The following is a 288,358-nucleotide window of genomic DNA, read 5'->3' as shown; positions in this document are numbered from 1 at the left end:
TTTGAAAGACAAATAAGCAGCCTATGATCGAATGGCAGCTTTGTGGCTTTTTCTTCTTCCCTGCATGAATTTCTGACTTACGTGATCCAAGTGCTTGACTGAAGCTTGGAATATTCAAGCGGATTATAAACACAAGTGACAAATGGGAGATCTTCAAGTAGACAACTACTTTGCTTTCAAATGTTGTTCTTTTGAAAATATTAAGTACTCTGAAAAGCCTGCATAGTGTTAATCAGTTTCTTGGGGAGTAAGAAACCATTTCTTGAGAGAGTTGAGGTTGTTGTTTTTTGTAAAAATGCGCATAAATATATTGATTTCCATCTGCTGCTGGCACAACTGCCATCTTATGTTGATTCAGTAAACAGAAATGCACCCTAAACGCAACGTCTGGTAGTAATGGTAGAATCTGTTTAGTAGTTATAGGAGCTTTTCAGCTCTGCTGTCAGAGAGTTGGTCTTGTAATCTCTGTTTATTTAGAAAGATGACTTTTTAAAGATGGCTCTCTGACTTCTTTCCTTTCACTTCTTCAATGATAACACACATATCTGTTTTGCACACAACTGTATCACACTTTATATTAAGAAATACCCTTCTTTTAAATCTCTAGTCTAATGATAACTAAGAATAGCCATTGAACTAAACAGGTGGGGGGGAGCACATATATTGGCCTTCTGTACGAAAATGTTACTACATCACATCTGCGCCATCTTTTGAAACCACTCTTATACAATTTTAACAATCATGGCTCCCCCCCAAAACACACCACACCTGGGAACTGTAGTTGGTTTAGAGTGCTGAGAGTTGTCAAGAGACCCCTCCCAGAGCCACAGTTCCCAGCACCCCTAACCGACTACAATTCCCAGAAAAGTCATGTGGATCTCCTCTCAGTCATCATGTGAGTGTGGGGGCAAATTTTATTCAAGACCACACCACACTGGCAATAAAGGAATGAAGCCCACCTCATCTAAGCCAAGTTCCCAATCTATATCCCACCCCTACCTGCCATGGCTGCTATTTACTTTTTAGAGAAATCACAGAAGGACCAATCACATGGCATACATCCTGTCCAGTTGGCTCACTTTCTTCCACTAGCCAGTTCTGCTTCCTGGTTCTCTCAGGGCCCTTCCCTATCGGTTTTGCCTGGAATTTTACTACATTTCTCTTGCTAGTGAAGGCCACCAAAGCAAAGTTGCCCAGGCTCCCGGAAAAAAAATGGCACCGTGCCTGAATAATGTTTACAGTTTCCTTGAAAAGACTTTAACCTTCAGGTTTTATTTGCCACTTAATGAAACTTTTCACATATGGAAGTAGTGGGAATCTGTCCAGGCATTTCTATTGTGAGCGGAATAATACAAACACTTAAGGCTATTGCTCAAAAAGAAAAAGGAAAACCTAGCAGTGGCGCATGTTCAAGGTTAATATCTAATGGCAGGGTTTGCTTCTGACAGCACAATTGTGAGTGCTTGTGGAAGAGTGACTCATATGCAAAGCAGAACCACAGACCTTGATTACAATAGGCAACACAGAGCTTTGTACTTGATAAGCATACATGCTGAGATTTGTTCTTCATCTGCAGAATAAATCATGAAAATAAGAGCAACCCTCTGAATCCTACCAACCAACCAGGCATCTATGGAAAGCCCACAAGCTCAGTAGGACTCTCCCACTCATGTTCCTCATCAGCTGGTCTTTAGAGGCATACTAGATATGATAGCCATTGTGACTAGTAGACATTTCTAGTCCTGATGAGGGCTCAGGACACTTTCTCAGTGGAGAGCTGCCAGTACTTTGTCTGAGGCCCTCCCAGCAAGAGAGGACAGTCTTCATACCATCTTCAGACAGAGGATGAGTCCCTTGCACTAGCACTGTCATCCCAGCCTCAGAAAATTGAAAGACTGTAAAATTAGGCAAGAATCTTTTATTAGAAAGATAGCGCCTACCACACAACCCTACTTGTCAGCCTACATAAGCTTTCTGCTTTGTTCTTTGCTATGACAACATCTTCCACCAGCAACATTTGTAGAACAGAGCTTGAGCCAGCAAGATCCATTGGAGTTCTCCATGGACCAGTTTTTGCCTGTTCTCTGGGAAAAAGAGCTTTCACACAGCTTTTCTCTGTTTGAACTAGCCTCCCCTATCTTGACTGGAGTTAACCTGCTGATAGAAGAGAAATATATAGAAATATATTATCAAGTTTGACATATTCACTGCATTCTTGGCATTTGCTTTCTGCATCAAAAGGATGTATGTTCAGGTCACTTCCACCACACTTGAAATGCTTGTCTGTCTTCACCTTTACGGATTATAACAATTCCATTTGAAGATTTCTGATGTATTTATGTGCAGTAATAAAAAATGTATCCAGTGCTTCTAAGTTCCTCTTTATAAGAAGGATGTGCATGGCTTAGGAGTATGTCTCAGTACCCTCATCCAACTGTCAACACCAGCCATCCCTGGGCTCTTCTTTTGGCAAAGGAAAAGTCAATCATCATTTGCTTTTAAGGATGTAACTTGTCTGTTCTACATTGTAGTTCAGGGGTCAGTAACCTTTTCCAGCTGTGGGCCGGTCCACCGTCCCTCAGACCATGTGGTGGGCCCGAATATATTTTGGGGAAAAATATGAACGAATTCCTATGCCCCACAAATAACCCAGAGATGCATTTTAAATAAAAGCACACATTCTATTCATGTAAAAACACCAGGCAGGCCCCACAAATAACCCAGAGATGCATTTTAAATACTCATGTAAAAACACGCTGATTCCCGGACCGTCCACAGGCCGAATTGAGAAGGCGATTGGGCTGCATCCGGCCCCTGGGCCTTAGGTTGCCTAGCCTTGTTGTAGTTGCTTATCCTTACCATTAATTATGTGGTTTAGCTTAGTCAAAATTCTACTGGTGCTTATTTCCTACACTTTATAACACTGCAATTTACTACCTAAATGGGTGCCTGAGGTGCCCGGCACTCCTATGATGAATCAGTTTCAGAAAATAATTAAAGGTCACCATGACCTTACAAAGTAGCCCAGTTTAATTGGGAATGATATCACTCATTGAGTATCCTGGGGGGAGGGGAGAACAGCATCACATTGAGAAACCTCACAAAAGGAACCATTCACAGCACAATATGAGGGTTCTGTTGTGCTTTTGTACAATTAAAGTTCCATTCCCATTTCAAAAGCACACGGCGAAAACCTAAAATTGGTGTTATGAAACTGCTGAGGTTGTTTCCATTATTGTAATTGAAGGAAGTCTAAAAACGTGACTTCATGGAAGAGACGAGAAGATTTATCTTACCTTCCTTTCTATTTGTATTTTCCCCTCTAATAGGAACGGATGGCACCTAATGAACAGTAAGGAATGCAATGCAAACACCTTGTAACCAAACACATGCAGAATTAACAGGAATGCTTTAGTTCTTGCGTTCTTTGTCTAAAGATGAGAAACACAAAGGATAGCTTTGATCTTCTCTTCTCTGCAGAAAAGTGATAAAGACAATCATCTGTATAAAAGCATGAGTTCACTTGCAGGGGTGAGGGAAGAAGTATATTTGATTTTTAATCACCTTGCAAAGAGACGCTAATAATTTTTCAAGGCATATTTGCATATACTAATGGATGGCTTTAAAAAAACCCATCCCATTATATATCTAGAGAATTAATCCTCATTCACCAATCACTTTGTCATGCATTGGTATATACAAGATCATTTTCTTTGGATGATGTGAAAGCATAGAAGCATAGAAAGATAAATTGTGATTTGGTCACTTGTTTTCTTTCCACCTGACTGGGATCTTGTGCAAAAAGAAAAGGCATAGATGTTCAAGTTATTGTATAAGCAGGGCAGCGTCAGATTTAGTGTGGTACAGGCAGTTGCTCCCAGCGGCGTAGCTAGCCGCTTGGGTGCCCTGTGCGGGGCGTGCATCCTACAGCTGTGGGCGGGGTGAGTCGCCCATGGGGGCCGGGCGTGCTGCATGGAGCCTCTCTGCCACCTCCCCCTCAGCTGTAGGGTGTCAGAGGGAGAGGCAGTGGGCAGATGCAAGTCCCACGTTGCCTGCAGGTGCCCAAGCCACCATGTCACTTCCAGGAGAGACGCGTGGCTCAGGCACATTGCAGGCCCCACGGTAAGTGCCAGCCCCCGTGGTGTGGCGCCCAGCCCCAGCTGCATTTCATTGTGTTTGTTGACTGAACTAAAAAGTTTTGTGAGCCCAATTTTTTATTTTCTATTTACTGTAGATTCCAGCGTATTAGGTGACTGGGCATATAAGACGACCCCAACTTTTGCTGTTCAATTTTAGAGTTTTAGAGTTATAGAGTCTGAGCGCCACCAGGGGCAGAGCACGCACCCCTTCGCTGCCTCTGCTATCGCAGCAGCCTGAGCCAAGGCGTTTGGCGGGTGGGCAGGTTAGCGCCACACTCGGAAGGACTTTCCGTGTCCCCTTCTGTGGGGAGGAGAGATGGCAAAAGGGGTGCACCACCTCACCGCGGCAGGTTCTTCCTGGTGCCCGCAAGCCGCGTGGCCACGGCAGAGGCTGGCTCCGGCTCCCAGTGCAGCACCAGGCAGGCGGGCGGGTGAGCACCGCACTCAGAAGACTTTCCGCGTCCCCTCCTGTGGGGAGGGAGGAGGAGCAACGGCAGAAGGGGCGCCTCTGCTCACCAGCTCCCTCTCCTCCTTCCCAAGGTGTATACCCAGCGTATAAGATGACCACCGACTTTTGGGGTGATTTTCCAGAGATAAAAAGTTGTCTTGTACTCTGGAACATACGGTATTTATTTTTAAAACTCATATTTTTGTCATTTTGTCACACACACCCTCGGTGATGACATCCGGAGCGGCCCGCACCCACCACACCCCCTTCCTCCGCCACTGGTTGCTCCACACAGAGGGAGTGCAAGATTGTTAGGATATTTCCGTTCCACCTTAAAAGGGAGCAGGCTTTGTGAGTCACAGAGTCTGCGTATTTCCTGTTCACAGGAAGTTTATGTTTTGTTATTGCTTTCGTTTCTCTCTGTGTGTCTGAACATCGGAGCAGGCAGTCATGTTTTTTCTTTGTTCTGACCAACGCTGAATAAAGTTGTAAATATGCTCTCCTTAGTGCATCTTTCGCTGAACGAACTCTGCTGATAGAGCGTACACAAGGCTTGGAATGTGGAAAGCTATTTCTGAGGCTTTGTGTCGCTAATTTATTGATCCTGCGTTTCTACGGGAGGTCGATGGACGTCCGGAGTCAGCGTGGGGGCATGATGGCTTATGTCTCCCTGGCAGTATCACAACAACAACAACAACAACAACAACAACAACAACAACAAAAAATATTTATATGGGTACCTACTGAGAAGATCCATAAAAAGGCAACTGTACCAAAAGGTATTATTGTGAAAATAAGAAATATTTGGGGGTTGCCAAATTTTGTCCTCGCTCAGGGTGCCATATTATCAAACTCCATCCCTGGGCAGGGGAAGTAATATTGGGAAAGAAAAGTTACTGAACATTTCAGAAATAAAAGGAAAAGTGCTATATCTTACTTGAACATCCTTGATTGCTCCTTCCATATCTTCTAAACATGCATCACATGGCATAGTGTGTCCATGGAAAGAATTGATGTGATGATGTCTCATCCTCCTAATGAACTTTGTATCAGGAAAACAAAGATATAGCCAGGCATCTTTTATCATCATATGGGGGGTGGGAGGCAGCCACCATGGGTACATGAGGGCAGACAAGACCAGAGTACTCAGATGTTAATAGTGATCATGTCACAGAAAATCCAGGCCACAGTCCAATGGAGAATTAAGGACAACTAATCTCAGACGCGGGTGACGCTGTGGGTTAAACCACAGAGCCTAGGACTTTCTGATCAGAAGGTCGGTAGTTCAAATCTCCGCGGTGGGGTGAGCTCCTGTTGTTCGGTCCCTGCTCCTGCCATCCTAGCAGTTTGAAAGCACGAAGTGCAAGTATATACAGTAGTACCTCAGGTTAAGAACTTAAATTGTTCCAGAGGTCCGTTCTTAACCTGAAACTGTTCTTAACCTGAGGCACCACTTTAGCTAATGGGGCCTCCCACTGTCGCTATGCTGCCGCTGGACATTTTTTGTTCTCATCCTGAAGCAAAGTTCTTAACCCGAGGTACTATTTCTGGGTTAGCAGAGTCTGTAACCTGAAGCATCTGTAACCTGAAGCGTTTGTAACCCGAGGTACCACTGTAAATAGGTACCGCTCTGGCGGGAAGGTAAACGGTGTTTCTGTGCGCCGCTCTGGTTCACCAGAAGCGGCTTAGTCATGCTGGCCACATGACCCAGAAGCTGTACGCCAGGTCCCTCAGCCAATAAAGCGAGATGAGTGCAGCAACCCCAGAGTCATCCACAACTGGACCTAATGGTCTCCCTTTACCTTTACCTTTTAATCTCAGATATTTTAATGGTATTAAGCATACCTAACTCTCTGACAGATTGTGGACTGTGAGTTTGCATAAGTGCAATTGTTTCCAAACAAAGCATTAAGACTTCAGAAGCTTAGAAGTGAACTCCTGCTTCACAAAGGTCTGGCAACACAGCTCCAAGTTAATGCCTAAGCTTCAGCCTTGACTTTGATTTTTTTTTCCCCTCTGGCGAATATAAATGGGTTCTTTTCATATGTTCGATGTTGTCTCTCTTAAACAGTTTTTGAATGATCTCAACTCAGTTTGGATGCAGTCAAAACTTCTACCCACTTGCTTTAATCAATAGTTCTTACTGTTGGAGCACAAAAAAATCTTTTTTTATTAAGCTTAAAAAATGAAAAGGGGTGGGGTTTTATGTACAGTATTCAGTTCTCATGCAGCTTGAAATGAATGACTAAATGTAATCTTTTAGAAAATACAATTTCAACTTTGGTGGATTCACACAGAGGTAACAAGGAGTAGCACTGTAGTCAAACTATTGAGCAGTTATCTCCCATCAACTTTTGGGCTTCAAGCCAACCATCAACCTTTTAATTTCAAAGAATAAAAATAAAGCAAGGTTTATTTGCTTCTCAGATAATGGTGCAGTTGTAGAAGTAGTCTTGATAGATGAAAAGATGGAGAGGGATATTCATGATAATGTGCTGTAAGAGTTGTTGAATGGAGAGTGGCTTAACATCGAAATGCAAACTGAAGAAGTCCCTTGGGTTTCCTAAGAAGCAGCCGCTATGATTTCACCATCCGGGTTTTATTGTGCCTAATGTACTGACTTCTGAGTACTCACAGAAGATTAAAAATTAAAGATTTACATAGATTTGCACTAACTATCAAGGAATAACATTTACACTAAAAACCCAAGATGCAGAAAACCTTTCAGTGCAATTTGCATGTTGAATGTGTTTTTATTATATTTTACATTATGATCGACTTTATGATAATTATTTTTTGTTTCATTATCTCATTTTCTATGCATTATTTTTATGTACACCGCTGAGAAATGGGCTTAATTAAGTAGTATGCAAATGTCTTAAATTAATCCTTAAAAATGCATTAGTAATATTATAATTCAATTTTGCTTTCTGTCGTAGGTGCCATTTTTGCCACATAAAGGGTCAAGGCGTCATTTGCAAAAGGAGAGGCATGCAGTGACAAAGTTGGCATAAAAAGATTATAATCAACATGCTTAAGTCTAATTAATGCATGGAGGGATTAAGACCGTAGAGTAAGATGTCCCACCAGGCTTGGCTCAGCTTGGGAGGGACTAGGTAATCAAGCCTTTGTTCCACCTCAGCCTACCTGAGAAGCTCAACATGTGAGGGCTGAACTGGTTGCTCCAAGCTCAGACCATATGATTCTCACAAGCTATTCTTGATTTCCTACACCAATAATTGAGGAACTTTAACCACTTTGCAACTAAACCAAGTTTTACAACTTTTTCTGAATGCTGAATGGGAAAGCACATGAATCTGACTTTTGGAGGCTTCGTAACTTACCAAACATTTGGCCTTTTTCTATGCTAGGGGGGAAAGGAAGTTTTGGAACTCACAAGGGCATATTTTAAAGGTCTAACAGCCTCTATTTACTTTACTTTATGTTTTGTGATTTTAGATCTCTGCTGGGGTTCTCTCACCAAAGAGTACTTGCCCCAAACCTCGATCTTGGCATCCAGGAAATTCTCATTTATATGCCAATTTTTTCCTTGCACCAACAAAACCTTCCCTCATGCTTTGGTTTTAGGGTCCTTTGGGCATGCTAAATCCCTCTGCAGGAAGCCTGTCTTATCACTGTTCAATGTACTTGAAATCAAGCTGCAGATGGCTTGTGCCACAGGAACCTCCAGCAGTACCCGAAGTCTGAATTTAAAAGGACCTTTATCTTTTGCCTTTCTAAACTTTTCAGCAGTTCCTTTAGCCCTGCACCTCTACTGTATTTACATGTTCAGTTTCTACACACTTTTTAACCTGCCCAAGAGTACGCAGATTTTTTGAGGGAAACTATATACAGCGTTTAAGTTTTCAAATAACCAAATTACAACTCACACTGTTAGGCAGCAAACGTTGTTGCCTTCACATCCCTAAGAGTGTAACCTATGTAGGATGGTGGATATCAGTGGCAACGAGCCATGATTAACATTATGCTCTGCCTTTGCAGGTTGTGGAGGCAATGCTCTGCTTCCATGTTTGGACTGGAGAGTGATCTTGTGTTCAGGTCCTGTTTGCAGGGTTTCCACAGGGTCAGCCACAGGGAGAACAGGATGTTTCACTAGATGGGCCATTGGCCTGATCCAGCAGGCTCTTTTAAGTTCTTATGTAGTGATGCCGCCAAAGTTAGCATTAACTTACTCAGATTACAAAATCGCCCATCTTACCACATATAGCTGTACTGCCTTATAAACCATTCAGAGGTTTTATTACGATCTGGCAAATAAATAAATATTGTGAATATTTACTCAACCCCTCCTCCCAACTTTTCCTCCAGTTCAAAATGTAAAGCGAGATGTTAATAAGTTTCTCACTGGCCTGCATCTTTGTAGGCATATGTGAAAAAGCTCTTTAAAGTTAAACTCTCTATTTTCTTTGAAACTATAGAGTTCTTTAGTGTTTATCCCCACCATTGAACTGTGTTACTGGATCACAGGCCCAACAAAAGCATCCTTTTATTTGGTGTGTATCTTCTCTATTTAGGACCGTTTGTTACATTGTCTTTTGTAGTTATATTCTTTTTATGCTGTTCCTGTAGCCCATTCACATCTATCGCCTTTCATTCCCAGATATGTTTGTTTACAGGGGAGCAACAAGATATGCATGTGTGGCACTATCAATTTGTATGCACCAGCTATTGTCAGGAAAAAATATTGTTGCCTTTTTCCAGGCCTTGACTGAGGAGGGTTGTCATTGCTAAGCTGATTCTGAATAGAGCCAGTAAGAGTTTGCCCAGCACTAGATTTATGTGGTTACTCACTGAGGCAGTCCTTATGCTTTCTACAGACAGAGTTGGGAGAAACTCAATGTCTCAACAGGAAGGAGGATGGGGACAAAGCTAGAATTAGTTGGTTCTACCTCTGATTGACTCCAGTTTCACCTACTATTGGCTTCCCTGTTTTTTGCCCTACCAGTTCCAACTAGCAGCAGCCATCTTGGATGAATGAGTACCAAACAATCTGAAAGGACACCCAAAGAAGTGTGTCTGATCAAAACTCCAAATACCGTGATAATGGTCTGGGTCTACCACACTGGAATGTAACCATCATCTGCTCCTGAGTTTAGTGAATTCAAATGTTTTTGTGTGCTTTAAAAACAGACAGAGGCCTCTGTGGGAGCTTAATCTGCAGCAAGATTTGGGAACTACTGCACTCTCTCCATAGATGCCAAGAGGCTCAAATCACAACAGGACAGAAAGTAATTTTCAGGTGCTAGATTCTTGCTATCTGTTATTATTAATTGAATATATTTTTTAAAATGGCTTATCTGTCTTTCCCAGAAAGTATGCTATGTGATAGTTCAGTAACTTCAGATTCAATTTCAGAGCATCTCCATGGAGATCACGAAACATTTTTGCTGTAAGGAAGTTCAGGAATCTTTTGGATTTCTTGACTTACTTATGTGGTGAATTGGTCCCATTACTGCAAACTATTGCAAAGAGTACTCCAGACTTGCATTATCTAGCAGTGAGGACTTGAATTTCCCTTTTGGTGCCCAATATTGCTTTACTGACTCTCAAGAGATGTTCTGCTTTTGAAGAATAATATCTAGTGTGACAGTCTAGCAGATGGAGCACCACTTTTGGATCCGTCGTGATTTTATTGAAAGTCTCTATTGCCTTTATTATGACATAGAATTAAAATCAGGTCTGAAGCCTGCCATCAAACAAGGGAGGGGAAAAAACATAGCAAATATTTTCCAGGGGGATTTTCTGTCAAAGAAAGAAAAAGTAAGTGAAATGCCCACTGCAGTTGTAGCATATGTCTGTGCAAAGAAAAAAACCCCAGTGGTTTCCCCAAGATAGGATCCTTAAATACTTGTTTAACCTAGCAAAATGACATATTGCAACAATAACCTGCCTTCCAGGCAACATGCAGAGCTATGGACTGTCACTTTTGCAGGTCCTGCCAGACTCCTTCACGTAGTTTCATTAGGATATATATACCTCTAATTGTCAGCACTCCAGATGTAGCAATTTAGATGCCAAGGAAAAAATCTGTTTTATTCATTCTCAAGAGTATCATGACAAAGACAGTCTGGAAGCTATGAAACATTTTATAATTGCATGCTGTTTACAACCCATTAAAGAAACAAGTAGATCTCATAGCAAAAGGGGTTTGGGTTGGGATGGCAAACATAATCTTATCAGTGTAAAAAATTGAGGGCAGGCCAATCTGTTTGCACTTTGAAGTCTCTTGATCCAACCTGTAGTTGCCTGGTTCTAGGTACCTAGTATCACATTTTCCTGTTTGCTTTCTCTGCCTACAGAGACATGAGTACTTTGGTAAGTAAAGGATCCAGAGCAGGCACCAGGTCCACTGAAAGATAGGAGGAGTCTTGGAGAGGATGTAGTTAAATAAAGAATACAGTGGTGCCCCGCAAGACGAATGCCTCGCAAGACGAAAAACTCGCTAGACGAAAAGGTTTTTTGTTTTTTGAGCTGCTTCGCAAGATGATTTTCCCTATGGGCTTGCTTCGCAAGACGAAACATCTTGCGAGTTCTTGCGAGTTTGTTTCCTTTTTCTTAATGCCGCTAAGCCGTTAATAGCCGCTAAGCCGCTAAGCCGTTAATAGCCGCTAAGCCGCTAATAGCCGTGCTTCGCAAGATGAAAAAACTGCAAGACGAAGAGACTCACGGAACGGATTAATTTCGTCTTGCGAGGCACCACTGTAGTGAAGCTACACAGACTCACAACAGGAGGATCAAGGGCACATCAATCTAGAATCATAGACTTGGAGAATGGCTTTCCCAGAACTTGGGCAGCCTCTACAGATGGTTGTTCAGAATCTGCTTGAAGATATCCAGCAAAGGAGAACCTACTCCTCCTCTAGGTAATTGGTTCCATTGTCAATCTGCTTTTAGAATCAAGAAGTCTAAAGACAGGTGACAGGGGCACAGGAATAGGCCCCTTTCAGGCTGGACAGTGGTCTTGTACTGTCCCAGTGTCAAGGCTTCCATGTGTCTTCTGAATAGCTCAGTCGGTTAGAGCATGATGCTGAGAATGCCAAGGTTGCAGGTTCAATCCCATACGGTACAGCTGCATATTCCTGCATTTCAGGGGTTGGATTAGATCAGGCATGTCCAACAGGCAGACTGTGATCTGGACATCTGTGGTAGATCACTGGTAGATCACCGGCTCCCCCCAAAGAAGCTCAACAACTTTGACCTGAACCCCCCAAAAGCGGGTAGATCACTGCCAGTTTTTTGGGAGTTGGCCACCCCTGGATTAGATGATCCGCAGGGTCTCTTCCAACTCTACAATTCTATGATTTCTAAGGTTCTACAAAAATGTAGAAAACCTGCAACACCTCTTCAGGCTGGGACAAAGAGATGAGCTGGGAAATGGCACTAGTATCATACTATCTTCAATGCCTATACAAATTATCTCTGGCTTCTGCAGAAGGAATTCAGCCAAAGTCTGCACAAGGCAGCAATCAGTCACATTTCTTTTCATAATTTGTGCAGAGTCAAAGGATTCTGATGGATGTCCTCAGACTTTCCTGCTTTGCTCACATATTCCTCATAATTGGAACAAGCAATTTCAAGTCTTTGTGCTGAAAAGTCACCATATCTTTCCCTATGAAAAGCCTTAAAATTGTACCCTTTATTATTCAATTAACAAATGGGCCATGTAAAATTATTTCCATTCGTTCTTTTCTGTAGTGTGTGCTGACCATCCATCTACAGAATTGTTCAGGTTTTCCACCAAATTGCTTCAATCTGCAGCTTTTGAAATGAGACTTCAAGGTAAACTTAAACCAGGTATGGTTCACCAGCAACTTGTAGAGACACATATTTTTGACTGGACTTGCCTTGACCCATAAGATTGGAACTGTTATTACTGAATTTCTGGTTTTATTCTATTGCTATTATACCGTTTTGCTGCTTTATATGTTGGTATCTCTGCTTTTATATGTAACCCGAGGTACCACTGTAGTAAGTTATTGAGCAAAGCAAACTAGAAGAGAATTCATGTCTTGAAGAGTTTTATTGAAGACTGATGTTAATGCTGACCCCAATTTTACTTTCTTCGTATACAAAGTTAACTTGCTTTAGCTGTCAAAAGCTACTAATACATTTTACAACAAGAAAGTACACACTCTAACATTGTCATTTCTATAGACTAGGTGACAATTGCTCTGTAGTTCTATAGATGTGCTAAATGTAGAGATAGTCTTTGCCCCCACCCCCAGGAGAGCTCTTTTACAGGAAAACCTTTTAATACTTTGCCATCTTGTTCAATGACATCAAGCGCAGATACCCATCACCTTTTCCAAATGGTAGTTTGGTTTTCCATAGAAATATCTATTCAAGTACTGACCGAAGATGACCCAACATACCACATGAGACCTGAAAAGATCACAGAATGGAGATTTGCAATATGTCTGTGGGTCATGTATTATTGGTTGGAGTCTCGTTATTAAAATCAAAACCGTCTTTTCTCATGCTTTTTACTCTCTTTTATCAATACCACAGAATAGCAGAATTTCCTTTATATTCCACAAACTATGCACTTCTTTAGTTAAATAAAACTCAAGTTGCCATTTGAAATAGCACAGTTCTATATATTATTCCAGACATCATTTTTCAAGACTAGTTATCTGTAAATGTCCGTGTTTTTTTACCATGAAATATCAACTGCCATGGGAGTGATAACATTTTCACCTCCAAATGAAATATATATGCTAATCTATTACAGATTCAGAGATACTTGGGGCACCAGAAGTCTACATAGAGAGTATTGGCTTTTATGCCAAACGGATTTTCAGCTACCAAGAATGCTAGCTTTAAAATGACCAACTTTATATCTATATCAATCCTTGCAGACCACACCTCAAGCAAGGGCTCCATATACATGTATGGAGCTCCAGTAAAGAAGGACAGGTCCATGTTCTCCAAGGAATGTGATAGTGGAAGAATGCCAGGTGTGTACTACTAGAGCTCCATGCCCAGTGATCACTAGGATGGGGTGAATAGTATTAAGTATATATGCAAAATAGTATATATGCAAAATACTTTTGAATGCTGGAGCCGATCTTGCCATGGGAAATTAACCTGACATTAGGACAATTGGGGGAACAATTAAGAGGTATTTCAGCACTGATATTCACAGTCGTCATCAACAGAAAGGAGTAAAATGAGCAGAACACGACAAACAGGAAACTGTTAATTAACATTAAAAAGGAACTTTTCTGAATGGAAGTTACATTTGAGTAAATATCATGGAAAAAATATTTTTCCACTACAAAGGAAATTGCTGGATAATTTAATATGAACCATTGTGTGCATTTCCATTTTAATTTTGCTTCCATCTTATTCCCAGCACTGTTAAAGGAGATGAGTAATTATATAACATTTAGGAAACATCTGAAGGCAGCCCTGTATAGGGAAGCTTTTTAAGGTTTAAGGTTTTACTATGTTTTTATATATGCTGGAAGCTGCCCAGATTGGCTGGGGCAATGCAGTCAGATGGATGGGGTACAAATAAATTTATTATTATTATTATTATTATTATTATTATTATTATTATTTATGCAGAAGCAATCTATAGCTCTAAAAAGAAACTGGTGATACATACTATTTGTTGTAAAATCTAGCCTGATTATTATTCTCATATATATTGTTTTAAATGCCAACTACAATTCAAAGATATATTCTTGCAGGACAAAAATTATAATTTCACATTCAGTTGTCTCTGTTCTGTCCCTTAATAGGTACTTATGAAAATGCATTATATAATGCTAACAAATTGATATCTCCTGCATCACCCAAAAGCTACTAAAAATATGGAGCAGAGGGAAGAAAATATACAATGTGTTGGCATTACACAACACGTTTCCTTAAATTCATATTGCGGGGAAAAGGAGGGGGAATTCAGTACAGTGGTACCTTGGGTTGCAAACACTTCGGGTTACAAACTCCACTAACCCGGAAGTAGTACCTCGGGTTAAGAACTTTGCCCCAGGATGAGAACTAAAATAGTGCGGTGGCAGTGTGGCAGCAGTGCGGCGACAGAAAGCCCCATTAGCTAAAGTCGTACCTCAGGTTAAGAATGGTTTCAGGTTAAGAACGGACCTCTGGAACGAATTAAGTTTGTAACCCGAGGTACCACTGTATGTGATTGCCACATCATCATCACCCAGCCCTGCCTATACCCCTTCATCTGTTTAATGAAGTTCAGGCAAATCATCCATATTCTCTTGCTATCCTCAGCATATTATCAAGCATGTGTTTGGAAGGCAGTTATCAAGTGTGACTCACTGTATCTGTTTCCAACAGGATCTTTAAGCAGCAGTACTTTTTGTAAGTGTTTTGTTCCATTTCTGTGGGACATAATCACAAGAAGCAATACAAAGTATTACAGTCCTTCCTGCAGATGGAAATTCATTTGTTTCCATATGTGACTGTTTTGATCCTCAGTTCCTCTGTGAGAATAAGAAAATTAGAACTATATTTTTAAAGAAGTATGTATTTTCCATTGTGTATCAATGCCACTTTCAAAAGTTAGCTTTAAATAAGATCCAAAATTTTAAAAATCACATAATAAGCATATTTTCTGGGAAGTTTGAAGGAGAAATGGAGGAAGGGCACTTGAAAGCCTTGAACAAGGCATTTTCCTACCTGCCTTAGCTGACAGGGTAGGAACATGCCTTCAAACACCCCCTCCACTCTTCTCCTTCAAATCTCCATGTAAACTGTTCCCACTGCCTCTGCCATCAATGCCTTCCTTGAGTCATAGGAGGGAGGGCTAACTACTGCTTCCCTTCCTCCATGGGATATGTGGGTCCTCAGGTGGCTTTAGTCTCTTCTACAATTCAGGAGCAGGAATACTGGCTGGCCCAGGTTTGAAGTAGAAATGGGCATGTGCAGGGACTGAAAATGTGCTCCCATCTGCCCAGATGGCAGATGGAACCACACTTTGCTAAATAAGAGCAGGAACTGGGAGCTTGAAGTTCCCAATTGCTCCTTTGAAGTTCTGCTCTTACCTGCCCCACACCTGACATGAAGGTTTCCTGAAAATGGCCATGTGGGTCAAATGGGGAGGTGTGGAAGTTGAAGGTTGAAGGTTCCCCACCCTGATGTAAAAAATATGTGCACACTTCAAACATCAAAACACAATCTAAAATAGATAATTTTAACACTTCCGTTGGATAATTGAGTTTGCACTTAGCATTCTCACCTGGAAATCAATTGGACCTAGAAAGCCTTCTCTTTAGTTACTAGACCAGGCATTGGCAAACTCGGCCCTCCAGATGTTTTGGGAAATACAACTCCCGTCATCCCTAGCTAACAGGACCAGTGGTCAGGGATGATGGGAGTTGTAGTCCCAAAACATCTGGAGGACTGAGTTTGCCTATGCCTGTACTAGACCATAACCCTTCAAAATTATTGCAGACTTAGTGACTGTTCTAACAGCAGTGCTTTGCCTTCTCTGGATGTCTGCCACTGTAGATCTCCAAGTACACTGAATCACCACCCTCAGGGTTGCTTTTTAGGAGCATGAACAACAACAACAAAAACTACAAACAATCCAAATGTATGTCAAACAGCTCCTTAATGTGACAGCTTTACTAAATCCTGGATTTATTGGTGTTTAAGAATTGGTTCTAAAACATTAAACAGAAAGTTAATAAAACCCACCAAAGTGGCATTGTCATTTTGAAGAAGAGCAGAATTTAAACATGACTTGTTAGAGCTTAGAAAGCATGGGCCGGTAAGAGGATCATGTGTGTGCTAGCCCTGATGATGCATTATGTGGTGTATTAGGACAGGGATGGGGGACCTGTGGCCCTGCAGAATGAAGTTGGATTCCAACTGGCATCCCCATTGGCCATGCTGGCTGATACTGATGGGACTTGGAATTTCTATCCTTGAAGTAAGAGTTGTCTCGAGCATAATTGGCTGAATTCTCTCATTCTTGAGCAATCTGTATCCTGCTAAGGGGGAAGGAAGATCCTAATGCACATCAGAGGCAGAAGTGTGCCCAAAAGTTGCTAAGAATCAGTGGCACAGAACTTATTTTTATCTACCCTGTAATCTGATGCCATGAGGAAAGAGTTGGGGAAGAAGCTGGCAAGGGAAGGAACATTTCACTGGTTAAGGACAGCTTTGTCAATAAGCATCTCAGTTTGGGAGGAGAGGGGCAGAGAGAAGCAGCAGACCAGGAAGGCACATTAATATTTGAAAACAAAATTGCCTCTGGGGTTCTATTTAGCATCTCACTGCTTTTTGTAGCAAGCATCAAGGCATCCGTCTCAAGAAGTGTATTTAATTTATGATGTATCAAAAGGAAACGAATTGTGCTATTGATCTTGACTTTAGAAGGGAACTTAAGACAACTTAAAAATAATAATAATGAGAAGTGGGAAAGCCACAATGAGGAGGTGAATAGAATATGGTTAGTGTGTGTTTCAGAAAGCGTTCTGCTGTTACTCAGAATAGCTGCTCTTTCTCAGTTAGAGAAATAATTGTTGAAATAAGATAATGCTGTTTAACACAATCTATCCAACTTCCAAGGTACTGCACACAGTTTTAAACTTAGCCTTGTGTGGAAGAATGTGGCAGAAGGTGAGTCAAGCCCTAATTTACATTTTATTTCCCAAATGTAGCATTGAATAAATTTACTTGAACAATTGTTCAGAGAAGAAGAATGTTAGACAAACTTATCAACTGGTAATGATGTTCCTGTAGAAACTAGCATATTTTTCCATGTATAAGACGCCCCCATGTATATAAGACTACCCTTATTTTTTTCAGCCCAAAATTAAGAAAACAAAACCGTCAAATAGAAGTGAAAATCTGGATGATCTGTGGTGGCAGGTTTATCTTTTCGGGGGCAATTGCCTTCAAAGTTTCCAGCGTGAGGTGCACTGTGGTGCAGAAGCAAAGGCAGCAGTTGGGGCACCGCGTGCCCCCCCCCCTTGGTGGCAGCTGCTGCTGCAGGGAAGCCAGGGAAAAGAGGCTCCCAAGCAGGTTACCGAGGAAGATAGGGGGGAGGCAGCGCCCACTCTGCGTGAGCCATGCCGTCGAGCAAACTAAGCTGAGGAAGGTGGTGAGCAGGCTTGGGGAAGAGAGAAAAAAAGGAAAGAAGGGCAAGGAGAGGTGGCTGAGGCAGCTCTCGGCAGCGGCGGTGGCAGCTGCTCTTGCTCCCATGGTCGAGCCAGCGGGGGCTTCAGGAGGCAAGCCAGTGGCCAGCATGCAGCTCAGAGGGGGAGGAGAAAGGGGGGAGGCAGCAGGAGGGACAGCCTTAGCCCACCCCAAGCCAAAATCCCAGACATATGCTTAAATATTATTTTTAAAAATCCCTCCAGATGCCCATGTTTCATATACAAGATGACCACCAATTTTTTTACTTTTTTTTTAAAGCAAAAAACCTAGTCTTATATCCAGGAAAATATAGGAATATCATCAGGGAAGAAGGGAACAAAAGGGGTTTAGACTATCTGTCAAAATGATAGCTATCACTTTGGTCCCATCCTATGAGCTTTGGTGCAGTCATTATGTTTCAAATCCAGATATTCATGTTGTTTTATTCAGTTTTAGTGAACAAAAAAAAAAATGCTTTCTACATCATTTTTCAATATTTTCTAATCATCTGTAACCAATTCCTCAGAAATAGATTCTTATAAGAAATATTATGGCTATTTATTTCCACATTTAGGACTATTTATTTCCTACACTGAATTTCTTAGCTGTAGCTATGCCCTCTGGGATGACCTAGAAGTAGTGAAGCATAGATTTTCGATATATTCATACTATATTTGACATTAAAGGCCCATGAGTGACCTCTTAACTTGGATATCCTCAATATGACTCAAAAGCTAGCAGAAGCCTGTCAGAAAATGCTTATAGGATGCATAAACTGGCATTTTCATCAAGCAGACAATATCCCTTTGCCTGCATAAGCAAATTTGACTTTAGTCGATTCTGCCAGCCTCACTGTCTTTCCTACAAAAGAAAACAAGTTCACCAACTTTATCATACAGCAGCTTAGGCCCCAGAAAAACTTTAAAAAGTAGATTCCAGAAAATGGTAAGTCGTATTTCAACATCAGAAAACCAGTCTGATGTCATCAATGGTGGGGAACCATCTCACCCAATTGGCCATCCCATCTAGAGCTGATGGGAATACAAGCCCCAAAATATCTAGAAAGGCACAGGCAGTGCTTTTTTCTGGCAGAATGCTCTGATATGCAGTTCCATGACCTTTTTCTTTCCCAAAATCAGAGCCTCATGCCTCCTTTCCAAAGCCTGGGAAGTTTCTGCCTGGTTTAGGGAGGCAGACACAATGCTCTGGCAGTGTCCAAGAGCCCTGCCACCTTCTTCCCAAAGCCCACCTGGAGGCAAGAGAGCTGCAGGATCCTGTCAGAGGCCTCACTACAATTAATCCAGAATGTGGCAGCTAGACTGATGACTGGAAGTGTCCTCCAATACCATATATCACCAGTCCTGAAAGACCTACATTGGCCCCCAGTATGTTTCTGAGCACAATTCAAAGTGTTGGTGCTGACCTTTAAAGCCCTAAACATTCTCGGTCCTGTAGACCTGAAGGAGTGTCTCTACCTCCACTGTTCAGTCCGGACATTGAGGTCCAGCGCCGCAGTTCCCTCACTGCAGTAAGTGAGGTTACAGGGAACCAGGCAGAGGGCCTTCTCGGTAGTGGTGCCTGCCCTCTGGAATGCCCTCCCATCAAATGTCAAGGAAATAAACAACTACCTGACTTTTAGAAGACATCTGAAGGCAGCCCTGTTTAGGGAAGTTTTTAATGCTTGATGTTTTATTGTGTTTTTTTATATTCTGTTGAATGCCGCCCAGAGTGGTTGGGGAGGCCCAGCCAGATGGGTGGGGTATAAGTAATAAATTAGTAGTAGTAGTAGTAGTAGTAGTAGTAGTAGTAGTAGTAGTAGTACACCTCCTTCCCAAAGCCCAGGAAACAATGCAGAGGAATGGAAGGCAAATTCATGTGCAGAAAAGAGATACGGAGTGCGATTTGGATGCTGCCAGGTGAGGTGAGCCCTTTGCCCCCTTCTTCTGTCCCAGGTTCCGTTCATCATGAAAAGGCATGAGATGCTCCTCCCAGACTCAAGGGCAGCTTCAAAGGGCATGGGAGGACACTGTGGTGCCCATTTGGGGGAGATCAGGCTGGGATCAGCCTGCACAGGACATCCTCAGGAGCAGTGCTAAAATGCTTGAAAGAAAACATGCATATTTGATATTAAAAAATGACAGGAAATATTATTTTAAAAGTTATTCTTGTTAAAACATCTCACATCTATAATCCTGTCTTTGAGTTATTCCAGGTGTTTATAAGGATTCAATGGGACTAGTATTTAATGAAGGAGTATGACCTATCTGTACCCAGTTACATGTTCTTCTTATGCCCCATTAAAAAGTTCACAACTAGTCTTAGAGTTGCTGCCTAGGATTTAAATTATTCCTTGAAACAGAGAAAAATGTTTCAAAATCAGTTGGCTCAAAATCCCACAAGGCAATGGGAAGCAGGAACGGACATGTATCAGAAGAATAAAAGCATCTAAATAATTGGCTTTTAAGAATAAGATAGCTGGGGGAAAATTGACTTCCAACACATGTAAAAACCCATTTGCCACCTTTCAAAAACCCAGCTGAGATTATTTCAAAGAAGTGAACTTAGGAAAAACATCACACTCTACAAAGCAGCTACCTTTATTATCACCTTTGTTTAAAAATACAGTTATTAAGTATTGACTACTTCTGGATCAATCCATGCCCCCCCCCACCCCCGAATGATAGAGATATATTTCGACAGGGCAATTTTCTTGTTTCATAGAAGATCTTGAGTAAAACTCCATGAAAATTCTGAGGGCTGATATGCCCCCATTACATTCTCTTCATTTCATTTTCCTCTGTTATGCTCTCAGGATTTCTTTCTCTTTGTTCTAATATTTTTCCCTTTTATTTTTCATTCATGTCGTCTTTACAACTGCATTGTTTTCCTCATGTATCTCTCTTCTTGACAAGAGCTGTGCTATTTTTCCTTCTTCCATTTCCCTCTGAGCCAAAGGCTAGGGTAGAAAAAAAGATCACAAACTCCCGTTGTGTCTCCTTGGTCTTACAGTCTTGTTTTTTCCTTGTATGCCTTTCTTAAAAGTGTTCTGTATTTTGCCTTCTTTTTAACCTCTCACAGAGGACAGGGCGTTGAACTTGCCTTTTTCATGCCTCCTACTCTGTTTTATAATCGTCAATGTTCCTTCCTCCCCCCCACCAACTATGAACTCAAAATGAACATTGAGAACTTCAAGTGGGCAACAATTCAACTCCCTTGAAAATTGAGGTTAACTTCAGGCTGTTTGTTACAGCTCTTGTGACTATTTTTGAGGTTAGTTCTTTAGCTGTTCCCAAGTAAAGCCCTTTACTGTTTCCACAGGAAATTCTCTGAGGCTTCCACTGCAATTTGCACTTATCTTTTGTTCACCTTTCCACATAAAAATACTGCATCAGTTCCCATTTTTTCTCCTTGTGTTGTTCACAAGGAAAACCATGTTGTTGTTTAAGAAGGGAGCGGGTTTCTTAATGGATTCTTCTAGGGCAAAGGATTATTTTCTCATGCCCCCACACTTGAAACACATGTTGTTTTTCCATTCTGAACAGATCCTGTTATTTACCAGAGATAAATTATCTCCCATTTCTGTGGCAATCAACATGCTATTTCCATTAATAGTACACAATGTTCTAGTAATATTTGGAAAGGGACTATTCTCTGTAAGTATTAAATAAAAAAAGTTAATGGAATGATACTGAGGAATTTCAATCAGCTATGACAACTGTTGATCTCAAGATTACAGTAATTACATATTTGGGAGAAGAGGTGTCATGAGTCGAACCATGGATGGTAATGAACCTGGTTGAGATGTTCTGTGAACCTTTATATTTAGTTTCATCCCTTCAATTCCCTCCTATCTAATCACCCGCTATTTCTTTTAGTCATTCTATTCCCAAAGAGCCCAGCTCCCTCTTAACTTCTCTATTTTTTCTACGTGACTCCAAAACACATTTTATTTCCCTCATCCAGTCTCCAGTTAGCTCCCCCGGTATGTTCTAGACTAAGTTCCATACTATTTACTAAGGGGATCTTCAACCTACCCTAATTTATACGTATTTGAACTCTGTCCTTGGGATTCTTTGCTTTGCTGAAACAAGGAAGGAGCTAATTTGATGGACTGCCCCTTACCCCTGCAGCCCCTTGTGTCCGTTCCACCAAAAGAACTGCTCCAGAGGGTTTGGGAAGCTTCTAGAACAACATAGGAAACAGTCCAGGGGCTTTCCAGATATAACAGGAAATCACAATGTGGTGCAAAACAAGAAGAGGAATACTTTCCATTGTGGGGGTAAATGATTCACATATAAACCTTAGTTGTTTTTGTTTGTTTGTTTGTTTGTTTGTTTGTTTGTTTGTTTGTATGAATGTATATCCCTCCCTCCCTCCTCCCAAAAGAGCACAGGGCTATACAAATTACCTTTGTACAGCACGCCCACATGCACACCTTTCTCTTTCCTTCATCCAGGCAAGCAAGAAGCATCATCAGAGATCAAGGGCACATTCTAGCCTGTCAAAAACACATTGGGTGCAAGTCAGGGTCAGTAAAGGGTTTGGGGCATGGAAATCGGCTTACAGCTCCATGGTTCCCCACCCCTGGCATTGTGTGTGTGTGTGTGTGTGTGTTGTGATTCCATTGTTCCTCGTTTTCTTTTAAATATCCCACACCTGCAGGCTAGGGGTGAGAGGGGGAGGAAGAAGTTGGCTAAGAGATGTCACCATTCATTCTTGCATGCTTCTTTTCTACAACTTCTCTCAAAGATCATAAATACAAAGGATCACTAAGCAATCTGCAAAATATTACACTTACAATTTTTTTTAAAAAAAAAAAACCCTGTAAGACTGTAAAATATTATATTCACTAAACCTGTCAAATGACTGAGAGAACCAAAGATGATTTCTGTCTCCTGGAGGACACTGTCATTTCCAAATGTATCCTGAAAAACTATATGTCACTTGGGCTGTGATACTGTATAAGTTACCAGGGGGAAAGCCTCAATGGGCTTTGTATTCTTCTGAGCATCTGAACCTCCTTTTTCCCTTAAAAAAAACAGAAGCCAGCCCAGATCCCAAAGGGAACTTTGAAACAATGATATTTGAGAGAATTGAAATATTTTCTTTGGAACCAAGGAAGCTGCCTGATTCTTTGGTTGCCAGGCAGCTATCTGGATCCCAAAGAATGCATACATGCCAGCAATTTGAACATGACAGAGAAAAAAATGGAGGTTAAATGTTATGTTGACAAAAACATAAAAGGAAACAAAGATTCTTTTCCAATTTAACAAGCAGGTGGAAATTGTGGTTTTATTTCAAAAAGGCAGTTATCTTCTGTACCTGAAACTACTTACCGACAAAGCAGCTAATCAATAACTTACTCCCACCCTGCTTTCATTGTGTTGCTTTTTGACTGTTTCCCTTGCCATTATAAATACAAACTTTACCTTTTATTACTGGTGCAATTTAAAGTGTACAGCCCAGCTTTGTTTGGAGAAAAGGCAAATCTACTGATTTATAAAGACAATGTTATCGTAGTCCCTCTGTGTTTTATTTGAAAACCTTTTATCTGCAACTGATTCAGTTCTGCTTAAGAGTATTATTAAGCATGTGAATAAGAAGGGACTAGATCAATTCAGTTTTGTGTGGTCTGATAATATAAGAAGCACTAAAGTCTCCCAAGAAAGTGTAAAATCAATTATTCAATCAATTGCAGTCCTAAGCAAACTATTTTTAGTTTGTATAATAGGTGGAGCAATTTATATCAAGATTGTGCTTTGTCATGGATATTGTTATGAGTTTGTGGGTGCCAGAATCCCCTAAATTCCTGGGTCCAGTAGGTGTTAGAAATTAATCAAGGCTTGGGGAGTTAAACTAGGGAGTTAAACCTGGAAACAGCTTGCCATGTTTAGGAGATTGCCTGCGGGGTGGGCCATTAAGAAAACCAAGAAAAGGTAAAGAACCGGTAAGAAAACAAAGGCTCTGTGTCATTTTTACTTTTATCTGTAAGCTGCCTTGAGTCCTATTAGAGAAAAAGGCAGGATATAAATAAATCAATAAATAAGATAAATAAATAAAAAATCTACAGGTGTAATCTGTGTTGCCAGGAAGGTTAGGATTTGGCAGAAGTGTTCTCTACTGGGTTCCACTGGCAGAAAGAGGTTCACCACTGCAAAATCTCCCTCCACACCCATCAAAGGCACATGCAATGCTGGAACTTCTGCTGGGACAGAATTAGGAACATATTATCACTGTCCCTCAAAATATAATATGCAAATATAAACAATTTCCCTAATATAATTCATTTTGGTATATTATTAGCAATATATGCATAGTTTACAGCACTATGAGCATTTTTGCACACATTACTTTGCTAGAAATCTGCACAACTAAATTCAGATTAGTGCAAATTTCTAAGAATGTGTTTTGGTTCACGTCTTATTTCAGAAAGAGTGTAATACTGCCTTGAGAGTGTCTTCTTACAGTTAAGCAGGATATAAATTTAATAAAATAAACAAAGTAACTAAAGTAGGCAAGTTCACCCTTCGATGCAAACTGATGCAATCCCCCCCCCCTTACCCCTATGTGAATGAGCCTTGGGTTCATGTGTTCCCACCTCCGCACTTCTTTGACACATCTGTAAGGAGGAGAGCAAAGCTTTCATTTCTTCTTCTTGTTGTTGTTTAGTCATTTAGTCGTGTCCAACTCTTCGTGACCCCCTGGACCAGAACACGTCAGGCACTCCTGTCTTCCACTGCCTCCCGCAGTTTGGTCAAACTCATGCTGGTAGCTTCAAGAACACTATCCAACCATCTTGTCCTCTTCTCCTTGTGCCCTCTTCTTGTGCCCCTTCTCCTTGTGCCCTCCATCTTTCCCAACATCAGGGTCTTTTCCAGGGAGTCTTCTCTTCTCATGAGGTGGCCAAAATATTGGAGCCTCAGCTTCAGGATCTGTCCTTCCAGTGAGCCCTCAGGGCTGATTTCCTTCAGAATGGATAAGTTTGATCTTCTTGCAGTCCGTGGGACTCTCAAGAGTCTCCTCCAGCAACATAATTATATTTGTACATAGTTCTAAATCTAAATCTTTGGCCCATCCTGAGAGCAGAATAAAACTCCAAACCAAATTGATCATTATGGCACGGTTCTGTTACATTTCAATGTTACCTTTCCTAACCCTTGTCTTTTAATAACTCAGTATATGAGGCTACTTTATACTGGATAAAACCACTGATCCACCTGCCTGGGGTTTTCTGCTCTGAACCACAGTGGACCTCCAGGCTCTCAGGCACAGTACCAGCCCATTGCTTTCTACCTGATCTTGTAAATCAAGTGTGGGGAACCTTTGCCCCCACCCAAAATGTTGATAAACCACAACTCCCATCAACCCCAGCAAGCATGGCCAGAAATTATGGGACTTGTAGTCCAGCAACATCCAGAAGGCCAAAGGTTCGCTACACTTTCATTAAATGAAGATGCCACAGACTGAACTAGAGATTGTCCGCATGCAAAGCACTCCCCTCAATAGCAACTCCAAGAAAAACAAGTGTGTATTCTGGCTGGGATTTATAGCACAAAAATTCAGTGGTACCTCAGGTTAAGTACTTAATGCGTTCTGGAGGTCCGTACTTAACCTGAAACTGTTCTTAACCTGAAGCATCACTTTAGCTAATGGGGCCTCCTGCTGCTGCCACGCCGCCGGAGCCCGATTTCTGTTCTCACCCTGAAGCAAAGTTCTTAACCTGAAGCACTGTTTCTGGGTTAGCAGAGTCTGTAACCTGAAGCGTATGTAACCTGAAGTGTATGTAACCTGAGGTACTACTGTATTTTGTTCATGAGAACCAATTGTTTTGGACTACCCCTTTGTTGTTGTTGTTTAGTCGTTTAGTCGTGTCCGACTCTTCGTGACCCCATGGACCAGAGCACGCCAGGCACTCCTGTCTTCCACCGCCTCCCGCAGTTTAGTCAGGCTCATGTTTGTAGCTTCGAGAACACTATCCAACCATCTCATCCTCTGTCGTCCCCTTCTCCTTGTGCCCTCCATCTTTCCCAACATCAGGGTCTTTTCCAGGGAGTCTTCTCTTCTCATGAGGTGGCCAAAGTATTGGAGCCTCAACTTCACGATCTGTCCTTCCAGTGAGCACTCAGGTCTGATTTCCTTAAGAATGGATGCGTTTGATCTTCTTGCAGTCCATGGGACTCTCAAGAGTCTCCTCCAGCACCATAATTCAAAAGCATCAATTCTTCGGCGATCAGCCTTCTTTATGGTCCAGCTCTCACTTTCCTCTAAGGACTACCCCTTAGAGGAAAATAAATATACAGTGAAAACCGTAGAGAAGTTACACTAGGTGCTTAATGTACATAATGCAATATGATTGGAGAGGAGGATTGTTTCTCTGCAGCAAGGTTGAAATCTTGCTTTTAAATTAATGTGAAGTTTCTCAGGATATTAACAAATATCTTGGTTTGCTGCTTAATCCCCAGGCAAGCAGACAATTGTGTGTTTGCATATCTGATTTCCTGCATTCCATTCACCCCAAACTTGGGATTTTGCTTCTCTTCAACAGGCATAATATGTAGATAAGTAAACCGATTTCATATCCAGCCAAACAGGCTCAGAATGTTTATATATCGCAAAAGGTGTTTCTGCCATCAAGCATTTTACAAAAGCAACAGCACGAAAGAACTAATCCTGTGGGTGCCTGGTCCAATAATTCACACTCTGCTTTTCTCTGCACTAGGGTGATATTTTGCTCACATATTTACTGATAAATCTAGGTAATTTGAATTATTACACAAGGCAATTGCAGATGGGGCACAAATACTGCAAAAGCAAATGCATTTCCAAAAGAGAAAGAAAATTGTGATGGACAATAATCTGTATAATTTGTTTACAGCTTCCCCCCCTACCCCCACAAGATGTGTTGGTCAAAATCCTGAAAAACCAGGTAACACAAATGAACAAAAAGGAGATAACATATTCCTGGATTACAACTGTGTTTATCAATCTTTTCAGCAGCTGATATACCGTAAATACCTGTTGTAAACTCTAGAGGGAAATAAAAAAGAAGTCTATTTTCAGAGAAAGCAAGCAGGAAGATTTTGCATTACCTATGGGGAAAGAGTGAGAAAGATTTATGCTACAGAACACAAGATCTGTACTTTTAATTCTGAATGACTGTTAGATGTTAAATGGTGAGGAGTGAGATTTATTTCTAAATATTCTAAACATTTTATGGTGGTGAACCAGAAAGGTAACACACTCTTGGCACATAATTTGTAGTCATTCTCCTGCAAGGGTTTGTAGAAGTCTAATAATGCAATCATATCTATTTCTATTCCCTAGTAAGCCCAAATAAGTACTTGCTCCCAAGGGGCAGAGCAATCTCTCATTGGTATTGGATTGGGTGGAACTGTCCCTCCACCAGCCCTTTCAATCTCTTGCCAGCCATCACTCTACCGGTATGGAGCTCCCTGCTCTGCCTGCAGAAGTGCCCTATGGGCATCCTGGGGAAAAGGAGGAAGCAGATCATGTTAAGAACAATTGTTTAATTGACATTGAAATGGAAAATAACTCTGTATGTGTTTGAATGTGTATTGCTGAAGGTTTAACATGGAAAAATTCCATTGGGCTATACTAAAGCAAAGAAGAGCAATCTGAGGACCTAAACAGGTTGATAATTAACTGTTTCTGTTCTCTGCTCTCTCATGTGGTGTTTAACTTTAGATCATGTGAGAGGGGTTATTCAGTTGCAAATTGCCATCTTGGGGACTTGGACTTTGGATGTTTCTCTGGAAGTCACAGAGAACAAAGGATGCGATAATGAGGTCTCTCCTGAAGAGAAAACAGCACAAGGCTAATGGATGATGTGGGGAGAGACAGACCTTTGATTTAGATATGTTTTGAGTTATTTCAAATTAGAAAGAAGATGAACCTATGTGGGATATGGACATGATATTATACAACTATTTTGATGTATCATTAGTTGTTTTTGTATCTGTTATGAATAAAGTTCTGTTAGTAAAGCTTTTGAATCATATCTTGGGTCTGGACAATTTTTATTCAAAGAGGAGTCAGTTTTTATTCATCCTATTGCTTCAAACTGTGTAATATTAATATCTAATAGATCAGAGGTGCCCCTGGATCTGCTGCCTCTGACTTCACCATCCTCAGAATCTGGAATAATTGTAACCTAGTTGTATTTGTGGGAATCCTGTTGTATTCTGCTAGCATGCTGGGTTAGTTGAATCCAGGCCTATGCCTGCAGTTTCCTAGAGTTAAATGGGAGAAGGTCCCATTGAACAACATGCAGACCACTTCTGAGTATATGATTGTGCTACAGTGACTTACTGAGGCAACTGCAACTGTAAACATGCACACATCATTCTGAATTCAATGAGACTTAATGTCTGGGTAAACATGCATCAAATTGTGCTCTGAATTGCAATAGTTGCACACATAGATATTTGCTGCCAGGGCAGAAATTTCAGCCTGGATTTCCCGATACGTTTTAGAATGCTGTTGTAGTTAATCCACCTTAAAAATTCCTCACAGAGCTATAAGGCTTTCTGAAGCATTCATGCCTTCACTGACTTAAACAAATGACTCAATCACTTCTCATCTTATTCATGACAACTGTAAGACTAACAAGAAGCAAGGGCCCCATTTTCCTCAAAATTACTGTACCACTTGTCACACCTGGAGCTCCTGTTGAAATTCAAAGCAGGGCTTATGCTGTTATAAGGAACTAGAAACAAGAAAATAAAAGCCAATCCCTTTAAATTACTCCAAATAATATCCTTTCAGCAGATTCTGTTCAGAATTATATATTAAGCTTGAAATGTTGTGAAGAGATACCAAATGAAAACTGAATTGGAAAATGGTTACTGGGGAAAGCTCAACAGGCTGAGAGTGTGAATGTGAATCAGACACTTAGGCCGATTTAACTGAAGGAGGAAGGCCATGATCTGCCAAACTACAGGACAATAAGAAAGAAAAATCTCTTTTCTCACTGCTAAACTGTTCACTGTGTAGTCCACAAACATGGAAGATATTGGGATTTCTGTGCACAATCCTTGCAGTGTGCATGGATTTCTCCATTGTGGATGCAGGCAATACATTTAAAGCAAATTTAAAGCTCGCCCCTCTTTCTCAGAATTCTGGAAATTGAAGCTTACCACTAATAGAGTTACAGTAGCCAGCACCTCTAGCACACTATAGTTCCCAAGAATCTTTAAGGGGTGCTTTAACTGTATGATGTGTATAGAGTTGCAGCCTCCCTCATTAAACATGCTTTTCTGAACTCTGTACAATATGTCCCTGGGTAAGTAAGGCAAAGGGTGCCTCCAGACTATCACTATTTTGCAAAAACGATTCAAGTACATATCGTAAATTTAGGTTTGCATGATTGATGTGGATTAAAAGACTATGTTGCCCTAGCACATTAAATCCACTTAAAAAACAACAACACAGAATCAGTTTCAGTTGCATTTGTTGGATCTGGGGTGTTGCTATGCATCATTGCCTAGTAGTATATGCTGTTAAACAAGTACACATGTGTTGGGATGTTTAAACTAGAGTCATGGTGTGCCATGAGGAAAAAACTTATTTCGGGGGGGCGGGGTTCAGGGTTCCAAAACCTGCACAGACCAGTGGTGTGTGGTCATTGGATTAGGGCAGGCATCCCCAACCTGTGGCCCTCCAGGTGTTTTGGCCTACAACTCCCATGATCCCTAGCTAACAGGACCAGTGGTCAGGGATGATGGGAATTGTAGTCCAAAACATCTGGAGGGCCAAAGGTTGGGGATGCTGCAATTAGGGGGACTAGGCTAGTCCATAAATGTTCTCCTGGTGTCTCCTTCCCGAAGCCCAGGAAGCTTCTGCCCAGCTTAGAGAGGGAGGCGTGATACTCACACGTTCAACATTAGGACGTCACATGCACAATGTCACTCCTCCTAACAACAACTGCTCTCACAAACTGGTGCCTCTGGCCCTAACTGTTGCCCTATGAAAAATTTCACTGCGTGCCACTGGCACAGACCCTCTGGTGTTCCACATTTCATACTTCAGTTCATAAGTTTATTGTTCTAGCCAAAGGCCATGACAAACACATTTCATAAAGCCACCTTCCATAAGTTGGAAGATAATGAAAACAATGATGGATGGGGAGAGATCTGGCACACTTGTCCTCACTGCCCCTACTCATGTTTTTGCTCACCCACAATGTTAACTCTTGAAGAGTACTACGGGTTTTGTAGAAAAATAGACAAAGTACAATGGCAGTTAGTGTTAACTGCACTAATTTATCTGTCAACGGATGCCAGATTGACAAGGAAAATAAGAGTATATTAAATGTACTGTACACAAAATATCACAATATAACATTTACTAATACTCTGATTGGGATGAGCTTAAACAATATGTCTATCTATCTATCTATCTATCTATCTATCTATCATCTATCTATCTATCATCTATCTATCATCTATCATCTATCTATCTATCATCTATCTATCTATCTATCTATCTATCATCTATCTATCATCTATCATCTATCTATCTATCTATCTATCTATCTATCTATCTATGTATCATCTATCTATCTATCATCTATCTACACACACACACACAGAGAGAGAGAGAGAGAGAGAGAGAGAGAGAGAGAGTATCTAGTCAATCCTGAAGTGATTTATACAATCCTACAAATTGCTATTCAATGTCTCCATGTCCAAAAGTTGAACTATATTGTAATGAAGTTCAGGGTGTAGATTCTCTGTTAAATCTTGTAGTTGAAAAAGTGTGCACAAGGAAGACTCCAGCCATTCAAGTATTACACTGACATATACAGGCAACTTAATGCTCAACAATTAGGTCAGCTCCCGCCTTGCGAGGACGCCCAGCTTCTGGTGAAATGCTGACTCAGATACTAATTCTGTGCTGCATTATATAGCTGCCACCCCCACCCCCCAACCTGGTGTAGATTTAAAGGGACCATAGCGTATACAGTAAAAATCACAGGAACAATTAACAAGAAACTACTCAGATCCAAACTGAGAAGCAGACCTTTATGAATTCAGATGGAAAATCCATCTGGCTTCCAATTGCAACATAATCTTCCTTGCATCTGGTCTGTTGTATGGGTGTGGTCTATATACTTGTAGAACCACTGCATGTGTATATATATCCTCATCAGTGTGACTATGTTGTATGTAGTGTTGTACCATTGATGCTTCCAAATTTTGGTGTCTAATTCTGGACACATGCTCTAAAAACCTAATTCATATAGAACGGAGTGTCATACTCACATACATCTTGCTGACTAGGCATGTCCAACAGGTAGATCATGATCTACTGGTAGATCGTGAGGTGTTCCTGGTAGATCCTGGTTGATTGTCCATCCAACGACAATTGATAGATCACTGCCAGTTTTTTTATACTGTGAGTAGATCACTGTCTATTGGGAGTTGGACGTCCCTGCCACACACCACCCGTGATGTTTGAGAAGTCGAAAAATGGTTCAGTTGCCACTTATGTCCTGTTTAGGGATCTGTAAATTCTTTGGCATTGAGTGCCATAGGACAGATCCAACAATGTCCACATTTAAAATGAGCCCCTGATTGCATTAGGTGATGTCTCTAGTTGAAGAATGTCCGATCTGGTTACGGATTCTTTGATGGTTTTGCCTCTCCTAATCACCAATGCTAGCCATGCTCCGAGAAGATGCATTGAAATCAATAGACTCAAGTAACTGAAGTCCATTAATTTTAATGGATCTGCTCGGAGTATGATAGAGTAGGAATTCACCCAAGGTCTCCATATATCTTTCAAACTACAACAGCAGTCTGAACCAATTATTCTTGGGTATCAAATGACCAGGATTTAGGTGTCAATTTTGTTATCTTCTCCATTGAATATTACAGGAGTGCATTTTAGAAGAGTCTAAATAACTAAAATAAATCAAGGGTGGTCATATTATCAAAGTGCAACCAGCCACACAGAAGGCTGTATTTTGATGTTAGAGCTTAGAGGGGTAACTTTCCTAGTCCTCCTCCCTCTCATCAAATTGGCCTCTGGTGATAGATTAATGAAGTTGAACTGAATGAGAAGGAGTGAATATAATTTTAATTTCACTCCCAGTATTTTAAAACAAGGATTGGCATGGGACTGCCAATATAAAGGAGGGTTTTTATAAACCTATCATTTTGAAATATGCCTTCTTTCAGCAGGGCCTTGGAAGTCACTTTGCCAACTAATACACTTCATAAAGGCAGTGCAAAATCCAATGCTGAACTTTCTTTATGTGGAGTGAAAAAAGAGGAGAGCAGTGCTTGTTATCAGTGTGGTACAGTGTACTATTCCAACAGCTGAATTGCAATAAATATTTTCAAAAGAAAATAGCACCATTCCATTTGTTCATAATTTGGTCTGGGAGGATTATCAGCAGTTTTCTTTGAACACCGGGGTGGATAGAAATGGAACGTGGCTTTCCCTGCCCCTTAATCCTATGGAAAGCAAACACAATGGCTGTGTCTGGACGTCATGAGAAGCCATGGAATAAGCCAAAGCAAGCCTGGGGATCATGCTTTCCATACACATCCCAGGATGACTGCAAGGATGAGTTCAGAGCTTGTTTTTTCTGTTTTTCGTTAACTGCAACTTCTTGTGTTGTTCAAATCTGACAAATGGTGGTTAATCTGAACTATGGGCTGTTTGGGGGAAAAAATCAAATGTGGGAGAAAGCTTTGGGGGGAATAAAAAGAACATATCATGAATGATACAGTTGGCTTGTTTCAACAGTAAGGTTTGGATGGAACACTAAACTGTGGCTAATCCTACTCACAGCCATTTGAACCACCAACCTTCTGGTTAACAACCAGATGCATTGACCCACTAAACCATGGTTCATTGCAATGTGCAAACACAACCAGGGCCTTCCCATCTCACTACCCACAGTATGAATTCACTGTAAGTCTTAAGCTTTTACTCACCTGCCTTTATAACAACACCCCTCTCGTTCTTTCTGCCACAGTTGAAGTAGGGGGCAGGAGCAGGGGAGGATTTGATTTTAAGCCTGCTTTTATTTATATATATATATATATGCAAGTTTTGGTGTCCTCGGGTGTCTTCCCGTGTAAAAGTTGGGGTGTCTAGGCGACGTTTCGACGAGGTCTCACTCGTCATCTTCAGGCTGGTGCTTTCGGCTTCTTGTTACTGGAACAGAGCAGGATCTCAGTGTTTGAGTTCCTATAAATACTGTTGAGGAGGTGTGGCCTCTAGTGTTCTGGGCAGAGAGGAAGTTCCTAGGCTAGTGTGCCTTTTCTTCTTTTGTTCCTTAATTACTTGAGGGATATCTTGAGTGATTTCTTGAGTTGTATCCTGAGTACCACTTAGGTGGGTCATTAGGTGTGGATTAGTTGCTAAAGCCTTTGTGTCTTGACCTCTTGAACTTTGTGAAGAGTTTTTCTGAGAAGATGGTTGTACTGCATTTTGTTGTGCTCTGGCTTGGCTTCGTGTATAGGGGCGAGCTGTGGTTTTGTGGTCAGATTTTGTGGGGAGGGCTAATTTCCAGATGTCTGGCAAGCGGGATGTGTCGTCACGCTTGTTCATGTTGTGAGGGTGTTTCTCTATCTCGATGGCTTCCATGATTATTCTCTTGTGGTGATGTTCCATGTTAAAGAGCAATTTGGAATCTGCAAAATTAATTTCGTGTCCTGTTTCTTTCATGTGTTGGAAAAGAGAGGAAGTTTTTTCTTCTTTTTTGACGGCATTCTTGTGTTCTGCGATACGTGCATTTATTCGTCTGTTTGTTTAATTAGCCCTCCCCACAAAATCTGACACCAGATCCAGAGGCACACAGAACGCCATCACCAATCAACCACACCAGACCCAAACCCAGACCCTCTCCACAGATAAATTACAGACACCATCCAGTAGCCAAACCATGGTGGCACCTCCGGATGCTGCACCCCCCCGCAACCCCTACACAGATCTGGCTGGCACAGGCCACAAAACCACAGCTCGCCCCTATACACGAAGCCAAGCCAGAGCACAACAAAATGCAGTACAACCATCTTCTCAGAAAAACTCTTCACAAAGTTCAAGAGGTCAAGACACAAAGGCTTTAGCAACTAATCCACACCTAATGACCCACCTAAGTGGTACTCAGGATACAACTCAAGAAATCACTCAAGATATCCCTCAAGTAATTAAGGAACAAAAGAAGAAAAGGCACACTAGCCTAGGAACTTCCTCTCTGCCCAGAACACTAGAGGCCACACCTCCTCAACAGTATTTATAGGAACTCAAACACTGAGATCCTGCTCTGTTCCAGTAACAAGAAGCCGAAAGCACCAGCCTGAAGATGACGAGTGAGACCTCGTCGAAACGTCGCCTAGACACCCCAACTTTTACACGGGAAGACACCCGAGGACACCAAAACTTGCATTCTTGTACCCGTGAAAATCTACGAAAGCAAATATATATATATATATATATATATATATATATATATATATATGCAGGTTTTGGTGTCCTCGGGTGTCTTCCCGTGTAAAAGTTGGGGTGTCTAGGCGACGTTTCGACGAGGTCTCACTCGTCATCTTCAGGCTGGTGCTTTCGGCTTCTTGTTACTGGAACAGAGCAGGATCTCAGTGTTTGAGTTCCTATAAATACTGTTGAGGGGTGTGGTGTATAGCCTCCAATGTTCTGGGCCGAGAGGAAGTTCCCAGGCTAGTGTGCCTTTTCTTCTTTTGTTCCTTAGTTGCTTGAGGGATATCTTGAGTGATTTCTTGAGTGATATCCTGAGTACCACTTAGGTGGGTCATTAGGTGTGGATTAGTTGCTAAAGCCTTTGTGTCTTGACCTCTTGAACTTTGTGAAGAGTTTTTCTGAGAAGATGGCTGTAGTTGTGCTCTGGCTTGGCTTCGTGTATAGGGGCGAGCTGTGGTTTTGTGGCCTGTGCCAGCCAGATCTGTGTAGGGATTGCAGGGGGGTGCAGCATCCGGAGGTGCCATCATGGTTTGGCTACTGGATGGTGTCTGTAATTTATCTGTGGAGAGGGTCTGGGTTTGGGTCTGGTGTGGTTGATTGGTGATGGCGTTCTGTGTGCCTCTGGATCTGGTGTCAGTTTTTGTGGGGAGGGCTAATTTCCAGATGTCTGGCAAGCGGGATGTGTCGTCACGCTTGTTCATGTTGTGAGGGTGTTTCTCTATCTCGATGGCTTCCATGATTATTCTCTTGTGGTGATGTTCCATGTTAGAGAGCAATTTGGAATCTGCAAAATTAATTTCGTGTCCTGTTTCTTTCATGTGTTGGAAAAGAGAGGAAGTTTTTTCTTCTTTTTTGACGGCATTCTTGTGTTCTGCGATACGTGCATTTATTCGTCTGTTTGTTTGTCCAATGTACGTGGCTGGGCAGACTTTGCAGGGTATTTCATAGACCCCTTGGTTTTCCAACTGGATTTTATCCTTGGGGTTTCTGAGGATATTGGCTATCTTTTGGTTGGCGCAAAAGGCTGTTTTGATATTGTGTTTATGGAGGATTTTGCTAATTTTATCTGTAGTGCCCTTGATATAAGGAAGGAGGGCCATGCCGTTGTTTTCTTCTGTGTCTTGGTTTTTGGGGGGTGTTTCTTTTTGGATTAGCTTCGTAACCCTGTTTTGCTGGTATCCATTGGCAATTAACACATTTGAGAGATTCTGTAACTCAGTTGTCAAGTGGTCTTTATCAGCCAGGCGTTTGGTTCTGGAGATGAGAGTCTTGGCTACGGAGTTTATTTGTGCAGGGTGGTGGTGTGATTGTGCATGTAAGTAGCGGTTGGTGTGTGTTTTTTTCCGGTAGATAGTGTGTCCTAGGGAGCCATCAGGTTTTTTGTAGATTAGGACGTCAAGGAAGGGAAGTTGGTTGTTGGCTTCTATTTCCATAGTGAATTGTATTTTGGGGTGTAGGCTGTTGAGATGTGTGAGGAAGCTGTCCAGTTTTTCCTTCCCGTGTGGCCAAATTACAAAGGTGTCGTCAACATATCTGAGCCAAAGTTTGGGTTTGTGTTCTGACTTGTCTAAAGCATTGGTTTCAAAGTGTTCCATGTACAGGTTTGCGATGACCGGTGAGAGGGGTGATCCCATAGGTGCTCCTTCTATCTGTTTGTATCTTTGTCCATTGTGGATGAAGTACGTGTTGGTTAGGCAGTGGTTGGTCAGGTCCAAGATGTATTCGGGGGGATTGTATTTGTTTTGAATGGCTGTCAAGGCTTCATTAATGGGCACTTGTGTGAAGAGAGATACAACATCGAAGCTCACAAGTAGGTCATTGGGATGTAGGTTTTGCTTCTTTATTGTTTCTATGAACTGGAAGGAGTTTGGAACGTGTGAAGAGATGGATTCTGCATAGGGCTGAAGTTGCTTGGCGAGAAATTTAGCGAGATTTTGTAGAGGTGAGCCTATGGAGCTGACTATTGGTCTGAGTGGTGTTCCCTCTTTGTGTATTTTGGGGAGGCCGTAGAGTTTGGGGCATCTGGATGATTTTTCTCTGGGGATGATTCTTAGCTGGATTTCTTCACTGATAGGAGAGGCTTTTATTTTGGATTTGGTGGTTTTTTCCAGATAGGTGGTGGGATCTGTTTTTATAGGTTGGTAGGTAGGGTCTTGGAGTAGATTTGATAGTTTTGCTTGGTAGTCCGATGTGTTCATCACAACAGTGGCATTACCTTTGTCTGCTGGGAGAATGATTATGTTGTTGTCTTTCCTCAGGTTGGTGAGTGCTTTCTGTTCTTCTTTGTGTAAATTGCTTCTGGGTGGTTTGCTGGAGCAGAGGATGTTGGTGACTTCAAGTCTGATTTTATTGGCTTCATCTGGGTTGATTTTGGTTAGGCTAGCTTCGACTCCGCATATGATGTTTTCCGTGGGGATGCGTCTCGGGGCGACTGCAAAGTTGAAACCTTTGGAGAGTACTTTGGTTTCAGTTGAGGTGAGGATCCTGTCTGATATGTTATGTACTGTTTGTTTCATGGGTTGTTGTGGAGGGTGGCTGGGCTTCTGGCGTTTCTCTAGTTTGTGGAGTTTGTTGGTGTGTGTGTCTGTCTTATGTGAGGTCTCCGTTTCAGCTCTCCAGACGGCTAGTTGTTTGCATTTGTCCCAGAGTGCAGGGTGGATTTTGTTACAGAGTTTGAGGTGAAGAGTGAGCAGATCTTTGTTGGTTTGGTTTAGTAGGTATCTTTTCTTGTGTAGTTCGTTTCTGATTAGGGATAGTTCAGTTCGTTTCAGGATCCTTTCGGTGGCTGGGGTTTTAGAGTGGAATTTAAGTTGGAAGCATGTGGGAATTAAGTTGTTGTCTCGGCAGTTGCGTAGGAACAAGAGATCACATAAGATGGTGGCTCTTCGGATTTCTAGTTTCTCGTAGGTTCTTGTCAGCTGGAAGGTTTCCTCCCCGTAGAGGTGAGATATTTGCTTTCGTAGATTTTCACGGGTATAGGTATGCAGGTTTTGGTGTCCTCGGGTGTCTTCCCGTGTAAAAGTTGGGGTGTCTAGGCGACGTTTCGACGAGGTCTCACTCGTCATCTTCAGGCTGGTGCTTTCGGCTTCTTGTTACTGGAACAGAGCAGGATCTCAGTGTTTGAGTTCCTATAAATACTGTTGAGGGGTGTGGTGTATAGCCTCCAATGTTCTGGGCCGAGAGGAAGTTCCCAGGCTAGTGTGCCTTTTCTTCTTTTGTTCCTTAGTTGCTTGAGGGATATCTTGAGTGATTTCTTGAGTGATATCCTGAGTACCACTTAGGTGGGTCATTAGGTGTGGATTAGTTGCTAAAGCCTTTGTGTCTTGACCTCTTGAACTTTGTGAAGAGTTTTTCTGAGAAGATGGCTGTAGTTGTGCTCTGGCTTGGCTTCGTGTATAGGGGCGAGCTGTGGTTTTGTGGCCTGTGCCAGCCAGATCTGTGTAGGGATTGCAGGGGGGTGCAATATATATATATATATATATATATATATATATATATATATATATAAACTTCATTAGTTTTCTACTGCTAATTTTATTTAGCTACTTTTGGTTCAAGTTTATTCCTTTTGTGCAGCCTTCACATTCTTGGACTGCTTTGTGTGGCTTATCGTTTTGGGTACGGGATGACTGATTACAAGTGACCAGGGGATTCAGCTGGGTATCAGACAGTGGGGAAGCATCTGTCACTTCAGCTATTGAAGAATGTTAGGGGGACAGCTGCTGCCATTGCATCAAAGGATGAAGTGGGAGCAGCCTACCCCAGTTGTTCTTAATCTATCTTGGCAGAAACTGTAGGGGGGGAAATGCATGCAGTCTTGGATTGATCCGCATTGCTCAAGCCTATATTATTTCCCAGGGTTAGGATAGCTTGGATAGAAATGTTGCCTAAAAGGGCATAGTGGTATGAGCTCTGCCAATTTGGATACGACAAAGAGGAAAACAAATAAGAATATTTGGAGAGAGAAATATATTTATATTAGGCTGGAAAATCTACTAGTTAAACAGGTAGGCCTAATGTAGGGCGCTAGGTGTTATGTATTCAGTGGTCTGTGTTTGCCTGAGCTTGAGTCTGTACTAAGGATTCTGAGCCCCTGTGTTCTGATTTGATACATAATATCCAATCACAGAACATTTCAGGATTTGGGCCTCTGCCATTGGCCCTTAAACTCTGAGTCATGATTCGCAGCTTGGAAGTTTAGACAACCAATCATGTCGGGGGTGGGAGTGGCCCAGGCCTCCAGAAATGTATATAAGCAGTTGCTTTGCCCTTGTTGTCCAGTTCTGTTAGTTCAATAAAGGTTCTTGCTGTTATCACTGTGTCTTGTCGCGTGGGAACCCACCTACACTTCACTAGGCATGATGGACTTTTGGCCTGATGCAGCAGTTCACTTCTTATGTTCTTAGGGGAACCATCTACCACCTGCTGCTTCCTTCCCCATGGTAAGGCTTTAAAAAAAAGTTTTGGAAAGGAAAGCAGTAGCTAATTTGGTATTTTTCATGTTCATATCAAACACCTGAAAAGTTGCTCAAGGCTCTTTGAATGATTGATATGAATCATTCAATGAGCACTTGAACACTTGAAAAATGAATTTATTTTTAGGATGAGCATGGGGGACTAGCAGCATCTATAGCTATGGCAGCCCCCTCCATGATGCCTTTAAGAGCCAGCATATTGCCAGGTTCCTTGAATACAGGTCTGTTTAATCCCATCTGCCTCTTCATTTCCCTCCCACTGCAACAATATGTTTTAGCTATTATACCAGCCAGTTACTACACATGCATGTTCAAGCATTTCAATAATGGAAAACTAGATTTAAATCCCTGATAGACTTTTCTCTCAGCACTTCTGGATAGTGATTTGAATAACAGTTTAAATCAGTGATTCAAACCACCTTGGTTTGAAACCAATCCACCTTTCTGAATGCAGACAAGCACACTTCTGCCTTCATAATCCCTCACCAGCTCCTGAGATGGAGTGCCACTGCAGAGAAGACCCTTCCGTGCACCACTGCTCCCTCAACTTCACCTGGTGGTGGAATAATGAGTAGCATCACTGCCCCACCCCACTTGTAGATCTTAATGTGAGGGCAGGTTGGTATGGGAGGAAGTGTTCCTTCAGATAGCTGGATCCCAAGTTGTTTACACCTGCAGCTGTGGCAGTGAACGTGCTAGACTAGACTGATGCCTTGATTAGATTAGACCACAACAAGATGGTCTGAACATATCACTCCAATTCTGGCATGACTGCACAGTCTTCCAGTTAGTTTCTGGGCTCAATTCAAGGTACTGGTTTTGAATTACGAAGCTCAGGGCTCCAGTACTTCAGGGACCACCTCTCCCCATGTGAATTGACCTGGACCCTGTATTCATCATCCAAAGCCCTTCTATGTGTGCTCTCTCTGAGGGAGATGCAGAGGCTGTCAAGATGAGAAAGGGTCTTCTCAGTGCTGGCTTCCCATGTATGGAACACTTTCCAGGAACTCACGCATGACACCATCATAACCTAGCTTTAGGCACCAGGCAAAAATGTTTCTTTCCTGCCAGGCCTTTGACCTTTAACTATCTGTAGCTTGTTTCAATGGATAGAAGGTCTTAGAACTGCCTTTGCATACACATAAAGCGTGTTCTCCATAACAGAGAGCACGTGTTGCGGTTGGGGAAAACAGGCCACCATGCAGTGACTAGGCAAATTTGGTGAGGAACCCAAGCCTTTAAGTGGTTAAATTTGGGTTGCTGGGGAGTTTTGAATGTGGCCAATTTGGAGGAGGGGTCAGAGTCCTTAAATACAGGGGCCAGACGTTGGACGCTCTCTTGGCCATTTTGCATCGGATCACCCGCCCTCCCGCCCTTTTATAGGGTGGTTTTTTGTTTTGCTCGCTTGACCTTGCTATTGCCTGTCATGGGGTCGTCCGCCTTGGTGTGGGGGCCTAGTAGGAATTTTGCCATCTGGCTGATTGGCTGGTGCCATTTGGTTTTTGCCTACTACGTAGCAAATTGTCACAACTTGTAAGGTTGGCGGTTAGGCATTGGTTAAATTGGTGCTTGGAGGGGTAAGTGCCTACCCCTCCAAATGATGCGGAAAGGGAATTCCGTTAAAGGAATCCAGGGGCTTGCCATACAATTTGTCCTTGTCCCCGGAGTCGGACCTGCGGCCGTGCAAGCCCCACCGGAACATGAGGGTGAGAGGTGTGGGTCTGTGTCCCAGCCTCATTTCTCACCCAATACTTGTTTCCCACGCTGGCTTCCGGTGGTGTCCGGAAGTGCCAGCTCTGTCCTTGAGGGCAAGGACAGATAGTCATAACCAATGCCTAAGCAACCACTCACATTTTTGTATTTAAATAAAGTTGTGGCCAAAATTATGCCAAAAACCTTAAACAAAAAATCATGTGTGAAGTGTGAATTTTTTGGTGGGTGGCACTGTGGGACTCAACACGCAAATGCATTTTTAGCTTTTACTCTGTTTTAGTTTTACATTGGTTTCAGTGCATGTGCTGGTTTTTTGTAAGCTGCTTTTAGTCACACACACAAACACACTATACATACATACATATATACATACATGCAGCTAATAAATTCTAATGATAATAGGAATAATCCTGTCCTAATACAAAATACACATAGACCTGTTATATCCAGATGTATTGATTGTATATTAAGTATTGATTTTAAGGGAGCTCTGAACATGACTACCACTAGTCTGTCGCGTATTCCACGCGGCGCTTTCAGCGAGACACTAAGAGTTCCAGGTTTTTCCAGTGCAGTCTTTTTTTAATGTGAGCTATATACAGGCATTTACAAAAGAAACAGTCCATACAGAGTACTTACAAACGAATACTCTCCACCACAGCACCACCACACTACAGCACAACCACCACACCAACTGTTAAACAGGCTTTCCTTTTAAAACAGGTGATAGCCAATCACACTAATCACACTCCTGCTGAGTCACTCTGACCCAGCAGAGTATTGCATCATCCTGTTGAAGCCTGCAGACTTATCCAGTATCCCAACACTCCTCCTTAAGTCAAAGGCTTGAGACCTAATAATTCTCTTAAGTCTCGAAATTTAGGAGCATCCAAACATTTTGTATACAAATCTGCCACATTACATTTTGTGTTACAGTGCTGTACCTTTAACACATTTCTTTCCAAAGCATTTTTCACATTTCCGTATCTTATAGCAATATGTTTACTCTTGCTTTTAAAGTTCTGTTGGTTGGCAAGCTGTTGTGCAGCCATGTTGTCACTTAGCACAGTGATTGGCATTTCAGAAGGTATTCCAAGCTCTTTTGTTAGGCAAGCAAACCATTCTATTTGTGATACACATTCGCTTATGGCTGAGTACTCTGCTTCACAAGTACTTGTGGCAACAAATGTTTGTTTCTGGGATTTCCACTGAACCAGGGCATTTCCAATATATATGGCATAGCCAGTGGTAGACTTTCCATTTTCTCTGTCCCCCCAGCTGGCATCAGCGTATGCATACACTTGCTGATCATATCCTGTATCCAGCACCAGTTTGTAATCTTTTGTGCCTTTCAGATACCTTAGGATTCTTTTAAGTGCTACCCAATCTCTCTGAGCCGGGTCTGCACTTCTTTGGCTTAACATGTGCACTGCCAATGTTATGTCGGGTCTTGTCCAACAACTTAAATATAACAGAGAACCCAACAGAGAATGAAACACTGTTGCATTCTCACATTTTTGCCCTTCTGGTTCATTTTTGTACTGGGTAGTTATGGGAGTGTCAACCTCATTTGCCCTCTCCATTCCATGTCTTCAGCAATTTTTCGATTTTTTCCTTCTGACTCAGAGAGTAGACGCCCTCTTCATTTCTCTGAACCTCTACTCCTAAGTAATTCTGAATCTCTCCCAAATACTTTAGTTTGTATTTGTTACCTAGGCTGTTTATAAACCAAGACACTTGCTTTTGTGCAGTTGTTATTAGACAGATATCGTCAACATACAAAAGTAAATAACAAACACTTCCTTGCACCATTGCTGAATATAAACAGGAATCAGCCAGGCTTTGTTTGAATCCCATCTTTTTCAAAGTTGTGTCTATGCATTCATGCCATAGACGTGCACTTTGGTGTAGACCGTATAGTGCCCTTTGCAGTTTTAACACCATGCTGTCTTTTTCCAGCTCATAACCTGGTATTTGCTGTAAATACACCTCGGCGTCAATAGGAGCATTTAAATATGCTGAGGCAACATCAAAATGATTAACTCTTAACCCTCTCAGACTTGCCATTGCTAAAACTGATTTTACTGTTTCAGCCTTTGCTGTTGGGGCAAACACTTCATCATAATGTATCATTTTCCTTTGTGTAAAGCCCCTTGCAACCAACCTGGCTTTCCTCTGACAACTACCATCAGCCAGTTTTTTCACTTTTAAAAACCCACTTACAGCTTATGGGCTTTTTACCTTCAGGCAATTCTGTAGGTACAAAGACATTGTTGTTTAGCAGAGAGTTATACTCTGCCTGCATTGCCTTCAACCACGCCTCTTTCTCTAGAGTAGGTAACTCTTGCACTTCTTCAAAGTTTTCTGGCTCAGTTACACAAACCTGGTTTATGGTGGTTGGGAACCCATAACGGTCTGGAGGTTGACCTTTATTACTTCTTGCAGACCTCCTTGGTTCATTAATCTCACCCCCTGGGCTACCTTCAGGACTGCTTTTGGGGTGGATTGATTCTGGAGATTTACCTCCTCTGTCCCTGTTGCACTTTCTTCTCTCCCCTGCTTTATGCTAGCAGCTGGAGAAAAATGCTCAACCTTTACCTCCTCCCTTTCAGTTTCTCTGGGAGAGCTGCCAATTCTCAGCTTTGTTTCAACTGCCTTATCAGGTATGCTCGGCAGTAAAACTTTTTCTGGCAGCAGGTTTGCATGTATCTTGGGCCAATTTCTTTGCTCATTAAAGCTGGCTGATCGACTATAACTCAAAAGATTTTTATCATCTTCAAACCTGTAGGCTTTCGTACCACTTTCATACCCAAGAAATAGCAACTGCTGTGCCCTTTTCCCACCTTTTCTTCGGTTCTTTACAGGTATGTCAACCCATGCCTTTGTCCCAAAGATTCTCAAATGTTGCAAACTGGGACTTTTGTTATAGAGAATTTTATAGGGTATGTCATCTAGTACCCTTGACCACAAGCGATTCCCAATATAATTCGCGGTCTTAATACTCTCAGCCCAGTACTTAATTGGAAGATTTGCATCTGCTAACAATGCTTTCATTTGTGTCTGCAAGACACCTCCCCTACGCTCTGCTACTCCATTCTCCTGAGGCGTCGCCACATTGGTAAGCCTATGTTTAATCCCTTGGGAACGCAACCAGTTTCTTAGGGAGCTTGCCATAAACTCTCCTCCCCTGTCTGTCTGAATAGAGCACACCTTTTCGCCAAGTTGCCTTTCTACCCTTCTTACCCAAAACTTCAAAGTTTGGGCAACGTCAGACTTTTGCTTTAATGGATAGACCCAGCCAAATCTAGAATAGTCATCCACTAGAATCAAACAGTACTTGTTGTGGGAGACACTTGGTGGAAAAGGACCAGTTACATCAGCATGAATCAACTCCAGTGGTTTTTTGGTTTCTCTCTGGCTTGCTCTTGCTACTGGGCAAGCCCTGCTTTTAACCTCCTTGCAGATATTGCAGTCTAAGTAATTATCACAACTTTTAATGTTTTTCATCCCCCCACACAACTCCAATGTTTTGTTCAGCACCTTATAGCTTGCATGAGCCAGACGCCTGTGCAGGAGATGAATACACATATCATGGGTTGGGACATTTTGCACATTCGCAACCTTAGACTCACACTGCAGTACATACATATTAGTTCTAAGGTTAGCATTTGCCAACACTGCCCCATTTTGCTTTATCTGGCACTGATCTCCCACAAAGTTTACTTCAAAGCCTGCTTTTGCCAAGTCAGGAATGCTCAGGAGATTGTTTTGCAAACTAGGCACACACAACACATTCCTGAATGTGTGTCCCAGCTGTGGGAACACAACCTCCCCCTCACAAACCACATTAGCTTTCTGGCCCGTAGCAAGACTTACATGTTTTTTGTTTGAAGCCCTAGCATCAGTTAGCAGTCCTTTTCTTTTACAAAAGGTTTGAGAAGCTCCACTGTCCAGAACCCACAGCTCTTCATTTTCTTGACCATCTGCAGACACCCAAGCGGTGGTCTCTCTCTGCTGCCTCTTGTGCTTCTGCTGTTTTTGTTGTTTTGTTGGGCAGTCCCGAAGCAGATGTCCACTGGACTTGCAGCAAAAACACCTTTTTACTTTATTGACCACCGGCTGGTCTGCAGCAGCTCCTCCTGGCTGTTTCTCTGGCTCCCGACACCTCTGCTCTTCCCGGCTGTTGTTCCCTCTGGGATGCTCCAACAGCTGGGCTGAGGTCATCTTTTGCTCTGCACGCCTGTCCTCCTCTGCATACAACCGTCCGGTAATGTATTCCAGAGTCAGCTTATCAGTCTCTACCGACTCGAGGGAGTTGACCAGCATATCATAGCTGTCATCAAGGGAACTCAGGGCTATAAAGACTTTGTCCTCTTCCCCCACAGGCCTCCCTCTTAAGGCTAGCTCCTGGAAACAGCCTGTTAGGAATTTTAGGTGGTTTACCAGGGAGTCCCCCGGTTTCTTCCGACACCGGTACAGTCTCCTGGTCAATGTTATCAGTGAGCCAGCTGTCTCTCGCACATGGACAGCCTTGAGCGCATTCCACGCCTCACTTGCCGTCACCTTATCAGCTACGTAGACTAGCTGGCTGTCATCCACTCCAAGGATGATCGTAGCCAAAGCTTTCTCATCCTTTTCAAGCTGGGCCTCTGCTAGTGCCAGCTTTTCATTGTCATCCTCATCCTCCTCAGGGGGCTGCGGTGGAGTTTCCACCACCTTCCACAGGCCCTCACGCTTGAGGAAGTGTTGCATGCGGACCGACCAGATGCTGTAGTTTGTGGCTGTCAGCTTCTCCAGCAACATGCCAGTTCTGGACTGCTCCATCCCTGCAGCTCACCTCCAGCACACACGGCTAGATAACTGCCACCTGTACTCTTGCGCAGCGGAAGCGTACTGGGCCCATAACCCTGTCGCGTATTCCACGCGGCGCTTTCAGCGAGACACTAAGAGTTCCAGGTTTTTCCAGTGCAGTCTTTTTTTAATGTGAGCTATATACAGGCATTTACAAAAGAAACAGTCCATACAGAGTACTTACAAACGAATACTCTCCACCACAGCACCACCACACTACAGCACAACCACCACACCAACTGTTAAACAGGCTTTCCTTTTAAAACAGGTGATAGCCAATCACACTAATCACACTCCTGCTGAGTCACTCTGACCCAGCAGAGTATTGCATCATCCTGTTGAAGCCTGCAGACTTATCCAGTATCCCAACATAGTCTCCCATCTTGTCATCCACCACACCTTGTTTAGTTTGTCTTTAGCTCTACCTTTTCCTTTGCCAGGGAGGTGAGGAATGGTATTCATGTACAGTTGACATACAATTTCACAACCCCACCATTTTGAGGCATCTCCCTGCTGTAGGCATAGATATCACTGAAAATAGAAAAGTTTGGTACCACTCTAAAAACATATGGTACATATATTCTTAAGTACTGCTTAGGAAATAAATTACCTGGTTTTTATGTAAGAGTGTGTGCGGGGGGAATCACAGTTACTTAATTTTTTAGTAAGCTAATGAGGATAACAAACTAGATGCGTTTGTTAGACTGTAGCTAGAATCTGTTACCCTGAGTCTCTAAAGAACAAACTAACATAGTTGTCTGTAATGAAGCTATACTGATTTCATTCAATTGAAAGATTATTACTCTTTGGGGACGGGAGAGGGCCGGGGGCTAACCTGACAGAAACCCACATCACCCCTAGTGACATATTCAGCAAAAATTATGCTTTCAACACATTCTACTTTTTCACTTTGTTGGTTGAACAGATTGCTGATTTTTAAAAAATAAAACACACACATACACAAAACCCATTGCATTAGTCCCCTTATCTGAATTTGCAAGCTGTTTGCAAACAGCAAACTGGATGGTTTGAGATTTTCATAAATATTCACTGTCCTCTTTTTATTGGAAAAAAGTCTCCAATAAATTTGGTATCCAAATTTATAGTGACTATTCTCTCTGAAAACATCATTCTCTGCAGCAAAGATAAATGTAGGAGAAAGCTTTTGGGGGAATAAAATAGCCAACCTTCTGCCAAGTCATCAGCTTTGTTCACAAACCAGCAAACATTCCAATATGCTGATATATTCAAATTCTATCAACTTACTTGTTAAAAACAAAAACCTTTTCATTTTCCCTTTTGCAAGCTTAAGCAAATTAGCTACAAACAGAAATATATGATGGTATAATACAACTGAAATGGAAATAATAAACTATAAAAAATTGGTCTTTTGCCATGGAATTTCTCCAGGGGTTTCAAAAATCCATCCTCATTGGCTGAAAACACAGAGACATCAATGGCTGGCTGCTTCCCTTATGTGCTTGAGATTGAAATGCGTAATTCAAGAAGGCCAGCAATTTGCAAGAGAAATGGTTGAAGCACCACACCTCCCATATTTACTTTGAAACACTTTTGGCTGTTATCAATATGATCACTCAACAAATTCTGTTGAGATACCTGGACACATCCCAAGAGTTCTTGAAAACATGGAGAGAGAGAAATCAACATTAACATTTGACGGATTGTTGTTGTTTTTTAACATTTTAGTTAGGGGAAAATATATGGTATATGATAATATTAATATTAATAACAACAACAACTACAAGAGCATGTACAATTATAAAAATGACCTGTTATTTTGGAGGAGTTGCCCTCCACCTGAAGGAACAGATAAGTACTCCACGAGTACCCCTGTATTCCAATCTGTTACTGGGGTGGCTGGTTCACCAGTTATAATTATTCCTAGATCTGGGTAGGCTGGCCTCAGTTCTCCATACACTAGTAACATTGTGCTTAGACTGCTGTAGTGCACTGCACATGGGGTTAGTCTTGAAGACAGTTTTCTAGTAGGGATTATGGTTTTCTTTTCTTTTTCCACATGCTATAACTTTTCTTGCACTGGGGGGAAAAAAGGTTTAGAGAGCACATTTGAGTTGACAAACATCCAGAGATTAAAACTCCTCTCTCTCTCTCTCTCTCTCTCTCTCTCTCACACACACACACACACACACACACACACACACACACTTTCATTTCTGATTGGCTGGTTTTCATTTAAAAGCACAGAAAGAGAGACAAACTGTTGAAGGAGGGGGACATAAGTGGGTGTCACATTGAGTTTGGTCCCAGTTTACAGTTATCTTTAGGATTTCCCGTCCTTTTCTATTCTGTTACATCAGTAACCTCTGCTGCCCCTCATTCCCTCACTTGCGAAACAGATTTAGTGCATCTGAGCAAACTCTACTTTGCAGCAAGTAAGACAAGGCAACTGGAGGTGAAGTGGAACAAAGTGAAGGTGGCAGGGTGTGACCTAGCTGTATCAAGGATTCTGTGCCTGTGTAAAAGGGCTGTAATAGACCTCGGTGGAGGTCTGAGATGGAAACATCAATGACAGCACAAAAAGTTTAAATCCTAAGGAGAGAAAAGGTGCTGCTGAGGGTAATTAATGAGTGAAATGGACTAGATATAAACACCATCTTCTACTCAATCAGCTCCAGTTGCCAATTCAGTACAGGCACCCTAAATGTCATTAACGGGTTGAATTCAACATTGCATGAATGGGAAGCAGATCGAGTAACTGATTTTTACTTTCTCCATGCTCTCCCTTACAGCCCCTTAATTTCCTCAAAATTCCTTCAGGAGATGGAGTGGGCAAACTTAAAGAACATTATGGACTGTGTCTTACAGGGCTGCTATTTAAACTGAAATTGGATAGAGGAACCTTTCACCAGTGGAGTGCAAGATTTCTGCTCCTGATTTGGAGATGTCCTCTCCCACTGCCATACCCTCTTAGAGATCCAGAGAGGTCTATTCCAGCTTAGGAGAGCCCTAGCCATGATTTAAAAAAAAATATAAAAATCACAAAATGCATTAATGAGGAATTATTCCTCAGTCAACTAAACTTAACTATAAGAACTACAAGGTCTCATCCACACTGCTCATTTATAGCTCACTTCTACCACTTTAAACAGCACTGCTTTCCTCAAAGAGTCTCAGGAACTATAGTTTGATAAGAGCGTTGAGCTGTTAGGAGACCCCTCACAGTGCTACAATTTCCAGCTTCCTGGGAACCAACCACAGTCCTCCGGATCTTAATCAAGTCCTCTGAGCTGTCTAGTTCACTTATCAGAAGACACCTGCTCACTTCTCCCATTCCATCTCTGTTGACTGAAGCTTCACCAGGACCTGGAGGCCAATATTGCTCTGACAAAACAGGCTATTTATGGGTATTAAGAGATACAATATGGTCTGTCACAAGTCTTCACAGCAATTAAGTTGTATGGAGAGCCAGAATGTTAAATAGAATTCACTTGCAGTGATTTAGCAAATCATTTATGTTTGTGGCGGTAAACATGAGTATCAGTAAAAAGCCATCAGTATCAGGAAACAAACAAATATGGGAATGATATCTTTACTCTGGCAATCAAAGGTCACCCCTTCAATCCAATTATATCTGCCAAGTTTTTTTTTTTTTTTTTAATGTTATCTAATAAGCCGAGGAAGGGCAAGGAGATGTTCATAGGCATATCCAATGGCCTTGACTCACACCCTTTCCCACAAGGGACTCTCTCTTCCTTCCATGTTATTACAACAAATAGAACATCTCCAAATGTAAAGAAATTCAGCATGAAAAGCTACTTCATTACTGCACACAGCTAGGAATAGAAAATTTCCCCTGAGTTCTGAGCAGCCAAAAAATGTAGAATGGTGCTGTGCTTTGCTTTGTTTTCATCTCTGTATCAAGAGTGAAGCACGATTCTGGGGTGAAGGAAAGACGGGGGACTTGTTTAAAGAGAAAATATTTGCCCCGTCTACATGAAATTCTTTTATCATCAGGAGCAGAACAACAAAGATTTCACTGACGGTTCCATTTTAAAGATGGTACGGGAGCCCCAGGCAATTTCTTAATCAAAGAGAATACTTCCATGGGTTACCTTCAGATCTTATTGACTTTGACTGGGGCACAAATATTGTTCCGTGGCCAGGTTTTTTATTTGGTATTATTATTATTGGGCACAATCCCTGTGTGTGTTTATCTTGTGAAGGTCATGACGATCTCTTATTGGCAGCTGAAGAACTTGACTATAATTTACTGTTACACGCAGTGTTCAGTGGAACAGATATTCATAAAGGGCAGGAATAGATGGTTTTCACTAAAAGGAAACAAAAGTCAATACAGCTTTGTAGAACCAAAGTTATTTTTATCACTCTAGACTTCCTCTTCTGAACTAGCTACAGTGTCTTTCATGTGACAGTTAACAAACCCCTCAAAGAAGCAACTACTCAACTCCACAAAACCATTGAATGACACACAATGGGCTCAAAACAGCTCTTTTGGAAAGAAGATTTAGTGACCGGTTGAGGTGAGATAGGCAATGTATATCCACTTGTCCACATCTAGGTCACCAATGTGTCATCTTGCTCCCCTTGGCATAATTTTTCATCCTTCACATTTTCCTTAGTAGGTGGGCTACCTTTGGATTCATAAGACTTTTGGGGAACATTTCCATTTGTGAAGACTTCCTCAAAAGTATAATTAATGAACTTTTGATCCAACCCATTAAGACCCCACTAAACTACATTCTGCCCCAACTTGCATTTGAGATGTGAAAATCAGCTTATCATTCTCAAAAGATTGCCTATTGCTGGGTTACAACTGGGCAAATGTCAGCCCAGCAGGATCTGGCTGCAAATTATAGCATAGGCACTTTGAGAATTACCAATTGGTGGCCATCACAGTAAATTGTGTAAATGAATTTTACATAATTTACTATGCACTGTGCAAGGAAGTACTTTCTTTCATCTGTCCTGAATGTCCCACCACTGAGCTTCATTTGATGGTTCTGAGTTCCAGCATTATGAGAGACAGAGAAAAATATCATTTCCCCACACCATTCATAATTGTACAGTCATACCTTGGAAGTCAAATAGCCTACTTCTCAAACGTTTCAGCTCCCAAACGATTGAAACCCAGAAGTGACTGTTCTGGTTTTTTAATGTTCTTTTGGAAGCCGAACGTTCGACGGGGCTTCCACAGCTTCTGTTTGGCTTCAGGAGTTTCCTGCAGCCAATCAGAAGCCACGCTTTGGTTTTCGAATGTTTTGGAAGTCGAGCAGACTTCCAGAACGGATTCCGTTCAGCTTCTAAGGTACGGCTGTATATCCCTCAGTCATATCCTCACTTGCTTCTCTCTCTCTCCCTCTGTTTGTCTGACGTGCAAACTAAATAAACCCAAACTTTGTAACCTTTGACATTTGGTCCCTGGGCCTAAGACTCCCTTCTCCTGCCTCAGGGAACTTTGGTTGATTTTGCTTTCCCTTCATGCTATGCTCAAAACAAATAGCAAAAGATCGGCTTTGGGGCATATACAGCCTCGTTCCACAACTCAAATGACTCTCACTAGAAGCAAATGCTCACACAATTTGATGTGCTTATGAATATATATTCTCCTTATTCTCTTCAGTTACTGCTGCCTTTTATTCCATGTTTGATTTTTATAAGTCTGCATTAATAAATATTGCTATCTGGGTGGAGAGATTTCCAAGATATGATAGAGCTCAGATGTCCATTTCATATTGCAAATATTCACTCTGGTTAAGATATATTTCTAGATTAACTAAAGAGGAAGAATTTGCTGTGGCAAGGAGAATCTATTTCCCTACCATGCACCAGGGAAATCATTTCCAGGATGCCTATTATTCTGAGTTTTACCATTATTAATCCACCAGCTTGTCAATGGAACAGTAGCTTTCAGCACCTTTTTTATCAGTGTATCATTACTTCGTCTTAGAAAGGTCTGGGAAGCCAATAAATGAAAAAAACTAAATGGCTGAATCTCTCAACAGTTATAATTGAACTGTGCTGTAAAATGTAAGGTGAATATGTTCTAAAATAGGCTGGGCTGTTAAAAAGTTTAAGCAGGGTAATGCTCAGCAAGCGTTATTTCTTCCTCTTCCCATCACTACAAGACTTTAAACCGCTGAACTATCTAGAACCTACTGGAGGTTGCCATCCTTTGCTGCAGCTTTGTTTTGTATTTTTCCATTGTGAACCGCCCTGGAATCTCTGGATGGAGGGCAGTACAGTGGTACCTCAGGTTAAGTACTTAATTCGTTCCAGAGGTCCATTCTTAACCTGAAACTGTTCTTAACCTGAAGCACCACTTTAGCTAATGGGGCTTCCTGCTACCGCCGTGCCGCCACTGCGTGATTTCTGTTCTCAACCTGAAGCAAAGTTCTTAACCCAAGGTACTATTTCTGGGTTAGCGAAGTCTGTAACCTGAAGCATATGTAACCTGAAGTGTATGTAACCCGAGGTACCACTGTATACACATTCAATGAATTAATGATGGTGGTGATGCTCTTGCACATTTTAACTGATTTGTGAGTGGACTCCAATGCAATAGTAAAACTAGTGCTTTTTTTCTTTAAAAAAATGTTTATGGGTACTCTCATTTTGACTCAATAAAATCACCATTTTATGGTTCAAATCGGATAGAATAAATACAGTAAATGGACAAAAGTACAAAGATTCACAAAATGTTTAGAGGTATGTGTCCCTCTGTGTCCCCCCCCCCCAAAAAAACCCCTGAGTAAAACAGTCTCCCTCCTGCCATGTCAGCGTATGACATGAGCTTTGCTGGAGCCAGATGGAAAAGCTTCAGAAAACAAATCGTCTTCTTGCGAGTTGTCTTTGTCATGAAGAATCAGATCATTTCACAACACCGACCATATAATGATGTCTTAAAAATGTCAAACCTAGTCCCATAATTTCTAGGAACCCTGAACTTGGGCACAATGTGATTTCTCTACATGTGATTTTGGTACATGTGGTGATGATGAAGATGATGGTGATATTTTATTGATTGATTTATTGCCTGTCCTTCACCCTAAGATCCCAGGGTGGGTTACAGCATTAAAAACAATATTAAAAACAATGAAAGACAGCTGGATGTATGAATGAACTCCATTGGAAAAACCATTGTATTTGCAAAGATACCACAGTGCCTGTGGTAGCCACTGTACACAAGTAAGTCACTGCTTGCAGTTACACTAATCTACACAATGAGTGGGCAACCTTTCACCCTCCAGATCAGTGTTGGTCTCCAGTTCCCATCAGCTCCAGAAAGAGTGGCCATTGGTCAGAGCTTTGGGGATCTGGGGGTCTACCACCATCTGCAAGGCCATAGGTGACCCATACCTTATCTGGATCTATGAATAAACCAGTTTTGAGACTCCCCTCACTGGCTTGAATCAATATAATATGGTGTTTGCTGTCATGTCTCCCGTTTCCCTGATGTAGGAAGAGGACCAATTGAAGTATGTCTTCTGATTCTGCCTCCCCCTTGCCCTATTTTGTCTTTGTGTTGTAACAGAATGTTTTTGTTTGGACAGCAAAGGCTTCTAGAGCATCACTGGGTAAAAGGCAGGAATGGACAGTTCACATAATGTAAGTATCTCAAACATCCTACCTTCATGCTTGCCTTCTTGGTTGGTCCCATGATATAGGTGTGCATAGCTAATTGTTTCATGAGGCCGTGTATGTGATTATCCCTCCCCTCCCCACAGTTTATCATCATAACAGTCCTGTCAGGCAGATCGGGTTGAGAAATCTGGATGAAAGTTACCAAGTGAGCTTCATGGCTCTGTGGGGATTTGAACATGAGTCACGGCACTCTTAACAACTACACCACACTTGTTGGACCCTTCTGAGTTGATAGTTGAAAAGTGTAATACGGAAGGATCGCTGGCAGTGGCAGGTATTCAGTGTGTTCCAGGCTTGCGGGGGTCTCTGAAGAAGAGGCCTTCAACGGACCTCCTTCCTTCTTCCTGCTATTTCCCACTTGCTCTGCCACTGTAGCACATTTTGCCACTTCTCTTCACTCCCTTTGCTGGCTCACACTCTGCCTCTGGGACAGTTGGAGAGAACAAGCCAGTGGATGGATGGCAAGCATAGAAGCATCAGGGCAAGGGAAGGGAAGTCTGATGGACAACGCTGGGCTCCCAGCCTTGTGTGTGGACCTTGAAAGGTATCCAACAATGGTGCTGACATATGAACCCACCTTGTAGAAGCTTTCTCCTCAGGATGTGAATGACCAGATGTAATATGGCCACCAATATTCTCAACTAACATTGAGCGAGTCCAGAGAATGGCAATTGTAAGCTATCTCTGGCTGGCTGTCAAACTACTGAAACTCCACCGCACTGGAATGAATGCAGTATCACCCAAATAAGCAAAAGACATGTCAGAAAAGGCTGTCCTCTCCTTTCCCGTTAGAGTGACAGGACTCTAGCAATAACTTACTGAAATAGCAGAAAATTATTGTTGTTATTATTAGTAGTAGTAGTACCGCTCTATACCCATAGATCTCAGAGCAGTCCACAACACAGGGCAGTTCACAATATAAAGGTTGGAGAAAGTAAAAAAGGTATATCCTCTGTTGCTGCCCCAGAACATTTAGGATCTGGTACCTGAAAATATGAAAGTGTGTGTGTAGCATTGGGGAGGCTCTAACTCAACCACTAGTAAGTTATATTTTAACAGGCCTCATACTCGGATTACTGCTACTATTTATTATAGAGAGAGCAGTGCAGGTGCACAGAGCATTTTACAAGCATATAAAAAGGAATGTTAAAAAGGGAGAGGATCTGCATATTTTTATTTTATATGAATCATCCAGTTAGTGCAGTAAGAACGAAAGGCAGAGAAACTAAGAGGGTGCGACCATTCTGTGCTGGGGCTTTCAAAGTTTAACTTTTAATGTTAAAAACTTCATTTATTTATTTTATAAAAAATCATCTGCTGCTTTCCTTGGCATCATGGAATTCACTAAGTTCGTGCGGGGAGAGGTAGTCTTTGGAACTATGGGCTCCTGGGCTACATAGGACATTAGAAGTCAAAATAAGCAGCTTGAACTGAGCCTGATTAACTAATTGGAAGCCTCTGCAGTTGTGCCACAATTGGTGTCACAGGCTCAGGCTGCTTTGTGTTGGGCAACAGCCTGGCTGCCAAATTATGCACCAGCTGCAGTTTTGCAAATGTCTTCAAAGGCAGCTCCACATACAGTGCATTGCAGTTAACTAACCTAGAGGTTTCCAGAGTGTAGACAACAAGAGTTAAGCTATATCTGTCCAGATGGGACACTGTCGGACCACCAGCCAAAACCGGTGGAAGGTAGTCCACACCATTGAAGCCACTTGAGCCTCAAGCAGCAGCGATGGATCTAGAAGGATCAACAAGCAATGCACCTGCTCCTTTAGAGGGGGTGCAACCCCATCGAGAGCAGGACACATCCTGTCCATCCAGTCCAGGGAACCACCAACTAACAATCCACTGTCTTGTATGGGTTGAATTTCAATTTACTGGCTCTCATTCAGTCCATTATTGAGGCAATAGACTGGTGTGGAGCTGCTAATTTTTAGTAAATGTACCAGCAAGAATGCAGAAGTACTTCACCACCTCTTAATTATTTTAAGGTTAAAAAAGAAGAGGAAGAGAAATCCCCTCCCCGACTAACCATGGTTTGTGGTAACCACACTGCAATTCAAGCTTGTCGACACACAGCAGGCAAAAAATAGGCTAGTGCTGCCTGTTCACATTCATTTTGTATCTGCTTAGCATTCAGCTCCTCAAGTTCATAAACTTATTCCGATCACCATACTGTGGAAGTCTCTTGAGGCAGAACAACTGTCATAACTGTGGCTTATGTCAATAGCTTTTAAATTCAAATCTTCAGCTTAGAATAGATCCATACAAACTCCATTAGGAGAATCAGAGATTTCTGAATAGAAAACCCCTCCTAATGTAAAGATCACTGGCTTCATTCTTACCTATTTGCAAATGCTACCTCAGGTAAGAATGAGAATGTGCCTTTCCCTAAGTGCAGACCTTGTGGAAGAAAATATGAACATGGCAGCTGCTCATTGACTAACTGTCAAATATCTTGATGCTTTATTTTGAAATCTATCAATATTGCATGACATTTTGAAAAGAAGACGCTTTGACAGATTTCTATTAGCAAAGGGAAAGAGAGGAGGTAGGGCTTTTTGTTGACATGACATGACAAAGGCACCCTTTGGCTGCCTCAGTTTATCTCTCAGGAGGGATGTATGTATGCTGATGGCCATTTAATGGATTGCCTTTCTCCTCCAACCTTCACTTCTATAATGCTATGTGACATTTGCTAGCAGGGGATCTGTGTAATGCTTGTTCACAATCAGTAAGGCCTGTGCAAAACCTTTCCACTATGCTAATCCTAGCTAAATGAAACTTAGAAGGTCCCTCCAGGGAGACCTACTTTTCTCCATAGCCCAGGCTGACCTAGCCTTAATTATCTCTTAGCACATAGATGAACAATCAATGAATTACAGCTAGTAAGTTTGCTTGTAATGAAGCTATGCAATTTTTTTTAAAAAAAAATCATCATCTGTGTCTCTGTGTGTCTCTGTGTTTATGAATTTTCATCAATTAATATATCATAAATTGCATGCAAAAATTATGAAAAGGAGAGAGAATATTTCAAATACATTTTCATTGGGCAGGTACAGGGTTTTACTTTTAAAGTATCTAAGAGCTGTATCTTTCCTTTCATTTTACAAATAATCTTTCTAGTGGTCTGCATTCTGCAGCCTTCAATGCCCACATTTCCTCAAAACCTCATGGTGTCCTCGACTGTACTTTCCTATAAGCACAGGAAGACACAGAGACTGCCTACTGTGCTCATTGTTGTTTTTCTTTTCTTTTTGAAATAATCACCATGTGTGTGTATAGATGTAGATTGCTGGAGGATCAAGCAGGCCCATTCCCCATGTGACTCTCTCAATTGTCCATGTCTCAACTATGCTCAACATTCTCATATTAAAGAATTGTAGATCAGTGGTGGAGTATTTGCTTTAGACGCAAGATGTTCCAGGTATAATCTGAAGCATCTCCAGGTAGTGCCTTGGGAACATCTCCCCACTTCTGGAAACTCTGGGGAGAAACTGCCAGTCAGTATGGGTGAGGAATGGGAACGTTAGGCCTGGGGGCTGAATGTGGTCCATGAGCCTCTCTACTAGGCTCTTGTGACTCTTTCCAGCCACCAATTAATTTCTTCAGGTCACATCTTTACTAAGCCTTCACAGTTCCTTAAGTGGTTTTGCCTGACTGGAATATGCATTTGGACTATGAGAATGCCTCTTGCATGTATGAATAGAAAGGGGTGTGAGTGTTAAGATTTTGGCTTTTGTGTGGCTAGAATGTAGCCTACGTCACAAAATCCATTGCTCTGCCCATGTTTGCTTCTGGCCCCTTGCATCACTGCCATGTGGCCCCCGGAATATTCCACATAAGGTGGAGAACCTATTGATCACCACCAATGTTGACCCACTGAGGGGTCCAGTTTAGCCCTTCAGTGGCCTTTCCCCCCCAACCACACCCACCTGTCAATCAGGGCTTGGTGAAGCAGGCTCCTGCAGAAAGGAAGATTGAACTCTCCACTCATCAGCTACTGAGTGGAGAGTTAAAGCATCCTGGATGCTGCTTCACCAGCCCCTTACCTGCAGGTGACACACTAGTAAAGCACACCTCTTCTCGCAATCCAAGCATCAGCTTTGACAGGTGGGCAGAAGTCAAATGATGTGCAGATGAGTGGCCCCATCCTCTTGTCAAAGATGGTCCACAGTATGGGGAGGGCCATAAATATATTGCTTGTTGTGCAAAATAGGTTCCCCAGCCTTGTCCCAAGGGTATACACCTTTAGGCTGAAAAGGGGTTTCCCAACCTTGGTGCAGACATTACTGAGCTAGATTGACCCATCACCTGACAGTATCAGGGGGCTTCCTACATTTCATATGGCTGCTCAAAGGTCCTTGGTGGACTCTTCAGACATTTGCATGGTTTTTTAAAATGAATACAGTTTTGTATGTCCTGGAAGTTTCTCAAACATATAGAAATTGCTACCTTATTTTTGTTGGTCCCATTTTGTGAATAGGCATGGATCATGTGGTGTTCAGTATAATGAAATGGTTTTATGATAGTTTTTTATTGCTACCTGGAGGAAGCAAAGTGGGCTGTTTGTGTCCTTCAGCACCCTGATGCCTGCAGGTTAATCTCCATAAGCAGCTTTATACACATCACTGGAGGAAGTGAAGATGAGAAACCAATTTAATTCATGGCACTATTTAAACCCGTTAAAGTAGTTGTTTACTAAGTTGCTGTTAATGAAAACATTCAGATGTTTTTATTTAAGATCATCTATGGAGAAGGCCTGCAAAGATTATTGTTTTGTGAGCATAGACCACGTACTGAGCCTATCTGTCTGGAGAACTGTTCTATAACATTTAATAATAAGCAAATGAGTACTCAAAATTACTCAGACACAACTGCTGAAATTGTTGTGAGTACATATTGTTTAGCTCACACTATGCAAAATCCCCTGGTAATTATTTATGTAGATGCGCAACATCTGTGTGATTGCACCAATGTATGATAGAGGGATTATTAATGGATGTTGGGTAAAAAAGAAAAAGGGATAACTTTAAAAATTCAGGTGTCATTATTAACGGATTACTGATCACTTGGTCCTTTTTAAAAGAAAGGTTAATACAAAGCATTTCAAGGAAATCAATGGATACTATTATGTCGAAAATTTTAACATCTTACATCATTTGTGAATCTGTCCTTAGAATATCTTGGGTTACAGTTTCTTGGAATATCTTGACAATGACTCACACCCAGTTCATTTAATCCGGGATCTCCATACCCATCTCTGAAAGTCACAGAGGCACTTAGCATCTTTCCAGGAAGATAAAGGTAATGCAGTTGATTATCATGATGAGCCTATGATTTTAAGATACAGGGATGAGTCAAGATATTGATCTAAATGGATTCTTACATTTTTCTGATAACGGAAAAATCCATGAGTGGCAAGCCTCCAGTGCTCCCACCTTTGCTAAGAAAAAAACCACTTGATATCAGGGTTAGAGCTGGCAAGAAACCCTGAGCTGACCAAGAAATTGTGAAACTACATAACTGAAACAACCCATTAGGAAGCAAGTGAACTGGATTGAAAATGATCAGTTATTTTGAGTTGTTCCTAGTAAGGGTTTGCTTAGCTATTCTCCCCACCCCCATGGTATTGTAGCAGTAGTACTGTCCTTGCCTGCATTTGCCTTCCTCAGCCCTGTTTCCTCTGGGTGTTTGGGATCCCAGTTCCAGTCTGCCACAGCCAATGTAGCAGTGATGGCTGAGGCTACTAGGAGCAGGGCATCAGGGTGCCTCTGGATGGCCTATTTATTGAGCATCCATCCTGATTTGTTTGCACAGAGGTTATGCAATTTCCCATCCATCAAATGTCATCACACTTTCTAGTGGTGTTTGTTGTGCAAGAGCACTATAGCAATCTGACACACTTTAATGGCATAAACCTAAATTTGTCAATATGTGATTGAATCTCTTCTGCAAAATCATGATTGTCTGGAGAGGACCCAGGATGAGGAAGCTGACCGAATGTAACTCATGCTACAACTGAATAGAGGATAATTGCTAAAACACCGAAGGTCCTACAGCTCAGTTCAGGGAAAGTCAGACTGCTTACATTTCTCCTTGAGACCGGTGTAGTGGTATATGAAGTGAATAAGCAATAGCAATCCAGCTAGACTTCTCTACAAGTTTCTGGAGTAGGTGATGAGCTAGATGAGGACTAATGAATTGAATATCATTCCATATGAGACAAAGGAACTTGTAGCAGTGGCGAATAGCCTGTCCCTCCAAAGAAAACAGTGTCCAGTTTATTCCACAGTCCCTTAAGTATCAGGTTCACAGACTGTTTGTTTCAGTTTTGCTGCTAAATCCTCAAGAAGCATGAAGCAGCTTCCAGGGCTTCCTACCAGCTTCAGCTGACTCACGAGGTGCACCATTTCTTAGACTCATCCAGGCTGCTGTATGTGGGGCTGCACTTAGAAATGGTCCAGAAATCTCAGCTGGTTCAAAACACAATGGCCAGCCTACCTGGGACTGACTTCTGCAAACATACTAGGATCTTAAAAAAAATTCACTGGTTACCATTTTTAAAGATATTTGAAGAAGGCTCTTCTCCAGGTGCCAGAGTGTGAAGATGCCCAAACTATGAGATTTCCTCTGAGCAATATTTGCCAGGAACCTTCATTACTCACTTTTGACCACCTGACAAACACTCACTGGTCTTGTAAGTAATTCATCGCACTAAACAGCTTTTATTGTTTGGGTTCTTCTCCCCGAATTTACCAGTTTTCTTGGGGGCTTTTATTTTTGTCTTTTACTTTCAATAGGGTTTTTTTTAAGAGTTCTCACTGTTTTCTTTCAGATATACTGTTGTTAGCACATTGGGGATTTAGCAGTATCATAGGATATAAAGAAGATGCTGAAACTAGGAGCAAAGGAAAGAGGGCATCACAAGCATTCTGGGAGGCTGTTTGAAGCATACAGGACAACAAGGGACAAAGAGCAGTGTTTTGGGGGCAATGGGAGAACTTTGAATGACTATATTCTTTGCCAAATGCAAGGTGGTTCTTTTAAAATGAGATTCAGAAGCAATACAAAACACAAGGGAGTGAGAAGAAAGATTTTATTCTAAACAGCAAGCAATATATACATACCAAGCAAGCACTTTAATCTGTCACTTGGAAGCCCTCAAGAAGTGGCAAAGTGACTCCCCCAGGTAGCATCAGTTTGCATGGCCCCGCGGCCATAAGTCCATGCACAAGCTTCTCTCAGTTCTGCCCCAAACCATCCAATTTATAGATAGTTAGATAGCTAGCCTGTGTTGCTTGCTCAGCTGACTAAGTGCAGATCATTCATTACTGGCTACGTGCAGGCTATTCATTAGCCACCCCCTCCCAATGCCTTACTTTCTCAAAACAATGTCCAGCATGAGAGAAGGTACTCATGACTATCTCTCCCTCCTAACTGATTAAGACGTTATAGGCTGCTCACATGCCATCGAAGAACTTAAGAGACAAGGAGAGGGGGAAGGAACAGAGGCAAGAAGAGGGCAACCATGTCAGATCACTAACTCCTCAAAATACAATTTATCTTCTGGATAGATTGCCCATACACTATAGTTGAAAAAGAAAGGGATGCAGGTAACAAGGCCGTACAGGGCAAGAACATAAAACATATAGGCTAAGGCAGCCTTCTATATTCCTGAGTGATGACATTGGTCCAGTTAGTTCAGTCTTGTCTCTGGTCATTGCCTTACATGCTTGTGATGTGGGCTTAGACCACAGAGCAGGGCATATAACCTGCACGCATAATGCTGTCACAGTCTGAGCTAGTTCTTCTGACAATGTAACATTGTCAATGGGATTGTTGTTGCTTAATAAACATTTTGTCTTCCACATCCTAATAATTTTAAATGTCAATACTACATATTTTGAGAAATTATTTAAGCCATTTTTCGTAATGAATAAGGGAACTGGGGGCCATGAAAGTCAAGGCAATTTCCCTTTCCTGTCATTCATGAAAGAAATCCATTTAGTACGAGTCTCCCATTGTAGAGGTTTAATATATCATTTGACCTGGAAAATACTCCCGATCTCAAACAACAACATAAATGCTTGTAAAAATTCAATACCATATTAGCTGCGAAGTTAACACAAATCCACGCACAACAAACAAACATGCCAGATGGAGCAGGAGAGAAGAAAGGCAATTGCAGGAGATCAGTATTGCTTGATAAAGGTGGCACTTCTAAGTCAGAAAATTAATCTTTGTGTTTACAGCTAATACATTCAGTTTTGGAAGAAAAGAAAGAATTTGAAATATTATTCAGTGTGTGTGTGTGTGTGTGTGTGTGTGTGTGTGTGTATGGTGAAGTCATATTGTCAAAAGAAACAATAAGATCTTTGTAAAGAAAAGGATTTCAGACAAATAAAAAATGCTTTCACTACAAGTTGTTTTCTATGGTAATTTTCTCAGCTCAAATTAAACAAGCAGGCCTTATCAAGGTAACCCAAAGATTTATCATTGTTCCAAGAAAATGATACACAGATCCAGATGAGACAATAATTTTTAACTGGTCTGATACAAACTTGAGACAGCTCTGGCCTTTGTATATACAGTAGGGTTGGTGCATTGAAATTCTCCAAAATCTGCAATGCAGTTCTCCAGCCAAAGAGTGTGGGAAAATGCATATATTGTCAAAGCGTGTTCCCAAAAAAGCACAAGGAAAAGAACATACAATGACGCATAATGTGCACTAAATGCTGATTTTTCCCAATAACTTTTCTTAATGCAAATTGATGAAAAAATGTGGCAAACTAAATTTGAGTTTGGAAAGAGAAGAAACTGAATTGACACATTCTTCCACCCCTAAGAGCAAGTCAGCAGCGCAGGGAAGGGAGAGAAAAGTACAGTAACAGGGTGCCAACTTGAATAAAATATTGTGGGAGCCCAGGTAAGCCCCACCCCACATAATCAATCACATGATACAGTACGCACACCATTTGAATGGGAATGCCCACCATCTTTGTGGAGGCCCAGCCCCCTCAAATATTTTATTTTACGGCACCTAGGAATTGGCCCCAATGTACAGGAAGGACATTTTCCCCAAGGATCCCATTGAAACCTGGACCTAACACTGGGCTGCCCCTACCTGTAGACCTGAGTGCACACCCCATAACTTGTAGAGATGTTGGTGATTGCACTGGCTGTGAACTGACAGCTCCAGTAACTGAGAAAACATAAATTACAACTGCCTCTTTTTGCGAACTCTCAACCAGCAAACTATGTTCTTCGCATGAATGTGAAATTAGTGTTGAGTGGGACAACCTGAAAATGGGGGGAGGGGAGATGTTTGACTTAGCTTTGAATTGCCTTGTTATGTAAGGTGTCTTTAGCTTCTTAGCACCAAAGAGTACTGGAAACTTCTTTGCTGCAGTGCTGCCTAATAGCTGTCTGAGACAGCATAGAATTAGATATTGATTGAATTCTATATGGCTACTGAGTAGCACCCACTGTAGCAAAGTCTGTCAAATGCGCTGAATGTAAGAGAGGCCTCTATCTTGGTCATTTTGATCAGTGACAATGTGAATGTCATGAAAATCCACTTCCCCATTATAATGCTGTCACTTTCCAAGGCTATAGCTTTCTTTCCATTATCTTCAGCAAGAAACCTTTTCAGAGATGGTTAATAGTGCAATTCCTCTAGAGTTACCCTATCTCCGGTATCTTCATTTGCGAACAAGTGAGGGGGGGCACTGCATTGTGAATGTACCGTGCTTAAGCTTTAATCTCTGTTACTCTTTAATCTTCTGTTGTGCCATCGAAAAGGGACGCTTGTGTGGCTTGCAGCACCTGCATGCTGATTGCAAATTAATCTTGTGCATTTCAAACAAAAAGTCTGCATTAGCAAATATGATCCCTGTTCAGCTACAAAGTTCCTCTTTGGGTAAGTTGAGCTAGTCAGTCACTATCTCTCAGCCTTATCTGTCTCACAGGATTGTTATGATGTGATACAAACATATACAATAAATAAGAAATAATCAAATTGTTTTGGAGCATGAATAAAACCCTATTTCAAAGGAATAGACAGTTCCACACACAATAACTGTGTGGATAAATTATTTACTACAAAAATTTCATACTAGGTGTGGGTGGTGTCTGCTTCAGCCTACAGGAAGGAGATACAAAGCATCATCTCCATTCTGCAATTAGCTGTAGGAAAAAAGCTGGTACCAACAAAAACTTTCCACTAAAGAAAAATTGGCTAAGTGGCACAGCTGAGGAAGAAAAGGGTTAAACTTCCTCTCCCCACACACTGTAGTCCTAAGTAATGCCCTAAGAACAACACTGCTATCAAGAATTTCACTAATTTCAATAGGACTATAAACATATCTAACAATTTTTTGGGTTGGGACTCTGTTCTTTGGAGAAGAATGCTGCCATTTTGAAAATGGAAAGTACAACAATAGCATTCTCAGTGGGTTACTCTTCACCAAGAATCACCATTAAACTGCTATGATAATAACATGAAATCACCAACCCAGCAGTCCAGCTTTACTATTCATGAAGTGGTCCTCAAACTAAATAATCATTGTTGACTTTGCATTTCTATTTTAAATACATAGAACACCTGTAAACTTTTCTTATATAAAACAGCAGGTGCCTTTATTTTATGGAAAAACTCAGAACATGCACACCAAGCTTTCTGCTTGACTTTTTGAACAATCTGAGCATCTGAATGAAAGTCTGTACTTCTTTATAATGTCTGTTTTTGTTACAGCTGGCTAGAAACATGCAGAGATTATACTTTGATATGTAAATCTTGACTGTGAAAGTGCACTTATTTATTATTCCTCAACACTAAGGGACTTCTTGTGTTTCTCAATCCCCAAACCATCACTAAAGTTCAGGAAATATGAGGCTTAGTATATGCCACAATGTAGCGGCAGCTGGATGCATCTCACTTCACAGGGTGGAGCTGCTACATTAGCTTCCTGGCAGGTGGGTCGCTGTTAGCTACTGGAGGGTGCAGTGACAGGAAGGTCAGTGCAGTAAAAAACACATCTGCAGAGCCAATCCAACAGTCCTGTGGGTGCATTTCCACCATGCTGACCTCCCCACTGCTTCACTCTCCCCCCCCCCCCCGTATCAGGGAAGCGACTTTAGCAGCTCTGCTCCATCGGGGAGCTACTTCTGATTGTAGCTTCTGACCCTTGCATTTTTTAAATCTGTTAAGTGTAAGTTAAAAGCTGGTTATCTCAATGACTGCTGTGAGCATGATTTCTTGGGTGGAAAAGTGGCATACTGAACCTTCCTTGGGAGAGCATTCCACAAATGGAGAGCCACTACAGAAAAGGCCTCTTCTCGTGTTGCCACCCTCTGGACCTCACGTGAAGGAGGCATACAAAGAAAGGCCTCAGATGATGAACGCAGAGTTATATGGGGAGAGGTGGTTCTTGAAGCCTTGCTGTCTAGAAGACTGTTTGGATGAATCATTCAGAGGGTGGGCCTTTAGACTTGACTCCCTACTCAAGCTATAAAGTTCCATGCCAGTACTGAGAAAGCATGTGCCTGCTTCCACAGTTGCAGGAATGTTGTCCATGGTCCTGAAATCTGAGAAATTGCACCTTTGACTCACTAGGTCCCAAATTTGCTTTGGTATTAGGTCAGCTCTGGAACTCTGGACTTGCCTTTCTCCACTTTGCTTGGGTGGTCACATCCTTTTGGTGATGGAGATCACGATGGAACATGACAGATGGTTTACTCATATCTGCAGCCTTCACAGTCCAATTTTGGAGGTTATGCTTTCATCGCCAGATGTCCTGAACAAGAAGCTTACCTTAAGTCCATTCCAACTCTGTCATTCTAGTGATCTTGAAACAGCCAGTTTATAAAATAATATCACTTCCATTGCCAGTGAATGGAGCATCATAGAAATACGAAAGAGAGCCAAAATTTTGTCTTTTATATTTACAGGTTTTTGATGCCTAACAGAAGGAGAACAAAAGAAAAATTACCAACCAGGTACTCAGCACACTGCTGTGCTCTAGTAAAAATGTCTGCCTGAAGATTTATTAACAGGATATTTTCTCAGGGATACCTCAGGACATGCACAAGAACATATGCTGCAATCATTTATGGGAAGCACACTTGGCTTAAAAAATAAAACTGTTTAGTTGTGAATCAGTTTTCTTTCCTTAAGGAAATTATGGATTGTTTGCAATATATGTCAGCAGGGATTGAGATTTCCACATGCAGAGTAATTAAAATAGGTGACATTCAGTATCAAGAACAGAAGTGTGGAAACCTTGGGAAGCCATTTAAATTCAACGCATTCTGGAAACATCCGTGGAAATGTAGGCATTTTTGTGCTACTTGAGTGGTTGCTGGTATGGCTGATTTTGTTCCTCTCCAAGCAGGTATTTGTAAAGAGTGGAGTAAAAAGCGAGGTGTTTGATGCAAATGAAATATCTATACATGAAGGTAGCACATTGCATTGTACTAAAGATGGGTGAACTCTCCCGATACTTACTCAAATGTGAACTAGTTTATCTCCAAACAAAACAGAAGCAAAATGGCTCATTTCCCAAGCCATTCTGAAGGGCTCAAAGCACCCTTCCCAGCCTTCCCCTTACTTATTTGCAAGCAGTATAGCAACAGCAGGGAGAAGGAAGATTTTGTACCTTCTCCCTCCCTCTCCATTATCCGGAAATCCTTTGTACGGTATCAGGACAGGAAGAGCAGTCGTGCCTGGGACTTGAAGTGTTTTCAATGGTTTCTGCCAATGCCCTTTTGGTCCTGATGAGCTGAAGAGCATTTCATGACAACATAGGGGGAGGATGAATGAGGGAGGAAAGCTTCCATTCTCCCCAGTCTCTCGTACATAAGAAAGGAGCAGCTCTTTGCTTCTGCCACTATCTGCAATGTGAAGCTGCTTAATTAAAAAACATGATGAGGTTCAATGCTATCAGGTTCAATGCCACTCTGGGCAGCTCCCGACAGAATATTAAACAGAATAAGACTTCAAACATTAAAAATTTCCCTAAGCAGGGTTGCCTTCAGATGTCTTCTAAAAGTCAGGTAGTTGTTTATTTCCTTGACATTTGGTGGGAGGGCGTTCCACAGGGCAGGCACCACCACTGAGAAGGCCCTCTGCCTGGTTCCCTGTAACCTCATTTCTCACAGTGAGGGAACCACCATAAGGCCCTCGGCGCTGGACCTCAGTGTCCGGGCTGAGCGATGGGGGTGGAGATTCTCCTTCAGGTATACTGGGCTGAGGCCATTTAGGGCTTTAAAGGTCAGCACCAATACTTTTAATTGTGCTCGGAAACGTACTGGGAACCAATGTAGGTCTTTCAGGGCCAGTGTTATATGGTCTTGGTAGCCACTCCCAGTCACCAGTCTTGCTGCTGCATTCTGGATTAATTACAGTTTCCGGGTCACCTTCAAAGGTAGCCCCACCTAGAGCACATTGCAGTAGTCCAAGCGGGAGATAACCAGAGCATGCACCACTCTGGTGAGACAAGTAGGATCTCAGCCTGCATACCAGAGGGAGCTGGTAGACAGCTGCCCTGGACACAGAGGATAGATGCTAACTGGCTTCGCATTGTCAATGCCACGATGTCTGTGTTATCAGCATTTGTTTTGTGAATCACTGCTATTTTCTGCAATCCTCTGAAACTAATGCAGTTTCTGCCCTATTGCTTAGAGGGTGAGTAGCAACTACTGATGAATTCCTTGGCAAATGGAGAGGTGCATTCTAAGCCAGGAAGGTAAAGATGACTGCAGAGCGATGCAGAGAAGCCAGAATTGCTAACACAATTCTGTGTGGTACTAGCTGTGTGAGAGTTCAGAGGATTTCATATTATTTTAAACAAATAAAGGGAGACATATGTTACCATGGAAACCATTTCAGCCATTACCCTGACAAGTAGATACACAATGTAGGAATGGTTTTTCACAGTAATGGAAAATATACATGAGATTAATCCCATTTTCTGCAAACCATCTGGCACTAAAGTTCATAATTTCTTTGCAAGTGTGGAGCTACATTTGCAAAGGTTAATGTGGCAAAAGGGAGGGGTGAGGTGATTCATCATGTAATGAATGAATGGAGTAAGCAAAAATTTTGAGAACTAAAGGTTTCTTCTCCTCCATAGTACTAAATTATAATGTTTGAGGGGCTTGAGTCCTCAAAAAAAGATAGTTGCCTTATACTGAGTCCATCTAGTTTAGTACTGCCTACTCTGACTCTTCAGGGTTTGGGGCAGGATTCTCTCCCAGCTCTAGATGCCAGGAATTGACCCTTGGACCTTCTGTATGCAAATCAGATGCACTGCTACTGAGCTACAGCTCTTCCCTCTTAGAAATTAAGTTTCTGTTGTATTCATTGTGATGATCATACCAAAGGTATTCTCTCAACATTCACAGGAAACTTCATATTACATTTTGTCTGAATTCCTTGTACATAGATCCTGTGTGCTCAAAGAAAGGTTGTGTTTCCTTTCAGGACAAGAGGGCTGGCAGTGGACCCAGGTTTTAACAAAACCAAAACAGCTGCAATGCAGTGATTTTAGTGTGTCCTTGTAACTCCATAGATACAAAGGTTTACCAACTCTTTTTTCGAAACAAGATAATATCTTGGGGAATATATTGAGGAATATGATCATGAATCCATCATTTCCCACTTCATATAAAAGAACATGAAGCCCAATGTATACATTAGGATTAAGGATAAAGTTCTGAACCAGCTTCATTAACAATACTTTTGCCATAGTTGCAAATGGAATGGATCTAAAACTGTTTCAGCCACCAGTTACCTCCAGTCAGCCAAAATCAACTTGATCATGCTGAGACTTCTAGGTGACCTCCAGATAAGTGTGATGTGGATTTTGGCTGCTCCTCCTATCACCAACTGCCCATTCTCTAGATTCTCAAATTTGTACTGAAGCTCAGGAACAATTGTAATGGTCTCCCAAAAGTTGACTTCTTATCAGGAGGCCTCTAAAGCCTATTGGAGGACACAAACGACCACCAGAAATAAAGGTCAGTGTGAAGCTGCAAAGTTGTTATTATTGTTGTTTAAATGTACAAGCAAGAAAAAACACCACTCTTAATTATTTTAAGGTAAGAAAGAGTAAGAGTCAAACTTCTACCCCGTAAGAAATTATGGAGGCAAGGGAATCCCCTTTACTTCTTCCACAGAAAGCCACTGGACTTATTTGTCTGCAAGTTGGTAAGCTGAACCCACCCTAGATGGAGGGTGTCCTGTGCTTGTAAATTTCATTCAATTTAACCGAATGAGTGTAAGGTTATAGCCAGTTTTAGATTCTCTATTACATATAGTGAATGGGGAAGCACAGAGCTTCATTTTATACAGAGTAGCTCAGGAGCCAAATTACAGGTTGAATGGGAGGGTTCACAGAGCAATGCAGAAACTGATAAGAATTTTTTAAAATGCACAGATACAAAGTGACTCTAAGACCTGCGCACACCCCTAAAATTACATTAAAATGCTATATAGCAAGCATAACTTAACCCATAAAACCAATAAACATACTAAATCAAACAACCCAGCGGCAAAAACCAAATAATAAATTCAGCCATTTCTAAATGAAGGAAAATAATATTTATTTATTTCACATCAAAAAGCTGGCAACGTGGGAGACAACTGTATCTCCAATGTAAATCCCATTTTCACAATAGCATAACCTTTCCTCTGAGATATCTCAACAGAAGCATAGAAGACAAAGTATTTCATGTAATCCCTATTGAACTGAATGGAAGATATGCAGCAGACATGCTTGGTAGATTGCACAATTCCCCACTAGACTGCAATGATTAACCATTACATGGTTAAACAGAGGGAAATAAAAGGATTACTATTTTATATGCCGACCCTCTACCAACAGTCAGCTTGCAGAGAATTAGAAACACACACACCAAACAATGTTAGTATATAAATGGTGATGTAATCTAAAGATAATTATTTTTACGATTTTGTCTGACATCAATCACAGGACAATGCAGCAAAAGGGGAAGGAGCCGGAACTTCGATTAACATGGAAATCACTTATTGTTATTCAGAAGGAAAAGGGAATTGAAATTGCACCATCTATATGGAATACAACTTATCTAATTAAGGAGATACACCTAATGATGTTCTGCAGCGCTCAACAATTTATGGAGCACAAAAAATATAGAAATATGAGATAATGAGAAATTCTACATGGCATAACTTATTTATCACTTTTCTTGCCAATGATTTCCTAAACAGAATGAACAGAATCAGAGACAAAGAGAGAGGAGATTGTAACTACCAGAAAGAAACCAATATTACCATTTGAAAAGATACTATTAATTGCAGTATGCATATAAAGTAGTGACCTGGACTGGGGCAGGGTTGAGCATCTGCTGAGGCCCCAAACCTCACTGACAAGAGGCCTTTATATATTGACACTAAAAACTTGAACTTGGGCAGATAGCAAATCGGCAACCAGCACAGATCTCTGACCACTTGTGTTACCATGCTGACAAGGTCTCACTCCTATCAGCAGTACGCTGATGACACTCAACTCTATTTCTCCTTTACAGCTGCAGGTGAGGCAGTGGAAGTGCTGGACCAGTGTCTTGCCTCCCTAACGGACTGGATGAGAGCCAACAAACTGAAGCTCAATCCAGATAAGACTGAGGCAGTTAGTGGGTGGTTCTTCCGACCAGATGGCTGGGAGGTCGCCTGCTCTGGATGGAGTTACAGTGCCCCTGAAGGAGCAGGTTCATAGCTTGGGGGTACTCCTGGATCCTTTGCTGTTGCTTGAGGTTCAGGTTGCCTCAGTGGCCCAGAGTGCCTTCCATCAGCTTTGGCTGGTGACCCAGCTACGCCCCTATCTGGACAGGGATAGCCTAACTGCTGTTGTCTATGCCCTGGTAACCTCAAGGTTAGATTGCTGCAATGTGTTATATGTAGGGCTGCCTCCGAAGACAGTTCTGAAACTTCAGCTGGTGCAGAATTCAGCGCCCAGGTTGCTCACCAGAGCAAGATAGTTTGAGCAAATTACACCGATCCTGGTCTGACTGCACTGGCTACTGATTAGTTTCTGATCCCAATTCAAAGTGCTGGTTTTTACCTATAAAGCCTTAAACAGCTCAAGACCACAATACCTCAAGGATCAACTCTTTCCATATGAACCTACCCAGACCCTGAGATCATCTTCTGAGGCCCTTCTTCGTGAGCCTCCTCCTTGAAAGGTCAGGAGGGTGGTAACATGAGAGTGGGCCTTCTCTGCAATGGCTCCCTGTCTAGGGAATGCTCTCCCCAGGGAAGTTCACCTAGTGCCTTCATTATACACCTTTAGGCACCAGGCAAAGATGTTCCTTTTCAACCAGGCCTTTGGTTGTTCCAGTTTACATCCTATGCCCTTTTAGAATGTGTTTTTTAGGGGGCGGGGCTATTGGGTTGTTTTTATTTTTATTAGGTATTTTGTGGTTTTATATCCTGATTTTATTCTGTGAACTCCCCTGAGACCCCTGGGTATAAGGTGGTATATAAATTCAATAAATAATAATAATAATATCAGCAATTGTGCTGCAGCATTTTGCATTAACTGGAGCTTCTGGATCAAGTGCAAGGGAAGCCCCCATAGAGTGCATTGCTGTAATGTAGTTGTGAAGAACCAATGCATGAACTGTGGTGGTCAGGGTTAATAAGAGGAAGGTTGTTCCATCTTCTGATCAGTTGCTGATCACACTGAGGTCTCAAAAATTAAAGAACACTTTGTCTATCTCCATATTCAGATAGAAAGGTTAACTCACTTCTTAAATACATAAACGCTTCAGCCTTAAATACATAAATGTGCACCTTCTTTAAAAAAAATGGTTGCTGACTAACTTCCGAGTATCTTGTGATAAAATGCTTCCTTATTGAGCAAGCCAGCCTAGACTTGTCTGTCTTAACAGATGTGCTATCCAATTATTCTGAAATTCCAGAGGATGCTTCATGCCTACCTCATTTGAGAAGATTCCAGCTGGTTTTGATAAGTTCAGTTTTAAATCTCTAATAAGCACTGCAAAAAATATTTGCTGAAACGTGATAGCAGGCATCATAATGGAGAATATTTTTTTATGCCCAATAGTGCATTCCCAGCTACTATTGGCTAGATTGAATGCAGGGATAGCCAATGGGATGCCACATCCACTGTTCCTTACCATTGGCCATGCTGTCAAGGGCTGATGGGATTTGTGTTTTGACATCTGGTGGATACCAAGTTGGCTACACTAGCTATATAAACTTCATGTTCTCCTTTCCATTTTGTGTGTATGTATTCATTGCAGGAAGAAAGTCTTGTTCATAGAAGGCATTTCATTATATCACACCCCATATTTTAGTATCCTAACACAAGGCATGAAAACTTAAAACCTTTTGAAATAGAATGGCCAACTTGAAAAATAAATAAGAGAGATATCCAAGTGAAACAGTATCTATTTTTTTCTCGACCTCTTTGCCCCTCCCTCATTTTGAATAGCAGAAGTTGGACATCTTTATTTAATGAATTCATGGGCATTCATATGGTTAGTTTTCCTATTTATCTATGTTCTGGCTTTGTGGCTTACACTACAAGTTGCTCTTAGAATCATAAAACATTAATACTTTGTGATTACATACTCCCACCCAGAGGAGAAAGTGGTTGCTATTCAGGCTCCCTAATTGTCACAGATTTTATAAGCCAAATTGGCTTTAGTGACATAGCTGGGGATTTTGCCTCCTTTCTCACTAAAGATGCCTTTGAATGAACTCCAGGCCCAATCTCACTTTAGCCTGCAATACACCATAAATTTGTCTAATCTGTTTTTAAAGTCATCTTAGCTAAGGGCCACCACCTCACCCTGTGGCATGAAATTCTGTATGTTAATTCTGTGACTTGTGTAGAAGTAGTAGTAGTAGTAGTAGTAGTAATAATAATAATAATAATAATAATAATAATAATAATAATAATAATTTATTATTTGTACCCCGCCCATCTGGCTGGGTTTCCCCAGCCACTCTGGGCGGCTTCCAACAAAGATGAAAAATACACAAAAATGTCACATATTAAAAACTTCCCTGAACAGGGCTGCCTTCAGATGTCTTCTGAATGTCAGGTAGTTGTTTATCGCTTTGACTTCTGATGGGAGGGCGTTCCACAGGGCGGGCGCCATTACCGAGAAGGCCCTCTGCCTGGTTCCCTGTAACTTGGCCTCTCGCAGTGAGGGAACCGCCAGAAGGCCCTCGGAACTGGACCTCAGTGTCCGGGCAGAACGATGGGGGAGGAGACGCTCCTTTTGCTTCCTTTCGTCTGTCATGTTTGATGGTGAATTTATGTCACCCCTTTCCAAAGCCATCTAAGCTAGACAAGCCAATAGTTGCCCCTTCCCCATAAAATTCTGAGATTTGTTTTGTGAAACCTGCTCTCCGAAAAATACACATGTGCTAAGTTCTTTTATTCCAGAGGGGTCTGTGTTTCCTTGAGGAGCAATGGTGTTATATACACTAGCACATAAATAAAAAGACTAGCTGAAGCAGCAGCAAGTACTCCACACTGAGTTATGCAAATCTGCACTCACTTTCCCAGCATGCTCCCCTGTGTTCACAGCAGGAAAAGCAGGCATGCTGGGGATAGAGCAGAGATTACAAAGGCTCAGCCTTATTTACCCTGCAACCCAGACATTCACTCTCACAGCCAGAGCCATTTCCTTGGTAAAACACAGTAATTAAAGCAGCATTGTGGCACTCCACAAGCTGGGGATGTAGCACAAATACAGCCAGCAAAACATAATGCAGGTATATGTGCAGAACAGAATATGGGCATCACCAAACGGAAAGGCATATTAATTTATATAACGATTTTTACTAAATAAGTATAGATGCCCAATAATAAATATTTCCTGGGCAGCTTACAAGCAAGGCAATATATACAAAGTATATACAATATATACAAAAATATATTACAAAGCAAGACGAAACGTCGCCTAGACACCCCAACTTTTACACGGGAAGACACCCGAGGACACCAAAACCTGCATATATATATATATATATATATATATGCTTTCGTAGATTTTCACGGGTATAGGAATGCAGGTTTTGGTGTCCTCGGGTGTCTTCCCGTGTAAAAGTTGGGGTGTCTAGGCGACGTTTCGACGAGGTCTCACTCGTCATCTTCAGGCTGGTGCTTTCGGCTTCTTGTTACTGGAACAGAGCTCTGTTCCAGTAACAAGAAGCCGAAAGCACCAGCCTGAAGATGACGAGTGAGACCTCGTCGAAACGTCGCCTAGACACCCCAACTTTTACACGGGAAGACACCCGAGGACACCAAAACCTGCATATATATATATATATATATAGTAATTAAAATCAGCAAAAGAAAGTTTGACTGTACAGAACAAGTCCCCATGACAGTGATGCTCACAACTTCGGAAGCAGCAGTGTTAGTGAGGGGGGAAAATGCATTCTCTGTTACCTTTAAAAGCAAGTATTTCAATTTTACCTGCTCAAGCTGACTGTTTGCATACTTGATGCTTCAGGGACAGGGTAATGTGGGCTGCTGAGCCGTGTTAAAGAGCAGCCATGCGAAAAGGACTTGCAAACAAGCAGAGAATGTCAGGATATTGCCCTCAAGATGCAGAATTTTGAAAAGGTCAGATCAGCAATAAGTACGCTAAATGTATTTCGCCATGAAAGTACCATAGAAACAGCTGGCGTTTGTGGATCACAATTGTAACCAAAGGTCAGAATGCGACTCCCTTTCTCAAATTGCTGGTTTCACTACGACTACCTGCGCAGTTGTCACAGCTGACCCATCTGACAAAAAGAAAAAGAGAAGAGCGGCGATAGCCATGTTGCCTTCATATATCCACACTTGTTCACCACTCACAAGGGGGGCTTGCAGTCGCTCTGTAGCACGGGAAGCATTAACCTGTGGTGTGATACCATACCAGTGAGAAATCTGTATGGATATTGCAATCACAGGAGAAAGATCCACATGGTTGCAGGATTCACATAAGGAGTTCTGGAGTGACAGCTGCAGAAGTGGCTCCTCAATCATGTTTCTATGTACTGTACATGAAAGGACCTGTAGATGTGGTTATCAAAAATCACCCTTAATTTTGGTCCCCTCTCCCTGTATATTGGTCCTGGTTTACAACCTCCAAACAGTGGGATATATACTAGACTCGTGTGATTTCCTTCTGTTTCACTGTTTTCTGTGAAGTTTGATAGGCAAAGGTTAGCAATAACAGAAATTGTCTCCAAATCCAAAGACGTAAAATCATGGTTTGAAATAGGCTTATAAGGCAGTGTTTTGCTCAGAGGAAATCAAATTTCCATGGAATGAACTGCAGGCATAGGTCCAATATATATTTAGCCGTTATCATATCTTCTTGCCACTCTAAGAATGTTTTAGTTAAAAGATATTAGTTAACATTCAAAATATGGAAACTGGGGTGATTAAATCATATGTTTTGCCTGCATGGCAGGATTAATCACTCTTCTACTTACACTAAGGAATGCTACCTTCTGAGATTCCTGTTTTCAGAGCTGGGCTGAGACACTTGGCAACCGTGACATAAAATGAAAATAGCAGGGGCCTTGCAATCTTCTATGCGCATAAATAAAAGCTGCCTTTTAATGATGCCCAGAATTTGCCATGAGCTGTCAACCTTGTGCCTGCTGCGGTGCAATTATCTTTGGGTTTCCTATAGTGAAGATTGTCTTACCTTACACTGTCACCGGGTCCCTTTGACATTATTTACAGCTCAAGACAGATTAACTTCTTCCACATTCCAAGAGAAAGAAGCAGTGGACATCAGAGGGAGGGAGGGATGAAAGAAAGTAGACTAGAGAAATAAATGTGCGTGTGTCCCCTCTCTCCATGGCTCTGAGCAAAGAAGTAAAACAACAGGGTATGTACTGAAGTTGTGTAGAATTGCAGAACACCTAAGAAATTGCCTCCTATATTATGACCAGATGCTGATTCCTAAATTCATATCAATGTTCTGCAAAATCAGTAGCCTCTTCATGCATATGGAAATCTCTTCCATTGGGGACCCATCAGAGCTTTATTTATGTGTTAAGATATTTATATTTCAACTTTCTACTTCATTGCTAAAGCAACCAGAGCAGCCTACTTCCTCAAACTATAAAACACTCAGGGAGTGGGGTGGAATCCCTAGAAATACAGTGGTACCTTGGTTCTCAAACGCCTTGGTTCTCAAATACCTTGGTTCTAAAACGCCTTGGTTCTCAAACACTGAAAACCCAGAAACAAGTGTTCCAGTTTTCGAACATTTTTCAGAAGCTGAATGTCCAATGTGGTTGTCTCCAGGGCACCTGCACCAATCAGAAGCTGTGCTTTGGTTTTCAAACATTTCGGAAGTCAAACAGACTCCCAGAACGGATTAAGTTTGGTGCTTTTGTTTTTGCTATTTATTTTGCGTTTTTGTTTTTGAGGCTTTTTCAGTTAATTTGTTTTTGTGACTGTGTGGAACCCAGTTCAGCTACTGATTGATTGATTGATTGTGTGACTGCAGAAATGGATAAAAGCCCCCCATCCAAACAATGCAGTGCAGGTAAGAAAAGAAATTAATTTTAATTTTTATCATCTACAATACTGTCTTATTTATTTTATAGTACAGTACATTGATTATTGCTTTCATTTTATGGATCAAAGGTCTCGTTGATAGTAAAATTCATGTTAAATTGCTGTTTTAGGGGTTGTTTTTAAAAGTCTGGAACAGATTAATCCCTTTTGCATTACTTTCTATGGGAAAGCACTTCTTGGTTTTGGAACGCTTTGGTTTTGGAATGGGCTTCCGTAACGGATTAAGTTTGTGAACCAAGGTACCACTGTATATAGTAGATTTTGAAAAGCGAGCATTAGAATCCTTCTCAAGTTCCATATAATTTCTGTCTCCCCACCCACCCCAGCCTAACTCAGCAATGGAATGACATTTTTGAAGGATTGGAGTTTCATGATTGTTTTAGTTAGCATTTTAACCCATTGCTACCCAGGAGGAGTTGGGCTGGAGATTCAAGTTCATGAATAGCAAGAAATTATCCTCACTCCTCCATGCTTTAAATCCTTCAAAAATGAAGCCACAGCAGTTCAACAGACAGGATGTTCCTCTACGAAACCACAACATTCTTCTGCTGATGCTTAGATAGCAATCGCAGTACGCTGTCAAACTGATGCATTTTTTGACTGATGACTGCAGCATACAAAACAGGCCAAGCCTGGACTTCAAACCCCTCTTGACTTTAACTGACCAAGAAAACCCGCACAAAAACACAATCCCCTGAAAACAAAAATAGAAACAGAGATATCTGGAGTGGGGAGTTGGCTATTCCAACAGCAGGAAAATGTTAACAGTATTGTAAAAAGAAAAGAAAAAAGGCGGTTGCTATATTGGCACACAAAATGCAAGCAAACACACACAAAGAATTCAGACCAAAGTAGTCATAATCAATTTATTTACATACCATGTTTCCCATGGATTTGTGCTCAAAGCACTTTATAAAAAGTACCGTATTTTTCGCACTATAGGACGCACTTTTTCCCCTCCAAAAATGAAGGGGAAATGTGTGTGCGTCCTATGGTGCGAATGCAGGCTTTTGCTGAAGCCTGGAGAGCGAGAGGGGTCCGTGCGCACCGACCCCTCTCGCTCTCCAGGCTTCAGGAAGCTATCCCAAGTCTTGCAAGCCCGGCGGGATGTCCCGCGGGCTCGCAAGGCTTGCGGGCAGCAGCCTGCACCCAAAAGCTGGGGACAGCGGGGAGGCGCAGAGCCGCCACCCCGCTATTCCCCGACCTGATCTGGAGGCTGGCGGGGGGAGAAGCAAGCCTGCTTCTCCCCCCCCAGCCCCACAAGCTCGGGGGATAGGGGGATGGCGAAGCGCCGCCATCCCGCTATTCCCCGACCTGATCTGGAGGCTGGGGGTGGGAGGAGCAAGCCTGCTTCTCCCCCCCCCCCCAGCCCCACAACCTCCAGATCAGGTCGGGAAATAGCGGGATGGCGGCGCTCCGCCATCCCGCTATTCCCCGACCTGATCTGGAGGCTGGGGGTGGGAGGAGCAAGCCTGCTTCTCCCCCCCCCCAGCCCCACAACTTCCAGATCAGGTCGGGGAATAGCGGGATGGCGGCGCTCCGCCATCCCGCTATTCCCCGACCTGATCTGGAGGCTGGGGGTGGGAGAAGCAAGCCTGCTTCTCCCCCCCCCAGCCCCACAAGCTCGGGGGATAGGGGGATGGCGAAGCGCCGCCATCCCGCTATTCCCCGACCTGATCTGGAGGCTGGGGGTGGGAGAAGCAAGCCTGCTTCTCCCCCCCCCCCCAGCCCCACAACCTCCAGATCAGGTCGGGGGATAGGGGGATGGCGAAGCGCCGCCATCCCGCTATTCCCCGACCTGATCTGGAGGCTGGGGGTGGGAGAAGCAAGCCTGCTTCTCCCCCCCCAGCCCCACAACCTCCAGATCAGGTCGTGGAATAGCGGGATGGCGGCGCTCCGCCATCCCGCTATTCCCCGACCTGATCTGGAGGCTGGGGGTGGGAGGAGCAAGCCTGCTTCTCCCCCCCCCCCAGCCCCACAACTTCCAGATCAGGTCGGGGAATAGCGGGATGGCGGCGCTCCGCCATCCCGCTATTCCCCGACCTGATCTGGAGGCTGGGGGTGGGAGAAGCAAGCCTGCTTCTCCCCCCCCCCCAGCCCCACAACCTCCAGGCTTCAGGAGAGCCCCACCGCCAGCCCCACAAGCTCGGGGGACAGCGGGAGAGGCGCAGCGCACCCTTCCCGCTGTCCCCCGACTTGGCTAGAAGGCTGGCGGGGGGAGAAGCCTGCTCCTCCCCGTTGCCAGCCCCGCAAACTCGGGGGACAGCGGGAGAGGCGCAGCGCGCCTTTCCCGCTGTCCCCCGACTTGTCTAGAAGGCTGGCGGGGGGAGAAGCCTGCTTCTCCCCGTCGCCAGCCCCGCAAACTTGGGAGACAGCGGCAGGGGCGCAGCGCGCCCTTCCCGCTGTCCCCCGACTTGGTTAGAAGGCTGGCCCAGCCCCGCAAACTCGGGGGACAGCGGGAGAGGCGCAGCGCGCCATCCCGCTGTCTCCCGACATGGTTTGGAGGCTGGCAGAAGGCTTCCTCCTCCCCCAGCCCCGCAAGCTCCCAGAGCGATGCCAAAGCTGCGCGCAGCTTCGGCATGGCTCTGGGTCCCGTTCTGGGGGAGGGGGAAGCTCGGGCTTCCCCGCCCCAGCCCCGCGCCTGGCGGGGGGGGGGAATAAATTTTTTTGCCTTTATTTCCCCCCCCAAATCTAGGTGCGTCCTATGGACCGGTGCGTCCAATAGTCCGAAAAATACGGTAACCATATAATTACAATAATGGTAAAAGATACCTTGATGATAATACATAACTACAATAGAGATTCTGACTAAACATTAGGAAGAACTTTCTGACGGTAAGCTGTTTGACAGTGGAATTGTCTCCTTCAGAAGGTAGTGGACACAGCTTCATTGGGAGTTTTTAAACAGGAATTGAATGGATTCTTTAGCTGTGATTTCTTCAATGCATGGCTAGATGTCCTTTGTGGTCCCTTTCAACTCCACAGTGCTATGAAGCAACATGAAACAACTTACTGGGCAGGGCAGAGCTGCTATGCTAGCTTCTCCACAGGTGGGCCTCTGCTGCATACCCGGGAAGAGGGAAGGGAGAGGCAGCAGGGTGGTTGGCATGGTGCAAATGCACTGGCAGGAGGACCCAACTGGCTCCACGGCTGCATTTGTCCCATAAACAGACCCCTGTGTTGCAATATAGACAAGCTGAACAATGTAACACAACACAGTGGCCAATAACAATGGTACTAAATACCATCATGTGTCCCTGCTCCTGACTCCTGAATATATTCCATTGAGGAAACGGACTCCAGCTATAAAGAGGGATATTACAATATGGCCAGCTGAAGCATCCCAACAACTACAAGACTGTTTTCATGACACCGATTGGGAGGTATTCGCCCAACAGGATGTAGAGACTCATACTGAGCAAGTGTTGGACTATATTAGGTTCTGCACTGAAAATGTAACACGGAGGCGCCGGATAAAGATCTACCCAAACAGGAAGCCCTGGATGACACGGGAGGTCCAGGGGTTGCTAAAGGCAAGAAATACTGCTTTCAGAAGTGGAAATAAGTCGTTGTACAGCTTAGCTAGAGCGGATTTAAAGAGAGGTATCCGTGTAGCAAAGGAGGCGTATAGACAGCGGCTGGAGAATCATCTACAAAGTAACAACACCAGGCAGGTGTGGCAAGGTGTACAAGAATTAACAGGGTATAAATCCAAGGATTCCCTGGCAGACGAGGGAGGGGCATCCCTCGCAGAGGATTTGAATGCCTTTTTTGCCCGTTTTGAAGTAACATCTGCAGCAACACCTGCTGAGGCTTTACCACCACCACCACCACTCCCTGTGAAGGCCTTGCCACCATCACCATCATCAGTACAAAGGAATGTAGTAGTCTCTGTGGAAAAAGAAGAGATGAGGAAGGTGTTGAAGGGAATCAACCCAAGGAAGGCCACAGGGCCAGATGGGGTAGCTGGAAGGGTATTGAGAGACTGTGCAGATCAACTAGCAGGAGTTTTCACTGGGATCTTAAACCGATCCCTAGCCCAGGCTATTGTTCCATCCTGCCTAAAGTCCTCTACTATCGTTCCAATAGCAAAAAAATCTAACCCGGAAGATCTGAATGACTTTCGTCCAGTAGCACTCACACCTATAATCATGAAGTGCTTTGAAAAGCTGGTACGAAATTATGTCATTGCCTGCCTACCAGAGGGACTGGACACATTCCAATTTGCTTATAAAACGAAAAGATCGACAGAGGACGCTGTGGCGATTGCCCTCCATGCCGTTCTTGCACATTTGGAGCAGCGGGGGGGGTTATGCCAGACTGCTTTTTTTAGATTTCAGCTCGGCATTTAATACCATTCTACCACAACGTCTGATGTCTAAACTGGAAGATCTGGGGCTTCCGTTATCACTTTGTGGGTGGATATTGGACTTTTTGTCAGACCGCCCCCAGAGGGTTCGGTTGGGCCCTTATACCTCTAGTATGCTTAGGACTAACACAGGAACACCACAGGGATGCGTACTCAGCCCACTCCTTTATATTCTCTACACGTACGATTGTGTCGCTGCTCACCCTAGTAATAGGGTTGTCAAATTTGCAGATGACACAACCGTGATTGGGCTCATCTCTGAAAGGGAGGGTGAAATGGACTATAGAGATGAGGTGGAGCGGCTGACAGAGTGGTGCAGAGCTAACAACTTGCTCATAAATACAAGGAAGACAAAGGAGCTTGTGGTGGACTTCAGGAGACAGAAGAGCAATGTCCAGCCACTTTTGCTTGATGGGGTCTGTGTGGAGAGGGTAACAACGTTCAGATTTTTGGGCATTGAATTACAAGAGGATCTGTCCTGGAGTGTCAACACAAGGGGGCTTGTGAAGAAGGCGCAGCAGAGACTGTACTTTTTGAGAATTCTAAGGAAAAACCATCTTCCGCAGAAACTGCTGCTTGCCTTCTATCACTGTGCCATTGAGAGCGTGCTCACCTACGGCTTATGTGTGTGGTATGGAAGCTGTACTACCCGGGACAGGTTGGGGTTGTGCAGAGTTGTTAAGGCAGCAGAGAGCATTGTTGGCTGCCCACTCTCCACCTTAGAGCAGATTTATGCCACAAGGTGCCATAGGAAGGCACTGGACATAGTAAAAGATCCATCGCATCCTGGTCACTGTCTCTTCGAGCTCCTGCCGTCGGGACGGAGATACAGGACGATGAAGACAAGAACAAGCCGTCTTAAGAACAGCTTCTTCTCCAGAGCGATCTCGGCCCTGAATGGGAAGCCTGGACTTTGAAAGTCATCTAATCTTCCTTGCTGTTTTATACTGTATTGTTTTAATTAGTGTTTTTATAGTTGATTTGATTTTGTGTGGAGTGCCCTACCTGGGTGGATGGAGCAGCCAAGTAATTTCGTTGTCCCCGAGAGGGGGCAATGACAATAAAGATATTATTATTATTATTATTATTATTATTATTATTATTATTATTATTTATAGACTAATACAAATGATCAGAAATTACAACCAAAGTCTCGAAATCTTCTTCACCAGTCATGGTAGAATGATTCAAAAGTTCGATATATACCTAATCTGTCACCAAATATCGCCGGAACAGAGTTTCCAGATAACCAATCTGTTTAATTCAATGTTTCATCAGCCAATCTTGAACAATTCTTCATCAGCCAGACTTGTAAGAATTAATATGAGAAGGATGCAGTTCAATTTCTTAACAAGCCAATCTTACATGTAAGCAAATATAAATGCTGTAGAAAATATGCTCTGGATCAGTGCTCATATGATACTCTAGTGACTACAGTATCATACGAGCACTGATGAAGAATTGATCAAGATTGGCTGATGAAGCATTGAACGAAACAGATTGGTTATCTGGAAACTCTGTTCTGGCAATATTTGGTGACAGATTATGTATACAGTGGTACCTCGGGTTACAGACATTTCAGGTTACAGACTCCGCTAACCCAGAAATAGTACCTTGGGTTAAGAACTTTGCTTCAGGATGAGAACAGAAATCGTGTGGCGGCAGCGGGAGGCCCCATTAGCTAAAGTGGTACCTCAGGTTAAGAACAGTTTCAGGTTAAGAACGGACCTCCAGAACGAATTAAGTTTTTAACTCAAGGTACCACTGTATCTCGAACTTTTGAATCATTCTACCGTGACTTGTGAAGAAGATTTAGAGACTCTGGTTGTAATTTCTGATCATTTGAATTAGTCTATGAAGTGTTTAGTGCCATTGTTATTGGTCATCGCGTTATGTTATATTGTTCAGCTTGCATTTGTCCCATGGCACCTTCCCTTCCCACCTCTCCCTCCTGGTAAGCAACAGTGAGCCACCTGCTCGAAGGCAAGTGCCGTCCCTCCGCCACACCTGCTTCTGTTACTCAAAGCGTGTTTCAATTATGAGCACTAAGAATTTGACAATTAGTAAGTCACTTAAAACAGATAAAAGGAGATGAAGTGAGCATACAGGCAATTAATATCCCCAAGTAGCCATAAAGCGTCTGACAGTAGTAATGGCTTGTAGACTCCCCTGGTCAGCCCACTAAGGGTTTTGAGAATTACGTGAACAATATCTCTGTTTACGAGGGCTTTTAATTTGACTGTCGACGCTGTGGAAAGGTTTGCTGCGGATCTCTTAATGATGAGAGGCTTTTCTTGCTTTCTTTTTGCTGTTGCTTATAATGGGAATGTGCATGCTTAGGTTAAGATGGGTTATTATTAGAGGAGAATAAGAACACAGGAGGCTGCCTTATACTGTGTCAGTCTGCTGGTCCCTCTAGCTGAGTATTGACTACACCAGCCTTTCTTTGGTCCCCAGATGTTGATGGACTACAACTCCCATCATCCCTAGAAGCTTTCTATTTCCCTATGTTCCTAAATGGAAAAAATTAACACCCTAAGCAAAAAGCCACTTTCCCAGATCCCATACCCTACCATGCTGGCTAGGGCTGATGAGAGTTGTAGTCCAAAATATCCGCAGCCATTCACTCTGTGCTTGTAGGAAGCTTTCTCTGTCTTCACATTTCCTAAGCTGCAGAGCTCAAAGAAGTACCTGAAGTTTAAGGGAGAGATTATACTCATGGTGAACCAAGTCCCTCAAGATAAAAACCTTGTTATATAGCCCCATCTTGTGGAACAAGGAAGAAAAAGTAACTGATTTTATAATAACATAGGCAGGCTTCCCGGGAAATTAAATATTATGCCCACTTGAAAGGAGTGCAATCTGAATTATGTGATAACAGTTTGTCAGCTATGCTAAAGTGTTGCTAGAATTTCCAGAGAAGTGGTAGGATGTGATTTACACTGCTATAGAAAATGTTCCAACTTTGCTTTGCATTTCAGCAAATGCAAAGTTTCTTACATTGATGTAAAGCATTAAGAAGTGACATTTTTGATAATGCTCCTTGATGAAAACTGCTCACCTTCACTGCGAAGCAAGATTTTACAAAATTGGCTAATGCAATTACCCAGTTCCAAGATTACCGAAAAAGCCATTATCATGAACTGAAAAGCATTAACCTTATTTGACCTCAAAGTCAAAGTATACGTGGTATGCTATTACCAAAAACTAGCACCCTGAGTAATTGAGGAAAGTACATTCCACACAGATAAGCTTAAATGATTATCACTATTAATAACCAGAGAGAATAGTCTTTCCTAATTAAGGCAATCAGCTCAATACCCTCAACATGACTCATGATCCATACTGGGCCTGCTTATTTAGTGTCGTAATACAGAATGCAGCATATGGTTTTTGAATGGGGGAAAAAGAGCAGTGGGATAAAATAGGACCATTGTGTCCTGTATATAGGTTAGGCAGCAGCTTAGTGTTTGAGGTGTAATACTAACAATATTTTATGTAAATGATGGGACCACACCGGTCAACAATCACTGTGCTTCCCCCTTGATCCAGATCTCTCGTTTAATCAAGAAGCTTTCTTTCCTTCTGCTCAGATCCTGCCCTGACATCCCATCTTTCAGAGCTGACCCAGGCTCGATATTTTATTTTATTTTTAAGCTAAAGAAATAATGGCACCAATGGAATATCTGGAGGATATATGGATATGGGCACTTCCAGGCCATCACTATTTTCAGGTGGGGTTCAATCATATACAGTACCAGCAAATTCAGATTCCACAATTATATTTCATTGGAAGATCTTACACAAGAAACCTGCTTCCCCAGAGAGTATGGGACGGCACTTGTTTTGATACATCATCCAACTTCCCCACAAACAATTCAGATGAAGGCTTATTAAATAACCAACATCATCTAATTTCCCTGCAAACAAATCAGGGTGAATGTTCAAGTAACTGGTCATCTGAAAGCAGCCTATATCTGGAGAGTATCTAACAGTATCTAACATCCTTTCCTCCACATTTCCCAAAGACTTGACTATAAGGAAAATAATCTCCTATGAGGTCTGTAAGCAAAATGAAACCTGGTGGAAGAAGATGTAAGAGAGCAGGCGAATAAAACAATCACAGTGGATGGTGATGAATATCCCTCTTTCTTTTCCTGTTTCCTTTCTTTTCCTTTCCTTCCATGTATTTAAGTCAATGGATGCCACCAGAACTGTTGCCAGATCTGGAGGATCCCAAGTCATATGGCAGTTGTGGGTAGCATTATGTTCCATTAAAAGTTGCCTCAATGGAAGTCATGTGCAGAGGAACGCCTTGGTTTGGTGGTAGTGCCAGAGTGCAGGACAGTAGCTGGAAGCCACAAAATGCCTCTCTGCTTAGAATATGTGTGCCTCCGTTAAATGCTACGTATGGGAATTTGTGAACCAGGCTAGGGGGTTGGATTCTTGTAGGCTACTGATGCTGTTAGGCTTCATTTGCCACCAGTGTGTATGAGACAGTCATTCAAATTAACACAGTTGGAAGGTGATGCCAACAACTATACACTTTCCTTGAAACCTTAATGGAGCTCCCAGGTCTACAGGAAGCTCCATTCAGACATTTAATGAGCATGTGTAAGTCAGGGATGGAAGAACTAGCAATCATGATTCTGCCTCTCTGACCTAGCACATTAACTGGAACATGCTTTTTCAATGCTCCTATTGTCATAGCTTCCTAGCACGAGTGGGATGCAGGCATAAAGCACCATACTCTCAGCCCTTGCAGTTTGTAGCATGCCCAGAAAATGCAAATCTTAAAAAGCAGCAGACGCCACTTGTCAGATCTTCAAAGCCGGCTGGATGGGAAAGCAGAAAATATATGGAATGGCACCGTCCTATAACTAGTCGAGGATGTGAACTAAATGAACTAAAAGCTGTGCCATGCTCTCCCATCTTTATGGCCCCTGTAATATATTTCCCCCAGTGTTCTAGCCGTATATCTCAAGGAATAAATGGACACCAAATCATTTCATGCAGTGCTTTTTCACAGCTGTTGCTCGCTGTTGCACGGCACAGCTCTCTTGCAGTGGGAAAACCCACACTGATTCATGCTGCGGAGATTAAAATATTCCCAGAAGTCCTTTCACATTTATCTTTGTTTTACAAAAGATTATACTTCTGCTGTTCCTGTTCTGCATTGCTGTTGCATTTATCTGCTCAAAAACCCCTCTCTGAAGTTCCAGGATTGGGACAAAACTGAATAGTACCAAGAGTTTGCCCAATGTGGAAGGGAAATCCTAAACATAAACTCCACTCTAAGAGTTGCGGCCAACTAAGTCCTCAGCAGAGGAGACCCACTGAAATGAATTGGATATGACTAACTGAAGTCCACTGATTTCAGTGGGTCAACTTTGCCTATGAAGTATCTGAAACATTTTCTGGTTTGTGGGTGAGATCTTAATTTCTCCATGTTTGGCGGGCCAAATCTGACAGGTGGGCAGGGTCTCTCTCTAATCAGGTGATGCTATGCTTTACAGCATTGATTGTCAGGATTTTAAAGTGCAGTATGGACTGTATAACACCGGATATACAAGATTTTAAAGTGCAGCTAGTATAACACCGGATGAATGTGCTCCCACGGCGAGGACCCCGTAAGGAGTCTCACCTCGGCATTCTGCACCCACTGGAGTTTCTGGGTCAGTTTCAAGGGCAACCCCACATAGAGTGAGTTACAATAATCAAGCCTGGAGGTGACCATCGCATGGATCACCGTGGCGAGGTGAGGGCAAGAGATATAAAGACTGAGTGCATCTTATATATGTAACTATCCTGAAACACAAGGATTATTCCACGTCTCTTTTTATGTTTCATGCTATGAACACAACCTTGAATCTTTATTTATAGGATAGTTTTCCTCCTCCTGTCAGGTTTTCTCATTTATTAAGTTTCTGTGCTTTCATCTCCATTCATCAGTTCTGAACATGACCAGTTCCATCAATTAATCCAACTCCTGTTCCCTTCCTCCTCTGATCATCCATCAGTTACAGCAATCACGTTTGAAACTCTGTTCGCTATGTATTTCTACTGCTGTTAAAAAGTATTAGCAAAAAAGTCATCATCTGTCTAAACATCAGCTTAAGGTTGCTATGATCCTTGAGAGGGCAGGACAGGTCTAAGAGCCTAGGGGGAAAGAGGGAGAAAAGAAGATACAGAGAGTTATGGGAAAACTCAGCAGTGGCCAGAGGATTGGAGAAGATCAGTCTACATCCCAATCCCAAAGAAGGGAAGTGCCAAAGAATGCTCCAACTACCGCACAATTGCACTCATTTCACACGCTAGCAAGGTTATGCTTAAAATTCTACAAGGCAGGCTTAAGCAGTATGTGGACTGAGAACTCCAAGAAGTGCAAGCTGGATTTCGAAGGGGCAGAGGAACCAGAGACCAAATTGCAAACATGCGCTGGATTATGGAGAAAGCTAGAGAGTTCCAGAAAGACATCTACTTCTGCTTCATTGACTATGCAAAAGCCTTTGACTGTGTCGACCACAGCAAACTATGGCAAGTTCTTAAAGAAATGGGAGTGCCTGATCACCTCATCTGTCTCCTGAGAAATCTCTATATGGGACAAGAAGCTACAGTTAGAACTGGATATGGAACAACTGATTGGTTCAAAATTGGGAAAGGAGTACGACAAGGCTGTATATTGTCCCCCTCCTTATTTAACTTATATGCAGAATTCATCATGCGAAAGGCTGGGCTGGATGAATCCCAAGCCGGAATTAAGATCGCCGGAAGAAATATCAACAACCTCAGATATGCAGATGACACTACCTTGATGGCAGAAAGTGAGGAGGAATTAAAGAACCTTTTAATGAGGGTGAAAGAAGAGAGCGCAAAATATGGTCTGAAGCTCAACATCAAAAAAACGAAGATCATGGCCACTGGTCCCATCCCCTCCTGGCAAATGGAAGGGGAAGAAATGGAGGCAGTGAGAGATTTTATTTTCTTGGGCTCCATGATCACTGCAGATGGTGACAGCAGTCATGAAATTAAAAGACGCCTGCTCCTTGGGAGAAAGGCGATGGCAAATCTAGACAACATCTTTAGAAGTAGAGACATCACCTTACCAACAAAGGTCCGTATAGTTAAAGCCATGGTTTTCCCAGTAGTGAAGTATCGAAGTGAGAGCTGGACCATAAAGAAGGCTGATCGCCGAAGAATATATGCTTTCGAATTATGGTGCTGGAGGAGACTCTTGAGAGTCCCATGGACTGCAAGAAGATCAAACGCATCCATTCTTAAGGAAATCAGACCTGAGTGCTCACTGGAAGGACAGATCGTGAAGCTGAGGCTCCAATACTTTGGCCACCTCATGAGAAGAGAAGACTCCCTGGAAAAGACCCTGATGTTGGGAAAGATGGAGGGCACAAGGAGAAGGGGACGACAGAGGACGATATGGTTGGACAGTGTTCTCGAAGCTACAAACATGAGCCTGACCAAACTGCGGGAGGCGGTGGAAGACAGGAGTGCCTGGCGTGCTCTGGTCCATGGGGTCACGAAGAGTCGGACACGACTAAACGACTAAACAACAACAGGAAAGAGATGATGGAAAGTATGACCCAAAGGAACGAAGAGAAGAGGACAATCGCAAAGGGAGGAGTCTAAGAAGAAAAAGAACACCAAAGAAGCTTTCAGGCTGTCATGAATTCCCAGTGGGATCTGAACTCACATTGCACAATAAAAGTTGACTAATCAATTCCCGCCAAAGATTTGACTTTTTTTGATAAGGAAAGTGAAGGAGAAAATGTACTGTGAAGTGTTGGATAACACTTGCTTTGGGGTAACATCATATAACCTCCCCATAAAAAATAAAAAATCAGACTATGCATTAAATAGCCAAGGTTGTCTAGCCTCTCTTCAAACAAACCTGTCTGAATGAACAGGCCATCTGGAAGTAAGTCAAGAGGGAAAATAGATAGGAGGTCAAAGATAAAGGGAGCTGGATCACGTATACATAATGAACAGAAACAACCAGCCAAGTTGCAGCAGAAGCAGATTTAGGGTGAGTATGACTGGTTCACCCACAGTGAGCACCACAAAAATGACTTAGAATGGAAGGCAAGAGGCAGAGAGGTGCTGAATTTTGGCATTGCACAGGGCGCTGCTGAAATTTGAAAGCCCAAAGTCCACCACGGAGTTGTAGCCTGTAGTAACAAGTTAAAGTCTTAGTAGCCATATTGGTCTTGCTAAACAAAAATAGTTAAAATAACTGTTTTTGAAAATAATAATAACATTAAAAATCACAGAACAAATTAATGTATTTATTTGAACAAATCAGTGTTTAGGTTGCTTTCACAACATGTAGGCTTGGTAGAACTATCATACAAACACACTGCAAATGCATATTAGTTTTCAGAAAGAAGTGACAGGGTGTTCTGTGGTGTATTTATCCTGTTGGTCCATTATCCTAACATTCCAGCTGGATAATCTCTCCTGTAGATTATCAATGCCAGAATTAGAAATTGACTTGCTTTGAATGTAAACTCAAAGCTTATCGAACAGCCTTACAAAATGCCATTATACTACAGCATAATTAGGTAGGTACTGTATTATAATGACATTTTGTGAGGCTGTGTGTGAAGGACGTTACCACGTAAAAGACAATGGACAAAGATTATTGAGTTGCCACAGTGCCATATGGCCAGGGGTAAAAATACCTACCCATTTCACACATACCAATAGCAGAATCCTGATTTTCAAATAATCAAGAGTTTTGGTCCAATAGCCATTTTCTATACAGTGGTACCTCGGGTTAAGTACTTAATGCGTTCTGGAGATCCATACTTAACCTGAAACTGTTCTTAACCTGAAGCACCACTTTAGCTAATGGGGCCTCCTGTTGCCGCCACACCACCAGAGCACGATTTCTGTTCTCATCCTGAAGCAAAGTTCTTAACCTGAAGCAATATTTCTGGGTTAGCAGAGTCTGTAACCTGAAGCGTATGTAACCTGAAGTGTATGTTACCTGAGATCCCACTGTATATGGTTCTTCACAGCCGGTTCAGTTGTAACCTGTCCCCCCACCCCACCCTCTTTAGAAAACAATATATTTGAACTGAAGTGTTCAAAACAACTTACAATCACAAAAGCAAGGTGGCTCAAGTGTCAATAGCCAGGGTATTTAGACCACATTAAGAGCCAATGAACATCTCTAGCGTATAGTAACAGCTCAGTAGTCTGTAGGTGCAACTGCTCCTCTCATGCACACAAACCATCACTATCATAGAGCATGGAGTTGTTGTGCCTTTTGGAAAATAGACACTGTAAGGATGGGGCAGCAGGAATATCTCTTTCTTTTCATTGGAACTTGAGAGACTTGGGGGAAGAAAGATGACTTGAATTAGATAAATGTCACACACACCCCAACTCAAATCTATGAATGATGGCTAATCTACTTTAACAGCTATTATTTTACAAAAGAGGAAGTTCATACCAATGGATTTAGCAATCTACTGTTATGTGGAAGTAAAGCAATTAGCGCTTCTTGGTACCACCAAATCCCAAGCATCACTCAAGAGAAACTAGAAGATACTGTGTCAAATAGCTAATTACAGAGGAAACAATTTCTGTGTGGAATTCAGACTTGAATATTGGCTTCACCAGGATGAACTGGATTAATTTGAACACTGTACTTGCTTAACTAGTGCTCTTTCTCCCTATATATCTGGCTTCACTTCTGCTGTGCTCCCCCAAATCCTATATACCTGAAAAAGGCTTGACATTACAAGCAGAGCATGATCTATTAGAAACCACTTTGAACTGAAATTGAAATATTCTCCTCTTCACTCTGAAGTGAATACTAAAGACATATATCAATCTATAAACCTGTCTGCATTGATTGGCTATTATTTATATGGAGGTGTTCTCTCAATTCTAGTTTGTTCAAAGGCCACTCAAATTGCAATTTGAAAAACACATCAAGGGGAAAGCAATCTTTTTACACTCATCATCGAGATAATTGAATAAAGCATTAAGGTGCTCAGTCATTTTTCTGTCTAAGTAATGGTTATTATCTCAAAAGAACTGGGAGAAGCTTTACTGTTCATCAAGTCCAATTCCAGAAGGTTATAACCTTGTGGTATTATCTCAAGAGATTACACTAATCTCTTTTAGAGCATTTTTCATTGATGGGCCCCCAGTGACCAAACCTTGGCAGCTTCTCACTTTCCGGCAATTTTCCCATTGATGTTGTTGTTTTTATATGGGGGGGGGGGACTGATGGATTAGGAAAACCCTCAAGAACCCAAAGATTCTGAAAAAACTATTTCTGTGCAAAGAATACTGATTACTACACTGGCAAGTATTGTTCTAGAATTCTTTTGTCCGTTTTTGTTACCATCTTGTTGCTTAAAATGACAGAAATTGAGCCCAAAGGTCCAATTATCATCAATGGCAAAGGACAACCAGGTGCCAGTACATGATTGGAAGCCAATCCCCATAGCAAGGGAGAGGATAATTATTCATCATCATCATATCTGTAGTAGTAACAATTCACTTGATATCCTGCACAACAGAGGTTGAGGACATTAGGAACAGGGGCCAGATTCAGTCCTCCATCCCTCTCTAGTCAGTTCTTGTGACTCTTCATAGGCACCACCCCTCACCAGCTCTGTGCCTTCCTTGACTGCTTTTGGCTTGTCTACATCTTCAACTGAAGAAAAGCCTAGGTCTTTCCACTTTCACTTCTTTTATTTCTTCTGTCCCTCTGTTGCATTGTTACTCTTCCCCCCTTCCTTCTCTCTTTTACTCAAAATGTACATTATAATATTTCCAAGGAAGGGTACACAGTTCATCTCCATTGCTCAGGTTTCAGGAGACTGTTTGAAGGCACATGTACTGTAATATGGCAACTTTGCTGAAGTGAAGCAAGTCAGATCTGTGCCTAGCCAGGTGGCTGCCTGGAAAAAAAATTATCTCATGGAAAAAGAGATATGTAATGCACTGAAGTTTATTAATAAAGTTACTTGGCAAGACACAATCAACATTAAACTGGCATCATATATGGTTGTGGCAGAACCTTGCACACAAAATATTGAAGACACACACACACACACACAAAACCCAACCTATAACTGAAAGGTGTACCAATTTATGGGATTAGTTACAAGTGTGAACCCATGAGTGAAAGGTGTGGGGTGCGAAGTCATGAGTTTAAAAAGGAGGGAGACATGCCTTCATGGAATACCAGCAACTGATATTCAGAATAATCACTGTCTCCAATCATGTCTCCAATTATTTTACTTGTCTTGAATCTTCCAACATTCAGCTTCATTGGATGTCTATGAGCTCCAGTGTTAGGAAAGAAAGAGAAAAACTTTTCCTAGCCACTTTCTCCATGCCATGCATAATTTTATAAATGTCTAGTTGGCATCCATCTGTTTCAGGAGAAAATGAAATAATGCGCCTTTGCGAGTGACATCAAACCATCCAGTGCCTGCTATGGCTGTAGAGGCTGATATGGGAGATACATGTTTTGTTGCAGCTGGGGCAGGTGAAGGCTTCCGGTTGAGTTGATGTAGGTGTACCATGGCATTTATTCTTTCTGCGCTCCTCCCACCGATCATCTCTCCTCTGGTCACTGCTATGGATAGACAACCTGTCTATCTCTAGCCACTGTGATCATCTGCAAGAGATTCCCACACAGCGGGATTAATGTTGCCAGGCTTTGCGTCACATTTGCAGGCATCTTTGTAACACAGAGTTCATCTGCCATCAGGCCTGATGCTTGAAGCCAGCTCCCCGTGGAGTACGTCCTTGGGAACCCTGCCACCTTCCATTTTGTGGACATGACCAAGCCAGCGCAGACAGGAGTGCAAACATAACGTGGGCTTGCAAGAGCTCATCTTTGCATGAGACTCTGCCCTGCCACGCGATGCCCAAAATCTTCCAGACGCAGCATACATGACAGGTGTTGAGGTGTGGCTCCGGGAGGGTATTTAAGTTGTCCATCATTCACTTCCATAAAGCAGTGTGCTCTACACACAAGCCCGATAGGCCTTCATCTTGATATTAGTCAGTAGCATCACCTTTTAAATGCATTATTATTTACTGACTTTTTGGTTTTCTCTTGCCAAAAGCGACTCAAAGCCATTTAACAACAACAAACAAACAAACCACCCTGAAATAAACAAAACCCGCACATATCTATATTTTAAAAAAATACAGGGGGGGGGGCAATTTGATTTTTAAGGGGGGCAACTTGGAAGCTTGTTTAGACCCAGTTAATGGCCTTTTAGGCTTCCTCCACGCGAATAGGAGTTCACTTTTTGAATAATAAGAATTGTCACGGGGTGGGGAGGCATCAGGATTTTAGAGATGCTTAGGTGGGGCATGGCCAAAAAAAGGTTGGGAACCACTGCTCTAAACTAAAAATAAAGTCCACAACGCTGAAACTTTTCCTCGTAGGGGAGTCCCTCCTTCCCACCCCCGCTGGATCATCTCGGGGGTCCTTTTTTTCTAAACCTTTCCCCAGCCCTACAATATCTTTTCCGAGGCGAGGCGACCAGAACCCTACGCGCAGCTTCGCAGGTCCTCTGAACTGGCCGTTTCCCTTCCAGTTCCTTCCCTCCCGATCGCATGGAAAGAGACTCTCCTTCTCCTCCTTTTCCCGGTCCTTAAGACGCGCTTCTTTCTGTCCCTCCTGCTCCTTCCTTCTCCGGCGTTGCGGCCCGCCTTCCCCCCCGGCTCCGGAGCGGCAGGGGGCGCCGTCCTCCGCCGGCCCCTCCGCGGAAGGCAGCGGCGTCGCGGCGGAGAGGCGGCTGGGAGGCCAGAGGGCAGCGGGGCGGGCCCTGCTTCGCTGCTTCCCAGGCGTCGGCGCTGCCCGGCCGCGGCCGGCCGAGGGGTGCGGCGATGGGGATGTGCTTGCCCTGCATGGGGGGAGCCGCCGACGACGTGGTGGAGACGCCCGACCCGGTAAGCGGGGAGTCCATCTCCCTCCCCCTCCGAGCCCCCTTTCGCCATTAAGGGCCACCCCAGATGCAACTCGACCCCAAACACAGAGAAGTCTCGCCATTCAATAGTAGCGAAACATTCCCCCCCCCCTCCTTTCTTAGGATGAAGCGAAGCGCCTTCCTTCCACCTGCGCGTCGCTTCTTCTAGTGATCTCCTTTCCCCTCCCTTCCCGGGTTGGATAAAGCGCAAAGCGTGGCCAGCAAATCTCTTCCAAATCCTGGGAGCGCAAGCTTTAAGACCTACTTGGAAGGAAGCCCCGCCGAGGGCCAGGTGAACGGCTGTAGGATCGCAAGCCTTAGAAGTTAGCCAGGAGACACACCCTTAAGGACTAGCATCTTGGAAGAAAATCCTATCGCGCTCAATAGAGGCCATAGTGTCCTGTTACGTGCTTTTGCCTTCACGCGTTGGTAGAGTTGGAACAATCGTGCGCTCAAAAAGGTCACCAGGTTGCAGGCGCCCCCAGTGATCCCAGGTACATGCACGGAGGAATAGCGGCCAGTGAGTTTGGTGGTGGTGTTTTTTAAGCCTCAAAAGGAGAACAGAACTCTGGAGTGTACAAGCCCTGCTGGAAAAAGAGCACCTACTTTGCTGTTAGTGAGAATGAGAGAGAGAGAGAGAGATTACACGTTCTGTTGGATGCATAGTTCAAGGATATTTGAAATATTTATAAGTGTACGAAGTGCAGTTGTCTAATTGCTCTGTAAATGCTTCTGCTGGTATGAGAACACGGGTGGGGACGTAATCGTAATAGCTAACCCAAGACGGTGTAGTTGCTTAGAAGCAAACCCCACAATCTCCAGAGGGGCTTACTCCGATGTAAGCATGCATAGGATTGCAACTTGATTGTTTACTTATTTTCGCACAAAAAATAAATAGCATTTTTTAATTAAAAAAACCCCAGACAATACATTTTTTATAACAACGTACCTTATTTAATAGCACACAAGCTACAGGTAAACTTGGTAGTTTGTAGAACAGTAAAATCCAGAAAGTTTGTGTTCTGAAATCTATATTTATCACTGACAACTTGATTTCCTGGGATTGCATCTAGACCAATTGATTTCTTGATACTACAGCAATATCAGTATCTTCCCTCCATGGTATCAAATTGATGTTTTAATCCTACCTTTACATGATGTGCAATAATACATTTGTTTATTTCAAACATTTCTGTTCCACTCTAGATTTAAAATAACAATGATGATCTGAATTGAAACAACAAATAAGCACTATAAAATACCAAAATAAAACATTACAGGTGAATATCATACATAAAATACACATTTAAAGTAGTATAATTGACAGGTGAATAAAACTCACTCCCCTCAAAAAACCTCTTTGGTTTTTGTATTGGGCCAGGGAGGATTCTAAGAACATTTAGCTGAGCATAGTTAGAAATCTTCCCATCAGACCTGCCTGCTGAATGTGGTTGGAGGCAGAGCAGCTGGGATAGTTTGTTTGTTTGTTTTACAAGTGTATAAACTGCTTCACAGCCTGAAACCGTGTATGAGATTAAAAAAAGAGATGAAATACAGGCTCTGAAAATGCTAAAACCTTTTCAGCACCATGTACAATTAATAATCCATAAATGGCTGGGTTGTACTTCGGGGAAAGCCTTCCTAAATAAAAATTCATCCAGTAGCCACCTAAACATCAATATGATTGATGCCTATCTAAATTTCAGCTGGTAATTGATTCCACAGGGCTGAATGCTCAGGGTCTGGTTTCTAGTAAAGTGGTACCTCAGGTTACAAACACCTCGGGTTACAAACACTTTGAGTCACAGACTCCGCTAATCCGGAAGTAGTACCTCAGGTTGAGAACTTTACCTCAGGATGAGAACAGAAATCACGCGGAAGCGGGAGGTCCCATTAGCTAAAGTGGTACCTCAGGTTAAGAACAGTTTCAGGTTAAGAACAGACCTCTGGAACGAATAAAGTTTGTAACCTGGGGTACAACTGTATAAGCTAAGCACACCTCTGGGGCATTCAGTATTCTCGGCAGTGCCTCATCTGAGAAGCACAGTTACTAGGCAGTGGTGGTGAGTGGTCCCTTGGATAACTTCTTGGTCCCAAGTGGCTGAGGGCTTTAAATGTTAAAAGCAAAACCTTGAATGGTGTCCAGTAGCATAGAGGCAGCCAGTGCAGTTCTTTCAGCAGAGGCGTGTACACGATGTCGACGGGATACCCTCATCAGCAACCTAAGTGCTATGTTCTGCCTGTCTAAGGCCAAGGGAAATGGCCGCATGGAGCCTGGTCCACCACGTTCAGTATTTGTGATATGCTTTGCTATGTGGTTGACTTGGGGGGGAGTTATCAAATGTACTCTCCCTCCCAATGTTTTCCCAGGAATCCTGACCACGGTCTTGATCAGTGGGAATTGAATTGCTAGAAAGGGTTCAATTTTTATAATTTCCGAAGTGGAAACTGTTATAAAGTAGTGCTTAGGGTGTGACGAGGCTCGAGAAAACCTTTGTTCAAATCCCCTGTCAGCCACAAAGTTTCCTGGGTGACCTTGAGCCAGTCTCTTGTCTCAAGGTCACCCTTTTAGTGCTGCTGTGAGGGTGGGGAGATCATTGAAAACACACTTGAGCTACCTCACTGAAAAAGGGGGGTTGAAATGTATAGCACCTGGAAGGCCAAAAGCTCCCCTCCCTGTGTTGAAATCTTTCTCGTACTCACACACATGTTGTGTCTCCAAAATAATGTGCTGGAGAGAATTTACCTCCCCTTAGCTCACACCTCAGTGACAGACCCCAGGCTACTGCTCCAACCATTTCTAATTCAGCAGCGCACAGAGATTAAATCTGTCTTGTCTATCTCTCAGTGTGTGTGTGTGTGTGTGTGTGTGTGTGTATCTGTCTCCTGGCATTGGTTTACTTCGATTTCCCCTTCTCCTACCCTCAGGTCCTTCATGTTCCATCTTTTACTTTGCTGCTGGACCGGACTGCTCACTTGGTCACTCACTCACTGTTGTTGGGCTGGAGCACAAACATCCACACCCTCTCCTCCTCATACCCCTTTCCACTGCTGAACTGGATTGGCAGGCCCTCTCTTATCCAAACAAGTGTGCATGTAGATGGGCTAGGAGCAAAGGAACCCGGTGTACACTGAATCAGACCGTTGGTCCATCTAGCCCAGTACTGTCAATTTTGACTGGCACAGCTCTCCAGGGTTTTAGGCAGGAGACTTCCCCAGCTCAGCATGGAGATGAAGATTTCAGGGATTGAACCCGGGATCTTCTGCATACAATGTATGTGCTCTGCCCCTGAGCTGCGGGAAATGAACATCACCTCACTGTTTGTCTTCTTCTTTCTTCCCACTACTGCATAGTCAGATATTGGGGTGAGTAGAACCCCAGTATTCTTCCACCCTGAAATGTGCCCCCCCCCCCGTAGCCTCACTTGGTTGCACTTTTGCCTAATGATGAGGCACTTGGACATCTCATTGTCGACTAGGAAATTGAAAGGCTTATATGCAGTTGCAGGCAGAACTGGCAACTTTGGCTCGAGTTCCCAACAACTGGGAATAATTTACTGCATTGCAAAGAGTGATGGGAAGTCCAATTTCCTCCTCAGTAAAGTTGGTTTGAAATAACTTCTTAAACCACTCTTTTTTTATATCCTTTTTGCAGGAGCTGAAAAGAAGACAACTCGCAGAAGCTGCAGAAAAAAGGCAGATGGAGGTAACCTGGTGTTTGGCACAGAGATTGACTCAAGATACTTCCTTATTGAGTGAATGTGAACAATAGATAAATGGTTGTTTTCTAGAAATTGCAGCAGAGTCATTCCTGAGCTGCTCTGGAATATAGGCTTTACAACTAATATTTTTGGAATTAATATCCAGTAATAGTTTCTAGGTATCATATGCTTCTAGATATTTGGCTATCGTAAATAACTCTAGTCTCCCAAACTTTTCGAGCAGCAACAGGATTGCTTTTCTGAAGAGTTTCAAGAGGAAATGGCTGGCCAGCGCAAGGCACAGGCTTTCATCTTCCTTGCCTCGTTTTTTCCTTTCTGGGGAAGGATGCCTTTGGACCCATGAAGAGCTCAGAGGATTCTGAGTCAAGGAATGTCCAGGGATGCTATGTGGCCCATGGACGCCATGCTGGGTACCCCAGTTGTCTACATGGACAACTGCGTTTCCGTGCCCTCTGGCACTCGTCACAGTCCTCCGTGCGCCAGAAGCAGTTTAGTCATGCTGGCCACATGTTGTCTGTGGACAAACGCCAGCTCCCTCGGCCTGAAGCGCCGCACCCTATAGACACCTTTCACGGGGCTTAACCGTCCAGGGGCCCTTTACCTTACATGAATTTAATACCCACTGAATTTGAGATTTATGTAAAAGAGCAGCCTTGTGCATACCTGTAATTCATTTAGGAAAGAAAAAGCAGAATGGAAAAGGTATTTTATGTGATTGTTGTATTGATTTCTTTATATATTAAAAAAACCCTAGATTGTCATGTGATTCTTGTGTCCCATTGTTCCTTTCTAAAGTCTGCTTCTCGGGGTATAAAGAATCCATCTTCTGTGGAGGAAAGGAAAAGGAAACAGGAGGAAATGGAAAAACGCCTTGAATCAGGCCTCGGACCAGGCGGCGGCGGACTGAGAGTAATTATGCATAAGATTAAACGCTGTAATTTCTTCTTCCCCACCCCACTTTTTAAAGTAATTATTGAGAGTGAGTTGAGTGATTGCCTTCTTTTTGCAGACAACTGTGTCTTGTAAAGTGCTTTGTTGCTGTTGAGGCATTTGGCACAGGGAATCCAGTTCCCGTTGACGGTTTGCTTCACGCGTAGCAATTTCATTGAACAACTGAAAACTGTTTTTCAGAATAGGAGTGCGATGGAGTCTTATGACATTTAAAAGCGAAAACATTAAATTGAGTAAATAATTTTAAAAATATTTTAAATTTAAAGAATTTATAAAGCATCCACTCTTTGATAATGTCATGAGGTGTACAAAGAAAGAAAGTTAAAAATGAATATATTAAATACATCTGTAAAACCAGCAGGGATAATATCCAGCAGTGCTACAAAACTGGTTGAATTGTAAGTTTCTTAAGCAGGCACCAGAAAGAACAAATTGTTGTCACCATGTTCATTTCCAGTGGGAGTGTAGTCTAGAATCTGGGTGCCACCACACTTAAAGCTCTGCAGCAGGTATTTTTTACATGAAAATCCAAGGTGTGTGGCAGCCACAAGTGGCCTCACTTGATGACCTAGGGGTTTGAGTGGAATGCTATGGAACAGAATTGTATTTTCCTAGGAGTATACACAAGCATTTGTTGTGCATTCCTGGTGGTCCAAAATTATTGCTGGAGGTGTCCAATAAAAACCAAATACGAAAGAAATAATCAGTGCATAAGCTAAATGTGGCCTCTCATGAGCAGATGAACTGGATTCACAAAATGTAAGCCTATTCCTATGTATAATAAAACCCTTGATCTTGATAAAGATCCCTTGATAAAACAAGGCTGTGAATTTATATCCCCTTTTCACCTTCTTATGTTTTGTTTTTTTTCCATCCTAGTGGCAAGTTGGATAACTCCAAGGGCAGCTCCTGGAGGGAAGAAGACATCCTACTGCCAAGACCTTGCCAGTTCTTGCGACTGAATGGCACTTGTTCGGTGTCTGGTTTTTGCCATTGTTTGCCTCTGAAGATGCAGCAGTACTTTGCCACCATAGCAGGGCAGGGGAAAGATGTGCACTAAGGATATTGTCAAGTGAAAGCTTCACAATGCACAGCAGAGGTGGCCAAAATCAACAGTCCCCTACTAGTTCCGTTGCCATGTTCTAGAGTTTTGCATGTCTTAACATATTTGAGGGGCCTGAAGAGACACGTATGTAATAAATGAAATTTTCCTGCCTTGATTCTTATGGAAATCCATTCTGCTTTTTACAGTGTGCCCAGATACTTAACTGTGTCCTTTTCTCCCCTTGTGTCACACTTGTAAGATTTAACTCACAGTCCTTAAATCTTAACGTGAGTGAGTATTTTGAGGATAGAAGCTTTGGTGCCTTTTAAGGGTGAACTCATATATTTAAGAGAAATGTCACCATGAGGTAAGAAATTGTGTCTTATTCTTAAAAATGCTAACTCTGGGAGGGCAGTGGGCAATATTTATGGGATTTATTTTGCTATCTCTCATATTTCCTTCTACAGCATTGAGAGTATGTGATTGTGAATCACTTAAAATACAATTAAACCAAAAAGGTTTTGCCTGCCTGCAGTTGTCCCTAAGTTGGTACTGAATGATGCCTGTCATGTCAACTGGGTAGACAGTACAAAGCCTTGACATGTTCTGCTTTCTGGCTATTTCTTTATTTTTAAATTAGTATTCTGAAACAAATATAGGGAATATTCTTTGAGGAAAACCAAGGAATTAAATCAGCTTATGAGGGAGATGGTTTCGCCTTTACTTTTTGTGCTTAAAATTAAGTTGGTGGTTTCTTGCATGCTCCCAAAGCATATTTGGCTTTTTAAAAAAATCTCTCAGTAAAAAATGTACAAAACAAAATCTAAACTATATGCAACCCTTGTGTGTGTGTGTGTGTAAATAAAGTGCCCAAATGAACTTCCTCTAATTTAAACGGGTTATTTAACTTTTCCCATCCCACAGCATTGTTATAGGTAGTGCTGATTTTCAAAGAGCAGACGAATCCCTACAATAAAATACCCCATTAAAATGGAATGAAATTAAGTTGGAAGGAATGTGCAGTTTTAAAACCTCTCAACATTCTGCTGAGTTAGTATGTTTCTTGTTTTCTAGCCCACAGTAATACAATGTCTGCAGCCTTTCCCCTAAAGGTCAAACTCTGTCTTGAATTTCATAAGCTATGCTGTATTTATAACTAAAACTGTCCAAGTGCTTTAACAAGTTGACTGAGAATGGGATGTTTTCCCTTTCCTTGGCACAAAATAACACAGGTTTGGGTTGGGAGTGATGCATTTGGCCCGGTTTTGAGAGAAAAGTTGTGGGTTACGGCAATTTCCCTTTCACTCATTAGCTTTACAAGGTGTATCATGTAGTATCTGGCAGGAGAGAGTCCAGCATCTGTCTTCATATTTGTTCACGTAATGTGATTGTTTTAATAAATACAGTGCAGAAAGTCTGGCCACGTTGTAAAATACCGATACCTCAAACATAATTATGGGCATTTGTGTTGCACTCATACTGTACTTACTGCTTTTTCCTGCTGTAATACCAATGGAATAACACTTGCGACATCTAGATTTCCAGTAATGCAGAGCATCCTTTAAGAGGATGATGCTAAGAAAAGTTATTATTAAAGTGCCAATTTGGGAATTAAGTTGCCTGTGCTTCTTTTATTACTTCTGTTGAGCTCCCAAAAAGGGGGTCCATGTTGGACTGAGAGCTTTCCGTTGTCAGCACTTTCTACATTAATTGGTGCGAAACCACTGTGTTCTTTCAGTGCATACAGTAGGTGTGTGAGGTCTCAGCCCCTTACTGGCTGAACATTTTATACTTCTCTGGCTGATATTGTTGCCATACTTCAAAGGTCTGTGTACTTTTGAATTTCAGAGCTTTGAATAATGTGGATTTTGTGTTTGAGGAAAGGAGTGTGTTATTTTATGTGACAAGTCATGGTGTTGTAGAAAGGTACTGGAATTTTATTTGTGTTACAAGTTGTGCTGTTTGCTTATATTTTCCAGAAATACTACAGAAGGATTTAATACAGAATTATCTTTAAAACACATTTTCAGGAGCCAAGTGTTTTTAATTTCACTAAGAGCAAGACTGTGAATTACAGCTTTATATCCTGTTACATATTTGTTCTGACCACTCTCCTCTTCAAAGGCGACTTGAGACTTCTTAGGAATAGATACAATCCTGCTTACCCCATTTGCTATTGCAGGGGCAAGGTGTCTGCCTCTTCTTGTTTGTGTGCAACCCAACAAGCTGATTGAGGGGTCTCACACACCCAAAACAGGTTATTAGTACTTTGAGAGAGCAGATAGCCTCTATCCAGAAGCCTTTTGCAGGTGAGGATCTTGTTCCCACTGTCCTGAAAACTTGAGTGCGTAGTAGAAAGAAAGCAGTGCACAAGCTGTAGACAAACCATGTCCTTTCCATATTTTTTTGGAATGAGCAAGTTCCACCAAAATTGAAGGGATTTTGAAGTAATGTATAAAAAGATCTTAGGGATGCGGGTGGCGCTGTGGGTAAAACCTCAGTGCCTAGGACTTGCTGATTGTAAGGTCGGCGGTTCGAATCCCTGCGGTGAGGTGAGCTCCCGTCGTTCGGTCCCAGCTCCTGCCAACCTAGCAGTTCGAAAGCACGTCAAAGTGCAAGTAGATAAATAGGTACTGCTTTATAGCGGGAAGGTAAACGGCGTTCCGTGTGCGGCGCTGGTGCTGGCTCGCCAGATGCAGGTTCGTCACGCTGGCCACGTGACCCGGAAGTGTCTTCGGACAGCGCCGGCTCCCGGCCTCTTGAGCGAGATGAGCGCACAACCCTAGAGTCGGTCATGACTGGCCCGGACTGGCAGGGGTACCTTTATAAAAAGATCTTAGGTTCTTGTCAAATATGTAATTTGATAACAAAAGGATTTTGGTTGCAGGTAGAGTCCTTGATGCAATGCCCCTGGAGCGTTACCAGATATCTGATGACACTACATAGAAGCAGAGGTTACACACACGCTTGTTTCTGAGGTCTGATGCCTTCAACTAGGATTTTCCATTTTGTGTGCACAAAGCATTGAAAAGATCAAGGCAATGCCAGCCTACATGGAACATCCAAGTTGTGTAGGCTTCTTATTTGGATTGAGACAATGATGGTCAAAAGATCCAAGTGACTGTTCTTATAGCTACAGATTAAGGATTACTTATAGGTAAGCCTATACTGTAAACTGCCTCGTGAGCCCTGGTATATAAAATAAATAGGTAATGCTCATGGAAAGTGTTTAGCCCCCAAAACACTGCAAAATCTGAGTAGGTTTAGGTCAGTCTCTACTTGTTTGTGAGAGCAATATGTTGCAATGAACCACTGAGAGTTTGTTTTTTTTAAAGTATCTGTTTATTTCTAATGCACCATGTGATTTCAGCTCAAATTTATACAGTCATCATTCAAATAATCCTCGAACAATGATTTTTCTAGGAAAGGCACAAAAGTTGTCAAGTATAGACAAAAGAAAATTAGCAAAACCAATAAACCAAAACCCTAGCATTCCTATATATCACAGAGATGTGTAACATAACCACTCCCCAACATTTATCTACAGAGAATGCATGTAGTATTTCCATATTTTATTCAATATGCTCAAAAACATAACTAAATCCAGCGGCAGAGAATATCCCACCATCACACGGTGGGACAATGGTCTATAACTGCCTATACATTTCTATAACCACCTAAAGCTATACTGTTACCCTTCAAGCACAACAGCCAGGAAGAGCTAATCTAAAGGCAAATACCAAGCACCCAAACAGCAGATACATGGGAGTACTACTGGTGATTGCATTCGCATGTCAAGTTTGAAAGTTTCAGAACGGGGAGGGGGAAGCTGTGCACCTTCACATGTTGGGTTCTCGATTCCCACTAGGCCTGGCTAGTGGTCGAGGATGATGGGAGTTGTAGTCCAATGACACCAGGGGGGCTACAGGCTTCCTATCCTTGGGGAAGAATGACTGTCAGGAATCATTCCTCTGTCAAAAAGATATACAGATTTTCTTTAGCACTTACTATGAAAAACAAATCTGAGTGGACTTACTCTTTTAGCTGTAACTTAAAGCTGTGAAACACACTCGTGAGTCTTATCATTCCAAAATGTTGGCCAATCTGAAGCTCTTTAGCTCTTTATACTAAGGGCATGTGGTCCTCCAGATATTGTTGGACTCCAACTTTCATCAGTCCCAGCCAGCATGGCCAAGGGTCAAGGATGATGGGAGTTGTAGTCCCAATAACATTTGGAGGATACAGGTTCCCCATCCCTGTCATAATTCCAAGGCACTCTTCTCTATCTTTGTCAAGGCCAGCTTTAGCCTTTCTGTTGTCCAGATGTAAATATGGTTACTGTCTTTCGATCCACCTAATGCATACCTCTGATGCAGTCACTTGAGAGAGCTTGCTTTGCAACAGCATCACTGGTTTAGAGAGTACAGGGTGAGGGGAATGGGGAATCCCAGGTGGCATTTGACTTGTGGTCCAACAGCGCATTGCCATCTCGTCAATACCTGGTGTTATATGCAGCTTAGGAACCAAAAGCATACATGAACCATATTGAAACATCTTAAAACAGATTATAGCAGGGGAGGAGGACAAATACTCTTAAGGTAGCTTTCAATAGCACACATGCATGCATTCTATGGAGGCTGCTCTTCTGTTTTCAAACCTATACATGCTTGCTGCTTGTTTCTTTCGCCAGTTGGGAAAGGCCATATATTAAGACAATATACAGGCATTTCCCACCAGTTATCTGCCTTCTTATGCAGTAAACACACTGGCACAGCAGCTGCTGATAGGCCTAGAGCTATGTGATGCAAGTATGGCATTCTCTTGCCTGTAAGAGTATCCCATTCATTGCAGGGGGGTGGGGGTTAATGAAGTGCACAGAAGAATGCATTAAAAAAAATAATCAGGTCTCATCTATGAATGAGGCAGCCTGTAAACAGAGGAGTTCACAGTGTGTGTCAGAACAGGGAAAGCTGCCTTATATCTATCTGGCCCAGCAGTGTCTACTCCGACTGGCAATATATCTCCAAGGTCTCAGACAGAGGTCTTTCTCATCTGCTACCCAGCTTTTTTCTTTTTTTAAAACTGGAGGTGAACCTGGAGCTTTTGGGATGCCAATAATGAGGTTAACCACAGAGCTCTGAATTAGGGCAAATGATTGAGAATCATAGATGTTTTCCATACAAATATATCACATTTTGTTACTTTAATGTGACTCATAAGTCATTCTAAGAATACATTCATAGAGTAATAATTTGGCTAAAAATATATGTCTGTTTTTTAAAAAATCAGATTGTAGTAATTAACCTATCAAGGGTAACTTGCTATAAAAAGGAACAGCACTAGAAATAAATAGTTCTACAGTTCAACAACCCACAAAATGGGCTGCCATTTCCAGTCTGCATGTAATTTTCAGGAGTCCTTTTAAAGCACCAACTAATGTAACTACACTTGAGAAGATAGCATGGGCCTACATATACAGAGTCCCGAATGAACATTTCACTTAATCTCCTTTTTGGTTTTGTAATGGGCGGAAACAACCAAGTAGCTGTCTGGGTTCATATCCTTGATGGTCGGAGACTTGTTCTGGATCGGGGATGTTTTCCCATCCACTCGGGAGATCTGCAGCATTCGGCACGGGTCGTGTTTCAGCAAATACCCGGCAAACGTCTCCCAGCCGCCTCCTACGCGAACCATCACATGCTTGTTGTGCAGCATCTGAATTTGCAAAAGAAAAGAGGGAGAGGGGGAAAATAACTCCTGAAATTCATGTTTGCGAGCAACAAGTTTTTTCCTGAAAACACTCAAAGCCCAGTTCACTGTAATCCTGTTGAAATCACTGGGAGTAACGGCTCAGTCCTAAACACTTTCAGTGCTATTGCAGAAACTGCAGGGGAGTCAATCAAAGCTTTGCCACAGCATACATCTGCTCATGGGTGCAATGCAAGGTTGCATTTGGGCCCCGCTATTGTTTAATATCTCCCTAAATGATGTAGTTTAGAGCTTTCCTCTCTTCTTCCCTGCCTGCCAAAACTGGTAATGAACAAAAATTTATACTGCTACTTTATTTAGACAATATGGCTCTTATTTCATTATCCCAAGTAGGTACAAGATTACTTTCCAAATTCAGAGCATATTGGAAGCAGGATAGCTCGTATATTAATTACAGTAAGACCAAAGTGGTGGTGGTTGCCCAAAGGCATAAGTGCTATGAATGGGTCCTGGATAGTCGTTTCATTAAACATTGTCACTCATTCAACTACTCAGGGCATTGTGGGTTTTTTGGTGAAAAATACTCCCTGGCCCACTCATTTTAAGGCAATTTAAATTTCATCTGCCTCTTTATTGAGAGCTAGAAAGGCATATTACTGTAGTAAGGGCCATTGTTTCTTAAAACATATTTAATAAAAATTTTTTTGCTGAAACCGTATCTTGCTTCTTACATGGTGCAGCTATTCATGGTACTTATAGTAGGGGTGAACTGGATATAATCCAAAATAAATATCCATGTGTGCTGCTTAAAGAGTCGCACAGAGTACACATGATGCATTACTTGGAATTGACGTAGGTCTCCCTTCTCTAGAAGCATACATTCATAATTCTATACCCCCCCCCAAAAAAAAAACCCTCTTGCTAATACCACACCAACATTTAGCAAAACTGTGTTTTTAGACCTGCAAAATAGGGAATTCTGGGCATCATGCTGTAACAGTATGATATTGCATTGCCCCATTTCCGCTATAATACCATCTCCAGGGGTGTAGGTAGCTGCTCCGGCACCCAGAGTGGCTCCAAACAGTGTTGACTGCTAAGGGCATTTTTTTATCTAAATGGTCTGAGAAACCTTACCATTTTTAATTTTGATAATTTGTATTCACCAAAATGTACAGTGGTACCTTGGGTTACAGACACTTCAGGTTACAGACTACTAACCCAGAAATAGTACCTCGGGTTAAGAACTTCGCTTCAGGATGAGAACAGAAATTGCACAGCAGCGGCGCAGCAGCAGCGGGAGGCCCCATTAGCTAAAGTGGTGCTTCAGGTTAAGAACAGTTTCAGGTTAAGAATGGACCTCCAGAACGAATTAAGTTCTTAACCCGAGGTACCACTGTATATGAAACTACCGTAATTCTTAGAATGTCTCATTTTTTACATAAAAAATAATAATTCAACCCTGCCCTTCCTCATAAAGGAGCCCACAAATTATAATAGCCCTTGGCTACAAATAATAAATATCTGACTGACACTGAGCATATACTTTGCAGGAAACCCCTGCCAATCTTGGCACTTCTATATGCAGATTACTCTTCGCAGAGTTACAGTTCTCAGCAACCCTTAACGAACTACAATGCCCAGAATTCTTTGAGTGAAAAAATGTGCATTGGAGGAATAGTGTGTATGCAGCCTATGTTTTGGGTTGGGTATACAGTCATACCTTGGGTTACAGACGCTCCAGGTTTCATTTTTTCAGGTTACAGACACACCAAAACCCGGAAGTACTGGAACGGGTTACTTCCGGGTTTCAGTGGTCGCGCATGCGCAGAAGCACCAAATCGCAACCCGCTCATGCGCAGACACGCCGCTGCGAGCTGCGAATGCTGTGGGTTGTGAACGTGCATCCTGCACAGATCATGTTCGCAACCCAAGCGGCCACTGTAATGACGGCATCTCAAAAAGTGTATCATTTCCCACTGCAAATATACCAGGTTGAATGGAAGGTGAAAAGGAATCTCTCTGTCTCTCTCTGTGTGTGTCTCCTCTCTCCCTTTGTTGTTTTCTTCACCACAATTGAATTCCCTTTATAACTACTAGCTATCAGAGAATGCTCCAGCACAGGTGGATGTGACAGAAGAGTTCAGTATGGTCCCTTGACGGTGTTAGAACTGAACTCAAAGAGTGTTATCGTAACAAATAGGATATTTTAAAAATCCAGATTGGGAGTGAAGATAAATTACAAAGCTCTCCAACATTCCCTATGGTGAACTGCAGGCACCTCATGTGACAGAACTGATACCTGGCTTTGCCCAGAGACCAAAGGAAAAAAGAATGAGCAAAACATTAAGGTACATTAAGGGGCCCCAGGAAAGCAAAATCACATTCATAAACAGTCCAGAATTGGCAGAGTATGTGAAGGATAACACATATCAGGAGGGAGCAGATAGGAATCAACGCCTTCCCTGGAAACTAGTTCATATGAGCCTTCCTAGGAAGGCCTGGGAAATCATTGTCAACATAAGAAAAGTTTTCAGTTATAATTATTCCACCATTTTCTCTTGACAGACAACTCTCAACAATAGAATGGGCATCTCCTCTGGCTGTGGGTCAAATTATCATACCATACATTTTAGTCCCACTTTCAGGAAAGAAGTTATGAGGTTGGGCAATGAAAACTAAAAATCATGTTGGTAATATTACTCTTTTGTAAACCTATTTGCAACAGTGGAGTAATTGCTAGTTCTGTCGCTCTGCTAGATTTATGTCTAAAATGGGTCCAGAACTAGGCAATTTGATGAAACAATAATAAAAGAAACTGTATGCTGTACTTCTCTCATTTGAAAACAATCCCTCCACACTTTCCCCTGAAATATTTCCACAACAAGCCTGACTAATGTGCCTTTAGTAATACTATTGTTGATCGCTACACTGACTCTCCTAGAGGAAAAGGTAAAAAGTCAGAGGAGAGGGAAGAATCTAGCAAACCCACAGCGTAGCCATTGTGTTTCATTGTGGAATAAATTCCAGACATGCCCACGGCCAGTGCTGCTACCATAAGTGCACTAAAACCAAAGCAGGAAAATGTTTAATCGCAATGATTCCAGGAGACATTTATGAATCACATAAATCTTTACTATTGGGAGGCTGCCACAAGAGGGCTCTTCTCTCACAAGACCTGCCATTGAATTTGTATAGAGAAACCAGGAGTGTTATTAAAATGGAGGTGGCAATATGTGAGGAGGGGGATTGATAATGTGACACTGTTTTACGGTGCTTGCATCAGCTGGGGAGGCACTGTAACATCACAGTCAGGGCTGTAGGAACTGCTGAGTGGCCCTCATAGCTTGGAAAGGCAAAGGGATACTGGGTAGCTTTGCACATGACAGAAAAACGTGGAAAGGAAGAATAGATTTTTAGATTATTTTGTCTAACCTACTGCTCACTGCAGGAAGCTTGCAGCTACAGTCTGAGTCATCTACCCTCCAGGTAAATACCTCCAGTGACAGAAAGTCTCCTACCCCGAGACTTTCTTTCCTCCCTTAAATGGCAATAATGCAATAATGACATGAGCAATGTAAATCGATGACAGCATTGATAGGAGGACAGTTCATTGGGGAGCTCACTTTCAGCTGCTTTTACACAGATAATGGAAGCAACAGCACTTCTTAGAAATAAGTATCTCACTGCATCTAACCACAACAGAAGTACAGCCACTTTTAAGTGGAAATCAGCCTAAGCCAGATATCAGCACCCGAGAAAGTTGGTGATTGTGATAGCAAAAGTTTTTCTTAGATCACGCAAAATGTTGGGATGCCCCACGTGACAATGAAACCAATGCCATGATATGGATTCTGACAAAAATCTACATCACAGAACATCATAACTATGACATACATCACAACACAGGGCAAAAGGTTGAACATACTATCACGGTGAAAAGCTGTTTGTGGGGGCTTAGTAGGAGATTCACATCAGTATTCTGCATAAAACACATCAGTGGTACTCAGCCTGACATACCCTTTTCTTTTCCTTTTTATTTAAAATAAAATAAAATGCATTAATGTTTAATGAAAGAAACAAAGTTTAGGAGAGGTGAACATGAAGTCACATTTATAAAACTACAACAGTTGCAACTGCAGCCAAAGGGATTTACGCAAGCTAAGCAGGTGGAGGATTGCAGCCAGAGGGTTTTGCATTTTTAACACAAAAGATGGATAGCATTTGTTTTGCTGGCTTCTTCTCTGCCTTTAATCTTCAGTCAGGAGAATAATAGATTAATAAAAACAGAATAATAAAATAAATTGGAATAATAAAAGCAATAATTAAGTATGGCTGCAAACACGAGATGCAGAAGATGCCTTGACTTCAAAGAAGCCTCATAGCCTGAAGGAAATGCCATTTCTCTCCTGCCAAGTTAGCACTGAATGAAAGATTCATAAGCTCTGGGGTAGATCAATCAATGCAAACCTTTAGAGGTCACCCTTCTACCCAGGGAACAAATGCTTGGACTTTTGAAATGTGATACAGCTATGCGTTGAAGGCATTCCCGCCCCCTGCTTGGCCCAGTCATGTCACAAATTTCAGCTACACAAGCAGATCTGAATGATTTTGAGATTCTGACACTTATTTGTCAAGTGTGTCAGCTTAAGTTTGGATATTCAGGAATTCTTGGCCTGCGGCAAGCCATTTCAGACACGAAAGCTCCTTAGCAGATTTTCATTTGTAGGGGAAATGGAAATATTTATGTTCTTGAAAGCCCCTCCCCACCCTGCTATTCACACACTAGATTAGAAAGCTAACTTGAACAGTGCCAGTAGAACACCCATTGCATGACCTCAGTTTTATTCTTTAGAAGCATTTGCACTGGGGTCTCTAAAATGTGTCCCCCTCTCTTTCTTCCAGAGAGAAAGTCCTTTTGCTTTGCCAGGTGTGTCTTCTCCTCCCCCTGAGCACAGACCTGGAGGAACCACAGAGAGGACATGGGGAGAGAAGGAGAACGAAGTCCCATTGCACTAGAAGGAGTTCTTGTGCAGGGCTTCCACTAGCAGAATGGGGTAGTTGAATCCAGTCCCATATATCCAGATAGGCTTGCTGAAATAAATGCGCATTTAGCAGGCATCTAAAGCATCATCACCATTATAAAAATAATAACCCCATGGGTGGTAGTATGGATCCATCCCAATGCTAGAAAAAAAGAAGCCAAAGTATTCACATCACTTAATCAATACGTTTATATGGCACCCCCACCAGCAGCAGCTGGAGAGGAACAGTAGCCAGACCCACTGCAAAGCAGGCAAAACTTTTGCTATCACCTGTCTGCTCTGCTTTGCTACTGCTCCCCTGTGAAGAGGGAGCAGAGATGTCAGTTCATCCCTGGGGGGCACAGGACCTACCCACAGCTGATTAGAAACAGCTGGAAGAGGAAAAATAGTTGTTTATCTGCGGATTAGTGAGTGGGAGTATACTTTGTTTATTATTTGAGTATACTTAATGTTGTTGTTATTTATATGGTGGGCCGCTTGGGTTGTTTTTGTTTATTTTGTAAGTGTTATTTTAGACAATATATTAATATATTATATGATCCCCTTTATTTATGTCCTTCCTTTATAGTAGTGTGTGTGTGTGTGTGTGTGTGCACGTGCGTGTTTACTGTAAGTCACTTGGACACTTTTGGGAGACAAGCAACTAATAAGTTAAATAAATAAGTAATATCAGTATTATGTTCATTCTAAGATGTACTGTCCACAAGTATAAGATAGGCCACAAGAGTGAAATTACATTGCTAATTAATACTGTCGTATTAATTTGCTTATTATTCCGCTCCAGGTCCAGTTTTTGTCCCATTTTTTTCAAATAGTAAATTACTGTTTTCAGTAATGGAATCTTCATTTATGAATGAGTCAGATTCCAACACCAGGAGCTTAAAAGAAATTGGATCTAGAATTTGGAACACCTTTGACTCCTGGGAATACTATAATGTGTGTTTTCGAACACCTACTTATATTTTCCATTTGCAAGTTACCATTGCAGGCTATTCATCCATTAAGTGAGACATTCTTCCCCTTCTCCCCACAGCTTTTCAATGGTTACACAGAGACTGTTTGCCTTCTTTATGGGTCAGTACGCTTTCTTTCTGTGCTGTTTTATATGTAACAATATTCTGAGATGGCACTGTACCAACATAAGGCTGCTGACGACTAAGGAAATGTGCTTTTTGCTGAATGCTGAAGAATATAACAGGTGTTCAACAGATTAGCTGGAAGGCAGAATACTAGAAACAGTAGACAAATGCAATATAACGACGGCAGAACATTTGAAAAAGAACTTACACATTTTATCCTTTCAATGTTAGCTGCATTTCACACAATGCCTCTGTATCCTTACCTGTTGCGGAAAAAAGTCGGTGGTGTGCTTTTTAACAGTGGATGATCCATGGACAGAGCCCACTAAATGTTGCTAAATGCTACCACTGTGCTTCTCCATAAGGTACAATATCAGTTTTTATAACAAATAAATCATAGTGTAGCATACAGGCTGAGTTACACACAAAGCAGTTCCTGATTTAGATCACAAACTCACTTAGGCAAGTGTCAACCTGTCCATTGACAGTATGATGGTGGTAGGATGTGGGTGGTGCTGTGGTCTAAACCACCAAGACTCTTGGGCTTGCTGATCAGAAGGTCAGCCGTTCAAATCTGTGCAATGGGGTGAGCTCCCGTTGCTCTGTCCCTGCTCTTGCCAGCCTAGCAGTTTGATAGCACACTAGTGCAAGTAGACAAATAAGCATCGCTGTGGTGGGAAGGTAAACAGTGTTTCTGTGCGCTCTGGTTTCCGTCACGGTGTGCCGTTGCACCAGAAGTGGTTTAGTCATGCTGGCCACATGAAAGGAAAGCTGTCTGTGGACAAACGCTGGCTCCCTCGACCTGAAAGCAAGATGAGCACTGCAACCCCATAGTCACCTTTGACTGAACTTAACCATCCTTTATCTTTTTAAATGATGGTGGTACTGATGTTGCTGCTGTTCCTCACTGTCATCATCCTGATCTACCTTCCAGGGTTGCAGTAAGGCTTGGAAAAAGGACAGTATGGGAATAACCCTAAACATTCTCAGTTGCTGCATACAGAGATTCTCTGAGAGACCAGTTTCTTAAGCATTCATCCTGTTTTGCTTGCACAAAGCTTACACAGAGCTTTGTTTCTACCCAGTCTTTATTGGACACTTGTGCTTCTTTCTTTTTTTGCGAGATGGTTATTATATGACAACCAGAATTCATCTTGATTTGCTTACGGGGTATTTTACATTAGTTGTTCATTCATCCCACACTTTTCAGTGCATTTGCTCCTAACCACAAATAGTCCAGTGTGGTTGTTGTTGTTGTTTTTTAAGTGGATGTGCTGTGCTAGGGTACCAGAGTACTTTCACCCGTTTTAATTGTGCAAACCTGAAGTTCTGATATGTGTCAAATCCTGACAGTCTGGAGATGCCCTGTGTCATTTAGCTTTCAGGCTTTTCCAGAGCTTGAACAGACAAGCTCAGGGATTGTATGGCCCCATGTTCATTAGAGCTTCCCTGAGCTTCCCTGTTGTTAAATGGAGCCTTGTAATGAAGAATTATAGAAATGTAGTATTATAGAAAGCAGACATTTGCTTGCCAGATTTAAAGCTCTTACAGACTGTGGGTGTGGCATGCTGACAGGCAGCATTATAAAGCCATTCGACAATGGGACGATAAACTGTTCTGCTTTCTGTCAACATGTTGCCAAAGATTAGATAAATGATGACAAGCTACAATGCAAACCCACTTCCTTTTTAAACAAAATTTGCAGAATGGAGCTTTGCCAAGTCATTCGATCTTTCATATTCCTGGAAAGCAAAGCATATATTTCTAGAACTATTGTGTGGAGACCATTTTTAACTTAACCTGACGGAGGAATAGCTTGCAAAGATGATGGCTACCACTGGATGGCAGACATGCTCTGTGTACAAAGCACAGAGGCTGGATGCAATCTGACAATTTCATACCAGCAGGTAAGGTGAGAGACAGTATGTTAATTTCAGCCCAGTTTTGCCTACAAAGCATGTCCTTTCTGTGCTGAATACTATAGGAAGACAGCATTCTGTGGAGCTGGGAAAACAACCAGAGGTTCTAGTTGCACAAGCTTCAAAACATGATATTCCTCATTGTACTCAAAGGAGAAACCATAATAGTGCCAAAGTGCCTTTTTATCTTCCTGTGGCACATCTTTCAACAGTGTCAGATAGGTGGAAATGTTGCAAAAGAACCCCTTGAGAATATCCTCCTCCAGACCCCCAGGATCAGCTGCCAAGGGTAGCCTGTCTACATACCTTTCTAAGATGTATGCTTGGTGCTGGAGGATAAGGCCTTGCTCATGTTTAATGATGTCTAAGGAAGTCCCGGGGCTTAGTTCTGGGTAAATGAATAAAGCATTGCAGCCTAAGAGATCTCATGGACTGTTATTTTATTCTGTAAATATAGACTGCAGTTTTAACCTTTTTAGTCACTTACAGTCCAATTCTATGCATGTTTACTCAGTTGAAACATTGATTTCAGTGGGGCCTACTCCACTGAATATTATAGAACTGCAATATAGACGGGTCAAAAAAATAAGGCAATGTGTATTAAGTAAACATACAATACAGACCATCCCTCATTATGCATACATCTCTAGAGAAAGTGGGGTGAGGAGAAGCTTTTGAGTCTATTGAATCCTCCCCACAAAATGACTCTTGGCTGGTTATGCTATAACACACCTGACCGATGTGCCTGGCCAATCTGACCATGTAGCCCTTCTTTACTTTACGCATGTGTATTGAGATACCCATTCTCCTCCAGGATATGAAAAACCTGATTGCAATTTCTTCCAATTCAGTGGTAAACCATGGGGTTTTCTAGGGGAAAGTGGAGGTGTAGGTGAGCCATTCCATCATGTGTGGCTCTGCACATGTGGAAGCAGTTGGCTCATGTCTTAATTTTCATTTGCTTATGGGCACAAGCCAACCATCTCAACCACTCTGGCCTGAATAGTGCACAAGACCAGTTTGCTATGTGCCCACCTGGAATGACCAAATAGTATTCTTTAACAATACACAGAGAGAGAGAGAGAGAGACGACATTCCCATTCTCATTCTCCATCCTGTCTACATACAGTTAATCAGGTCTTTTTTTCAGTTGGAACTCAATGGAACTGAGTCCCGGCACCTATTTGTTGCGTTTGGGCACATCTGTAGTGTTGTGGTCTCAACAACTTTGGTCGTTTGATGCTCCTCCTAAAAAAAGTTCCACAAGCTCTGGCACCTCTTTTTCCAGAAAAAAAGCCCTGCTGTATACACTCCATACATTTCAGAACCATTTTGTCTGGTACAGAAATTTAATAAATAACAACAGGTCCGCACTATCTTTTAAAAAAAAAAAGATATTTATTAACGTTTCAGATCTTTTCTTCCTGAACCCTTTCTCCCTTCATTAATCTCCCCTTGCCTTGCCCTATCCCTTTCAGACTAGAATGGTACCTTGGGTTACAAACACCTCGGGTTACAAACACTTCGTTACAGACTCCGCTAACCCGGAAGTAGTACCTTGGGTTAAGAACTTTACCTCAGGATGAGAACAGAAATTGCACGCTGGCTGTGCGGTGGCAGCAGGAGGCCCCATTAGCTAAAGTGGTACCTCAGGTTAAGAATTGTTTCAGGTTCAGAACGGACCTCCGGAACAAATTAAGTTCATAACCCAAGGTACCACTGTATGCTCTTAAGCTTCCAACCAAGAAGCTAAGCAGGATATAAGATAAGGGGTAGGGAGGGGAGGGAGAGAAGGGGAGAAACTCCCAAAATTCCACTTAATAGAATGCTCAGGTTCCTGCAGCATGCCTTCATAAAGAACACCTTCATTTTCAGACCAGTCTACATGGAAATCAAGATATCCTTGCAATATTGACCTATTTCCCCCCCCCCACACACACACACACACTTTTAGAGATCTACATATATGCAATGCACTCCTGGGTTCACAAATGCAAACACAATGTTTTATTATTATGATTATGAATGGCAGCAAAAAAATACCAGAAAATGGTTTGGATCTTAAGCTGCTCTTCCATTCACACATGTGGATCATTTCCACCAATTCCTCTCTCCATTTGCACTGCGGAGGGAAGGGGGAGGAGGGAAAGCTCCATTATGTCAGTGTGAACTCTGCAATTCTCACAGAAGGAAAGTTAGGATTCAAGCCAATACCAATGTTTTCAATGAAATTCTTTGGAAAGGCTAACACATTAAGGGTAACAGTCCAGAGAATGATGGCTTGGATTGATCCAGACCAAGTTGGTTGAACCTAGTGGGGTCACTGAAACCTGAAGTCCTACTGATTTCAATAGGGACTAAGGGCAACTAACAGATCAAACTGTGCATAGCTAATTCCATGTACCTAAATGAGGTCTGGTTTTGGGGTTTTTTTGCAAAGCAAAGCATGCCACTCTTAAACATATGGAGTGGGAAGATGTTGCAAATCATTTGCACTGTTGCTGTTCCATAGTGTTCATTTCCCAGCTGTTGCTTCAGTGATAGCTCAGGCTCGGAGCTTCTGTAGGAGCTGGAGGTTCAACTCCTTGCTACGAGAGGTCATGATCCGAGCAGGTACTTCTGTGTGCTTCCCCTTTCTCCCAAGTAGTGCCATGAACAGCTAGACTTTGGCAATGACTGTGAAGTTCCTGCCGGACCCACCATCTTCTCTCCTGTGGTCTTGGAAAAGAAGATTTTAAGGGTGTTGTGTGAGGCACAGCAGACCATGAACCCAAACAGCTCCTGTAGGGCTTTCTAGTCCTGAGGCAGGGGTGTCCAGATTCTATGGCTTCTCAGGGTCACTGGCAGTGTTGAAATCTGCTGGAGGGTCCTGCTCCCTTTGTTCCTCATCCGAGGAGACATCAGATGTGAGGTTTGGGCAGAGCTGAACTGTGACACATGGCAGCATTAGTCCCACTGCATCACTGTGGACATGCAACACACTGGATATTCAAGTTAGAGTCTAGGGTGCTAGCTTGGAAAAGAGACTGTTATGATAAAGGCTTGCAGAACATTGATATAATAGCAGAAGGGACCTGATGCTTACAGACTTCTGTTTTGAAAAGGCTTTTAATAAAGTTCCTTTCCAAAAACTCCTGATTAAACTGGGGCATAGAGACAGGTACACCTATGGATCTGTAGTTGGTTAAAGGCCAGGAGGCAGAGGGTGATAATAAACAGAGATGCTACACAGGTAAGGAAGCATGGACCTTTTCAAGTATTGGGGTCCTCTAAGGATCAGCTGTTGGGGCTGATGCTTATTCATAAATTATATTTTGAAAATCCATCAAGAAGCCTTTGAAAATAAATGAACTGGACTTAGGGGTGAGCAGTAAGGTAGCTAGGTTCACAAACACCACCGAATGATTTGGGGCAGTAAAAACCAAAGCAAATGGGGAAGGATTCCAAAAGAACCTCTCCAGACTGAGTAAATGGACAACAAATGCAAATGCAATCCAGTGCAAATGTGAAGTTAAGTACTTTTGGGCAAGCGATCCCAGATTTACATATGCTGTAATGCAATCTGAACTGACTGCAATTCCCCAAAGCAAGTACTACTGGAGTTGGGGTAGATAGCTCAAGGAAAATGTCAACTCAGTTTGCAGTGGCAGTTAAAAGGCAGATTCCAGGTTTAAAAGGTCATTAGGAAAGTGCTTGAAAATAAAGTGGCCAGTGTTACAAAGCCATTATACAAAGCTATGGTATGCCCACATTTGAAACACTGAGCGTGGTTCCACTTCCCCAGTCTAATAAAGTATGTCTGCATATGAATCTGCTTTAGTGCAAGGAGTTAGCCTTCTGTTTAAGGAAAATGAATACCCTACAGATGTGTGTGTCAGCCCCATTCCCATTACAGAACTGGGATACTTTTCAAAGTAATTTCCTAAGCTATGCTAGTGAGAGGAACAAGCTTATGGAAAAACAACAATTCAGTTTCACCAAATACTTCCCATTCAAACTGGCCTGAACACAGTGCAGATGTGTTGTGTATTTCAATTACATATTGATTTTATAGTTGTACACCGCTTAGAAGCCATTTTTGGCACATAAGTGGCAAAGGAATAAATAAGTAATATTTTTGCTGTCACTCGGGGTTACACACATAGGGAGACGAAGGAGAAGGAGATGTAATTCAACAATGCAGATGCACCCTGGAACTCCCTCTCTGAAGCAGCAGCTTCGAAAACAGGAATGACAGATTGAGCTGGCTAGAAATTTTAATTAAACCTGTAAGTGAGAAGTCTGAAGCTAGCTGAGCCTCAGCTGTGAGCCGGTAAAGAAGATGTGCCAGGGAACAGAAAGTCATAATATCCTTGAACTCATTCATTCTGGTCCCCAATAATGACACTGCTTTTAAAGTGGAGGGGGCAGCTTTAAAAATGACAGAATATGCCACATAGAATACAAAGCAATATGTCCTTGGTTGCTTAGCAATGTCAGGATAATGAAAAAAGAGAGAGAGAGCCTATCGGGCCTTTGTGCTGCACACTCTTGCCGAGGGTTATGTTGTACTTGTCTTTAGTGTTTTTGCTAAATCGCTAAAGCTCCCCACATAAAAAAGTCCCTGAAAATGTAAAACGTTAATGAGAAAAACACAGCACCACTCTTTCCATTCTTCCAGGAAAAAGGTTGGGTTTTTTTTTGTTAGGATGCCTATAGCATTTTTAAAAGATTGGTTTGGGAAACTCTTCCAATTGCAAAAGAAAAGCATTAACCGTACAGAGATCCATAGGCTACTTAGGCAAATCCCAGTGGGGGAAGGGATCCAGGTTACCAACTGCTACTAAAAGGAGCTTCCTGAGAGTAGTTAAAGGTTAATTAGAAAGCTGTGTGAAGAGAGAGTTACACTGAGGCTCATGAAATTAACAAGGTGGATGAAAAGCTACAGTTCCAGTACCTGAGCAGTATATCCTCCCATTTTCTCATGGCCTTGAAATATCCTTTTGTGCCATGTACAATTTAATATCATGTCTATCACAAATTCACTTTTCGTAGGAAATAGGGTTCCCACCTTTGTCAAGGAAATATCAACCTGCCATAAAAATGCATGCATATTTAAAGTGTTACTTCAAATTGTGTCCTCATACTGTATTTGAAGAGAATCACCTCTAACCTAAAATGGGATCCAGTGGCCAGCATTTATGCCGCAACCAATGTTTTGTGTCTAGTTCTCCATTTAGAGGAAGGCACAGCCAATCTTCCATATATGCACTTCAGAGGTCACAAGAAACATTTTCCATCTTTTGTTCTGTATTTGAATGCAAAATCAGGGTGAACAGAGCATATATGCAATGCAGAACAATGGGGCAAGTTGAACGGAGTTTAGTAAGTCGGTGACCACAAAGATCATAATGGAAGCGAGTTGAACCTTTGTTTCAAATATGTCTGATTTCTGAACGATAGGATTAAATTGAAAAACTGAATACAAATCCATGCAGACCGAAGTATTGAATTGCTGCTTAAAAGCGAGCAGGCCTTATACCAGAGATGACAAAAGAGAACAACATTTCTTGCCAAAGATACGTCTGGTTTTCCTATATGCCAGATAAGACTTTGCAACTAACTTTTCCCCCATGGTCAGTATGAACTGGGTAAAAGGGGGAAGGATGTAATTATCCTATGTTATGTGGAATTTAGATCTCTGCCTCAGGATGGAGAGGAGCTGAGGGGAAGGAGGAGCCTTATTCTATTTCATCCTTGTGGCACTTGATGAGTAAGCAGCGAGGCACTTAATTCTGAAATCCATCCAACTAATTAGATTGCTACAGAGGGGTCAGTTTTCATGAACAACCTTTTTCTTTACATCAAACCCCTGGGTTCCAAGAGAGATAGAGCGTATTCCCTACACACCACATTTCCTAACTATGGAGGTACTTGATAGCCTTATAGCTCTGATATTATTATTATTTTTTCTTTGTGATTTGAAGATAAATGATCTGAGTTTAGCATTAGCCATCCAGAGTGCTGCTCCCTGCCAAATGCAACATGGAGACATTTAGGCAGAGCCCCGTTGAAATCCCCTAATGTAAGAAATTTGAGAATGTTGGATGTCTTGACATTCATCAGTTTTATATCTTTCCCTTTACACTAGAAGACTCTTTTTTTATATATATAAAAAAGAAAAGAAAAACCCTTTACAGACTATGGCTAAGGTCTTGGACTAGAAATATACTCTAAATGCCAAAAAAAGAAAAAAGAAACCCTACTGATTGCTGAAACAGAGTATCCGGGAGCTTTTATCCTCCTATTTCCTTTCAGCATGAACAACTGGATTCTGGTGTAGAATTTGGCCCTGTGACAAGAAGGTGTTTCCTCACAAATAAGTAGTGAGTAGCTTTCTGATGGGGCAGCCTCATAGTCTGTCTCTGTATTACAATGCCTTGTTTGGGCCCTGTAGAGGGGATCAGCATTCAGAGACATCAATTTAGATGCATGTAATATCCCAGAGGTCTTGAAGGAGATGCACTCTGGAGCTACGCATACAGAGAGCAAAACTTTCTGCTTTGGAAAAATAGAAGAGGCAAACTCTCCTTTGTTTGCCTCAAATTAACTTGCAAATTATATGGTTGTTTTTTTTAAAAAAAAAAACACCTTAGGGTTTAGATTTTTATTTATTTTTTGAGCCAATCCAACATTCAGAAAATTTAACACCCCATCCATCAAAAATGCCTCCATGTGCCAAAGCAAGAAGAAGAATCCCAACCAGGGAGTACAGAGCTTTGCCCCCACTCCCAATGAATACTCACCTAAATATTAAAATATTCAAAACTTAAGATTTCATATCCTGTGTAAACAGCTTCTTCCACTGCTGAACTGTTCATTTTGTAGATAGAAATACTTTTTAATATTAGCTGAAATGTACATTCAGTTTAAGATATTTTCTCTGTGTACTTAGTCACAGTTGTTTACTTTTTATCACCCAGCAAATATCTGAGAAACCGCCTTTCCCTTTCCAGATCCACATCTTTTTTCTATCCTTCCTTAAAATGCTGTTTCTTAAGCTATTCTTTTCACGGCCCATATTTTTCAGTCTTATATGTCTCCTTTCAATTCTTTCCATGGTATAGTCATCATAATGTGAGGAAGTTCTAAAATCCCATACAAATGGCACTATGAGATAGCTTACATATCCCCTGAACCACACCAAAACTAATATACAACATAGAAGGATGGTCCTGATCCATCTACTTTGTGCTGCAATTATCATAATAAGGCTATTCCATTGTGTCTTTTGTAGCACTCATGCAAAGCTGGGCCAGAGAGCCAAGTATGATTCGAGGACTAAATCCCACAAAACCATCTCAGTCTCTTTAAACGGGACATTTGTAAGGATCCATAGGACACCACAGATTGGTTCAATTTAGAAATTATACATATTTTTAGAACACCAACTGACTTAAAACCATAGTCATCGATTCTTGCTTCCACATTAGTTAACATGGAAGTGGGATTGTGCCATGTAGCACCACACTCTAGTTTTTTCAGGAACAGCACAACTGTCTACAAAAGCAAAGTCTTCAAGCATTCAGCTGTACACAGGAAGGCTTATGTGTGACTTGGCATCCTGATTGTGCAGGTTTTGTGAGTTCACCTGCATGCATGAAGGCTTCACAGCTACAGAAGTCATGCAAAGGCAAAGGGTTGGTGTTGCTCCACACATCTCCACTCCCAATTCACCAACAAGAAGATCCAAATACCGTTTTGGCCTGAATATAAGCCACACTTTTTTTTTTTTCAAATTCCGACCATGAAAAGTTAAAGTGCAGCTTAAATTCGCGAACCTTACAAAAATTGGCTTTTACAATATTGCTGCTGAAACAGACATACGGTAAAATGGAACGGGTGCGAGTGCCTGCGGAATTTTAAGGGAGCGGCTTATATTCAGGTATTGTCTCTCTCTCTCCCCCCCCCCCCCCTTAATCTAAAAGGTGCAGCTTATTTGCGGGTGCTGCTTATATTCGGGCCAATACGGTAAGCCTCTAGGTTATTCAAAGATATCTACATCAATCTCCAATAAGGTAAGGTACTGGAATAGTGCTTTACAATAACAATAGGTATACCCACCTACTTGTACACAGGTGAAAAACTTCCTAAAGAATCAGAAATGTATTCTATTTCCATCTGCCTTGAAGATGGGTGAATGGGCTCAGCTGAACATGCAAGTGGTATAGAGGGACTGAATACACGAGTGTGCTTGTCTGCTCCAGAACCAATAAAAAAGGGGTCATAGCATATGTGAACAGTCACCAGAGAGCTATATGGTCCTTAGAGCCTGCTTTCAGCAAGTCAGAAATTACATTTGTGCCCTGCTTACTGAAGAATGTCACTATTCAGATCTGCAAGTGGGCACTATTCATTAATTCTGAATTTACAAAACCACCACCACCAAAAAAAGAAATATGACAACGTGTGCTCTAGAGAGAAGCAGGGTGAAGGAACAATGTACACTTTCAGCATTAAATGGGCATGACATCACTTTCTTGGCTTGCTACAATCATATATACCTTGGGGAAGGAGGGAGGAGGGAGGGGAAAGGAAAGTTAAAAACAGGGCTCTTTGTACATGTCTCAAAATGTTATATGACTCTCTTCCTTTCCTCTTAGCAAACCACAGTGAGCAACATGACATAACAAGCAACTGTTTGGTAATACAAACCAAAACAATTAGCTCAAAATAGCCTTGTTTCTGAAAAAACAAGAGTAAAATTCAATAAAGGCAAGGCAAAGTTGTCTGGATTCAATCCAAGTTGCGCACAGAACAATAGCTTACAACCAGCATATAATGTTCATCTTCATATATAAATATACTGTATCTGGATTCATCTATATAAATTAATTTTTCATCCCTTCTTTAATTCACTGAGCCAAAGACTGGAAGCACATTTAACTGTATGGGGAGGGGGTAGAATCCACACTGATCAAGTCATACCACTCCAAAGAAATGAACCTATTTACAATTGGAAATTTTGACATACTGATATTGCGATTGTTAATGCTTCTGACACCCAAAGTCACCACTCTTCACAGTAGTAGTACTAACAACAGCAGTAGCAGCAGCATGAACAGGCAAATCCAGATTATATAATAAATGACAGATTAATCAATTAACATGGTGTTGACATGAAAATGCTTGCTACTGGCAGTACATGAAGAAGAGCCTCAAATGATGACTGCAAAGTCTGGGTCAATTTATATGGGGAGAGGCAGACCTTGAGGAACTGTAGTCCTCAGCCATTTAAGGCTTTATAGGTCAAAACCAGCACTTTGAATTGGGCCTGGAAACTAATTGGCAGCCAGCCAGTGGCGTAGCGTGGGTTGTCAGCACCCGGGGCAAGGCAAGTAATTTGCGCCCCCTAACCCGTGGATTTGCGCCCCCTAACCTGTGGATTTGCCCTAACCCCAGATGTTGCGCCCGGTGCGGCTGGCCCCCCCTGCACCCCCCACGCTACGCCACTGCAGCCAGCGGGGTCAGGCAGGATTGGTGTAATATGATCAAACCGTCTTGTTCCAGTGAGCAACCTAACTGCCAAATTCTGCACCAGCTGAAGTTTCCTAACTGTCTTCAGAGGCAGCCCTACATATAACGCATTGCAGCAATGTAACCCAGAGGTTACCAGAGCATAGACAACAGAAGTTAGGCTATACCTGTTCAGGTAGGGGCACAGCAGGGCCACCAGCCAAAGCTGAGGGAAGGCACTCTGTGCAACTGAGGCCACCTGAGCCTCAAGTGACAGCAAAGGATCCAGGAGTATGCCTAAGCTTTGTACCTGTTCCTTCAGAGGGCGTGTGTCAGGGGTTCAGGGACAGAGGCACAGGTGAGGGAGGAGACGGAGAGCGAGGGGGAAGAATCCCAGGACAGCGAGGAAGAGGATGACAATGACTTGAGGGATTCCATGAGTCTTTCAAGTGAATCGGAGGATTCCCAGAAGGGGGCGCCTGTGGTAAGGCCAGGGGGAGTCACAGGGGGGACTCGTCAGGAGCAGGGGACCAGCAGGGGAACTCAAAGTGGGAGCTGGGAGCTGGGAGTCGGGACCGGCTTCTCCGCCAGAGCGCAGTGAAGGGGGTGGAGATTCCAGTGTGACAGGGGAAGCAGATCCGAAAGCAGAGAGGGAGGGAAGATCGGAGCAAGACATCCTCCCGGAAAGGGAGGGGAGTAGTGCAGGGAGTAGTGTAACTGTCAAGAGGAAGGTTAGAGGTTGCGAACGTGCGCCAAGTTCAAATGTGGAGGCGCGCGGAAGAACAGGGAGCCCGGAGGAGGAGCCAGGTCCCAAAGCACGCAGGAGGGGGGAAGAGCTGTCTGGGGATTCCGCGTCAGGGGAATCCAGGAGGGGCGAAACCCCAGGGGGCAGGAAGACCCTGTGGAAAAGGAAAGAAAGGAAGAGGTGGAGCAGCACAGCCCTCTTAAACTGGTGCAGAGGAGGGACTGACTCAGAGGGGACTTCAGCGGTCTAAGCGTAACAGACGTGGGGCTGCGCGCCTCGGCTGTGGAGCGTACAATACACTGCAATAAACATCTTTGTATATAAACTGGACTTGGCGTTGGTCTCTTGTGAGCTGGGACCTGAGGCAGCCCTGACAGCGTGTAACCCACCAATCACGAGCACGCAACCTCCCACTCATGTGATCTAGGGAACCACCCACTAACAATGCCTAGGTCTTATCTGGATTGAGCTTCAGTCTGCTGACTCTCATCCGGTCCATTACTGAAGAAAGACAACAGTCTAGCACATCCATTGCCACACCTGAAGATATAAAGAAGAAGGAGAGCTGTGTGCCATCAGCACATTACTGACAATGTACTCCAAAACTATGGATGACCCCACTCAACGGTTTCATGTAGATGTTAAATAGCATAGGGGATAAAATTGAGCCCTGAGGAACTCCACATTGAAGACTGATAAGCATTCCCCAAGCATCATCCTCTGGGAGTGACCATCCTAGTAGGGCCAGACACAGTGCAAAGTGGTGCCACCTACCCCAAACTCAAACAGATGCTCCAGAAGGATACTATGGTATCAAAAACTGTTGAGACGTCAAGCAGCATTTACAAGGACATATTTCCCCTGTTATTTTCCCGACAGACGTAATCACAAAAGGCAACCAGAGCAGTTTCTGTGCCAAAACCAGGCCAAAATCCCAACTGAAATGGACCTGCAAGATTACTATTACTTCTCTGAGGTGCTTCCTGATTTCACTTCCTAATTTAGCACCACAATCACTATAGAAACCGACATCTGGAATAATGAACTAACCTTGTAAATTTGCCTATCAGGTAAGACATTGGCTGTTGTGGTCATTCACCCTAGCCCAGCCTTCCCTGGCTTCATGTCCTCTAGATGTTTTGAACTACTTTTTTTCAGAACTTTTCATGTCTCAGTGGACCTGGGAAATGCTTGAGTGATTTACAGTAGCATACGATTAAGTCAAAATAAATTAAAAAATTAAAAAATTGTCCAGTAGCACCTTGAAGACCAATTAAGTTTGTTCTGGGTATAAGCTTTCGTGTGCATGCACACTTCTTCAGATATCAGAAGCATCTCAGAGAAGTAATAGTAATCATGCAGATCCATTTCAGTTGGGGTTTTGGCCTGGTTTTGGCACAGATATCTGAAGAAGTGTGCGTGGTGGTTCTGATTTATCACTAAACAGTGGGTTTTCCCTTGGAAGGGAGTGGGGCAAGAGGAAAACTGCTTGTACCCACGTCTAGAAAATGTGGATCAAGCAGAAAAGCATTTGGACCTGTGCTTTCTAGGCACAGCACAAGTGGAAGTGTGGAATCAGCCCTTAGAGGGTAGTGAATATATGCAAGGTTCGGAGATGTTGGCTGCAGGTGTTCTCTGAGCACATACTGAGCTGATATTCTGAGGAGAGGAAGCAAACTCAAATACAGTGTAGCTCAGAACTTTCCAAACTTTTCAAGTTGATGACACACTTTTTAGACATGCATCATTTTGCAACACAGTAATTCAGTTTTACTAGCAAACCGAAGGTTAAAGTAACCCTTTCCAACCCTAGGAGGAGTGTGGGGAGCTTTTGTGCGACACACCTACACACTGCAGCCAAGGCACTAACATGTCGTGACACATAGTTTGGAGAGCTCTGGTGTAGCTGATATGGTGACAGAGTGATTGGGGAAATGGAGTAACTGAATTGCTGGTGTATACCAACCCTCCTTCCTTGCTGCCTTGGAACAGTCAGGAAAGACCACACATGATTCTGAGATGGCATTCCTGTAGAAATACTTTCAGAGGGTGGTCATGTAATTACGTCCTTTCTAAGTTTCTCTATGCAGCGCCTTCTCGTTTATATGTTCAAATGTTTCTGCTAGAAGCAATCCTATAAATCAAAGATCCCTTAAAGCAATATATTTTGAAAAGGCAATTCCATCTCCTTATGAATGCTCCAGTGTTTTAAACTTCTGATGTATATAATTATAAGTTAGGACATCTCTGCTGAAAAAGAAACCCTAATAAGAAAGAAAGCCAAAGTGCCATAGGCTTTATGATGTCAACATGGCTCAAGAATGCGTTCCACTTTTCTGCAAATGCTCTGCAGCAAAGGTTTTAAAGGGAGATTTTTCTGGTGGTTTAAGAACATTGTGCAAAGCTCTTTTCAAATCCATACATGAAAACATTCACCACCCAAAGTTTAATTATATGTTTCATGTTTGTAGCACATAATTCTACAACCGTTGCAATAAGGCTTACACAAATCAAATATTGATCTGCTTAGAAAGCCAAAAGGCATTTCCCAAACAACAAGGAACATTATAGCCAAATCAGTTTTTACTCCAATGATTTTTTTGTCAGAGTGAGCAAATCAGGCTTCAATATTTCATCCAATAAGGATTGGGGGGGGGGGGCAGACACTGACTATGTCAGCCTTGCTCAACCTGTGGGTCCCCAGGTGTTGTTGAACTACAATTCCCATCACATCTAGCTAGCAAGGCCAGAGCTCGGGGATGATGGGAGTTGTAGTCCAACAACATCTGGGGACCTACAGGTTGAGAACCACTGGACTATGTAGCTAAATCCTACAATTGCATTCCTAAAGATGCCCATTTATGAAGGCAGCAGATTTAAACCCCTTTGATCAGGAACTGTGTAAATGGCAGATTTTGGTCCACACTGCTGGACAGTTTCTAGTGGAGTACCTAATATGTGTTAGCTATTGTTTATGTTTTTTACAAATACAGTCATATCTTGAAAGTTGAACAGAATCCGTTTCGGAAGTCCGTTAGACTTCCAAACATTTGAAAACCAAGGCACGGCTTCTGAATGGCTCCTGGAAGCTCCTGCAGCCACAGAAGTCACGTCGGACGTTCGGGTTCCAAAGAACGTTTGCAAACAGAAACACTCACATCCAGGTTTGCAGGAAGGAAAAGTTCAACTTGCAAGGCATTTGGGATACAAGGTATGACTGTAATGCTTGGTCTGACCTAGCAAGCTCAGAATCACCTAACACATATTCATGTCTTAATTGCTAAGACAGCCTGAATATGCAATCTTGCTTTGCAAATTTAAAACATACAGGTGGCCAATCCACATTCTAGAAAAATATGCAGACTGATTGAGATTGAAATCAGCCCACTTCTCACTTAAATTGGCTCATGTTGAGGAAAACATTAAGAGAATGGGACAAATGATAGTGAATTGCATAATGAGACATCTTTCAGAAATACTGTCATTTTTAAATACTTTTTCTGTTCCCTTTCTCTCCTGCATATCACTACCCTCAGACGGTCATTGCTTTCTTATTTGTTAGTCTGTAACACGTGGCTTATATAAACATTCCCTCTTGATATCCTACCTTATAGTACATGGATATTTTATTATTGCTTTGAGATTCATAAGCATTTTTTCAAAAGATAGTAAATAAGTAATAAATGCAAAGAGATACTCCATATACCAAAGTTTGACTCAAGTTGCAGCATCAATGCAACAAGTTTATTATTCTTTCTAAACTTGCAGCTGCCATTTCTACTGCCAACTGTCAACTTAGTTTCTGCTCCTCTCATCCCTTCCTCCCCACACACATACTTTGCTCTGACAGAATGAAGAATAACTCCTCATGTTCTCATTTCCTGATCTGGAAGTTCTAATAGCATATGGATTGTAAAGGCTATATAATGTTATTTGTTTTACATTCCAGTTTTGTGTGTCTTTACTGTGTAAAGCATACTCCCAAATAAGTGTATATTGCAGCCTTAGACAAATATAATATGTAAGCAAACATACTTATTGGAATATTGGAAGCATTTGGGAATTTCTATGAAAATTCAGTGTGCTCCCCATCTTCTAGCCTGAAGACACACATAGGCTTAGGGGTGGGTTTAGGTGATCTTCTCAAATGGAAGATGGACCTGCTTAATTTATGTGGCTCAGGTTGCTGTTGAAGACACAGAGTCCCAGGGCCATAAAAATACTGGCAATCCTACTTATAGCTCCCTTATGATACATTCACAGACTTTTCTTTGATGCTCTGGTTTAAAAGGGAATCCAGATTATTATAGAAAATTATTCCTGTTCATTGTTAGAGAGCTATCAGATAGCAAGTAGCAGCTGGTGCTCTGGTTCTTTAGAACACAAAACAAAAAATGAAACATTTTGTCATTTACCTGACAGAAGGAAAGAGAAAAATAATTACTGTTTACCCAGTTCTCATCTGCAAAGGAAAGCTAACTTTGTCCTCTGTTGTCATGCAGAGCCAAAATACTCAAACATTTTCACCTTCTTGCAAAAGATCTACTCACCTTTTAGCAACATTTCACAGCTCATGGGGAAAGAGTGCAAAACCGATCAGAAGTGGGCATGCATCAGGAAAATAGTTAAAATTCTCCCATTGCCAAAGCAACCAGGCCGATCCTTCCGTGACCAGCATTTGTTGCATGTGATTGACTAGTTGGTCCAGAATGTGAATAACACCAACACCAGCAAAGATAATTTTATTATTTATATGCCATCCTTCTGATTCGGTTGTCCCAGCCACTCAACGAAGTATTAAAACAGTACTTAGATGCACATGCAAATGCAGTCCTTGTCCACCCAAATTGCATTACACTCATTAGGATGTGCATTTTCATCTACAATTGCTCCAACTAGTCCTGTTTAATAAATGCATTATTAAACATTACAGATAGTTTTATACAGGGTCTTTCCATGCAACAGCAAAACAGGGAGTGTTAGTCTGGGCAATGAGGGTACATTTCCTCTTACAGGGAGAGTTTTAACTGACCTTAATGATACTGTCACATAGTCAACTAGACCTCTGATTGGATGGGATCATGTAGTGATTAATCCCTTTCATAATGCTTTGCAAAAGTACCTAAGCTGGGAAGCAATTGCTGCAAACAATCACAGAAAACTATGAAATGTGGATACATGAACTTTTTTTCATGACTATCCCTCTCTCAGGTGCATCTGGTCTCTCTCAGGTGCTCTAGCTCGCGGTTGGCAGAAGAAAGTCACATTGAACAAAACACGACTTTCTCCCCCATATATGTGCACAGACTACAGCCTTAAGAAGATTCAGTTCCAGCAGAGAACAGTGAGCAGAAATACAAAACATAAGAAAAAAATGAGGCTGCGGTTATATATGTAGCTCTCGCTGACCAGTTAAATGCACAATATGCACACAATACACTCAAAATTGGTTAGTTAAGAGAGAGATGGTAATAGAACATTTTCTTAATGAAGAGAATTGTCCTACAATAATAACCCTTACGGGAGCTGGTTTGCTTTTCAACTGCAGTTTCCACTCAAGAGTATCCAAATGCTCTGAATTAAGATTCATTATACACTAATAAGGTTGTCATCAAAAGGGCATAGAGTTTAAGTGACTGGTCTGTGACTTGTGGCTAATCTAAAATTGAAGCCAGATGCCAGGTATATCTTTCCTGAAAAGGAAAATTCAGTTGTAAAAACCACTTGATAATAAGTCAGCTGCAGACATACCAATTCCTAGGCCGCCTTAATATTTGCTGGCAGGGGGTTGGGCTCCCTCAATGTTGAGGGGGCAGAGGAGGCTGAGCATGGAGTGGTTCAATGGCTGGCCCCTCCTGAGCATGAGAGAGGAAGCTGTGAAGCTGGGCTCCTTCCTCAGCCTCCTCCCAATGCTGTGATATCAAGAGTGCATTGTGCATATGATGTCACACACATGTGACAAGCAACATGTATGTGACACATGCTGCCCCTCCCCAATATTGGATGCAAGACAGCGCCTCTGGTCAGCTGTGTATGAATAAAAATAGAATAAAAATACACTCTCAAAGAACTGGCCTGCTGAACCTTCTTTGAAGATTTTCAGACAAGTCCTTTAAAGCAGTGTCAGTATGTGTCATGTCCAACTCAGCGCATACAGGTGAACTTATTTTGACAGTGTTTCTCCAAGCATATCATTCTGTTATTCCTGGTAGTCGCGGCTGATCCTAAATTGTCCAGACAACCTGTTTATTGAACATTCATCCTGACTGGCTTGCACAAAGCTTACACACGTTATATGACGGTTTCCTTTTATTGAGCATTTGTTCAGGTGCCTATGGCTGGACTGTATCAAGATTAAATGGTTGAAAAGTAAGCAATGTTTTCTAAGCGCATTTGTTATGGTCATTTTACTATTTGTAGCTCATAATAACTACAGCCACCCATTTTGCTTCAAAAGAGAGAGAGAGAAGGATTGAAATGAACATACTCATTTTAATGGCTGTACCAACAACCTAGTGGCAGTGGGAGAAGATACACAGAGTGGAGTCACTGCTGGGCAGCCCCTCGGTGCTGCACTGTCAGGGACTGGACTGAGGAAAAATGGTGGAGACCGCCTCTCTCTCCCTCCTCAACCTTCCTGAGAAGAGGAAGACAGTATAGATTTACAGCAATGGTTTGCAGAAGGTCATGGTTCAGAGATAGGAAAGGGACAAAGCTGGGAAATAATGGGAGAAGAGGAGGGGGGAGAAACAGAGCCGGAGCAGTTGGCTGACACGTTATCATTAGAAAGCATTCCAGACCCCCCTTTGCCCAGAACCTGGCGAGCAGTAAAAGTGGGAGAGCAAAAAGCTAAGAAACAAATGGCCTAAGCAGCCACCGTAAAGTGGGTGATGCTGTTGATGACTGAGAAGGGAAGGGGAGAGGAGATTACTCAGAGCAACACAATTATTCCAAGAGGCAACATTTCTAAGCCTCTCTCTGTGAATATTGAATGAACGACATTGGTAAGAGCTTTGTCTACCTATTACTGGCAGCCTGCCATGGGGGGTGGGGACAGATTCCTGAACCCTGACATGCACACAAAGTGGAGCAAGGTGGTGCTCTAGTTTGTGGTAGGCAGAGAGAGAAGCGGCTGTGGGATGGGCTTCTGCGAAGTCGCTTCAAGGGAGGTGGGCAGTGAGCAGAGCTACAACTCACAGCCATCACCGCTGGGGCAGAGGTTCCTTCATAGCACCTTCTGATGAATGCAGCCGCACCCAGGCTCCACCAAGCAAGCGAGCTCATCGGGGAGCAAGAGATTTCTGAGCCTTGCGCTCCTTTGGCATCTCTCACGCGGGGTGGGGTGGAGGGGCAGAAGAGAGAGTGGAGAAAACACCCCCTCGGTACTTATTGAATTACTTGAAATTGCCACTTGTGAAAAGGGCTGCCATATGTCAGGGTTTTCCCGGACATTTTGCCTTTTCTTTTTTTTTTAATCCCCCCGCTAAACCCCATTTTGGAGCTTCAATTCCCAGATGTGTCCAGGAAAACCTGGACATATGGCAGCCCTACTTTACACCTCACACCCCTCCTCTCCCCACACCTTTCCCAAACCTCTTCACCACCTCCCCTCACAGTTCACCTTCAAAGAGCAAGATGTCTAACCCCCCCCCAACTGTTAAACTTCACAGCAGCCACAGAATAGGACCTGAATGATACACTAAACCTTGGATGATGAAAAAGGGAAAGCAAATATTCCAAAACTCCTCCTCACAACTGCACCAGAGGAAAGGGAGCATGCAAATCCAAGGTCATTGTAACTATGGTGCTAATGGTTGTTTTTTAATATGCTGCTGCTGTGTTAATATGTGTTAGATTCTTTAGAATTATACTCTGTTTGAGTAATTTTAAGGCGTTGTGTTATGGCTTTGCAGTAAGCTGTTTTGGTCTCATAGCAGATGAAAAAGCAAGATACAGAGTATTCATTAATAATTCCTTTTCAGAGAGAGAGAGGGGGGGGGAGAGAGAAACTTTTCCATCTGAACCTAGGGCTTTGCTACAACAAATTAATAATTCCTTGCAACTTTCATGAACAAACAATGGTGAGGCATGTTGAGATGTGCAACTCTAATCACAAGAAACAGCACACAGTTGTGAGACAGGAAACTAATCCATTGGTTTTCTTTTTCCTGTCAAACAGGTGGACAGACAGAAGACTCATTTACAAACAGTAAGAAAGGAAATGATGGTTGCATTGTAAAACCCAAAGCACATTTATAGATGTTACCCGAAAAGAACACGTAGGAGAAAATAAAGAAGGAAAAGAGGTGGAGAATACAATAGAGACAAAGGTTGATGTCAAAACTGAATGTAGAAAAGGCTCCAATATGCAGAGATTGTACACTTGTGATGGGCTTAATTGTGTAGTCTTGTTCTAACAATTCATTTTAGCTGCAGCGGCCCAGAGCGTAGCATTCCTGCATTTGATAAGACATTTTACATGACTAATTTGGTACAGCCTTCTCCATGTAAATATCCATAATATCAAACCCATCCATGATTAATTAAAAGAAAGCCTGCTCAGAATTGCTTTGTTTTCACAAAACCTGGGCTCAGAGTTTTATTACAGCAAATCTGATTGCTCTCAGGATGTTCCAGTACAGAACCAATGTAGAAGGAGAGGTTTGGTGTGCCTTCCTCTGCCTGAAAGGACTGCATTGGACTGCAGAGATTGTGTAAGGTCAGCATTTTGGTTCTTGCATGGATTTGGCTGTCTGATCCTATAAGCTGCTACATTCATGTACAAAACTGCAAGGTTCATATTGCCATATGTTTCTTTCACTAAACACAGTCATTACGTTGTGACAGTGTGAGGATTTACAATCATAGAAGGTTATTAAAAGGATCAGTAGATGTCAGCAGCAAGACATTCCAGTATATTGATGCCATCAGTACAAGACGATGAAGCATTCCTTCCATGAAAGAACCCAAGATGTGACCAGCAGAAGGAATGATCCGATTCAGACCTATATCTTTCTGCAATTTTTTTGCTGATAGTGAAGAACAGTTGTCCGTTTCTAAGATATTTAAGTGTGTGAAATTTTTTTTCCAATGCTCAACATGCTTTCTGCATTACCTTCATTCAATACCTTCATACTCTCCTCTGAGTTCTTTCAAGTTTCCCATATCCTTCATAAATTTTGGCTACGAAATTGGTTACCCATTACCTCTTGATGAAAAAAAGAGTATAAAATACATACATAGAACACAGAAGCAATGATTTAAAGAACTGTCTGAAGGCATAAAAGGAAGCCAAACCAACAAAATTAATGTATAAGGGGTCTAATTCAGCTAAAATGAATTATGAGACCATAATTGCCATCACACCCACTCCAAGGAAGACTTGAGACACCACTTTCAGTTAACATTATGGAAAACCTAAGAATCTGCAGAGAAAACCAAGTAGCCTAACTTAGTCCAATTCAACCAAACAAAACATAGTCTGAGCAGGAAGTTTCCCTACTTAGGGGGGGATCATCTCCCTCCCAATTCCTAAGGTGACGGAAGTCACTACCTGTGCCCTGCAACAACCATGGTTAAGAAATTCCTCCTCCTTGCTACACAAACTTTGGATCTGTGAATCAGACAAGGACACTGTGGCCCCATCTGTTTGGCGTTCACCCTGATGCACATGTTCAGCCCACTGGGCACCCCTGTCACTCACTAAGCAAATACAGTGTAGGGCAATGCCACAGGATTAAAGGTCCCCAGATCTTAAACTGTCTTTCCTGTCCAGACTAAAGGCCTGAGTGACAATAAATTGCACCACTCCAAAAGAGTGGAGAAGGCAAAAAAGAGGCCAATTGGAGGCTCCCCTAAATATTCCTACTCAGCCCCTTCAACAGGTGACTGGCAAAGTCCACACTGCAAAAAGGAGGAAGGGTGGGCACAACAACAGAACAGGGAATATATATCCCTGTTCCTTCCTCATCCAAACTGGCTAGTTATCCACTCATACCACCCCAACACTCCTCCCCAGGGAGAAATCATTTGAGACCTCCCCTGGAGTGATGAGAGAGTGGCAAATTTGCCTCCACATAAGAGTGAGAATGGCATTATATGAGACAATGGAGCAAATTAGTCATGACTAATTGAAGTCTCATGGGTTTTAATGGGGTGCATGTAAATATTTAGCTGGATCAAGGTGAAAATGTAAATTTCAAAAAGCTGATAATTGATTCCTGAGTTAAACACATTATTCAGCAACAGAATCAGTTTCAAAGGAAACATTTATGCCTCAAAAAGAGCACAGACATCATATGCAAAGTATCTTACATATGAGATCAACTACTCTGATGAAAGGGAGAAAAACAATGAAATGCACTGGAAATAAGGTACTAAACTTCAGACTACCAAAACAGAAACTGTTGAGTGATTTTAAAAAGGCTTCCAACCCCCCACCCCACCCCCAAAACGAAAACTAAAAAAAACTATTCCCAAAACATTCCAAAATGACGCCTAAGACTGCGATCCTACCTCTAAGCCATCTACACAGGTAATGTTGATAGTGTTGGGAAACTGAGCTGAGGTACCCATGCAGTGGAACTTGCCCTCAGTTCCGGTCACCACACAGAGGCAGCTTAAGATCCAAAACAGTTCATTGCCATAGAAGATAGCCCCTCTAGACAGTCCAGAAGGATGTTATGGTCGATAGTGTCAAAAGCCGCTGAGAGATCCAGCAGAACTAGGAAACAGCTCTCACCTTTGTCCCTAGCCCGCCGGAGATCATCGACCAGTGCGACTAAGGCAGTTTCAGTCCTATGATGAGGACTGAATCCCAACTGGAAGGGATCCAAATGGTCCGCTTCTTCCAGGCATGCCTGGAGTTGTTCAGCAACCACTCACTCAATCACCTTGCCCAAGAATGGAAGATTTGAGACTGGATGATAGTTGGCCATATTGGGCGCATCTAAATATGTTTTTTTAAGAAGCGGTTTGATAACTGCCTCTTTCAGCCGGTCTGGGAAGATTCCCTCACAGAGAGAAGCATTCACCACCCCGTGAAGCCCATCGCCCAGCCCTTCCTGGCTAGCTTTTATAAGCCAGGATGGGCAAGGATCAAGGAGACAGGTGGTTGGTTTCACTCGTCCAAGCAGCCTCTCCACATCCTCGGAGGTAACAGATTGGAATTGATTCCATGCAACTTGACTAGACAGGACTCTAGCACTCTCCCGCCCTGGCCCTGCTCCCACGGTGGAGTCTACCTCTTCCCGAATCTGAGTGACTTTATCTGCAAAAAAATCATTGCAGGAGATCATGTGGCCTGTACTGGGCCCCAATGAAGCAGGTGGTTCCGCTAAATTGCGAACCACCTGAAAGAGTCTCCTGCTGCTGTTTTCTGCAAATGCAATAGAGGCAGTGAAGAAAGTCTTCTCCGCTGTCGCTACCACCACTTAGTAGGCACGACATTTAACTCTAACCCGTGTCCGGTCAGCTTCAGAATGAGTTATCCGCCACCGGTGCTCTAGCTGTCTCAACGGTTGTTTCATCGCCCTCAGCTCCGGGGAAAACCACGGGGCTGTCCGGGCTCCATGCAATTGGAGAGGGCGCTTCGGAGCCAAACAGTCAATAGCCCTGGTTAACTCCACATTCCAGCGGGCCACCAGGGAATCAGCTGAAAGGCCATCAACATGGGATAAAGCATCCCCTACCACTCTCTGGAAATCATTTGGATCCATTAAGTGGCGGGGACGGACCATCCGAATCGGTCCCACCTTCCTGCAGAGGGGAAGGGTCACGGAGAAGTCCAGTTGCACCAGGAAGTGATCTGACCATGGCACTTCTTTAGTTTCGCTTTTACTTAGTGTCAGATCACCAACATCCATAGAGGTAAACACCAGGTCCAAGGCATGTCCGCGGCTATGGGTTGGGCCAGACTTATTCAGGGACAGCCCCGTGGAGGCCATGCTTTCCACGAAGTCCCGAGCGGCCCCTTGTAAGGTCGTGTCGGCATGGATGTTAAAATCCCCTAGGACAACCAAGCTAGGTGTTTGACTTAGTGTCAGATCACCAACAACCATAGAAGTGAACACCAGGTCCAAAGCATGTCCACGGCTATGAGTTGGGCCAGACTAATTCAGGGACAGCCCCATGGAGACCATGCTCTCCCATCACCAGTTTCCATTCTGAGAAGCAGGAGACAGCACTTCTCTGATCCTCCTCCTGCAGGCCAGGTTAGGATTGCTCTGCCTGCATATATATGTGTATGTGTGTGGATGGCACATCATTTCTTCATATTCAATTCTTGATACATCTGCCCTTTCTGTTCCTCCCATCCTCTGTTTCCCATTGTCTCCCCGGCTTTTAGTCCAGTAACATTTCTGGGCTTATCCACAGTTGTGTTTCCCCCGGGAAAACGCATTATTTAGTGCTGATTCAGAGCAAATGGCAATCAGGTTTCCTGCAGATTGCCATTTGTTCTAATTTATCATTACAGAGTGGGTTTTCCAGGAGAAAGCAGCAGGGCAATGGCAAAATTGCTCAGACTCACACCTAGATAGCAAGGGGCAAGCAGAAAACTTCCTGACCCCATGCTTTCTAAGAAGGGGAGAAGCAGAAACGTGGACAAGGCCTAAGTGTCTTTGTAAAGTGTCATGTGCACTGCTGGTGTTGTATGCATAATAAACACCATCAATAACACTAATACCTGTTGCATTTTGGTTATATTTTCTTTCATCTTTTACCTACCTAATGGAGCCCTTCAGAATTGTTATACTGCCTGGTTATTTGTGCAGTAAATGTAATTTTTTATTTATTGGATTTCAATGCTGTCAGTCTTCATGACATTATAACAACACTTCTGGAGAAACAGAAAGGCAAGCAAGCCCCTGTTAATATAGTAAATCCCCAAAGAAATGTCCTTGCTCTGTTTCCTTAGCAACTGCACTGCCTTTCCTTGCTAAAGTATGGCGTGTGAGTTAGCATCTAGATAACTCCTTTAGCTTTACAGACGGAGAAGAATCCTAAACATGCTCAGACATTTAAATCAGAGACGGCTAACCTCCACTGTGGGTCCTAATCTAGCCCCCAAGCCCATTTTTCTGCATCCCTGAAGACACCACCAATTTTGGGGACAATGGTGAAAGAAAGAAAATAAATGAGACACAGTACTGGGGTGCCCTGATGAGGATGCAAATAGATTTCTCCCTGGTCAGCAAAGTAATCATTTGATGAGCAGAGAGACACGACAGCCTTCAGCTAGTTTAAACAGATCAGCTGAGGAAGACACACTGTACCTTTGTGAGCATCTGCTTGCATGTGTCGCCTGTGCATGACAAGGTGTGGGTAGTCACATGTGCTCCCCAGAGGGTTGACCAAGGGTGAATGTGGTCTTCAGGCCAAGTGAGGTTAGCCATTCCTGATTTTTAAAAATGTCATGTGCATGAGAAGCTATAAGCAATTAATGTTTGGGGGCCACAAAAAGGCTCCTGGCAAATTGTTGCCAATTTTGCTTCATACAAAGGGAAGCAGCATGGCAATCACAAAAAGAGTAATCAGAAACAAAGGTTAGATTAATCTGCAGCCTCTGTAAGCCAGAAACTGGGGATCTAACAGACCTACGGCCCACAAATGATTTTCTAAATATTTCAAATGGAGGAAACCTCCAACTTTGGGCCAGATTCCAAAATTTGCAAGCCGCCGAAAGCAATTGAAAGAGAAATTTCCTGTCTTCTCCTCCCCACTTCAGCCTCATGAATCTCCACAAAAACACCTCTCCTGAAAGTGAGAATCCTCTGGAGCAAGGAGAGATGCATGGTAGAGATCAGTGGACCACCAGCCGACAACCTCATCACACTCCATTCCAGAAGCTCCTCTAATTCTCAAGAGTGGCTTTCCAGGGGAACAGGGAGGATGCGGTGGCAAAGTTCTCTCTCCTCATGGTTCTTATGATCCAACTCATTCTGTTGTATAGAAGGAGTGTAGATCAGGGAGAGAGTAATGCTCTGCATGCAGAATGTCCCCGGTTCAATTCCTGGCACCTCCAAGTAGAACTGGGAGAGATCGCTGCCTTAAGAACTGGAAAGCTGCTGCTAGCTGGTATAAACAATACTGAACTAGATGATCTAATGGTTCGACTTAGTATACAGCAGTTGCTTAAGTTGCTATCCGTTCCATCCAATGAAATAACTACACAGAAAAACAATTTAAGAACTGCTGGCCTAACTCAGCCATTGGAGTCCAATCCTGTTCTAACTCATATGGGAGTGACTCATGTTGACTTCAAGTGAGTAAACCAGCACTGGAGGAACTGTTCCTTTGTTAAGAAGTGTAGCATAAAGTTCCCCAAACCACTTGACTATTCAAGATCCAGTGTAGATACAACCGCTTTTTGAACAAGGCATACGGGTATAGGTGACATGTCATCTATCAAAGGCTTAAGTTCCACTCTCATTACTCATCTGCACTATCTTGTAAAACATGTTTCAGCTTATCTGAAATGACAACTCAAATAATACACTGTTAAATTATTTTTACAAATCCAATTTCATGCAACCATGCTAAAATCAGTGGCTTATTTTTGCATGCAACCCAGATGGAAACAGAGGCAGGGCCTGATTTATACAGGTTGCACCCAGAAAACCAGTCTTCAGTGTCCAAAGTCAACCCTGAAACATGCTCAGCAATAACACAATCACTTCCCCCTCCCTCAGTCTGGATTTTCTCATACCCTCTCCTTTTCAGAGTATACCTAGTATGTGACAATCCAGATTAAGGGAGGGGAACATATGGGAAGGTAATGGTTGGAGGAGAGTGTCATATGGACAATAGATAATTAATAGAGGTACAGGAAACTGGCCATGTATGAGCCCTTGCATTTAGGGACAGCATTTCTAAATCATGGAGTACAGCTTCTCAAAAAATACTATATTTCTTTTTTTTGAAAGGTTATCAAGTGGTCAGAGAAAGTGTTTAGCGAGCTGAAAACTTGCCTCTTCAACAGCATAGACTCAGTCTAAATTTTACTTTAATCACATGGCCACCAATCACATCTGGGTTGTTGCTGCTTTTCAGTATCAAGAGTAGACCCATTTTCATTGGGACTGTCGCATGCAAGGAGGGAAGGTTTAGCCAGAAGCATCTCAATGGGGGACAGGAAGCCACTACACTAGCTTTCTGGCAGATAGGTTGCTATTACATATCAGAAAGGGGAGGAGGAATCAACAGGGAGGTGAGCATGTTGCCAATGCACTGGCAGGAGCCCAAGACTGGTGTCACCAATGCATTTGCATCAATGCTGAACTCCCCACTTCCTCACCCCACCATGTTTTCTTCCAGAAAGCAACAGTGGCCAAGCTGCTTCTCAGGTAGACATTATTCTTCATTATTCACATCCCAGGTGTTATCCAGGTGAGGCCTTTGGCACTCACAGAACCAGGTTCCATGCAATGTTCAATGTATTTTCCAGTAGATTCACTTGGCAGGAGAAAATACCATTCTGCAGTTTGAGTATGGGGTCAATCTGATTATCCATAGCTGAAGTGGTACCCATGAAAATGAGATTTGGATCTCCTGCAACAAATCAGTAATGACTGCATTCTTATAGGCAATAAAACAATTGTTGGGGAGGGGTTGGACAATGATGATAGAAGCAGACAGATCAGCAGCATTAAAAAAAAAACCCCAACCACTTTAACTATGTAATTTACAGGAACTATCTATCCCAGCCAGATGTTCATATGTATGGAGGCATGTTAAATCTGCCCCTGCACAACTCTATCCGGTAATGATGACAAGTATATGGCAAGATAATGCTCATTCCTCATAATGCTCATTCCTAGTAAAGTGCTTACCAGACGTCACTCTGCAAGTTGGATAGTAAATCTTTCTTACCCTGATGAAAAGGATCTTTTCTCCAACTCTGTATCTTCCTTGTGAAAGACGCTCCACACAAAATTTACTAGGGCATTTACAAGGAGGATCTTCAGAAATATGTTTGACCTTTGGGAAAAAAGAGGGGGGAAGTTATAATTTTAAATTGTTTAGTGCACTACAGTACCATTAGGACAGATTATATTCAACTGTATCTTTCCCACCAGCTCCTAAACCAAGCACCTGCTCTTTCTTATTTTGTTGTTCTACCCATCACATCACTATTGTGCAGTGTTCAGACTGTGCCAGAAATTTAGGTCCCTTTCATTGGAGGCTGGTCCATTAAATCAACTGGGACACCGCTGCACCAGGCTCAGAATGTCCTCAGCCGGCTCCCACCTGCATCCCTCCTTATTTACAAACCAGTCTAGGGGTGGCACTGTCTGTCAACCTCCTTAGTCTCAGTGTTGCTCTTGTGGAACTCAGAGTGGAAGCAGAAGGACGGGGACAAAACCAAAATTAGTTCCACCTTTTCTTGGCTCTCCTTGCCTTCCTCCAGTGGCAGACATTGGGGGCTCAAATTTCAGCGGCACGCTGAGCAACACCCAAAATCCAGCACCTTCCTCCAACCTCTTGTGTTCCAGTCTAAACTATAGTTGCAGCACCCCTTGCAGCACCCCTGAGGCTCCATGACTAGTGCGACTGAAACCAGTCGCTCTCTCCTAAGTCCTTCTCTGCTTCCTCCTTACCGGTTTCAGTGTGCACCAGACTCCACTGGTACTCGTAATTAAATCCACCTCCCTCACTCTCTCACTCACTCACTCACTCCATACATACAAAAAACTTACACAAACACCCATCATTTCCAATATCAGAGGACTGCTGCAAAAGGGGGCAAGGCCTCTCGTGGTGCTGCCTATCGCCCAACCACAGCTTCACCTCCACTCTGAGGTAACTCAGCAAGCAGCAGTCAGAGACTGCAGGCCTCATTCCTCTGTAGAGTAACCTCATTGAAGTTCCAGCCTACAGTCTGGGAAACCCTGAACTTTGACTTGTATAACCTTGTTGCTACTAATACACGCAAACTGCTAGGTTCTTCTCCCAAAGGGTGCTGTGGGTGGGTGTGCCACTGTACCCTGAGGTATTAACGCTGATAATGAACACAGTCTCTGAGCTTTACTCATTTTATGCTCCTCAGTTGTTCAGAAAGAAACAATCTGAATGTGATACTGTCATGGGGAAAGTGCTTCCTGAGTTTAAATTGAGTTGCTGTCCTTACATGATAGCATGTCAGGGAATGATGGAAGTGATGAGCCTGATGATGGTGTGGTGATGTGTGAGAGGGAAAGCTGCTAACTGCATTCTCCCTTTACTGCTTAAGTTATCCTTTTATGTTGCATTCTTCCTATGATGGGTCCTATGTTGGTGTAGCAATGTAGCACATGTAGATGGCAACATAATGCACATAGAAAGCCAGATCTGGAGAATATAGCATGGGAAAATGTTTTTCATGTGACCAGCTTCATGTTTAAAATAATTTAATGAAAGTATTGGTGTAACCTAAATCAAAGCTGCTTTGATATAACCCCAGATTTGAATAAAGTGCTTGCTAAATATAAACCTAATATATATGTAAATCAGAAGTGAGAATGAAAGCTGCTAATTGCATTCTCCATTTACTGCTTAAATGATTCCTCTGCATTGCATTTTACCTGTGAATGCTGGTCTGATGAACTACCCATACCAATCCATTTTGGGAACCACTACTATAAGAGATATGGTTAAGGTGCATTAACATTTAGTGTATCTTGAACTTGTTGGTGAAATGCAAGGAGCACAGGCATCACTGCCAAAGAGCAGATCTGGTTGAGTGAACTCTAATTTGACATTCAGGTATTACTGCTATTTTATACCTAACCTTAACACTGACAAGTGCACACATAAAATAATTTCCACACAATGTAGTTCTCTAGGAGGAAAGTTGACCTAATGTGTTGGTGTCAAATGAAGCAAAATGCAAGGCACACTTTCTAAAGATTTCATCCACCCCAGAGACCTTTGGAGATCTAGTTCAGAAGCCGACAGTCTGTGAAGCGAGACTGAGAGCATAGGAAAGATGTTGTTAGAATAACTACTGGTGAAAGATTGACTTTTACATTTTCTTAGAAAGGGTTATTTATAACATCAGAGAGGGCTATAAGAAAAGCCTTTCTGGTCAGACGGAAGGACTACTTAGTTCAGCATCTTGCCTCAGACAATTGTCAACCATATGTCTCTGTGAAGTTTACAAGCAAATAAACAACATTAGGATGTTATCTTGTATATTTCAATAGCTTGCCAATAGATTATAGAAATTCTGTGTGTTTGGGAAGTGTGTTTATCCTTCCTGTAATATCAAAATACTGTGCGTGTATGAAGTGTGCTTGACATTGCTACTGCCAATTATTATTATTTATTCAACATATTTTAACTTACCCACCATCAATATCAGGGTGGGATACAATCATGAAAATTTAAAAGGAAAGCACATAAACGCACAACCCAAAAATTACAACCAATTCGGTAGCAGCAAAACAGTAAAAAATAAAATAAACCTGTCTGGTAATTAGATCACCATAAATGTCTGCTTGGATAAGTACGTCTTCCACTAGCATCAGAGTTGGGGCCAGTCATATCTCAAGAGGTAGAGCAGCAAAACCCATGTCAAATCTTACTGGACTGGCCCATTTACTGCATGTCTTTTGCTTAGTCCTGTTTGCCATTCCCTTCAGGGATTTTCAGACTGAATTTTAATAAGTTTCATTACCTAGTTGAAGTCTGGTTACTCAGCTGTAGTGCATGATGTCACTTTAAACACCGACGGCTTTCACTGACTTGGGGCTCTTCAAGTGTGAAGGTATTTGTCTTGTTACCAAAATGGGAGTTTATGTTTTAAAAGAAGACTTAGTAGCTCTTTCTTTCTGTTAGATTGAACCAGATATGGGAGGCAGATGGGCTGTTCTAGGGTATTGAGAGTTCAGAACATTGGGAGTACAGTAGGGTGGCCAGTTGTGCATTGCCAAAAATGAGGACACCAGTTTGCATAAGGCATTTTTATTTATAGACACAAATTCAGAAATATTTACTATACCTTTCTAAAAACCTGAAATAGACTACATCTCTTAGTAGGGAAGGCATCAGCGACAGGTGTGCCTGCTCAGTCTGCTGACCGGGTTGGTGGGCAACTTCAAATCTCCTGCTCTCCCTTTTTTTGGTTTCTTGCCTTTAAATAAGATTTGGACTGGATGGCCATTAAATAGAAGACACCTTCAATTATAGGATTGTCCTCTGGCAACCTTTCATAATAGAGGAATATCCTCCGTAAAGTGGGGCCCATGACCACTCTGGATGCCATGCAGACAGTGCTATGTTGACTCCTTCTAATGGTCTGAACAAAGAACTTTCAACACTTGTAAATTTGAGCCTGGTTCTCCCCTCCCATTACATCCAAGCAATGAAGAAAATTGTTCCAGACCTAGTACCTAAAATGGACACCTGTGCACATTCAGCGTACAAAGTCTTAAGACAGCAGGCACTGAAATGGGGGCATGTATTCTTCAGTCTTCAGCTGATCAACCTGATGAATTTCTTGATAATACTAAACTAGACATAGAAATCCAACATCTTTTCAATGGGAAATGGCATGGGTTCTCAATGATTGCATGAGCCCCTCCTTTTGTTCAAATAGCTTCCATTGCCAACCAGAGCCTCCAATCATTCCTATTCCCACGTCCCCCTGATTTCACTACCCTCAAAAGGATGGAAAACACACGAACTGAGTCTCTGCACGATCAGTTTTCCAACAAAGATCTGCTACATGCTGGAGGGTCTTTGAAGCAGAAAGGGGAGGCTCCCCCCCCCCCCCCCCACTATTGTAGCAGCAGCAGCATCAAAACAATTCTTGAGGATTTTTCCCGCTTGCATTTTGCTATTTAGCCTTAGAAGGGCAACAGAAAGCACAAACCAAACAAGTCATGAAGCCTTTCACTTTGCTCTTGTTATTTCCCCAAACCCACAGCAATATTACTGTGAGGAAATCTAGAAAGAAGATGCGTTTTGGGGGCTGGGATTCAGTCTTGCTGTAACTTTGTGCATATGAAGGCTGCTGTAAAATTTTCAACTACGTTAATTTACACCCGAGACGTCTTTGTTAGAATTGATAAAATAGTTTTATGTGTTTGCATTTTGCTGATATTCTGTAAATTAAAGGAGGTCACTTAAATCAGACTTCATAAGCTCTTTTTTCTCCTTTTTTCTCCACCCACAGGAATTGCAGTCACCTCTTCTATGCTTTGTCTCAGTCCTTCTCTGGCAGCCACAGTGAAAGACTTTGAGAAGTTAAAGAACCAGGAAGGGGAGGGGGGGATGCTAAACCTAACCAAGTTTGCATTTCAGCAAATTACATTTCACAAGCACTGTTAAATACACCAAATTCCATCTGTTCATTGTAGCTCAGGAGTGGCACAGGGGCTTTCAAGGAGCGCTTTGTAACTCCCAGGTGGCACATCCACCATGTGATATAGGAGTTGCCATAGCAACAAGTGCTTTTTTTAGAATACATTTTTTACTTCCCTGTTTAACCCTTGGTTGTTCAGAACATGGCTTATTCAGGACCAGTGTGATTTTTCCATGAGGAGTGAAAAGTGAATGTTACTGCATAGGTTAAATGCATCAATGAACTGCATTCAGCAAGTCTCAGGTTCAATCATCCTCAGCATCTCCAGTTAAAAGCATTTGAGGCAGCAGGGTTGGAAAGATCTTTGCTTAGGACTTTGAAGCCGCAGCCAGTCACATTCATAATACGGATCTGATCTGATCATGTAACACCCCTTCTTAAACCCCCTGCTGGCTTCCTCTCTGTTCCCCAGTCCAGGCTCCTTCTCTTTACCTTTAAAGTTGCTCTGCGACCTTGCCTCCTCCTCATCTCCCTGCTCTTATACCACAATATAATACCTGTGACCTTTGGTCTTCCACTTGCTCCACCTTCAATCGTTCACACACTGGTATGTGATTGCACTGCCTTACAGCAGTGTGTGTATGTGTTTTAAGCTTATATCAGTCTGAATAGTCAGTCTGAGGGATTATCAGAGACCCAATTATTGGGTTCCTGGATCTTTGGGGGGTTTGTAGGTATGAGAGCTTGCCAAACAGTCCCTTTCTCTAGGCAATGGTTGCGGTTAACTAGTTAAGCACCATGATTAGCATAACCAAAGAAATTGCTCTGTGCCGTGGAAAAAATGGATGGGCCTTCGCTCCCACACCTAGCTGCTAGGTAAAAAGGTAAAGGTACCCCTGCCCGTACAGGCCAGTCTTGACAGACTCTAGGGTTGTGTGCCCATCTCACTCTATAGGCCGGGGGCCAGCGCTGTCCGGAGACACTTCCGGGTCACGTGGCCAGCGTGACCTTGCTGCTCTGGCGAGCCAGAGCCGCACACGGAAACACCGTTTACCTTCCCGCTAGTAAGCGGTCCCTATTTATCTACTTGCACCTGGGGGTGCTTTCGAACTGCTAGGTTGGCAGGCGCTGGGACCGAGCAACAGGAGTGCACCCCGCGCGGGGATTCGAACCGCCGACCTTTCGATCGGCAAGCCCTAGGCGCTGAGGCTTTTACCCACAGCGCCACCCGCGTCCCTTAGCTGCTAGGTAGAGAGGAACAACTGCAAGAGTGGATGGCTGATCTAGGGAGAAAGCAGGTTGGAAGCTAGACACAGAGGCATATTTGCTCTGTGCTACACACAAAACTGTGACTGGTGGAGAAGCAAGATCTTTTGGGGTATTAATGCTATGATCCCTCCATCTTATGCTCAGGTTGTATAAATATATCCTAAAGACACCACAGTCTCTGATGACCTTCATTCCAAGGAAACTAAACCTGGGTAAGTGCCTGGAACCCATAAAAAGGCTTTTAGTCATGCTTTCTGTCCCTCATCCCATATTATTTCTCTGCTGAACTGGTTCTTCATTTTCACTTGCTTTATTTTTCTTTCCTCACCATTTTCTCCAAATACCACTGCTTACCTATATCCTTGCACAAAATAAACTGCAAACCATATATATATATATATATATATATATATATATATGAATTTGAATTTCCTTAGTGAAGAATGTAAGTGAGGAATAGAAATTACTATACTGGCTGGGGCTTACTTCAAAGAGTCCTAGTTCAAAATGCATAGTGCCATTTAGATGGGGAGTTGGCACCATAACCTTTCCAGACTAGCTCTCAGTAAACCACTCCCAACAAGTGCTATCAACTAACTTCTTGAAGAGCAGATGTAATAATAATAATAATAATAATAATAATAATAATAATAATAATAATTTATTTATACCCTGCCCATCTGGCTATGTTTCCCCAGCCACTCTGGGCGGCTCCCAACAGAATATTAAAAACACGATAAAATGTCAAACATTAAAAACTTCCCTAAGCAGGGCTGCCTTCAGATGTCTTTTAAAAGTAAGATAGTTGCTTATTTCCTTGACATCTGATGGGAGGGCGTTCCACAGGGCAGGCGCCACTACTGAGAAGGCCCTCTGTCTAGTTCCCTGTAACCTCATTTCTCGCAGATGTTACTTCAAACTGAGGATAGTTAATGGTTACCCTTCTATATCCAGTGCATCAATATACCTTACCAAGAGTGGGAAAGGGAGACTCCCCGCCAATCACCTGTCGAGAAATATGTGTTGCGTGAGGCCTGCTAATGCACACTTACCGCATCATCCAGAAGTTTCCCTGTGCTCTTTTTGCCAGGCGACTTTGAGGGGGAGGGGGAGGGGGACGGAAGAGGGGTCGAAAGTGTTTCTTCTTGCTCAATCTCTTTCTCCAGTTTTATTAATCCAGGAGGCTCCACGCCAAACCTTTGAATGCAGAAGGTTACCAGTGCTTACAAAACCAGTTCCAACAGGTTAAAAATAATAGTTACATTACCTTAAACCTAAAATCATTATAATAGTATTTGATTTCACACTTTACCCTAGCTCCAGTATTAGAGCTGAGCAACACTCTTGGAGCACACTCTTTGCTCTAATATGCTCAGACCCTCCAAGTGTCCTTATTTTCCAGGGACATCCCTGATTTAGAGAAGCCATCCCGGTTTCTGATTTGATCCCAGAATGTCCCGCTTTTCCATAGGATATCCCTATTTTCACTGGAGAAATTTTGGAGGGTATGAAGTTATCCAACCCTGAGCCGTCTGAAGGCAATCCTGTATAAGGAAGTTTTAAAAAAAATCTTTAATGTTTTATTATATTATACATGTTGGAAGCTGGGGCAAGCCAATAACATGTGTGGGGTATATATAGTAAAATTATCATTTATGGAATGGGACGTCCCTATTTTCATCAGAGAAATGTTGGAGGGTATGGGAGCTCAAGGTGACATACATGGTCCTCCCTGCTCTCAATATTATCAGCACAACACCCTGAGGTAAATTAGGCTAAGACACAGTGCCTACACCTAGGTCACCCATTCAGCTTCATGGCTGAGAGGAGATTTGAGGCCTGGTCACCCAGGCCATAGTCCAACCTCTATACCACACTGGCTAGTCTTTCTGGCTAGCTTTTTTTTTTAACAGCTTTTGATTATATTACATTTGTATAAAGCTAGCCAGCTACAAAAACACAGAAGGGGGTTCTCTTGTCACTGCAGACAGTCTCCTATTTTATGGAAAACCAGTGAAAACTGACAGCAGCAGAAAAAAGATATTCTGGAGGCAAAGAAAGGAAAGAACAGATTCTTTGCAGGAGGCTCCTCATCTCACGTCCATGAGTAGTTAAGGGGAAATGCAGAAAATTCAACGAACATCTGTAGCTCCATTTGTAGAAGCTGCCTTGTACTTGTCCTTCTAGCCCAGCACTGCCTACTGCAGTGATGGCCAAACTTGGCCCTCCAGCTGTTTTGGGACTACAACTCTCATCATCCCTAGCTAACAGGACCAGTGGTCAGGGATGATGCGAACTGTAGTCCCAAAACAGCTGGAGGGCCAAGTTTGGCCATCACCGGCCTACTGTGACTGGCAGAGTCTTGGTTGTCCACAGTCTCAGGCAGAGGTCTTTCCCTGCTGCTTAATACTCAATGGATATGCTACAAATTGAGTTCTGGATCTTCTGCATTCAAATCATGTTTACTCTTTCTGAGCTACAATTCTTCCTCTGATTGAGTTCCCACAATCATAAATGAAAGGGGGAAAGGGGGCACAAGAAGGGAATGTCCTTTTTTGATCAACCTTACAGTATAGCAACAGGAGAATGGCTATAGCTTGGTTTTGCATGTGGAAGGTTCAATCCTCAGGTAGGACTGGAAAAAGACCCCTACTAATTCCTAGAGAGCCACTCAGTCAGTGAAGACAATACTGAGCTAGATGGAACAATGGTTTGATTCAGTATAAGGCAGCTTCCTATGTTTCAATATGATGGAGATATTTCTTTTTTTAAAATAGCATTTTATAACCTTAGCTACGACCTGTGATACTAAACTGTGAAATAGTGATGTGATTAGGCCTGGATCCTCTAGTCCAAAACTAGCACTCTATCTCTTACATTTTAAAATTCTACCCCTACTGCCCAGTTTTTTAATAAACTACTCAAACAATGAAAATAGATACGTTTTGCTGGGACATGAGAAACCTCCCATGGTATAAAAACAAAAGACTCAATGCACAGAGAGGATTGCTACCACTATGGTTCAAATTTTATGAACATGTTTTTTGACCCTTGGTAAAAAAATTGAGAAACCGACAAGTGAAATCATACTGGGTTGTAGTAGCTGCTAGCTGGTCCCTTCTGTTTAATGAAATATCAGCCTAGGCTGGAGCAAACACCTATATATATAATCCATTGACTTCCTGTCTGTCTGCAGACGCTGACAGGCTGTAAATCACTCAGTTCCCACTGGGCCCTGGCTCTACACCTGCATGCAACCTTACTCATCAGATGTAGCTCTTGTACTCTTTTAAGGAATGCAGATCCTTTTTTCCCTGCATCTTTACACAATCTGACCTACCACATTTTTCATACTTCAGAGTAGATGGATTTAAATGTTTTTCCCGCTGTCCAGCCACAATCCTTCCTTCTCAGTTCAAAGAAACAAAACACAAACTTTTCCAGCTCCTTTCACGTGGTAGAACTAAATCCACACATGACTGTATATGGGTGAAGCACTAAAATGAAATGTAATTTAGAAGTCGAACTGACAGCACAAAATCCATCTACTCATCTCACACAATTAGCTCAGTCAGTTCTTCATTGCTTTCAATGGCTGATATCACAATGCCATTTCATAAACCACCTTGTATGCATGAGGGAATTTGGGGGAAAGAGGGTGTGTGCCAGTGTTTCACTTCATGCCATGCTTTCAAGACTCTCAGAAGCAGCATGATTCTCAGAGAATGAAATGAGGGACATGTTTTTCCTGTCCCCTGAGTTCTCTTATATGTGCCAGATGACTTAGTAGAGTGGTAAGGACATTGGCTAGTCACAAACAATGACTTGATCCATTATTTCAGATGACCCAAATATATCATCACCACCATCATCATCAACAACAACAACATCATCATCTTGTTACTATTTACATATCAACAGCAGCCCAATCATCCCAATGGAATGAGAACTTGACTAACTCAGTTATATATCAAAAACAGCATCAGTTATTGCTGTAAATGTTTCAACTTGCAAAATAAAAATAATCTGGTTTAGAAAGACCTGCTCTAATTTTAATTTGTTTTCATACTGGTTTCCTTGCCTTGGTTTAAAGATGGCAGACAACCATATTAAAGGAGGCTTGTTTTTGTTTGAACAACTGTCCACAATAAGCTCCTGTGCAGCCTCAGGTGGACATCTGTCTTGATCCTGGCCAATATAAATTTGCTGAAGCCATCATTTTCTCAATAGCTGTTGTTGTCAAAAACGCAAATATTGCTCAGTTCTTCAAATACTTTTGCCTACCTTGCAGCAATCCTTCCAAGTTCGAGCAAACAAAGGCACACTTCTCTGGGCTGCTTGTGGAGGACTGAAAAAAATAAGAAGAGACAGAAAGTACTTACACAAGAGATATTTTATGTATCTGAGTGATGTACCAGTTTGTTTGCTGGTCCTGAACCTCAAGGCTTCAGCCCTGAACTATTGACACAGAAACACAATCAAATAAAGAATGGCAATGTTGCTGCCATCCTAGAAGTACTTCTACTCTCGTACAGAGGTGAGAGTGGGTCTTTTAAGATGACACTTGATGAGATGCATGGATGTTTCACCTAGAGAGTCCTCTTTCTTGCCTCCATCCCTAGAGTTGTATCTAAGGCTCCATGTGCATAATTTTCCTTTTCTCTTCATGTGCCCCACTTCTTCTCCAGAAGAGTGTGAGTGCTAGTTGGGGACAGGAGAGGAAAAGGAAGTTCAGTTGCACACACAGAAATCTGCTGTACCAAGGGAGCTTGGGATATGGCCCCTATGGTTTATTCTTATGCAAATTTATGCAGATAATTAACAGTGCAATCCTAGACATTTCTACTCAAAACTGAATTCCACTGAGATTAATTAGGATTATTCCTAGATAAGTGGGTGTAGGATTACAGTCTAATGGCTTAAGTAATAAAATCATATTATCAAGATTTTTTAAAATAAAAAATGGTGACTCCTTAAAGATGTTTTTAGATGAAAGAAAGGCTGTTATAAGCTATATTTTCAGAATGAGTTAATATAATAAGAGATTTTGAGGCAGGGTAGGATTAACAGAATTGACATCCTATTCATTCATTCATTCATTTATATTGCATCAAAGATAATAATGACAAAAAATATTCTGAACAGGCAATGCTTCTTTCCACATGCAACCTAAACTTGTTGTTGAACATCAATAGATATCTGGGGCACTCAGCAGAATTGTTTTTTCCTGAATCCAAATAATATTTATTTGATGATATATACATTTTTGGGTACTGAGTGTTAAACTGAATGAGACAGTAGAATTTTGGTCTGTAGCTAAAAGCATGGGGGCAATGACTTTATTTAATATTCACTCAAATAAAACTAAGGCTTGCATCTGCATGAAACAAACAATCCTAGCACATCCACAAGAAATGCTTACAGGAGGAATGGTAAACCTGTGTCCCTCCAGATGTTGTTGAACTCAACTTTCATCAGTCCCAGACAGCATGACCAATAGTCAGGAATGATGGAAGTCCAACAACATCTGGATGGCCACAGATTTCCCATACTTAGAGTATCCTTATCTCAGATTTATGGTTGACCAAATACAGGCCATTTTTAAAACATATTGGGGGCATTCAACTAGAAAGGCAGCATATTGTAGATAGGATGTATTGAATGAATAATGATTTTGTCAGTTTAGTTTATTTATATGTAAAATAAACCCACTGAAATGAATGTGTCTATTGTGAGTAGGACTGGCATTGGATACAACTCTTTCAAGGGAAAGAGTCATTATTAACTTCTTCATCAGTGGAGCTAACTGACAATATTTGAAAAGCAATACTTTAACAATCATCAGACAACAATATATCAAAAATATTTCATATCTGCACTACATAGTCTGACCAAAATGCTCTAGCAAGAGGGAACACACACACACACAACTATAGTCCCTTCACACATTATTAGTGTGTAATGCAATGGTTCTCAAAGGGTGTGGTGCACCATATCAAACAACCGTGTTTCTCTTTACAGCTGTTACTTCTGTGGTGTGACACAGGACCATGTTGAAATCAAGTGGCTCCCTTCCCACAATGGTCAGGTACAAATGGGACAATTTCTTCTAAAAAATTAGATATGCTTACTTGTGTGGTTAAATCTATTAAATTAAGAGTTCATCCATAGGTATGGTCCTCCATGGTTTGAACTCCACAAGATTTGATATGCTGATACAATCACACCACAAGAAACCACAAAGTTTTGAAACATGTGAGCTATCCAGACGTGTCCTATTAATTTATGTTAATAATGCAGCATTTCAAGACATGACATAGTATGGAATGATGAGACAACTGAACAGGCGAGAGACAGTTTCTGCCAGAGCTTTGCTTCTCTGATGAAAAGGAATGTGCTGCTGTGCAGCTGGTTCACATATTCCAGACACATTTCATGCATTTCATGACGAACAATGTGAGAGAGTGAAATCATTGTTAGAGCATGACAGACAGTGCAGGCACTAGCCAACTATTAAAAAATACCAAGTATCTGGTGAAGTGATAAGAGTATGCCGATACGTTAAAAGCAAAATTGCTAGCATTCCTGAGGTCAGTACCGACATGGGTATGCATGTGAAACTTGGAGGGAGGAGTTCTATATGATACAATAAGTGCTGAATTCCCTTCTGGAAACAGAATTGCTGTTAACCCACGCATTTGCCAAAATCATCATGGGTCTATAGCAATGCTATTAGTTCCATACTAATGCCAACTCTAATGTAATGAGGGAGTTGCATGGGACACAACTGAAAGCACTGCATCTTCTTAAGAGTGCATCATATTTTAGATGGCGACCCAACCCTTGGCATGCACACTGGTGCAGCTGGTGTACACTTACAGCCTACAATAATTTCTCCCCAAGAATCAGTAGCAATATTAGTATACTGTCTGCATTAACCATTTCATATGAGTTATTTAGTTGCTGCCTACACTAGTGGGGTTCTTTTGAAATCCATGGGACTGAGCCATTTGAATTAGTCCAAATAAACATAGAATTTGTAGTAAAATCAACCTGATTCATGGTATATTTATAATAATATTACTCCACAGAATTTACTTACCCCCACCCATGAGCATGGTTTTGTTTTTAATCTGACTTTTATCAAGCTTTTGGGATAATTTATTGAATGCTCTCGAATTGTTACTGTTTTCATGTAAGACACTTAGAGGGGTTTTTTTGGGGGGGGGGTATATTAAGCAGGATAATTCTTTTTACAAATAAACAAAAGGAAACAAACATGTTCAGAAAGGTGTGTGTGAACTTGGATGTTCAACATGCAGCAATGGTGCCAGCTGGAATTTGCCGCTGTCTCGGAGAGCAGTAAAAGTAAAGGGACCCCTGACCATTAGGTCCAGTCGTGGACGACTCTGGGGTTGCGGCACTCATCTCGCTCTATAGGCCGAGGGAGCCAGCGCACAGCTTCCAGGTCATGACTAAGCCGCTTCTGGCGAACCAGAGCAGCACACGGAAATGCCATTTAACCTTCCCGCTATGTTGCTGCCTCCTCTCCAGGTGAGTGGACTAGTGGTTAAAAACATGCCAAAACACAGAGGGCTGCATAGGTACTATAGTGTGCAACAGTAGCATGTTATTGTTTGCCTAGTTGTAAAGAAGGCTGGCCACTACAGATATAGAATACATAATGCTTTTAATAATCCAAGGGATCTATAAATCAGGGCTTGGGAGCTCTGGCCCTGCAGATGTTTCTGGACTGCAAGTGGCATTATCCTTGTCCATTGCTTGTGCTAGCTGGGACTGTTGGAAAGTGCAGTCCAACAACATCTGGAAGACCATAGAACTCCCATCTCTGCTATAAATTAATCAATATCCTTTATCCTAATACACTGTAATCAGATACCACTAACGTAGTACTGTATGCATTACAAGTCATTGGACTGCTTGCACACATTGCAAATTCCAACTGTGACATTTTTATCCATAAAAGTTTTAACTTTCACGGAGAGGCAGGTTCTGTGGAATACATTTCAAGCAAACCCCTGGAGCAATGATTGTCATAAACATGGCCTCTTCTAAATATAGTCCTAATCTTTGTTATATAGTGGTGTTGGTAAAGAAGATTACCTACTACTACTGCTACAACTCCTCCTTGTTGCACTTTCACCTAGTGCCACTATGTTACACAGAAAATAAAGTTTCCTTTCCTGTCTGTATTTCTTCAGGAATCCATATTATCTGGACGTGTCAACAGGAGGAAGGGTCAGAATGCACTTGAGGGAAACTGTGTGGCAATAAAGGAAAAGGAAAGGTTTGGCTAAGGTTGTTCAGAATGGATTGGTCAGATAATGTGAGTCAGAGAAAAACTTGCAGAGCTGTTTGTGAAGGAGGAATGGGAGGCGAAGATGTTGGGAGGGGCTGTGTTTCTAAGTCTAAGATACAACCCAGAAGATAGAAAATAAAGAAGGCAGCAAACAGAGGATACGGTACTTTGTGTAGTTTTTCTACTCCCAAATCATATTTCTGAAGTTGATATTTCCCCAATCTTTATCAATACTTAGTTGATCCTGGCTCATCCTACACACATTGTTAATGTTAATGGAGTTGCTACAGCTCTCTTTTTCTAAAATTTCATGCATTGAGCCCTTTCTTCCACCTACTACACCCCCAACTTCAGCAAAATTGTGTGGCAATCTTCTACCGCCAATGATATGACAACCTAACACTTCTTTCACTGTGCACTATTCCAGGTCCTCACCTTTAACACTCCTCATTTTTATATTGCTTCTTGCTTACTGTGATTCATTCTCCATTATTTCACTACTAAACAGAAATCTAAATTACCAGCTTCTATGTGGATTTGAGAGAGATCATCTAGTGAGAATTACTAAACACAGATATCTGACTCCCACAGATTGTCTAGTTTTCTCTGAAAGTAGGAGTAAGCATAGTAAGAATCATAGAACTTTTTTAAAAAGATTGATTTTCATAACTACACAACCTTTGTCAAAAATAATACTATTTATGCAATAACAGAATGATACAAAAATACTTTTAAAATTTTCAAAGTGACAAATCACATACAAAAATGTGGATATTTTAAACAAACTGTGTGTGGGGAAACAGACAGAGAGGAAAAAACTTTTCCTGATGCAACGGGCAGTGGGATGTATTCAGTCAAATAGTCTGAAAAAATTCACATCCATTTTTCACTTTATTCGAACTGAATCACAACAGCAGTGGAACTTATGCCACACATTCATGCTCAGTTCAATGAGACTTGCCCATGTATATGGGTATAGACTGCAGCCTCAGTCAGAAATGACTTCAGCTGGATTGGGGCCTTTGTCTCTTAGGACATGAAAGAATAATGTAAATATAGTCATCCAGTATCTTTAATTTTAAAAGCAATATAAATCAAGAAATTGAATATGCAGAAAATTCCAGGGTATCCAAACAAAGGATGAATATAATATACTGCTGCAAACATGTGATTCACAAGTCAAAGAAAACCTATAAACCACACATAGTGGCCTCCCAGGTTCTTGGTACCGTGGAAAATCAGGCCCACAGTGGGTCACCATATGTTGCTGGCGGGTTTTATGGGTCAAAAATGTATACCAAACTGAATACTATTTTATTTCCTCCCACATTTTATTGCTAAAACGAAAGACCTCTTAGTGGCTTGCTTTAAAGATTAAAGCTGATTAAGTTTTTAAGAACATGTGTTGCATCAAAATAAGTCAGTCACACACCTATGTATGTCATATAAATGCATAAGTGTATGTACGCTAGTGTCACAAGCACTGAGGATGGAAAAAATATATATGTCAAAACACTCCAAAAACAAACCACACATATTAGCATGCTAGCATAACTGAAGGCAAACCCTTTTCTTGCCGCGTAGAGTCTTTGAAGAAAGAGGTGAAGTACGTTCATGGGTTCCAGATCCTATAACCATTCAATAATATAGGACAGTCATATTCATCGAAAATGAATTGCTCAGAAGATCTCAATAATACAGCGAGGAAGCCAAACACCCATTTGTCCTCTGTCAAAACACTCCTATTGTGGTTAGGAGTTTTGGCTGCATGAAGTAGTCCATGGAGAACTATAATAAGAATGCAGACTACTGTTAGAATTTTGCATTGTTCACATAGGCACTCTGGATCAGATGTCTGACTCACATTTGAGGAAGTGGTCTTCAGAAACTACTGAGATGTCCATGTTAAAGATTGGATTAGCATCCCTTTAAGGAAAAAATGGGAAGATGCTCAGGAAAAGCCCCATAATGGACTTCAGAATTGTTCCGAAGACCCAATCACTGATCTGTCTGCCACTTAGGTTATACTAGGGGCTTTTGGTGTGTCAAACTTCTTATCATCTTGGGTGTGGTGTGAGGCAATGGGCAAGCCAGAAGACCAGGGTCACCAAGAGAAAAGGAGGCAAGGTATGGAGCATGCAATGGGATGCATTGCTTTCTAACCAAAGCAAGATTGTGACAGGTCTGTCAATAAGTCTCTGTTGCCCTTCATGTCTGGTTTGCCTCCCATGACGGAGCAGGATGCACTTTGCTGATAATGGACTTTACACATTTCCCCCCTTCTAGCTCCGGGCATTTTCCTCTGCTCCCCCCTGAAATAATCCACTTGGGGATCCTAGGAATGGGCCAACTGGAGGTCCAGAGGCCTTTGTAGTGGAAACATTTTCCTCTATAATCCATATTAAGACAATTAAAGGTGGGGCTGCCCTTAAATGCTGAAGAGCTCCAGAGGATTTCCCCCCCTCCCCCTTAAGCAGAACTGTGCCCATTTTTTTAAAGTTAAATTAAGCTTTTAACTTTTTTTTTAAAGTCCTCTGCTTTAACACCAACAAAGAAGCACTGAGGGCTCTTCAGTGCTCCACAATCAGCATGTTTCACTCCTTGCAAAGTTCAAGGACCTAGAGGAGAAAAACAGACACACAGAAAAACAGGAGAAAGCAGAGAGTACATATAAACAGACAGACAGAAAGGTACAAGGCTTTGTGGGGAACCAATTGATCCAACTTGGAGTGTTTTGTTTACATTGCAATTCAGCTCCAGAAAGGGTAAAATCACCTCAGTCCTCCTTGTTATTCAGACTGTGCCCAAAGCAGTTGCACACCTCTAATATTTACAATTTTTCATACTTAGCCCAGCTATATCCCACTAGTATATACTGTATCATACCGTGTGTGGAATAGAAAATATCAGAAAGCTTCTGTACCTGATTTTCCCCTGCATTTTTTTCCTTTTCTTGGTTTCACTGGACAACCACCCCCCTCCCCACAACACTGTATTCACAACCACATATATAAACCTTGGCTTATTTTCAATAAGTACACATCTGTATTGGGCAAACATCAACAGAAAACTTCTACTGGTGGGGTAGGCCTCTTTGTGAAGTGGAAGAGCCCCACCCAATATAAGTAAACTAAGTTTGCAAATGCCATGAACCAATAAACCAGCCTTTCTCAACCTGTGGGTCCCCAGATGTTGTTGAACTACAACTCCCATCACCCCTAGCTAGCAAGACCAGAGCTCAGGGATGATGGGAGTTGTAGTCCAACACCATCTGAGGACCCACAGGTTGAGAACCGCTGCAAGGACATAGAACTTCAGTTCTGTCCCGCATCACAGAAGAGCAATAACACATTTTGCCTATTTCTTTCACAGAAAAAAAAGAAACATAATAGAGGATCCAAAAAAATTGTGTGACTAGTTCTTTGTGCCCAAGGGGGCTTGGTACTTGTGTTTCTGAAAGAGAAGCTGCCCAGATACCATGGCAAGCCTTTTAAAGGGGAAAAAAACCTGAAAGGGGTTTCAAAAGCATGGGAGGGGGTTGCTGTCAAAGGAAGCAAATCAGAAGTCCCACAGGGCATGCCATAATGTTTTAAAATAACGTGAACTGGAGTTTTTTTTTTCAACATAATGAAAATCAAATGCTGCGAGGCCTGTTTCCAGACAGAGAGGCCTGTAAGCAGCACATTTACAATGCCCACAAGAAAACTGACCCGGTTCACAGAGCTTGTTTGTGTTACCACTCTTCCCAAGGTACCTCTTGAACTCGCTTCAAACTTGACTTGCTTTATACACTCAAGGTGCAACTCAAATTAAAAAGCACCCTGGATAAAAAGGAATCCTGATTCATCTCTGACTCATTACACAACAGGCAGCGTTCCTAGTGTGACCCGACAATAACCCCATGTACTGAGCAAAGGAGTGAATCGAAAATACCTTCTTCCAGTGAAAATAAACACAAATGAACAACCTCCAAAGAAAGAACTTCTGAAAGCAAATTGACTATGTCTCTCACAATGTAAACAACCCCAGAACTACTCTAGAGGTACATTCTTCTGATTGCATCTTCTGGAAGAGATTATTTTCTAAGGGCATATAACTCTGTCTAATTGGGAAGTACATTGGGCTGGTTTGAACAGCATGGTCAACCAAACTATGGTTTACCAAAAACCCGACAAACCTCCTGGAAAGGCGTTAACAACTACCATACTTTGCTTCTTCCTGGGCCTTTTGGCTGCCACACCTAAAACTCATGGTTTGTGAGAGACTTCAATAATGAGCCCTGGTTTGAACGATATGCTAAGGCAAATCTTGACTTGGCTCAGTGTGGCATGGCAGTAAAAAGGAACGGGGAAGGGCAAAGTGCCTGCTAGTCACCATCAGTAAACCATAGCTTGGCTTACTGTGTTGTCACTGTGAAATAGTGGGTCACATTTCCTAAGTGCAGTAGGGTTGATCTGAACCAGCCATATTAACATAGATAAGCATCAGGCCATTAAACATGTTTCTTTCTGAGCATGTGGCACACATATGTACGGATCACTTTTACTGCTACCAAACCGTACTGCACAATTTTTAACCTACAGTATTATGATAAATTAACATTAAGTGGTATTCATCTAAGCATTACTCAGAGTAGACCCCTTTAAAATAATAGGCCCAACTTAGCCATGGTCATATATTTAAGTGGGCCTATGCTGAGTAAAAGGGACGCGGGTGGCGCTGTGGGTTAAACCACAGAGCCTAGGACTTGCCGATCAGAAGGTCGGGGGTTCGAATCCCCACAATGGGGTGAACTCCCGTTGCTCGGTCCTTGCTCCTGCCAACCTAGCAATTCAAAAGCACGTCAAAGTGTAAGTAGATAAATAGGTACTGCTCCGGCGGGAAGGTAAACGGTGTTTCCATGTGCTGCTCTGGTTCACCAGAAGCGGCTTAGTCATGCTGGCCACATGACCCAGAAGTTGTACGCCGGCTCCCTTGGCCAATAAAGCGAGATGAGCACCACAACCCCAGAGTCAGCCACGACTGGACCTAATGGTCAGGAGTCCCTTTACCTTTACCTTTTATGCTGAGTAAAACCTAGTTGAATACCACCCAACTCAGCAGAAAACCATCAAGCAGTAGTGATTGTGTGCTCCACCAGTGGCGCAAGTTGTGCCTTTGTGCCGCTGCCATGACACTGAAGTCCTGTTAGGTTTGCCAAATCCCCTGTTGCTAACATAAAGTCACATAGGCCTATCAATCTGTGATAAGACAGAATACCAGACTGGGTGCATCCACAGGTAGTCGTCGCCCCACTGATGCCAAATCAGGGACAGTTTGTACCGGATTGTGGGTGGAACTGCTATTGCAGTGACAACTGGCCTGTCCCACAACTGTCACGTTGCTAACTGGTCTGCATCTACCTCATAGGTTGAATTCTCAACCCCAGCTTTGTGTGTTCAGGGCCTTCTCAACGTCTTCACCAAGATTATGGAACTCTTTGGCCTGCAAAGTGCAGTTGCCTTCCTTCCTCACAATTTTTGTTATTGTTCTTTTAAACTGCTGGTCCTGCCCCTCTCATGGTGGAACCGCTTTATGTATTTATGAAATTCTAATGTTAAATGTCGTGAAGACACCTCTTTGCGATGCCTTTACAATAAAAAAAAAAATAGAAAAATAAACCAGAAGGTGAAAGTCTTTTACAGAAAATTCAAAACAGGAGGGGAAATAGAATATTAGTGTTTAGTTGTTTCCAAAGCAGCAGGAACTGGGTATTGTTTTTATTTATATATATATGTGTGTGTGTGTGTGTGTGTGAAAGAAAGAAAAAACAAAATATAGGGGAAAGCAAACATCAAAAATCAGGTGCACCAAGGTGCTCAACAAACACTCAGCCAAAGAAGGAAGAGAGAACAAACATTTGCTATGCCCTTCACAATTTACACTGATTTTTCATACCTATTTGTCTTACTAATCATGAAAAAGCTGAGTTGCCCTGGCAACCGCCACATTGCCAGAACTATAAAGTCACAAAGATACAAAAGTCTTTCATAAGGCCTTGCAAATACCAGTATTTCAAGTATGTCATGTGTGGACATATTTCACAGCACTATTGAAAAGAGTCTTTCACATTTTATTTTATCCTTCACTGTCTTTTATTTGCTGCATGTGTGGGAAGTACATCGCCTAGCAGAGGCAAATAGAAAGGTTTCTAATTACAATTATTGCCATTTTTCTTCATTTAAATTGCACTAGCACCAAAAGGGATAACAAGTTCTCCCTTTAACAAGTATTCAGTGAAAAGCATGGGGAAATGGAAGGAAACTGATTATTCTTCCATTTCTAAAGGTATTCAATCAAAATATAATTTATTTAATTTCAGGAAATGAATTCCAGTTAGTTTCCCATCACACCCTTGCCCTGACTTGCTAGGCAAGTAAAGGGTTTCATAATGTTGCGTGTTGAAACACGTTCTACCTCATTTTTTGCTGTGTGAAAGACCCAGCAAGATTATGAGGGATTGACTATAGGTTCCATGCTGCCATTTGGCTTATTCACACTTCCTCTTGTCCTGCCACTTTCCCCCTGGGAAAAAACACTCTTTAGTGCTCAATCGGAGCAAATGGCAATTGATAAATAAAATCATATGTTGACAGGGTTTTTTAAAAAAATATTTTACACAAAGCAAGAGGTGCCTTGCTGGCAGCTTGCAGACTGGAAAATAATCCAGTACATAGCCATAAGAAGGTAACTTATCCATGAGGTTCAGTCCTGAGGATCATGTTTTCTAGCTAGCTGTTATTCTATGGGATTACACTCTATGGTCCTGAAGCTTGGTTGGGGAACAGGGGCCAGAGGTTCAGGTAGGCCAGTTTTGTAACTGAGGTGGATTTCCAGAGTTGTGTGGTAGTGGGAAAGCCCTGACGATGCACATTGCCTGCAACATCACCATAAGTGAGAAGATGTGTGTGGCACAAGTGCTCTAAACATGTAGCTGTGCAACACCAGTGCAAGTAGTCGGCTGAGGAAAAACTGTCCCCTCATTCACACACACACACCCAGCCCCCAAAGCAGTAATATTTCTTTTTCTCAAAAAACTTGTGCGAGTCGTTACTTGTGGAAGTAGCTGTGCTAACTTCATCGTAATGACTTTGACCAGAGCAGAGCAAGAGGCCGTCCAACTGGAAGACTTCTCGACACATATTTCACAAAGGACGGTCACTGGGAACAGTGGCTTGAAGAGAAAAAGAGTTTGGATTTGATATCCCGCTTTATCACTACCCTAAGGAGTCTCAAAGCGGCTAACATTCTCCTTTCCTTTCCTCCCCCACAACAAACACTCTGTGAGGTGAGTGGGGCTGAGAGACTTCAGAGAAGTGTGACTAGCCCAAGGTCACCCAGCAGCTGCATGTGGAGGAGCGGGGACACGAACCCGGTTCACCAGATTACGAGTCTACCGCTCTTAACCACTAACCATACTGGCTTGGATCTGCCATTCATATTGAAAAAGTTATCATCACATTAACATTGTTTTGCTGGAGTGGTCTAGTCATAATGCCTCATGCCAACACCAAAAAATAAAAATAAAAAATGAGCATTTTTAGCTGTTAATTAGCTGTACATATTTGACTGATTTTGATTTTTGTTTTGTTTTTTATTATTTTGTTTATTAAAGATTTTAGACATTTATAGTCACCAAACACATATTAAACCATCACCATGATACATTAAACAAAGAAAAACACAAAAGAATAACAAAAAAAAATTAACACATAATACAAAAAACATACAACAACAAAATCAAGTAGTTTATAACCATATTTTCTTTGCTCTTGGACTTCCTCACATCTCTCGTTCCTGCGTTCCCAATTTATAGAGTTTTAAACAGCAATTTATCACCTTGTTTCAAATCTTATTTTGTGATTTTCCAATACTATGTCTCTAACTTTAAATATTTTTATCGTGAGCTTAAATACTTAATTTAGACATGATATTAATCCGAGATTTATCTTTTTCTCAAATTTCACTTATTCTCATATTCCCTTCAGCTAATTTGCTGATGCCCTGTTGTTTTCAGTCCTGCATCCTTCTTAACACTCATACAGTTTGCAATGTTTTTGTAAATAGTCCTTAAATTTCTTCCAATCCTCTTCCGCTGCTTCTTCTCCCAGGTCACGGATTCTGCCGGTCATTTCTGCCAGTTCCATATAGTCTATCAGTTGCGTCTGCCATTCTTCCAGCGTGGGCAAATCTTGAGTTTTCCAATGCTTAGCGATAAGTATCCTTGCTGCTGTTGTTGCATACATAAAGAATGTTCGGTCCTTCTTTAACACCCTCTGGTCAACAATGCCCAAAAGGAAGGCCTCTGGTTTCTTAGGGACGGTATACTTAAATACCTTTTTCAACTCATTATATATCATTTCCCAGAAAGCCTTGACCCTAGGGCAAGTCCACCAGAGGTGAAAGAACGTTCCTTCAGTTTCTTTACATTTCCAACATTTATTGTCAGGCAAATGATATATTTTCGCAAGCTTGACTGGGGTCATGTACCACCTATATATCATTTTCATAATATTTTCTTTTAAGGCATTACATGCCGTGAACTTCACACCGGTGGTCCATAACCTTTCCCAGTCAGCAAACATGATATTGTACCCAATGTCCTGTGCCCATTTTATCATAGCTGTGACTGATTTTGATTTTTGAGTGGAGGACATGTTTACTTGGGCGGTATATAAATGCCTGGAATAGATGTAATAAAATACATTAATAATTATCACGTAATGATGATGATAAGTAATATTAGAAGCCAAGGACAGAATGAGGATAGCACGATCTTCTCACATATTAAAAATGCAAGGAAAAGAATGTCGAAAAGGAAGGCAAGCAGATCAGTTGCAATCCAGATAAGAGCTGCACACACTGAAAAACCTTTTGAGCAGTGGAAAACAGAAGCCTCTTGATGATAGCACAGTGAGTTCATTTAGTGCTCCAGCAGACTTGTCTTCCATCACAACAGCTTTTCACTTTTTATTTGATTCCAGGTCCAACCAAACAATTGATTCTCTTCATCTTCGGCTGAAAGGCAATCTTGAGGCAAAAGGTTGTCCTAAATTTTGTATCAAAAGAGATTTGTCATAAGCATGAAAGGAGGAAAAATTATATTATTAAGATTATGACTTTGCTGAAATTGTTGCTTCTCGAAGGCAGAGGTGGTCAAGATAAAAATAAACTGTCCATCTCATACTCTGCTTCGGTTCTCTGGATGACTCAGCCAGAAAAAAGGTCAGCGTGTAATCTGGAAAGTCATTTTCCAAGCTTCTGTATCTTACTGTTTAATCCTTCACCTTTATTTCTTGGCGACTAAAAGCAGAGTGGCTAGAATTTATTTCTTATTTGGATGAGCATTTTATGTCCTTGTCTTATATTTGATTTGGAACTTGTTTGCTATTTCAGTTTTTATCCTGTAAGGCACTTTGGTATTAAAAAAAATGATGAAATAATTATATTAACAGCAGCAGCAACAACAACAAAAGCAGTAATTGTTTGGGAAGAAGGATTACATTTTGTGGAAACAACCACATGACTTCAAAATAAATTACCAAATGTAGCAAAGAGTTATATGTAAAACTCTACACACACACTATTATTATTTGCAGTTACAATTTGTTTTCTCCCCAAAAGTGACTCAAAATTATTGGCAAAACAGTACAAAGATCGAAAACATTATAAAACCAGCACAAAATAAATAACACATTGATGCACATCCCACAGTTCTAAAGGATGAAATTCATCCAAATTAAAGGATGAAAGCCCAGATAAAAAGAAACCTTTTTGCCTATTGCCTAAAAGTTGATAGTGATGGCACATTCCTGGGCAGAGCTTTCCACAAGAGGAGAGCCACTACTGAAAAGGCCCATTCTCATATCACCACCCTCCACCCTTCCCTCAAAGGAGGCACACGCAGAAGGGCCTCAGCTGATGAATCCAGGGTCTGGGTTGGAATTAGAGTTGTTTAAGTAGTATGGTACAATTTTCATGTAGGCAAATCGATCATGAATGCTATTGGGGAAAATAAAGGGGTGGGTCTGGGAAGTATCAGCAGAGTTCCACTCTTGCAACATGGCTTTCCTGCTCCTTTCTCCTCCCCACTGCGGACCTTTGGAAACACCACCAAAGTCTCCGCTTGACCATTGAGAGAACCATCCCAAACAGCGTTGGACAGCTGTGTGGGATGGGAAGGGGAGTGAAGTTAGCGAAGCTTTGTGTGAGTAAAGGTGCCTTTCCACTCACTCACGCAAGGCAACTTTGGATCCAATCCAGCAGTAATACCATCCCTCTTTCATTTAAACAGTTTTAAGTGCAGACTGCAAAGCAATAAATTGCAGTTATTACAGAGCTGTAGTAATTTTGGTGTTGCTGCTTAATTATTAGTTCACTTGGGACTTGTTTTTGGCCTAAGTATGAAATTAAAATAAGAATTAGCTTACTGGAGTTATTAGTTCTTCTTTTTTCCCTCCACAGGAAAATATTGTTGCATGCTACCACAATCTTCAAGCAGTGCAAGATTCCAGAGGTTCCAGGAGCTTACCCCAGGGTTTGGTTTCCTCATAATGAGGGGCAGCAGAGATTGTGATGTCTTTATGATACAGGGTTTATTTACACATATATTCAATTTGAGCCCAGGATGGAGGGGCTCACAGCATTAACACCCCTAGAGGATCTTGCTTCTCCCATAGCCACGACCTCGGATTCCTGCAGAAATCAAGCCTGTCTCTTTCTCTATGGCTTTCGCCTGCTTCCAATATTTATCCTTATTCACATCCTAACAGCAGGATACTATTACTATTCTTTACTAATCCTCTACATCAACATATAATCCACACCACTTCCCAACACTCCAAATTCCCTATTGCCATTTTGGGTTACTAATCCCATCTACTAGTCTTTCTTCGCCATTTAACCTCACTGTAAATTTAATAATATTCCATTGTTTTCAGATTTTCCTGAAAAATGGGGGAGGGGGGGGACTGAGAACCAATCTACTTGCTTCATCATTTTTCCCATGCTTGGGCATACAGAATTCTGGCTGTTGTTGAAATGTATAGCGACTGGGTCTGGTATGATGCAGCAACATCCCCTTTCACATTTCTCTTGCACTCCAGAGTGTATTTATTTTTATATGCTTAATAAGAGAACAGTAATCATACAATTAGCTGACAAAGTCACATGCAAAGTATGCAGGAAATATTTGGAGGATATCATAATGATGCCAATAATAATGATCCAATAAGCATACTTAATTGAACTATGTAGATAGAATTCCTTTTTCAAGAGCCAGCAACTAAAAGACCAAGAACTATGCATAGTGGAATGATAGTTCCAATATTATTTAGACGTTGTTTCAGCATTTAGTTATTCCTTCATTCATTCATAAAATGCCGATTTTGAATATACAAGTAAAACTTTATGTGTGATCCAACTGAGGTCCAGTCCTGCAGAATTAGACATCTTCCCAGTTCTACAGTAGCTACTGTCAAGCTTCTGGGATCCCTCCCACGGTGGCAGCCAGTAAGCAGACAGACAATAAAAGTTCTTACCAATTAATTTATTCAATATTTACAGTGAGAGATGAAGGAATGCAGTATCCCCTAGATAATGGTTTTGCTCCAAGTAAAGTCCCCACTACATCTCTCCTATTCTATGTCACCCCTGTGTCGGCTAATCTGAGCTTTCTGCCTCTGGGCCTGCTGTTTGACTACCCTCAATGATCGCCTGGTCCTGGGAGAGGGGGGGCTCAGGAATGCTTTCCAAAGACACTGAGTCTGTCAGCTGTTTCTCCCCTGGTGTTTCTTCTTCCTGCTGTTCCTCTTCCAATATTTCCCAGTTTCTCCCCTCTGCAGCCTCTGAACTATGCCCTTTTGCAAACCACTGTTCTAAATCTATACTGTCCTCCTGTTCTCAGGAAGGTTCAGGAGAAAGGGGGGCAGCCCCCACCATTCCTCCTTAGTCCAGCCCCTGACATCTACTAACAAAGTCAAAGAGGAAAAGTGATCTGCCTATGGCCCAGCTGTCACACATACTGTGCAGATTCACTGAAGATAGGGCAGGAGGTTTGGGCGCTCAGTTCCTCTCTTCTTTCCTACCAACTCACAGTAGCGGGAGGGAATTAACTACACCAGCCCCAGGGCTGAAATGAAGTTGTGCCGTTTTGTCAGGGAACACAATTGATGTGGTTCATCCATTCCCACACCCAACATGCCCTGCTGTCGTTCGTTGTGCATTGCCACAGGTGGAGCTCTCTGCTAGCATGCCAGGAGGTTTTGAGCAGCCTAAGCATTGCCTAAGGCCCTTCATTCGGTTACAGTGTGGAGTTATGCTTGCTTCCTAATATCCTGATTAGTGACTATTGACATCAAAATATCCGTGACCTGCAGCAGCCATCAGTATGGCACAGGGTGTTCTGTATGCATTCAGGACAGAAGTTCCATTGTGTGCGGTGAAACTGACTGTCACAAGGTAACCGTCCATAATATTGCAGAGCAGAATTAACTGACTGTGGTCAAAATTAAACTAGAACAGGTTTTCTCTTGAAATTCCACAAAACATCCTTCATTTTCATCACAACTCAGAGTAATACCACATTTAATAGAAGGCAGTATCTGTAATATTTTGAATGCAGTATTTGAAAACAAATAAGCAGCTATGGCCTAGAACATTCTGTTTAAAAAAGTGACTCAATGGTGCGTCATGATTTCAAAGACACCTTGATTTGATTCTGCCCCCAGTGATAATCACTAGGACATGACTGACGCCCCGATATAAGTACACTGGAAATTGTGATGTGCAGGAGTTGACACATACCCAAACCTTCAGATTCAAATAGACAAGTATCGTCTACTCCCACATCTCTGCACCAGGATAAGAAATTTGCTGTATTGTCCCGTGCAAAAAAGGATCCAGGTGGTGCATTGGCTTTGCATGGGATTCTCCTCACCGGCATTATCTGTAATGCAAACAGAAAGAAAATTATACATTACATGATGATTTAGGATGCTTATTAATATTTGGACATGCCTCTCGATAAATATTCCCAGGGTGTGCCTGTTCCAGTTAATAGATATGTGTGTTTTTTAATACTCCTAGTTTTATTACACTGATTGTAATTGTGTGAACATACAAATCCCAGAGGGCTGTGGAAAGACTTCCACTCAAATGCATCTAGATCTTTCATAACCCCTACCTATTGCAGGTGGATAGAAAAAGAAAGTATTGGATTCCCACACCTTTAATAGTTGTGCAGAAGAGGGAATTTTAGACAGTTTAGCTTGCATGACAAGCTACACCTACTAAAATTCCCTCGTCCACGTATCAAAAGGCGCAGGGCCCCTGACTGACCTCTTTTTTACCCAGACTCCCTATGGAGTCCCTTATAGCTCCCTCTGGGGTTGGGGGGGGAGGGATATTTGGGCTTCAACCCAAACCCCTTATGTGCTGGGCTTGAAGGGGTGTTGGATCGGGTGAAAGTGCCCCTCTTCTCAGCCTCCGTCTACACTTACAGGATGTATAAAACTCGTAGATGATTGGAATTTTAAGAGGGCTGGAGATGAATACACTTTCTCAGCCCTACTGCTAAAAATGGCCAGTTTTTGTCTGACATCAACTTTTAAGAACAAGGGGAGGGGATCCGCTTGGCAGGATACATAGGTGTGACAGTGCCATACACATTCAAAGTTTTCTCATCCCAGAGCAAGCAAGACTAAAAATAAATAGTTAAAATGTGCAGCTTGGCCATTAAAGTGATTTATGGAGTATCTGCTTCTGTTCTGGATCTGGTTATAAAATGCAAGATTTTGTGTAAGCCAAGCGCTGAGAAGCTCAAATGATGTCTGCAAAAGCTTCCAGCTCCATGTCCAGACATAGATTGCTTGTGAAAAGAAAAAAGGGGTAAAAAAAACTAGTCCCAAATAATTTCTTGGAAGCATCACAAAAAACTGGGGGGGGAGGGCAGTAGGGAAAGGAAGCCAAACAACATGGGATTGAATGGGCTTCACATAACCTCAGCTACTGGCAAAGGAATCACAGTTGATATAGCATCCAAGCCCAAAGGACCACTTGAAGTGATGCAATAGTTTTGGGAACAGAGAGGGTGCTGTTACAGTAGCTAATGCCCGCCACTCCAATCTCCAAACGGTGCAATATTCCAGGGGTTCTAGGCATATATGTTTCCTTTGGGAATGTAGCACAGCAGAGACTGTGGTGTCTTTATGATATATGGTTCATTTACACATATATACAACCTGAGCCTACGATGGAGGGGCTCACAGCATCAACACCCCAAGAGAGTCTTGTTTCTCCCATAGCTGCAGCCTTGAATTCAAACAGAAATCCAACACTGCTCTCAAACGTTGCTCTGGCTCTCCCCCCAGCTTGCCTAAAAAAAAAATCTCAGCTCTCAACTTTGGCTTTTGTCCTTTTCACTATCTGTCCCACCCATTTGCCGTCTCCCACAAAGCCTCTCCCTTTGTTTTCCCTACACCTCACCAAGAGGATAACCTGGCTATTCCAAGAATTAGAAGCCTCATTAGATGTTAACACTTGCTAATCCAGGGATTAGAAGGGTCTCTGTACAGAACCTTCTTCCCCAAACTCATAATGGTATATAAACTGAGTTAGGATTTTTTTACTGGCAAATTTACAATGTTGGGGTCCCTTCCTTCTCCCCACACATTTTGTTTGTTTGTTTCTGAATTTACAAGTAGTTCTATATTCAGAGAATACCTGAGTGGAGAACGAAAACAGAACATGAAAGATAATCCAGATCATAAAACAGTATTAAGACATACACACCAACACGAATGAAAAACCGCAGAAATAAAATAGGCTAATTGGAGAGAAAAGAAAAGTTTTTAACAGACGACATAAACATGACAATGCTGGAGCGTGCTTCACTTCGAAGGGAAGAGAATTCCAGAGAACTGGAGCCACAATGCAAAAAGCACATGCTCAAGCCACTATGTCACCGCCAAACTCTCCAGATGGCAGCCTGCAGACAAACCAGAAAGCAACTGCCAAACCACAGAAGTGACTCACTGCTTGGAGCAACCATCATGCAGAAGGAGCAGCAAGACAGCATTGTATCATTGGGACGTAACTGACACAGAAGGGGGTGCACTGGCAAGACACTTCCTTTCCTTCCTCTGACTTTCCCTTTTGCCTCCTGTTTGGGATGCAGGTCAAATACCAGAACCGGTGTTTTTAAATGTATGTAAATCACATACATACGCGGGTGGCGCTGTGGGTTAAACCACAGAGCCTAGGACTTGCTGATCAGAAGGTTGGCAGTTCGAATCCCCGACAGGGTGAGCTCCCATTGTTCGGTCCCTGCTCCTGCCAACCTAGCAGTTCGAAAGCACATCAAAGTGCAAGTAGATAAACAGGTACCGCTCCGGCAGGAAGGTAAACGGCGTTTCCGTGCGCTGCTCTGGTTCACCAGAAGCAGCTTAGTCATGCTGGCCACATGACCCGGAAGCTGTCTGCAAACAAACGCCAGCTCCCTCGGCCAATAAAGCGAGATGAGTGCCACAACCCCAGAGTCGGTCACGACTAGACCTAATGGTCAGGGGTCCCTTTAAAAAGGTAAAGGTAAAGGTACCCCTGCCCGTACGGGCCAGTCTTGACAGACTCTGGGGTTGTGCGCCCATCTCACTCAAGAGGCCGGGGGCCAGCGCTGTCCGGAGACACTTCCGGGTCACGTGGCCAGCGTGACAAATCTGCATCTGACTAGCCAGTGCAGCACATGGAACGCCGTTTACCTTCCCGCTGGTAAGCGGTAACTATTTATCTACTTGCACTTTGACGTGCTTTCGAACTGCTAGGTTGGCAGGCGCTGGGACCGAGCAGCGGGAGCACACCCCGCCGCGGGGATTCGAACTGCCGACCTTTCGATCGGCAAGCCCTAGGCGCTGAGGCTTTTACCCACAGCGCCACCCGCGTCCCTTTAACTTTACCTAAATCACATAGTGCAAAGTGGTTTCAAGCTCTGATCCAGGAACCCCCTGGGGTGATTTGAAAGCTTATCTGGGAGCTTCTCAAATGCCAAACATGACAGCGAGTTGTATACAGCTACATCCTACTCAGAGTAGACACAATGTAAATAATGAACCTAATTTAGTCACGTAGATCTACTTCAATAGGTCTTATTCAGATATCTACTTGATATTTGGACTATAACTGAATACTACCAAGGCTCCTGCACCTTTAATAGTCGTATTGAAGAGAGAATTTGAGCAGAATTTCTATTGTATAACAAATGACAACTGCTGACACCTCTTCTATGCAAGTATTGATGGCCTCTGGCCATACAGTTCCTCAGTGAGATCTGTAATGGCCAGGCTTCCTTGGACAGTAGCTTGTATTTATCACTATCCACCTTTCTGTTTCTTGGGGGCAGAGTGCAGTAGTGGGGGGGGGGGCAGGAGCTCAGGGTTAGAGCTTTACACAGAGAAGGCCCCAGGTTCAGTCCATGGCATCTTCAGAGAATTTGGAGAGCGTCTGTCAGCCACTGAGCTAGGGGATTCAATAGTCAGCCTCAGTATAAGGCAGCTTCCTACATTCCAACTTTCCCTGTTTTGTATAACCACTGGATTGTGTCACACATCTTGTAGGATAGAGTCCTACAATGAGGACCAGAGGCCTGGCCAATGACCCAAGTGAACTGAGCATGCTCTGAAATAACCAGGACTTCCTTAACATTTCTGGTTGATGCTTAAGGGATTGTGAGTGAACATCACATATTGGGCTCTGCCCATTAAAATTGTCATTGCAAGAATATTCTACAGCACTATATTTAAGTGTGATGAAGAACTTCTGCTGGGCAAGGGCCCTATTGCAATGCATGGGAACTGTCCTTATGCAGTGTTACTGTACCTCAATGGGGCTCACGCAAAAGGAATTCCCATTAATGGGGCCAAACATGTGCAGGAGACCAAAATACCATCAGTCACATTAACACCATACATTTAAAGCACATTCATTGCACATGGCTTCCCCCAAAGAATCCTGGGGACTGTAGTTTGTCAAGGCTGCTAGCAACTGTCTCTCTGTGAGGGGTAAACTACATTCCCTCAGGGGAGGTTATATGCTTTGAATGTGCTTTAATGTGTGGGACAGTTGTTGTTTATTATTAAAAATACTACTGACACTGAAGTGGGGAGGCAAGGAGCATTTTGCCATTTATATCCATAGAGCCAGAATTTTACTCAGTGCCTTAAATGAAAGTAAGATTAAACTTATACTGAAGGACTGTGGGGAAATATCTATGTTTTCTTCTCACCTAATAAATTCTCAACCACCTAAAAATAACTAAAAAGTCCTTTTTATTATTCTCAAATCTGTTAACTGTAAGTTCTAACTCTGAAATATGAACACTGTTATTTAAGGAAGGTTGATTCTCAAATGCTTTTTTTTTCCCAAAAAGAAAAGAACTGATTTACTTTTTGTTTAAATGACTTGAATTTCTCCAAAGTGTTTTGGAACAGATCATCCTGACATAATTAGGTTTCCATATGGCAAAAGTGACTTTTGTTGACATAGTAGACTATAGCCACAGTTACTCTAAAACAGCAGTGCGCACAATTGCTCCTATCAAATATCACCCAAAAACAGTTCCCCAGTTACACTCCTTTTACAATCCTGACTTGTTGATGTGCATGCAGGAGGTTTAATGCAGGATGTGAAAGTGTGAGTGAAACAGATGATGTCAGCCTGGAAAAATGTGGTCAGGTTTGCTTCGGCACCCCAAGAGGGGCTCTGGCTCTATGAAATCACATGGAAAAAGAAATAGATTGATATAATTTTTCCAAAAGAGGTTCCATAATTTTGCTTTTAAAATCTTTGCTTTGGGGAGACTCAAAGCATATTTTAAGATCTCTCGAAAAGAGAAGCTACCCTTTCTTTATTTCACTTTGAAATTCCTGTGTAAGCCCTAAAAAAAACAGTGGGGGTTGTAGTCAGCCAGGGCGCTTATCAGAAAAGGATCCCAACAGTTTGAATCACCCAGGTTATCAAAATATGATAGCTAATATTTTCTTGGGGTTGCAGCAATCATTCATACCTACTATCATTCACTGATTATAGAAAATGAGTTTCAGGCTTTCCTTACTATGCCTAAAGAAGCTATCATTTGCCTTCTCTTTTCCCCCCAGCTGATCTACACATACAGTAGAATCACACAGGAGAGTTTTTCTTGAACCATTTCACTTCAGATTGTAGGTGCCAGAATCCCATCTTTAAACACCCACCCAAAGAGGATGCGGAGGAGGGAGGAACTGACATAGAAAGCTTTACATGTCAGGGAGGTGGCAGCCCCCAGCCAAACACACTGTTCTTCATACAGAGAGGAGTTTGTTTACATGGGGGAGAAGTCAAACATAAGGCCTACAGTTCAGGGGAAACTGCATCATGTCTAGCTTTGGAACTCTAGTATTATTGCTTGTGACTTAAAGATATTAAAAAGAAATGCATAAACGAGAGAGGCCAAAATATAGTGACACAAAAGGAGGGAGAAAGGTTGTTTTCTGCTGCTCCAGAGAAGCGGACACGGAGCAATGGATCCAAACTACAAGAAAGAAGATTCCACCTAAACATTAGGAAGAACTTCCTGACAGTAAGAGCTGTTCAACAGTGGAATTTGCTGCCAAGGAGTGTGGTGGAGTCTCCGTCTTTGGAGGTCTTTAAGCAGAGGCTTGACAACCATATGTCAGGAGTGCTCTGATGGTGTTTCCTGCTTGGCAGGGGGTTGGACTCGATGGCCCTTGTGGTCTCTTCCAACTCTATGATTCTATGATTCTATGAAAACGTGGATGGACCCAACCTTTCCCATAGAGCTTAGTGGTGCTCTGTGCCACAGTGCCGCCCTTTCAGGGACGCCCCAGCAAGTGGGGGAGCTGTGCAGCATTGCCGGCGGCCTCTCCTTTCCCTGCACGCCTGGGCGTGCAGCTTGCCTCCCAAGCCTCCTGTGCATGGCAGGAGCGCGGGAGGAGAGCCCCGAAGAGGCGGGTGGGAACGGTTTCAACGGGGAAGCTGGAGCCTCTCCCAGAAGCTCCCTGTCAAAGCTCCCCACCAGCAAGCGAGGACCCCACCTCTCCCTTTTTGGTGCAGCGGCTTCCCGGTGGGCAGAAGGGAACTCCAAAGTATTTGTAAAGACTCTCCTCCTCTTCACCCAGGAGCAGAAAGAGCTGCTTTGGCTGCTGCCCCTGCAACTTCCATGCTCTTTTCTGGAGACCAAGCTGAACTCTGACTGAAAGAATTGTTTCATGGGGTCTACCCAAGGCGTTTGGCTCCCCCTCCCACCACAGACACATCCTTAGCTGTGCCCAAGTGCACTTTTATTTCTCCCTTTAAGTAGTGTTGTGAACACGCACACCCCATACACTGCGTGTGTGGTCGTGGGCAAGGACAATCTGCTGCTGTCCTGCCCCACCCACTCACCCACCCACCCACTCACTCTGAGGGGATCAGGGGAGGAGGGTCGGCGGGAAGAGCAACTCTACTTCTGCCCCGGTTCAGCTTCCCGACCACCACACCCTCCTCTCCTCTCCATCGGTGGGTTGAATGCCCTCTCCTTCCTGCTTTCCTCTGTCCCATTTTCTATCCAGTAAAGGAAGGAGTAGGTTCCCCCCACCCCCAGCTCTTGCCTCTCCTTCCCTGTAGTGAAAGATCAACAACTCTGAGGAACCTTTCCTTAAAAAGGTCGACAACTCTGGGAAACTGGGGAGGGGGGGAGAGGGATCTTTGTACCACGTCACCAGATATGCTTAAGATGGCCCTGGACCCAACAAGGTCAAGGTTTGTATGGTCAAGGTTCAAGAAAACAGTACCAGGAAATTTGGTCATGCCCAGTATGGTGCTGCCCCTGCAAAAAAAAAAAAAAAAAAATCCTGTCTAAAGGGAAGCTTAAGTTACCCAGTGTGATCCTAAAACATCCCACTTCAGAACCACTTAGCTCAATGGCACTTACTTCCAGGTGACTGATTGCAGCCTTCAATTGATATTCTTTCCTGAAGCTCCCACAATGAAACCCTGCAGGGGCCTTATGTAGAAAGCACTTCTGCAAAGAAATTCCGGCTCTCCCATTAGGTAAGGTGAGTCCCTTGACTCAGGCACTGGACTGGGAGAGGGGGCAGGTTGGTGGCCCATCCACTATTGCTGCCACCCACCCAAGTGCCAGCTGCAGCTTGCTTGTCACTGCTGTGGCACAGTCTCTATAAAAACCTTTTAAAAAATAGTAATGTTATGTTTGATTGGGAGAGGGTTCCCAGACAAAAATCTATGGCTATGTAAAGATATGCACACACAAATATATATATATCAGATCTGACCTCAGTGACATCTGCCTTAAATTGCAGCTTGTTAGGACTACTATGACATGTCCCGTGTGGAATTGTCTTTGAGGAGCATTCAGAAACTCCTGTTGGTTCAGAATGTGGCAGCCAGTTTGTTAACTTGTGGTGGCTATAGGGAGAATGCAAGTCCCATGTTACAACAGCTTCAGTTCATTTCTGGGCAGTTCTGGTTGCGATCTACAAAGCCTGATGACATAACTTGGCCCCAGATTATCTGAAAGGCTCTGTTCTCCCGTATGAACCTGATTGGGTTTGAAGATCTTTGGGAGAGACCTTTCTTTCAGTACTGTCAACATCTGATGAACGTTTGCTAGGAACTCATAAAGGGCCTTCCCAGTGGTTCCTCTCAGGCTTGGGAACTCCTTGACAAAGGAAGCACATTTAGCCCAATCTATGACAAAACAGCCACATGCCTTACTTTGCAGCTCCATTTGAAGAGGACAGTTCTTTGTTTCAGTAATTGAGAACATGTAGCCCTTCAGATGTTGTTGAACTCCAAGCCCCATCAGCCAAGCCAGCAAGGTCAATGGTCAGCGATTAGGCAATTGTAGTCCAAAAGGCAAGAGGTTCCTGTTCCCTGTTTGAGGGAGTCCTCTATTGGATGGGCTATCTGGTTTAAAAACAACAAACATTGAGCCTGTGGTGCAATGGATCAGTACATCTGACTGTACATCTGGCCAGAAGGTTGGTGGTTGAAGCCCACCCAGGGACAGCTGTGGGCAGGATTCCTGCATTGCAGGAGACTGGACTAGATGACCCTTGGGATTCCTTCTGATTCTACAATTACAGTGGTACCTCAGGTTAAGAACTGAATTTATTCTGGAGGTCCGTTCTTAACCTGAAACAGTTCTTTAGCTAATGGGGCCTCCCGCTGCTGCCGCGCTACCGCTGCACAATTTCTGTTCTCATCCTGAAGCAAAGTTCTGAACCCTAGGTACTATTTCTGGGTTAGCGGAGTCCGTAACTTGAAGCATCTGTAACCTGAAGCGTCTGTAACCTGAGGTACCACTGTATATGAACATCTATGAACCATAAGAAGGGACAGTAGAGGCCTTGAAGCTGCTTATCTTAGCTCCTGGAAAGCAGGCTAGGCAAGCAAACAGGGGACCTTGTCACAGTCTGCCCCACTACAATAAGATGCATTGTATTTCTATTTAAATAAATACGGCTCTACATATACAATAGCACATGCCAATTGTATGCAAAGCCCTATCCTCTTTAGTCCTCTTTTTTGGGGTGTTGCATAAGTGCATAACCTTAGACACATTGTACCTCTTTGAGGGAAAACACCTGAGTACTGGCTTATCTACAAAGTACACCATATGAAAGAGAAGGCTTCCCCAAGTTCCATCTTTCTGCGAGGCTACAGTCTAGGCAGGACCCAGAACTGAATTTTCACTGTTATGACACTTCAGTGTTGAAACGCCCTCCATAAATGGGGCCTGCCTAATTCTTTCAGACATCTGGTAAAAACATTTTTATTATTTGGCATTTGGGATACATGACCTTTTACTGCCCTTAGCAGTTATAAATGTAGCATTATATTCATCTGTATTTTTAAATTTACCTTTTCTTAAAATTGTGAGCCATCTTTAGCAGCAAGTTGTTTGGAAAAGCAATTAACACATTTTAAGAATAAATGAAGATAGGGGACAACATTGCAGCTGCACGATAAACCTTGTACAGGCATGCCCTGGTGGTTTTCTGCCCAACTCAGATATGTCTCAATTGCATTTTTAATCTTCCCTAAGGCATCTGGTTCCCTATCAGACTTCCCATAGGCATATTGTTGGCAAGTGCAAAACGATGCTGGACTAGATGGGTCTTCAGCCTGACCTAGCAGAGCTCTTTGCATGATCAACCTCTTTGCCTCTAGTTTCAATGACAATACAGCACTATTCTAGAGGCATGTGATAGGTGGAATGGACGATAGACTTGCAACAGTGAAGGTAACTAATTTGCTTATTTATTATTAAGTTTATTGCCACTGCTCACAGCAGAGCGCAACAATGAAAAAAAGAAAAGAAGAATGACACATAATTACCAAGATGTCCAATTAAACAGAATCATAACACTATTAAAATAACAGCAGTGCCTAAAAATAAATCATATTTATACATTTGCTTCAGTTGAAGCCCTTAAAAAAAAAATTCAGCTAGATATGTGCTTCAAGCCTTCAGCACCAAAGAGAGAGCACTCAGTTTCAAAAAAAAATTAATGAGTGCTTACATAAAGCAAAACACAAGCAGCAGGTCTGGAAGTGGTAGGTTATCAAGTTGGGATGGGCATTTGAGATGGGATGTTCATAAGCAACAACCAGCTTAGTCTGAGGAGTCAGTCCGGAGGTAGAATCTTTCTAAAACCATAAAGAACCCAATTGACTCCTTCAGTTACCTGATCCTTCCTGAATTAGTAGCTGCAATGCCACCCACTGGGTATATGCATGGTGATGATGATGTAGCACAGTACAGAACAGATAGTAACTTCTTTCCCTAGCAAGCTGCAATGGCCGCCTGTGTCCTGCTACCAAGGTCCCTGGTTTGAAATGCCAATCACCTTCCAAAAAGCCTCCAGAATAGTACAAGAGGCATCAAATTGAGCCAAAGCATCCCTCTTTGACTTCAAGAAAAATGTTGCTCTAAATCAGTGGTTCCCAACCAGGGGCCATATGGCCCCCTGTGGGTCCCCAGGATATTCCAAGGGGAGCACAGGTCAAAATTGTGTAAATGGGGGGGGGGCACAGCAGGAGGCTTGGGGGGCACAGAGGGAAGTGAGAAGTGAAGCAGGGAATCAGGTAAGTGTGGTGGTGGGGTGGCAATTGGCAGGGCTGGGCTGGGCGAGGCAGAGCTGCTTGTTGCTGCCGTCAGTGCTGGGCATGGTGGCAGCCTGGGCCTGACTCTGCAAGGCACAAGGTGCAATCCACCCCAGCACCTAGTAGATCAGGGCCTTCGGATGTTGTTGAGGTGTGCAGAGCCCGTTGGCAGCATTGACTTGGCTCTGCAAGGTGTGGGGTGAAATCCACCCCAGAGCATAGTCGAGCGGGGTTGTCTGGTGCTGCTGACTTGCATCTAGTAAATAACTAAGTGTCTACTCAGAAGTTAGTTGCACTAGTTCAGTGGGCCTTACTCCCAGGTAAGGATGTGTTTTATCTAGGCAGCCAGGGCTCCTCCGGATGACAAGATCTTTTTGCACCAGGTCAATGAGGACCACTTGTCTTTTAAAATTCTCCCTTATATACAGAACTCCCTGTGCACCTTTTGAACTGTTTCTGTAGGTTTCCCCCTCTGTGTCAAATAATGAGTCAAATAAGTGTTGTTTCCTTTTTATAATACACGAAAGATGGTTCTCCCTCTGGAGGTTCTGGGCTCTCCTTCCTTGGAGGTTTATCTGAGTTTCCTACATTGCAGGGGGTTGCACTAGAAAGATGATCCTTCGGGTTCCTTCCAGCTCTATGATTCTATGTTTTTCTGCTTCAACAATATTTCATTCTGTTCCTATCATTTTATGCAATTGTATTTTGTATAAATTATAAATATTATAAAACATTTTCTACCAGTAGGATGGAGAGCCATGGGCATAGCCAAGATTTTTGGTAGGGGGCAGGCTTTTGTTGGGGGGGCAGAACCTCAAATATGTATTGATTTGTATTGATTTTTACTTATGGGTGGCAGCTGCCCCCTGCCCCTCCTTGACTACACCCGGGGGGGGGGCACAGGAAGGAAACAAGATCGGAAGGGGGCCATGGTTGGCAAAACATTGGGGAACACTGCTCTAAATCACCAAGTTGAGCCTTGAAAGCAGAGTGTGCACACTTTTCAAACAAACACCAACAACCTTTTGACCTATTATGGCAAGCCAGGGATGGCAAAAGTGGCCTGGGTGGTGTTGGTCCCCAGCCCCCGTCAGCCCCAGCCAGCATGACCAATGGTCAGAGATGGTGGCAGAAGTACAGTAAGTAGGTTCCTTTCCCTTCCGTAAACCTTTGGTCTCAAACTGATGGATTGTGACCTTCCGCTGGTTTCTTCCCCGATCTATGGTGGATTACACCAGAGTTTGTAGTTGTTGAAGACATTTAAATGAAATGAAATTCTAAGGATAAAAATAGAAGATTGTAGAGGAAAGAGGGAGAAGATAGAAAGATGAAAGGGTCTCATATTGCAATCTGGCGTTAAAGGTGGGGGTCTTGAGTCAGAACAGTTTGAAAGACTACTTGCATGCATGGTAGAGAACTACCATCAGTTATGCCAACTTCCCCAAATAATGAACAAGGTCATTATTTGGAAAGTATCAACATCTGACCATTAAAGAATAATGCAGACAGCTCCACACTGCAATATGAGTAATAAATGTAAAAATCCGTGCAAATTCCAAGCAGCAGTCAGGACCACATGGAATGTGTTGTCATATTCAACTTATCTTGTCTCCCTTTGTTTCTCCCTGCTTCTTCATGGCCAGCCTCATGCTATGCAATTCTTCAAAATGTACCATTTCCCCCTTAACTCTTCTGCAAAATTAGTTCCAAATGGTGCTTTACCTTTTATGAGCCAAGTGTCAAGCAAATACCCCAGGATAGCAATTTAGATAATCTAAAGAAAGAATTTCCTTTTAAAAAATTTAATATTGCCTTTGCTGTCATTTTTCAGACTGACAGATGTTCAGAGATGTTGATGCTGTCACCCAAAATGTTCACAAGGGATTTCATTCATGAATTCCTGAAGTTAAGTTTGACACTCCTCTGAAAATGCTTCATTTTTGCCTCTGCGATAAAGATTCTAATTTTTTTTTCTGTAACTCTTCCAATCAGTAACCACAAAGAAGCTGCTGAGATTTTGGGAATTCAAAGCTGGATAAAGGGTTTTTTTTAAAATACATATATATATATAAATGGCTCCATGATTTGAAAAACATGTTGGAATGTTAACAGACAGAGCCAAATTTCCAAACTGGCCTTAACTCGGTGTCTGAAATTCTGAAGGTCAGCTTCTCTGCACACACTCATCATGCCTACAGGGCTGTGATTGTTTGTAGCATGAACACATATGCTACAACAAGCCATTGTCTTTCTCCCTCTCCTGTTGTCTGGCTAGTTTGGTTCTGTTCTGATCCTGTTGTAGATTTGTACAGCTCATCTGCTTGGGACTGTTTGTGTTGGAAGAGGCACCAACATACTTTTCTGTTTTCTCCAGCGGGGCAGGAGAAAGCACTTTCAGAGGTGAGATGATTTTCATCAGAAAAACAGGAAAGGGGGGGGGGAGCATTAACCTACATACCTATAGAGAGAGAAATGAAGGTTGACCACGAATTCCCTGATATCCACATCTGATTTGGCCCATAGACTCATCTATTTCCCCCAGACTTGTAAAAGATTAGCATGTATCAGTCAGATTAGAGCGGGCCACAAGGCAGGTACACACAGTGCTAGAGGTTCCTTTTGGGAGTCTGCCATACCAAATCCAGAGGGTAGGTGATTGCCTCATTCAACCTAATGGTAGGACTGGCCCTGAATGTATCGCAAGTATAAATGCAGAACTAAGCAAGTGAACCTCATCAAGGTAACATTCTGGAGTGCTCTATCTAGCCTAAGTTCTCCCCAATATCTGGTTTTTTAATTAAAATTCAAAATTACACTAGCCCATCGGAGCTAATGTAGCTAGGTGCATCTGTTCCTAAGATCTACTAATCAGTTGTTTAATGGCATGCATAATTTCAAAGGAATTTCCATAAACCAAACCATACTCATGCATTTATGCCCAGAAGCTGTAACATCATCCAATAATGTAGGTTCCCTGCGCTCCCATGCAATCTCCCATTACAACACACTAAGCAGTTATAAAGCTATCCAAGTGATTTTAAAGCACTTTTAAGAAATAATATGACAGTGATGTATTATCGTGTCTCTAGTACAAATGGGAATCCAAACTCCTTCTATTGACAATTAAAACAATATATCTCTCTTTCCCTCTTAATATAGAACAGATCATTCCACTCCACAAGTGTCTGGGACGGTGAGGTGATAAATCATGGAGAAAATGAAGTACTTCTAGGATTTCATGGAGCAATATTACTTATGTATCTATAGAAGAGTCACAAAAGCCTGGAATCAGTTAGCACAGAGCTTTGGTCAAAGGTATAGGTTGCGGCCAAGTAACACTTCACCCATCATCATCACAAACTAACAATTCTTACAACAGCAGTATCAGTGGAGCTGCTTCCCCATGACACAAACAGTATTGCCCACCTCTCAAAACATGGGAAGGGAGGAACCACATGAGAAGGGTGAGATCATGTAAAGGGGACTGGATCTAGGCTGGGTGAGAGTCTGGATTGGGGAAATAGCATAAGTGTGATTCTTTCCCCCATGCAACCCTGAATGGTTAGTTCCAAAAGGTCAAGGGAAGACTTTCAACTGGCCCCAAGACATTTATGGTGTGGGATCCCACAGGGTTCCATTTTGTCCCCCTGCTGCTCAACATCTACTATGAAGCTACTGAGTGAGGTCATCTAAGGAGATCAGGAATGAGGTGTCACCAATGCTCACATGAAACCCAACCTTAATTGTTTTTCATCAGATGATATGGTAAAAGTGCCGAAGCAGTGCTTGAGGAAATAGAGCAAAAGAAGTACAACTCAGTCTAGGAAAGACATAGGTGCCGTGGAGGAACTGCTCATGAGTTGAAGGCATCTGCTCATGAGTTGAAGTTCAAACTGTTCTCAGTGGGGAACATCCAAAAGGAGCAAGTTTACAGTTTGCAAGGTTACATTAGAATGAGCTTTGTTACAGGATGTACAAGTGGCCTATATGGGGCTTTTCAGCAGTTTGGTCTGATGTCCAAGCTGCATTCCTTTGATAGTCCATCACAGGATCAGGATCACCTATATTCATAGTCAGAGGCTCCTCTCCCGAAACTCCTGCCACTCCAGATACATGCCAGACCATTAATCCATGTAGCTGTCTACTTGGTGCTGTCTATACCAGGGGTAGCCTTTGTAGAGCGTTCCATTATAATTCCCATCATCATCAACCAATCTGGTCCATGGTCTGGGATGATGGGAACTCTAGTCCAGAAACATTTTGAGGGCACCACGTTTGCTGCTCTGGCTCTATATGAAATATAGCAATAAATCTCCAGGATCTTGAGCAAGCTCTTTCCCTATCTTACCTGGCAATAACAGGGATTGAACTGGGATCCTTCTGCATGCAAAATGGGTGTGCTACATGTGCCCCTCGCTTTGCATGTACTGCGCCATGGAGTGATGTTTGATACCCCACTTAAAGCACTTACTTGTGCATTTCTTGTCACTTATCAGGTTTCTGCCACTCACTAACTAGAGTTAGCTACTTGGATGCAAGACCTAGTTGCTGTTGCAGATGAAGTCTATTTCATTCTGCCTGCTCTAAATTAGGTACTGATTTTTTTAGATTCTCTGAAACATGGGTGTAAGATATTGTTGACAGCCCAGACAAGGATACTAGTGATCCTCTCCCAAGCAGCTTTATAGTCATGTGAAAATAATCCTGTCCAGATGGATTAACACATGTTAACACAGGGTTACATCTTCCCAATTCAAACCATACATTAGCAGCAAAGCAGTGAAATAAAAAGTATACAAGCTCTACCATGCTTATGCTCAATGCTTCTGAGAAAGGCAAAAGAGACAAGGCTTTCATGAAAGTGCTAAGAATGAAAAAGTTCAAGAAACTCTAGTTTGATGTGTTTGTCAATGTATAATGCTGTCTTTAAGGATCTATTATTGTAATATTAAATGAAATTCATTCATTCATTTAAGTAATATACACACTGCATATTTCAAAGAAAAATCGACATGTGGTTTACTCCACCCTAAAAATATAATAAATAAAAAACTACCAAAACAAAATCCAGTAACACAAAGCAGCACAGATGAGTTACATTAAAAAATTCCCTTTAGTATAAACTGAGTATATCTATCAGTTAAATGCCCCAGAGCAGCATAATTGTTAAGCCATGCAATATAATCATAACACTTCAAGTATAACAAACGGCAGTTTCTAAAAATTGACCGTATAGCCAAGGAAAGGCAAAGGATCTTACACATCAAAAGAGGGAGCAATGGAACTATGAACTGCACATTAAAAGCCCATCAAAATAAAGGTGTCCGCGGTATCTTAAAGATGTACAAAGAGGAAGTCTTAATCCTGATGCACCTGAATTGGGAATGCATTCCAGAGTTCCAGGACCATCACATAAAAGGCCATGCTCTCTTGCACTGGGAACAAGGCATCCCACAATGATTGCATCCCAGGACTGGTTCATTTGGGAGTGAGGGGTCCCTAAGGTAATCTGATAAATTATACATGGTGTGGAGAAAGTGCATATGGAGACGTTTTTCTCCTTTTCCTCACTTTCTCATTTGAAGCCATCCAATGAATCTAAATGTTGGGAGATTCACAATAGACGAAAGACAGTACCTCTTCATGCAGCACAGTTTAATTCGCTGCCACAAGATGCAATGATGGCCACCAGCTCGGATGGCTTTAGAAAAGATTAGAAAAATTCATTTTGGATAAGGCTTTAGGTGACTCTGTTGTACCTCTACTGCCAGAGACAGTATGCCTTTTACATAACAGTTTCTGGCAATTTTAAGTGAAGGGAGCACTGTTGTGCTCAGGTGCTTTTGGGGGGCTCTGGCATAGGCATATGGGGGAGCCCTGATCCAGCAGGGCTTTTCTTACATTCTTATCCTAAGCCATTTAAGTATTTAAATAGTAGAACCAGCACTTTGGATTAAACCAGGAAGCCAACAGAGCTGATATTAAACACAAGAACAGACAGAAGTCTGGCCACCACATTCTGGACCAGTTGACGCTTCTGGACTCTCTTCAAAGGCAGCTTCACATAAAGGACATTAATCCAGTCAGGAGGTAAGTGAAGCATGGATTATACTTTCTCAGACAATATGAGCCAAAACGTAAATACTGGCCCTGATCCAAGTCTAGTTATGCTTTGTTTGTGATACAGATCCGTTCTACGTCAGATAGATCTCTTGAAGTCAGTAGGAACTTGATGAGTATTGCAGTGTGCATTCATATCCAGATATGCAACTTCATCAGCAAATCTCTTTTGAGGAGGGCTAGTTTTTACTCAGCCATGCAAGAAAGCACATGCTCAAATGCATTATTTTCTGTGCGCATATTCCAGATCCGAGCCCACGTTCATTGAAGCCTGCTGAGCTCCCATGACAAAAGTGACATCAAATCGGACACTTGTATGTTCAATTGGTCCAAAATGTGGTGGCCAGGCTTTTGAATGGTGATTGCAGGCCATGTAACTTCTTTTTCACCTACACCTATGAAATGTGTGGCTGAAACTTTCCTAGAGAAAATTTGTATGCCAGTCAAGAGCCCAGTGGCAGAGCTTCATGCTCCGGCACCGGGGGCGGAGAGCAGGCGGGGGCGGGGCTGGCACGTGTCCTGGGGGCAAGGAGCATGTTCTGGGCCAGGGCGCACTGCCAGGGGGCAGCGGCGATGGCACCCTGGAGTTCACGCTGCCGGGGGCAGTGCGCTCCCCCAGCACTCCTCTTCCTCCGCCAGTGCAAGAGCCTATGCTGCAGGGCTATTATTAAGTACAATCTAAATTGAATTCATGTTGAGAATGGAGCACCAATTCAAACTTTCAGACACTCTTGGTAGCACTCCTTTAATGTGACTAAATCTGCCCACAATACTGGCAGGTTGCCCATTTGAAGTATTCCAAAAAAATTAATATCCCTCCATGTTGAGGAGGTAAAAGGGTTCTGGCTTAGCTTGTTCCTTACAGCATAGATTTATTACATGGAGGAAGATTTTTTGGATGTGAAAGAGCATTAAAAAATAAATGTATACCCAACTATTAATTTCTGTTCCTGGGACACCCTGCAAATGTATGCCCTTTTATCTCTCCACAAAAATCGACACCACAGCTAATTAAAAACAGCTCTGGGCCTTGGAAGGTACTGCTGCTGATAGCTACAGTTCCAGTGTCACCTGTCTACAATTTTGTCCTCCTCTCCTAGTTGTATCCACTGGCTGAATATGCTTTCCGGTGTTTGTATGCATACACAGGGCCACTCATTGGTGCCAGTCCTCATTCAGGGCATATCTGGTTCTCTCTTTGCACCCCCTGTTCACATTGCATCCACGATCTCATCATCACACAGTAGTGGTTGGTGGGGCAGGGCTACTCACCTGATCTCCCGTCACCGTGGTGGAACAGGAGGGTGAGGAGGAGGCAAGGTAATGAATGGCAAGGTCAGCATGGTGCAAACCACTAGCATATACACCAGATTGTTTCTACCAGTGTGTTTGCGCCATGCCAACCTTGCCACTACCTCACCTCCCCACCCTTGTTGCTACACCACAGCAACAGCAATAATGGAGGTCAGATAAGCAGTTCTGCCCTTCCAATCACTACTGTCCTCCCATGCCTCTGAGATGAGACTGTCATCTGAGAGGACTGTACCATTTGAGTGCCTACATATTAAAACTGCTCTTAAATTCCCATTTTGACAGATACAAAACTGTCCCATCTTCTGTTTGATATGCTTTTATTTCAGAGCCCAATATTACCCATTCGTAGTCACACCAGAATGGCAATCCCTCTTCAGAGAGAGCTGGAAGAATGCCCTGAATATTATCCTGATAACTATTAACACACGTGTTATTTGAGTTTACTTTAAATCTGAAAAAAAAGTTGCTTTAATAATTCCAAGCTAACGTGGGCTCTGTGCATACCACACATGCCTCGGCATTTTAAATTTGTTTGTACAGCTGCGAAATTCTCAAATTAACTATCTGTCAGGAGAAGTAAAATATGGCCTGGAGAGCAAGGAGATGAAATCCAAGCCACTGGGAGAAAATTACAAAATGGACTCCTGCAATATGAATCACTTTTTTACAGAATCACACTTGCTATAATAATAAACCTGCAGTTTTGGGGGCAGTAGGTCATTAGCCATAACATGGGTAGAACCAGCCATTTACTACTATACAAATCCCCAGCATTTATTAACATAACTGTCACTGAATCTCCCTGTCTCTTAAATCTGCTGGAATATAAATTTAGTCATAATGCAAATACCACATGGCGTCCCACAGGTAGGTTTCACAGGCAGGGGAAAAATGGAATCAGGCCCTTCAGAAATGATCGCTATATTCCTCCGTATCCACTCTACTGTTAAATCCTCATCCAGGTTGGAATGATTACATTTTCTTTATGCTGTTTTAATGGTTCTAAAAATCCATACACAGAGGTATTATTTGTTGCTTTTTGGTAGAGTTGAGAAGCACTGGGAAGGGACATTCCTGGGCTATGTTTTGCAATTATTTTCATGTTACTGAACCGGAGAGCCCTTTTAAGAGTTGAATGGCTAAACTGAAATGTCAACCACTTAGCTATCCCACATACTCAGCCCTGAACCTATCTTAGTTATTAGTAAGTCCCATGAAAGTTTTCAACTTTCCTCAAGCAAGTGGGATGCTGCTGAAATGGAGGGCCCCATCTCCATAAGGGATGGGTGAATCTGTCAATTTCAGTTTCTCTCAATTATTTATTTTTTCCAGTCTTAAATTCAGTTCTCCACATTTCTACATCAGTTTGCATTTTTTTAAAAAAAGAGTTCTCAGGAAAATTCATCAGGATTTTTGTGCACATTTTTCTTGATAGACGTATCTTTGCAAGCAATTCCCCCTAATATAATGCATTTTTTATGTGACTTTCACTAATATATTGATTTATATGCACACTTTGCCCTGCAATGTGCATTTCTGTGCACATTACCTGGCTACAGAACTGCACTGAAAAATTTAGAGATGTGTAAACATTGAAGGGTAGCTGCATTTTGGTTCCTAGGCTGTTTCGGGGAGGGTGAATTTCAGTGATCAAGGTGGACCATAAGGAATCAGGCCATTCTTCAAGGAGTTTGAGGTCTTGTTATTTCAGGCTTTGTGAATTAACACAATAACTTTACCCAGTAGCAGATCAGCAACCAGTGCAGCTCTTTCAGCAAGGGACAACATCTTGCCAGTAGCCTGCTCTTGTGATATTTAGGACGGTCTTAATTATCAAAGTTTTAGAAACAGTGAACAATCAAGGCTTTAAGGATCAGTCTACATGCTACCGGTTCAGCCACTGTAACCGCCTGCTTTGTGTCAGATCTGACTAGTTCATCTAGCTCAGTATTGTCTCCTGCGATTTACAACTAGCAATGCTTTTCCAAGGCCTTAGGCACATCTTTCACATTACCTGCTACCTGACCCTTTAAAAAATAACATGGGGGAAGACTGGGATTAAATGTGGGACCTTCTGCTTGTAAGATTCAGAGCTGTGGAGATACAATACACTCCATATGGAAGGTGCTTTAATCCACCCCATCTGGGTTCATTAGCTTGCCATGTAGTTGAGGCCTTTTCCCCCCACACTACTGCAAGTTACCAAAAAAAAAGAAAAGAAAAGAAAGGCGGCTTCCATCAAAATATTAAAAATACAATAAAATATCAGACATTAAAAAACTTCCCTAAACAGGGTTGCCTTCAGATGTCTTCTAAAAGTCAGATAGTTGTTTATTTCCTTGACATATGATGGGAGGGCATTCCACAGGGCAGGCGCCACCACCAAGAAGGCCCTCTGCCTGTAGCAAATGTAGCAAATCAGCCCAGCTGCATGCCTCGTACCAGCACCCAGACAGTTGGTGATAGTATTAGAATTAGTATTATAATGTAATTAGCAACATGATAGATAATAAAATAATAGATTAATAATATAATAATAATTAATAATAATAATAATAATAATAATAATAATAATAATAATAATAATAATAAAAATAGCCACATTCAACAAATTTAAAAATTCATGTGGCAGCTCTAATGTATAAATTGGCCAAACAAAAGGGCAGAATAGCAGCATAGGACAGTGGTTTCCAAACAGTTCCAAACACACCAGATGTTTCAGAAGGTTTACATCAGCATTCTGTGACAGAAGGCGTTAGGGATTGGTGCTTCCCAGTACAGAGAACTCTGAGTTAAGAAAAAAGGCATTGTGGTGTCTGGCCTAAAAACTTTGGACACCAATGACATGAAAAAACACAACTCTTGCATGAACGTACTTAACAAGGGGGCTTGTATTTGCAAAATATTCCTTAATGTCTATCTAGAGAAGCAGCTCCAGGCATGTCTGCAGACAAAACCAAACGTGTGCCACATGACTCATGGAAATTTCATGCCCCTAATATGAACTCCCAGTTCCCCAGTTGTCCCAGATTGTTCACAATGGGACCCTTATAGTCTTGCTATCGGGAACTTTGCATACTGATGCTTCGATGGAGACTATTCCCAGTGCTTTCTACTATGGAGGCAGCCGTGCTCAAATTGAGTTTGACAGGACCAGTACACTTTCTTGCATTCCATCAGTTTGAGAAGGAGATAATGATGCACCCCTACGCTGTCGTGGCCTCTGAAAGCATGTCAGCAAGAAAGGAAATATGCAAAGGAAGCCTATTTTTCTCTCTCCTTTGCAATCAAAGGTGGAGCCATACAGGACCACACTTAATGCCAGATGGTGCTTATCTGACTGACATCACCAGTACCTTATAGCATTAGTCACTCCAAGTGAGTCACTGCGAAGATGAAATATGAGTGTCACCAAAGCCCTCCACAACTTTGAAGATAACACTGTCTTCAAGAGGGCAAAAGACCAGGTCTTCTGACCCTCTAGGGAACATCGTCAACATGATTTCAACTCTTGCAAAATGAATGTTCAGTTTCCCCGGAATTGCCACTTTACCCTCCAGAAGTACCTTTGAATTGTTCTATGACAAGCAGAAACTCACCAAATGCAATCATTAGAAAAGCTCAACCTTTTGTTTCTTTTCAAAAGCACATGAACACTTATTGACAAATAAGGAAGAGAAAATCCTATGTTTTGCTAATTTAATTTTTGCTTTTGCAAGGAAATATAATGCCTTAAAAGTTTTATACTTCTGAAGGCAATGCTCATTTTTTGCTAGTTTGTCTCCTAAGAGATTGCTATGTCTTTAAATCCAATTAACCTTAGCTTTGAAAATATTAATAATTGTGTTTCTTTCTTCTGAAAACAGCAATTTGGTTAAGGTAAACAGCAGCTTGAGCATCTAACGCCTATTTATATTTTGGCTCTGAACACCTATATTAAAAACGCTGCCACTTGAAAGCTCAACCACAGCATTTAGAAACAATAAAGATCTATTCAAATATCATGTCAACACTACAGCTGACTTGCCATGAAAATGAATTCCATTTGACTTCAGTCACACGCCACTGAGGTACACGCCAGCTTCCCACATGGTTGGCCTGATTATATGGTAAACACTCATGTCAGCAATCCTTGTCTCCAAAGAATAGGTATTGCAGAACATAAGAAGTTGACCAGAAGGAGGTGTACAAGGTGGCATCTCCACTCCAGATTTGTGTAGGGTTTACTGCTTAGCCTTTTCTTCTCCTGCAGAGGAGGTTTAGGATCGCAGTTTTCCTTCTCCTAGATGGGCTACACAGAGTTAGACCCTTGGTCCATCTATCTTAGTGTGTCTACACTGACTGGAGATAGTCCTCCAGGATTTGAGACTAAGCTTTGCCCTGGTCCCACTGAGCCAATGCTTTAATTATCACTGCATTGATTTCCAATGGAACTGTTTGGGGGTACCAGGTTCCCTGATTCACCATAGCAGATACCTCTAGTCACATATACTGTGTGGTTCCTTTTTTCTGATGCCAGGTACATGAAATGGCAGATTGAAGGGCTCTTGAGTTCACTGACACTGCAGATTCCCAAATTTGTGCAATTTCATTTTCCCAAGCTCTGCTTCCCACACCTGTTTATGTGCTGAATCACATAACCTCCAGCATGGGAGCCTGCCGCCTTGATTCATCCCAGTAAATCTCACTGTGCGTTTCTTTCCCCATATAATTAAAAGACATCTCCTCCTTGGCCTACTCATCAATGAGGAGCAGATACCCATCAATGAGATCCAAAATGCATGCCTAATAGCTTATTCTTTTGCATCCAAAGCTGTGTGACTTGGCCATACACAGAGAACTTCCATTACTGTTTTTAAGGAATGCTTTCAGGAGGTTCAGTGGTAGTGCTTTAATTGATTGGAGGGGGGGATATAGAAAAGCCGGTTACTGACAGGGTATTTCTCAGGGAGAATTTTTTCAGCCCTGACACAGTATGCAGAAATCACCCATACTCCTTCAAGCTTATGAAAATACTGACTTGTAATATTCTCTCCCTGCTCTGGCCTTCTCATACACTGACAGCCGCCCCCTCACTCAGCTGCAGCCTGGCTGCTGTCTCCAGCACAGTTCCTCTGGCAGCTGTTTCACTTTTTGTATCAGCCCACACCTACCTACAAATATATATATATATATATCCAGAGTGCTTTATCTATTTTAATAGCAGCTGAAGTGTCTAAGAGGCCCAGCTGCCTGCCGCAAAAAGCCATCTTTAAGGTAGCAGCTGGATGAAAGCCATACTATGCTTCTCAATCCCTGCACAGCCTCATGGCTCCATGACAGCACGTATATTATGAATGCGGCAGAGGCTAATGGTTCAAGGGGGTAATATGGAATCCATACTATGCCGAATTTCATGCACTCTTATTCTCGGATAACGTTCTTGGCACCGAGGCCCACATTTTCCAGTTGTGGAGTCTGCTGCCTGAGACTTTCTACACAGGGAATTACAGTGTGAAACCGGGGGGTGGGGAGGGGATGCCTCCGTAACAATTGGCAACGACACAAAGGCCATTACGCTGCCATTTCTTTGCGCTCTTACGCTACAGAATGTGAAATAACACACACATACTGCATAGCTTTGGAGTGAGGTTTTCTAATCTCATTCACATGACTCCCACAGACCACGGTGAAAGAAAAGGACTCTGTGAAATCCAAATGACTCCAGTGAAAAGGGAAATGTGAACTCAGCATTGTCATATTCCAGCATGGGATGCAAAGTCCCAGGAGGGAAAGATGAAGTCATTACCTGAAGGAGCGTCTCCACCTCCATCGTTCTTCCCGGACACTGAGGTCCAGCGCCGAGGGCCTTCTGGCGGTTCCCTCATTGCGAGAGGCCAAGTTACAGGGAACCAGGCAGAGGGCCTTCTCAGTAGTGGCACCCGCCCTGTGGAACGCCCTCCCATCAGATGTCAAAGTGATAAATAACTACCTGACATTCAGAAGACATCTGAAGGCAGCCCTGTTTAGAGGTTATTGTAATTTAGTGTTTTGTTGGAAGCCGCCCAGAGTGGCTGGGGAAACCCAACCAGATGGGTGGGGTAAATTATTATTATTGTTATTGTTATTATTAAACTATGATGGACTTTGTTGTGTAACTCATCAATTCACTTCATTCTTTTTTCCTGTGATCAAAGGCCTTAGCAGGACTATAGCTCAAAAAAATAGTGACAGTCAGAAAGTGTCATTAGGCATAGCTTGACATGCAGTGAATGAGATGCTAAAGGAGGACCATAGCTCCATATGTTTTCATGTAGAAGCTTCTGTATACAGCTCCTTGCATTTCCATGTAAAAGGATCCCAGCAATAGGTCTAGAAATTCTTAGAGAGTCTGAATCCCCAGAGATTTGCCACCTGTCAATTATTGGGTCTATGACCCTTGGTCTGATGGAAAGCACTCCCTGCCCACAAGGCCACTTGAGCCTCAAGTGACAGCAATGGACCCAGAAGTATCCCCCAAATTGCATACCCACTCCTTTAGAGGAATTGTAATCCCATAAATAGCAGACAACCTCCCATCCGTCTGGTCTAGCGAGCCACCCACTAACTACACTGGGGGGGGGGGGGTGACAAAAAAAAGTATGCATCCCCTACCAGGTAACCAAAGACCCGAAAGAAGGAAAGAGGAAGGGGTAGCAGGCCTTGATTTCGGGGGGGGGGGGTTACCACATTGGGTACTCTAGTGCTAAGGTGAACCACACCTGGGGATATTAGTAGCTCAATGAAAAAGTTAGATTTTCTTCAGTCTTAAAAAAAGATGGGAGGGGTAACACAGGATGGCTCTGTTTTAATTCTAAGTTATGGAGATGCCCCATTAAAAAGGGAGTGAATGAAGTGTAGCACTAAATGTCTAGTGTGGGAATGACATTGTTTTTCAGCCCCTAAATTGTGGCTTGAAACTGAGTTGTGCCTTGACTAAAGTTGTTTGTATCAATGCTGCCACGCATTGATACAAACGCATTAGTGGGTGATGAGAGGGAAGAAGAAAGACGACGAGTAAAGATAAAACATTAAAGGTGGGTCATTGTAGCTAGAAATATTGAAGGCTATTAAACTTTTTCAAAGAAATGATTGTTCATGCTGTCTCATGATTTAACCAACATTTACCTTTCCAATCTTGTTGACCTCAATGCAGTTTTCTTTAAATTTCTCTTGTAAAGTCTCCGCTAGCCGACAGAGCAAAGCCCCATTATCCAATTTCTCCATGAAGGTCTCGGCTGTTATTTCCTTTCCTGAAATGGAATAAAAATAACAGCATTCAGCATCAGCTTTGACAATTACCAATGTTCTGAGCAGGTATGGTTATATTGCAATTTTAGTTTGTGCCAAATTATAGTTGCGTCTTTAAAAGGAATCTGATGTCATATTATCGAAGTACATGGTCACCAGTTGTTGAAAATAAATAGTGGAGTTGTTTTTAGAATAAACCTCTGATTATGGACCCAAAAGGTAAGTGGAGCAGGCACATTATTGTATTAATATTTTTTGAAATATGGTTTCTCTCTATGTGAGCGAGCCGTGATTATAGGATTGTGAAATAGTTGGGGTTGTGTAAGGTGAAGACTACCCTGCTTCCCTCTACTTCTCAATGTCTGCAGATAAAATGAAAAAAGTCAATGTGGTGGTGAGTTTTTAAAGAAATCAATTTTAATGAGTGGATAAACAAGGAATTGGTTCTTAAGAAATAACAATGAAAAACTGCAATAATAAAAGAGGAAAGGCAGGAAAATAACCAGGATGCAGTTAGGAAACCTTTGGCTGGAACACTGTCTGCACTGAGCACTGCAAAACCATTAACTGAATTACAACTAGTTTTCATGTCTGGAAGCAGAGTGCCAACCGGGGACAATATGAGACCATCAGTAGAATGAATTTCATAGTGCCCAAGCTCCTGGCACTATTTTTCAGCAGCAAATTGTGTGGAAAGCAGCTGTTACTAACAGCCATAGCATTTGCCTCGTCCGTCTGTTTCATCATGATCCTTTAGACCTGCTCAAGAAGACTTTCTAAAAGATTTTACTGCAGAAGAAAAACTTAAAGGTAAAGGTAAACGTACCCCTGCCCGTACGGGCCAGTCTTGACAGACTCTAGGGTTGTGCGCTCATCTCACTCTAGAGGCCGGGAGCCAGCGCTGTCCGGAGACACTTCCGGGTCACGTGGCCAGTGTGACAAGCTGCATCTGGCGAGCCAGCGCAGCACACGGAACGCCGTTTACCTTCCCGCTAGTAAGCGGTCCCTATTTATCTACTTGCACCCGAAGGTGCTTTCGAACTGCTAGGTTGGCAGGCGCTGGGACCGAGCGACGGGAGCGCACCCCGCCGCGGGGATTTGAACCGCCGACCTTTCGATCGGCAAGCCCTAGGCACTGAGGCTTTAACCCACAGCACTACCCGCGTCCTCTGAAAAACTTACTCGCTTGAAAATGGTGGAGAGAGAGAGAGAGAGAGAGAGAGAGAGAGAGAGAGAGAGAGAGACTTTCCCCACCGCTCCATTGATGAATTATTATGTATTCTGGGGAAGGCTGCCAGAATGACTAAACCAACTAATGTCATATGTGCCTGAGAAGACAGACTAATGTATTTTGTTTGCTTTCATTACCTGTCAAGAACAAAAAGCACAGAACTGAGGTGAGTCTTGGGATAAGGTTTTCTTTGTTTCAGTTTTCAATGCTTTATCCATTTCCATTTTGTAACAGATATGGGCAGCAGTTATGTGCAATAGCTTTCCTACAGAACCTATATGCAGGATTCCTTCAGGTGTTCCAAAGAACATGTAAGTGCTCTTTGCAAATGGGGTAGGGAGCATGGATGTGCCACTCCTAACCTTTGAGGACTGAGCACAGTTGAATACAGTTCCACACTTACCCTGTTAGGGAATCCTAACCATTCAGAGCTCCTGATCAAATAAGGGGTTCTGAATGTGTTTAGAATCTCCCTGTAGACCAGTCTGGGGAAGAAAGGGTGGGATCACTCAGGGCAGAGCTTGCATGCAGCCTATGCATCCTCCCCAGTTTGAATCCTCACACATCTATCAAAAGGGCCTTTGTTCCATTTAAATATGATCCTGCAATTTAGAAATACCATCTGATTAAAGATCAGAACCACCCAGCCCTATTTGCACCAAGAGAGTTCAGTTCATTTCCTCTATTGCCTTGTCTATACAGTATGTATATAGTATGTCCCTTGCTCCCTATACAGTATGTCCCTTGCTCCCAAGTCCCCATTGACAGCACCATCAGAGTAGACTATGCAGCAGGGGTCCAGAGAGCAGCAAGTCGGATGGGGCGGGCCTCAACTTGCCAGAAATAGCCAGATATGTTTCCTACATACAGTTGGTACAGATCTAGGGATGGGAAAACACATCTATCCATTTCAGCTTCTCATTTTTCTCGTGGAACGCTCTGTCACAAGAGACTAGGGCCCTGCGGGACTTGATATCTTTCCGCAGGGCCTGCAAAACAGAGCTGTTCCACCAGGCCTTTGGCCAGGGCACAGCCTTTGGCAATCCTCACAGAACTCTAGCCCAATGGTTGCCATTAATCTGATTTGAATTGATTTTATAATGAAATGATTTTAGAATGTTGTATCATTTTACTGTTGTTAGCCGCTCTGAGCCCGGCTTCGGCTGGGGAGGGTGAGATATAAATAAAATTTTATTATTGTTATTATTATCTTCACTTCTGTTCTCCACATCAGTTTGTGATTTTAAAAAACAAAAAAACAAAATCGCCTCATGAAAATTCACCAGCATTTTAGTGCAAATTTCCCATAATATACACATTTTTATATCCAATTTTGCCTTAGATACACATTTTTGCAAAGCAATTCTCCCTAATATTTTGTATGGTGGTTTTGTGTGTGTGTATGTGTTTTCATATGCACATTTCACCCTAGTATATGCATTTTTGTACACACTAGTTGACTAGAGAATGGCACTGAAAAATTCAGAGAAGTGCCAATTTCAAAGATCAGCTGTGTTTTGGTTCACATATTGCAGTGGAAAGTGCAAATTAGGTAGGTTCACCTTTAAATGTGAACTGAATTGAATCCCGCCCCCCACCCAGTACCTCCACAGAGGAGCCAGAAAGTGTTCATTGTGTTGTATAGCTGCTGTTCTTCATTCTGTTCTCTTTCAGCAGAAGGAGAATGTGTTCCCTCATAAGCAAGCCTGGCCCTACTATTAGGGGCCAGCAACCATCTCAGGCAGCTGATTTTGGGTGCCCTGAAAGAACAGCTTTTTCCCCCCATTTATTTTTATTGTACTATTTTTATCCCTAGGGAGAAAAACTTGTGTTTTTTTAATTTGTCTAAGGTGCCAAACTTTGGACAGGCTTGGGTATAATACACATGGGGGAGAATCAGTTTGCCGTTCTACATCAAACAGTAAAAAGTTTGGGCCAGCCCTGATTCTGTGCATAGCTGTCAACTTTTCCCTTTTATTGCGAGGAATCCTATTCGAAATAAGGGGATTTCCCTTTAAAAGGGGGAAACATTGCCAGCTATGATTCTGTGTCCCAAGTTATGATTACAATGATTTGTTAGGAGGTGCTTTGCATCTCACCAAAACCTCAGCAAAAATGACTTTTGGAAGTTTTTAAAAGCACTCTGTTTTAGCTGGGGTTTGAGTGGCTTGGGTTCAACTTTCAACAAATAAAAGAGGATTCAGTTTATGTTTTCATTGGTTAAATTTGTCAATTGATATGTTATCTTGTGCATTTTGTGGTTTTCATGTTGTAGCCAGCCCAAAAACTAAATCCAAAAATAAAACGAGTGCAATAACAATGCAGAAATCACAGATTTTCTTAACTTGGCACCCCAAATTGAAAGTTTAAGCAACAAATCTAAAATAGATTTAACAGGCTTGGCATTTAAATTATTGCAAATTATTCATTTTTCACTAGCTGAATAAAAGTAAAGAAGACAACTGAAGAGAAGCACGCTTGTTTGCACAGCAAATAGCAAGTTAGAATTACATGTAAAGCAGATAATTCGTAATTCTAAAGTAGCCTCTGTCTTTGGAGAGATCCTCTATAAGTGATGCTTCCATTTCCTCAAGTTTAATATTTAAATCATTTTTTGTATCTTCTTCCCAGAAAACTTTATTTTCTCAAAGGAACTGAGACCATAACAGTCTCTGCTGTTACCAAAACAAAATAGGATATACAGTACGGCATTAGCTTTCAACCAACAAGATGTCACAAATTGCCATGGGCCTGCTTCTGAGATAATAGGGCTCAGCTCCCGATCGGAAACAATAGGAAAATGATATGCTCAGATTCAGATGGCAATTCTGAAGTGGGATTTCATATACTGTATGCTGCACAGCATGTTACAACATCAGCATACACATGGCTAGTATTTGAATAATCAATACACCATGAAGCCTACAGATTTCCAGAATGGGGAGTGTGTGATATCACCTGTGTGATAATAGGCATAGGACCCACTTGAGCAGTACATAGTAGAAATAATGCAGGGAGGAAGGAAATCTGTATTTTCAAGGTCACCTCTGTGCCAGCTGCTCAGACTGCCAGGTTAGTGTGCAAACACCAGCCAACAGCACAGAAAGCTATTTCCCCGACATTCTTCACTTTGCAAAAAGTATCTGTTTCATCAGAGCAGTTTCATATTTCTTTCCTCGGAATTTAACATTTTAATAGAATCTGGATCTGCTCACTGCTTTGAATAGAGATTGATACATTTGTGTATAGCGTAATTGTCACAAATGACATTCCATTTAGCATAGATTTGGGCTGGGGTTTTTTTACACTTTCCAGCCCGAATAAAATGGTCATTCTTCTAAATTACTATATTGTCTCAGGATTTATGGGTCTGTCCTACCTTTTGGGTTGATTTGATAAATATAGATTATAGAGCATTTTTTTTTATTTTAAAAGTTAATCTGACGCTGGGAGAGATGCTTCTACCAACACCATCTAAACCCACATAGATTATTTTATAGTCTGGCACACATTTATGGTTTGATTATTACATTTTGTAAACCAAGATGAAGTACTTATTGCAAAGTGAATGGGTTTTTGCATTCAACATCTGTAACTAATGAAAAATATGTTATGTAGTACAACTGTGATTCCAGAAGGCATCATGTGTTGTTGCTGTTTTTTGCAGAGTCATTTAATACAGCTTCAAACAGCATACCCTCCAACATTCCTCAGATGAAAATAGAGAGATTCCATTCTACATCATTATTGCCGCTTGAGCATTACCTCCTGGTCAGGTACAAAAGTTATTAGAGGAAACAAACAAAACGGCAGCATTTTAAACACAGAAATATTTGAGCTTATGTATTGCATTTAGGGAAGCCTGAGGGGAAAAGAAAATCAATAATAATAATAATAATAATAATAATAATAATAATAATAATAATTTATACCCCACCCATCTGGCTGGGTTTCCCCAGCCACTCTCAATAAATACAACTAATTAGCAGTGATACTGATATAGAATGGAATGTCCCTACTTTCTCCCTCCCCTCCCTATGCTGGAAGGCCTTATGCAGCTGAGGGTGGTGGAGCTAGAAGAGGAAGCATAGGGATGGAGGAATCTGTCTGTTTGAGTTTCCTTCATTTTTTACTTTTTTCAGTTTTAAATTTAGTTCCATTTATTATCACATCACTTTGCATTTTAAAAAAATGCATGAAAATCATACACAATCTCATGCACACTTCTAACATATACAGTTTGGGGGGGTTGTGTTTTGAGCAAGTTCTCTCTCTCTCTCTCTCTCTCTCTTACACACATACAAAAGTATATGCATAGTTCTCTGGAGCACAGCATCACAAAATCCAGAAAACTGGATTTCAAAGAATAGCTTCATTTTGAATCATGTATTGGTTTGGAAGTGCAAATTAGATTCTCATTACAGTGCAAACTGAACTACATAGCTAGCTATTGCTATAAGGAATTCAATGGGCCTGTAGACTAGCTATGCATACCAGAATCACAAATACATTTTGCTTCCAAAAGGCAGTTTATCCATGTTAATAATGCCTTACTATACTATTTCATAATTAAAACAGAGTTGCCTGCACTGGAATCCCAAAGATATCCTTTCTGAGTGCCAACCCTCCTGTGAAGCTTTATAAAGAATTAAAATTTGGTGTGGCATGTCAGAGCCTCAAGTTGCTATGCATGCTCCCTTGCTGATTTCATGTTTGACTTTGTCCATGTGAAATCTGCCTGCTCAGGAATGCAAACAAAGCCCTCTCTGTAGGATTTTCTCATTTAATATTAAAGCTGTATGTTTTATGTTCAAACCACGAAATCCTTGTTCTGGCACCATCCCCAAAACTAGAGATCTCTGTATCCAAGCAAAAGGGGAGCAAATGCAGCTTTGGGAATTCCAGCTTAAAGCAAAGCTTGGGAACCTGTGATACCACCACCCTGATGTTCCTGGACTCCAGCTCCCACCATCCTTCTCCATTGACTATGCTTACTGGAGTTAATGGGAGTTGGAGTCCCAACAACATCTGGAGAGCAGCAGAAGTCCCCCAGCTCTGGTTTAAAGGGCTGGAAATGATCCTTGGAACTCAAGACAGAAAGCACTTCCCCCTCCACTCTGTCCTGATCCATGTCAAAATGAGCACACAGGGCAGACATTTTAGGAGTTATAAACTCTTCCTGGAGCTTTGAAGTGTTAGATGTGTCCATTACTCATTCTAACAAAATGCTCGCACACCTTTTTAATCCCCGACTGTCAGTCCTGTTCTTTCTCTAAATTATAATATGGGAGAAAAGAGCTGTCTGCCTGGGAGAGGATATTTGGTTACTAATCTCACCTGAAAATCCAGACCTTCCTGAGCAGAGAAATGGATGTGGAAAGGGCATCTTAATGAGAGAAAGGAGGAAAACCAATGTGCTAGGATAATTGTGTGTTTCAACACAGATGCTTTTATATGCAATCTCTATCCCAGGATGCTATAGCTTCTGGTGAATGGAGAAACCATCATCAATACGTAATATTTGTATGGCATTTTCAGGTGTTCACAGTGCGTTATGCATTCAGTATCATTGTCTCCCATATTGCAGGTGAGGGGACTGTGGTTAAGAGAAAGTGTCTAAGGCTACTTAATGAGTTCATAGTAGAGGGAAGACACAAAGCTGGGCCTTCCTGATTCTCTTGCCACTATGCTGCACCAGACCTCAGTAGCAGATGAAACTATACAATCTGCACCTTTGGGGAAGGAGAAGGAAATGCCTGCTTTTAAGCACATTATTTCTGTCTTAGGTAGCCACTTTCTGATGAATATAAATTAGAGGAAAGATGTGCAGAAGCAAATGGTTGTAGATGGAGCAGCTTGACCAGGAAAAAAGAGCAAAGCAGGAAAAAAAGAACAAAACTGCTGGAACAGGAGAAAAAGATGAGGAGGCGGATCACAGGAAAGTACTTGCTAGCATCATGCAATTAAAATGAGACAGTAAATACACTGAGAAGGCTTGATGCCTTAACAGTCTTTCAAGCTATGTACTACTTACACACTTAAACACAGAGAGACAAGAACATGAAAGTACATATATATATGTCTGAACAAGGACACAGAAAGATCTAAATTGCATGCTGTGTGCTAAACATTAATAAATTCTGTATTTCAGACATGAACTGTCTTCACTTGCTGTGATGAACATAAATTGGATCTAGATTAAATTAGTTTCACTTAGGTCATTGAAATTAATGGGGGGAAATGATCATAAGTTAAGTCACATTAATTTCATCTGGAATTAATTTAAGCTACAAACCTTATCTCACTTACCTTGGAATAAGCCCCACTGCATTAAATAGGACTTACTTCTGAATAGACATGGTTAGGACTATGCTGTTAGGTTGGTTCCAGCACAGAAACATTTAAAATGTCTAATTTCCTCTGATCTGAAGTCATGCAAATGTCTGAAATATCACTCCCTGGAACCCTGAACAAGAGTGAGGATATGCTGTAACTGTTGGAAGTGGGGTGCTGCTGTTCAGCCCTAGAGTTCTTTAATATTAAGAGTAAGCAGCATATGGTGTGTGAACGTTTGTTAGAGAGCAGACTTTACCTGTTTTAATCACACACAGAGAGATGCTTGCAGTGAAAGAAAATAACAAAGTTGTTTATTATTGGAAATACATAACTTTGGGCTCGTCCACACTTCTGCTTGTTCTGCCGCTTTCCCTGGGGAAAACTGGCTCTTTACTGCTGAATCAGAGCAAACATCAAATGGGCTTTCCACAAAGTGACGTTTACTGCAATTCAGCGGTAAAGAGTGTGTTTTCCTGGAGGAAAGCAGCGAGCTACAGCTGCTTCCCAAACTTCCAGCAGTGACATTGTGCTGCTGGTCCCCACTTGTGAAGGCTATTACATAAGGTCCTGGTGTATGTTCTGTCTCATAATGTTGCTATCTATGCGAACTCAGGACAAAAGGGAGAAATGTGGTAAGAGGAAGGCACGCTTGGCAAACCCTCACCATGATCAACTCCTGCCCGGAAACCTATGTCCCCGCTGTGGAAGGACGTGTGGATCCAGAATTGGCCTTCACAGTAACTTACGTACTTACTGTTAAGACCGTGTTCATGGAAGACAATCTTACTTGGCTACGAGTGATCGCCGAAGATCTATGCATGTGGAAAGAGAGTGGAAGGTATGGGGAGGAAACCACTAGCATGCTTAATTAGATGCTGAAAAAGCCTGCCAAGGATTTATGAGGCAGACACTGCAATACACCGGACATTTAATGTGGGTGAACAAACTGAATCTTAATCCAGACAAGCAGAGGTACCCTTGGTCGGTCAGAAGGCAGAGCAGGGCCTGGGGATTCAGCCTGTGGTGAATGGAGTAACAGTCGCCCTGAAGACACAGGTTTGTAGTTTGGGTATGCTTCCAGAATCAACCCTGAGCATGGTTGCCCAGGTCTCTGCAGTGGTCAGGAGAGCATTTAAGCAGTTAAAGCTAGTGTACCAGCTCTGCCCATTCCATGAGATGTCTGATTTGGCCATAGTGATGCACACCTTAGTTACTTCCCTGTTTACTGTAATGCACTCTAAGTTGGAGCTGCCTTTGAAAAGTGCTCAGAAACTTCAACTGGCTTGAAGAGATTGCTGACCAGTGCTGGTTACAGGGAGCATACGACTCCCTTGTTAGAAAAATTTCACTGGCTACTGGACTGTTTCTGGGCACAATTTCAAAGTGCTAGTTGTGACATATAGTATGGCTTAGGTCCAAGCTATCTGAAAGACCTTATTCCCTCATATGAACCTGCCTAGCTTTTGTGATCTTCAGGGGAAGCCCTTCTCATGCTCCTGCCACCCTTGCAGGCACAAGGGGTGCAAGAAAGGGCCTTCTCAGTGGCTGCTCCCAGACTCTGGAACTCCCTCCCTGGAAAAGCTAGACTGGCTCCCTCCTTGTTGTCCTTCTGCTAGCAGGTGATGACTTTCTTGTTCCAACAGACTTTGGGGAACTGATTGCTTTTAATGAAAAGGCTGGTGCCTGACAGGAATGAGCCAGCTCCAAGCGAAGGTTTGCAGCCAACGGCAGAAAGCAGCCAGGAACAGAGAGGCTTAGGTGTCAGGCAGGCAGGGGAGAGCCAGCAGCTGCAGACTTCAGCTCTTCCTGACCTTGATGGGCAAGCTGATAAGGCAGCAGCTGAGAGCAGGCTAGAACACAGCCAAAGCTCACAGGAGACACAAAATGGCACAAACCAACTCAGAGACAGCCTCTCTGAAGGTTGGAGCTGATCCACTAAGTCCTAAGAGTCAGTGAATGGGAGGGCTGCTAGACAGGAAGCAAAACAAGAGACATAAGGGCTGTACTGTATGTTCAAAATCTTCTGTTGATGCCAGGAGTCTTCAGAAGGGTTCACCTTGAGTAATGGTACCAGAGACTTTCTTAGAGCCGTCCGGAGCTATCTGTTTGTTTTTGCAATAAATCCTCCTTTTGAATTACCTACGCTTACCGTGTTATCAAGCTGGGAACCTGGACTCCTGACAGTGCCATGTTGTTTCTATTGTAATTATATGTATGGTTGAATAGGTCGTCGTCGCCCCCCTCAAATGTTTTTAGCTGTGATTATCATTATCTGTAAGCTGCCTTGAGTCCCTGTCTGGGGGCAAAGGTGGGTTATAAATATATATATTATAATAATGATGGCAGTAGATAAGCAAGCTTTACATTCCACCCTTCCATGCACAGCAGTACCTAACAAAAAATATGTCATGGCTTCTGAAGGACAGTTAAGCCTGTGCTTGCTTCGCTGTGGCTTTCTGGGTTGTGAAGTTGCTTAAAATGTCTCACTAAGCATCCCTATTGAACAGGGGGAGGGAATGATAAACTCCAGGATGCTAACAGTCACCCTAGAGCAGATTTTTCCACCTGCGCTTCAGGAACTCAAAGCAGAATTACTGTTGCTCCTTAGAAAGCTCTGGCAATAATCACAGCATAGAAAAATAACCTTACCCAGCAGGTTTGTCAGCCACAGGGCCAAATCCTCCTTCATCGGCAACAAGTTAGCCTCATGTCTGCTAGCCAGCCACTGGCTATACTGGTGCATATCGGAGAGGCCAGGGCCTCGGGCCTTTGGGCTGAGGGAGGTGCACATCTTTTAACCACTGGTGCTACCTATTTTGTAGAAGTAAAAAAGAAAGAAAGTATTAGTATAGCATGCTGTGTGAAGACTTGTAATTTTTAGTATTATATATAGCTGCCAATGAGTCAGATTCAATATGAGTGTAATGCCAGACAAACAGAGGTTTGCTCCATGAAACGATGTACATGATAACAACCAGTTTGCTTTTAATAATAATAATAATAATAATAATAATAATAATAATAATAATAAAGTGTTTTGCTAGTGATAGTCTAGGAACATGGGCTAGGTGGATACATTTGTACTTACCTTGGTATGCATGTTGTCAAATATCTCTGCAAGCAGGGATTTAAAAGATTCAAATAATTAAAAAAAGAGATGATTAGGCAAAGGGGCAAATTGAATGGCAAAACAGATATGATAATAAATAGAGATTTCCCATAACATGCTTAATTGGGGGGGGGGGGTATTGCCATATATAAAAATGACCTCAGAACAGTGCCAAAGGAGCTGCTCAGTGACTTATGCCTGTTGAGTACCGTATAGTAATGCCTCTTTTGGCAATAAGCAGCATAGTAATTCATTCATTCATTTAAAAAATAGTCTAGATTTGCAAATGTGATTTCTGATTCTCTTTGGGTCTTTCCTCAAAACCTGTTTTGTCAGGAAAGCCTTTGCAGAGTCCTTGTGACACAACCTAGCCTGCACCACCCCTGGGCACTCCTACCTAAGTCTCTAAGACAATCTACAGATAGGAAATGGAGCAGAGGGGAGGGGTGAAGAGCAGTTGAACTTATTAGAATAACCGGGTGGACTTGGGAAGGAGCAATAGCTAGAGCAAAATAGGCCTATTTCTCTCATTTCAAAAGCCAGAATGTCACTTTATCAACATGAGGCCTACCAAGCTGAGAAAGGGTGAAATGACAAAGATCATAACTTCTGCAGAAAACACAGATCATTAACACAGATATCTGGGGACAGTTGCACTAGAAGTGCTAATCAGGTTAAGATCAAAATATATGATGTTGAAGTTTCTTAAGTAGCCAAAGGAAAACAGGGGGGAAAAACAGTAGCCTGAGAGCCTCCCAATTGCACAAGTAATGGTGAGGAGGAGAGATACTTTTTCTACTATCTCACAACTTTTGCAACTTTCCAAGGCTTTATCTACTATGTTTCTTTCTTAAATGTAACCTCCACCAGGGAGCCAGTGCACATTTCTATTGCTTATCCCACAAATAATCTTTCAAAACTAAGTATCATGGCTGATGGCTGTTATCCCAGTCAAAGATGGGCGAATGCAGCCTCACCTTAGAGCACAAGGTGGAGGTGTGTGTTGTTGTTTTTTTTAAGGCTCAAGAAAAGGCCATGTGCCATTATGAATTAAAGGGGAGTTTTCAGATTCTAAAGAATCAGTCAAGCTAGGAATCTGGATAGTGTCCCAGTCAATGGGCAAGGTCCAAAAAGCAGCACGGTTTTTCAGCATGCAACAGGATTAGAAGCTAATAATCCAGCATGTTACACAACTCAGAGCAGATGGATTTACAAAGGGAGCCAGTAGTCTCTCTCAAAGGACCACACTTTCAGGTTTCTCTGTAAGCATCAGAATGGTTAGTGCAATTGCCAAACAACTGCAGGGTACATGCAGCACCACTCAGTCTCCCTGCTGTGAGACGATAATGGTATTTATAAAATATCAACATTTCACTTATCATGTAAACTCACACATATAAAGCTACCTATAGCAGAGAAAGGTCAAGCTTGTTTTCTCCTGCTCTGGAGGGTAGGACCTGAACCAATGGCGTCAAGTTACAAAAAAAGAGATTCCGAATGAACATCAGGAAGAACTTTCTGTCAGTAAGAGCTGTTTAACAGTGGAATGGGCTCCTGATTGGAGGTTTTCAAGCAGTGGCTGGCTGGCCATCTGTCATGGATGCTTTAGTTTAGTTTCCTGCATTGCAGGGGGGTAGATTAGATGACCCTCTGTATGCCTTCCAGCCCTGCAATTTTATGATTCTATTATTTGCTGTGTTTTATACTGTTAATTTGCAAGCTGGTTAAATCTCATTTTATCATAAATGCTCAAACAAGTCTCTCTCTCTCTCTCTCTCTCTCTCTCTCTCTCACACACACACACACACACACACACACACACACACCCTTAACTGCAAGGCAATAATACTGTACTGGCTATTCATTGCCTATCTAGAGTACTGTCTCTGCTATGTAAATGAGTTAGGAAATTTGAACGTTGCCCATAATATTTGAACATCCAGAAAAATGTAGACAGATCATAGAACTTAAAGAATTGCAGGGTCGAGTCCAAGCATCCTTTGACACACATGGGGGGTGGGATATCAGCCGGAGAACATTTTAAGTAGGAAAAATAGCATGGGGGAAACAGATTTTTAAAACCCTTGTAGAACACCATAGTCATAAACTGAATTGGGTCCCTTGCAGCTGTTTTGATCTCTCTTTTAAAAAATCTGGTAGATTAAATTCCTACATGAATGAGGCTCTATTGAATATGTAAAAACAAGAGGCAACTCTGCAGGACATTTGTGTTTTTCTAACCTGTATTTTGTTATGAATCTGAATGATCATTATAAACTGTGACCCAAAGCTACAAAAAAACTGCAACCAGCCCTGTTGGTTTCAATATGCTGCTTGTGGTGCGTAAAGCCCTAAATACCTAGGAAACCAGTTTCCTTCCCCTATCATACCCCACTCGGTCTTTAAGATTAATCACGTGGAACCTCCTTAGAATAATATCCATGTGCCTATGTGTAAAATCAGCTAGCAGAGGACATACAGATGTTGTTTTAAGTGGCTGTCCTACAACAATGGAATTTCCTCTCCCTGGAGCATTTTCCAGCAATGTTGCAAAATCCCTTTTTCATTTGAGCTAGTCTTGGCGAGTTGGATTAGAGTTGGAGTAGAGATCTGTTTTAGCTGAACTGCACATATATCAATGCTGCTTCGTGTATGCATTGAAGCAAAGGATATAGTTTTACACCTTTTTTCCCCAGGCAAATAGGGACAATCTAGCCATTCACCACATCACTGGAGCAAACTGAGTAGGGTATCATGTGGCCACGTAATCAGGGGTGTCACACTGAATTTGGAACTTTAAATAATTAAAAATAGGCCACTTATACTAAGGGGAAAATATGGACCCCTTATTATCCTACCCATGGCGCTGAATTTCCAGACTGGGTAAAACAAACAAAATTACTATGCATTATATTTTGCTGGCACCAAACATCAGTTCCATTTGCACTATGTATTTCAAGCAATATCACACCACTTTAAACATTCATGGCTTACCCCAAAGATTCCTGGGAGCTGTAGCTTGTTAAGGGTGCTGAGAATTGTTAGGAGACACATAGTCCCCTCTGAGAACTTTTAATTCCCTATGAAGAGGGCTTGATTGTTAAGCCACTCTGAGAATTGTAGCTCTGTGAGGGGAACAGTGGGTCTCCTAAAAAGTCCTAAAAAATCTTTGGAGGAAATCATGTTTGTTTAAAATGGTATGATATTGCTTTAAATGTACAGTGCAGAGGGGCACCATCCCCTTGTGTTTTCTCTCTTAAAGACTACTGGCTGGTTTACCTTTGTTGCCTTCATAAACTCTTCTCCCATACGCAAACATTCATTTCTGGAACTGAAAGCAAAAGCAATGGAAGGAGGACAGATTTGAACTTAATATGGTCAAACACTGTCCAGAACATATGTTCCCATGTTTTATGGACAGAGCTCACAAAATAGAGTCATAGAATCACTGAGCTGGAACAAAGCCTGTAGACAACCGAAAACAACCCTCGGGTTGATGCAAGAAATCCATCAGCAACACAAACAGTCCAGCAAGGCAGGGCCCATCAGCCCCTTAGTCATTAGTAGATTGGCTTAATTGCACTTGCTGCCAATACATTTCTCCTAATGTTCAACCAAAATCTACCCTCATGTAACTTTAGCCTATTGTAACTATTTCCCTTCTTGTTTGTTACAAACCACAAAAATGATAAACATTGCTGCTACTAAACTGAACATAGCAGCACCTACAGCATTCTGTTTATCAGAGCTCTCAGATGTGGTCCACTAATATCATAGAATCATAGAATCTTACTGCTGGAAGGGACCCTAGTGTCATCTAATCCAACCCCCTGCAGTGCAGGAATCTCAGCTAAAGCATCAATGACAGATGGCTATCCAACCTCTGTTTAAAAACCTCCAGGGAAGGAGAGACCACCACCTCTCATGAGAGTCTGTTCCACTGCTGAACAGCTCTTACTGTCAGAAAGTCGGTGCATTTATGCTTAGAGTAAAACACACTGGGCAAACTGTTCTGCACTGCTGTTACTCACCTGAAAGCTCACCATGCTAGTCATTAAGGGATGGATTAAGGTCCATTGATTCCAGTGGGTCTGCTCTGAGCATGACCAGGATTGGATACTGCCCATTATTATTTGAGTTATGTTCTACTCTTATTTCAAGGTGTTCAGGATAGCTTACCAAGGTGATATTTTTATGCTGGAGAACTTAAAATCCTATGAGACTAACAGCAAAAGTTTTACTTCATTTAATTTTGCTACAGTTCATCAGTTCAAATTTTATTTCTATGGTGCAACCATAAAATAATGTGTGCACTTCTGGTTGCCACGTCTTAGCAAATTTATTGGAGAGCAGGAAAGGTTCAGAAAAGGGCAAACTAAATAAGCAAGGGGCTAGAACAGATCCCCTATGAGGAAAAGTGTGTGTGTGTGTTAAAAAGGCAAACAAGGGACGTCATTGTAGAGATCCATAAAATTATGTAGCATGGAGAAAGTGCATAGAATCATAAAATCTTGAGTTGGAAATGACCCAAGGGTCATCTAGTCCAACCCCCTGCAATGCAGAAATCTCAGCTAAAGCATCCATGACAGGTGGTCATGCAAGACAAAAGCTTTCCTCCCTCTCCCATAATACCAGAATTGGAAGTTATTCAATGGATCTGAATGTTTGAAGATTTGGGACAGGTAAAAGAAATCATGTCTTCATGCAACACATAGTTAAAGTATGGAATTTGCCCCCACCAGATGCATTGATGGCCACCAACTTGGATAACTTTAAGAGAGGGAGAGACAAATTCATGGAGGATAAGGCTACAAGAGATGATGGTGGCATGCCTCCAAATACCAGTTGCTGTGGAATATGAGTGAGGAGAAAGCTACTGTGCTCACGTTCTGCTTGTGGGCTTCCCATAGGCATCTGGTTAGCCACTATGGGAAACAGGATGCCAGGCTAGATGGGCCATTAGTCCATGAGGACTCTTCCAATGTTCTTATTATCACATATCTCAAAGAGCCAAAGAGAGCATGCATGTGAGTTCACCCACCTTTATCCTCACAACAACCCAAGGTCATTCACTACAACTAAGCAGGGATTTCAACCCCAATCTTTCTTGTCCACATCCACTTGCTTATATGCTCCCTTATATGCTCAGGTCTTCAGTGGAACCACTCAGGAAACTGGTTAACTCAGTTGGTTAGAGCATGGTGCTGATAACAGCAAGGTCACAGGTTTGATCTCCATCTGGGGAAGCTGCATATTCCTGCATTACAGGGGGTTGGACTAAATGACCCTTAGGTCCCTTCCAACGCTACAGTTCTATGATTCTATGATGAATTTCAAGATCAAACTGCAGAATACCCTCATGTGGTTCTGGATTTTAAGATGAATAGGACTTCTCGAAAATAAACGCATTACACACTTAGGTAAAGACAGTATGCTTCTAGAGAAATTGTGACATATGATGAACTAACTCAGTCCAGCAAATAAAGACCAACAACAACGACTTTCCTATTTATATGCCGCCCATCTGACGGAGTCACCCCAGTCACTCTGGGCTGCTTCCAACAACATGTTAAAGCACAGGAAAAACCTCAAACATTAAAAACCCTCCCTTGACATACTTACCTCTTCAGTGTCTTAATACTTCAGTAACAGGCCCCTCTTCATGTTTCCTTCACAATGGAGTTTTACTGGGAACAGGACTTTATTTACACACAGTTGAGCTGCACCTCCTATTTATGCCATGTGTTCCCTCTCTTTCCCTCCGCCCCACCCCTCGGACAGTAACAAAGCATCTCTAATTCTTAGCCTTATTGTCTGAGTAAAGGATTTGGGGCAGGATAGTTTACAGTACACCTAATGGCATGTAACAGTTTCAACAAGCTGGAAGGTTGCATTCCTCCCCATTCACTCCCACCAAACAGTGAGGTTTTTATGTTACTAGACAGTAGTGCATTTAGTCTTCTGTGTATTGTAGCTCAGCCCAGTAGCTTGCCAGCCCAGTAATTTAAACTGTCTGCTGATGTTTGTCAGTAATCGCCAGGGGTAAGCAAGAGAGGTCAGGTGACCATTTGCTATCATGCAGCCCAGTTGGGTTGTGGTGGTTGTTTTTTGTTGGCACTAATTTGCAAGATTTTTTTTTTAAATAATCATATCAACTGTGGATTAAAGCCACATACAGGTGGAAGAAACTGGTTTGTTCAAGGACTTGGTAACAGCAGATAATGTGCAAATTATCTTTTCAATTTAGCCCTACATATGCAGTGACCAATGACGTAGGTTTGGTACCTTACATCACACTCCTATGTAATCCTATACCTACTTACCTGGGAGTAAGTCCCCTTGCTGTGAATCCAGTTGAACTTACTTTTAAATAGACATGAACAGTATTTCACTATTTATCACCCCCAATGCTAAGTAACTACTCTTGCTCAGGCACTTTCTCATTGTAGTGAAGGTGAATCTTACAAAACCAATCATAATGCACAAACTACAACAAGCTGAATGTTGTGTTATCCATCACCCGCTAATCTGAACTGCAATGAATGTTAACATTTAAATAGCACTTTTGAGTGTTCAAAGCTTTTCCTATACACTGTGATCCTTCAAACAATGCTGTAAACTGGCCCGGTATTGTTATCTCTATACCGCAAACAGGAAAGGGGAGGGATGAAGCTGAGGTGGCATTTTTAATGCCAGCTGTGTCCCTCATGACAGATTTCAGCCAGAGACTTCCTACTTCACATTCTTAGCCACTACGCAGCCCTGGCCTCCACCATTTGTCAAACTATAAAAGCACAAGTCGTATCAATCAGGGTGGGGTAGACAGCATCCACTTCCCCAGCCAAGGGAGGATGTGGTATTGGCATAAACTATCAACTAATCTGGGTTACATTTGTCCATAAATTGGAGTATTAGACCAGCAGCAGTGGAACATTACAGGTTTAGGCCACACCTGCACTATATATTTAAAGCATAATATTAGAAGGCATGGCTTCCCCCCAAAGAATCCTGGGAACTGAAGTTTGTTAAGGGTGTCGAGTGTCGAAACTATATCTCCCTGGATTCTTTGGATTCATGAATCTTTAAAGTGATATGATCCCACCTTAAATGTGCAGTGAGATGGGCCCTTAGTCGATTCTGTGTTGATCACAGAAGCATTTTCCAGGTTATCCCACTAGAAAGACCATAGCTGAAAAACAGAGTGCATGGTTTGCATGCCTATTGGGTCGCAGATTCAAATGCTGGCACTTCCAGGTTTTTGTTTGTTGTTTTTTTAAAGACCTAATAGTGGGTGAAAGCAAATATTTCTGGCAGAAAGCCAGATTAGGCAATACTGGGCTAAATGGGGGCAGATTGCATAGCCTAGCATTAGTTAGCATCCTACGTTATGGGGGTGGGAGGGAATGTACACCCCAAAACAAGGACCATATAATAAATAGCTTTTAAGGGTCAAACTTTTGGAATGCAATTCATAATATTTGAGGCTGCAAGATTCCTTGTGGACTAGAATCCCATTACTTTAAGAAGTAGAACACTATTGCACCTGCCAGAGCTATCCTTCCTCTGAACCATTTATTGTGATTAAGCGAGTGGAGACTGGCTGCGTGCCTTTTAAAAGTACTGCTGTGGTGATTCCCTGCAATGAACCCAGCTCACAGTAGTGAGCAACAGCTGCAACTGTATCATTCTGCCTGGCCCGTGGCCCGAACTGAGCCTCCCAGCAAGCTTTGCTTTTCATCGTCTGCCTTGAACGTATCTCTAATCAGTCTCTAAACTGTCAAAGAGGGAAAGTTTACATAATTTAAGATTGCTTTAATAACTGTAAATATGGTGCATGGACTTTTGAGGCCACAGTACAGTCCTGTCAAGGTTGTGTGTCAAGCAGACGCTAGACTGGCCAGCCCTAGTTATATGCCACTGGAGGAAAACAAGAAGAGATCCTTTTCAGAAAGTGACTAAAAGCTGCAGAGCAGCACAGCAGCAACCACACTAATTAAACAGAGGGGGGTACCAGCTGCAAGTGCAGAGAATCTTTGGCTTGCACAGTAACAACGCTGGAGAGCATCCATTTTGGAAAGAAATGAGCAGAGAGGGATCAGAAGCCAAAGTGAAGTTCAGCCGGGTCTAACATAAGTTTCTGCTATCCCTGCTAGTTCTCATTAACACAGAAAAGGCATTAGAAAAGAGCAAAACTCTTCTGACTCTTTGTCTCCCTCCTGGTTTGGTTCGCAGCGTTGATGGATTTCTTTTCAAACAGGAATGAGGAAAAATCACACATTTTGCAGTTCTATGCCGCAACTTGCCAAGAAGGTTGCTGGAAATGAGAGAGACGTGGGGATCCGATATTCATAAAACAGTACTTACATTGTGCTCACACAATGTATATAGATTAGCTAATGTAATTATTGTTGTAAGGAGATTTGAATCTCCACACAAACGGAGGCTTACGCAGGCAGGATAACATTGCCAACAGCTCCTAATGATGAACGAACCAAGGTTTTGCTTCTAAGAGCAAGTTACGGATCTAGGCAACGTGTACACATCACCTTGGATTCAGTCCAAAAATTTAGATGCAACCCCAGTTATAACTTTCACATGAGGTACTTTGATGCAAATAACATCATGGCGTCTCGGGCGGTCAATGGCTACTAGTCATAATGGCTATGTTTATTTACTGTAAATCTGAGCCATAGGTAGCTGAGCACACAGGAAGCAGTATGCCCAGGCAGGGAGTGGAGTAACAGAGGCAGATCCATTGCAGGTGAAGAATCCATTGCCTGAGTGAAGAAAACCAATAGATGGAGAGTGGAATGATGGCCCAGGAAAGCTGACTAGCGAGAAGAACAGGCAGTTTGATAAGCCGAGGCACACAGAACAAGAGAGAGGATTGTTGCAGCTCAGTGGTAGAGCATAGGCAGCTCAATCCCAAACATCTCAGCAGGGACTGCATCACGTTTATTCTTTCCAGGACTGAATAAAATGTTGGTGTCCAATAATTCTCAAACGATAACAGCACAAGATGTTTTTAGTTGGTGGCTTTTATTAATTTTATTGGAGCTTTTCTGTATGTTCCAAGTGATTCTGGAACTTGTGGCCTTCCAGATGTTGTTACACTCTAATCCCTATCAACCCCATTTGTCAGATATGATGGGAGTTGTAGTCTAATGGCATCTAAAGGGCTGAAGGTTTCCGATCTCTTTACTAGACCTCGCTAAGCTGCTGCCAGACAGAAAAGACAGCACCAGACCGCATGGGCCATTTGGCTGGCTCAATATAAGGCAGCCCCTTATGCTATATTAAGTTATCAGAGACCCTGTGGGGTAGGCAGAGGGAAATGGAAGATGAGAATCTCAAAACGTTAGACTTTCTTAGTGAACAGAATTAAAGCCAGACCTTTATTTATTTCTAGCAGTTGTAATAGTTTTCTACCAAAAAGCACCAAAAGCATACTATGACGCTGTCATAAACTATAATGCTACAGAAACACAAACCCATATAAATAATACTAGAAATGTTAGGAAAGAATAATACTGGGAGTACAAAACAGCAGAGGCAAACATCAGTAACTGAAAACCTGCTGAAATAGAGGCACATTTTCTAATTTTCTTAAATTTAAAGTGGCTCCTCTTAGGTGGGGCTCCTTAGGAACAGGAAGCAACTACCCTATGAAGCAACCCCCCCCCCCCCGGATCTTCATTAAGGAGGTGGGAGGGTTCCAATGGAAAAAGGAGGTCCCAAAGGGTAAAAAAAAAGTTATTCCATTGGCCCCTGAAGGGGGGCCTAGTACCAAAGTAAGATACAAGACAATCAGGGACATGTCTTCATTAGTTAAAAAGGCATACAAAAATATGTTTATTAGGAGGAATGCACATTAAACTGCTGACAAATTTTCATGAGGGTTTAAAAAAATGTGGAAATGTTGAGGACTTAATTTAATACTAGGAAAATGAGAACTTTAGAGAACTGAAATTGACATTTTTTTTCCATCCCTACACTGAGCAAAAATTGGTTATAGATCAACTCCACCACCTTATACTGAGAGTGGAAGACAATACGGCATCTGTGCAGCCACTGAAGAACTAGAATACTCTTTACTAAGAGCCTGCTGCTCAAGTTATCCTTGGAACTTAGGCTACGCCAGAGAATAAAATATAAGAAAATACAAATTAACTCTAACTACATTGAGGGTACACAAGATGGATAATCTTAATGGTTATTTCCCCTCCCACAACAATAACAAATAACTGGATAACACATAAGCTCGCTCATATTCAGCAAGCACAATTATATTTCTGCAAGGAAATTCAATCTTTTCTCTCTAGTTATTTTATTATCCATATAAACCATACTGCAACCAATTTAGCTCAGAGTTCTGGAACTCTCCCAGATTAGCTGGAAGCATGCTGCACATGTTAAAGGGAAGGAGGAGTGGGGAGGAAGAAGGCGAACCGCCATCTGAAACTCATTAATCAATTAGAATTTTTAAGGGCTTACATCAAAATGTGATCTATTCTGATAAAGTAAACTCCAGTTCACAAGCAGCCTTTGTCCTTTGTGTTATGAATACATTTGATACAAAGTGCATGGGGTGCTTAAAGCACAGTGGGACAGGAACCTGGCACATGGCTGCACACTGAGGCTTAATACTTATGTAAGTCTTGTGGGTTGGAAGCCAACACCAAAAGAAATTAGCAAATATATTTATCTTTTTGCAGCTGGTCATTAAAAGCCTGAGAACTTCCAAATTCATTTTTCTTCAGTAGTTTTACCAAGATCAGCGTAGAACTGTTTGAGAGTAAGGGAGTCAGTGTGGATCAGGATACAGTTATGTTTGCTTCAGGTTGAGCATTTTCAGGTTGCGTCCCGCGGCAACACGGAAGTATCAGAAAGGGTTACTTCTGGGTTTCGCCGCTCGCACATGCACAGACACGCAAAATGACGTCACACGCATGCACAGAAGTGGCGAATCATGACCCACGCAGACGCAGGTTGCATTCCTTTCAGGTCGCAAACGGGCCTCCAGAGCAGATCCAGTTCGCAACCAGAGGTACCACTGTATTTGACTGTCTCTCCTGGTAGGAAGGTCTAGCACATGTATGGAAATGATGTACCAATGGTATTTAATGCCAGTAAAATTAGCAAAAAATGTATAGAACTGCTTCAAATGTTTCTTGGAAATGTAAGAAGAAGGAAGGCATGTTCTACCACATGTGGTGGACGTGCAAGATAACAAAAGCATTCTGAGAAATGATTTATAATGAGTTGAAAACATGTTTAAAATAATGTTTGTTAAAAAAAACAAAACCAGAGGCTTTTTTATTAGGAATTTTAGGTGCAGAGATACCAAAGAAGCAGAAATGATTATTTATGTATGCAGCGACAGCAGTGCGGATATTACTGGCCCAGGGATGGAAAGAAGACAAAGTCCTGACCAGAGATGAATGGCTGATGAAGATGATGGACTATGCCGAAATGGCGAAACAGAACGGGAAAGTCAGAAACCAGAAAGAGAAGAACTTCAAGAAGGAATGGGGGGGGGATTATAATGTATTTAAGAGAACACTGTAAACAACTAAAAACTTTGGCAGGATTTGAGTAATGCTTGTAATGTATTAAAAACTATGGTTAAAATGGACTGTTTAAAAAAAATAGAGAGAGAGAAAATAAGAGAAGCAGTTGGGAAAAGATTGACAATGGTAACCATGGAAGGACGGAGGGAAGTTGAAGGATTCAGGGAATCCTAAATCAGGCTTCCTCAACCTCGGCCCTCCAGCTGTTTTTGGCCTACAACTCCCATGATCCCTAGCTAGCAGGACCAGTGGTCAGGGATGATGGGAATTGTAGTCTCAAAACATCTGGAGGGCCGAGGTTGAGGAAGCCTGTTCTAAATGATTATGTTCATGTTTAATGTTTGAAATTTAATTTGCAATGTAAAACTTAACAAAAAAGATTTGGGGGGGGAAGGAAGGTTTTGCACATGGAATGGAGTGGTTAATCTGAGTCTGTTCAGTCTTGGGAATGCTTTTTTAAATTTTTTAATGAACTGCAATGAAATACAGTTTGCATGCTGCAAGCACAGGTATATTTCTCTCTGCCTCGGATGATTCCTGTTTCCCAAGATCCAAGGATTGTCAAACAGTATGAAATGCAACATGTCTCACATCCAGTTCTGCATTTCTGACTGCTATAGTGGATATTGGACTATGCAGATACAGTACTGGAACGACAACGGCACCATTGAACCTATGAGTCTGCACTCTGGATCCTGCAGTTCATTTGTACAGACCACATGTTTTAATTTCACCTTGGCACACTGCAGTCAACCAAACCAAGGACTTCAGCCTGGCACAAATATTCAGTTACCTATTTAGAAAAAGGGAAACCTCCATGCTCAAGCTGCCCCCTCCCTATCTGCCACCAGGCTCTGATCCAGAAGGGGCCATCTGGGTCAACCCAGGGACCACCTGCCCCCCCACAAATCCAATCCCAAATGAGTTAAACATATGCTTGGGAGGGGAAGATGCTGCTGCAACTCCTTCTCCTTCCCTCCCGATCAAGGATGGGGGTTAAGTTGTGCAGGATGCTCCTTTGCAAGCTTGCTGCTGTGAAGAGGAATTGAGCCTTCAGGATGCTGCTTCACAAGTGGCTTGCATCCTGGGAAACACCATGCAGGACCAATTGCAGGACCATGCAACAGTTGTTGAGTGGAGGCATAGATCCTGCAGAGTGCTGCTTCTGAAGCAGCTCCTTTGCAGGAAAGCAGGGGCGTCTTACCCATAGGGGCTAGTGGCATAGGGCACTACGGTGCCAAGGAAGAGAAGAGGCTGGACGTGGCACCTTCCAGCAACAGCTTGCTGCCCTCTGCCCTGCTGCCCTCTACCGCGCCCAGAGCCTCCTCCCTACTGGAGGAGCCACCCTCCAGCCTGCCCGCCGGGAGGGAAACGTGGGTGGGGGCATGCTGGAGGGATTTTTGCACCATGGCACCAGATACCCTTAAGACGGCCTTGCAGGGAAGGCACCCACAAAGAAGAGCCCTGCACCATGCAGGATCACAACAGGTGTTGAGTGGAGGTATTGATCCTGCGGGGCATCAGGCAGAAAGCTGCATTGGGCTCCTCCCATCTCCCATGAAAGACCCAGACAGCAGTCAGATAGGTCTTGGCCTTTCATAGCACTCCTGATGCATTCCTCTCCTGCTTGCCCGATAGCCCATCCCTGGACAGCCCCAGTTCCCTCTGTGTCATCCAACCCAATCTGCAGGAATTGGTGGCTGTCTCAACCAGACCTCATCCAAGGCCTGAATCTTAATTCAGTAGGCTCAATCTGTGGGAATGTAGGAGAGGAAATATTGATTAAATATTATCCCTCCTCACTCACGCTAGTGAGCAAGCAACAGAGCACATTCCCTTGAAGATTGCTGGAAGCAAGTTGATGGATTTGTTAGAATCATTTAAGCTGAGCAATCCAGTCTGGCTTGTTCCTGGTAAGTTTCCCCTTTTATTTCCCTCTTAAAATAATAATAGCACGACAGTCTTGTTTAAAAGTAAGAGTAAAGTTTACTTGCATTCAGTTCACAGTAGTATTCTGAAGGCAGGCTTTTTTCTTGTGGTTACAGTTACATTTGTAGAGAAAAGAAGTTTGAGCTACGCCTCAGATTTTCTACCTTGTGACTTCCATCCATGTGCTAAGAGCCAGAAGAGAGAAAGATGGCAAAAGAGCAAAAGAGTCCAAAAAGGGAGGAAGATGGCTACATGGCTAGCCCTTTTGTAGGGTCTGCTAGGGTCACACCCATCTACCTGGTCACACATGGGGGTGGGGGGAGACTCCAGAGCAGGTATGAGAGGAAGTCCTCCCTGTCTGGAGCCACATCTCCCTGTGTGTCCACTCTAGGCAACAGGACAATGTTGTGCTTGACTGCTTCAGTGATAATACATCCCACACAATCTGACTCAGGAATTAGTTTCTGCTGAATCCAGAGCACAACCCTAGTGTTTGGTTTTAAGTTAGCTTCAAATCACATCTTTGAATTCAAAGATTTAACCTGCACCTTTCATAACATTTGAAGCAACCTGACAGGGCAGCGATGATGTGATAATCACATGGTCAGACTGTCCTAGTTGGCTCCTACAATTTGCGGGTCTCTTCTACTGCTACGTTCATGGCACAGAGCCATTTACCAGCATCTTATTCCCATGCTACTCAGATCATGTGAGAACATAAGAGCAGTCTTAGTCTCAGTGGCCAACCAGATACCTCTGGGAAGCACAGAACCAGGTAACACCTCTATTCTGTTATTTTGCTGCTGCAACTGGAGTTCAGTGAATTCCAATTCTGAACTGGGAAGTTGCAAATACCTCTCTTAGCTAGAATCAACTGATTTATTCTCCTACATAAATTTGTCTGATCCTCTTCTCTAACTTGAAAGCGGTATCCACATCTTCTCATAGAGAAGGCCATAGTTTAATGGTATGATGTATGGAATATTTAATTTTCCCAATCCTGACAGTTCCACTGGATTACTTTCAATTCTAGTATTATAAGGGGGGGGGGGGACTCTGTCTCACCATGCATAATTTTATAAATCTACCCTGTTCCTTCTTGGCCAACTTGGCCCTTCTAAAATTTAAAAGTCAACCATTGCAGGGAAGCTGCGCTGAACTCTTTTCCAATTTTATTGCCTTTTTTTGACATCATTTTTTGAGACATCACAACCAGAAGACCTGGGTCACTACAGAGAGAGGAGGCCAGAAACATGGTTGGCATATTACCAGACTTGGCAACGCCATTGGTAGAGGTGATGGTGGCTCAGGTAGAAGCTACAGCAGGAGCTTATTGTTATAGATAATACATTTCTCTCCCATCTTTCTTCCAAGGAGTAGGATACATGGTTCTTCCCATGCTCTGCATTTTATCCCCACAACAACTCTGAGAGGTAGGTTAGACTGAGAGGCAGTGACTGACCCAAGGTCACTTCAGATAGTCAAGTGGTGATTTGAACCCTGGTCTTCCAAGTTCCTAGTCCAGCACTCTAACCACTACACCACAACTGAGTCTCATAAGCTGCTCCCATGTGGCCCAGAACTTCAGTAAAATAGGAGGGAAAGATTGCCATGGACTGGTTGGCCACAGAGGAATGGTGGGAGGAACCCGCTGGGGAACTAAGAGGGGAAGAAGGCTCAGAACCCAGGGATTGGTGGAGGAAGGAAAGGATGTGTAGCTCATTGTGGGAGGGGTCACAGCTCTGTAGTGGAGCATTTGCTTTGCCTGCAGAAGGTCCCTGGTAACAATTCAATCCCTAGCAGCTCCAGGCATGGGCATAGCCAGGGGGGTGCAGGGGGCAGCTGCCCCCCCTAAATCAAGTAAATAAATAAAAATACTTAAACTGACCAATGGAATCTCGATAGCTTGGTCCTCTCTCCCCCTGCCCAACATGAATCCTGGCTACGCCATGCCTCCAGAGAGGGCTAGGGAAGACTTCTTGCCTAAAACCCTGGAGAGCAACTGCCAATCCGTGAAGGCAATCCAGAGCCTGATGGACGATTGGTATGACCGCTTTCTGGTGTTCTTAAGCCTTCTCCATTACTCTACAGCATGTTCTAGAGGTGAACCCTGCCATGAAAAGAGGTCCTGGGGCAGATACTATCCACCAGGAAGCCCACTGCAACGCTAGCATCTGTTTCCATCCCACCATTAACAGCAAACCTGTTGCTTTTCCTGCCGCTCCCTAAGGAGTCTAGATGAGACCGACCGACCTCCACCCACCCACCCCGCTCCTCCGATCAGCGTTGCGCCTGCAGGGCCCGAAACCTCGGCAAGGCAGGCGCGCCTAGTCCCCCCCATGCCGCTCTACGGCCCCTCCAGCCTTGCAGGAGGCCAGCGAGCTTCCCATTCAGTCACAGCCCGCCACAAAGCCCATCACAATTGGCACGCCGTCGGATCGCCATCACCGAAGCCCTGATCCAAGATTTAATGCGTTTTTTGGAGAAAGGCTGATAATAATAATCATTTAAAAAATCTCCCCCGCTCCCCCCTCCTCCTTGCAATTCATGTGCATGATGGCAAATGCGAAGCTACGCAGAGCTGCGTTAGAAGGTGGGGGAAACCTGCAATGCGACGGGAAAGGCAGGGAGGAGGAGGGGGGGCGGTGCAGAGAGAGAGACAAGCTCCCTGCGTTTCCTATCCAAAGCCAAGGGAGGCAAAACCCTCCCCACTGAGCGGGGAAAGCTCTCCTCCCCCGATCCCGTCCCCCGGATCCCCCCGCCCGCTCCGGGAAAGAGCTTCGATCATTTTTCGAGCGGGTGGGGGGCAGCAGCAGTCTGAAGAAGCCCGGCGGTAACCCGATCCCCTGCAAAACACATCAAGAATAGAGAGCCTGTCTCGCTCGCTTGTCTGTATCTCTCTCCACCGCAGGGGAGTTGGAGGAGGGGTCGGCCGTGGAAGGAGCGGGGAGGGCTGGGCCTTAAAGCGCTGTCCCAGCGGGGCTGGACAGGGTTAACCTCCAGATCCGCAGTTAAGCGAGGGAAGCGCTGTGCCCAGCGACCCCGCCCCCGCCAACACTTGCTGCAACGCTCACTGCGGATGTTTCCAGAGAACAATGCATTTTTTAAAAAAGTAACTATATTTCTTTTTTGCGCACAGCGTGATTAGCCCTGCGGCAGAAGGCGGTAGATTTCCTGTAGATGTTCTGTTTCATGAACGATCGTTTCTGCGTTCCTTCATTCGCAGTTATTTATTTTGCTTTGCCTGCTACCCGAACCCCAACGTCCTAGACGTGGCGGGCTATCAATCTGAACGGAACCGCCTCAAATCGCTGCAGCAGGGCAGGGTGAAGCGCCCTGCGTAATCGTCCTACACTGCAATCCTACACACACTCACCAAGGGAGCAGTCCTGCTGATCACGAGTGGCACTTCGGAGAAGGCGTGCCTAGAATTACGCTGCAGTCCTAGCCACACTTACCTATAGCCCTCAAGGAGACTTGAGTAGGCTGTCAGGCACTGATTAGTGAATATCCAGGCTCAAACTGGATATCCCCCCCCCCCATACAACCGTATGATGGCCTAGACCCCAGTGGATCCAGGAGGGTGTGCGAAGAAACTCCAGGTGCCTAGTTACTTATCCCTCTTTGGACCGGCTACAAAAATCTAATTTGCAGAAATCCTTGTATTCCATCCCACCTTGGATGGAGCTCTTCTTCTGACGATCTTCTAGATCCACCCGCCCCGCCCCCTTCCTTTCTGCAGATCGCTAAAGAAATCTGAACTTAGCTTCTTTAACAATACTTTTACCTCCTGGCGCAATGTTGCAGATATAGGACATACTGTATATACAACAATATTTCCCCGCCTCGTGCGCATACAGGGCTTAAAGCGAGGGCTTCGCTCTATACGCGACGAGCCCGTTCATTAAGGGAAAAGACAATGCCAGCATTCATTGGGGGGCGGAGATTGCTTTCTCTTATCTGCATTCAACCCTGACTTTCATGCGCAAAAAGCTCTGCTGCAGAGCGCGAGCAAGCTCCTGAAAGTGGAAACGACGACTCTTGAAAGAAAGCGGCGCGCACCACGCACCGTTCCCCTCTTTCCCTTTCCTGCCAACTTTGAAACTTTGTACTAAAAATGCGATCGTTCTCAACTCGCAGAAAAGCAGACTCCCGCTGCACGCTTGTTTGTAAACTTTGGCGAGGCGAGACTAAGCCCGCCGCGTGGGCGAGAGGACTAGAGCGCGTTCCCTTCTTGCCAAAGTGCCTGGGAAGGTGAGCCGCTTGCTCGCCAACGCCTTGCAAGGCGAGCGAGGTGGACAAAGAATAGAAAACCCTGGAGGTGCGGACCGAACAGGGATAAAACGGCTCCCTTCTTTTCCTCTGCAGTCTTCTCTTTTAAACTGAACTGCAGCAGTGAAACAAACAACGCGCCGCGCACTTAAACACACGCCCTCCCCTTGTTTAGATCAGCTGCAAAAAAGGAAAGAAAAAAAACCCACCCCCGTCAGATGTTTGTTAATGTTTCTCGGCGGCGGCCACCAGAGTTCTTTCCCCCACCTCCCCGGCTATTTATTAGTAGCCAGCCAGCATTTCACGCCCGCCTCTCTCGCCCTTTGCAAAAAATTCTCACTCACTTTCTGTGCGCGATGCCCCAAAGCTCTTCCTTTGCAGTCCGTCCTGCTTTCCTCGCCTGAGCAGCCCGGCAGCAGCAGCACTACTGCCACTCTTCATACTTCTGATCTCTCTCTCTACTTGGTGCTCTCTTTGGGAAACCTTTTTTTTTCCCTCGCCAGAAACAGATTTCCTACATTTCATCAGTCCACATAGACTGAACGGAAGTTTAACGCTTACTTTTTTCTGGCGGAGGGAAAGGGGGGGGGGCGTTGAAACAACGACACGGCAAATACAATTGACACCGGTTTACCCAGCCTTGAAACGCAGATATTGAATTACAAACTATTGGCAAGGACTTTGGGTGGAGAAGGGTCCAGCTCTTATTTATGCTGCTTCCAATATTCTGGTGGAGGGGAAGGAGGGATGGGTGAGAAATACCCTTTAAAAATAATAATAAGCAGGCTGGGGTTTATTGAAAAGCGTTTACTGCGACACCACAGTATGTTGTAAAATGTTTCTTTTGGAGATGGTTTAATTTTTAGCTTTGTTTCCTAAAAAGATCATTGGGTGAGAGGCGCATCCCACTGAAGTCAGTGGCAAAGTTCCCACTGATTTGAAAACACAATAAAGTGTTGTGGCTGGTTTGCTGTAGCATTAACTTTCATGGGCATTTTCCCCCTTTCCCAGGCATTTGATAAAGCTCAAACCACGTTAATCCACTTACACATTAATTCCACATACACTTTCTCTCTGGTGGCTAAATACATGTTGGTGTGTGAAGTGGGATGTCCACGTGAAACCCTCCCACTAATTAACATGGTACAATCTCCTAGAAAGCTCTCCTGGATAAGAGTCAATTAAATGAACAGCAGAAAGATTTGCACAAACAAACCTCCCTAGAGCAAAGCGGGGGGGGGGGGGGATCTGTGGCCCTCCAGATGCGGTTAGACTACAACACTCATCAATGCTGGCTTGTGGTGATGGGAATTGGAGTATATCAATACAGTGGTACCTTGGGTTACATATGCTTCAGGTTACATACGCTTCAGGTTACAGACTCTGCTAACCCAGAAATAGTACCTCCGGTTAAGAACTTTGCTTCTGGATGAGAACACAAATCGTGCTCTGGTGGCGTGGCAGCAGCAGAAGGCCCCATTAGTTAAAGTGGTGCTTCAGGTTAAAAACAGTTTCAGGTTAAAAATGGACCTCTGGAACGAATTAAGTACATAACCAGAGGTACCACTGTATCTGGAGGACCACAGGCTCCTCATGTGTGTCCTAGCCTCCTTGAGTCAGGCTTGTTTGTGTCCCGCTCTGCCATTCTCACCAGCACTCAAAATCAACAGCCTAAGACCATCACTTCACCTTTCTTCATGGTAGGGCTGCATCTGTAGGTCTCATGCATCTCTGACTCCTAAGGAAGTGCCTTATATGCAGAGAACTGCATCACTTGACTGAATCCCCAGACCAAGACCTGGTTCACACAGAGCATCTGGTTGGTCACTGTGGTAACAGGATGCTGGACTACAGGTCTGCTCCAGCCTATGACTGCCCGGTACCTAAAACTATCCAGTCCAAAATACTGTCAGTATATACTTGTGGACTGACAACAGACAGTTTTGTGACATGGTCAGTTCCTGGCAGGGCTGTCTTAAGCATATGCGGCGCGGGGTGCAAAGATCCGCCAAGCACCCCCCCCCTCAGGTTGCCCAGTCCCAAGCACGCAGGAGGGTGGAGCCGGCTGGCCACCTCAGCATCTCGCTGGCTCGGTCGCCCCCGAACTCACAGCGCAGAGCCACCCGCAGCAGAAGAGCACGGCGCAGCGCTCCAACTGATGGGCTGGCTCTTCCCCGGACTCAACTCTTTGGCCCCAGACTCTTGGCCTGGCACCCCTGAGAGCCCGGCGCCTGGGTGCTCCACACCCCTAGCGCCTATGGGCCATGGCCATGGTTCCTGGGCTCCAAATGCTCCAATGTGTAGCTCTTATGCAAATACTTGTAGTTACAATGGACTAATCTCAATGCCTTTGCCTTAACCGGCTGCTTGCTTGAGACATACATTTGCCTTTGGAACAGATGCATCTATGCAACATCCCAGGACCTTTCCAAGCACATTTTAAACAATGTTGTTCTTCAGAGCATTCTTTTAGTTGCACTGGTCCTCTCTAGCACCAGTACACCCGTAACCAGTCTTCATATACTGTAATGGAAGCTGAGATAGCCTTGCTGCAGAGGGAATTGCCTCGTGGTGATGGGATTTTAAAATACTGGAAATGTTGAGCACATCTTTTAAACACAATGTGATGGACATGCTCTCTGGAGCAGAGCCTACAAATTGGCACTGCTGTTATGAAAGAGACCTTTGCATGGCACAACTATATCTCATATGGATTGCAGAGCAGAGTGCCAATGTAACCCAACAATTTCTGATTATACAAGTCCCAACATTACACAGATCTTCTTTCATAAACAATAGTTTGGTTAGTAAAATGACAGTGTTCTTCCACATTTGGCTCTACTCACTTTTGTTGTGCTTGGGTTATATTGCAATTAGTGGAACTGCCCCAGACTTGATGGGCTATAAAGTTGCTGCCATTTAAATAAGGAGCTTGGTGCTCAGTAGGCAGAAAATTTGGGGACACTTCGGCGGCAGCTGTGGTAGGATATTGCAGGAATAATGGCTTAAAAAATTGTGACTTATTATGCAAATAGTGACTCTGCATACAAATTCTTCCATACACTCTAGAAAGGGTGCATGGAGCATATGCAATCATTAGAGCATTTCATCTCTTTAACCAGGCAGAGGGCCTTCTCGGTAGTGTCGCCCACCCTGTGGAACGCCCTCCCATCAGATGTCGAGGAAATAAACAACCATCTGACTTTTGGAAGACATCTGAAGTTTTAGGGAAGTTCTTAATGTTTGATGTTTCATCATGTTTTTAATGTTCTGTTGGGAGCCGCCCAGAGTGGCTGGGGAAACCCAGCCAGATGGGTGTGGTATAAATAAATTATCATCATCATCATCATCATCATCATCATCATCATCATCATAGGATTTGTAAACCACTTTCCAACAAATGCTTCCAAAGCATTTGTACAACAGAAATGCCAAAAGTCAACATATATAGCAAAAATGAAACGTACATAACGATTTAAAATACAGGTCTTAAAAGCATAAAATTGCAAAATTACACACAGAGTACAATATCAAATGGCCAAGCTACTGTTCACAGAAAGCCCTCTTTACAATATATGTTTTCAATAACTGCCTAAAAACGAAAGGTGTTAGGTGCTTGTCTAAGTTCCATCAGAAGCTGATTCCATACAGCTGCAATTCCAAGAGCATGGCACCAAGCATGCAATTCCAAGTTCAAAATGAACACTTGCCTGTTGAGCACACTTCAGTTTTGGGTGTGAATTGTCCTGCTAATGTTGTAAGTGTAATACTGCACTCTTTGAGGCTTGATCTGCAAACCAGTTTAACCCTAGTCCAGCCAGCAACCCCAGTCTACCTGGCTGCATCACAGCATAGGCCAATACCTTACTATAAATTCCTATGAAAAGAAATGGTGTTTGAGCTATTCACTTATAGTAACCATCCCACCTGGTCGATACGTAATCTTTCTATAACCTTGTATATTCCTCTTTTGTATCCTGACTCTTAGATTGTAATATATTAATATATTTTAGCAGGAACTCTTTGGACAGCACATAGTATTTTAAATGTTTTAGAATAAACTATAACTTCCAGCCTTAAGACCATTTTGCTTCTTTAGAGCTGTGTGTCTTCTGCAGCTGATTGGCTTGGCTCCAACATTTTTAATATCAAACATTCAATGCAAAAAACATACAACAAACTGCTTTAAACATAGAGGATGTGTTCAGATGTTATGAGGTTGAGTCTAGCCTCTCCACCAGGCTCACATACTCCCTGCTCCTTTCACAAGGCTGTGAGGAGGAGATTAGAACCTCCTGTTTCTATTTAAGAATAAGCAGAGTTCAGCACATCCTCCAAACCCAAAAGTGTATGTAATTAATATTAACTAAGGAAAGTGAACATGAATCAGCTTCATGAACTATGGTTTTAAGTTGTCCTGTTTCCAATAACCATAGTTAGGATTAACCATAGTTTGATTTGTGCTTAAACAACACAAGGCAAACTGTAATTAAGCAAAAATCAGAAAAGGCTTCTGAACCGCTTACAGCCTCACCAGATGAGGAAGAGGAAGTATGTGAGCATGGAGGGAGGTTAGGCTTTTTGTCATAACATTAAACTATGGTTTAGCATTACATCCAAACCACCGTTTTCAGTTAAGAATCAAATACGTGGCTAGATCACACAATTAATCCGTTTTATTTTTAATACATCAGCAACTAAAACCATCTTCTATAACATAAAACAATGGCTGCCCCTAACAAAATCCACCTAATTAGTTTCTTGCAATGGCCCCAATGCATGTAAACAGATTTGAAGTAACCCAGACAGATTGCAGACCCCACCTCCTCTGTTTAATTGTTTCCTTTTTGCTGCACAAGAAGTTTGTTCCTTGCAAGAGATCAGCTTCAGATGATAAACTCCAGCTGTTTTGCACTACAACTCCCATCAGCCCCAGTCAACACGGGAGTTGTAGAGGGCTGATGGGAGTTATAATCCAAAACATCTGGAGGGCACCAGGTTGGTAAAGGCTGCATAAATAAAATAGAGATGGCTTTTTCTACCATACTTCTTCCCTGACGCCTGAAGCCAGATTGATTGAAGCCATTCCTCCAAAATCCACATACAAATAAACTGACAGCTGCCTTGGGGACAGAAACATGGGTTTCCAGCAGAACTGGAGGAAATTGCTTTTTGTAATAGTTGGAGAAGAACTTAGTCCATCCACTGGCACCAGCCATACGCCTCCTTGCTATCTATATATTGCTGGCAAATGGTCTTTTAAACTTGATTCTGTGCACTTTGAAGTACACAGGATCAAGAAAATCCAAAATTTTCCAGAAAATGCATGACTTCATACTTTGCTCAAGAAAAAGCCTGCATTTGGAATGAATCTCTGAACTTATTCCAGATTCCAGGCTATAAACTAGCCAGTTATGTATATGTGTATTTAACTGTAGAGCACGTTTAAAAAAAGTTGGAAAGGTTGTGCAGCCACATACACACTCCCCCTTAAAATGGTGGATAATGCGTGCCTTAAACAATGGTCCAAGACATATGGCTGGGAGGAGAACATGCCAAATTGTCTATATTTAGTTAGTCTGTACTTTTTTTCTCTCTTGCATGTGATACATTTACTGAGCTTTTATTCTTGCTTTTGCTAGCAGCCATCAAATGCTAATGCATTCTGCAAAATATAGCTTAACAAAGGCTAGTAAATCTGCACAACTCAGAGCAAACCCTATAGAAGAAGTCCTGGTTAGACCCGACTGCCAAACATACAGCTGAAATCTACATTATAAGCTACAAATAATGGAGGGATTTGCACTTCAAACAAAGTTTGCGCCTTTTCTGTTTCTTGTGATTGCATTTTGTCTCCAAGTTTGGCGACTCTTCAAAGGACAGCTTTTAATAAGGTTTGCAGAGGAAATATAAAAAATGTTATTTAAGATGCTAACGTCTTGCCTTACATTTTCAGGGTCTCTCATGATCAACCCCAACATTTTAAAATGTAAGAATGGGAGAGTTCTTGTTACTGAGTTGGTCCAAGAGAGTAACTAATAATACATTGGCCTAGCCTCTAAAAAAGGTAAAGGTAAAGGACCACTGACAGTTAAGTCCAGCCACAGACGACTCTGGCGTTGTGGCGCTCATCTCGCTTTACAGGCTGAGGGAGCTGGTGTTTGTCCACAGTTTTTCCCAGTCATGTGGCCAGCATGACTAAGCTGCTTTTGGCACAATGGAACACCGAAAGCAGAGCAGCACACGGAAACGCTGTTTACCTTCCCGCTGGAGCAGTACCTATTTATCTACTTGCACTGGCATGTTTTCGAACTGCTAGGTTGGCAGGAGCTGGGACTGAGCAACAGGAACTCACCCCATCGCAGGGATTTGAACCGCCAACCTTCTGATCAGCAAGCCCAAGAGGCTCAGTGGTTTAGACCACAGCGCTACCCGCGTCCCATGGCCTAGCCTCTACCGCACTACAATTCAAGTCCTTTTTTTTTTTAAGGCAGAGATTTTTTCTTTCATTGAAGAGTGTATACTTTCCTGAATTAAGAGACCCTGCAGACAGCAGAACACTGTTGTCAGAGTGGCCAACCAGAATCCACCGGGAAGCTCACAAACAGGACCAGAATGCAACAGCACTCTTCCCCTCCTGCAGCTTCCAGCAGCTGGTATTCAGAAGCACACTTCCTCAGTAGGAGTAGAGCACAGCTCAGGGTTAGCGGCCAGTGATAAAAAGAGGTTTGTTATAATGCCAATTGAACATTGTTACGTTCAATAGGGAGCACAAGAAGTACAATTGTCCAATGGGAAGCTGGCTAGGGATGCCTCATTTGTGGCTAGTTCTGCCTTATTTCAGTCACTTATTTGAAAAGGGAGGGGGCCAGTATAGGTTGAAGCAGTTTATACATCTGTACTTTGGGGGTCAGCTGTGCTCATCCATGTGCCTGATATCCTAAAGAAAACCAATATGGATGTACTCCCTAGTGCCACTGGATTGCAGCTTTTCTCTGTCTAGCAGTTCCGTCTTCAACTTTTGTGCCAATGGACCTGTTTACCCATTTAATGAGATGTGAGATGTGATGCCCCCTTGATGTTGTGGACTACAACTCCCAAAAGCCCCAGGCAGGGTGGTCAATAGTCAGAGGTTATGGAAGTTGTAGTCCAAAACATCTAGAGCAGCAGCATATTGGCTATCCATGGCTAGACTAGCAATGGTCTAAACCCATAGGATTGCAAGGCTCAGGTTTAAAGAAAACTCTGCTTTTCCACATGAATATTCTGAGGCAACTGGGAAGCCAGAAGAGCAGCTGAGACATTGGAATGGAAAGAGGCTCAAGACTGTCCTTGGATCAAGGCTATTCATGCCTTGTGGGCCCAGGTGCAGAGCAGCCACAGGCAGGGAGGGGGCTGTGTATAATATAATAACAATGAGATACCGGACAGTGGTATTGGGACTACCACAACTGTATGGACTACCAATGTCAGCAGGTTTTGGCATAGGCATTGAGTGTGTATCCTGAAATCAAGCAGTCCATCTGCTGGTTGTTGATTGGTGGGGTTGGCCAAGGTTAAGGGGCACGCTATGATGTGTTTCATATCTGGGCTATCCCCAAGTTCACCATTTGGGGTGCTATGGCCCATCAGCCTCCAATCTGGGTGTCTGGACATGAAGCACCTGTCACAGCAGCTGGCCTATAGTTGAACCAATGCAAAATTTAAATCTTCTCAGTCACTAAAATTGGGAAGGATGCCATCATAAATCCAAGAGAACAATGTAGGGTTAGCTACAACTCCTATTTTCCATTTTGTGTTGTTGTTGTTTTGCAATTGAATTAATTACTTTTTCCACTTCCCATTAATAAAAGCCTTCCTTGTCTTGTATTTTTCTAAATTTTGCTGCTTATGAGTGATGCATGGAAGTTCTAAGAAGGCATGGGATGCAGAGAAGAGAAAAGAGCTGGAATGAAAGTTGTGGAAATCAAACAAAGGGGCTGTCAGAAAAAGCTCCTATAATATCTCACCCTTAGATATAGCAACAGTCGTACCTCTGCATAGTTTATGATGTTGTACTGATATGGCTGACATTGGATCCCTTTCCAAGAATCTATTTGTTGAATCAGTTGAGTCTGGGCATTGTGTTGTTTTATTTTCATTTATTTGTACTTTATTAGCTCCCATTACAGAGTAAAAAACAACAGCAAAGCACTCCTACAACCATGTTGACATTCATTTAAACAGTACTTTAAAACAAACAGAAAGCAGAACAGTCATAAAGCAGCACAGAATAAAGAAGAAAATATTATTCTCATGCCAAAAGCAGATGGAAAAAGAAAAACTTGCAGCTGGCTACGAAGGGCCTGCAGCAAGGAAGAGTCCAGGTAGATGAGCCTTCAGATGTTTAGGACTACAACTCCCATCAGCCCCAGGCAACATGGGAGTTGTAGCTCAAAATGTCTGGAGGACATGGAGATGCTAAGGTAGATATTTCTAGGAAGGGGGCTGAGGGGGTAGGTACCACCACTGAGAAGGCTCTAACTTATATCCCTGATAATCTAACCAGCAGAGGCTGGTCTGTTAGGTTAAATGGGGCACTGCCCAAGCAGCTTCAATCTGCCCCCAGCCAGCCTCCATCTGCCTGCCTTCTTGCAACCTCTTCAGGAAATGGCTCCACCAATCACTGGCTCTGGCTCCACCAGCTGTTGGTCTCCATGTCTTCCACTCTTCTGGTCCCAAGGGACACCAGCCAGCACTGAATCGCATCTGTGTTCTAACATAAAGTCAATGTAATCATTTCTCTTGAACTATCTGGAGAAATGATCACATGATTTATGACAGCCTATGCTACACTTTCTTCTTCTTTTTTTTTTTTTTAAAAAAAGGCAGCTCTTTTGCCAACCTTCAATCCCTTTTCATGTGTTCTCCCCTCACAACATGGGAACAGGCATCCTGGCCAATCTATCATTCTTCTGTGGATTACTGGCATGATGTATATGAAGTGCTTCGAAAACCTGAAATATCCTGCACATAAACAGTAAGTGTGATTCTGTTTCACAATCACATTGTTGCATTATCTAAGACTCAGAGCAACTGCTTTTCTAAGAAAGCAATAAACTACTCCTTTAAAAGCACATGAGAAAGGATACAAAGAAAAGAAAGCCTGAAAACGTTACCATTCCAGAAGAATGCAATTTTTAAAAACTTGTAGAAGGCAAAGTAAAGCCCAGTCAGCTTGCCCATCTGCACTTCCTTTATCTATAACCCCACATTTCTGCTTTTTATGTTACTATACAGTCTCTTCCTTGCAGGATACAAATCTAAGTTTCTCATAAACTCATTAATATTTTTGTTTCAGTTTCCTTCCCCAGTAACGTGTTCCAAATGTTTGCTAGCTCTTGTGTGAAATTGACCTTGTATTTGCAGCATTCTAAAGTATTTTTTTAAAATGACAAATCTGCTTCTAATGAAGTCAGTGAGAAAAAAAAAGTATTAATTTCAATAGGAGATAGCATCAGGTTCTAATTTTAGATTGTTTCCTTTTGTTTTTGAGCCTTTCACGTGTGTGATCCAACTTTTTGACCCCATTCCAAATATGGATCCCATTTCCATTACCAGATGAAGTCATCGTCCATTTAAACATTGCAGAGCCTAAAGAGTGCTGGCAGGTCCACCTTCCTCTGGTCCTAAGCCTCTCCTGAAGACTTTGGTGGCAAGTCCAGCCATCTGTAGTCTCAAAGAGAAATTCCAACCCTTGAAAAAGAGCAGGTCAAGTTTCATATCTACAACCAAATATTACTCCACCAATGGCAGTGCACCTCTGAGATGCATTTGCAACATCAAGACCCACTAGGTCCTTGCTTCGTCTATATGGACTGAGCAATCACATCTCCCTTATCCCGAATAAGAGGAAACTCAGCAGGTGTATATATTACTTTCAGAGTGAATTCACTACCCGCGATGTATTAAGAAGCTGAACAAGTTGGGGCCATCAAAGCTTCCCCACCTTTCACCCACTTGAGTGATCATAGAATCTTAGAGTAGGAAGGGACCCAATGGTCATCGAGTCCAACCCCTTGAAGTGCAGGAATCTCAGCTAAAGCATCCATGACAGATGACCATCCAACTTCTGCTTAAAAACCTCCAAGGAAGCAGAGAACTAGCATTCAGTGTGCTGCAACATCACTGAATTGATGAGCCCAATTCATCTGGTGAGCTCTACTTCACAATAAAAATAGGGATCAGGAAATTCACCATGGGAATGCCGGTCTTCATGTTGAAGTAAGTTATTGACCAACATCTTTGTGCCTCTCTGAAAGTAGCCAAATCAATATTGGGGTTCTGCCAAGAACTCCATTGGATACCATCTCGCAAGATTTGAAAGCTTATTCGAACAGTCCTCCTGGTATTATGCCGCTTGAAACATGTGCATAATTGCATATTCAAATACTCTTCATATCAAAATACCCCAAGTGGGGAAATCTGAATGTGGAAAGGTAGCACCTCAGCACTGTCATCTCTTTGATATTTTAGCTTTCCATTTCCATGTGTGTGTATTTTTTCATTTTTACATGGAAACCCACACAGACCTGGAAGGACTGGACCAAAATTTCTGATCATTTAGATGTGCTATTACGAATACTGAACAGATTACGACAGCAGCAGCAGCAGCAGAATGAACTGGCCCTGAGACATTTCAGTGAAGCTGCACAGCTGTTATTGAGGATGACTGCAAAGCATCTTCGGTTTCTCTCTCTTTCCTTTCTGGTAAATGAGATTGTTTTTCTATGCATTTAGGACCTGCACTTCAAGCACGTTTTCCTAATTTGCTGTTGGCTGAGATTTTGCTGCTTATTGCTCTTAATCATATTCTGATTTACAAACAATGGGCATGCTGCTTACCCAATGTACATTAATAACACATGCTGCTGAATATAGCAGGTTCAAATTTCAAGCCAGCTCTAAAAGCAGATGTCCAGAGAAGCCAATAATGAAGACAAACGGAAAGCAAGCTACTCATTTAACTCTTGAATGTGATAGGCAGAGTTGAGAGTGAGAAGCCATGCTCTCCCATTAGGAATCCTTTAACTGAAACTATTACTTGCTTTTAAGTTATCGAGAATTCAGACACTGGGTCTTCAAATCTGTGATACAAAAGAAGAAGAAGAAGAAGAAGAAGAAGAAGAAGAAGAAGAAGAAGAAGAAGAAGAAGAGAGGAAAAGGTCTACAATTGCAATTGCAATTCTGGTTCTAAACGCAGCATAAGGGGTCTCTATAGTATAGTGTATTTTATAGTATAGTATAGTGTTTTTTAAAATGGGGTTTCAGAGTTTTTAGAGGTTTTTATAGTATAGTATAGTATATTTTAAAATGGGGTTTCAGAGTTTTTAGGGGGTTTTGAATGTTTTATGTAGTTTTTCAATTTCATTGTTCTGTATGGGACAATGAAAATAAAGATATCGTATATCGTATATATCGTATATATCGTATATAGTATACAGGCACATGAAGCTACCATCTTGCTGAAGCTAAGCAGGTGATTACCTGGGAAGCACAATTATGCCTTCTTGAGTTCTAAGACACAAGCAGGGCAGAATGTAAATGTAAGAAAACAGGCACATCACTGAACATTTTCAAGCACAGTAGCAGTGCAATTCTATGCATGACCATTCATCATCATCATCATTTTATTTGTATGCCGCCTTTCCACAGTTAAAAGCAATGCTCAAGGCGGGTTACAACTTGACAAGATTTACATAATTACAAAAGTCATAAAAAATAAATAAACCACATCAAAAAATACACAACCAAATGGAAAACAATTTCCACATAAATCAAAATCTAAAACTAAGAATGCAGCATTAATATCACAGTTTAAAATGACATAGGTAAAAAATAACAGCAATTTAAAACTAAAAACTAAAAAACAGAGCCCTCTCTGCCCAGCAGCAGTGGCAGCAGCCCTTTGTGGAGCCTGTCGGGCCCTATCCTAGGCCAAGTGGTGAGTGGCAGGACGGGGGTCCTCAGGCGCTCAGCAGAAGGAAGCCCTACCATATTGAACGGGAGATGCTCCCCAGTAAATAGTTCCCACTGAAATCAGTGGGACCATTAACTGCTTATCAAGTCCCTGTGTATAGCTTTTTTACTTTCTTGGCTAGGTTCCAGAACATGGTCTGAGTCTTGGGGGTATATGAAGCTGTCACATTGCTGAGGCTAAGCAGGGCTTGGCCTGGTCAATGCCTGGATGGGCAGCTACCTGAGAACCCCATGTGGGCTTCCTTCAGTAGTAAAAGTACTATTTTAAAAATGATAAGGGTTAGAATCGGGTGTCTTGGGAAGGAGAAATATTTGAAAAGGGAACGTTTCTGGATCATCTCCGGTATTGCTTACTGTAAAGGCAGAAAGAAAATGACTTGTGTCACACACACTTTTTCCTATTAAAACCCAATTTAATGCCAATTTCTCCAGGCTTCAAGACCGAGCATACATTTTTTCCAGAATGCTAAGATTTAGGATCCATTTTTAAATTCAGCAGAATCAAGCGCCATTACTTTTCGTGAGCTATTCTGCTTCAGTTTGCAGATGAGGTTGTTGCAGTTTTTAATATCAGCTCTGATCTATTGTATCATAGTACATGGAATACCCCTTCATGGATCACTGCCTTGTCATGGCAAAGGGACTCGAATAACTTCAAGAAGCCATGAGCTATGCCATGCAGGGCCACCCAAGACGGACAGGTCATAGCCAAGAATTTAGACTAAATGTGATCCACCTGGAGAAGGAACTGGCAAACCACTCCAGTATTTTGCCAAGAAAACTCCATGGACATAAAAAAGGAGAAACTCTGAGAAGAAAGTGAGTGTTTCCAAGGCATGCTCTGGTTCATGGGGCCACAGAGAGTCAAACATTACAGTACTAAGAAGACTAAACAACAACAACATGGAATAATTGTATTTATATGGTCATTTGAGTACTTCAAGAAAAGAATTGTGGAGAGGTCCATAACACTTGGTGTTTGCTGTATTACAAACATAAACACTATGTTTTTATGGTAATGAACAAAGAAATGCTATTCAGAAGTCTGGTTTGCTGTGGACAAACTCTTGGTATTGCCTTCTGCTTCATGTATCTGCAAAGAGGCAAATTAATGAACTGCCCCTTGCTATGATAGGAGGACGTAACCCCCAAAGTGCAAATTACATTACAGTCAACAATCCTACCTGCCAATGAGCTCACCTTTGGAGAGTGTTCAGAGGCACAGGGAAAGTGTTCAGTGGCCTTGGGAAGCCGTTTGGAGTTTTGACTATACACGATTTTGGCTTTGTGCACTATCCCTGGAACATAACCCCCATGTAAGTTGAAAGTAACTTTGCCTAGGAGGCTGAACATCCGGCACTGCTTCCACTCCTGCAGCCAATCGAAAGCTGTGCCTTGGTTTCCAAATGTTTCGGAAGTCGAACGGACTTCAGGAATGCATTCTGTTTGAAAACCAAGGTACGGTTGTATTTTAAACGACACACCAGCCCCCAGCTCTAGACATGACAGGGGCAGACCCAATCACTGCCCTCCCATGCAATTTTGGCTAAGAAGCTCTCTATGTCTATGCCAATCGCAGTATCTGTATTGCTATATTGATTCACACAGTCTATTCTGTTTCCAAAACTTTCAGGTTCAGAATGATCAAATACACCATTAGATTTTGCAGGCACCTTTCAGCTTCCCTTGAACAGATGAATGTTTTTCTTCTTCTTTAAATTGTGCATTAGCTTGATCCTACCATTTGGATGATTTTGCACAGAGCACTCTTCTTGATGTGTGAGGATTTGTGCACATAATACTCTTTTTATGGTTAATGAGATTAACATACAAGCCCTGCCACCAATTTCAGAGTATTCACTTAAGTCATGAAACACACGCCAACTCAAATGATTTCAGCCATCCCTTGCTCTGTACATTTGCCCCATAGTGAATGGATGTTAATATGGAAAGTTGAATTCCCCAGCAAACAAGAACCAATGTGCTCCGTAGCAAAGGCTGAAAAACTGATGTATATATTCTGTGGTTTCCATTTCCTTGGCTTTATTGTTTTTATGTAAATTCTCCCAGGACATTTCAGGTTATATGTCTGGAAAGCTTAGCTATCCAGCAGAGGAAAGACTGAGAGAATAATGAGAAATGTGCTGGAAGAATGCACATAAAAAGCTTTGGAGAAATGAAAATGGAAACAACAGACACTTAGAAACTTATTGCAGATTAATAAAGAAAAAAAAACCCCTGTCTCTTTGTGTCTGTGGGTGGGGTGTGTGAGAGCGCATAAGCACATACAATAACTACAGATTCTATCAAGGTAGCTGTGAAGTATCAGGACATTTAGCCTGAAAGAAACTCAAAAGGTATGAGCAGACACAGAAGAAAATCCAAGTAGCTTTTGCCATAAGAATCTTCAGATGCTCCCATCTCCCCCAGGCTAGTAAGAAGTCTAGGGGCAATTCTGCAGCATTTAGCTTCCTTCATAACAAAGAATGTGGCCACTTGTGGTATCTTTGTATTGTTCATTTTATGAACAAATACACTAGTGGAAGCAAGCAGACACTTTTAGCTGGCAGCAAAACCACTGATCCTGATCGTACATTAGAGTTCCAAACCAACAGTGTGGACCCCCATAGACCAATCAGGAATCAACTGGGCAAGTTAAATGCATAGCTCTAAACTCTGCTGTCTTTCATTTCCAGATTCAAACTATCTGTAAATTGCCCATTGGACTGGGAGGTGGAGGAGATTGTCCAGCAATTAGTTGCCAATGAATGAACTTCAAGCTATCTTCCCCAAAATTTTCTGGCAATAACCAAGCAATCAGCTTTCTGCTGAAGTCACAGTTGCCCTGCACCGAATTTTATACATGTAAAAATATCACACTTTCTAGTGTAAAAATATCACTTTAATACCAAGTCAAACCTCTCCTGTGTAGGAAAAAAGTCTTTTGTCTCACACATTAAAAAAAGGAGTTAAGAACTCCACTCCAAGCCTCTAATCTACAATTTTGTTTCAAGACCATTCTGAATGAATTAATGTTTGGCTGATGGATCAGAACACACTTGTTTACTTTTCCTCATTTCAAATCTACTGAAAAAAAGTGATCACTGACTCTGAAGCATGCCTTATGTTGCTTATACTAAATGACACTGGAATATACTGAACACCGTGGGACTTGGGCTGTGTAAAAGGTAAAGGGACCCCTGACCATTAAGTCCAGTCGTGGACAACTCTGGGGTTGCTGCGCTCATCTTGCTTTACTGGCTGAGGGAGCCGGCGGTTGTCTGCAGACACCTTCCGGATCATGTGGCCAGCATGACAAAGCCGCTTCTGGTGAACCAGAGCAGCGCACGGAAACACTGTTTACCTTCCTGCCGGAGCAGTACCTATTTATCTACTTGCACTTTGACATGCTTTCGAACTGCTAGATTGGCAGGTACACGTTGCCAACTTAAAACACAGCCAGGCATTCTTTTTCTCAATTTGGATCAAAGCTGGTTTGGGGGATAACTCATCATTTGGGGAATAATTGTATTCCATAAGAAATGGCAGGCTATATTTGGGTTGTGGCTATTGTTGTGTGTTGCATCACTTCCCAAAGCAGATGCACAGTAAATGGAAGTGTGTACACAGCCCTACTTCCAAGTAAATATTATAGACTCATCTACACATGTTCTTCTGTTTAGTACTTAGAGGGTATGCCAAAAGCAATCCTAAACTGAAAAAGCAGCCATCTGCACAGCAATAGATGAAGCAATTCCTTCTTGTTTTCTTAATACAAATATTGTACTGGTCTAGGGGAGGAGAGGTGGAGTTGGGGCTGCTTCATACGTACATATCAAAAGCAGAACAGAGGTCACTTTCCTATCATTTTGCCTAAGTTACGTTGGAATGTTTCGAAACTAGAAAAGGTGGGCAGGCAGGGCCGATCACAAGGGTCTCTTGCAGCCTAGTTGTTGCCTGGTTGGGAGAACAATAAATGAGTGAAAATGTGCCGTGTGTCTAGCCATATGGTTTCTGCTTCCAAATATTGTCATGGCTGTGTGGGAAGAAGCCACAGTTTCCATGCCACTGCACTCATTTATAAAGAGCCTGTCAGACAAGTTTAAATTCTGGGTGGATTCTGTTGGCTTATGAACACAAGTGATGAGATATATATATGTCCAAAAATAATGTGAATATTTTGTTTGAAACCCGAGTTTAACATAAAGCAGAACTCAAGCAAAATAATGAAGCTATGAAGTTGTGCACAGCAGTCTTCTGCTGTTATAGTTCACTGGAATACTGGAGTGTTTCCTTTTTATAGCTTGGAATTGGTTTTTTGAGGCCTCTAATCCAATGACTCCCTTGAGGGACACACATTATCTAACAAAAGAGTACTTTCCCCTTTATTGATCAAATTTCACACATTTGGCAGGCATTCAAGCAGTTGTGAAGGCAGCACAAACATTTTAAATGGCTGGGTTTTCTCATATTAAACCAGACGTTATGAGAAAAGGGACAGGATCCCCTTTTCAAATTTCTTGCAGAGGATTCTGTACATCAGGGGTGATGAAACTGTGACCAGAGATAATGGGAGCTGGAGTACAACAACATCTGGAGGGCCAGAAGTTCCCCATGACTATATGTCATTCAACACAAAACTACACATGTAGTTTGTCGTTTACACTTGAATATTCTCTATGTGTGTTTTGAAAGGAAGGTCAGAATCAACAATGAAACTACAGGGAAGCTGGGGGGGGAGCTTTTTCATAATTGAAATCAGGAGTGGGTTCATTTCAGAGACTGTAATAGGTCAAACAATGATCTGGTGAGTTTGAAGCATTGGCTAGCAAATCTTAAGAGCAGCCTTCACAGTCAGCAGAGCCCTTCAAATGTTCTGGACTACAACTTCCACTTGATGCAGTACCACTAAAACTGGGTTTCAGTTGCACTTTAATAGATGCATCTCATACTAAATTTAAAAAGAGGTGTCGTAAAATGCCCAATTGTTTCACTGCCACAGGGATGGGGAACCTGTGGCCCTCCACATGGGCATAGCCAGGCTTCGTGTTAGGGAAGGCAGAACCTCACTTAGTTGTATTTTTTATTTATTTACTTGATTGGGGGGCAGCTGCCTCCCCGCTACACCCATGGCCCTCCAGATCTTCCTGGATTGCAACTCGCACCAACACTCTGTTCAATTTCTTTAATGTGCTTTAATTATTGTTCATGACTACTATTGTAATTACTGTATGTCAATCTTCATGTTGTAAGCCACATAAAATGCTAAACCACTGCTGCCCATCTTGATAAAGATGTGGCTACATGGAGCACACATGATAAACAGAGTATACCACTGAACTGACATTTTTAGGGGAAAGTGAAAGGGGTGAACTTTGTGAAAGGTTGACATTGAGTATGTGCCACACACAGACTTGTTCAGAGGACCATTCGTAAGGCTTGCTGGTGAATAATGTAAGGGCTAATCTGAACGAGTGGCTCTTTGATCCCTATTATTATTATTATTATTATTATTATTATTATTAAAATCTAACAGCAGGTCGCCCACAGTCAGTAGCTGTCTCCTCCGCACTTTGGGGTTAGTTTTCAAGTGCACTATTCGGGGATGCAGGGACTGTTTTCTGAGCCAGGTAGACAAGCCAGGAACTCAACAGTAGTTCAAACGGGGCTCAGACAGCAGGTCCTTCTACATGGATTCTGTAGGGACAGAGGACATTTACTGGAACGAGGCTCAAATAATCTATCTCTTGCACAACAACCCTCTAGCTTTGTGCCGTCCTGGGGCATCTGGTCTCCGCCACCTGACCTGCAGCCTTCGCAGGTCCTCAAAAAAAGAAAAAAAGACGGAATTGTCCTGTGATCAAAAGTTACAGAGCAGAGAAAGAGGCGTGGCAATCCTTTCAGCCCGCCTGCTTTAAACAGAGAGTGGCGTTTCCAACGCCCAATAGCAATCCAGGGAAGAGTTGCCTTCTGATTGGCTAGCCTCACGAACGTAAAGGCGGGCCTCTCCACCGTTCAAACCGGCGGCGCCAAGGAAAGAAGGCGAGAGGAGCTGCTGTTTCCCCTGCTGGGCCCGTCGTCATGGAGACGCTCCTCTCCCAAGCCGAGCTGCTGCCCAGCCTCTTGGCGGCGTCGCGCTCGGGCCTGGTGCGAGGCTGGGACGCGGCGGCCGTGCGCCGGGCCCTGAGCTGGGGCCGCTTCTTCCAGGGGCTGCACGCCCGCCTCCCGCCCGAGCGCGGCATCTGGGCCTCTGTGGAGCGGCGCCTGCGCAGCCGGGGAGCGCCGCTCGGCCTCGGCCACTTGAAACGCTGCCCGGAGCTGCTGGGCCTGGCGCTGCTGGAGAACCGCGCGCTGCCCTACGACGCCTGCCGCGCCCTCCTGCGCGCCCTCCTGCACGGTGAGGACGCGGAGCGCCGCGCCCACCGCCTGGCGAGGCGAAAGGCGGCCGCCCAGCTCCTCCTCCTCCTCCCTTCGGCGCCTTCTCCTCCTCCTCCTCCTCCTCACGAGGCCCCTCCGGTCAGAGCCCAGGGGCAGCTGCTGCTGGCGCGGCTGCGGGAGGAAGGCGGCGAGGAGGGCGCCCTCCTGGAGCAGCTGCCCTGCGGCCCCGCGCTGCACAGGGCCGTGGCGGCGGCGCTGCTGGAGCCCGGAGGCGAAGCAGAAGCCAGGGCGGCGCTGCTCCCTTGGCTGCTGCAGCAGCAACAACAGCAGCAGCCTCGCCTGGCCGCCTTCTTCCGCCTTCTGCCGGCCTCGTGGGCGGCCTCGCTTTGCAGCCGCCACCCCGAGCTGCGCGCCCCTTACTTGAGCCTCTTGGCGGCCTGGGGGAGCCGGCTCCGATACGACCCGCTGCGCGGGGAGTGGGGGGCCGGCGGCCTAGAAGAAGGCGCGGCGGCGCCTTGGCAGGAGGTGAGGGAGCGTGTCGGCTGCCTCTGCCAAGGGCCGGAGCCTCTACGCAGCGCGGTGCTGGCGCAGCTCAGAGACCTGAAAGCCCAGGATGGGGGCTTTGAAGTGCGAGGCCTGAGTGTTTGGACTGATCTCCTGCTGGACGTGCAGGCGTCTGCTTGGAAGGAAAAGCTCCTCGCGCGAAGCCTTCCCCCGTCAGCCAAATCAGTTGAAAATCTAGAATGAAAAACAAACACTGTACCTAAAGGAAAGATGACTTTGTATTGATTCTCCATTCAGAACTACTCACTTAAGATCAAGTTGCCTAGAGGTTCCCAGTGTCTTAACACTTTTTTTGTTTTGTTTTCCAGCAGAGGATTGCTTCATGTAAAGGAATGTGTTCCTGTGTATTCTCAGTTTTAGGTTTTCACTCCCAAGTGTAACAGTGCAATTAAATCACATAGAATAGATCCTCCCTCATGTGTTTTGTCATCTTCAGCCCTTCATTATAGAGTAAAAAGAAAGTTATTCTATAAGAGTATAAAAAACAAATGCTAGTTGCACCTTACATGCTCAGAAGTGCATGTTGAAAAGCACATTATTATGGATGCAATGCTAGTGATTTATGTATGTGTAAATGTTATTAGGACGAACCAAAGTGATGCAAGAGAGTGTGCAAGCATTTGAGTTCTGCAGAACACTGTTTCGACACTTAGGTTCATGTCAAACTGAAATGTTCTCAATGGGCCAACATGGCTTCCTGTCCTTTTTGTATGTCTCTGTAATGTGTAGGTGAGACTGCTATGTCTACCAAAAGATTAGAACAAAGATTTGCATCCTGAATTCTGGAGCAGTCACAAATTGTTACAAAATTACCCAGCACTAGACATTTTTAAAAGCTCACACAAGTAGTACTCTACATGTTGATACACTGTGGACATTGCTATGTAGGCTCTGCTATTGAGCTAAACATAGGGAGGAATATTACCTGAGGTAGTTGTATTTCCCAGTCAGTTATCAGCAACTTAATCAGTATTCATGACTTAACTGACTCATATTTTGGTTGTCAGCAGTGATATAGGTGAAGAACCTCTTGTAAAACATACTGTGGCAGTGTGAAGTGTGTCTCCTGTCAATGCTCTTCTACAAATACAAAACACTGATTTGTTTTGACATATTGTATTGGATAGGTCCACTTAAGAGATTTCCTCTTACGTCCATAGAGTAGCCACATGTGGGCCCATAGTCTTTTTCACTGTTTTGTTTTTTTTGGTGACCATAGCCAGTTGAGACCAGAACTTCAACATTCAGTAAAGTAAAAATGGGGCTATTGCTACGACATATGTGTGTTCATGTGTAATTTGCATGATTATTGCCTATATTTAAGTGGTCTTTGTGTAGAAATCGTTATGATCCTTGATTTTCCTTGTATTGTTGATGGCCTGCAGTTGCAATATTGGAAAATATCCCTGCTTGTTAGGCTGGTCAGGAAGTCTTTCCTGCTTGCTTAGTTCTAGTTGCCTGAAATTATAAACACTTGTTCCTAATTATGTCTTTATTATAATACAACTTTGAACTTCCATGTAATAATCTGTCTTCTATGGATAGGTCTGGGACGCGGGTGGCGCTGTGGGTAAAAGCCTCAGCGCCTAGGGCTTGCGGTTCGAATCCCCATGGCGGGGTGCGCTCCCATTGCTCGGTCCCAGCGCCTGCCAACCTAGCAGTTCGAAAGCACCCCCGGGTGCAAGTAGATAAATAGGGACCGCTTACTAGCGGGAAGGTAAACGGCGTTTCCGTGTGTGGCTCTGGCTCGCCAGAGCAGCTTCGTCACACTGGCCACGTGACCCGGAAGTGTCTCTGGACAGCGCTGGCTCCCGGCCTATAGAGTGAGATGAGCGCCCAACCCTAGAGTCTGTCAAAACTGGCCCGTACGGGCAGGGGTACCTTCACCTTCACCATCGATAGGTCCAGTGCAGTGATCTCAAACTGATATATGCATTAATTAACACAGCAGAGACTGGTCACATCACTTCAGGTTTTCAAGCTCTATATTAACATTTGCCTTGTACATCCAAAATTTGTGGGTGGTATTTGACTCATTTTTACTCAATAGACCCATTGAAATTTGTGAACGTGACTATGTTAGGGTAGGGTTATTAATTTCAATAGATCTACTCTAAAATCAGTAGAATACCACCCTGTGTATATAATAGATATTAAGCCAATGCTATTTGAATTGTACTCTCTGTGTGAGGAAAGATGGGTAGAAATTAAAAAAACAACCCTGTATTTTTGAGCTACAAAACAAGGAACCATCTAAGTACAATAAATTATTAGTGTAGAACTGGTTCCAATCAATTTCTTATGTATAGTGGCAAAAGTGCAGAAGTTCTCAAAGCAGAATGTAACCATTTTGTGTCTACTTGTGCCCAATGATTTGTTGCCTTTGTTGTATTTGTGCTAATAGAAGGAATACATATGTGTTAACTTGGAATAGACAGAAGTTGACTTTTTTGAATCCAAGTAATGAGATTAGAAATAAATGATGTAAGCCTTATACTCCTATAGTGACATATCTTTTTCCACTATCAGAACATGCCTTGGGCTGCCATTCCCTCTTGGGCACTCCACAGAAATACTTTCTTGTTCTTGGGAAACCATATTTTGTTTCAGTATCCTAGCCAACAAACTACTCTGTCTTGCAGATAAAAAAAGGCTTATCATAGTCACACTTTCATATGGGCTAATCAAATTGTACTCATTAGGGTTTACTTATGAGTAAATATGCATGTTGCTCTGTGGTTCACTGATGCATATCAGTGCTTTACTTTTTGAAAATGTTCCATTATAGCTGCTGTTTCACATTGGATCTATTCAGCATCCCTAAGCATGTTTACATCAAAAGAGAAGTTTCGCTGAGTTCAGTGGGACACAGTCCCCTGGTATAAGTTTGCAGCTTTGGTGCTTTATCAATCTATTGGAGATTTGGTTAAAGTTGTGGCAATTTCAGGTATGCACAGTTTGCTTTCTTTGGCATAAATCCTAGATTTAAAGCTACTCTGATCATTTCATTTAGTGCCGTGTGTGTGTGTGTGTGTGTGTGTGAGAGAGAGAGAGAGAGAGAGAGAGAGAGAGATGCTGAGCTTGTAAAGAAGTCTCACTGCAGTTGTAACACTATGGAAAGGTTACATAGCTATCAACCCACAGCTATGAGTTCAATACGGTTGCTAATGTGTTGGCTTCAAAAAAGCACTAATTAAGTATGATGTTATTAAAAATAGTTTTCTAGCCTTGAGTGCAGAATATTAGAGCATTAGCAATGCAATTCTATTCGTTGGGTTTACTCCCAGGTAAGTGTAGCCTAAGCCTTTTTATTCTGCCATGTCAGAAGCCATAACATGATCCCTTAAAGAATTATTCTGAAGAACAGGAACCTGCCTCATACCTAATCGGACTGTTGGTCCCTCTAGGTCAGTATTGTATTGTCTACACCAGGAGTCGGGAATCTTTTGCAGCCCAAGGGCTGCATTTCCCTCTACACAACTTTCTGAGGGACACATGCCAGTGCTGGATGGGGCCAGAGACAAGAGTGGTTAGTTTCTTCACATGCAGTAGGTTAGTTTCTTCACGTGTACTCTCTATCCAGGCAAGCAATAGGCATTATTGGAGTTTGATAACATATTCCAGCCACATCAAAACACTTGGCATGCAAAGCAGGGCCCAGAAGGGGTGTAAACTGGGAAGAATTCCAAGGGCCAGTTAGGCAACCCTGGTCTGCACTGGTAGCAGCTCACCAGGGTTTCAAGTAGGAGACTTTACCAGCTGTGTCTAGAGATGCTGGGGATTGAACCAGGGACCTTCAGATTGCAAAGCAGATGCTCTTACCATGAAGCTACAGCCATTCCAGCTAAATAATTCCATCACTTAATTCTAGCAAAGTGGTATGTTTGGGTTGTGTGTAAAATGCACACATGCATAAATTTTATAGGTTAGTAAATTCATTAATTTCTTATTAATGTAAATGGTTTAGGTTGGAACAATTGATTTCTCTTGGGCTTTAATTGGATATGATCAATCGTGAATCACAAGTGAAACAACAAGGTCATTCATCAGCTGCTTAATGTTGTAATGGGCTATGCTTGCCCTTTCAGCTGAGAAAAGATGGAGAGCCCTAAGGGAATGAGATTTAAATTATCGTGCTGCTGACAATTAAATGTGTGTACTGCTGTCTCTTACAGCCTCATTAGTCTTAATACTGGGGTGAAAGCTGCTGAGTTCAGAACGGGTCCATAATATGTTATGAGAGCTTTGTAATTTTATTCAGCGTTTTTAGAATTTGAATCTCCCTTATGCTTATCAAGATAAAAAGCAAATCCATGATGCACCAAAACAACTGGTGTAAACTGATGGTTTGGGCTGGCTTACTTTTATGGCATCATATCTCCTTTGAACCTTGCATGTATGTGCTTTAAACCTACAAACAGAACAGTGAAGAAGTGACATCCCACTATCCTATCCATATTAGAGATAAGAATATATCCATACCAAAGTTGGACTGTTTCCACTACAGGACAGAGCAGACAGAATCACCTACATTCCTTCTCTGCAGCCATAGATGCAAGCACATATTATTTCCATTGGTAGGAAAGTTCCTCTTTACCAGATCATTTCTCCCCCTTTGGGGCAAGAATCAGACTCCTGGCAGGGCTAAAGTCTACATACCTCAGAAGCCTCTCCTTTTCTCCACACCTCCCACATTCTGCTTGTGTTTCCTGATGAATCTCTCCCCTGGACTATCATCATAGTTTCAGTTGGCCAAACCATCATGAAGGAAGCTGCTTTGCACATGGCATGGGACATGCGATTTATTTCTAACTAAAGTGCCTAAAATCTAGACTCTGTACAAAAATAGAATGCAGTGGAATCTCTCTTAGCAAGCCTACAATCTTAAATAAAAACAGACACAGGAGGGTGCAGAAAGCAAAAAGGAATGAAGGAGAACAGGTTGCCAATATGACCACAATAAAAACGCAAAAATAACATTGAGATGTTAACAAACAGCATTCCTTTAGGGAAGTGGCTGGACTGCTGTGTTTTAGGTGTAGATAAGAGAATCAAGTATGTTCAGCAATGGAACTTAATCCATGACCGTAGTATGAGAGACTGTGACTTGGCCAGTCTACTTCACAGGGTTGTGATGATAAGTGGTTATTGTGGGTCTGCTACCCTCAGTTTGGAGGAAGGGAGAGGTACAAATCTGACAAATAAATGTACTGGGCTGCAACAGGACAAACCTTTCTACTGCTAGATGGTGTAGAACTTTGTTTTCGCTTCCATATCCTTGTGAACAACTAAAGTGCTCATTTCATTTCAAAATATCTCTGAGGAAGCTAAGGATGTTCCAGTGTAACTAGAGAGAGAGAGAGAGAGAGCTGAGGACATTCTCTTGTGCATCAAGTGCAAGCAGTGGGAACATGGTATCCATGTGGGAGAACCATTCTGGGTTGCTTATTTTCCAAGTCTGATATGACATACCAATTTGGGAAAATATTTAGTGGATTATTCTAGTGGTATACAAATAGGGATTCGCAAAGTGTGGTCTGTGGACCACAAGTGGGCCATGTTTTTCATTCAGATAGTCCACAATGAGAGTTTTGTAGAGGAGCTATGTGCAGGTGAAGGATGGGGAGCACAGCAACTGTTCCATCATTCTTGGATCCAGCGGAATGCCTGGAAGGTGGGTGGAAAGAACAGGAAGTGGCAGAGAGAGGAGGCTCATGCATCCTCAGAGGAATAAAATCACAGCTGGCCGCATAACACTGGAAGGTCTCAAGCAAGAGAAAAAGGCTGACAAGACACTTTAAAAAGAGGAGAAAGTCAATACATACTTAAGCATCTTGCACAGTGCAGGGCAATGGCTAAACAGGCAGAAAATCATCATGTGGTCCACCAAGTCCCTCAGCAATTTTCATGTGGTCAGTTGGGGGGGGGGGGATCACTGATGTAGAGCATTTCTTTAGCTTATCATTTCTTAAGCTATTCAATGCTATTGTTGGCATCCACCTGTCCCAAGAGACAATAGAATGTTCCTCCAGGGATGAAAGTCAAACCACTGCATTAGCAGCACTGAAATGACCTCCCTGGAGTGCAAGCCTGAGCAGTGTGTATTGAGGTCATGGTAAAGGTAAAGGACCCCTGGATGGTTAAGTCCAGTCAAAGGCGGCTGTGGAGTGGCAATGTTCATCTCGCTTTTCAGGCCAAGTGAGCCGGCGTTTGTCTACAGACAGTTTTCTGGGTCATGTGGCCAGCATGACTAAACCACTTCTGGTGTAACGGAACACCGTGACGGAAGCCAGAGCTCACGGAAATGCCATTTACCTTCCCTCCGCAGAGGTACCTATTTACCGGTATCTACTTGCACTGGTGTGCTTTCGAACTGCTAGGTTGGCAGGTGCTGGGACAGAGCAAAAATCACCCCATTGTGCAGATTCGAACCGCCAACCTTCTGATCAGCAAGCCCAAGAGGCTCAGTGGTTTAGACCACTGCGCCGCCTGCTCCCCTGGAGGTGCCACTCACTCCCCAGACAAGTCCTCCCTTTCTGCCTCGCTGATGTGCTCCAAAGGAAAGCAGAGCAATATATTTGGTACCAGCTTGGCTGCAGGAGTTGCCAGAAGGAGACGTACAAGGCACCATCCAAGTGTGTTAGGGACTCCACTCTGGATTCGTGTAGGGTTTACTCCTGAGCCTTTTCTTCCCCCAAAGATACCCAACAGGACAGTGCTATTAACTATTTTAAAATGTTATTGCTTCTTCAAGCAATTGTAGTTTGATGAGGATAGGGGGTAAAGTGAATAACTAAACTTCAATGCAAGACTGCAGCAGCATCATTTTTATTATGAACGTAAGAAAATCCCTGCTGGCTCAGGCCAGAGGTCCATCTAGTCCAGCATCCTGTTCTCACAGTGGGCATGCAGATGCCTGTGCGAAGCCAGCAAGCCAAACCTGACCTCTCCCTGCTTGTGATTCCCAGGAGCTGGTATTTATTCTCTGAGGCTGCAATCTTAGATCAATTTTCCTGGGACTAAGGCCCATTTAACTCCATGGGATTTATTTCTAAGTAGCCATGTACAGAACTGCACTGTAATTTGATCATAATCTGGTTGCTGGGTTTAAGAGAGGCGGTGTTTCTCCATACTGTGACAGGTATGTGTTAACTTTCTCCCAGAATAAGAACTGATGGCATGGCTTACATCATTAGGAGAATAATGTGACAGGCACCAAGCACATTGTTGGAATGATGAGATAGGTTTAGGTGTAGGAATGGCTAATTTGCTGGAAGTGCATGAGACGTCTTGCAAGTCAGCATAGATAGGGATGCATCTGGATTTACTATAATAGCCAAAGCAAATGGCAAGCGTGGCCCTTTTATTAATTGCAAGAGAGGAACACACTGGATCCTGTGCATGACACCAGCAAATTGGTCCCAGTAGTATCTGTTATTTTACTCTGTCATTATAGCCTCTAGCAAAGACACTATATTTGAGCAGTGTATGGTATCTGCAACCTATTAAGGATGCTGTTCCCTTATTTTATAGTTTAGTTCCATGAATACACTTCTCCAGCAGAAGATCATTTACCGCTGAAACTTTGGAACACAGAATTTTTAAAGTGCAATTACTTTTGGTTTATGAGCCAGCTGTTGTGGGGTGGGGGAAGGGAAAAGATTAGGTTGTTTTTGTTTTTCGGTTTACATTAACCCTGCAGTTCATCCTATACGACTTGCTCTTTCAGCACCAAGAGGAATTGAATTTAGATTTACAATGTGTAATCTATTAATATATGTGCAGGGCATAATCTCCTAATGCTCGCATATATTTTTAGTTGTGTGTGATGGTTTTAAGAATCTTGACTTTAATGGTAGCGAAGTGTAGTATTAAACCCTTTATTTATGTGAGGCCATGCAATTTATATTTAGGGTCCCCCCCCCACTCCCCAATCTTTCTTTGCTATGATGGATTGATGCGAATTGCACACAAAGCCGCAAGGCCTTTATTTAAAATATTTTAATTTAATATCTAAGTGAACCGTGTGCCATGGAATATGAATGCTTTAGTTTAAGGATGATGTGTATCATGAAAAATTACAACCCACTCTATTTATACATATGTAAGTCTAAAAGATACTAAAGTCTCAAAACTATATCTGCTCAGGCCCCAGATGCAGTTAACCATGCAGTATAGCAATATAAATTATGCCTTAGAACCGTAGCTCAGTGGTAGAGCATATGCTTTCCATCTCTGGGTAGCATTGGGAGAGTCCTACTGGAAACTCTGGAGAATCGCAGCTTGTCAGTGATAACGCTCAGCCAGATGGACTAAATGGCCTGATTCAGTATCAGGTAACAATCTGTGTTCCATTGCTTATGTTGATTCTATGGCATAGTTATTCCTATACATTTTAACCAAATCCTATGTTGATACCATTGCATCATTGTAACTGTACCACTTGTGTATTGCCAGAAGCCATATGGGAACTTTCCTCCAATCAGTAACTTATTTCCAAACAATGATGTGGGACTGCTTGTTTCATAATCTTCTGCACCCAACTCAAATTTCCACAGTAGAAGTTGAACGTTTGAAACTTGTATGCATTAAGTGACTGCTTACGATAATTTTTAGGGGTGTGCATCGGCTCTGTGAATACCTCCAAGAATGAAGCAAAGCTTTTTTCACTGCCACCACTGCTATGCAGTAGGCGCACATATGTTGGGTCTGTGTTTGGGCATATTCATCCTGAGAGATGTTTCGTTGGAGCATTGGAGAGGACACCTGGGAGAGATCCTGTCAAGAGCATAAATAGGAGTATTGACTGTGTCAGGTGAATAATCCCTCAGGGTATTCAAGAATCCATGAGATTCCCTAAGTCTCTGAGGGCAGGCCAGCTAAATAGTCCCTCATCCCTGCAGTGGGGTGCCACTATTGTCAAGCAAACCTTATCAGGCAGTGGTTTATTCTTGACAACAATGGAGTACTGCCTTCACACCCTGTTACAAGAACCAGATCAAAGTTGGGCCTTTGATGTACTGAAACAGCTCCATGGTTGTTATGGAGACACAGGGAGATGTGTCATTGTAAATTGCTTGACCATTTCATTGTGGGGATCCTGGTTACATTTGCCTCTGAGGAATTCTGAGTATAAATGTTGGAGAAGTTCTAGTGTGCACTTCTGGAATTATCTCATCTTTGATCACTATGAGAGGTCCATTCTTTTTTGTTTCCAAGTCTTTTCCTCGTCAACTTAGTCCATTACTTGGGAACAAATGCATCTGGTAGCAAGGTCCATGAGCTTTCTGCTTGTAAGTTAGAGATTTCTCATGTGGAGAAAGCTCTGGAAATTTGGTTTACCCTCAGAAGCAAAATGTCCCCTGTCATCCCACTGATCTGAAAGACAACATTTGGTTTGGACTAGGTGACCCTCAGGGTCCCTTCCAACTCTACAGTTCGTTGATTCTATAAAGCATTTTGTTCAGCATTAGCCTAGAAACAACTGCTCAGATTATCACAGGCCCTGAAGATGCTGTCGGATCTCAGATGTTTACTTCTAAAGGATGGATGGGCAAACTGTGGCCTTCCACAGTTGAACTACAACTTCCATTAATCCTTGGCAGCATTACCAATAGTCGAGGTAGTGAGAGTTGTGGTTCAGCATTATCCTCCTCTTAAGGCATATTTCTTGGTCATTATCAATTTAGAAACACACCCTGAAACCTTGTTTCTGTGGTTAATTCCAGGGGTAGCTGTGGAATCATTCAGTTATATCTCTTTGATCTTACTGGATCATGATTTCCTACGCATTAAGTGTTGGTGATTTTACTGTGAATCTTGCAGAATTTGTAGAAACAATGTGTTCCTGTACTTCACAGTAGAATTCCCAAAAGCTAGCAATCTCTTGATAATTCGGATGGGAAAACTCCAGCCTGTGGGCAGATGCAGTCCTTGAAGATTCCCACCTTGAGATCTGGCGGGATTCTTCCTGGGGAAAAAGAGTGGGAACACAACATGCTTTACAAAGCTGAAAACTCACCCTGTATCTCAAGTGTTGTTTGTTGCCTTGAGCCCCATAATTTCATCCAGTGTTGAATGTGAAATGATGGCAGCTTATAACTATTAAAAAGGGGTGGGGAATAGATACCTTATATGTATGTATACATCATTAAAATTACGGGGGAATATGCACAGACCCGTAAATCTCACCTCAGCCAGGCCCCTATTCTTCTGGCTCCGTTTTTTTGAAAAGTAATTAACTTTACATAACAGCAGTAGAAAATAGTAGCTTTTCAGCTACAATGAAATGTTTAAATCAGAAAGATTTATGAGGCCCTGGGAATTAGTGGCACATTATGGCGCTGAACTGAAAGGGTGACCTGCCCTGAAGGAATATAGAGAAGTAATAATGTTCTGGTCTCATCTGTCAAAGAAGTGTAGCAGACATTTCTTTTATATATATATATATATATATATATATATATATATATATATATATATATATATTCTTTATTTAAATTTTCAGAATAGAACAACATATGAATAGCAAAAGATATGCAGTGTGTGATGCTGTTGGCAATATGATACAGCCCTGTTGATGTCATATTACATTTCTGCCTTGTTTTGTGAGTTGCCTGTTACCGTTCCAGATTGGAGAACACAGGAAAAACAGTCTTTGGAAATCTCTACACAGTTCAGATTCCATGGCTTTCCTGTTATTGTTTGACTTATTTATATATACTATGGATACCTACTTGTTGTTAATGTGTCTGCATGTCCTCCCCTGCCCCCCGCCTTCAGTATCCAAAAATTTAGAGCAAGTTTCTCCAATAAGGGCATTTGCCACTATTTAGCATATCACTGAACTACCGTAGTTTTGCTCCTGTTAAATCCTGCCAAAAGTGACCCGCTTGCAGCCACCAACATATGTCCTCTCAAGATTTTCTGTAGAAAGATCAACAGTGCCTGCTGCAGTGCTTTAACAATATTTTTGCCACCCGTATTAAGATACTGTAGCCGACAAGGATCACTTTTTACATCTATAGATATTTTGTAGGTCAACAGATCCAAAGTGTAAATCTTCCAGTGTATCTTGAGGCTGCCAAATATTGAGCTTCTAATAGTGCTCGTCTTCCTGTTGTCATCTTCTGATGGCAGACTTTGTCCAATATCGTTCCTTTTGATCATGATGAAGTTATGAAATGAGCTAGCTGACCAGCCTATCTTAGTAAAGTAAAGCAGTATCATGCGCAGGGCTATTTAATGACTGCACTGTTACACATTTCCTGCTATATTTTATTAACTTAAAGGTGCTGCACATTCTAGTTTGTAAGGTTATGATTCTCAGATTTGTTTTGTTACACTGCATTTGATATTGGTTTTGTAATATAATTATAAACAGATTAGATTTTTTTTTATCTGTCTATTGGTTTTCAGTGCTTTTATTGCTTTTTCTTTACTCCCACTGTGTCACTATTTGAGACAAGTAACAGAATTCCCTCCTCTAGTGTTCCTATGCAGTTTTGTACGCCATCTTGAAAGGGTGTGTGCATGTATGTAATACTTAGGGAGAGGATGAGTGTCTCCAAAAGCCCCCAGGGGTCCCATATACAATCAGTACCAATCATCCCAAATAGATGGCACAACATTGAGAATTGTATCCAGTTAATCAGAGTAGGCCTACTGAAATCAATGAACCAAAGTGAAATATTCCCAGTAATTCCAATGGGTCTACTCTGAGTAGGATTATCTTTGGATATAACAATTATTTTACTATTACGTATTTAGTGCCAAATTGTTAGAGATTTTGTTTAATCCCTAACAAAATACCACCCATAATCCTTTCCTATCTGTCAAGAGTGTGTGCATATCTTGAGGAAGGCAATTTTTATATTCCTTTTTAAAAAGAAAAATCTTTGGCCTGTTTCACTTGTGCACTCAGCAATTAAGACATTTTCTTTTTGTGGTTATTTGACCATGTATTCCATAGTTGATTACCTTCTGATTAAAAAGCTTAAATTTGGCCTTTGATACATCTGAACAGTTTCAAAGACATGATGATTATGGATTTCAGTGGCAGAGAAAATTACTTTATCATAATGTCTGGAGCTTGAAACTGAGGAAATGTAATTGCTTGTGGGAGCTTTAGGGATAACACAGCTTCAACTACCTACAAAACTGCTCACATGCTGTCCTCTGGAGAGAGAGGTTCAGGGAATTGTATATTCTCACAACTCCAGATGGCATAATTTTCCTCTTAAATTGCAGTTTTGTGGATTTGAGGTTTGCTTATGGCTTACATAACATGGGTGATAATAGCATAAAAGCACTCTTTTCTGGTTGTGTTTACACACACACACACACACACACACACACACACACACACAAATAATGATTGACCATAAGCAACTTGGAGGACCCAGGAGTCACAGTGTTCAGTTCTCCATGTCATCTGTTGGGGGAGCCAGAGAACCTCCCAATGCCATGTAATGGCTTAGAGAAATAGGACAGATCCACACCATACATTTAAATGTGGCTCCCCCACAAAAAATCCTGGGAACTGTAGTTTGCTAAGGATCTTGGAAATTGTAGCTCTGTGAGGGGAAACGTGCTTCAAATGTGCACGGGATGTGCTTTAAATGTATGGTGCCCATACAATGGGACAAGTCATACAACGTAGCATGACATTTCCTTACCCCATTACCTTTCTTTAACTTGGATTTGTCCTTCATTAGAAGACTACTATGTATTAGAGACCTGTTTTGTATTGGTTTGTTCTTTGACTTGCATAGGCATACTCTTCCCCACACGCTTCCAATTCTTGTTTGAGCATGTTGAATAATGGAATACTTGGATTAGGTCTAGCTACAGAAAATGTTAAGCCTGAAAACCATTTCCAGATTGCATGATTCCAAGCAATATTCAAGGTAGCACTTTATCTGAAATACAATGAAGGACAATTCTATTCATACTTGATGACTGATTGGAGGTTTGCAATAGTAATGCCTTTTCAGCTAGAGAACAGAGAGCCTATCTGTTGAAGGATTTCTTCTCATAAAGAGTTGCATTTTTGAGAGTTTGTATAATATCACCCTCCTAATTGAGTATCATAAACCTGTATGAAGGTTGTTCTTTGTTATCAAGTTCCAAAAGCTTTCATAATCTTGTGCCCCACTAGCATTTTGCTTACAAGGTCCTCCTAGGCAGAAAATTAAATGTGGGATGGACTCTCTTGTATAACGAAGGTTCTGAACTGCAACTTCTTACACTTAATTTATACAGTACCTAGAACTGAAATACCTTCTCACTGTGTTTGCAGTTTTGTATAATGTTACTTTTAAATTCATAATCCATGCTTTGAATATTTGAGACCAATGCTATGCAGTGCTATACTAAACACAGCCATTGTGATTCATGTATACACTAAAACTAAAACAAATCTCTCTATTCTGTACTAAAAAAGAAAAAGTCAAGTTATTTGTATTTTCTTTGTTGGAAGCTGTCTTGTAAAGGTTTAATCTTAAAGGCGTCCTCAGAATATGTTAAATAAACAAATAATGCCTTCAAGGTATCACAAATATAATTCTTGTTATATGTGCCCTAATGTCCCATATCCTCAAACAATCAGCAATCCTGGGTTAGCACTATGGGATTGGGTTTCCTTTGAGTGGGAAAGTGATGCATATGGGATCTTTGGAGGGGAGACAAAGGGTTAACGCCCCCCTGCCAGGGTTGCGTTATGGCACCTGCATGTGCTTTTCCCTTTATGCCAATGCCATGGAACTCATATTTATGATACATTTCCTTAATAAATAAAGCAAAACAGGTGCTACAAACCAGTACATTGATAGTGTGGTTTTATTACTGCTTTGATAATACCAAAAATGTTAGCAAGAAGATGAGCTCCTTTATCTTTATGGAACTGTGAAAGTGATATCGACTGATTTCAAACTTCTGGGAAGAATATATTACCTTGGTCCTCAAAGCAGCTAACTTTTTTATTTCACCAAAGAGACAGCATATGAAAAAATTCTTAAGAAATCTCCAGCCATTAAAAAAAACAACCTAACTTGTATATATTGAACTATTACCGTGTCATGTCTGTAAATCATGAGGATGTTATAGCAAGTGTGCATTATATTAGCTCATATGTTATCAAATTGCTCCCTTCTTTGCTTGTATTTAGGATTATGGGGCCCCTTGCCATCATACGTCAGCAGTGTGGGAGCCCCTTCCCTGTGGTGATCGAATGCCATTGCAATAAGCATCTCTGCATGGGTAGAGTAAATCACACCAGTCCTTCCTTGAAGCTTCATACTCGCCTCTTTTTATATAACAACATGTGGAAATGTAAAGTGTCCTTTGGCAGAGATAAACTTGCAAAGGCTTGCAGGTGAAATTCCTTCCTATTACAGCCTACCAAAGGATTCAGAATTTGCCACTCTAGATGTTGCCAACATTTATAACCTGTGTGTTCAGGTTTTGCTGTAGGTAAGGTCCAGAATGAGATTATGCATTAATCCTGGGAATTTATTCATTTAGACTGGCTTCCCAAAAGTCTCAAAGAGATTTAGAACACATTAAAACATCAAATAAAATAATCTAGAATAAAACAAGACTGTGTTTTAATTTGTGTAAACTGCCTTGAGTCCCAGTCTGGGAAAAAGGCAGTAAGTAAGTAAGTAAGTAAGTAAGTAAGTAAGTAAGTAAGTAAAATTTAACACATTTATTTATCATTTGGCAGAATGTAGGCCAAGTAGCGGGATCAAAACAGCATTTAAAATATTCACGGTTGTTTTCCAAGCACACTTTCATGGAACCAAGTTCTGTTGAACTGCATGGGACTTCCTTCTGATTGCAAATATTCCATAAACATTGCACCCAAAGAGGTTCACAACAAAGGCATGATCAAACAAAAGTACAACACTGTCCGTGGCACAGTTCAAAGCAGTTTTGTAATAAAAATGCAGAATCAAATTATATCAATGTATTAAGAAGCCAGAATTCAAAATGAATCAGGGCAGTGGTGTGGCAACAGCAGTGTGAAAGCTTTTAAAGAGCTGCAGAGAAAGGTGGGACCAGCGTTCAGCCTTAGGTGTTTGCAGGAACAAGGTACGGTATTCCATCCCCTCTAGCCTAACTTTTAAGCGGAAGGTGTCAAAGCACTCTGATTATGACAGTCTCTCTACAGAAGGTGACAATGCTCTGAAGTTCATACTCATTTGTTGTGGAGTCTCAAGGGGAGTTCTGAGACAGGGCATACTAATGCAGATTGTCTCTGTAATGCAATAAAGCACAGAATGCTGAAATGGAAGAATCACAAAAGGCCAATCAATGCCTAGCAATCCCCTGGAAACCTCCATCATGAATTCCAAATCTAGAGGGTGCTTCACAAATATTGCTGTCTTTAATGGAAACCATAAAAGCTACTTACAGATGATACTGTATGAGAGACATGCTTTCAAAGATCTTCATATATCAGCCATCTATTTTCACTTCTTTGATGCTTAAAGCACAGTTGTACAGCTGTTGCTTACTTAAAGAACAGCCCAGATAGGAACAATGGAAGATTTTTCTATACATGCAATTTCTTTGTAAAGAATTCATTCCCTTTCCAGGTGCACAGACAATAGATGTTGCCAATGAATCATATGAAAAAAAGCAGTGTGCAGGGAACTGATCCTGAACATTGTGCAATGAAAGGGGGGGGAAACTGAGATGGAAAAATTGAGAGCATTCCTGTGTTCTTGCTTTTTGACATTGCCTTTTGAAGAGCATCATGTAGAAGGGCAGGGAATATTAGCAATCAGAACACTGCAAGGGCCTTTTCTAAAGGGTAGTCTCTAGGTCCAAGTTTCAAAGGCACTGGAGACCAATTCCGAGAGTAATAATAATATTTTTTTAAATTTATACCCTGCCCCTCCTGGTTTAAAAACCGGGCTCAGGACGGCTAATAAAACATTGATTAAAATGTGACTTAAAAACAGCATAAAACAGCATAGAATACAACATAAAATGCAGCATCAATATCAATAAAATTCAAAAATTCAGGGGTCATTATTAGAAGGAAAAAACCAAAAAACCCCAGTCAGTAGACATCGAACGATCACCAGGACTAACTGGCCAAGTTGATCCTACTAGGGCCAGCAAGGAAACCAGGAAGAATTTAAATGTGGGGTCCCAGAAAGGGTTTCTTCATAGAAGAGGGAAGGGAAAAGGGAATAGAGGATCAGGCGAATTCAAATTGAAGGCCAGGCGGAACAGAGTCTGGGGAAAATATGCCAGGCTAATGCTAGTGGATATCAAAAGGACTTCTCATAAGACTGCAAACTTTAGTTGGCTTGGAATAAAACATGCTTTGCATGTATGAAGTCCTGGGTTCAGTCCCTGATAATTTAACCCTTAATAGATCTTGATAAGAAAGCTTAGCAAGGCCTTCCCACATGAGACTTCAGAAATATGCTGTCACCTCTGGCTAGTAATGGACAATGGATTTTGCCATGGGCTTAGGTGAAGGGATGGATGAAGGCCACAATTAGCATCTGGATGCAGAAGCAAGACTTTAAAGCAGGGATGGAGAGATGCTGACCATTCCATGTGTTCTTTGAGGACTACTTCTCTCATCATCCCTGACCATTTGCCAATCTAATGGGAGTAAGAGACCAACACACTTCAGGAAGACCATGGGTTCTTCATCTCTGTTTGAAGGTCCTGGTTCTAGCAGGGAAAAGTGACCATGTGAGCTCCACTTCAAACTGCAAAATGCCTTTGGCTAGCATAGACTCTTTGCCAGAAGGATTCCCTCTTAAAGAATTGCCCCAAGACAAATTAGATTTCTCCCGTGCCCCCATAATTGTTTTATTTGTAACGTAGGCTGCAGATCAATGTAAAGGTTAAGGGGAGGAGAGGAGAGAAGCCAATAATGTTCTGTACAAAAGCAACTTCTTAGTTCCTGGTGTCCTTAAGGAAGAAAGAGAAAAGAAATTCAAAGTACAACATTATTATAATACAAATGATGATGACCAATGAGAAGAATATGAAAAACTGGTGAAAAGAAGCTCTCAGTTCCAAAAGGCACATGGATTCCCTTTGCAATTGGAAAACACATCAGTTAAATATTGAACAAAATATAATAAAGGATTAGAAGCCTTCCGAATAGTAATAATAATGGGTACTAAATTGCAAATGTGTTTGTACTTCGTTTCTCATGTCAAATAACCTTTTTCATATATGCAAGAATGGAAGATATTCAAACATAATATTTGCTTTTCTTTCCTCCTGCCCTCCCACCCTGGAAAAAAATAAAAATCTTGTTGGCATAATTGACAATGAAGTCAGAACAGAAGTTATTTCTAGTGTGTAGCTTAACCAAAATAAATGAAGTCATGTATCCTGTTGAAAGGTAAGTGGTTTGCTCCTTTTAAGGCTCCTGAAGTGCCTGCATCCTGCAAATAGAGGTATTTCCCCCTCCCTCTGTTGGGATTTTTCTAGCCTTGCTGCAAAATCTTGGATCTGCTCTATTGCGATCCCTTAGGACCACCTGTCAACTGAAAAAGTGAGTTGGGGGAGGGGTACATGACATATGCATTTTCCCAAAGTGACCTGTACTTAGTGGACAAATACCTGCTATGCCACTGAGCAACTGCTATGAGAGGGCTCTGATTGTTCTTTTCCCTTCATCCTATTAAAAGGTGGCTTAACATTTGAAGCTTTGGTCCCTTGAATTTTCACTGTCAAACTGAAGTGATGTTTACTCACAGCACAATGCCCCACTCCCTAGCCCATAAAAAAAAGGGGGGGGGGAATTACGGTACCAACATGGGAATCAGGGGCCCAAACCTGCAATTTGCATTGTGGGGGTGGGGGGGGGAGAGCTCCCATTCACTTCACTTGCAATTTGCAGGCATGGGTGGCCCAATCTCAGTTGGGACCTATGGTATTCCCCCTATGCTAAGGTCCTGACCTAGGCTAGCCCTATTCACTATTTTTTAGGGGGAAGAAATTATTTTTTATTACTAACTTTTTATTATTACTATTATTACTACTATTATTATAAATTTTATTTATGCTTTTCAGGTTTAGACATTTCACCAATTTTACATTAATCTTAACATTTCAAACCTTGACTTCCACCCCCTCTTTCTGCAGTTCCTTAACTTTATTTTTAATATCTTCTGTATATCCAAATTAACTTAATTTGCTCATTTATCCATCTACTTTAAATATATACTGTTATAAAGCTGCAGGTTATTACAATAATCCTGCCAATGTTCTTACCTGTTTACAATTTATCTGTAAATATTCAATAAACCATTTCCATCCTTTATAAATGTTTGTTGTTGTTGTTGTTGTTGTTATTTGTTAACCACATAGAAGTTCTATTTATAACAACATGTTACATAGATTTTGTTAAGTTAATAATAGTATAAATAAATAAATAAATAAATAATAAATAAATAAATGCCACATGTAGTTTGGCTTTGTGGCTAATCTATCCAGAGATGTTGGGTTCAATTCTTAGTGTGTAATGTTTAGATAACCATCATTCATTCTGCCCTACTGATATATTTGTTTGGGACATACAGTACACATACACACCTGATATAACACTTGGCGTACTACGTCCTGTATCACCCCACTACAGTGTGCAATGGTCCCTTTAAGGTACTGTTTTTAGAAGGCTAAAGAATACATCAACTACTGGAGAAAATGAAGATGTCAACAGGTGATGTTTGTGGATTTTATTAAGGGTCCCCTGCAGTTTCTCCACATAATTTGTCTACCACGCCTTACGGACATACCCACAAGAACAGGTACATCTGAACAAGACAGATGAATTGGCCTCAAAGCTTGGGGTAGTCCCTTAGAGGCACATGCCAAAAGAACACTCACTCCTCACATCATTACGTAGAAACAAAATGTTGCCTTTATGTTCACTTCTTCAGTGTAGCTTTGTTTTTCATGACTGTAACAAAGGTGGGGGGGAGTGTTTTGCATTGTCTGAAATGTAAAATGACCACTCCACACCCTCCGCAGCCCTTTCAGGAAATCCTGACTAAGACTGGTATCCACCACCTTAACAGTTTTCTCTTGTTTAACTGGAAATTATGCAGTTTGCAGTACAATGTTGTGCTAAGTTGGGAACCTATGCAGTGGTCTTTTTCTTTTTCCTCTAGGGGCCAGTTTTCCTAGCCTCAGCCTTAGCTGGCTTTAAGCTTGTCAAAAAAGAAAGAAAGAAAGAAAGAAAGAAAGAAAGAGAGAGAGAGAGAGAGAGAGAGAGAGAGAGAGAGGTTATTAAAAATGTTCCTGCCTTTCAGTAACTGGGCTTGCTAGGCACAACAGTGCAATACTATAGGGACCCTTTCCCCTATTTAGTCATGTCATTTGGCACATTGCCTATAGCTAAGAATGAGATACCATCTGTTATGTGTTCAGAATGGTAGTCTAGTGAATTTCAGCTCCTTGCTTTTTACAGCCTAAAACAAAAACGGATTATACCACCTTGTTCAGCATTCACATTCATTTGTTTCTCTCTATTAATCCTCATTTAAATGGTTTATCATTTTACTTAATTTTTATAATCATTTAGAAGATCATTTAGAATGGCAGAGGGCTGAGGTGCTTATGGTGACTGGGCTATTCTAATCCTTGTTGAATTCCCTTGATATTTTGCTTCATTGCCTGTTGAGTAAAAAGCCAACCCCCCCCCCCAAAAAAAAAACCAGGGAAGGGCAAGGGAGGGGGGAATCCCCTGAAATGAGTGACAGGGTGCTAATGTGCAATAGTTATGGATACAGTGAGACTACCAGACCGCTTTCAATTTCAGATTTTAATAATTTTTACATTAGACAAAATCAGCATATTAATTTGCTACAAAAGATCGTAATATAATAAAATGCACTCCGAGCAGTCAGAAAACTCTTGGCCAATTCCTTAAAGACTTGAAATGGATATTGTGTGTGTAGTATAATTGCTTCATAACGATATGCTCAGAGATGGTTTGTGCCACAGCGAGAGGGTCTGAATTTCATTCCCCCAGTGCTTTTCATAAGCCAGATGAAAACTACTCTTAACAATCCTACGCATATCTATTTTGAAGCAAGACCCCTTGAATTGAATGTGATATATTTCCAGGTAAGTGTGTATAGGATTATGCGCATAGTTTGTTCAAAGGCGTGTGTGAGCATTTGCATTTTGTGAATGTAGCAGCTCTCCCCGTGGCAGCCCCTTGTACCCTACCCTTTCCTTCCTCTTCCAGCCATGGAGGTGTTCAGTTGTATTCTAACTACATTCAGTTAAACAAGGCTAGAATTGAAGCACTGGCTCTTACCCTTAAAGCCGTCAGTGATTCAGGACCTGGATATCTGAAGGCCCTGCTTGTATGTTATGGTCATCTGAAGAGGTCCTGTTAAAACTATAAGATGAACCTTGCTCAATCAGACTGATGTCCAGCATTCTCTTCTCACAACAACCAACCAGGCATGAGTGCAATTGGCCTTTCGCACTTGGCATTCAGAGGTATATTGCCTCTAACACTAGAGTTAGGGCACAGCTGCCATGGCAGGTAGTCAATGCTAGCCTTGTTCTCTATACATTGGTCTTATCCCTGTTTAAAGCCACACAAGTTGGGGCCATCACTATCCCTTGTGGTAGTGAATGCCATAGTTTAACACTGAGGTCCAGTGGCGAGGCCTTCTGGTGGTTCCCTCACTGCGAGAAGTGAGGTTACAGGGAACCAGGCAGAGGACCTTCTCAGCAGTGGCGCCCGCCCTGTGGAACTCCCTCCCATCGGATGTCAAGGAAATAAACAACTATCTGACTTTTAGAAGACATCTGAAGGCAGCCCTGTTTAGGGAAGTTTTTAATGTTTGACGTTTTATTGTGTTTTTAATATTCTGCTGGGAGCCGCCCAGAGTGTCTGGGAAGACCCAGCCAGATGGGCGGGGTATAAATAAATCATCATCATCATCACCATCATGGGCTGTGTGAAGAAGAAACTCCTTTTGTGTGTCCCAGAATTTGGATTCATTGGCTGACCCTGAGTTCTAACCTTATGAGAAAGGGAGAAAAACTCAATATCCACTTTCTCCACACTATGCCTATATGACTTTGTGTCCCTGCAGAAGATAGGGACATCACACAGCACAGGCCTTTTCATCTGCAGCACACGGACTGTGGAACTCTTTCCTGCAGGAAAACTGGCTATCTACCACACTGGACACATTTAAGCACTGGGTGAAAATGACATGCATTTTATGGTATTGCTTGCTGATCTTTTTAAGCTGTTACCTTGTTGGTTTTGCTGTTGGATTGGTTGTGCTGTTTAGTGTTTTGAATATCAGGTTGTCGTTTTAACTGGTTTGGTTTTTGCTATTGATTGTAAGCCACCTTGAATATCCTTTCTGGGTAGAAAATATGGGATATAGGTATTATAAATCAATAATACAGATAAGAAATTCTCATTTCTAACATGAAATGCACACTTTATAATTATCTATCTATCCATTGCAAAATATGTAAAGAAAGAACAAGCAATGTTTCATTTCTATTAAGTGATTCATACGGTAGAATTCTCATAATGCTAGATTCTAATATAAATAAGCTCCATTAGTATAGTTCCACACTGAAGTATCCCTAGAGCTAAACCATCGGCCTGACCTTCTTATCTGAATGCTAGTTTTTCTGAGAACAACAATGCAAAATCACATATTAGTACTAATTTGGCACTGTCTTTTCCTGTCACAATTGTTTTTACAGCCAGCTCTTTGTTGCCCTTCAAACAGATGCAGTGGGATTTTATAGCAAATGTCTTTTCTGGCTTTCTCTATATCTTTTCCTTTTTTTCCCCCTTTCAAAAATCCCTGGATGTTTAGATAAGCTTGACAGTAGCTCATAGGCACTCTGTATATTTGCTTTTATTTTGCTTTCCCTTTCTGATTGTCATTCTTTTAAGAACAATGGGTGTGTATGGGCCTCCTCTCATGCAGGTGCATTTATGTTACATTCTGCAAGCATAGCTACATGCTTCTAGCTGCTACTTTACCTGATAGAAATTGCATTGGCACACAAAGGCAAATCTTTGCAAATGAAAGGTAGTTTTAAGGGAGATCATTCAGTATCAAAACTTGCATGAGCATTATGGGGAATGGAAAGATCCAAATCATTTACTTGCAATGCTGAGTTGTGACTAACCATTGATTTAACTAAACACTTTGAACTATCAGCCTCAAGAACTAAGGGACTGGAAATCTAGATCCCAATTTGACGCTATGTCTGTATTCTAGCAGTTACTGTTCAATGACTGTTTGCTTATACATTTCTGTTTTCTTTGTATGCACAAACAGAGCACCAATTTGTCAATCAGTATTTTAAGCCACCCTTCCCAGTTCCACTTTTCTAGAAAATTCATTGTAAAATAATTGGGTTTAAATGCAGCTTTGAAACAGCTCATAATTTCTACCACTAGAGAGCACTACAATATTAAAAGCTTCCTTGCCTTTTGTGAACATTTTCTTATTTCCTTATTGAAAACAGAATTGATTGGCTTTATAATTCTGCCCCTAATAAGATTCTAAAATATATAATTGGGATTATCTTGAAAGGTAAAACACCATTCAAAAGATGAAGAGAGTCCCTCTCTCCACTGACTCACACACTTAATTTAATATTCTCCCTGCAGCATTTCCCACTTTTCCATTTAAAAGTGTGTGTTTTTTCTGAGGCATTAGAAACTGCTGCAGCAAACATCAAATGAAGCCCCAGCTGTGCACACCATAAATCAACACATGCATAAAACCTTTGACTTGCACCCTAAAGATTAGGAAGATAAGCATACCTAAAATTTACCGGTAAATATGATCCAGACAGCTTATGAGAGCAGTATTTGGTTCCGTTAAGATCTTCAGAAGGCATCATAGCAGACAGACTACCATGACACGCACATTTCCATGTATTCACCTATGCACACTCACAGAATTCTTATTGAACCAGTACTGTTCAAGTGTAGCATTCTTGGTACAGTGCTATAAACAGGTAAAGGTACCCCTGACAGTTAGGTCCAGTTGCGGACGACTCTGGGGTTGCGTGGCTCATCTCGCTTTACTGGCCGAGAGAGCTAGTGTACGGCTTCTGGGTCATGTGGCAAGCATGACTAAGCCGCTTCTGGTGAACCAGAGCAGCGCATGGAAATGCCGTTTACCTTCCTGCAGGAGCGGTACCTATTTATCTACTTGCACTTTGATGTGCTTTCGAACTGCTAGGTGGGCACCAAGCAATGGGAGCTCACCCCTTCGTGGGGATTCGAACTGCCGACCTTCTGATCAGCAAGTCCTAGGGCTCTGTGGTTTAGACAACAGCGCCACCCGCATCTGTGCTATAACCACTTGTAAAACAGACAAGGGAACTGAATCCCAATAACATACAAACTTTAATTCAAAGGGCTAAATCAGATGGCTAAACAGATATTAAAAGCAGTTTCTAACATAATATCCTCCACATCAGATATGATTGTTGTGGGCACTGATCCAGTTCTAGTGATGGGTAAGTTGTCTCAAATTGTAGCTAGTGATCCAGGATGCCATGGGAATGTCCATGAGCATTGATTATAACAGCTAGTCATCCATCATGAATCCCATCAGCATCCACATCCAAAACACATATCTAGGCAGTTCAATGAGTACGAGATTAGCACTTCTTTGCTGGATCTTCATTGCAAAACAATAACATGAACCAGATGGTTTCAAGCAAGGTAACTAGAAGGCCAAAGCACTGATGCTGCAAAAAGTAGACTCAATATACCGTAATATATGATATTACTAAAAGCGTCTTTTTTATTCTTTCTAGTGCAAGATCAGTGATTTCTTTCTCTCTTTTTTTAATAGTGTTCATACAGTATCGTGGGAGCCTGAACTAAGAAAAGGAATTGCTTTTGGTGCTCCTAATCATATTATTCAAGTCCCCTGCCCAAATCCAATATGTCTCTTGGCTGTGTCTTAATGGTTCACATCTGTGGCAATAAATATCAAATGCATGGAGAAAAATAGTGAAGGAAACTCCATTGTGATAATGAGATTACTCTGGAAATAAAGCGCTGGATTACTGAAATCTAATTTGGAAGTGATAAAGTGCATACGATTGCCAAGTAATTATTTCTGCGGAGTCCTTTTCCATGAGGAAAAGGTCTGTGATTAGACATTACACTATGTTAATGTCACTGGAGCTTGACCTTGGTGTGAATGGGCAGAATATTTTGTGGCAAATAACAAATCAGCATTCAATGCTGTATTAAGACTGTGAATTTAGGGCTCAGGGTTGTGTTGGTCCCACAACATCAGAGATAGGCCCAGATGATACAATTTATTGAGTCAACTGTGTTTGTCTAAAGTTTGGGGGTGGGGAGCAGCCTTATCAATGCTAGTTGGTTGTCTTCAGCCAATTTGGGGCATTTGAAGACTATGCTGGACTAGTGGTTACTAATTTCCTGTGCAGGAGCCCTGCATCTCTTTCGTGTGTGTGTGTGTGTGTGAGTGTGTGTGTGAGTGTGTGTGTGTGTGTGTGTGTGTGTGTGAGAGAGAGAGAGAGAGAGAGAGAGAGAGAGAGAGAAAGAGAGAGATATTCATTCCATTGGTTGATAGGGCAGTAGAAATACGTTCATCTTAAATTCAAAATCATATTGCACATTTTGACTATATTTGCCTGCAGACATCTTTTATTTGATCTTATTTGCTTTCTTTAATTAATGAAGCCTGCAGGCTCAATCATTGTCTCATGATGAAGAAGGAGAAGGAGAAGAACTGAAAAGTGACAGTGTATGAAATTTCCTGCATGTGACTACCAAGTGAAAGTCTGAAAACTCAGGGATCTACCCGTGACTGTTGGTTGCTATTTAAATGTGATGTCCCAAAAGTGGGACAGCATATGAACAATCATATATATGTATTTTTGAGACATCCATTCCCCCAGTTAAAGACATCATACAGTCTTTAGGATTCAAGATGGCACCATCAACACCATTACTTTTAGTGATGCTTTCATCCAGTCAGAAAAACCATGATGCCAAAATCAGGAAATACAATGGAAATGAGGCCACCAGCAAACTAGCTGCACAGAAGTATCAAGGAGGGAAGTTATTTTCACTGGGTCTACTGGACATGGGGAAAATATTAAACTCCTCCATCCTTGTGTTGTGATTCTGATCCCTGTGCACTTATTTTTAAAATAAGACACATAAAATACACACACATACCCTTAATGTACAGTATTGTCTAGTTTTGCCCTGCATCTGGATAACAGACTGAACTATGTGAGGGGCATACAAAATTCCCAAGTACTTTTATACTGATGTCTCATATACTGGTAAGCCTGAACTGTAGCAAAAAGACTTCTCTCAGCCTTCCATTTCTCTCATTCTAGCAATCTATCTTTCAAAAAAGAATTTATATATTTTTTTTGCTTCTAAAACATTCACCATTTTAAATTAGAGGTTGTACAGTTGATTTAAGCCATATAATAATAATTTAGCTAATATCTGAATTTTAATAGTGCCTAGACAATACAATCAAAACATTCTGTGTTTGGGGTAAGCAGTCGCTGCCCCAAGAACCACACACCTGTTAAGCTGTAGTATTTGGCATAATGGCTGCTACATCTCATTGATATTAATGGAATTATGCTGGCATAAATCCAAGTACTCTGACGTCTGTTTTATGAATTGCTGTAAGAATTTTAAATGCATTAGAAATTAAAGCCAGTAAATCTCTATGTGTCAGTAGATTGAACATTTGATCTATGAAATCAAGATGGCAAATGCAGCCAACAGATCTAAAAACACTGGTATCAATATAAACATGAGTTCTGGTGAACCAGGCCTAGAAGTTTATATTACATTTATTTTATTTTATTTTAAATTGGATCCTTCTATCCAGCTTTTGTAATATTAATTACTATGCATAAAATCATATGACAAAAACTGAAATCTAACATTGATAAGAACATAAATATCAACAAAGCATAGAATTGTAGGATTGGAAGGGACCATGTCCAGTCCAACCCCTTGCAATGCAGGAATCTTTTGCCCAGCTTGGGGTTCAAACCCATAACCCTGAGATTATGAGTTAGGATATTTCCGTTCCACCTTAAAAAGGGGACAGGCTGTTGTGAGTCACGGCCTATGTATTTCCTGCTCACAGGAAGTTTCAGTTTGTCTCTTGCTTTCGTTTCTCTCTCTGTGCCTGAGACATCGAAGCAGGCAGTCATGTTTTTTTCTTTGTTTTGACCAACGCTGAATAAAGTTGTAAATATGCTCTCCTGAGTGCATCTTTCGCTGTACAAACTCTGCTGATAGAGCGTGCACGAGCTGTGGAATGTGGCAAGTAATTTCTGAGGCTTTGTGTCGCTAATTGACTGATACTGTATCTACGGGAGATCGATGGATCGTCCGGAGGCGACGTGGAACCATGATGGCCTATGTCTCCCTGGCAGTATCCCAACAGTCCAGTCCAACCCCTTGCAATGCAGGAATCTTTTGCCGAACTTGGGGTTCAAACCCATAACCCTGAGATTATGAGTCCAATGTTCTACAAAGCAGAGTAGTAGCCTAATAAGGAAGCAACCTTGGCAGTCACTGTTCATTCCTCACCTGAAACAAAGCCATTTTGAGCTTCGTGGTAGGAAGAACCCACCACCTCCTTACTAGGCATTCTAAATCAACTGAAGTTTCTGAACAGTTCTTCAAGTGCAGCCCCATATACAGCACATAAATGTAATCTAAAAGAAATGAAATAAAAATGTGACTGCCTAAACAAAATAGATGCACCTTACCTAGTTTTAAGTACTGTATTAAAAAAACACAAATACTAACCCCACTTTTTTTAGGTGCTTTTGGCTGCAATCCCATATGTTCTTACCCAGCAGAAAGTCACATCAAATTCACTGAGATTTACTTCTGAGTGTAAGTTTATAGAATTGCATAATTAATACTATTTCAGATGTGTTCCTATAATGTTTCTTGGGAGCAATTTTGAATTGAAATCAGCAAGTCTTACTTTTGAATAAGCACATACCAAATTAGTCTGTTATGGTATTATTACAGGGCACTCTAAATGCAAAGCACTATGGCACTAAGTTGGTTGCCGTATTTAAAAATGTGGAAATCTGGGCTTTCAACCGCAGTATTCCGCCTATGTTTTATGGTGGAAAGTCAGTCTATAAAACTGATTTAGTGTTTTTTTTTTATGCTACCATTTGCTTTTAAATGAAAGAAGTAGATGACCTTATTATTCTGTCTGTTCAAAATTTGTAACAACCCTTTTTCAGTGTGATCTGTATGTCCATAACATCAGCATAAGTGACTATTGCTAGTTGGGTTCAACTGAAGAACCTCTCTGTGAAGTAAGTTCCATTGAGATGAAGAGACCTTGATTCCAATAAATGTGTCTATGGTCAAGGTGTCAGTGCCATAAAAACTAAAGGGACTCATGCTATTATTTTGTACTTGCTTACCTGAGAATAAGACTTATTTTACTTAATGGGACCTACCTTTAGGTAGGTATGCACAGGACTGTGCTGTAAAAATACTTTCACAAAAACTATATGCTTGTCAGAATATTAGGTAGCTCTGGGACTTGGCAGTGAGGCTTGGACTGGGGTCTCTGCTTGGAGCCAGTTCAATGTCCAGTGAAGCTAGTCCTGGGCAGAAATTTGTTTTCATGCCTACCTAATTCTTCCTGAACTGAAGCCATAAAGAAGAGCTTTGGGGCTGAATTATGCTTTGAAAACCCATGCCCCCTATTCTCCAAACATGGGGGGAGGATGGAGAATCATGATCATCGTAACATTATTAAGCTGTGCACAGTTAAACTATGAAACTCACTCCCAGAGGAGGCAGTGATGACCACCATCTTAGATGGCTTTAAAAGTGGATTAGACAAATCCACAGAGGAGTCGGCCTAGCTATGTTCTGCTTCCACAGTCGGAAGCAGCAATGCTTCTGCATTCTAGTTGCTGGAAACCACAAGAGGCTGAACCCTGTCATTCCTGTTGGCTCTGGGATTCAGCCAACTGAGACCGGATTCAAAATTAAGCTCAGAGGCTAATGAGGAATCTTATTAATTTAAGAAAATGTTGCAAAGTATCCAGAGGGGGAGAGATGTTTGTGGCCTGTGTGAGCCAGAGCTTTTGGTGATTCTTGTGACCCGAGTTGGAGGGATGTGGGGTGAGTTTATTATTGTCCCAGGCTTTTGAACTTGGTATTTCTCTCTCTTAAAAAATGTCAGAGCGGGCCTCTATTTCTGCGTCTTGGCTGTAAGGATTTATTAATGCTTTTACAGATTTCAATCTGCCAGCCGCGGATACATATGAAAGATTTTCTCAAGGCAGTTATGAGACTCTAATGGGTTAAATTAACCAGGCAGTATAAATGTAAGCTGAACATATGGTCCAGGCCCTTGGAGGGTTTTGGAGAAATGTCTGGTAAAACAAGTAAAGCAGATCCTTGGAGTGTGTCAGTGTGAAAATGCCCCCTCCCCTCCCCACTTGTTTTTGGGTTTTTTTACCACCGAGAAAAGATCAGGTTGTCCACCATAATTTCACCTGTCTGCCTGTTCACAATGATACAGGAGGATAAATTCTGCTTAATAGAGACGAAGAGGAGGAGAAGTGCAAAGCCTACTGGGGATACTGGCATGAGGCAGAGGAAGGTGAGAAACCTTGCACAGCTCTCTAACTCAAATGGAAACAAAAGAAAATGTGAGGTGAAGCAAAAGGGAGGGGGACACAGTTCCCGTGAGCATCCTTTTTTCCTTCTCTTTGTCCTTAATTGTAACACTTCAGACCTAATGAGTTCAGTAAATGAGATATATTGAGTTCCTTAAATGAAATGCCCCACCACTGTAAGACTTGTCAGACTGAAATCCTTTCTGGGAGTTTTGTACTTTAAAAAAAAAATTAGCCAAGGAAGCAGGTCTTTTTTTTAATGCCACTTGGAAAAAAAGAATCGTGAAATGCAAGTATATGTTTAGAAAAGCAAGGAGTTCCAAAGCTTTAGGAAGGCTCAGGTGGCCTTCTGAAATCCTAACCTCACTTACCTGGGAGAAGGGATGAGAGAAAAATTCGATTCATTTCTAATTTACAGCAGAATTTGTCAAATTTCAGAAACAATATGGAAACCAAAACACAACTGTGCTTTGAGATTTGCACATATCCAAAATTTAAGATGCAGTTCTCCAACCAAAGAATGTTTACAAAAATGCATATATTAGGGGGAAATGTGCAGAACAATTAATATATTAGTGAAAATAACATACAGAAATACATTATATTCAGAGAAATTGCTTTCAAAAAAATACGTACAATAGTCAAAACTGCATACAGAAATGTGTTTAGCATTCTAGAGAATTTTCATGAAGATTTTTTTTTTTTTTTACAAAAATCACAAAATGCTGCAAGCTAATGTGGTTTGATTATATCTGATATTTCTTCAGCATTTATTCTTATATGTTTGCAGGGAGGTTATATGACAATGAGCATTTATCCTGCCTGTGGGTAGATTTGTTGTTCCCAGGTGGTTGTTTTTCAGTTACAAGAACCAATTGCTGAAGGACCAAGTGTATTGCAGCAGAAGTGTGCTATTTAATTGTTGTTGTTGTTTAGTCGTTTAGTCGTGTCTGACTCTTCGTGACCCCATGGACCAGAGCACGCCAGGCACTCCTGTCTTCCACCGCCTCCCGCAGTTTGGTCAGGCTCATGTTTGTAGCTTCGAGAACACTATCCAACCATCTCATCATCTGTCGTCCCCTTCTCCTTGTGCCCTCCATCTTTCCCAACATCAGGGTCTTTTCCAGGGAGTGTTCTCTTCTCATGAGGTGGCCAAAGTATTGGAGCCTCAACTTCACGATCTGTCCTTCCAGTGAGCACTCAGGTCTGATTTCCTTAAGAATGGATGCGTTTGATCTTCTTGCAATCCATGGGACTCTCAAGAGTCTCCTCCAGCACCACAATTCAAAAGCATTAATTCTTCGGCGATCAGCCTTCTTTATGGTCCAGCTCTTGTGTGCTATTTAATTAGCTAATTACAAACATGGATGGGGGGAACTATGCTTTTATACCAGAGTATAACATGGTAAGAAAATACACTATTATAAAATATGGCAATAAAATGACCCCAAATACATCATTGTGAAAACAGTTACACCAGCCTTTGCCAAATTGATTCCCTCCAAATGTTTTGAACTACAACTCCCATCAGCTCCAGATTCCACAGTATAGACTGAATTGCATAGGGAGGGGGGAATGTGGTGGCTCATAGCTAATCCCTTTGACAAGTCTTACAGTTTTGACAAGAGCATGCATCCATATGGGAAGCATTCTTAATACTCCAAAGGGACACTGAGAAACAGCCAGCATCTGACTTGGAGGAGAGAAATGTCATCCTTGAGACTCCTTATTTAGGGCTTGGAAACTACAGATCAGGTGTGTTAATGGGATAATAATGCTGGCTTAACATCTCTCATGCCAAGTGTTTGTGTCTGCCCAGTAAAGAATACAACTGCACACAAAAATTATGAGTGTGAATGCATATTGGAATATCTACAGAGAGGGGCTTACCTCTCCTAAGTTTTCTTAAATCAAATATATAAAAAGAAAAAAAAGGGGGAATCTATTTTCAATACTAAACCAACAAAAAAAATCATTTTCAATGGGGAAAAACCCCTATCTTCATATCTTCTCATATTGTGAAATCAGTTACACGTGGTTTTTGATTTGTAGACAATAAAACACTTAAATACCTCGTTGCTTTCAAATAAAGTTCTTTAACTGGCTGTTGGAAAACACCCAGAAACAAATAGGCTGTAAAATGCACTGGACTCAACCACTTTATTTCTAGTGTCAAGTCATGCTGCTCCATTCATGCTTTAGATTAGAAGCAATCAGTGACCATGAACCCCTCAGGCTGAGTCCTGCTCTCTTGCAGGGATTAGGAATCTGAGACCTGTCAGCCAAATCAAGCCATCACCCCATTCTCCACCTCGACCATAGAGATATATTTGATGAGCATCTCTAGCCCAAGGGCGGCTGGGCACAGCCCTCCAGGCATCCGTCTAACTTCCACCTCTGGATAAGCCAAGGTGGGCTGGATTCCCACCCCACAGCAAAACCAAAGTAAGTTTCCTGAAATGGCATGATCGTTCCGGAGAAAATGATTAAGGTTTCCTGCTGCTCAAGCCTTAGTTAGTCAGGGCTGTATGAGGGCTCTGGTACTGCGGCAATTACATCATGATATCACAAACCCAACAAGGATGTAAAAGAATATTCAGAATAAGAGGGTATGGAGTTTGGGGTGTGTGCATGTGCACACACAGGAGTCTTGGTGTCACCAAGCACATTCTAAATGGGAAAAGACCAGCAATTGAGACCCTGCTGAGGTAAGAGTCACATTTTTCCTAGGTAAAAAATATACTGCTAGGAAAGAATCACTGGAATAGTAGGGAGACCTTCATACATGGACTTCATGAGGCATTTGTTCTGAAAAACAAAACAGGATCCTTTAAAATAAAACAATTAGCTCAATAAGTGGGCCTTTATTTTATGCACTATAACTGATAATCGAAAAAATGCTTCAATTCTTCTATCTTTTTTAAAATAAAAAAATTAACATTTTGCGGCATGATTGAGCATTTAGGTCTTAAGGGAGCATGGGAAATGTGAATAGTTGATAAGCAATAGACGAGTACAAATGAGATAAATGTTATTTTCAGATCAGAGTGTGTTTTCAATGAGACCTCTAAATTGCCTCCTTAGACGTGCCCAGTACTTTACAATTTCTGGCTCTAAGCCACTTGCATGCAGTCAATTCATATGTTAACATGCAGGCTTATGCATTCTTATTTTTCTCTAATGAGGTTTCATAGTATATTCTGATTTGCTGATGTTTACAGAGAATTAAAAAAAATTGATTGGTTACTTCCCTTCCCAGCAATTCTGCACTTTGATTGGCCCTTGGCTGGTGGCTAAGCAACCAAGCTGAGAGTCTCTGGAACAAGTGGCAGCCCTCAGAACAGCAGGGGCCTGCGAGGGAAGAGGCTCTGGGATCAATTAAAATGCCATGCTTTTCCAGGCTGGTTTCCAGAGCATCTGTACATGATTCCACATAAATTTAGGGAATTAAAGATCAGACAAAGGTAAACAGTTCTGTGCTATGGTTAGCATGGAATTAAAATGAAGGGATGAAATATGACAAGGCTATTCAGCCTGGGGCCAGACTTACACCATTTGTTTGAATTTTTAATTTTACATCCAATTTCTCTATTATTTTAAATACAGTCATGAGCTGTTTTTAAAAATCTTAAGTGAGCAGGGATAGATTGAACCTGACTTTTTTTTAAAGAGACTTTTCCAATACAGCCAAACTGGAGAACATAAAAATGTGGGAGGTTTTCAAATGCAGTAGATGCACATTATTGAAATAAAAGCTAAATATATTTTACAAATATTTTTTCCAGTCATGACAAGGGGTCATAGAGAGAGAGAGATCATTGAGGTTACAGCATTTTGGCTCACATCTTCCTATACGAAAAGCCTATTTGTAGTTTTGCTCAGTTCTAATTCATAATAGTTGTACAACACAAAAAATGCAATGAAATAAACTGCACTCCTTCTTACTTGAGAGAGTAAAGAACCCGCCTGTTCTCTCTTCTGTCTGTTATACTTAATGAGCAAAATGTTGATTATTATGATGAGCAGCAAAAGGGAGAGACTTGACTTTGCAAGGTTCTGGTCACCTACACTATGACACAGCTCTGCTGTAGTGGGGTGTTTATCGCTGTGGCTGAAAAGACATGCATTTTGCACAAAAGGATTCACTGAATCCTGCGTAAGATGATTCTGTGAGTGGAAGATGGGCCACCAAGCAATAGATGGCATGACAAAGGTATCCCCAAAGTTTACTTCTCCATTTTACTTCCCCACCCCCAGTAAAGAGAGAAGAAATAGTGGAATATAGGTCAGAGAGAGACATCGAATCCGAATTTAATACAGTAACACAGATGCCCATCTTGTGTACAGAGCATCTCTTGCATATTAGTTCCCTGGAACAGAGCACTCATATTGTGTCATATCTTGGCTGAAGGCAGTTTTTATACCATATGCCAACTTTCTAAGCATTAGGATGCTTGTAAAAATTGGTTTTATCTGGCCAGTTATAGAGTGTGTGCTTTGTGGGAGGGTATATACTGACTACCCTTTGAGCAATTGCATCTAATTTCAGAAGGTCAAGATTTGCATGCATAACCAGACATATCTTTCTCTTGGATGCTATTTGCCAATTAGATTATCAAATTGCCAATTAGATTATCATAGTTGCCTCGTTTGTTTTACTGGTAAGATTTTTTTTTTAGTGGAAAGAAATAAAAAGACAAATGAGCTATAATTGCTGACATTCAAAATATCAAGCTGGTGTAAGGAATGTTTTTTCCCCAGACCACAACTCCCATCATCCCTAACCATGGGCCACGATGACTAGGCCTGATGGAAGTTGCAATCCAGCAACATCTGGAAGACCATATGTTCCCCTCCCCTGCTACAAAGTGATATCACTGAGGCTTCTTGTATCTGAGAGACTGGGGACTCAGCTATACAGCTGCAAATAAAACATTTTAAGTGTTTTTTAAGTGCAATATACAATGTGACACTAGATGGTGATAGTGAGCCTAATGGAAAATTCAATGTCTTTTTTAAAATGCTTTTTTAAAAAGGCATTTTCAGAACTTTTTTTATATGTGTGTAGATTCCACCTGTGTGTTTACACTATTTGGGAAAGGACCCCGCTCAGTTGTAGAACATCTGCCTTCATACAGAAAATACCAGGTTCAATCCTAAACACACAGGTGGTAGGGTTTGGAAGGAACCCAGTCTGAAACCCTGGAGGGCTCTGTCATTCACTTTTTAAAATATTGAGATAGATGGACCAATGGTACAAATCACCATCCTATGTTTCTATGCTTGAAGTGTTTACACACACACACCCCTCATCCATGCTCTGGTGACCTTCCATTTTGACCACTGCAATGCACAGTCTATGGGATTGCCTTGAAGATAATCCAGAGGTGCGAAATGTGGCTACTAGGCTGGTAAGTGGGGCAGCCTGATGAAAACATCTGTCACTGGTCCTGAAAATGTACTGGCTGTCAGTGAGCTACCAGCTGGAATAAAAGGTGTTGGCGCTAATATTTAAAGGCCTCAATAGCTTGGTACTCAAGTTCCTAAACAAGTGCCTTCCTGATTATCAACCATCTGAGACTATGACAGGCAGGTGAAGCCTTGTTGGTGCTTCTGGTTATCAGGGGCTGCCCAGCTGGTACTTACCTGTGACAAGGTCTTTTCACTGCGAGTTCCATGTTTGTGGAGTGCCCTTTCTATTGAGGTGCATCTGTCTCCCACATTATTGACTCTCAGGATAAATTTAAAAACATTCCTCATTATCCAGGCAACCCTGAAACCAGTAGATGAGATAGTAGTTAACTGTTTTTAACATGTTTTAAAACTGATTTGGATTTTTTAAGTGTTAAATCTGCTGCCCTGTTTCATGTTAAATCTGCTGCCCTGGGCTCCCTCAGGAAGAAGGCTGTGATATAAATTGGATAAATGAATAAATAGTGATTTGTTTGTTTGTTTGTTTGTTTGTTTGTTTTCAAAATTAAAAAAAAATCTTGCAAGTTGGTCTTGGTAAGCATTTTTATAAGCACACTGTTGGCATCAAGATTTTAAGGATCTGTCTACTACTTAATCTATGAGAAGCTGCAGACTCAGGTGACTGGCTTCTTAATAACAAGCATTTAGATAATCATACTTCTTGTGTTAGTACTTCTCATAAATTTGGGACTGTTCACACCTGAATACAGCAGCTTTGGCATTCAAATGAAATAGTAATTATCACACGCAGCACATAAACTAACTCTGGAAAATGTAGAAGAAATGAAGCAATTATCATGGAAGTGCAACTGCTCTTTCCTCTGTCAAAGGATGACTTCATTTTGGAAAGCAATATTATGCCTTGGGCCACATTCAACCAATTCTTGTTGCTGCTTAATAAGCTCAACTCTGACCTCAAGAATGGATTTAATTATACATAGAAAGCACAGCCTTCTATTTTGTATTGTATTCTCCTTTCATCTTTTTGAAGGCACTGTGGAGACCGTAGGAACAAAAAAAAAAAAATATGAAGAAGGGTTCTGTATAAATTATATTCAAGCATTGTTGCCAAAAGTAAATGTAACCAAAATTCCAACCCAAAACTGAGAATTATCTTACCTGTCCAAGGGGCTGAATTATTGTCTGAGACGTATGTCTTTGAATAAGGCCATCTCTGCCAAGCTAGGGTCACAGTTGGTGTATCAGCTTAAAATGACCAAAAGAGCTTCGCACCACTGAGATTATACGGGCCTTCAGTGACAAAACTGGATCTGTAAGCACACCTAAACTGTGGAGCTGATCTTCTAAGGCCAGTGAAACTCCATTAGAACAGACTGAGCACCACTCATCTCAGTAGATGAACCATCCACTAAGAGAACCACCATCTTCTCTAGACTGAGTCTCAGTTTATTAACCCTCATCCAGTGAAAACTTTTACCCAGATGTTGCATTCCCAACCACTGAGACTAACAATTATTGATAGACCAGTCCTACATTAATTTTGTAATTAGGTATGGGTGAGTTGCATCTGTTCCAGTTCAGCAATAAAACTGTCCTGAGGTCATTAACTCATGTTTGTGACCGTGTCAGCTTTAGGAAACCCTGAGTATCACCATCTCAGCTGCCTATGGGGAAACTGAGGGAGACCTTCATAGGGTGGCAATGACCCTTTGAGTCTGATAGAGTATAATGTGAAACCCAGAGAGACTAATTACTGGTTTCTCCATGGGATACATCTAGGGCAACCAAATTAACATACTGTTATGAATAAAAGAGGATTATAATGTTTTGTCCAAGGCTTTTCACTCAATAAATCAATGCTTCAGACAGATCAGGATCTCTGCAGAGCCTTGTCTGCTTAAAGGGGCCTATTCGACATCTCATATTGGAGACAAACTGCAGTCATGAAACACAAAGTCCATTGCTTATGGAGAAACTCAATAAGGAGTATGTTTATTCCTGTATGAAACCCCCAAGTCTCTACATTTACCATATGATAATGGTTAAGAATTGACAAGGCTAGATTTTTTCATTGAACATTTCACATACTGCAGTGAAAAACTCCAGATTCAGTTCAATGAAATAGATTGTGCAAATCATACAGATTTGTATACCATTACATATTGTGTATTACATTCGCAATATCCTATGGAGAGCTATGTGCAGAGGGTTGTATCCAACAAAGCTGTTCAGTTTGTGCAAGGACTTCTACTGGTACAAGAGAATTGCCCCTCTCGCTCCTCCTCTGCCACAAATCTGTTATTTGGGGATGAGAGAAACCCCATAACACTTGGGGGGCATAGCAGGGTGAAGGTGCACAATTTGCATTGCATAAGCAGACAGCTTTGAGTAAACAGGATGGCTTGGGATGCAACTCCAAATATTTTGGTAAGCAGAGGAACAGGAAAAGAGAAAAGGCTATATGGAACATTGCATAGCTATGTGGGGGCAGATGGCAAGGAGGTGGAAGCCACAAGGAAGAAGTACAAGGTGCACGAAGAGCTTTGATCATTGTCAAGACTGTGAAGACCCCTGCAGGTGAAAAGGTCACCTGACATCATTGCATGGGGAGGGGAAAGAGAACAATCTGGCCCACCAGCCAAACCCAGTTCCTCACCCTTGCAAGTGTGGGTATTATTCAGATTCAGTAGAGGAGTGCCTGTAGAAAATACTTGGGAAAGCAACAGAGACAAGCCCAGAGCTTTCCTCAAAATGGAGTTTTATTAAGAAAGTATAACAAGATGGCCATGTTACCGTAAGTGCAAAGCTTTCCCAAATAATGGAGAAGGAGAGATGGAGGGTGAGCAAACAACATATCTGACTTACTCCCTTAAAGCAGGAGCTGCGGTTACATGTCACTGTCAAAAACATCAATCCTGGTGTTCATAAATACTGGAGACTCCTTTCATGGAGAATTGCCATGGACACACTAGAAAAGCTGATGACATGAGCAAGGTGGGCCTCAGTCACTGCATAGCAAGCTATCACAGATCATTAGCACTTTCAACCTTAGGCAAACAAGGCAAAATGGGAACCAAACTGAGAGGTGGTAAAAATTAGGTAGTGACTCACCACATGATGATTGATGCTAGCCACCAGTAAGGTGTGAATTAACTGAAAACTTTTTATGCTCTGTGCACATGACATGCAATATTCTTATCACCCTGACCTTTATTATATATCTGAGCTTTGCAGAAGGATGTATTTATGACATTATATTGCCACTCAGTATTTCCTTTAATTATTCACCTGGAATACTTTAACAGAAACTGTCAGGCTGGAGTTCTAGCTCTCCTAACCGAAATTCAGAGAAGCACTGCTCTTGTTACTGAACACAGCAGCCTTCTGCAGCAATGCACCAGATGTGGGCCAACCTATGCTACCTGAACTTCTTGTTTTAATTAAATAATATACATTAAGTGCTAGCCTTCAGTCATATTCCTGGGATGATTTACAACAGGGGTTGGGAACAAGAGCCAGCTGGCTTGCTAGATCCTCAGCAATCTACCATGGGCCACGTTGACCTTACATCATGTGACACTGCCATGACATCAGGTGACTCAGCTTCAAAGGAAAGAATCGGGAGCACTCCCCATTCATCCGTTCCTCCTTTGTAGGCACAGCTTGAGTTCAAGTTCCTGGTTCTTCCTTTGCACCATGTTGGTACTTACTGAATTTTGCACCTTTTTCTGTCACTATACGGAAAATCCTGAAGGAGAGGGAGGGAGGGGGAGGGAGGTCTATGCCTGGTGTTAAAAAGACCATGAGGTAGGCACCAGGTAATCCTCTCTCAGGAGTGTTCCACAACTGAGGTGCCACCACTGAGCTGGCCCTTCCTCTGATATCCATATACCTCACTTCATTTATTGGGGCATCCATAGCAGGCCTCTCATTGAGGATCTTAACGTATGGGTAGGTACACGTGGAGAAAGGCAGTGCTTCATCATTCATTGGTATGAGCACAAAAGGCACCACCAGCTTTTCAAATAGAGCAGTAGAAAGGCATAACTCTGCCTCCCTCAGAGTTAAGAGCCGCTGTGAGAGCAGCACCCAGGCACCACTCTCTGCCATCTCTCATTTTCTATTTTTAACAATTCCAAGCTTTCAATAAGAAGCCCTTTACAAAAAATTTGTTGGCCATCACATTAAATATATGCGGCAATAAGTGTCTCTGCTAGCTCTTTTATATTCAATAAAAAGGGGAAATGAAAAAAAACATTAATAGCTATGTCTAGGTGCTAGGAATAAATATGTTTTTTCCCACTTCTAGTATGTACAAAGGAAAGTGATTGTTTGTCTCTGAGTCATGGTACAGCTGATTGTTTGAAGCTTGGCATCCTTTTTAAAATTGTTGCTTCTGCAGACATCTGATGGCAATGCAGCACCATCTGTCCCACCCCCTGAAAGGATTTGGATTTGTAATCATCGCACCTTCCAATAATGCTCCACAAGCAAACCAGAAACATGCTAACAAGATGAGTAATCTCTGCAAATTGCATGGATGCCCTGGCCTACACTGTATGCTCTGGAGAGAGAAACAGGTAGTTCTTCCACTGAGTCATGGATGGCTAATTAATCCTGCAGGGATTTCAAAAGCAGATTCTGAAACACTGGGATGAAAACACACACACACCCCTTGATAGCTAAATCGGCAGGAGGATTTTGAGAGCACACATAGGAAAGGAAGAGCCACTGACTTTGCAGAAGCGCATATGCAGTATTTTCATATTTCATTACTCATAGTTGCGGTACCAAGTCACAGTGCCATCCTCCCCTATGCAGCGAGTACTCAAACAGACAACCATCTGGATTAAAAATGGCCATAGCTTTACTGATTACAGGTGTAGGTGAAATTTTGGCTCAGGACTTGGGTGTACAGTGGTACCATCCATTTGACTCCCGGAACCGTTAAAAAAACAAGGCACGGCTTCCAATCAGCTGCAGGAGCTTCCTGCACTCAAGTGGAAGCCGTGTTGGACGTTCGGCTTCTGAAATACATTTTTAAAAAGGGAACACTTAGTTCTGGGTTTTCTGGGAGCCAAAACATATGAGAACCAAGGCATGACTGCATATTCATTTAAGTCTCCTGCCGGAGGGCTGAAACCACTTCAGGGTTGTGCCAAGGATTATGACTGGAAGCTATATGGCCTGTCTGCCCCACACTTCTGGACAGAGACTTTCACCAGGATTCCTCTAACCCAATGCCTTAACTGCCAAAAGTTGTGGCAATTTGCTATGGGGCAGGCAAAAACCTCCAGACCGGCCAGTTTGTCCACATACAAATTCCTTCTCAGCTCCGAATACGGCAACCATTAGCAACCATAGCAAGGTCAGGACGCACAAAGAATGAAAACTGAATAAATGGAGTAAATCTAGGGAATAAAGAGAGGTTAAAGCAGAAACCTGAAAGAAAAATGATGATAAGAATGCATAATACAGGATAGACCTAAAAAGGTAACAAACAATTAATAAAGGGAGGGTGGGTGGGAAGGTTTGCTCTTCAGCTGACTGTGATACAGAGGGCAGGTACAGCCAACTTTTCTGCATTGCTAGCTGACCAGATACAGCCCACAGCCAATGGCCAGCCAGCCGGCAAGGGACTGCCTATCTGGTGGAGCCTCTTATTGGCCCATTTTAAGCTGGATTTTGGCATGGTATCCCCGCTCCTTGATTCTGCCAGCCAGGGAATTAATTCCCCTAAGTGCCGACAAGACACACGGGTCCTAGTTGCTGAGGTTGGTAGACAGAGGTGAGGTCCGCAACCGCTGCCCACCTGAGACGGGGTGAGTGGCCATTCTTTCAAACTAGCAGAGTACCTGTCTCCAAAGAAAAAGGTAAAACTGATGACAAATGATGCTCATCTTCTTCTAGAAGCCCTTTCTAAACCCAGGGTCTGTGAGTATTCCAAAAAAGCTTTCAAGAAGCACACTAGAGTTTTGTCAACATGCAGCACTGTGACTAATGAAGCATTCAGTACTATAAGAGGCCACTTTCTCATTTGAGTTAGATCACTTGTATGATTTCCTCCAATTTTTGGAGGGGAAGGAGCTCAGTTTAATCAGAGCAAATCTGAATTGAGTATAGAGGAGTCTGTCTACCCACTACTTTCAAATATTGTTCTAATGTCCTTCAATCTGTTCTTTTCACTCAGTGAGAGCCCCTTGTTCGGCTTTGGTTATTTTAAATTTTTACAAGAGGACCCAATTTCAGTGCTTTTCTCTGAAAAGCTTTTCAGAGACCCTTTGCCCTTGAGATCGATGGTGCCTTTGCTCCAAAGGGGCAGGTGTGCTTGTAGTTTCTTCTCTAGCTACCAGAAGCATCCACGCTTATGAAATATCCTTTGTATTGATGTACGTATGTTGATTTCTTCCATCTAGTGCTTTCTTTCCCATTGTCCCTTGAGCTACTTTGTAATAATACTGTGTTCTGTGGTTTTACATTCACCTGGAATGAGGCTACCAAGAGCATAATGGTGTCATCCACAGGTGGGATTCTGCTTTAGTTCTTGAGAACAAACTGTTTTGTGGCTTCATTTCCCGCAATTGCAGCAAACCATTCCTTTTTCTTTGCAGAATTTTACTATATGTCTTATTCCCAAACTTGAAAAACATCTGTCTAGCTTCTTCATAGTTTCCTTTCAACACATTTACCTACAATTTTATGTGTTTGGGGAAAATTGAATTTAGCTAGCCAGGAGAGGTATCTAAAGACGTTCGGAGGATTACTTTCCAGGGGTTACACATACTTTAGTGACTAAGTAATAGTTTCCAAATTGGCTTCTTCTATTGACTAAAACTTAATCTCCAGATTTGCCTGTATAAGGACTACTCCATTTCTCTTTACTGCTGTTCTCTGTCTCACAAGGACCAGTCAGATCTGAGATAAGTGCTGGCTTTTATATTTTCAAAAGAACAGAGAAACAGCCATTCTTCTTCCTTTGCATAATAGTCCTTGATGCAACCTAATTCTAATCTGCTAGGTGCAAAACACATTTCAAGCTGCATCAAGGACAAGTGGGCAAAGAAATAAAAAATGCTTTAACACAATTCTTTTGAAAATAAAAAAAGCCAGACTCTAACCCAGGCATAGGCAAACTTGGCCCTCCAGATGTTTTGGGGCTACAATTCCTGTCATCCCTGACCACTGGTCCTGTTAGCTAGGGATGATGGGAGTTGTAGTCCCAAAACATCTGGAGGGCCGAGTTTGCCTATGCCTGCTCTAACCTGACTGAATCTGAGTACACGTCCAGCATTCTAGCCCAAGTCTCTTGCACACTTCAGACGTCTAGGCTTCCCTGTCATGACTGGTTCTTTCATTTCTCTTCAGCCACAACACTCACATTATTTTGCTAGGTATACACTCTGTGTAACATTGTTTTGTTGTTGTTTAGTCGTTTAGTCATGTCTGACTCTTCGTGACCCCATGGACCAGAGCACGCCAGGCACCTCTGTCCTGCAGTTTGGTCAAACTCATGCTGGTAGCCTCGAAAACACTATCCAACCATCTCATCCTCTGTCGTCCCCTTCTCCTTGTGCCCTCCATCTTTCCCAGCATCAGTGTCTTCTCCAGGGAGTCTTCTTTTCTCATGAGGTGGCCAAAGTACTGGAGCCTCAGCTTCACGATATGTCCTTCCAGTGAGCACTCAGGGCTGATTTTCTTAAGAATGGATGCGTTTGATATTCTTGCAGTCCATGGGACTCTCAAGAGTCTTCTCCAGCACCATAATTCAAAAGCATCAATTCTTTGTAACATTGTAGATGACCATAATAAAGGTATTATCCTACTATGGCTCTTAGATCATTTATTTCTGAAAAAGTTAAAGCACAACCATCACCTACTTGTGGTTAGGATCACCACAGAATGCCTTGATTTAGATTATCCTTCCCAGTTTCATCAATCATAGTTTATGACTTGGGTCACCTACATAGCACCTGTGGGCACTGTGACACCCACAAACATTGCTGCTGGACCCTTTCAAGGCACCCTGCTCCTTCAAATTTTTAATAATAGATTATATTTTCATTTTCGGTTTTTGCTTGAGGGAGTTAGGACATTTCACATCTTGATTTTCAGAATCACCAGTTTTTCTTTTGCAAAATGGGTTTGTTGAGTTTTTTGGGGAACCCCCCCCCCCATAAAGTTTTTTAGCTTTGGTGGGATTTTTAAAGCATTTTTAAAGCCCGATTCCCGGGTGTGTCTGGGGAAACCCAGACGTTTGGCGGCCCTATATGTGTATTAATGGGAGGGGGACGACAATGCACACCATCTTGAGATCTTTGTAGGAAAGGTGGCATATCAGTGCAATAAATAAATAGTAAATAAGTACTGTCACCATCTTCCAGAATCTTTGGAGTCACCTATCTTTATAGCAGGTGTGGGTAACCTTTGGTCCTCCAGATGCTCCTGAATCACAACTCCCATTATCCCTCTGCCAGGGCTGATGGGAGTTGCAGTTCAACAGTATCCTGAGGGCCAAAAAGTTCCTCACATCGGCTTTATCATATTTAGGTCACTGTTTCCATTTTCTTCTGAACAACACTAGGCAATCCTGCGTTCAGCTGCTGGCTCACTGCCTTTATTTGCCAAATACATTATTCATTGCAAATTACTTTTTCCAATTCTCTCTGTAATCAGCACGACACATATAAAGGAAAGGAAATTTATTAAACAGCAGCTGCAGGTCTGAGGGAAGGCTGTGTCAGGATGAAGAAAAATGGAAGCTTGGGTCCCCTCCCTAGCAGTTCCTCATACAGTCAGTGCAGGGAATCTAACAGGTAGCACACACAGCAATCCCAGGGGTGAAAACAGAGTTATGGATGTTAGTCATAAATTTCTGTTATTGCTGAAGGCAAGAGATATTTCACAAGAGTCATCTTTGTGGGGATTATGCGAGATGACTTGTGGGCTGGATGTGACCCCAGTAAAGCCGCATTCCTAACAAGAACAAATTTTTACAGCTCTGGTGAAATGAAGCTGGAGCCTGGCTATTAATCATATTCTCATCTCCAGTCACTCCCAGCAGTCAGATATGCTGCTGATTCTCCAGAGAAGATGCCTTTCACCGAAGTAAAGCTCCCCACGCAAAACCACCTCTTTCATAATGACTTTGTTTTGACAACACAGAGAACTCTCCAGAGACCTGTTGCTCTCACCCTTGACCCAGCCAATTTCCCAGTGTTCTTTGGAACATACATGCCAAAATATATCACAAATCTGCAAAGGTTTCAAGCGGCATTTACCACAGAATGAGGCAACTGACTCTACTACTGTGCTGAGTGATCAAGAACTGGGCCCTGCACGGCCCCTTGAATAGCAATGAGCAAATTATGACTGTTATGTACGCTTCTCATGCACGACGGGCTGGTGGAAACTAATGAAAATATTTTTAAGCACAATCTGTCATAGGACTGTGGCAAATATTCCCCAAGACCTTCTCTCAAGGATCCCAGGCACCTATGTAAAGCACTCCTTCACATTCCTGCCATTCAGCATCCTACCTGATGACCAGAAGCAAGATCTGGAACTGAACCTTTGCATAAAATGAGGGATTACTGTCGTTTGTTTGTTCTTTGTTCAATATTATATTATGAATTGTTCTCTAAAATTATGTTCATACTCCAAAATGTTTTGGGGTTTTTTGAGAATTTGGTAGCTTTTTAAAAACACCTCAGTAAATTAATGAATGAAGAGGTGGAATTGAGATTATGAGAGTTCCAGAGAAATGTGGTGAAATAATACTTGATAAATCAAATGTAGGTCATGGGGGAGTTGTGTGGCCATGCAGGATATAGAAATTTGGAGCATGTTTATCTCATTGATTTTAGCCCCAGATTATTGACTGTGTGCTTTTGTTACTTATCGTGGATATTGTAATAATGTTAATCAGCAAAGAAGACAAGCCCCACAAAGGTTATACCCACTGAACAAACAGCTCAGCAACATGATTCATCCAACAGAGAAAATCCAAGGTCAGGGATGAAGGTTGTTCATGTTATGAATGGAACTTAAATGCATCTGACAATTGTTTCCTTAAAACATTGGCTCTGATACCTAGAATTTCAGACAAGCATCAGTGATCTGTCTTTTTAAAAAAGCATTTACTTGTTCTGTTCATATTTTAAACAATACTTTATCGTCTTTCAGATACACTCAGGTTTGCAAGACAGTATTGGAAAAGCAATAATATTTTAAGTGGACACACACACACACATACACACACACTCATTTTGTTCGCTATGCAGTCTATTTCTATTACTGCTAAGGTGACCTCCCTCTCCGAAAAATGTGGCTACCCCACCTAATAGGAAAAAGCTGGCTGCAGAGCTGGTTCTGGGGAGGGAAAATAGCACAAATGCCCGCAAGTGATTGGGAATGATGATTTAGGATCCAAACAATGGATGTGAAACCCCATTCCTTGTAAATCTGCCGTATCTTCACATTGGTACAAAGCCCATTCACATATGGTGCATTCCATATAACTCAAAGCATAAATACTTGTTTGAGTTTCTTACTAGAGTTTATTGTTGGTTATCTGATTTCATAGGCTTTCCCCATGATGGGTAGCAGGTACCTGTTGCTGAGTTTGCACCCCCAAACATGTGATTAGCAGTGTGGGTTGAGAGAGTGGATAATTCATCTGCAATTGAGACCTACCCCGCGATCCTTGATAAGAGTGGTGTTTGTTGGTGGGTTATTGATGAGCCAGGGACGCGGGTGGCACTGTGGTCTAAACCACAGAGCCTAGGGCTTGCCGATCAGAAGGTCAGCGGTTCGAATCCCCGCAACGGGGTGAACTCCTGTTATTCAGTCCCTGCTCCTGCCAACCTAGCAGTTCGAAAGCACGTCAAAGTGCAAGTAGATAAATAGGCACCGCTCCAGTGGGAAGGTAAATGGCGTTTCCGTGCGCTGCTCTGGTTCACCAGAAGCGGCTTTGTCATGCTGGCCAAATGACCCGGAAGCTGTCTGCGGACAAAACGCCGGCTCCCTCAGCCAGTAAAGCGAGATGAGCGCCGCAACCCCAGAGTTGTCCGTGACTGGACTTAACGGTGAGGGGTCCCTTTACCTTTACTTTATTGATGAGTCATAACCCTGTGGATTCACTGACATAAGGGTTTGCTTCACCTGACACAACAACTCTACTCTCTTGTTCAGTGTTTCTTGTTCACGCAAGTGCTCCCTTTGTACTTGGTGAGCGGCTACAGGAGGACCATTTGAGTGGATGCAGTCAATTGATTCAGGTACTAGATAGTGCTGTTGCAGAACTGAGAACTCAGATGAGAACCAGCATGTTGAATAAAGAAACATTCCTTCCTGGAAATGTACTGGGTGGAATGTAGTTAATCTCTGAACTAGAAGACAGCGTGTTTATATTCTGCTACAACAGAACTTACAGTCACTCGACCCAACAAGAACTCAATTAAGTAACTGCAGTTCTGTATCTACAGCTTACTCCAGTGTTTACCAGGTGATAGAGTATATGGTGGAAGGTTTAAAACTGGGCAAGCCCTAGTCTAATACAGAGTGTACCTTTAGTTATTATCTGCAAATAAACCTTAGTAATGAGGTTTTTAGATCTATTGGTTGAGCGCTGATAATAAATTCTCTGCAGAATTGACTTCAACCTATTAAGCAAGCTGGCTCCTGCCATCGTAGTTGTTAATTTGACAGGACTGTGTCACATTAAGTAGAACAAACATGTTTTCACCCACTCAGCCATCCAGAACAGACATGGCTGTTACTCTAACAACTGGATATTGATTGGAATCATTCACCCTTCCTGACCCAGGGCTGGTCTATGAAAGCAGAATCAAGGATGATTAAGAAATGGGCATGTGTTTTCTGCACATGTGCGCAGAGTGGATGTTGTCCATCAATCTCCAGCCATTTGACTACCTGTCATGTTAATACTTTGAGCACTGAATCTGTCACTCACTTCCCAAAGGGGCAGGGAAGCCTCATTTATCCTGAATTATTTATTTATTGCAAATATCTATGTACCCATCTGGCCAGACAATGCTTGTGAAGGTTCGCTGCCCTACAGATCCAATAAACAGCTTACAATCGGCAGCTGTAATAAAATTTCAGTGTGATTGCTAGCATGGTCCCAACAGGAAGCGCTAATCAACCTATTAGAATGTATGAGAGATGCATTTCTCAAGTTAATCTGAGAGGGGTGGGTGGAAACCAGCTGGTAGTGGGAATACATTTGTACAAGAAAAAGAAAATATATTCCCTTCCTTTTTAAAAAAAAAGTGAAAATAAAGACTGTGGTTTGAAAATTTTGGATTCTGCACTGATGGAAATATTCATGTTGCAGTGGAAACAATCTCATAAGACATGAAAAAAGAAAGAAAATCCTGTTCCACCGAAATAATACTTGTTTTCACTGAACCCAGACTGTCATTTCTATCATATACACTATTACAGAATTTGACACACCATATACTAAGGGGTACATTATACACCGTTCTACAGAAACCCCAGCTTTGTTGCTGAATCATGTTCAGCCAGGTAACCCAGCCAATTCTGACTTTCTGACTGCCATGCAAGCATGAAAAAGCCCAGAGTATGATCTGAAGGCACATGAAGCTACTACTTTGCTAAAGCTAAGCTGGTCTAAACCTGGTCAGTGCCTGGATAAGTGATCATTTGGGAAGCACATGGATGTTGCCTCGGGTTCCAAGATGGATGAAAGAAAGGCAGGATACAAATGTAGGAATTATTTGTATGTGTTATTGTTGTCCCTCCTGGAAGACTGGGGGGAAGCCCTTGCTAAGTACAATGCGCTTGCGTCATGTACATATGTCTAGGAGAGGAATATTTAGAACTGTTTTCTTTACTTGCTTATCTTACTCTTATCTTACTCCCTTATACTGATATTAAAACAAATCTGGGTTTTGCGGTTGGCTGGGTCTTTTGCCTATTTCACATGCCTAGTTTGTTGGTTCTGGACACAGGCAAAGAAGGAATTCATAGATTACGTCATCGCTGGTGGTGACCAGAAGCGCTTGCTGAGAATATCATTGTCTCAGGTGAATTTATAAAATAATCCAGTAATGGGTTTCTTCCTCATATAGACTTATGTGTTTTTAAAGAAGAAGAAGCGCTCCAGCCAGCTCCATCTTACAGGAAAGGATGGAATAGCCTTTATGACAATGGGAATTCTAAGAGCTTGATTTATTTTAAGTCAACCTGACGTGCTATATTTTTCTATACCTATATCTATATCATGAAATGAAATGAAATAAAGGCTCTTTAGCTGCATGCTGCCTATGGAGAAATAAAATAAAATAGAAAGAGGCCAAGTCCAACTGGAGAATAATTTCAAATAATTTTTTACCTACGTTTCCAGGCCAGTCCTAGCCCTAGGCAGTGAGGCATTGCAGAAGAGAGCAATGTGCCAGATTTACATATAAGCTAAACAAGCTATAGCTTAGGGCCCCACTCTCTTGGGGGCCCCCCAAAAAATTTAAAGGGTAAAAAAACTGGATGTACATTTCCAAATATAAGATAAAAAACAAATAAAACAAAACCTACATACAGCAACAGTGTTTTGTGTTGTGTAGGCTCCTATGATGTAAGTAATGGGCCCCGCCTGCTAGTCTGCTCCCTAAAATAACACTGGTTTGCTCATTTCTATACATAGGGTGCCAACATTCTGCATGGACTGGTTGGATGGCAACATATGCAAATGGCTTTAGATACCTATTAGGTCCATAAATTACCATATAGCATATATTCAACACACAAAAACAGTGACAATTTGTTGTTGACAAAGGACAGCTGGATATATAAAGGGCCTCATTACTTTCAGTAGCTTAGGGCCTCATCAGACCTAAATCTGGCCCTGCCTAGGAGTGAAGGACACTGCCCATTGCCAATGTTGCAGTAAAGTTTAACCACTGCTCTAATCTTTTCCTCACTCATAAAGAATGTGGGGGCGTTATCTTGCCTCAAGCTGCAAAATGTATTGGGCCAGCGAGCCCGGTGTAAGGTCCTTGATCCTGGCCAGAGAACAGAGCATCTTACATCACGCAGTTGTTTTAACAGAATTTGCCCATCCCTCACTGTGTCTTCCAGTTATGCAGTCAGTCAGCTTCAGAAATGGAGATTTTGCAGTGGGGAGTCTCTCAAGATGTACATGTGGGTGTTCTGATGAAAAGTGACTTTGGCATCACGGGGCTACAATGGAATTAAGGATTCATGAGAACGCAGCAGAGGGAGAGAGGGAGGAACCTGACAGAATGCAGAATTAGTCACAAGGGAAATACAGGCAATGCTGTGAATTTAAAATAAGCAATGCCTTGCCTTCTGATGTTGCTGAGCTATAAATATCCCCACCTAGGAAAAATAAGGATTCCTGTTGAAAAGAAAGATCAGAGCAGAAGGCCGGTGCTAAGATATATATACAGCTATTATGCATGTAAATGAAGGCAGCCTGCTAAAATGCTGAGCCATTTCAATTACTGGTATTTTTTTTCATTTGCTGTAATTCCGATTGGAGTTAGAATTGCAGTCGCCATGCCACGAGGCCGTAAGTTCATCCAGAAAAGCTCCAGCATTTATGCAGCTGCTCATTTGTGGATTTTAATATTTTACTTGGATGAGGGTCTCAAAATAGTCATTACCGTTTTTCAGTATAATAAATTTTCACATTAACATGGTTCAGCCTGAAGAAAGGCAAAGGGCTTGTCAATGGAGCTTTGATACGTTTTTGCAAGCAAAATAGACCAAATCATTAGCCTATGTTCTGTAACTGATCACAAGGCAATCATGCCAGTGGGTGGGAATGTAGGCACCCTCCCAGGATATATATGATATATGATATAAATAAAATGCTGGAAGTATAAACTTCTTTTTTATATAAACAGCTGGAAATACTTTATTTTAAATCTGATGAAACTGGGTGGGTGGGGGTTTGATAAATCAATCCAATAAACTGGTTCAACAAAGCCAGCACTGCTATGTTGTTCTTCAAATCGATTAATAATTATATTTTATTTATTCAAAAAAATATTCAGAATTATATTTTGCATACCACCAACTGCAAGTCCTAAAAACTGAACTACTTAAAGACACCTGAGCTGTTCAAATCAGGCCTGACACAGGGACTATATGATCTGCCAAGGGCAATGGAAAGTCCTGTATACATGCCCTTCTAGTCCATCTTTTACAATGTCCATGAGAATAGCTAAGGTGTACAGCATCTTGTACATTACATAACTCAAACTGGCCTTCACAAAGCAGGAAATTTCCCAGCAGGAAATTACCTTAGGAGCCATTTGTTTTCTGACAGAAAGGCCATTTTCTGTTGGGAAAATGTCTGGAATTTTCTTTAGCATCCATCATTCATAGTCACCCAACCATTTTACATAGGAAATGAAGCATTAGTTAACTCTCATTACAGCTGGTGAAAGTAATTCTCCTCCCCCCCCCCCCCCGAGTTACATAGCAAGGCATGAAAGAAATTAAAGTCCAATCCAAAGTCTCTCTTGCCTTCCTAGAATCGTTTTAGTTTCTTTGCCGTGCTGAATTTAACTGGACATAATCACCCCAGCAGAAGGAACCCATTGAACCTGACCATCAAGCCATTTCTACTGATTGCTGCCAGGCCTGGTCAATCCTAGACTGAGTGGCATTTTTGCATTCACTCACATGGTATTGGTCCATAATGGCAACATTATCCCATTGTGTGTGAGGTCTGCTTGCAGGCAGAAATGAAGTTATTTCTCTGAAATGGTGCCATAAATCCCAAACTATAGGCTCAGTGTGGAGCATTAAAGGTCATCAAGGGAGTAGCAGATGAAACTCCACACACGAGCGCGCACACACACACACAAAACAGGCCATATTACAGCATGCCAATCATCCCTGACTGCCTGGGGCTGATGGGAGTTGGAATCCTATAACATCTTGAGGGCCACAGGTCCCCCACCTCTGGGCTTCCAGTTCTTATTCTGACTCTCAGAAGTGTTTGCTGGGTGATTTTGTGCTGTCTTTCCCCCCTGGTAATAATAAGTTCATTTGCTCAGTGATTTATTTGTGAGAACCCATTCAACCATTGCATGTGCCTATGAATCCTTGACCCTAGTGATTGTCCCCCTTATCTTACACAACTTCTTCTATGTCAGGTCTCATTCCTGTGCAACCACTGTAGTACCCCCAAGGAAAGCAGTTCTAAACAACACTCGCATGGCCTGATTTAATGAAAACAAATTATAGAACTGAAAGCTGGCTCAAGCAGTCTGTCTTTGACTCATCTTCCTTAGCCCAATTAAGTCAAAGTCAGGCAGAGAATTACCAGCAAAGTGAATGGCATCTGATTAAAGGGGAACAAATTTTAAAAAAGGAAAGAAATTGTTTTTCCTTCTGTATCATGTCACGCCTTCTTATTTTTTTCACATTTTGCTAATTCAATTTTACCAAGCTGCAAAACCACAATTTATGCTGATTCTGTTTTCTTCTTTGGCTCGCATCCTTCC

General features: G+C 42.3%; 3 protein-coding genes across 6 annotated transcripts; 2 read left to right on the top strand and 1 right to left on the bottom strand.

Annotated features, from left to right (window-relative positions):
* The first annotated feature begins 92,652 nt into the window (after window positions 1–92,652).
* On the top strand, window positions 92,653–100,157 carry SVIP (small VCP interacting protein). Of its 2 annotated transcripts, none has more exons than XM_028729228.2 (4): window positions 92,653–92,807; window positions 96,480–96,530; window positions 97,342–97,512; window positions 98,377–100,157. In XM_028729228.2, the coding sequence occupies exons 1-4, from the start codon at window positions 92,745–92,747 to the stop codon at window positions 98,389–98,391; spliced, it is 300 nt and encodes a 99-aa protein (XP_028585061.2). In that variant the 5' UTR covers window positions 92,653–92,744; the 3' UTR covers window positions 98,392–100,157. The 2 variants fall into 2 exon arrangements, with proteins under 2 accessions (XP_028585061.2, XP_028585069.2); XM_028729236.2 differs by having other exon boundaries at window positions 92,655–92,807; window positions 97,342–97,455.
* Window positions 100,158–101,685: 1,528 nt separating this feature from the next.
* GAS2 (growth arrest specific 2) lies at window positions 101,686–219,353 on the bottom strand. 3 transcript variants are annotated; one of them, XM_028729199.2, is made up of 9 exons: window positions 219,098–219,353; window positions 200,962–200,987; window positions 200,523–200,684; window positions 190,184–190,308; window positions 165,251–165,392; window positions 148,372–148,435; window positions 145,140–145,284; window positions 138,405–138,512; window positions 101,686–104,257 (listed from the first exon to the last, which is right to left on the bottom strand). In XM_028729199.2, exons 3-9 carry the CDS (start codon window positions 200,662–200,664, stop codon window positions 104,039–104,041), a joined length of 945 nt encoding a protein of 314 aa, XP_028585032.1. In that variant the 5' UTR covers window positions 200,665–200,684; window positions 200,962–200,987; window positions 219,098–219,353; the 3' UTR covers window positions 101,686–104,038. The 3 variants fall into 3 exon arrangements, with proteins under 3 accessions (XP_028585032.1, XP_028585028.1, XP_028585048.1); XM_028729195.2 differs by lacking the exon at window positions 200,962–200,987 and having other exon boundaries at window positions 219,098–219,351; XM_028729215.2 differs by lacking the exons at window positions 200,962–200,987; window positions 219,098–219,353 and adding an exon at window positions 206,605–206,705.
* A 17,412-nt stretch (window positions 219,354–236,765) lies between these two features.
* FANCF (FA complementation group F) lies at window positions 236,766–240,207 on the top strand. The gene is made up of 2 exons (XM_077929638.1): window positions 236,766–239,258; window positions 239,616–240,207. The coding sequence occupies exon 1, from the start codon at window positions 236,853–236,855 to the stop codon at window positions 237,894–237,896; it is 1,044 nt and encodes a 347-aa protein (XP_077785764.1). The 5' UTR covers window positions 236,766–236,852; the 3' UTR covers window positions 237,897–239,258; window positions 239,616–240,207.
* Window positions 240,208–288,358: the final 48,151 nt, after the last annotated feature.

This window comes from Podarcis muralis, chromosome 1 (genome assembly GCF_964188315.1).
Source record: "Podarcis muralis chromosome 1, rPodMur119.hap1.1, whole genome shotgun sequence".
In the NCBI taxonomy this organism is placed as follows: Eukaryota; Metazoa; Chordata; class Lepidosauria; order Squamata; family Lacertidae; genus Podarcis; species Podarcis muralis.
The sequence above is the reverse complement of the archived record's forward strand: the minus strand, read 5'-3'. Positions and strand labels throughout refer to the sequence as shown.

Excerpts from the sequence above, each read along its gene's own strand:
- SVIP (XM_028729228.2), top strand. The coding sequence starts at position 92,745 with ATGGGGATGTGCTTGCCCTGCATGGGGGGAGCCGCCGACGACGTGGTG. Across the intron at positions 92,808-96,479 it reads TGGTGGAGACGCCCGACCCG|GAGCTGAAAAGAAGACAACT; the intron begins GTAAGCGGGGAG and ends TCCTTTTTGCAG. Across the intron at positions 96,531-97,341 it reads CAGAAAAAAGGCAGATGGAG|TCTGCTTCTCGGGGTATAAA; the intron begins GTAACCTGGTGT and ends TCCTTTCTAAAG.
- GAS2 (XM_028729199.2), bottom strand. The coding sequence starts at position 200,664 with ATGTGCACCTCCCTCAGCCCAAAGGCCCGAGGCCCTGGCCTCTCCGAT. Across the intron at positions 145,285-148,371 it reads CTTGGAAGGATTGCTGCAAG|GTTTGGCGTGGAGCCTCCTG; the intron begins GTAGGCAAAAGT and ends CTGCATTCAAAG. Across the intron at positions 104,258-138,404 it reads AAAAGATCCTTTTCATCAGG|ATGCTGCACAACAAGCATGT; the intron begins GTAAGAAAGATT and ends TTGCAAATTCAG.
- FANCF (XM_077929638.1), top strand. The coding sequence starts at position 236,853 with ATGGAGACGCTCCTCTCCCAAGCCGAGCTGCTGCCCAGCCTCTTGGCG.